Source organism: Phocoena phocoena, chromosome X (genome assembly GCF_963924675.1).
Source record: "Phocoena phocoena chromosome X, mPhoPho1.1, whole genome shotgun sequence".
NCBI lineage: Eukaryota > Metazoa > Chordata > Mammalia > Artiodactyla > Phocoenidae > Phocoena > Phocoena phocoena.
In genome coordinates, this window is record NC_089240.1 from 53,014,430 (window position 1) to 53,302,787 (window position 288,358).

At 38.4% G+C, this 288,358-nt stretch overlaps 3 protein-coding genes and 1 non-coding gene across 4 annotated transcripts; 2 read left to right on the forward strand and 2 right to left on the reverse strand.

Annotated features, from left to right (window-relative positions):
- Nucleotides 1-6,873: 6,873 nt before the first annotated feature.
- On the reverse strand, nt 6,874-8,421 carry ASB12 (ankyrin repeat and SOCS box containing 12). The gene is made up of 2 exons (XM_065900389.1): nt 7,575-8,421; nt 6,874-7,150 (listed from the first exon to the last, which is right to left on the reverse strand). Exons 1-2 carry the CDS (start codon nt 8,398-8,400, stop codon nt 7,017-7,019), a joined length of 960 nt encoding a protein of 319 aa, XP_065756461.1. The 5' UTR covers nt 8,401-8,421; the 3' UTR covers nt 6,874-7,016.
- A 43,405-nt stretch (nt 8,422-51,826) lies between these two features.
- Nucleotides 51,827-237,560, reverse strand: MTMR8 (myotubularin related protein 8). Its single transcript, XM_065900169.1, has 14 exons — nt 237,470-237,560; nt 224,399-224,526; nt 221,313-221,475; nt 219,872-220,029; nt 204,691-204,819; nt 203,372-203,506; nt 200,459-200,591; nt 198,790-198,899; nt 172,545-172,670; nt 171,633-171,682; nt 168,507-168,707; nt 165,962-166,090; nt 54,675-54,801; nt 51,827-52,297 (listed from the first exon to the last, which is right to left on the reverse strand). The coding sequence occupies exons 1-14, from the start codon at nt 237,558-237,560 to the stop codon at nt 51,827-51,829; spliced, it is 2,151 nt and encodes a 716-aa protein (XP_065756241.1).
- LOC136143131 (U6 spliceosomal RNA) lies at nt 163,951-164,054 on the forward strand. Its single transcript, XR_010657838.1, has one exon. It is a non-coding gene; the product is annotated as a U6 spliceosomal RNA (small nuclear RNA).
- An 8,437-nt stretch (nt 237,561-245,997) lies between the features above and the next one.
- LOC136142118 (profilin-1-like) lies at nt 245,998-246,459 on the forward strand. Its single transcript, XM_065900170.1, has one exon. It carries the CDS (start codon nt 245,998-246,000, stop codon nt 246,457-246,459), a length of 462 nt encoding a protein of 153 aa, XP_065756242.1.
- The last annotated feature ends 41,899 nt before the right edge of the window (nt 246,460-288,358 follow it).

The following is a 288,358-nucleotide window of genomic DNA, read 5'->3' on the forward strand; positions in this document are numbered from 1 at the left end:
AACAAAGATCTGAGGGAATTGAGGGAGCAAACTATGAGACTATCTGGAGGAGAAGCATCCCAGGCGGAAAGAACAACAAGTACAAAGAGCCAGAGGTGGGAACATGCTGGAATATTAGAGGAACAACAAGGCAGGCAGTATAGCTAGAGTAGAGTGATTGTGGAGAAAAGTGGTGGGAGAGGGGGTCAGAGAGAACATAGGAGGCAGATGGCATATGACTTTTTGCATTATTTTAAAGACTTTAAACTTTGCAGATTTTGAGCTGAGGAGTTGGCATGGTCTTAGTGAAATGTCTAGGGAGCTGTAGCAGCAAGGAAGGAGGAAGCAGTGAGATCAGGACAGAGGCCCCTACAGTGATCCAGGTGAGAGGAGGGTAGAGGCACTAGAGGCAGTGAGAAGTAGTTGAGTTCTAGATGTATTTGGAAAATAGAACTGGCCAGACTTGGTGATGAAGGATGTGAGAGAAAGAGAAGAGTAAGGAATAGGAGCTTTCAGAACTCTGAGAGGGAGGGATTGGCAAGGTGAGACCAGAACCAGGAGAGCTGACTCTCCCAGAAGCCATGGGAGACACAGGGGTTTTATAAAAGGTGATATTACCAAGAGTGTATGTGTCAGATGCTGCCCAGAGGCACAGCAAGATAAAAGTAGAAAGGTGCCATTGGATATGGATCTGAGTAGTCACTGGTGATGTGGGCAAGGCCAGTTTGGAGCAGACATGAGGGTGTATGCCAGACTGCAGTGGAGTGTCAAGAATTTGGTCTGCAAGGAAAGGGAGAATGTATGCAGCTTCCCTGCTCTAGAAGTTTGACTGCAAAGAGATAGTAGGTAGAGGGGGCTCTTGGGTTCAGGTTGTTTTTACAAGATGGAAAGATATGAGCTTGTTTATATGCTGAGGGGGAAAACCAATCAAGGTGAAGATATAGGAAACAGGATAATTGATGGGTGGGAGGCCCTGGATGTGGTTGGGGATGGGAACCAGAGCCCCTACAGATGAGTGGGCCTTGGCTGGGAGGAAAGACTAAGACAAGAGGGAAGGATGTGTGGATGCCATAGAATGTATTGTTATGGAAAGTTTATGATATCACATCTAATGACCTCTGCCTGCTCTGGGAAGTGGAAGGCAAAGTCCCCAAAGTGAGAGGAAAAGCAGTAACTGGGGAGGTTCAAGGAAACTTGCTATTATTGGACAAAGTTTGAAATAGTTACTGTAGAGAATGGGAAAGTTGATAAAGACCTTTTTGTTATTATTATTTCTTCTATAGTGTTCATCAGTCCAGGCTTAGGAGAGGACAATGGCTTTATTCAAAGTTTGTGTATTACTGGATGAGAGATTGAAGTGATTTAATGAACACAGGGTCAAAGATAGACAGGGAAGGAAGTGAAGACAGGGGAGGGAAACAAATGAAGAGAAGGTAGGAGATAACATAGTCCCTAAAACACAGAGCCTGGCACAGAGTAGATCTCAATAAATATTTGTTGTGTGAAAGAATGGGAGATTCTGTGGGGTCAAACCATAAGGTTCCAGGAATGTAACTTCTGGAAACAGGCAATTCTAGCTAGAAAGGAGGACCAGCATTTCCAGGTGAAGCCAAGGGAGCAGGTGGTAAAATGGAGGGTAGATGATGTTGTGAGAGTCAAGGAGGTGAAGGAACTGCAGGTGAAGGCATTGGATGAGTCACTTGAGCAGACCTTGCCATCAGCCCAGGCTCCACTTTTCTACTGGGAGGAGGACACCTCTAACTGGGAGGAGACTGGCAAAGTAGGAGCTAGCAAGTAGATTAGTTTCTGGAAGCCAATGTCGACTGTGACTGTGACTCAGAAGGTACCAGGATGAAACAGATGGTTGTTCGTCTTGCATCTTCATCAAGAAGATGGCTTGAACATGGAAGAGCAGGGTTCCCTGAGGCTAGGAGAGCAATGAAACCCCTTTAGAGTTTGGAAATAACCAAAAAATAGAGCAGGGAGAGGGAGAACTCTGCTCCTCCCATATGTCCAGACCCTCACTTTGGACTTGCCCCAAACCCTTTAGCCTATCCTCAGTGCCTGGGACTGCCACTGTTCCTTACTCCTGAGTGCCCATTCTATCATGGGGATAAGGGCTGGGGCCTCTGACAGCTAAGGGGCTGCCACCATTCTCAGTAAGAGAGAGCCCTGTATATACACTGCCCAGGCCTATGAAATGAAGTCAGGGCTTGCCCCCGTCTTCCCCAGTGCTCCCACTCACATATGAGGCAGAACATGGTATCCTGTGAAAGCCCTGTCTTAGACAAGAAGCCTCATGGGTTCTAGTTCTGGCTCTACCATTGCCTCACTGTGTGACCTTGGGCAACTTTCTTCCCTTCTCTGGGCCTTAGTTTCCACATCTGTACAAAAACTGTTCTGCCTACCTCAGAGTTATAATAGAAGTAAATGAAATAATGGATGTGTAAATGTTTTGTAAGCAGTCAAATGCTCTGGGCCCACAAGAGAGTGGTTAAATTAATGCTGCCGGAATAAACCTAAGCATATATGGTCAATTAATTTATGACAAACAGCCAAGATATACAATGAGGACAGGACAGTCTCTTCAATAAATGGTGTTGGGATAACCATTTATGGAAAGTTGATGATATCACATCTAATGACCTCTACCTGCTCTGGGAAGTGGAAGGCACATGCAAAAAAAGTCACATGCAAAAAAATATCACATGCAAAAAAATGAAACTGGAGAGTCACATGCAAAAAAATGAAACTGGACCTCTATTTTACACCATACACAAAAATTAACTCAAAATGGATTAAAGACTTGAACATAAGACCTGAAGCCATAAAACTCCTTAAAGAAAACATAGGTGGTAAGCTCCTTGACGTCAGTCTTGGCAGTGATCTTTTTGGGTTTGACAACAAAAGCAAAGGCAACAAAAGCAAAAATAAACAAGTGGGACTACATTAAACTAAAAAGCTTCTGCACAGCAAAGGAAACTATCAACAAAATGAAAAAGCAACCTACCAAATGGGAGGAGATACTTGCAAACAATATATCCTATAAGGCGTTAATATAAAATATCAAAAGAACTCATACAACTCAAAAAAACAAACAACCTGATTAAAAAATGGGCAGAGGACCTGAATAGACATTTTTTTCAAAGAAGATACAGATGCACAACAGGTACATGGAAAGGTGTTCAATATCACTAATCATCGGGGAAATGCAAATTAAAACCAAAATGAGATATGACCTCACCCCTGTTAAAATGGCTGTTATCAAAAAGATAAGAAATATCAAATGCTGGCAAGGATGTGGAACAAATGGAACCCTTGCGAACAGCTCATGGGAATGTAAATTGATGCAGTCACTATGTAAAAAAGTATGGAGGTGCCTCAAAATTAAAAATAGAACTCCCATATGATCAAGAAATCCTGCTTATGTGTATTTATCCAAAGAAAACAAAGACACTAGATATGTGCACCCCCATGTTCACTGCAGCATTATTTACAATAGCCAAGACATGGAAGCAACCCAAGTGTTCAAGAATGGATGAATGGGTAAAGAAACTGTGATGTGCGTGCACACACACACACACACACACGCTGGAATATTATTTTGCCATAGAAAATAATGAAATCTTGTCATTTGCAACAATATGGATTGAACTGGAGGGCATTTTGCTAAGTGAATAATTCAGAGAAAGACAAATACTATATGATTTCACTTATATGTAGAATCTAAAATTAAAAAAAAAAAAGCGAGCTTATACACACAGAGAACAGATTGGTGGTTGCCAGAGGCAGGGGTTGGGGGTGGACAAAATGGGTGAAGGGTGTCAAAAGGGACAAACTTTCAGTTATAAAATAAATAAGTCATGAGGATGTAATGTACAACATGGTGAATATAGTTAATAATACTGTATTGCCTATCTGAAAGTTGCTAAGAGAATAGATCTTAAAAATTCTCATCACAAGAAAAAAATTGTAACTGTGTGGTGATAGATGTTAACTAGATTTGTTGTGGTGATTATTTCACAATATACACAAATATTGAATTCTTACGTTGTATGCTTGGAACAAATATAATATTGCATGTCAGTTATATTTCAGTAAAAAATGTAATTATGCCAGATTTGCCCTGGGAAATCAGGGAACATGTTCTCTATGCATTCAGTAAGTCATTCCTATGACTATGCATGCCCCATTCTAAGGACTGAAATCTTCAAGTCCGAAAGACCAGGATATTCAGGGCCCTCTCCAGTCTAGTCCCCAGCCTAGCTCTTGTTGAAACACATTGAACTTGAACCAGACTAAATTGGTTACCCAAACTGCCCTGCTTTTTCCCACTTCTATGTCTTTGCTCGCTGAGTTCCCTCCAATAATACCTTTTCTTTCCTCTCTACTAATTAAAACACTTTACACCCTTCAAGGCCAAGATCAAACACTACCTCTTCCATTATCCTTTCCCTCAAGTTAGCAGCTGAAGGGGAACTCTTTGGTTTCTGCAGTACAGTGGACCATTTGCACTTTGGATCTTGTCTTTGTGGGCCACCTTTCCGAATAAAGCGAAAGAATTTTCCCATTGCAGGAAAGAATGCAGACTGGTCAGTGGCATGTGCAAAGCAGATCCAGCCCTAGGCTAATGGCAATTCCAGGAAGGGAGGGAGGAAAGGAGAGAGGGAGAGAAGAAAGAAGGAAAAAAGGGAAGTTAGGAGGAGACAGGGAGAGAGGGAGAGAAGGGTTAAGATTCAGCTTTCTTGGAAGCTGCATTCCCACTTGTTCAGTTTACAGTCAAGATCTAACTGGGAAAACAAATTACCTGGAAACTGGTGGTTGTAATGGAGGGTGGGGGGAGGCTAGGTTATTATCTGGGGGCAATGCCAACAAGAGACTAAAGGCCAAGGTTGACATTTCATTCCAGGAACCTCCTTCTCGCACCTCCTAGGGAAATTTGCCTCAGAAGATTCATCATCAGAATTTGAGATGATCCATTTTCACTCCAGGCTTGTTGTGTGGATGGGGAAGAAACCAAGGCAGCAGGCCTTAAAGTTGTTTCTGCCCACAGCAGCACAGGCAACTGGAAGAACAACAGCTCAGAGAGGTCTGGAGAGCTGAGCTGCCAATAACATGGGCACTTAACTTTGAAAGTTTCTCAGTCTGCTCATCTGGGAAATGGGGCAGAGTTTCAGCTCTTCCTCTGCCTAGAATTTGGTATACTCCTACATCCTCGTCAAATGCAATTCTTTTGATATGCCCAGAGTATCTACATACTTTCAAGTGTCAACCAGAGAATCGGTGTTCTAGATGGCACAAGGGAGGCCACCCTGGCCAGGCCCCATTTGAAGGGTGTACTTTCCTGGGGTCCTAAAGTGGATGGAGCTGCTGAGCTTGACTCCTAATCTCCTAAGCCCTGACTAAGGGGATGGGGAGCAAAGTGAGGAGTGCAATCCCAGATAACTCACCCTTCAGGAACCCAGATTGAAAGAAAGGTAGAAGAGACCTGCAGTTCACTGCCCTAAAGTCTGTGTTTACAGTCCAGTCCTTCAGTTCTCTTGCCCCTTGGAGATAAACAGTTGCACTGCTCTCCAAAATGCTTTATGCATTTGAAAGTCTGGAAGCTGAGTGGGGCAGGACCATGGGGATAGATGTCCAGTATTCTTGCCTTCCTTCCTAAAGTCTCTTAGGCACTAGGAGCTAGGGAGAGTGGGAGAGGTAAGAATGGGGAGAGGCAAGTCAGTTCAAGACCCCATTCCCTGCCTCCCTTCCTGCATGATGGGAGATATTTATGTAGGGGCATGGGGGGTGGGTCTGTCAAGGCAGCTCCCAGGAAAAGCTCCAAACATCTAAAGTACTCCCCATATACAGATTATCTGGGCTTGCATCCTCTACCCCTTCACCTTGTGTCTTTTTCACTGCTCATACACATCCTCACCCATAGTGGTTTAGGAGATATAAAAGAAGGTACTGTGGAAAGATGAAGATTTAGCAAAATTGAAGGTGCCTGGATCTGGATTTGGATGGTTATATGTGCTGATTGCCTGGACCAGTTAGGAGGACTAAGCACTGCAGGCTGTGTTTCCCAGGCTCTCATATTAGTTGACTTCTAGTTTTCCTCAGTGAAAGAGACATTGAAAGCAGATTGAAGGACAAGAATGAGGGAAAGGAGAGGGTATTTCTTCCTTTTCTCTTGTTTGGATACCCATGATAAGCCTGTGATTCTACTTTCTATCAGGTGACCCCTGTCCCTAAAGTCTGGCCATACCTCCTCCCTCACCCCTCCAACCTAAGGGTGATGTTGGCCTCCTGCTGTCACTAAACTCTGGGTTAACTTCCTGTCCTTCTTAGATTCTCTGCCTATCACCTATGTAACCAATTTATTCTCTGTGTTAAATTCATTGTGACAAATATTTGGTAGTTTGTTTTCCTAGTTATATCTTGACTATAAAATAGACTAGTGTAATTGCAGCCTATGATTCAAGGTGAGTGAATGGGAGACTCCTTGGTCACTTGACTCAAATAGGGTATTGGGCAACAGCCCCTGAAAAGGGTGAAGCCCCTTTACTTCGCCACAACCTGGTGTCAGTAGATTGGCTGTGGACCCAAGTTTGGTTTGGTAACAATAGCAGCCAGAGATTCAATGGAGATACAGGGCTGAGCAAGATGATGTTACCCTTATACCTACCTGAATTCTTCAGGACTTACTTCTAGGACATTACAGCTCCAAATTCTCTCAAGGATCTTAGTGGGGATGTATAGGCCATTGGGTTAGTTTTCTCTTTCAGTGGCTAGGCTCCTATGCCTGTTGAATGCCAGATCACTCTAATCCTTCCCCATGGCCAACCAGACCCATTCCCCCGGTGAACTTCCCCACCCCCCACACACACACCAACACAACAGCCCCCAGGATTTATTTTGTTGAGGATTTTATTGTGGAGGATAATACAGGAGAGAAGCTTCAGACGAGTGGGTAGAGCTGTGGTGCCCTTAAGCTACCTGGGTCCCCAGGTGGCTTTTTGGAGGCATTGTGTGTTTCTGGGCAGGCTGCAAGGTTACAGTTGGTGTTTAAGATAGCTAATCAACACAGGAGGAATATCCAGCTGGTCGATGGCTTGTGGCTGGCTGGCGTGGCGCAGGGCTCTGCGGATGACTAAACGAGCCTGTGATAATAGTGACCGTGGAGTGGCTACAGGAAGGAAAAACAGGTCATGAGAAGCAATTCTCAGTGTAGTTCTCCCACCCAAGCTTACATCCATCCTGCCCTGGCTACTGCAGCCCTAATTGCTCTCTCCCTTCTAAGAAATGTCCCCTCCCTTCCCTCAATGCATGGTACCAATGGGGACACACTGAGGCCTAGAGAGGGCATGTTCAAGGCCACAAAACAGTCATGGGTAATGCCAGAAGAAGAAACTGGGCTAGTGCTATCCCCTACCTCATCTTAGTGATCCCTTCCCTAAAAAGGAATCTGTAACCTCTTCTCCACTGGGGCCCCAGGGAAGAAGATGATGTTTTCTCCAACTCATCCCAGAAGAATTAGCTTGGGGGGTGATTTGGGGCCCTCGGCCCTCCAAGCCAGGAGGCCTATTAGAGCTGGGCTGCCTGACACTCACCTCGGGCCTGTAGCAGCAATGCAGTGCCTTTATCATATTGTGAGTTCAGGTCCAGGGAGAGAGATGGAAGGTAGATGTTAGCACCAAAATCAATTAACAGCCGGATGTACTCTGGCTCACAATTATGGTGCAGGCAGATTTCGAGGAGGGTGCGGGACCGTGGAACTCGAGTCAGTAGGTGTTGGTCAGTACAGTTGTAGTCAGGGTCTGCCCCATGGAGCAAAAGCAGGCGGAAACAATCAAGGTGACCGTAGACTGCAGCCAAATAGAGGGGTCCAGAACATGAAGCTATGTTCGATGCCCAGACTGGTAGTTTTGCCTTGACGTTGGCCTCTGCACCATGACCCAGGAGCTCCTGCAGGATGGCAACAGCACCATCACGGGCAGCTGTGAGCACAGGAGAGCAGTTGTTGTAGATGCTACCACCAGGACAAGCACCAGCTTCCAAAAGCACACGCACACAGTCCAGATGGCCATGACTGACGGCAGTAAAAAGTGGTGTCTGTGCCTTGACGTCCAAGCTGTCAACATCAGCACCATGTGCCAGGAGGACCTGCAAGCAGCTAAGGTGGCCATAAGAAGCAGCCAAGCGCAAGGGTGTCCCAGGGATGCCCCAGCCACTTCTACTGTTGATGAATCGTTTATAACGCTCCTGGCGCAAAAGCTGGTCCAAGGTATAAGAGTCATTGTTGTACACTGCTTGATTGAGAGCCTGCTTCTCCCCCGTGTCGGTGTCCTCCTCCTCCTTATCGGGCTGCAGGAGGGAGAAGATTTTGGTGATGTCCATGAGGTTCACCTTGGCTAATTGGAGCAGAACTATTCTCATTATGAGCAGGAGGATATGCCAGATCTGTGGATGACAAAAACAGGAGAGACTGAGGGCTCCCATCAAAAACCTGGATGCTTGGCCCCCATCTTTCACCATCAGGCTCTTCAATCATGGGTCCCTTGCTTCTAACTCCTACTCCACCTTATTTCAGACCCCAGAGATGGCTGCCAAAATAGATCAGGCCATTTCACAGCCTGATGCCTTTGCATATGCTCTTCTGCCTTCCCTTCAAACTCCTACTTCTGGGAAACCTTCCGTAACCTCCTCCTACTCTGCTCAGGGATTCCAAAGGATTACAACTAGGCTTTAGCTATGAACTTTCACATCACATTTCCACTTATCTGTGCTTCATCAGTGCGTAAACTCCAGGGTGAGGACTCCTGTCTCCATCTTATTTTTTTTTTTTTAAAGAAGATGTTGGGGGTAGGAGTTTATTAATTAATTAATTAATTTTTGCTGTGTTGCATCTTTGTTTCTGTGCGAGGGCTTTCTCTAGTTGTGGCAAGCGGGGGCCACTCTTCATCGTGGTGCACGGGCCTCACTATGGTGGCCTCTCTTGTTGCGGAGCACAGGCTCCAGACACACAGGCTCAGTAGTTGTGGGTCACGGGCCTAGTTGCTCCGTGGCATGTGGGATCCTCCCAGACCAAGGCTCGAACCCGTGTCCCCTGCATTAGCAGGCAGACTCTCAACCACTGTGCCACCAGGGAAGCCACTGTCTCCATCTTATTATTCCTCCACTCCCAGTAGAGCCTACATCATGGCTGGGGTGTTGGTAGATACATCTTCCTTGGTTCAGAATGTGTGGACTAATGAGGTGGTTCTGGTCTGGTAATTGCTAAGCCAACAGAATGGTGTTTTGTGGTGTCAAGCTATCATCCCTGAGCATTCTGACATCAGTCTCATGGGGCAGGCCCTCAACCCTACCTCTCAACCTTTTAGATGAGATTCAGCCTCTTCACAGCCCCTCATATGTGACCTCCCCTCAGACTCAGGCCCCATGCTTCAGGCAACAGGGTTGCTCAGGAAATGGATGTTGAATGGCATTCACTGATTAAATAAAGAGGTGACATTAAAAGTAAAAGTAAAAGGGACGTCAAGTAAAACATAGTCAAAGAGATAGTAGGAAATAGTTGAGGTTTCCAGGACAAGTCCTCCTCTCTGTTGACAACTAGTTTTTCCACCAGGACCATTTCAATCCAGGAGTCCCTTCGATTGCCAGCATATTTTTGGAAACTATGGCTTCCCAGTCTCTCTGAGTCAAGCCTTTTCCCATCCTCTCTGTTCCACCCAGCCTGGAGCCTTTCCTCAACCCTCAACTCTTCTCTCCTCATTATCCCCAGGCCCTACAAAATCACCCATGGCCCAATGACTGACTCAACCTAAACCCTTGGCATTTCTAGTCCTGTTCCTAATGCTCCAAAATCAAAGTCACTCATCTCAGTTGGTAATGTCATCAGGGTAAGCTGGTAGGGTTTTCAGAGGTTGAGTCTCCCTCTTCTCCCATACCCTGCAGCCCTGCGCTCAGGGCCTCATACCTCCTTTTATTCACTGTCCACCTCCACCCCTCTTTGTTAGCCTGGGACCTCAAATACACACCTCATAGAATAAACTTTGAGGTGGGTGGGTGGGGTCTCCCTCAACTTTAGCCCCCCTGCCACAAGTCAGCATCAACTCCATATATGGTCTTTTATTTACTCACTTTTGGGGTACAATTACAAGAAGATAATTTTAGAAATCAGGCAGGCCTAAGTTTGCAACTCAGCACCCCCATTTCCTATCTGAGTAAGCTTTGGGAAAGTCTATTCCCTTCTTTGGGATTCAGTTTCCTCATTTATAAGACAGAAATGATAGTCCCTGCCTCATGGGGCTGTTAAGAGAAAGAAAGCTACCATATACTAGATCTTCAAGGGTGAGCTTCCTATGTGCCTTCAACTTCTCCCCTGGCTCCTCCCCCTCAATCATCTTTGGAAACAAAACACTTCTATGGTCCTTTGTCCTACTCTAGCTACCTTTCTTTTCTTCTCTCTCTTTTTCACCAAACATCTCCAAAGCGTTGTCTACCATCCATTTCCTCACCTCCAATTCCACCCTCTGCAGTCTGTCTCCACCCATCCTCAATCACACAGAGATATTTCTTTAAAAGTCATCTTTGTGGTTAAATCTACTGGCTGTTTCTCAGCTCTTTCCTTTTCTGACTTTTCTGGGACATCTGTCTCCACTGACCACTTCCTCCTATGTAGTCTTCCCTTGGCTTCCTGGCCAGCACACTCTTCTGACATTTCTCCCCTGAAATAGTTTTGTTCCCCTTGTTCTCTCCTTTATCTAGAGCTGTAGCTCTCACCTTTATCAGGATGATTTCAAGCCTACCACTCCAAGGCCCCCAGCTCTCTCTTCAGCAAAAGGTATGTATTCACTGAGTTCTTTCAAGTACTTCAAAGTCAGCAGTATCACACCACCACTACTACTATCACCATCACCAAACTAGATTCACATCTCAGTTCTTCATCATCCAACTGGTCAACCAAACCAAATGCCCAAGACTAATGTCAGACCTCTTATCTCATTGTTCCACTCGCATCTAATTGGTCGTCAAATCTAGGATTTTACTTCCTAGAGGCCTCTATAGGCAACCCGATTGCTAGTGCTTTATCCAGACCCCCATCATCTTTTGCATCAACTGTTGTAGTAGTCTCCTAGCTAGTTTATCTTTTCAATAATTTCTCCACATTTTGGCTAAAGTGATTATTTAAAAGTACAAATTCTCTCTGTGCCAATCTTCTATTTTAAATCCTTTAATCACTCCCCTTTCTTTCAGAGTATAGCCCAGATGCCTTGCCAGGCTCACAGGTCCTTCATGAGAAAACCTTGGCCAATATCTCCAGCCTCATTTCCTACCACTCCTCTACTTATACCCCAAGATCCACTGATAAGGGAAGAGAAATGATGGCTATTGATATACATCATGCTTCCTTCTGTCACATGTAACTCCTTCTAATGGGTTAGTTCCTTGAGTCTTTGCTCTTAATAGTACTATGGCAGTCATCACACTATATCATAACTCCTTCTGTATAGGTCTGTTTTGCCCCCAGTGCAGATTGGGAAGCCATATATGGAAGTGGTAAAACGTGGTCTAGGATTCTGCTTCAATCTCAGCTCTACCAATTAGTAGTTGTGTGATCTAGGGCAGATCATTTAATCTCTCTGTGCCTATTCCTTCATCTGTAAAGATAGTATGATAGTAGTATCTGCCTCAGAGGGTTATTGTTAGGATTAAATGAGTTAATATCAATACATCTTAAATGTTTAGAATACCACCTGTATGTAGTACTCAGTAACTATTTTCACTATAATTTTTATTATTACTTAGGTATCTAATTTCTATGGCTGTTGCTCCCTCCTGAGGTTAAAGCTCTATAACTTCAGAGATGGAATGCACATAATAAATTATTTCCTTTAATTTCCTCAATTTAGAGATGGGAAAACCAAGGCTTAGAGAAGAGCAGAGACTTTTTACTAAGGTCACATGGCTGTTATTGACAGTTGTCTCATTAGCAAGAACTCAGCCACCTGAAAAGTAAACACATACCCCTCCCCCTTGCCTCAAACAGTCATATTGTAGCTCTCAGGATCCTCAAGTTTGAGGGTCATACTGGATTCCAGGATCTCAATCATAGGTTGCTTTACAAATCATTTCTTCTGACAGCCAGTAGGGATTCTCTCCTTACTATTTTATTTGGGGGAGTGGTGTTCAGAGAAATGAAGAGGAAAGGGAGTGTGAAGGGAAATGCTGAAGCTCTCACCAAGGTCATACAATGAGCCCACTTCAGGGCCCATATAATGAGCCTCCAGAGCGAGAACAAGGCATGACCCCAGCTACCTTGGGCACTTGAGTGAATTGTGCCTCATCTCATTAGATAGGATAAAAAACCTAACTCATCTTTTGTCTAATCTCACCGTACTGTGGTTTATTAATCAAAGAGTTTCTATGTGTGACCATTTTGTGCAAGGATCCTCGTCCTGCTCCCCAAAGTGCAGGGGTTTTAAACCCTTTTTCGGTGGCATTGGCCCCTGTGACAATCTGGCTAAGTCTCTGGTCCCCTCTCAGAATGAGATATATATATATAATTCTCTATATATAAAATATATAGAATTAAAGGAAACCAATTATATTGAAATACAACTATCAAAATATTTTTAAAACTGCATGATATGGTAATAGAAGTTCTTTACCAACACGTTAAATAACAAGATCTACTAATAATTTCTAAGTGATTATGAGTATAAATGACATTTCCAGATCTCTGCTGCAACTGTAATATGATAGGGAATATCTATGATTTCTTCTGGTGACCAAGTTATAGGAACTAGTAATACTACTGCCATTTGCTGCCTGCATTCATCCTTGAAGGAAATAGTAAATTTCAGTTAGAGATTAGGGGAATAGAAAGGTGATTCTTTGCCCCATTTGTATTTTTGGACCCTTTGAATTCTATCTAAGGCCCTCTTGGAGGGGGGTCTGTGAATCTAGGTTAAGAACTCCTACGGGAGAGTGGCTGGTTTCAGTGGGCCCTAGAATAGTATGCCAGGCATTAGTAGACTATTTTTAGTACTCATCTTCCCCCCCAACACACACACTGAGGAGCTCTGCCCTTCTGCCCTGAGCCCACCCTGCTGCATCCACACACACTCACAAGTACTACACAGGGACACAAAGACAAAACTTCACCCTCCCTGTATTGCATAACTGCAGCAATTTCCCTCAAGAAGTAGGCCCATTTGAACCCCAGAGCCTAGGCAGACACAGTTTCCTGGGACAGATGCAGCAGGAAACCATCCTTCCCTCTGCGGGAAGCTTTCCCCACTAACCTCCCAAGCACCCCCAGAAACCAGACCCAGTGGAAACAGACTACTAAGGGTGGTGATCACAGGTCCACTGGCTGGCAGCCCTTAGGGTTCACTCGTCCCTGACAGCATCATCACGTCCTAAGCTCCAGGTACTCACCGGGCTGCCCCTACCCCTCTGCGAAGCACTTGGCCCTGGTGGCCCCTCCAAGGGGAGCCCCCTACTGCCCCGGGGGCTGGTGCAGGCTGGGCCCTCAGTTTCCACTGTTAACAACACCGTCTAAAGAGCTGGCTGAACAGGTCCAGAGGGCTAATTTTAGGTTACCCTCCACCCTCCCTCCCAGGGCCGTATTATCTTACTAATGCCATACTGGGAGAGATCCCAGTGAGAGAAGGGCCATCCTCAGGGAAGTCCTGGAAGGACTGACAGGAAGGTGTCTGGCTGGGTCAGGACTCAGGCTCCTAGTGTGTCCTAGGGTACCCCTCCCCACCATTCATATGGGCTACAAGGCCAGACTCCTGTGCTGTGAGTGTTCTCATCCTTTCACCAACTGGCCTGAGAAGGCCTGGTCTCCCTTAGTGCACCTTCCTCTGGCCCAGGCCTCTTCTTTTTCTCTCCCTAACTTAGCCACTCTGGAGTTCCTTTTTCCTTTTTTGAAGGACCCAGCAGCACATTGCTCTCTCCTTCCCCCACCCCAATGCCCCCACTCCCAAGAGTGAGGAGGATGGTGGGAAGCAAAGACCTCCATACTGGTACATATATCAACAAGGTTTTCTAAAATTTAAAAGGCCTGATCATTTATAAATGCCTCCCCAGTCCACCAACCTACCAGCTCAGCTTGAAGAAAATACCCATAGCCTCTACACTCTTCTCACACCTAAGGGATCAAACCAGATTCATGTGTCCAGCACTGGGAACTTTGTCAAAGCTCAGGTCTTAAATGTATTGTTTTAGCTCCCTGGTTGCCATGAAATGAAGGAAGTGGTAGGGAGCTACCTTTAGAAATAGTCACATTATCTACTTTAGATGTCACCCAAAAGAAAGTGGAAGCCAGCTCTTTCTTCCCTCTGGGAGGAAATGCCAGCCTAGCATTTGGTATACAAACTACATTACAAACCATCTGATCATGTCTGAGAAACACTTTATGGAGAAACTATCAAGAAGCCACTATGTGTAAGGTTCCAAATGCAGGAATAACACAAAGAAATGTAAAATATAGTATCCCTGAAAGAGTTTAGAGTTTATTAGGAAAAACAGACATGAAAACAATTGTATTTCTCATAATGCAAAAATGCCAGAACTAAAAGCTGTCTATGGTTATCTTGTGTCCTTGTCAATCTCCCAGATTAGTCTGGGGGGGTTACTGCAGGGTTCTATGTCCCTACATCCACCAAACCCAATAGTAACTTGAATTTTCCTGCAAAGAGATTCCAGTCTATATAGAATATTGATCCCAAGGCCTCAGAGTCCCTTTCTTTCCCTTCTAGTCATCAAGGAAGAGAAGGTTCCAGTCAGGAAAAAAGAAAAGCCAGTGAGGGAATGAGATATGTGTTGGGATAAAGCACTGGCAGCCCTGTTTCACATGATTACTTTGGTGTTAGAATCTGCACATTGAAAGGAAATTTCCACATTTCTGAGAGATGTTCAATGACTTCTGCTTAAATGCTTCCAATAATAGGACACCCTCTACATCCAGAAGTAACACATCTCATTATTGAACAGCTCAGCTAGTCCTTCTTTTTGCTAAGCCTATATCTGCATCTATAAAGCATCCCTGAGGTCAACTGCTGATCCGTTCTTCATTTACCCTTAGGACCTCAAAGAACACAGTTACTTTCTTTGCCTCAAAACAGCCCTCTAGGGATATGAACCCAGGTATCTTATCCTTCATGTCACCTTATCTCAGTGAAAACAGCTCAGCTCCTTCAAGTATTTATTTCAAGCTGGTATCTATCCAGTCACTTCCCAAGTATTGTCTACCACACTCATGAAGTGGTCATGCAGCCTGCTTACACATTAACAGCACCAGGGAGTTCACAGGAGGTCAGATGACTTCTTAGGAAAGTGTCAAGTGTGTCTCAGTGTGATCAATGACTCTGACTATCAGAAACATCAAAAAGCATATCTGTTTCACCTCAGTTTGAACCAGTGGCCTGTAGCTGTTTATTATGAGGTTTCATGCAAACCTGATTAGCAGCCAATAAACAAGCTATTATGATGCAGTATTATTCTTGAAATAAAAGATTAGTAGGATTTTTAATAGAAAATTTTGGAGATAATTGTATATTAACATACAGTTGTAAAAATAATACAGAGATCCCCTGTAGACTTTACTATTTCCTCCAGTAGAATTTTGCAAGACAATGCAGTGCCACAAGTAGGATATTGACATTGATACAATCCACCTATCTTATTCAAATTTCCCAAAGTTTACCTGTAGTCGTGTGTGTGTGTGTGTGTGTGTGTTTACTTCTGTACAATTTTATCACATAGTAGGCTCTTGCATATACCACCACAGACAATATACAGAATAGTTCTATCACAATAAGGATACCTCAGATTTCCTTTTTATAGCCATATCCACTCCTTTCCCACTCTCCCTCCTTGGTCCCTAACCCCTGGCAACATCTAATCTCTTTTCCATTTCTATAATTTTGGCATTTCAAAATTATATAAATGAAACCATACTTTTCTTAAAAAAGTATTTTCCATGTCTCTATTTGACTTAAAAAAATTATTTATTTTTGGCTGCGTTGGGTCTTCGTTGCTGCATGAAGGCTTTCTCTAGTTGCAGTGAGCTGGGGCTACCCTTCATTGTAGTGCGCAGGCTTCTCATTGCAGTGGCATCTCTCATTGCGGAGCACAGGCTCTAGGCGCAAGCTTCAGTAGTTGTGGCACATGAGCTTGGTAGCTGTGGCTCACGGGCTCTAGAGAACAGGCTTAGTAATTGAGGTGCAAAGGCTTAGTTGCTCTGCAGCATGTGGGCTCTTCCAGGACCAGGGATCAAACCTGTATCTCCTGCTTGGCAGGTGGATTCTTAACCACTGCACCACTAGGGAAGTCCCGAAACCACACCTTTTGAAAGTAGCTTTTTTTCATCCAGCATGCCCTTGGGACTCATCCAAGTTGTTGCCTGTATCAAGTTTTTGTTTTTGTGGTATGTATGTACCATGATTTTTTTAACCATTGACCCAATGAAGGACATCTGAATTGTATGTAGTATTTGGCTATTAAGAATAAGGCTTCTATGAACATCTGTGCACAGGTCTTTATCACTCTAGTAATATCATAGGCCTTATTGAGTAAAGTGATTACCCTAACCCTAACCCTAAAGTGATTACTCCCACTTTACTCTTCTGTGTCAGAATTCCTTTAGCTATACTAGGGCCTGTGGCTTTTAATATACCTTTTAGAATAAGCTTGCCTATGTCTACTAAAAAAAAAACTTGATGAGATTTTGGTAGAAACTGTGTTAAGTCTATATAACAATTTTAGGAGAATTGACTGCTTTACTGTGTTGAACCCATGCACATGGTATGTTTTTTTTAATTGTTATTGGAGTATAGTTGATTTACAATGTTGTATTAGTTTCTGCTGTACAGCAAAGTGAATCAGTTATACATATACATATATCCACTCTTTTTAAGATTCTTTTCCCATATAGGCCATTACAGTGTCTTGAGTAGAGTTCCCTGTGCTATACAGTAGGTTATTATTAGTTATCTATTTTATATATAGTAGTGTGTATATGTCAATCCCAATCTCCCAATTTATCCCTCATCTCCCCCCACTTTCCTCCCTGGTAGCCAAAAGTTTGTTTTCTACATCTGTAACTCTATTTGTATTTTGTAGATAAGTTTACTTGTACCCTTTTTTTAGATTCCACATATAAGCAATATCATATGGATTTTGATAAATGCTTTTACTGCATCGATAGATGTGGTCATGTAAGTTTTCTTCTTTAACCTGTTCCTATGGTGGATTATGCTCATTGATTTTGAAATGTTGAATCAGCCTTTCATCCTTGGAATAAATTCCACTTGGTAATGGTGTATAATTTTTTAATGCATTGTGGGATTAGGTTTGCTAATGTTTTGGCAAGAAATTTTATGTTTAAGTTGATGAGAAATATTGGTGTGTAGATTTCTTATTTTATTTTTCTTCTCTCTTTGATTTTGGTATCAGGGTAATACTGACCTCCCAAAATGAGTTTAGAAGTCTACTCTTTTCTTCTGTTTATGGAAGAGATTGTGTAAATCCATAAGATTGGTGTTAATTCTTTAAATGTTTTGTAGAATTCTCCAGTGAAACCATCTGGGCCTTGAGATTTTGGGGGGAGAGGAGCTTTTACATAATGAATTGCTGTTCTTTAATGGGTATAGAACTATTCATATCAGATACTTCATCTTTATTAAAGTTTTAGTAGTTTGTGGGTTTTGAAGGTCAATTTTCTCTAAATTGTCATATTTATAAGTGTGAAGCTGTTCATAGCATTCCCTTTTACAATTAATCAATTATTTTATTGTGGATATATATTTACCATTTTACTCACATTAAAAACATTATTTTTTGGTTTTATGTTCTGTTTTATGTATTGTTTTATGTTCACAGCAAAATTGAGAGGAGGCAAATAGATTTCCCATATGCCCCACCCCTATGCACAAATAGCCTTCTCCTTTATCAACATCCCCCACCAGAGTGGGCTATTAACAATTCATGAACCTACATCAACACATTGTAATCACGCTAAGTCCATAGTTTGCATTAGGGTTCATGCTGCTCAGTGTTGTACATTCTATGGGTTTGGACAAGTGTATAATGATATGTATCCATCATTACAATATCATACAGAATATTTTCATTGCCTAATAATTACTCTGTGCTCCACCTATTCATCCCATCCCCATCCAAGCTCAGGCAACACTGACTTTTTATTGTCTCCAAAGTTTTGCCTTTTCAAGGGTGTCATATAGTTAGAGTCATACAATATGTAGCCTTTTCAGAATGGCTTCTTGCACTTAGTAATATGCATTTAAGTTTATGTTGACCTAAAACAAATAGAGTACCAAATATTTCTCCAGCAAAAATGGCTTTCTTCAACATCAGCAGAGAATTGTAATTTGGGGTCTGTAATCATGGTGAGACATGTGCAAGTCCCCCCACAGCAAGGGAAGAAGCACACTTTTTTTTTAAAACACCTTTATTGGAGTATAATTGCTTTACAATGTTGTATTTGTTTCTGCTATATAACAAAGTGAATCAGATATATGTATACATATATCCCCATATCCCCTCCCTCTTGCATCTACCTCCCACCCTCCCTATCCCACCCCTCTAGGTGGTCACAAAGCAACGAGCTGATCTCCCTGTGCTATGTAGCTGCTTCCCACTAGCTATCTATTTTACATTTGGTAGTGTATATATGTCAATGCTACTCTCTCACTTCGTTCCAGCTTATCAATCCCCGTCCCCGTGTCCTCAAGACAATTCTCTACATCTGCGAATTTATTCCTGTCCTGCTCCTAGGTTCATCAGAACAATTTTTTTTTTAGACTCCATATATATGTGTTAGCACATGGTATTTGTTTTTCTCTTTTTGACTTAATTCACTATGTATGACAGACTCTAGGTCCATCCACCTCACTACAAACAATTCAATTTTGTTTATTTTTATGGCTGAGTAATATTCCATTGTATATATGTGCCACATCTTCTTTATCCATTCATCTGTCGATGGACAACTAGGCTGCTTCCATGTCCTGGCTATTGTAAATAGTGCTGCAATGAACATTGTGGTACATGTCTCTTTTTGAATTATGGTTTTCTCAGGTTATATGCCCAGTAGTGAGATTGCTGGGTCATATGGTAGTTCTATTTTTAGTTTTCTAACGAACCTCCATACTATTCTCCATAGTGGCTGTATTGATTTATATTCCCACCAACAGTGCACAAGGGTTCCCTTTTCTCCACACCCTCTCCAGCATTTATTGTTTGTAGATTTTTGATGAAGGCCATTCTGACTCCTGTGAGGTGATATCTCATTTTAGTTTCAATTGGCATTTCTCTAATGATTAGTGATATTGAGCATTCTTTCATGTGTTTGTTGGCAATCTGTATATCTTCTTTGGAGAAATGTCTATTTAGGTCTTCTGCCCATTTTTGCATTGGGATGTTTCTTTTTTTGATATTGAGCTGCATGAGCTGCTTGTAAGTTTTGGAGATTAATCCTTTGTCAGTTGCTTCATTTGCAAATATTTTCTCCCATTCTGAGAGTTATCTTTTCGTCTTGTTTATGGTTTCCTTTGCTGTGCAAAAGCTTTTAATTTTCATTAAGTCCCATTTGTTTATTTTTGTTTTATTACAATTTCTCTAGGAGGTGGGTCACAAAGGATTTTGCTGTGATTTATGTCATAGAGTGTTCTGCCTATGATTTCCTCTAAAAAGAGTTTTATAGTGTGTGGCCTTAGATTTAGGTCTTTAATCCATATTGAGTTTATTTTTGTGTATGGTGTTAGGGAGTGTTCTAATATCATACTTTTACATGTAGCTGTCCAGTTTTCCCAGCACCACTTATTGGGGAGGCTGTCTATTCTCCATTGCATATTCTTGCCTCCTTTATCAAAAATAAGGTGACTATATATGTGCGGGTTTATCTCTGGGCTTTCTATCCTTTTCCATTGATCTATATTTCTGATTTTGTGCCAGTACCATACTGGCTTGATTGCTGTAGCTTTTTTGTATAGTCCGAAGTCAGGGAGCCTGATTCATCCAGTTACATTTTTCTTTCTCAAGATTGCTTTGGGGCTTCCCTGGTAGCACAGTGGTTGAGAGTCCGCCTGCTGATGCAGGGGACATGGGTTTGTGTCCCAGTCTGGGAAGATCCCACATGCCATGGAGCGGCTGGCCCATGATACATGGCCGCTGAGTCTGTGCATCGGAGCCTGTGCTCCACAACGGGAGAGGCCACAACAGTGAGAAGCCCACGTATTGCAAAAAAAAAAAAAAAAGATTGCTTTGGCTATTTGGGGTCTTCTGTGTTTCCATACAAATTGTGAAATTTTTGGTTTTAGTTCTGTGAAAAATGCCATTGTTACATTAATAGGAATTTCATTGAAACTGTAGATTACTTTGGGTAGTATAGTCTTTTCCACAATGTTGATTAATCCAATCCAAGAACATGGTATATCTCTCCATCTCCTTGTATCATCTCTAATTTCTTTCATCAGTGTCTTATAGTTTTCTATATACAGGTCTTTTTTCTCCTAGGGTAGGTTTATTCCTAGGTATTTTATTCTTTTTTTGCAAAGGTAAATGGGAGTGTTTCCTTAATTTCTCTTTCAGATTTTTCATTAGTTTATAGGAATGCAAGAGATTTCTGTGAATTAATTCTTATTTTTTGTGGTACGTGGGCCTCTCTCTGTTGTGGCCTCTCCCATTGTGGAGCACAGGCTCCAGACGTGCAGGCTCAGCAGCCATGGCTCATGGGCCCAGCTGCTCCATGGCATGTGGATCTTCCTGGACCAGGGCACGAATCCGTGTCCCCTGCATCAGCAGACGGACTCTCAACCCCTGGGATGCCAGGGAAGCTCCCTGTGCCTTAATTTTGTATCATGCTACTTTACCAAATTCATTGATTAGCTCTAGAAGTTTTCCGGTAGCATATTTAGGATTCTCTATGTATAGTATCATGATATCTGTAAAGAGTGACAGGTTTACTTCTTCTTTTCTGATTTGGATTCCTTTTATTTCTTTTTCTTCCCTGATTGCTGTGGCTAAAACTTCCAAAACTATGTTGACTAATAGTGGTGAGAATGGGCAACCTTGTCTTGTTCCTGATCTTCGTGGAAATGGTTTCAGTTTTTCACCATTGAGAACGATGTTGGCTGTGGGTTTGATATATATGGCCTTTATTATGTTGAGGTAAGTTCCCTCTGTGCCTACTTTCTGGAGGGTTTTTATCATAAATGGGTGTTGAATTTTGTTGAAAGCTTTTTCTGCATCTATTGAGATGATCATATGGTATTTATCCTTCAAGTTGTTAATATGCTGTATCACATGGATTGATTTGCGTATACTGAGGAGTCCTTGCATTCCTGGGATAAACTCCTCTTGATCATGGTGTTTGACCCTTCTAATGTGCTTTTGGATTCTGTTTGCTAGTATTTTGCTGAGGACATTTGCATCTATGTTCATCAGTGATATTGGCCTGTAGTTTTCATTCTTTGTGACATCTTTGTATGGTTTTGGTATCAGGGTGATGCTGACCACATAGAATGAATTTGGGAGTGTTCCTCCCTCTTCTATGTTACCGAAGTGTTTAAGAAGGATAGGTGTTAGCTCTTCTAAATATTTGATAGAATTCGCCTGTGAAGCCATATGGTCCTGAGCTTTTGTTTGCTGGAAGATTTTTAATCACAGCCTCAATTTCAGTGCTTGTGATTGGTCTGTTTATGTTTTCTATTTCTTCCTGGTTTAGTCTCAGAAGGTTGTGCATTTCTAAGAATTTGTCCATTTCTCCCAGGTTGTCAATTTTATTGGCATATAGTTGCTTTTAGTAATCTCTCATGATCCTTTGTATTGCTGCAGTCAGTTGTTACTTCTCCTTTTTCATTTCTAATTCTATTGATTTGAGCTCTCTCCCTTTTTTTCTTCATGATTCTGGCTAATGTTTTATCAATTTTGTTTGTCTCCTCAGAGAAACAGCTTTTACTTTTATTGATCATTGGTATTGTTTCCTTCATTTTTTTTTTCATTTATTTCTGATCTGATCTTTATGATTTCTTTCCTGCTGCTAACTTTGTGGTTTTTTGTTCTTCTTTCTCTAATTGGTTTAGGTGCAAGTTTAGGTTATGTATTTGAGATGTTTCTTGTTTCTTGATGTAGGATTTTATTGCTATAAACTTCCCTCTTAGAACTGCTTTTGCTGCATCCCATAGGTTTTGGATCATCGTGTTTTCATTGTTATTTGTTTCCAGGTATTTTTTGATTTCCTCTTGGATTTCTTCAGTGATCTCTTGGTTATTAAGTAGGGTAGTGTTTAGCCTCCATGTGTTTGTAGTTTTTACAGGTTTTTTCCAGTAATTGATATCTAGTCTCATAGCATTGTGGTCATAAAAGATACTTGATGAGATTTCAATTTTCTTAAATTTACCAAGGCTTGATTTCTGACCCATGGTATGATCTATCTTGGAGAAAGTTCCATGACCACTTGAGAAGAGAGTGTATTCTGTTGTTTTTGGATGGAATGTCCTATACATATCAATTAAGCCTATCATTTTTAATGTATCATTTAAAGCTCTGTTTCCTTATGTATTTTCATTTGGGATTATCTGTCCATTTGTGAAAGTGGGGTGTTAAAGTCCCCTGTTATGACTGTGTTACTGTTGATTTCCCCTTCTATGGCTGTTAGCATTTGCCTTATGTATTGAGGTGCTCTTATGTTGGGTGCATAAATTTTACTATTATTATATCTTCTTCTTGGATTGATCCCTTGATCATTATGTAGTGTCCTTCTTTGTCTCTTGTAATAGTCTTTATTTTAAAATCTATTTTGTCTGACAAGAGAATTGCTACTCCAGCTTTTATTTGATTTCCATGTGCATGGAATGTTTTTTCTATCCTCTTGCTTTCAGTTTCTATGTGTCCCTAGGTCTGAAGTGGTCTCATGTAGATAGCATATATACTGGTCTTGTTTTTGTATCCATTCAGTCAGTCAATGTCTTTGAGTTGGAGCATTTAATCCATTTACATTTAAGGTAATTATCAACATGTATATTCCTATTACCATTTTCTTAAATGTTTTGGGTTTATTATTGTAGGTCTTTTCCTCCCTTGTGTTTCCTGCCTAAAAAGTTCCTTCAGGCTTTGTTGTAAAGCTGGTTTGGTGTTAGTTTAGCTTTTGCTTGTCTGTAAAGGTTTTAATTTCTCCATCAAATCTGAGTGAGATCTTTGCTGGATAGAGTAATCTTGGTTGTAGTTTCCTCCCTTTCATCACTTTACATATGTCCTCCCACTCCCTTCTGGCCTGCAGAGTTTCTGCTGAAAGATCAGCTGTTTACCTTATGGAGATTCCCTTGTATGTTATTTGTTGTTTTTCCCTTGCCACCTTTAACATTTTTTCTTTGTATTTAATTTTTGATAGTTAGGTTAATATGTGTCTTGGTGTATTTCTCCTTGGGTTTATCCTGTATCAGACTCTCTGCATTTTTTGGACTTGATTAACTGTTTCCTTCCCATATTAGGGAAGGTTTCAACTATAATCTCTTCAAAAATTTTCTCAGTCCCTTTCTTTTTCTCTTCTTCCTCTGGGACCTCTATAATTCGAATGTTGGTGCATTTTATATTGTCCCAGAAGCCTCTGAGACTGTCCTCAATTATTTTCATTCTTTTTTCTTTATTCTGCTCTGTGGTAATTATTTCCACTATTTTATCTTCCATGTCACTTATCTGTTCTTCTGCCTCAGTTATTCTGTTATTGCTTCCTTCTAGAGAATTTTAAATTTCATTTATTGTGTTGTTCATCACTGTTTGTTTGCTCTTTAGTTCTTCTAGGTCCTTGTTAAATGTTTCTTGTATTTTCTCCATTCTATTTCTAAGATCTTGAATCATCTTTACTATCATTATTCTGAATTCTTTTTCAGTAGACTGCCTATTTCCTCTTCATCTGTTTTGTTTGGTGGGTTTTTACCTTGCTGTTTCATCTGCTGTTTGTTTACCTGTCTTCTCATTTTGTTTAACTTACTATTTTCGGGATCCACTTTTCACAGGCTGCAGGTTCCTAGTTCCTGTTGTTTTTGGTGTCTGTCCCCCATGGCAAATTTTGTTTCAGTGTGTTGTGTAGGCTTCCTTGTGGAGGGGACTAGTTCCTGTGTTCTGTTGGATGAGGCTGGTTATTTTCTTTCTGGTGGGCAGGACCATGTCCGGTGGTGTGTTTTGGGGTGTCTGTGACCTTATTATGATTTTAGGCAGCCTCTCTGCTAATGGTGGTGTTGTGTTCCTGTCTTGCTAGTTATTTGGCATAGGGTGTCCAGCACTGTTGCTTGCTGGTCATTGAGTGGATCTGGTTCTTAGCATTGAGATGGAGATCTCTGGGAGAACTTTCACCATTTGATACTACCTGGAGCCAGGAGGTCTCTTGTGGACCAATGTTCTGAACTTGGGTCTCCCACCTCCAAGGTACAGGATGACACCTGGCCAGAGCACCAAGACCCTGTCAGCCACATGGTTCAGAGGAAAAGGTAGAAAAAAAGAAAGAATGAAAAATAAATAAAATAAAGTTATTAAAATAATTATTAAAACAATTAAATAGTAATTTAAAGAAGAATAAAAGAATGAAAGAAAGAGAGCAACCAAACCAGAAAACAAATCCACCAATGATAATGAGCACTAAAAAGTATACTAAAAACACCCAAAACAAATAAAACGGACAGAGAGGCCCTAGGATAAATGGTAAAAGCAATGCTATACAGACAGAAACACACAACAAAGCATAAACATGCTCACTGACAAAAAGAGCAAAAGTAAAAAAATATATATATCGTTTCTCCCAAAGTCCACCACCTCAATTTTGGTATGATTCCTTGTCTATTCAGGTATTCCACAGATGCAGGGTACAGCAAGTTGACTGTGGAGATTTAATCCACTGCTCCGGAGGCTGTTGAGAGATTTCCCTTTCTCTTCTTTGTTTGCACAGCTCCTGGGGTTCAGCTTTGGATTTGGCTTTGCCTCCACATGTAGGTCACCTGTGGACATCTGTTCTTCACTAAGACAGGATGTGGTTAAAGGAGCAACTGATTAGGGGGCTCTGGCTCACTCAGGCCTGGCGGAGGGTTAGGTACAGAATGTGGGGTGAACTTGCAGCAGCAGAGGTTGGCGTGATGTTGCAACAGCCTGAGACATGCTGTGTGTTTTTCCGGGGAAGTTGTCCCTGGATCATGGGACCCTGGCAATGGAGGGCTGCACAGGATCCCTGGAGAGGAGATGTGGATAGTGACCTGTGCTTGCACACAGGCTTCTGGGTGGCTGCAGTAGCAGCCTTAGCGTTTCACGCCCATCTCTTTTGTCTGCGCTGATTGCCACAGCTTGCGCCCATCTCTGGAGCTCGTTTATGCAATTCTCCGAATCCCCTCTCCTTGACCACCCCAAAACAATGGTCTCTTGCCTGTTAGGCAGGTCCAAACTCTTTCCCGGACTCCTTGATGGCCAGCTGTGTCGCAGTAGCCCCCTTCTGGCTGTGTGCACACAGCCAACCCCAGTCTGCTCCCTGGGTTCTGAACTCTGAAGCCTGAGCCTCAGCTCCCAGCCCCCACCAGTCCTGGTTGGCGGGTGAGCAGACAAGCCACTCGGGCTGGTGAGTGTTGGCCAGCACTGACCCTCTGTGGTGGAATCTCTCAGCTTTGCCCTATGCACCCCTGAAGCTTCCCTTCCGCCACATGCCCCAATCTCCACCAGTGAAGGGGCTTCCTAATGTGTGGAAACTTCCTCCTTCACAGCTCCCTCCCAGAGGGGCAGGTCCCATCCTTCTTTTTTTGTGGTATGCGGGCCTCTCACTGTTGTGGACTCTCTCGCCATGCAGCGCAGGCTCATGGGCCCAGCTGCTCTTCAGCATGTGGGATCTTCCCAGACCAGGGCACGAACCCATGTCCCCTGCATCGGCAGGTGGACTCTCAACCACTGTGCCACTAGAGAACCTCCCCATCCTTATATTTTTGCATCTGTTGTTTTCTTTTTTCTTTTGCGCTACCCAGATATGTGGGGAGTTTCTTCTCTTTGGGGAAATCTGAGGTCTTCTGCCAGTGTTCAGTAGGTGTTCTGTAGGAGTTGTTCCATAGGGAGATGTATTTCTGATGTATTTGTGGGGAGGAAGGTGATCTCCACATCTTACTCTTCTGCCATCTTGAAGGTCTCCCCCAGTACCATGCTGACTTGATTACTGTAGCCTTGTAGTATAGTCTGAATTTGGGGAGCCTGATTCCTCCAGCTCCATTTTTCTTTCTCAAGATTGCTTTGGCTCTTCAGTCTTTTGTGTTTCCATACAAATTGTGAAATTTTTTATTCTAGTTTTGTGAAAAACGTCACTGGTAGTTTGATAGGGATTGCATTGAATTTGTACATTACTTTGGGTAGAATAGTCATTTTCACAATGTTGATTATTCCAATCCAAGAACATGGTATATCTCTCCATCTCTTTTTATCACCTTTAATTTCTTTCATCAGTGTCTTATAGTTTTCTATGTACAGGTCTTTTGTCTCCTAGGGTAGGTATTCTATTCTTTGTGTTGCAAAAGTAAATGTGAGGGTTTCCTTAATTTCTCTTTCAGATTTGTCATCATTAGTGTATAGGAATGCAAGAGCTTTCTGTACATTAAGTTTGTATCATGCTACTTTACCAAATTCATTGATTAGCTCTAGTAGCTTTCTGGTAGCGTCTTTAGGATTCTCTATGTATAGTATCGTGTCATCTGCAAACAGTGACAGCTTTACTTCTTTTCTGGTTTGGATTCCATTTATTTCTTTTTCTTCCCTGATCACTGTGACTAAAAGTTCCAAAACTATGTTGAATAATAGTGGTGAGCGTGGGCAACCATGTCTTGTTCCTCATCTTAGTGGAAATGGTTTCAGCTTTTCACCTTTGAGAATGATGTTGGCTGTGGGTTTGTTATATATGGCCCTTATTATGTTGAGGTAAATTCCCTCTGTGCCTACTTTCTGCACGTTTTTTATCATAAATGGGTGTTGAATTTTGTTGAAAGCTTTTTCTGCATGTATTGAGATGATCATATGGTTTTTATCCTTCAATTTGTTAATATGTTGTATCACATGGATTGATTTGCGTATATTGAAGAATCCTTGCATTCCTGGGATAAACCCCACTTGGTCATGCTGTATGATCCTTCTAATATGCTGTTGGATTCTGTTTGTTAGTATTTTGTTGAGGTGTTTCGCATCTATGTTCATCAGTGATATTGGCTTGTATTTTTCTTTCTTTGTGACATCTTTGTCTGGTTTTGGTATCAGGGTGATCGTGACCTTGTAGAATGAGTTTGGGAGTGTTCCTCCCTCTTCTATATTATGGAAGAATTTGAAAAGGATAGGTGTTAGCTCTTCTCTAAATGTTTGAAAGCCTTCGCCTTTGAACCCATCTGGTCCTGGGCTTTTGTTTTTTGAAAAGTGTTTTAATCACAGTTTCAGTTTCAGTTTCAATGCCTGAGATTGGTCTGTTTATATTTCTATTTCTTCCTGGTTCAGGCTCAGAAGGTTGTGCTTTTCTAAGAATTTGTCCATTTCTTCCAGTTTTTCCATTTTATAGGCATATAGTTGCTTGTAGTAATCCCTCATGTTTCTTTGTATTTATGCAGTGTCAGTTGTTACTTCTCCTTTTTCATTTTTAATTCTGTTGATTTGAGTCTTCTCCCTTTTTTTCTTGATGATCCTGTCTAGTGGTTTATCAATTTTGTTTACCTTCTCAAAAACCAGCTTTTAGTTGTATTGTTCTTTGCTATTGTTTCATTCATTTCTTTTTCATTTATTTCTGATCTGATCTTTATAATTTCTTTCCTTCTGCTAACTTTGGGTTTTGTTTGTTCTTCTTTCTCTGATTGCTTTACGTGTAAGGTTAGGTTGTTTATTTGAGATGTTTCTTGTTTCTTTAGGTGGGATTGTGTTGTTATAAACTTTCCTGTTCGAGGTGCTTTTACTGCATCCCATAGGTTTTGTGTTATCGTGTTTTCATTGCCATTTGTTTCTAGCTATTTTTTGATTTCTTCTTTGATAGCTTCGTGATCTCTTGGTTATTTTGTAGTGTATTGTTTAGCTTCCATGTGTTTGTATTTTTTACAGGTTTTTTTCCTGTCATTGAAATCTAGTCTCACAGCATTGTGTTCGGAAAATATACTTGATAGGATTTCAATTTTCTTAAATTTACCAAGGCTTGATTTGTGACCCAAGATATGATCTATCCTGGAGAATGTTCCATTAGCACTTGAGAAAAATGTGTATTCTGTTGTTTTTGGATGGAATGCCCTATAAACATCAATTAAGTACATCTTGTTTAATGTGTCACTTAAAGCTTGTGATTCCTTCTTTATTTTCATTTTGAGTGATCTGTCTAGTGGGAAAAGTGGGGCGTTAAAGTCCTGTACTATGATTGTGCTACTGTCAATTTCCCCTTTTATGGCTGTTAACATTTGCCTTACATATTGAGGTGCTCCTATGTTGGGTGCATAAATATTTACTATTGATATATCTTCTTGGATTGATCCCTTAATCATTATGTAGTGTCCTACTTTGTCTTTTGTAACAGTCTTTATTTTAAACTCTATTTTGTCTGCTTATTTGCTACTGCAGCTTTCTTTTGATTTCCATTTGTATGGAATATATTTTTCCATCTCCGTACTTTCAGTCTGTATGTCCTTAGGTCTGATGTGGGTCTCTTGTGGACAGCATATACATGCATCTTGTTTTTGTGTCCATTCAGCCAGTCTACATCTTTTAGTTGGAGCATTTAATCCATTTACATTTAAGGTAATTATTGATATGTATGTTCCTATTACCATTTTCTTATTTGGTTTTGTTTTGTTTTTTTAGACCTTTTCCTTTTCTTGTGTTTCCTGCCTGGATAAGTTCTTTTATCATTTGTTGTAAAGCTGGTTTGGTGGTGCTAAATTCTCTTAATTTTTGCTTGTCTGTAAAGGTTTTAATTTCTCTGTCGAATCTGAATGAGATCCTTGCTGAGTAGAGTAATCTTGTTTGTAGGTTTTCCCCTTTCATCACTTTAAATATGCCCTGACGCTCCCTTCTGGCTTACACAGTTTCTGCTGAAAGTTCAGCTGTTATCCTTATGGGGATCCCCCTGTATGTTATTTGTTGTTTTTCCCTTGCTGCTTCTTTATATTTTTTCTTTGTATTTAATTTTTGATAGTTTGATTAATATGTGCCTTGTCATGTTTCTCCTTGGATTTATCCTGTATGGGACTCTCTCTGCTTCCTGGACTTGATTAACTATTTCCTTTCCCATATTAAGGAAGCCTTCAACTATAATCTCTCCAAATATTTTCTGTCCTTTTTTTTTCTTCTTCTTCTGGGACCCCTATAATTCGAACGTTGGTGCATTTAATGTTGTCCTAAATGTCTCTGAGACCGTCCTCAATTTTTTTTAGTCTTTTTTCTTTATTCTGCTCTATGGTAATTATTTCCACTATTTTATTTTCCAGGTCACTTATCTGTTCTTTTGCCTCAGTTATTCTGCTATTGATTCTTTCCAGATTATTTTTAATTTCATTTATTTTGTTGTTCATCATTGTTTGTTTGCTCTTTAGTTCTTCTATGTCCTTGTTGAACGTTTCTTGTATTTTCTCCATTCTATTTCCAAGATTTTGGATCATCTTTACTATCATTACTCTGAATTCTTTTTCAGGTAGACTGCCTATTTCCTCTTCATTTGTTTTGTTTGGTGGGTTTCTACCTTGCTCCTTCATCTGCTGTGTATTTCTGTGTCTTCTCATTTTGCTTAACTTACTGTGTTTGGTGCCTCCTTTTTGCAGGCTACAGGTTCATAGTTCCCGTTCTTTTTGGTGTCTGACCGCAGTGGGTAAGGTTGGTTCCATGGGTTGTACAGGCTTTCTGGTGGAGGGGACTGGTGCCTGTGTTCTGGTGGGCGGTGCTGGATCTTGTCATTCTGGTGGGTAGGACTGTGTCTGGTGGTGTGTTTTAGGGTATCTGTGAACTTACTATGATTTTGTTCAGCCTCTCTGCTGATGTGTGGGGTTGTGTTCCTGTCTTACTATTTGTTTGGCATGGGGCATCCAGCACTGGAACTTGCTGGTCATTGGGTGGAGCTGGGTCTTAGTGTTGAGACAGATACCTCTGGGAGAGCTCTTGCTGATTGATATTACGTGGGGCCTGGAGGTCTCTGGTGGTCCAATGTCCTGAATTTGGCTCTTCCACCTCAAATATTCAGGCCTGACATAAGGGTGGAGTGCCAAGACCCTGTCAGCCACACCATAGATGAGTGGCTTATTATTGAGGATATTTAACCACACAACAAACTGCCAGATGAAGAGATTCATAGGCTGAGGTTGAGAACAAAGAAACTTCAGTCCTCTTGGAGTTTAGAGCCCAGCACAGTGGCACATGGAGGCATTCTGCTTCACCAACCTGGAAGCTCTCTGAAACCCCTCCTTTTGGATTTTAATGGTGGCTTCACTACACAGCCATGGTTGATTAAATCCTTAGTCATTGGTGATTAATTCAACCTCCAGAACCTTTCTCCTCCTTCTGGGTAATCAGGGTGTCAGCCTGAAAGTTCCAACTGTCTAATCAAGTTGGTTTCAGAACACTTTTATAGAGGGGAAAAGGAAGTTGGGAAGGCTATAGTAAACAGAATTCATCACTTTTCATTGGCAGAGTCCTTGCCAGGAAAAAAGTCCTCTTCTTCCTATTGGGTTCTGCTATCCTCACAGGGCATGAGAGCTCCCCCTTCTTTTCTCCCAACTATTTAATTGAGGGTTCTCTTGTTTTACTTTTACAGTTCTTCCATGTCTTTTTATCACTTAATATCTCATTTATTTTCAGTTGTGGATTACTTTCCATTGTTTGGATGTTCCACAATTTATTTGTGAATTCACCTACTGAAAGACATTTTGGTGGCTTTCAAGTTTTGGCAATTATAACGCTGCTAGAAACATTTGTATGTGAGTTTTTTGTGTGGATATAAGTTTTCAATTCCTTTGGGTAAATTCCAAGGAGTGCAGTTTCTGGAATGTATGGTAAAATTATGTTTAGCTTTGTAAGAAAATGCCAAACTGTCTTCCAAAGTGGCTGTACCATTTTACATTCCCACCAGCGATGAACAAGGGCTCCTATTATTCCAGATCCTTCACAGCATTTGGTCTTAGTGTTCAGGATTTTGGCACTTCTAATAAGTGTGTAGTAGTATCTCATTTTTTTAATTTTGCATTTCCCTGATGAATATGATGTAAGCATCTTTTCATATGAATATTTGCCCTCTGTATATCTTTTTTGGTGAGGTGTCTGTTATGACCTTTGTCCCATTTTTTAATTGGGTTGTTTGTTTCCTTATTGTTAAGTTTTAAGAGTTCTTTGTGTAATTTGTATAGAAGTCCTTCATCAGATGTGTCTTTTGTGAATATTTTCTCCCAGTCTTTGGCTTTTCATTCTCTTAAAAGTGTCTTTTGCTGAGCAGACTTAAAAAAATTTAACTAAGTCTTGCTTATCAATAATTTCTTTCATTGATCATGCCTTTGGTGTTGTACCTAAAAAGTCATTGCCATACACAAGGTCATCTAGGTTTTCTTCTAGGTTATCTTCTAGAGGTTTTGTAGTTTTCCATTTTACACATAGGTCTGTGATCCATATTTAGTTAATTTTTGTGAAAGTGTAAATTCTGTGTCTAGACTCATTTTTTTTGCATGTGGATGTCCAGTTGTTCCAGCACCATTTGTTGAAAAGACTATCTTTGCTCCATAGTATTGCCTTTGCTACTTTGTCAAAGATCAGTTGACTATATTTATGTGGGTCTATTTCTGAGCTTTCCATTGATCTATTTGTCTATTCTTTGCCAATAACACACTGTCTTGGTTACTGTAGATTTATAGTAAGCCTTGAAGTCGAGTAGTGTCTGCTCTCCATTATTCTTCTCCTTCAATATTGTGTTGCTTATTATGGGTCTTTTGCCCCTCTATATGAAATTTATAATAACTTTTAAATCAGTTTGTTGATATTCACAAAATAACTTCCTGAGATTTTGATCGAGATTGCATTGAATCTATAGATCAAGTTGGAAAGAACTGACATCTTGACAATATTGTGTCTTCTATCCATTAAAAAGAGCTATCTCTCCATTTATTTCATTCTTGATTGATTTCATTCATCAGAGTTTTGTAGTTTTCCTCATGTAGATCTTGTACATATTTTGTTAAGTCTATCCTTATATATTTCATTTTTGAGTGCTAATGTAAATGGTATTGTGTTTTGGATTTCAAAATTATTCTTATTCATTGCTGGTATATAGGCAAATGATTGGCTTTTGTATATTAATCTTGTGTCCTGCAAGCTTGCTATAATTGCTTATTAGTTCCAGGAGTTGTTCTGTCCATTCTTTTGGATTTTCTACATGCAGTAATGTCATCTAGTACAAAGACAGTTTTATATCTCCCTTCCAAATTTTATACCTTTTATCTTCTTTTCTTGTCTTATTACATTATCTAGGACTTCCAGTATGATGTAGAAAAGGAGTGGTGAGAAGAGATATACTTACCTTCTTGCCAATCTTCATTGGAATGCTTTGAAGTTCTTACCATTACATATGATCTTAGCTGCAGGTTTTTCACAGATATTGTTTATCAATTTGAGGACATTCCCCTCTACTCATGTTTTAATGAGTTTTTGCCATAAATGAGTGTTTGATATTGCAAAGGCTTTTTCTGCATCTATTGATATGATGATGTGATTTTTCTTTTTCAGTATGTTGCTATGATGTATTGCATTAATTGATTTTCAAATGTTGAACCAACCTTGTTATCATTCCACTTGTTCATGTTGTATTATTCTTTTTATACATTGATTTTATTTGCTAATATTTTGTTAAGGAGTTTTGCATCTATGTTCATGATAGATATTGGTCTGTACTTTTCTTATGAAGTCTTTGCCTGGCTTTGGTATTAGGATAGTGCTGGCCTCATAGAGTGAGTTAAGAAGTACTCCCTCTGCTTCAACTTCTGGAAGAAATTACAGGTAATTGGTATAATTGTTTTCACTTAAGTGTTTGGTAGAATCCACCAGTGAACCCATCTGAGACTGGTGATTTCTGATTTGGAAGGTTATTAATTTTTTTAGAAATTATAATTGACATACAATATCATATGAGTTTCAGGTATACAAGATAGTGATTCATCAACATGATAGGTCTAGTTACCATCTGTCACCAGACAGGGTTATTACAATATTATTAACTATATTCCATATACTGTACTTTACATCCCCATGACATTTCTTTTATAGCTGGAAGTTTGTACCCCTTAATCCCCTTCATCCATTCACCCATCACCCAACAACCCTCCCCTCTGGCAACCACCAATTTATTCTTCATACCTATGAGTCTGTTTCTGTTTTAGTTTGTTTGTTTGTTCATTTGTTTTGTTTTATAGATTCCAAAACATATAAGTGAAATCATCCAATATTCATCTTTCTCTGACTTATTTCACTCCACCCATATTGTCATAAATTGCAATATTTCATTTTTTTTATGGATGAGTAATATTCCATTATTTATATATCCCACCTCTTCTTTATCTATTTGTCTATTGATGGACACTTAAATGGCTTCCATATCTTAGCTATTGTAAATAGTACTGCAATTAATATAGGGGTACATATATCTATTTGAATTAGTGTATTTTTATTTCTTTGGATAAGTATTCAGAAGTAGAATTGTGGATTACATAGTAGTTCTATTTTTAGTTTTCTGAGGAATCTCCATACTGTTTTTCATAGTGGCTGTACCAATTTACATCCCCACCAACAGTGTATGAGGGTTCCCTTTTCTCCACATGCTCTCCAACACTTGTTTCTTGTCTTATTGATAATAGCCATTCTGACAGGTGTGAGGTGGTATTTCATTGTGGTTTCAATTTTCATTCCCCTGCTGATTAGTGATACTGAGTATATTTTCATGTGCCTGTTGGCCATCTGTATGTCTTGCTTGGGAAAAAACATCTATTCAGCACCACTGCTTATTTTTTAATAGAGTTGTTGGTGTTTCGATATGGAATTTTTTATATATCTTGGATATCAACCCCTTATGGGATATATTGTTTGCAAACATCTTCTCCAATTCAGTAGGTCGCCTTTTTGTTTTGTTGACAGTTTTCCTCACTGTGCAAAAGCGTTTTTGTTTGTACTGTCATTTGTTTACTTTTTCTTTTGTTGCCATTGCCTGAGAAGACATGTCCCAAAAAATATTGCTAAAACCAATGTCAGAGAGCATACTGCCTATGTTTTCTTGTAGGAGTTTTATGGTTTCAGGTTTTACATTTAAGTCTTTAATCCATTTTAAGTTTATTTCTGTATGTGGTGTAATGAAGTGGTCCTGTTTCATTCTTTTGCACGTAGCTGTCTAGTTTTCTCAACACCATTTATTGAAGAGACTGTCTTTTCCCCATTGCCTCCTTTGTTGTAGATTAATTGAGCATGTAAGTGTGGGTTTATTTCTGGGCTCTCTATTCTGTTTCATTATAATTTCTTTTTTTTCTTTTTCCGATACGCAGGCCTCGCACTGTCGTGGCCTCTCCCGTTGCGGAGCACAGGCTCCAGACGCGCAGGCTCAGTGGCCATGGCTCAGGGGCCCAGCTGCTCCACGGCATGTAGGGTCCTCCTGGACTGGGGCACGAACCCGCATCCCCTGCATCGGCAGGCGGACTCTCAACCACTGCGCCACCAGGGAAGCCCTCATTATTATTTCTTGATTAAATGTTTAAATAGATATATGCCTATTCAGATTGTCTATTTCTTCTTGTGTGAATTTTTGTTGATTTTGGCTTTCAAGGGATTGGTCTGTTTCATCTGGGTTATCAAATTTCTGGGCATACAATTATTCATAATATTCTCTTGCTATCCTTTTATTGTCCAATTAATAATTTGTGTCTTCTCTCTTCTTTGCATAATTAACTTGGCTAGAGGCTTAGCAATTTTAGTAATCTTTGCAGAGCACCAGCTTTTGGTTTTGTTGATTTTCTTTACTGAATTTCTGTCTTATTTGATTTTTTGATTTTCCTCAATGTCTGCTGTAATTTTAATTTTTTTTCTTCTCCTCTCTTTGGTTTAATTTGCTCATTTTCCCTAGTTTCCTAATGTGGAATCATTTGTTTTAGATCTTTCTTGTTTTCTATTCAATGCTATAAGTTTCTCTCAATGCATTACTTTCACTGCATCCCATGAATTTTGATAAGTTGTATTTTAATTTTCACTTAGTTAGAAACATTAAAAAATTCTCTTGAGGCTTCTTCCTTGACCCATGTGTTATTTAGAAGTGTGTCATTCAATCTCCTAGCATACTGGGCTTTTCCAGCTATATTTTGATTATCAGTTTCTACTGTAATTCTATTGTGGTCTGAGAATAAACTTTGTTTAATTTCTATTCTTTTATTTATTTTTCCAGCTTTATTGTGATATAATTGACATACAACGTTATGTAAGTTAAAGTATACAGTGTGATGATTTGATACACATATATATTGTAGAATATCTACCAAAATAAGGTTAGTTAAAACATCTTTCACCTCACATAATTATCATTTGTTGTTATGGTGAGAACATTAAAACTCTGTTCTCATAGAAACTTTCAAGTATAGAATATAGTATTGTTAACTGTATTTAACATGCTGTACCTTAAATCCCCTGAACTTATTCATCTTGTAATTGAAAGTTTGCACACTTTGACCAATGTCTCCCAATTTGCCCCATCCCTCAAACCCTGACAACCACCATTCTACTGTTTCTATGAGTTTGATGTTTTTAGATTTCACATTTAAATGAGATCATTCAGTATTTGTCTTTGTTTGTCTGAGTTATTTCATTTAGCATAATGCCCTCAACGTCCATCCATGTTGTCACAACTGGCAGGATTTCTTTCTTTGAAATGGCTGCATAATATTATATATCTGTATCTATATTTAAAATATTTTCTTTATCCATTTATCTTTCAGTGGACACTTAGGTTGTCTCCATGTCTTGGCTGTTGTGAATAATGCTGCTATGAACATGGCAGTGCAGATATATCTTTGAGACAATGATTAAATTTCCTTTGGATACACACTCAAAAGTGAAGTTACTGGATCATATGGTAGTTCTACTTTTAATCTTTTGAGTAACCATACCATTTTTCATAGTGGCTCTACTAATTTACATTCCTACTAGCTGTGCACCAGGATTCCCTTTCTCCACATCTTTGCCAGCATTTTGCCATCTTGTCTTTTTGGTAATAGTCCTTTTGAAACATGTGAAATGATATCTCATTGTGGTTTTCATTTGTATTTCCCTGATGATTAGTGACATTGAACACATTTTCATGTACTTATTGCCATTTGTATATCTTCCTTAGAGTCATGTCTCTTCAAGTCCTTCGCCCATTTTTTTTTTTTGCGGTACATGGTCCTCTCACTGTTGTGGCCTCTCCCATTGTGGAGCACAGGCTCCAGACGCACAGGCTCAGTGGCCATGGCTCATGGGCCTAGCCGCTCCACGGCATGTGGGATCTTCCTGGACCGGGGCATGAACCCATGTCCCCTGCATCGGCAGGCAGACTCTAAACCACTGTGCTACCAGGGAAGCCCTGCCCATTTTTAATCAGGTTCATTTTGGGGTTTTTTTGTTGAGTTGTAACATTTCTTTATATATTTTAAGTACTAATCCCTTATCAGATATATGCTTTACAAATATTTTCTCTTATTCTATGTTTTACCTTTCCATTCTGTAAGTAATGTGTTTTGATAGACAAAAGTTTTTAAATTTGGTGAAATCCAATTTATATATCTTTCCTTTTGTTGTCTCTGCTTTTGATGACATGTACAAGAAATAACTGCTAAATCAAATATCATGAAAATTTTCCCCTATATTTTCCAATTCTATTCTTTGGTAGTAGATATCATTTTACCAGTACCACCTGTTGAAAAGACCATCCTTTCTCTATTGAGTGATCTTAGCACTGTTATTGAGAATCACTTGATCATATGTATGAGAGTTTACTTCTTGACACTCTACTCCATTAGTGCATTTGCCTATCTTTATGCAAGTACTACATTGTTTTGGTAACTGTAGCTTTCTATAATTTATGAAATCAGGAAGTGTGAGGTCTCCAGCTTTGTTTTTCTTTTTCAAGATGTTTTTGTCTCTATGGGGATACTTAAAATTCCATATGAATTTTTGAATGGAATTTTCTCTTTCTGACAAAAAAATGTCTCTGGACTTTGATAGGGATTGTACTGAATCTGTAGATTACTTTGGGTAATATTGACATTTAACAAAATTAATTCTTCCGATCCATGAATATGAATGTCTTTCCATTTGTGTCTTATTTCTTTCAGCATCCTTTTGTAGTTTCAGTGTACATTTCTTTTACCTCCTTTGTTAAATTTACTCCTAGGTATTTTATTATTATACATGCTTTTGTAAATGGAGTTGATTTCTTAATTTCCTTTTCAAATCATTCATTGTTAGCATATAGAAATCCAACTGATTTTTTGCATGTTGATTTTGTATCCTGCAGTCTTGCTGGGTACATTTATAAGTTCTAACACTATATTGTATATTTCATTTATTTTATATCTTTATGTCTTCAAACATAGACAACAGATTATTTTGCCTCTTACTTTCCAGTTTGGATCCCATATATATATATATATATATATATATATTTTTTTTTTTTTTTTTCTTGCCAATAGCTCTTCCTAAAACTTCCAGTACAATGCTGAGTAGAAATGGTGTAAGCAGGAACTATTGTCTTGTTTCTGACTTTAGAGAAAAAGTTTTCACCATTGAGTATGATGTTCACTTTGGATTTTTCATATATGACCTTTATTATGTTGAGATAGTTTCCTTCTATTCCCAGTTTATTGAGGTTATTTTTTAATCATAAAATAGTGTTGAATTTTTTTCAAATGCTTTTACTTCATGAATTGAAATGATCATGTGATTTTTTTCCCCTTTCATTTTATTAATGTAATAGGGAAGAACATATCTGACTCCATATTAGATCCGTTCTTTTTACTTTAACCTTAATTTAAGCTTTGTACTCTGTTGCCTGTGCTTAGGCTGTCTCTGCACCTTTTGTAAGAGAATGTTGCCTATATCTTGAAATATACAAAATAGCCTGACCATGACCTGACCTGAACAGAGAATAGCATTTGTCTTGTTGGAGGTTTACAGGAACATTGTGACCTGACTGTGACTTGACCTACATGGACAGCTGCAAGAACAAAGGATTCGACACCAAGAAGTTTGCAACAACTAACTACACTCCTCCCTCACCTTGCCTTTAAAAGGGCTTTGCTGAAAGCCTTCGGGTGTTTGGGCTTTTTAAGGCATGAGCTATCCGACTCCTTGCATGGCCCTGCAATAAACCTTTCTCTGCTTCAAACTCTGATGTTTTGGTATTGTTTGGCCTCACTGTGCATTGGGCACACAGACTTGCATTTGGTAACATTAATGTGACATATTATACTTATTGATTTTAGTATGTTGAACGATTTTTGTATTCCAGGAATGTATCCCACTTGGCTATAGTGTATGTGCTTTCAATGTGCTGTTGAATTGTTTGCTAGTATTTTGTTGAGGACATTTACTTCAATATTCAAAAAGAATATTGGCCTGTACTTTTCTTATAGTGTCTTTGTCTGGCTTTTGTATCAGGGTAATGCTGGCCTCATAGAATAATGTAGTAGGTGTTCACTGCTCTTCAAGTTTTTCATAATAGTTTAAGAAGAATTGAATTAATTCCTCTTCAAGTGTTAGAATCCACCAGGATTGCCATTTTGTACTGGGTTTTCTTTGTTGGGAGGTTTTTGATTATTGATTCAATATCCTTAGTAGTTATGGGTCTATTCAAATTTTTCTTTCTTCATGATCCATTCTTGGTAGGTTGTGTGTTTCTAGAACCTTGTTTATTTCATCTAAGTTATCCAAGTTTTTGGTATCCTCTATTATAATCCATTTCTATAAAATTCTATAATTAGAATATAGAAATGTATGGAAAATTTATAAAATTAGTAGTAATTCTATTAAATTCTATATTTTAGATATATAGAAAATTCTATAAAATTGGTAGTAATTCTATAAAATTAGTAGTAATGTCCACTCTTTTGTTTCTAATTTCTGATATTTGAGTCTTCTCTCTCTCTCTTTTTCCTTAGTAAATCTAACTAAAGTTGCATGAATTTTGTTGATCTTTCCAAAGAGGCAACTCTTGTTTTTGATTTCCCTTATTGTTTTTGTATTTTCTATTTTACTTATTGAAGCTCCAGTCTTTATTATTTTCTTATTTCTGGCAGCTTTGGGCTGCTATATCTTTCTGGTGAATTGATACTTTTGTTATTATATAATGTCCTTCTTTGCTTTTTGTAATAGTTTTTACTTTAAGTCTATTTTGTCTAGTATTAGTATAGCCACCCCTCTTCTTTTTTGGTTACTATTTGCGTGGAATATCCTTTTCCAACCTTCTTCAATCTATTCATGCCCTTGGATCTAAGTTGGGTCCCTTGTTGATAGCATACAGTTAGATTCTATTTTTTTTAATCCATTTTGTCAACATATATCTTTTTATTGGGGAGTTTAATTCATTTACATTTAAAGTAATTACTGTTGGTGAAAAGCTTACTATTGTAATTTTGTTATTTGTTTACTGTGTTATACCTTTATTGAACCTCATTTTCTCCATTATTGCCTTCCATTGTGCTCAGCTGACTTTTTTTGTAGTGATACATTTTGATTCCCTTCTCATCGCCTTTTGTATATCTTCTTTAGATATTTTCTTTATGGTTACCATGGGGATTACATAAAACATCTTAAAGTTATAATAATCAATTTTAAATTTATACCAGCTTAACTTCAATTGCATCCAGAAACTACCCTTTACAGTTTTGCCTCCCTTTCTTTATGTTAGTGATGTCACAAGTTACATCTTTATACAACGTGCACCCATTGACACAGATTTCCAATTATTTTTTAGGCATTTGTCTTTTGCTTCAACTTGAAGGACTCAAGTTTTTTGAGTAGGGAAGGTCTTGTGATAACAAATGGCTGCTTATAAATGTAATAACTCCCCTAAGAGTTAACACCCCAGCTTCTCAAGGCTTTTGCTTTTATACTGTGTTCCTCTACCAGTATTTTCTTGCCTCCATTTTCTGTGGCTCTGTAGTCCTTCTGCGACTTTCATAAGCTGTGCTCACTTTCACGTGGTTTTTCCTAGCCCGAGATCTGAAGTCTATTTTAAACAACACAGAGGCTGATCCTTCCTGCAGCCCCCAGGAAGGTTACAGCATTGCAAATTAGTTCCACTCTGCTTTCTATGGTTTGACAAAGTAACTGGGGACGGGGCCACTGCTTCCCTCCATCCACACCATGCCAGGGAGGGAGTGGGTCAAGGATGAGTAAAAAAATCACAAAATTTTCTAGGTTTTTGAATGGGGCTTTTTCTTGATTGGGCATTTGCTTGGATACTATGATATTTGTCTGATATCCAGAAGTCTTATAAAGTCATTTTATTTAGTCTCTAGTCATTTTAAAAAATGTTTCTATGGGGGAATGAGGATTTGGATCTTCCTATTCTACCATCTTGCTTTAAGCTTTTATCTCCTTCACATTTGAAGAATAATTTTACTGACACAGAATTTTAGATTGGTGGTTTTCTTCTTTTAATGCTTTAAATATTTTATTCTACTCTCTCTGTGCTTGCATGGTTTTGAAGATTAGTTTGATATAACACTTATCCTTGATTTGTTATGGGTATAGCATTTTCCTCTCTGTGGCTCCTTTCAAGATTTTCTCTTTGTGTTTTATCTTCTGCATTTTAAATATGATTTACATATGTGCAGATTTTTTCGGTATTTATTCTTCTTGGTATTCTATGAACTTCCTGGATCTGTGGTTTGGTATCTATCCTTAATTTTCAGAAATCTTTAGTCATTATTGCTTCAAATAGTGCTTGTTTTCCTCCCTCCCTCCTTCTTTCTTTCTTTCTTTCTTTCTTTCTTCTTTCTTTCCTTTTCTTTCTTTCTTACTTTCTTTCTTCTTTCTTTTTCTTTCTTTCTTCTTTCTTTTTCTTTCTTTCTTTCTTTCTCTTTCTTTCTTTCTTTCTTTCTTTCTTTCTTTCTTTCTTTCTTCCTTTCTTTCTTTCTTTCTTTCCTTCCTTCCTTCCTTCCTTCCTTCTTTCTTCTTTCTTCTCCTTACACCCATGTTATGCCTTATGTAATTGTTTCACAGTTCTTGGTTATTCTGTTATGTAATTTCCATTTTAAAAATCTCTTCAGATTTTAGTTTTGGAGGACTCTATTGATGTTTCTTCAAGTCCCTGATTCTTTCCTTGGCTGTGTCCAATCTATTGATGAGGTGATCAAAGGCATTCTTCATTTCTATTACATTGTGCTTCATTTCTAGCATTTCTTTTTCATTCTTCCGTAGCGTTCCCATTACTCAGCTAAAATTACCCATCTGTTCTTGCATGTTGTTCATGTTTCCCTTCTGTTGAAGAACTTCATTTAACCAGTATTTAAGAGTAGGTCTGAAAGCAATAAATTCTTTTAGTTTGCCATCATCTGAGGATGTCTTTTTCCTATGCATTCCTGAAGGATAGTTTCAGTGAGCACAGAGTTTGCAGTTAATAGGTTTTTTTTCAGCAGTTGAAAAAATATCCAACTCTTCTCTGGCTTCCACAGTTTCATATGAAAAAATCACTCTCACTTGAATTGGTAGCTCCCTATAAAATCTTACTGATAATGTGTCATTTCACTCTGGCTGTTCTCAATAGATTTTTTTTCTCTCAATATGTTTTGCCTTTAGTTTTTAGAAGTTTAATTATGTTGTGTCCTGGCATGGATTTCTCTGGGTTTATTCTGTTTGGGGTTTGCTCAGCTGAAATCTGTAAGTTTGCACTTTTCACCAAATTTGGGAAGTTTTCAGCCATTATTGCTTCACATACTCTTTCAACCCCATTCTCTTTCTACTTTCCTACTCCAATTCCAAAGATACGAATGTCGGCTTAAAAAAATGTTACACAGAGGCTTCCCTGGTGGTTCAGTGGTTGGGAATCCACCTGCCAATGCAGGGGACATGGGTTCAAGCCCTGGTCCAGGAGGATTCCACATGCCATGGAGCAGCTGGGCCTGTGCACCACAACTACTGAGCCTGCACACCACAATCACTGAGCCCACACACCACAACTACTGAAGCCCACACGCTTGGAGCCCATGCTCCATGGCAGGAGAGGCCACCACAATGAGAAGCCCACACACCTCAATGAAGAGTAGGCCCCCCTCGCCACAGCTAGAGAAAGCCCACGTGCAGCAACAGAATCCCAACACAGCCAAAAATAAATAAAATAAACAAACAAAAAATGTTACACAGGTCCCTGACGCTCTATTTATTTATTTGTTTATTTTAAAAGTCAATTTTCGGGCTTCCCTGGTGGCGCTGTGGTTGGGAGTCCGCCTGCCGATGCAGGGGACGCGGGTTCGTGCCCCGGTCCGGGAAGATCCCACATGCCGCGGAGCGGCTGGGCCCGTGAGCCATGGCCGCTGAGCCTGCGCGTCCGGAGCCTGTGCTCCGCATTGGGAGAGGCCACAACAGTGAGAGGCCCGCGTACTGAAAAAAAAAAAAAAAAAAAAAAAAAGTCAATTTTCTATGTTTTTCAGATTGGGTAAATTCTATTAACCTGTCCTTAAGTTCACAGATTTTATCCTGTTATCTTTATTCTACTAGGATACCATCCAGTGAAGTGTTTTTCTTTCTATTTTTTAATATGAAGTGAGAGAGTAACATTGACATGTACACTACCAAATGTAAAATAGATAGTGGGAAGCAGCTGCATAGTACAGGGAGATCAGCTCTGTGCTTTGTGACCACCTAGAGGGGTGGGATAGAGAAGGTGGAGGGATGCTCAAGAGGGAGGGATATGGGGATTTATGTATACATATAACTGATTCACTTTGTTATACAGCAGAAAACTAACACAACATTGTAAAGCAATTATACTCCAATAAAGATGTTAAAAAAATTTATTGTATTTTTCTGTTGTATAATTTCTGTTTGGTTTTTTTTTTTTTAAATAACTTCTATTTCTTTGCTGTGACTTTCTATTTTTCATTTGTTTTAAAATAATTTACTTGCCTTTTTATTAGTATTTTATGATGAGTTGTAAAATCCTTTTCAGATAATATGATTCATCTCAGTGTTGATGTCAGCTGTTTGTCTTTTCTTATTCAAATTGTGATTTTCCTGGCTGGAAAATGACTTTCTATTGTATCCTGAACATTTTAGTTTAGTATGTTAGGAGACTCTGGGTCCTATTTAAATCTTTTTTAGTAGGCAGTCACCTTAATTTTAGCATGTGGATTCTGGCCTACTTCTCTCAGCTGTGGTTCCAATGGAAGTTTAGGTTTTAGAACCTTTGTGGTGCTATTTTTATGCCTGATTTATCTGGTGTCACCAGGGCTCCCACTGGTTTCTGCTTGTGCTACCTCAGAGGGTGGAAGGGCTTTCATCAGGCCTGTTGCCCAGTGTCTCTCACTGGGGGATGGAAATCTCAGGTCTGCAAGAACAAAGAGGCTTCCCTGGCTGGTCATTTACTTTTACAGGGTCCTCCCTGCCTGTGGAAATGGAGAGAGCTTCCTGGGATGAGCACTTGTTGTGGCAGGTCATCTCTTTTTGATGCCTCCTGGCTACTGCAGTGTCTCTGGGTGAGAAAGGGCAGAGATGAGAGTCCTTCATTTAGTTTATTATTATTAGTGGGGAATATGGTCTTGATCAATCCTCTTTGCTGATGCTGCCAGGCTCACCTCCTGTTAGAGGGAATCCTGTTCAATCTGGGGGAGAAATGATCCTCCCTGGGCTGCCTTCTGTTGTTAAGTTGGAGGTCAGGAAATACCCAAGAGAGGCCTAGAGAAATGAGGGAGACTTTCAAATGTGCTGTGACTCACATATACCCAAGTGGCATTTTCCACTTAAAGAATTGACATTGTCAGTTCTCAATTATTTGGTTCTTTGCTTCTGTGTGATAGCTTCTATGTTTGATGGGAAACCTGAAACTTCTAGGTTCAGTTTGACGGGATTTACCAATTTATATATGAAAAACACCTCCAAACTTATAAAGTGCTTTTGCAGCTACAACTTCCCTTGATTTCCACAATCACAGTGTGAGACCAGCAAGATTGAGATTATTCTTATTTTGCTAATAAGAAAACATAGTAAGTTGGGAGACTGAGACTCATCCAGAAGTGATTTCTCATTCAGAGCTTTCCATTGATACTTTTCCCCTTGTGAAACTAGACCTTTACTGGGTGACAGGAGGCTGTGGAAATAGTTGATTTAAGGGGACCCAGCTTGCCATGTCCTCGGCTGCAACTAACACAGTAGGTTACCATGGAACTATAGAGTGGATAAATTCCAAGTTCAAGCTTATATTCCATATAAAGTACCCTGAGAATTTGGAAATCAAATTACCCTTAGAGAATCTGTTGGCAAAAAATCTTCCCAGGTAGATGAAATTATCCACCTGAACAGGTCACCTCAGGGAAGAGGGTATCATATCAGAAAGGAGGTTGCTAAATTCCAATAGAGGGAAATAGGGTGTAATCCACAGAGGCAAGATTGAAATTTGATGTAGAAAGCTGTAGCCTGACCAAACAATAGGGAGTTGGTTGAATAGCTCATATAGTGAGATACAATGTGATCATTAAAAGTGAGATCAATTTATATAGATAGAAACGTGTTCAAAATATATAAGCAAGAAACATATAGGAGTGTATAGTATGATCTGATTTTTATTCTATATGCATGCATGTAGATTTACCTCTGCATAGAGGAATTATGAAGTCTTTTTTTGGTTCTCTATATTTTAAAAACATTCTATAATGAACAAATGTTTCTCAGTTAATTATAAAAGAGCCATAGCCTAATCCACTTGTTATGAACTGAATGTTTGTGCCCACCAAAATTCATATGTTGAAATTCTCCCTCCCCCAATATGATAATAGGAGATGGAGCCTTTGGAGGTGATTTGGATTAGATGAGATGATGAAAATTGAACCCTCATGAATGGGATCAGTGACATTTTAAGAGTCATGAGAGAGCATGCTTCTCTGCTCTCCACCATGTGAGGATACAGTGAAAGATAGATGTCTAGAAAGCAGGCTTTCATCAGACACCAAATCTGCCAGGTCTTGGGCTTCCCAGCCTCCAGACCATGAGAAATAAATGTTTGTTTTTTATAAGCCACCCAGTGTTTGGTATTTTGTTATAGTAGGCTAAATGGACTGACAGAAATTGTATTGTAACCTTATTGTATTGTAACTTGATTGTCTAAAGACAATGTGTCAAGAATAAGAAGGGTGTTGAAAGGATTGAAGAAAAAGGAAGCCTAAGAGTAAGAATTGGTTAGTTTAATTAGTAGCAACAGGGCTGAAATTAGAAGGAGCCTGACTAATGTATTTTGATTGATTTTTTAAAATTTGCCAGGCACTTAACCAGGTAGTACTTCACATGTTAGCTCAGTTAATCTGCATAACCACTCTGTGTGGAAGGTATGATTATTACCCCCATTTTCCAGATGAGGCCTCTGAGGCTCACAGAGGGGAAGTAACTTGCCCAAGGCCATACAGCTAATAAGTGGCAAAGCCAGGACTAGAACCCAGATCTCCTTGTGTTCTACCTGCTGGAGGCCCTGAGCATGTAGTTTCCAGAGAGGGAGGCTCTGCTTTGGGGCAAGGAGAGATCACTGGCCTCTTTTGTGGCCTGGAGGAAATAACCCCTGAGTTCATGAGGCTCCATGTGTGAATATTCTTGTTGGATGGGAGGTGGAGAAAAGAGAAGGGACCCTGGAGGGGGTGAAGAGCCAGATCCCTGGATAGATCTATCCCCCAATGTGAATTAACAAACTGGTGTTCAGTCAGTATGCTTTTGTGAGTTAAGTGGGTGTCAGTCTTTTCCTCCCATCTCATCAATGCTAGATAGACTCTGCACTCCACAGTGCTGTCAGAACCAGGCATCCTCTCTGATACCTGTTTTGTCTTATTTTAACATCAACATTTAACCTACCTGCAGATTCTGTCTTTATAAAGAGTTTCATCCATTAAGGCTAGGTTAGGGTACCTTTTTTTGAAGGTACGCCACCTTTCCTTTAATTTGTAGTTATTACACAGTAAACTCACACACATAAATGATTGAAGGTTTTAAATTCTAGACCAAAAAACTGTATCAACCAACATCTTCAAATCGGAACACAAGTGCAGAAGGGAGCCAGTGAGCCATTTAGCACTGGACTAAACAAATGACAGTGAACATTCTGATGGGGTCACACACCCATACTCCACTGGTGTGACAGGTTCAAGATAACACACGACAGGAAGTTTAAAGTCAATCATATACACTGTTGTACCTTGGAAAGTTCAGACTTGATCTGCTGTGACAATCATTCTGTAAACCTGGGGCTAATGAAAAGTCAGGTTCTCAAAGAACCTACACAGCCTGGGTTCTGATTTATACATCAGTTGCATGATGTTCATGCAGGTATATGGCTAACATTATCACACTACAGGTAACAATGGTCATATATTTGAATACTACTTTTAAAGCTGCCTGATCAATACACCCCAGCAAAAAGGACAATTACTTCGCCATCACTTTGGTTTATATCTCTGGCTTAACAAGTCCTAAAGTCCCCATGGCACTTAGCTGGACAATATCAAATTTAGAGGTCTAGCACTAAAACAGTTTTTTATTCTTGGATAAATTCTCTTCATCTGAATGCCCAAATGACCTGTCCAAACAGATGCTACTGAAGTTACAGTAAACACATACACATACACAAATACTCTTACTATGAGTTACATTCCAAAAAGACTGAATTTATTACCTGTTCCTAAGCCTGAGGCACTGTTAACTAGAATACAGGACATGGTATGTTTCAAAACTAGTATACATGCTCTGCATTTCTATTGGCATTCACAAAATACAGAAATAACCCTGTCTGCAAATGTGAGGTGGTGGCATGGAAATACTTTATATGAACTGGTGTGGCCAACTGCATGTGAGGTAGGATCAGAGACATGAGTCTTTTGACAGTGATCACCTAGTGACTTTGGTGTACATAGTCTCATGTGACTGGTGGAAGGGGGTCCAATGATGTTTCACCTACAAAGAGGCAAAGAAGGAACTCAGGACCCAACAGCCTTAGACACATATATTAATAGGAGAGAATACCACTTGCCATCCTTGACACTTTAAAAGAAAACCCAGGACCACATAACCTGGAAGAGAAAATTGTTGATGTAGAAAGTACACAACTCAGAGCATTCTAAAGGAAAGAATTTCTACCAGTGTAAAAGACAGCCTTAAAAGAAAATATGTCAGCCATAATACTACCTGGAAAAGAGGACCTTTTTTGGACCTTATTGGAGCACATTCAATCTTAATTAATTGGTATGCTGGTCATCCTGGACTAGCATATACTCCTTCAGCTTAATTGGCCAGGTGTATTTCTATATTACCTTCTCTTTCCTCCTCCATTCCCCCCACCTTCTCCACAACTGGGATCTATAAGGGCTAGTGTAGAGCTCTCTAAAGAGTCAGAGTACAAAGCCATGAAAGTGGTTGAAAAGCAACAAAGCTTTGGAAGAGAAAGAGGCTTTTAGGTCACCCCCAAAGCTTTAGAAAATGCCAGGGAAGAGGGCACCGGGCTTAACACAGAAGCTGTTGGTTTCACACAGGCCAACTTCTGAATATGTTTTTGTTTAGCCCCAGCAAGACACATGGGCCTAAATTAGCTTTCAAAGCGCACTTGCCTTTTGTGAAGACAAGTCACAAATCACAGAGCATGTAACACACTTTTACTTGCACTGACATCTAAAGGAGACATGGGCTGCTGTGACTGGTGATGAAACCAATACTTCCTATTTAAGGGGAAGGCACAGACTGTCAAGTCTCACAGCCAGGGAATCAGAGAAGACATGTTCTGTATGGCTTGAAAATCACTTTTTTTTTTTGCATTGGAAAAGCTTCTGTTACTGCCATCAAATGCTTTGAAAATGGAACTGCCTCTAAAAGGGAAACAAACTAAGAGTCCTTTACAACCCCAAATATTTTCCCTTGCCCTTTTTTTGTTTGGCGTCATCTAATAGCTAAGCCATTTCTTCACATTATGTTTAAAAAATAACCGAATAGGAAAAAAATTTAAGGCTTAATCCATGTTTACTTTTTGTTTATAAATGTCTATATAAAAACTCAGGTCTAGATTTGGCACTTAGAAGAAAGTAACCAGATTTGGTTACAATCACATCTGCCTGTATCATACATAGAATTCTGGGAAGGTGAGGCCTGAGGGTGGGGGAGAGATTTGGTACAACAGATATCATTAAATCATATACTTTGGAAACTGAGAGAGAAAGTGAGAATAATCTTCTTAGGAAGAAACCAATCTGAAGTATAGTATACCCCTTTTGAGACAAGTATTTTTTTCTTACAGGAAATTTACTTTTCCCTACACAACTGTTTTTATAAAATGCCACTTTATAAAATGCTCTCAGAAAGATTTCCCAGTGGTACATCAAAGCTTAATAGCATCAAGAAAAGGTGTTATGTGTTTAATAAAATTCACTATGTAACAAAGATCGGACATAGTTATTAAACTTCTCTGTCTGCTAAATTCAGGCCAAGCTTAAATATTTACAAATCTGGTTTGAAAGTAACTCATAAAAAGACTTGGATTCCTTCTGGTTGGAAGTGTTCAAGGAAAGATCTTGCATTCTGTGAAGTGTGAAGTGTTTCTTAGACAAAGTATGTCCATGCATGTTGACAGGCATGACAACTGACTTGGTAGTAATTTAACAGTTTCTAGGGTGACTTTCCAAAAGATACCTGTGCCTAATACATGTACCATAAGCTTTACGTTCTTGCCCAGTTAGTGCCAAATAAAGTTTCATGCTTTCTTTCATACAGCAAACCCCATCCTTGAATTTCTTCTTTAAAAAGCTGTTACTTAGGTTTGTTATTTAGGATTGTTTTAGTTATTACCATGAGGAATCTGTTATTCTATAAACTAATCTTAATGAATTTTTAAGAAAGGTGTTCATGTAGAATCTGAGCATGGCCACACTCCCAGGCACAGAGCCTGCCTCATGCTTGGAAAAGATAAGGAGTGACCCCAGGCCCATGTAAGCTGTGTAGGAAAGAGGCAGATGTCAGGCTCATGGATAAGACAGTGGCAGGTGGTTAAATGCCTTCCTATTTAAGTCAGGCAGTCACATGAGAATGGAATTTTCTGCTCAGGGAACTGGAAGCATAGGGCAGTGGCAGAGGGCGTCATATTTCTTTCACAGCATAGGTGCTATATGAGGGTATGAAATGAAAGCCATTAATAGATGATATTTTCTAGTACACTCAGTAACTTTCCTTCAGGAGCCTCCCCTCTATTGCTAGGCTCCTGACTACAGATAGCTACTGGGTTTTTACCAGTGCATAAATATTTGGATTCTACTGAACTTTTTTCCTCCTTCAGATTTACAAATCCAACTGTAAAACAGAGAGGTGTTATGTGTTGAGAGTAAATAGGGGACTTTTACAAGGTTTTCCTTAGTTCCATGTATGTCATATACAGGTAACATAGGACATGCTGGGGAATAAAAATAATAAAAGACCAAACAAATTGACTGGAATAGCAGTGTTACTCTTCACCACTTCTCAGTCTAGAACTATATTGAAAAGAACTTTTCACTAATGATTAATTTTGTTTTGGATCTAAGAAATAAGGTTTGGTACTATATGCCACCCTTGTACAGGTCTGTAGAAATAAATCTGAGACCCTTAAACTAACTTTTTATAGGATTTGCAAAGGTTATTTGCCTTTTTTATTTCTCTGAAAAGACCTTAACACACTATCAGAAATATCATACTAGTTAATGGACTATAAAATTCAGATTGAGATATGGGAGAAAGCCCTGGGTATAAAGCAAGATCCAGAATAAACTCATTTGTAGCAGATGATTGGTATTGTCATCCTCTTTGATAACTTCCTTCACAAAGCCAGGGTTTAGATGGAGCTTTCAGATCAAAATGACTTGTACAAATCCCAATTTTTTTCCAGAAGTAAGAAGTAAAGTGACAACTGGCAACATCTGATGATTTATGTTATACAAGCCAAAGACCAAACAGTGGAAAGAGGGGATGAGAAGATACAATAGGAAATCACATTGATGTTTTAAAATTATAGGAACAAGGCAGCTATCAAGGAGAGATAAGTAGAAAAATGGCCCCTATTTACATATAAAAAAGATAACCAAAATGACTTAGAGTTCTTCCTCTAAATAGGAATATTTTTTTATGTCCGTAGTTTAGCTAGGGGTAAGAAATCAAGGAACTATCCTTGGTCTTCTCTGCTACTTCTAACACTTCGATTAAAAGATCCCTCTTTCTTATAGAGAAAAGTAACAAATGAGGTGATCCTTCAGAGATGTCTGTATTTACAAATGGATATGGTAGTAACAGAGGTGGCTTTTTCACTAAGACATCTATTTTTTTAGCTTAAACCAGACATATGGTATACAGAATAGACATCCTATGTGAAGACATGGATGCTGTTGGCAATGGGAGTTCTGAAAATGCTGACAATATGTAGTGAACGACCCAAACTACCCAAGACTCACCTTACCCCAGCATGTGGAAGTGGATAAACTATGACTGGATATCCAATAGGAAAGTGTACAGCGTGCATCAACCCCAAATGGGGGAAAGTTTGGTGTTTAAACAACACATCCCCTTCTCCCTAGAGTATTTGGGCAAGCCAGGGTATAAAGCACTGAGATTTTCAGTTGTCTCCTGAACTGATGTTGAGAATGCTATTGATCAATATTATTAATTCAGACCTCACTATTTTGGAATTGATCATTTTAGAATGTAGTGGATTTAAGTTTATCAATGGGCTATCTATGAAAAAGGGATTTGGCTGAGACCTAACCAGGGTGTGAGTTGGGGAAAACAAGTGTTGTAACTTAAGAAAACTATTTTCTTATATGTTCTAAACCACCAAGCACACATGGATCTTTTTTTTGTTTGTTTTTTGCGGTACGCGGGCCTCTCACTGTTGTGGCCTCTCCCATTGTGGAGCACAGGCTCCAGACGCGCAGGCTCAGCGGCCATGGCTCACGGGCCCAGCCGCTCCGCGGCATGTGGGATCTTCCCGGACCGGGACACAAACCTGTGTCCCCTGCAACGGCAGGTGGACTCTCAACCACTGCACCACCAGGGAAGCCCCCCATGGATCATTTTGATTTAGTTCTCAGGCAAATGTTGGGGTCTCTATTGGCAATAATGTTAGCTTACATTGTATGGCTAAATATAATTGCAAGTAAAATTTTCTTTCAAGCTATTCTGCAATCCAGTTACCTGTTGCACATCATCTCTCCACCCCCTCAACAGGGTCTTAATTCTCCACTGTGACAATATTACAACTTGTTCTCATGCTATATGTTTTCATCTTCCTCATGTAAGGGAGGCTGATCTTTAAGGAAATTGGAATAATGGAACCAGCCTAATATCTCAGCTGAAAAGCAGTATTTTTAAAGCTAAATCCCATTCTAGAATAATAACATATTCTTTCTCTTGCCTATATTCTGGCCTGCTTGACATGCATATACTGGTTGCTTAACTAGTAAAGGCCCTAAATCCCCTTCCAGACTCTTAACTGGGAGGAGGGGTGCCCTGGCCCTGCCCATTTAATCCAATTAGAAAAGCAGCACAGCCTTTTTTGAGACAAGGATCATTGTGGGTGTTGCAGTTGCACCTAATATGGAAGCAGATGAATAGCTCACTGTTGCTTAGAGAAACCTGCCTCCTTGGTGATGGCCTTAAAGAGTCCTGTGTCTTCAGAGATGCCTGTGGTCCCAGAGAAGCTCATGGCCCCAGAGACGCTGATGTCTTCATAGAAGCCCATAGCCTCAGAGGTTCCCGTGTTGCCAGAGATGCCTGAGACCCCAGAGATGCCTGTGTCTCCAGAGAAGCCGACATCCCCAGAAATGTTTATGGCCCTAAGGCTGCCCATGGTCCCATAATAGTCAGGGTGGAGGTCTGCACACTGGATTTTTACTTGATCCATCTGAACTCGAAGGCCTCCTTCCCTAGAAAGAGTGCCACTCTCCATCAAGGTATTCAGGTCTCCATCAATACCCATAAAGCTGAGAGGATTGGTTAAAGGAGTTCCCAGGTGTTGAGATAATAAACGCCCTAATTGAGAGCAGGTACAGAATTCTTCTTGTGGCTCATCATGGGCTTTCATTTTCTGTCATGGGAACAAGGAATGATTGAAAAGAATTAGAAACCGGAGTAAAACTAGGCAAATATCACATTGACCTATACGGATCCTGCCTGCTGTCACTTATATGGTAGCAAATGACCTTTTGCCCCCTCCTCATCCTCAAACATCTTTTATTCATCACTTGACATAGTGCTTTAAAAGCCCTACTACTAAAGACCCTCAAGGGTCTTGTATATATAAAAGTTCCCTTTTCTGATAAATGCAATTTTATTACTGGGAGCAGGGAGGGCAAGGGAAAGGATCACTAACATTTATTGAATACCTCCATGTGCCAGGCACTTTACATATAGTGTTTCCTTTTATACTTAAGAGTCTTATTAGTTAGGAATTAGCTGTATTTTACAGATGAGGAAACTGAGGCTCAGAGAATTTAAGTCACCCCAAATTCACACATTTAGGAAGTGGTAGAGCTGGGATCTGATCCTGCCTCTCCTTAATGCCAAAGTCTATGATCTGTCTACTACTTCATGCTATGTCCAATGGATATTTTCACCTTCAGGGATAAAACAATGATTCACTGATACTTTACAACAGTGATTCTTAACTTTTTGTGGGTCATAGACACCTTTGAAAATCTGAAGAAAATGATGGACCTTCTCAGAAAACTGCATGAATTCACATATGAGTGGATGAGATGGAACACAGTTTTTAGGTATAATTTCAGGGGTTTCACAGATCCCCTGAAGGGCATCTGTGGACATCTATGGGTTCATGGACTCCAGTTAAGAGCTCCTGCCTTAGGGTATAAGCATACCACTCTTATTTTCCTGGAAATCACAAAATCACACACACACACACACACACACACACACACAGAGTGATAAACCTTGGAGAGAGAAACTGAATGGGTAGGTGGCTGGGAGAGTTTTTTCAACATTCCATTTTGTACATTTTTATATTCTGCATATTCTAACTTTATACTTGTACTGCCTTTTTTTTTTTTTTAAACGTCAACAGGGTTATCTGTTGGGCTGCTTTTGTTTATCTTCTCTGTATTAAAAAAGGAATGTTAATAGTTATTATTTTATTATTTTTTTGTGGTATGCAGGCCTCTCACTGTTGTAGCCTCTCCCATTGCGGAGCACAGGCTCCGGACGCACAGGCTCAGTGGCCATGGCTCACGGGCCCAGCTGCTCCACGGCATGTGGGATCTTCCCGGACCAGGGCACGAACCCGTGTCCCCTGCATTGGCAGGTGGACTCTCAACCACTGCGCCACCAGGGAAACCCAATAGTTATTATTTTAAAGGGAAGCCTTACTTACTTTTGAACTTTAGAATCAGAAAGTGATCTGATTCTATCTAGAATGAATCTGATTCTCTCAGGAATTAGGCAGGAATAAGTGAAAGGGCTGGGTTTACAATAGGACACCTGCTCGGGAGACCTTGTGGAGAAGGTTGCTAATAGGTAAAAAAAGGAGGCAGGAGACATCAGGAAAAAGGTTTCCTACTTCTCAGTTCTACCTAGGGCTTGACCTTCCTGGGGCTGCTTGTTTCCTTTGTTTCCTATGATTTTAAGTTATGCTTCAGTTTTTTCCTTCCCCTTCCCCTTCTTCTTCTTTTTTTTTTTTAATGGAACTAAGTAATTAACTGACTGTTACCTGCCAAGAGGACATTCAAAAGTTTAGGATCTGATGTAGTCACAATACATTTATTTTCACAATAAAAGGATATTTGTTTACTTACAGTGAGCAGAAAAGCTATGCCTTATCTGGTCAAAAGGAGTTTCACACCCAGCACCTAAACAGCACACCCTTTCTAAGAATTCTTTTCTAAAAAATATCCCTCCCCTCTACTTCAAACACACCCCTAGGAACCTCTGGATTCCAGAAGCAGCTCAGCATTTTCCATTTATTGAAAGGAAATCCCTGTTGACTTGTTTAACCTCTAATTAAAAACAAGTGTGTGACTTTGGTTTTGCTGATACAATGAGCAGAGTTTATAATCTACATGGGAAGGAAATCAGATTTTTTATAAGGTTTTCCTAATTGGAAATATAACAATTTCATTGTTCTCATTAGTACACCCAAGAAGTTATACTTATTGATGGATAACAAATACTTGTATTACTTCCCTGTCATTCCCTCTTGTTCCTCCTAATAATTCCATCCAGATCCAAAAAGGGAACCAATCCACTTGTTTAACTGAGTGTTATATTTACCACTTAATATGGAACATAAAAAAAGAGTTGTGCCTTAGAGCTTTATAGACACAGGATGCTTGGAATGCAGAGAGTATAACAAGCCAGCCAGGCAGCTTCTCACAAGTACCAATTCAACTCTCAGTGGATTGGGCCTACTCAGAAGGGACAAGAGGTTCTCATTTTGAGATTTAACTCTTCACCTTTTCTAGTTTGTGCACATCTGCCTCCAGCATTGATCTCTGCTTCTTAATTTCCAAGAGGCTCTCTAGCATACTCTGCTTGGGCTGCAGCCCTTTGTCAAAGTGGTTATACATCCCACACCAGAACCTTGAATAAACAAAAAGAAAAAAAGTGGGTTAGCTTAGCTGGAGAAATAGATTATTTATGTTTTCCTCATGTCAAGAAAATATTAGCCTGGCAGGTAGGCAGATCTCAAAAGTAAGGTAACTTTGATGACATTAAAAAGACTGGACATGCTCATAATTTAAGAGTAAAGTTCCTAGCAGAAAGATCTCTGCTGAAGACAGGCTTCCTAAAGTCATACTGAGCTCACAGCCACCTCTAAACCCACCCCTTGACATGGCCCTGCCCCCATAGGGACAAGACACAACTTCACCCACCAGTGGGCAGGCACAAGCCCCAGGACCAACCTTAACCACCAGGGGGCAGACACCAGAAGCAAAAGGAGCTACGATACTGCAGGCTGCAGAAAGGAGACCACAAACACAGAAAACAGACAAAATGAGATGGCAGAGAAATATGATCCAAAAGAAGGCACAAGATAAAAATCCAGAACAGCTAAGTGAAATGGAGACAGGCAATCTCCCTAAAAATATAATTCAGAGTAATGATAATAAAGATCTCAGAAAAAGAATGGAGGTACAGACAGAGGAGATATAAGAAATGTTTAACAAAGAGCTAGAAGATTCAAAGAACAACAAACAGATGAACAATACAATAATTGAAATGAAAAATACACTAGAAGGAAATCTATAGCAGAATAAATGAGGCAGAAGAATGAATAAGTTAGCTGGAAGACAGAGTGGTGGAAATCACTGCCACAGAACAAAGAATGAAAAGAAATGAGGACAGTCTCAGAGACCTTTGGGAAAACAGTAAATGCACCAATATTTGCATTATAGGGGTCCCAGAAGGAGAAGAGAGAGAGAAAGGGTCTGAGAAAATATTTGAAGATATAATAGCTGAAAACTTCCCTAACATGAGAAAGGAAATGCTCATTCAAGTCCAGGAAGTGCAGAGTCCCATACAAGATAAACCCAAGGAGGAACACAGCAAGATACATATTAATCAAACTGACAAAAATTAAAGACAAAGAGAAAACATTAAAAGTAACAAGGGAAAAGAAACAAATAACATACAAGGGAATCAAAATAAGGTTATCAGCTGATTTTTCAGCAGAAACTATGCAGGCCAGAATCCAGTGGCATGATATATTTAAAGTGATAAAAGGGAAGAACCTACAACCAAGAATACTCTGCCTAGCAATGCTCTTATTCAGACTTGACAGAGAAGTCAAAAACTTTACAGACAAACAAAAGTTAAGAGAATTCAGCACCACCAAAAAAGCTTTACAACATATGCTAAAGGAACTTCTGTAGGAGGAAATGAAAAGGCCACAACTAGAAACAACAAAATTACAAATGGGAAGGCTCACCAGTAAAGGCAAACAAGAATTTGGTAAAGCTGCAGGATACAAAATTAATACACAGAAATCTCTTGCATTCCTTTACACTAACAATGAAAGATCAGAAAGAGAAATTAAGGAAACAATCCCATTTACCATCACATCAAAAATAATAAAATACCTACAATAAACCTTCCTAAGGAGGGAAAAGGCCTATACTTTGAAAACTATAAGACACTGATGAAAGAAATTGAAGATGATGCAGACAGATGAACAGATATACCATGTTCTTGGACTGGAAGAATCAAAATTTTGAAAATGACTATACTACCCAAGGCAATCTATAGATTCAATGCAATCCCTACCAAATTACCAATGGCATTTTTCACAGAACTAGAATAAAGCATTTTAAATTTGTATGGAAACACAAAAGGCCCCAAGTTACAAAATCAATCTTGAGAAAGAAAAAGGGAGTTGGAGGAATCAGGCTCCCTGACTTCAGACTATACTTCAAAGCTACAGTCATCAAAACAGTATGGTACTGGCACAGAAACAGAAATATAGATCAATGGAACAGATAGAAAGCCCAGAAATAAACTCATGCTCCTATGGTCAATTAATCTATGACAAATGAGGCAAGAATATACAATGGAGAAAAGACAGTCTCTTCAATAAGTGGTGCTGGGAAAACTGGACAGCTATATGTAAAAAATGAAATTAGAACATTCTCTAACACCATACACAAAAATAAATTCAAAATGGATCAAAGACCTAAATGTAAGGCCAGACATTATAAAAGTCTTAGAGCAAAACAAGCAGAACATGCTCTGACATGAGATTAGCTCAAGTTGGTGGAGTATAAGGATGTAAGCTCACACTTTTTTATGAGAACACCAAAATCACAACTAACTGCTAAACAAACATTGACAAAAAAATGCTAGAACTGACCAAAATGACACGCTATATCCAAAGGCAAAGAAGAAGCCACAATGAGATGGTATGATGGGCACAACTGTGATAAAATCAAATCCCATTCCCACCAGGTGGGTGACTCACAAACTGGAAAACAATGAAACCACAGAAGTTCTCCCACAGGAGTGAAATTTCTGAGCCTCACATCAGGCTTCCCAGCCTGGTGGTCAAGCACTGGGAGGAGGAGCCCCCAGATGATCTGGCTTTGAAGGCCAGCGGGGTTTGATCTCAGGAATTCCACAGGACTGGGGGAAACATAAACTCCACTCTTGGAGGGTGCACACATGGTCTCGTGTGTACCAGGACAGAGGGGAAAAAAGCAATGACCCCATAAAGACTGGGCCAGACCTACCTGCTAGTATGGGAGCATCTCCTGCAGAGGCAGGGGGCAGCTGTGGTTCACTGTGGAGACAAAGACACTGGCAGCAGCAGTTCTGGGGAGTACTCACTGGCATGAGCCCTCCTGGAGGCTGACGTTAGTCCTACCCAACAGCCTGTAGGCTCCAGTGTTGAGACACCTCAGGCCAAACAACCAACAGGACGGGAACACATCCCCACCCATCAGCAGACAAGCCTCTTAAAGTTTTCCTGAGCATGGTCCTGCCACCAGAGGGACAAGACCCAGCTCCACCCACCACTGGGCAGGAACCAGTCCCTCCTATTAGGAAATCACAGCAATATCTTTTCTGATCCACCTCCTAGAGTAATGAAAAAGAAACAAAAATAACAAATGGGACCTAATTAAACTTAAAAACTTTTGCAAAGCAAAGGAAACCATAAACAAAACAAAAAGACAATGCACAGGTTGGTAGAAAATATTTGCAAACAACGTGACCGACAAGGGGTTAATCTCCAAAATATACAAACAGCTCATGCAGCTCTATGTCACAAAAACAAACAACACAATAAAAAAAATGGGCAGAATATCAAAATAGACATTGCTCCAAAGAAGTCATACAGATGGCCCAAAAGCACATGAAAAGATGCTCAACATCACTAATTATGAGAGAAATGCAAATCAAAATTACAATGAGGTATCACCTCACACTGGTCAGAATGGCCATCATCAAAAAATCTACAAACAAATGCTGGAAAGGGTGAGGAGAAAAGGGAACTGTCCTACACTGTTGGTGGAATGTAAATTAGTACAACCAATATGGAGAACAGTATGGAGGTTCCTTAAAAAACTAAATGTAGAAGTACCATATGATCCAGCAATCCCACTCCTGCGCATATATCCAGAGAAAGCCATAATTCAGAAAGATACATGCACCCCAATTGTAATTGCAGTGCTATTTACAATAGCCAAGTCATGGAAGCAACCTAAATGTCCATTGATAGAGGAATGGATAAAGAAGATGTGGTACATATATACAATGGAATATTACTCAACCTTAAAAAAGAACAAAATAATGCCATTTGCAACAACGTGGATGGACCTAGAGATGATCATATTAAGTGAAGTAAGTCACACAGAGAAAGACAAATAACATATGATATCACTCATATGTGGAATCTAATTTAAAAAATGATACAAATGAACTTATTTACAAAACAGTTTCACAGATTTCAAAAACAAACCGATGGTTACCAAAGGGGATACATGGGGAGGGGAGGGATAAATTAGGATCCTAGGCTTATCATACACACACAACTATATATAAAATAGATAACCAACAATGACCTACTGTACAGCATAGGGAACTCTACTTAATATTCTATAATAACCTATATGGGAAATGAATCTGCAAAAGAATGAATATATGTATATGTATAACTGAATCACTATGCTGTACACCTGAAACTAATACAACATTGTAAATCACCTATACTCCAATAAAACAAACAAAAAACAAAGGACCTGAATCATTTTTTCAAATAAGAGATATAAATGGACAATAAGCACATGAAACTATCATCACTACTCATTAGGGAAATGCAAACTAAAACCATAACATATCATCTCATACCCAACAGAATGGCTACTATTTGAAAAAACAAAAAGAAGTGTTGGCAAGAAGGTGGAGAAATTGGAACTCTTGTGCACCACTGTTGGACTGTAAAGTGCTACAGCTTCTATGGAAAACGCTATGGTCATTCGTCAAAACAATTAAAAATAGATTAACCATATGATCCATTAATTCCACTTCTCAGTATATATCCAAAAGAATTTGAAAATAGGGCCTCAAAAATACTTTTACACCAACATTCATGGCAGCATTATTTATAAGAACCAAAAGGTGGAAGTTATCCAAGTGTCTATAAATAGATGAATGGATAAACAAAATGTGATATGCAATCAATGAAATATTAGCCTTAAAAGAGAATGAAACTTCTGACAGAAGGTTCATATGGATGAACCTTGAGGACATGATACTAAGTGAAATAAGCCAGAGATGAAAGGACAGATAATATATGGTTCCACTCATATGAGGGATCTAGAGTATTCAAATACATAGAGACAGAAAGTAGAATGATAGTTGGCAGGGGATGGAGTGAGGCGGAAATTGAAAACTGTTTTAATGGATACAGAGATTTCAGTTTCGTAAATGGAAAATTTCTGGAGATTGACTGAACAATGCAGATATACTTAACATTACAGAACTGTACACTTAAAAATGGCTAAGATGGTAAATTTTGTGCTATGTGTATTTTACCACAATTAAAAAAAGTAATAGGGCTTCCCCGGTGGCGCAGTTGTTGAGAGTCCGCCTGCTGATGCAGGGAACGTGGGGTCGTGCCCCGGTCTGAGGGGATCCCGCATGCCGCGGAGCGGCTGGGCCCGTAAGCCATGGCCGCTGAGACTGCACGTCTGGAGCCTGTGCTCCGTGGTGGGAGAGGCCACGACGGTGAGAGGCCCGCGTACCACAAAAAAAATAAATAAATAAAGAGTGATCCCCAAAATGCTTTACCCAGGTTCTTCAAAGGATAACTAATATAATATCACAACTAGGATGATATTGATATAGTAAAGATAACAATTCCCTCACCATAAGGAGTACTTCTATTGTACTTTTATAGCCACACACACCTCCGTACCCTCTATCCTCCACCCTGTCCTTAACCCCTGGTAACCATTAATCTTAACCATTAATTTTGTCTTTTTAAGAAATTTATATAAATGGAAGCATAAAGTATGTAACATTTTGAGATTAGATTTTAAGATTCATCACAATTCTCTGCAAGGTCTTGCATGTATCAATAGTTCATTCCTCTTTATTGCTGAGTAATAATCTCTGGCAGTGATGTACCAGAGTTATTTTTACCTATAAACAATTTACTTGTTGAAGGAAATTTGGGTTGTTTTCAGTTTTTGGCTATTATGAATACAATTGCTATGAACATTAGTGTACAGGTTTCTGTGTGAACAAAGTTTTAATTTTTCTGGGATACATGTCCTGGAGTGCAATTAGTGTAATTGTTAGATCATATGGTAGTTGCATGTTTAGTTTTTTAGGAAAGTGAAAATCAGTTTTCCATAGTGATTATACTATTATACATTACTGTTATATAAATGAGCTAAAAATGGTCTCTGCATAATGGCTCTTTATTGCTTACTCCTTCATAGAAGGCTGGGACCTGTTAGCTGCAAAGCACATCAGTACCAAACTCAAAATTTTACCCATCCAATTGTTTTAAACATAGCCCAAATAAGCAGTTTTTAGCTATTTAAAGCCTACTTGTTTTGCATACCCTGAGAAACTGCACTCAGTATCTGCAAGCCATAGAAAAGATGAATTTCTGCACAATAACTGAACAGGTGCTCTGAACCACTAGACATGTGTTGAATTCTGCCAGAGGGTGCTTCTCACCAGGGCACTGCCTAAATATGAGGTAGAAACTTAAACTTCTGGGGGAGATGAAATGGAAGACAGGACCCTATGAAAGAGGACTAGTGCCCACTAGAGGGAAAGGCAGCACGATACCATCATGATAGTGATGAGGATATATTACCCTCTGCTTTCCTGGTAACTACTTGCAAAAGTTAGATATAGAAATGGCACAAGGGCAGGGCCAAAAAGGAGGGGCTGGTTCTCAGTTGGATAAAGAGATATATCCTCTCCTTTTTCCTGAGGCCCAGTCTCTCCTTAAAGACCTAACCCTGGAATCAAGTAAAAAAGGGGCTGCCTGGCTATATAGAATAGATCTGGTGAGGAACAAGCTTCACCTTATGGGGGCTGAAGTTAGGCAATTGGTTGCCAGAATTGGTGGCTCAAAATGGAAAAAAATGGTGTCCCTACTAATTAGTGTGAAAGGTGGGAATGACCAACAGAGGAGGCTTTGGACCCCAGTCTATATATACCTTTTGATACAGATTTTTATGGCTTGGAGGGCTAACCATCCTATGTTAGGCCTCATAAAGGCCTAGGAAGACTGGCAATGGAAAATGTTAACCGAGGCCAAATATCTCCTCCATCAGCTGGGACATTGGAGTGGACTTACTAGGTAATAGAGGATGCAGTATGGCGTGAAGTATGATGACTCTGCAAGTCCAGAGGTGACTTAATTAGGTCCTGAGTCTACCTAGTTGTTTGTCAGGAGGGCTTCTCTTAAGTATAAGTTCTTTTTATTAGCCATGACAGCTAATGCTAAAACAATTGAAGAGGTCAGAGCTGCCCTACATTTAAAAGAAACTCATGAAAGACAAACCCAGAGTTGTGTCACTTGTTAACTCTACAAACAATACCCTATTTGGCCTAAATTGAAATTGCTATCAACAGTGATGCCTCTTTCTCTAGGCTAAACAAACCAATTACAACCAGGTCCATGCTTAAGTGTGAACTATGAGATGAACAAGAGAGGTTATACTGGATCCAAAGAAACAAAGGGAATCCAAATTGGATTATCTCTGGTAAACTGGTGGAGTAATTACAATATTTACTAGGGTTAGATTACAATCCTCAAAATGCATCACCTTCAAAGACAGCTACCCCTGCAAAGACTACTCCTGATCTCCAGTGGCAGGCACCAGCCCCCATATAGGGATCTGGCAGGTTGTAGAAGCTGGCCCCTTCTAGTAGACAATCACACTTTCAACATATTAACTATAGTTTTTACTTTTTTGATATTGAGATGCATGAGTTGCTTGTAAACTTTGGAGATTAATCCCTTGTAGGTTGCATCATTTGCAAATATTTTCTCCCATTCTGTGGGTTGTCTTTTTGTTTTGTTTATGGTTTCCTTTGCTGTGAAAAAGCTTTTGAGTTTAAGTAGGTGCAATTTTTAAATTTTTGTTTTAATTTTCATTACTCTAGAAGACTGATCAAAAAAGATATTGCTGGGCTTCCCTGGTGATGCAGTGGTTGAGAGTCCACTTGCCGATGCAGGGGACACGTGTTTGTGCCCCAGCCCGGGAGGATCCCACATGTCACGGAGCGGCTGGGCCCGTGAGCCATGGCCACTGAGCCTGTGCATCTGGAGTCTATGCTCTGCAACGGGAGAGACCACAACAGTGAGAGGCTCGTGTACCGCAAAAAAAAAAAAAAAAAAAAAAAAAAAAAAAAAAAAAAAAAGATACTGCTGCGATTTATGTCAGACAGTGTTCTAAGTTTTCCTCTAAGAGTTTTGTTGTGTCTGGCCTTACATTTAGGTCTTTAATCCAATTTGAGCTTATTTTTGTATATAGTATTAGGGAGTGATCTAATCTCATACTTTTTTATGTACCTGTCCAGTATTCCTGGCACCACTTATTGAAGAGGCTGTCCTTTCTCCACTGTACATTCCTGCCACCTTTATCAAAGATAAGGTGACCATATGTGCGTGGGTTTATCTCTGGGCTTTCTATCATCTTCCATTGATCTATCTTTTTGTTTTTGTGCCAGTACCATACTGTCTTGATTACTGTAGCTTTGTAGTATAGTCTGAAGTCAGGGAGCCTGATTCCTCCAGCTCTGTTTTTCTTTCTCAAGATTGCTTTGGTTATTCAGGGTCTTTTGTGTCTCCATACAAATTTTAAAGTTTTTTATTCTAGTTCTGTGAGAAATGCCATTGGTAATTTGATAGGGATTGCAGTGAATCTGTAGATTGCCTTGGGTAGTATAGTTATTTTGACAATATTGATTCTTTGAATCCAAGAACATGGTATATCTTTCCATCTGTTTGTGTCATCTTTGATTTCTTTCATCAGCATCTTAGTTTTTGGAGTACAGGTCTTTTGCCTTCTTAGGTAGGTTTATCCCAGGTATTTTATTCTTTTTGATGCAATGGTTAATGGGATTGTTTCCTTAATTTCTCTTTCTGATCTTTGGTTTTTAGTGTATACAAATGCAACAGAATTCTGTGTATTAACTTTGTAACCTACAGCTTCACTGAATTCACTGATGAGCTCTAGTAGTTTTCTGGTAGCATCTTTAGGATTGTCTATGTATAGTATCATGTCATCTGCAAACAGTGACAGTTTTACTTCTCCGTTTCTAATTTGGATTCCTTTTATTTCTTTTTCTTCTCTGATTGCTGTGGCTAGGACTACCAAAACAATGTTGAGTAAAAGTGGGGAGCGTGTACATTCTTGTCTTTTTCCTGATCTTATAGGAAATGCTTTCAAATTTTCACCATTGAATATGATGTTAGCTGTGGATTGGTCCTATATGGCTTTTGTTATTTTGAAGTAGGTTCCCTCTATGCCCACTTTCCAGAGAGTTTTCATCATAAATTGGTGTTGTATTTTGTCCAAAATTTTGCTGCATTTGTTGAGAGGATCATATGTTTTTTAGTCTCCAATTTGTTAATGTGGTGTATCACACTGATTAATTTGTGCATACTGAAAAATCCTTGCATCTCTGGGATAAATCCCACTTGATCATGGTGTACAATCCTTTTAATGTATTGTTGCATTTGGTTTGCTAGTATTTTGTTGAGGATTTTTGCACCCATGTTCATCAGTGATATTGGCCTGTAATTCTCTTTTCTTTGGTATCCTTGTCTAGTTTTGGTATCAGGGTGATACCATAGAATGAGTTTGAAAAAACTAAACAACCCAATCAAAAAATGGGCAGAAGACCTAAATAGACATTTCTCCAAAGAAGACATACAGATGGCCAAGAGGTACATGAAAAGATACTCAACACCACTAATTATTAGAGAAATGCAAATGAAAACTACAATGAGGTATCACCTCACACCAGTCAGAATGGCCATCATTAAAAAGTCTACAAGCAATAAATGCTGGAGAGGGTGTAGAGAAAAGGGAACCCTCCTGCACTGTTGGTGGGAATGTAAATTAGTACAGCCAGTATGGAGAACAGTATGGAGATTTCTTTAAAAACTAAACATAGAGCTAGCATATGATCCAGCAATCCCACTCCTCAGCATATATCTGAAGAAAACCACAGTTCGAAAAGATACATGCATCCCGATGTTCACTGCAGCCCTGTTTACAATAGCCAAAACATGGAGGCAACCTAAATGTCCATCTACAAGTAAAGAAGATGTGGTACATGTAGACAATGGAATATTACTCAGCCATTAAAAAGCATGAAATAATGCCACTTACAGCAGCATGGATGGGCCTGGAAATTATCATACTAAGTGAAGTCAGACAGAGAAAGACAAATATCTTATGATATCACTTATATGTGGAATCTAAAACAAAAACCAAAAAGCAAATGAACTAATTTACAAAATAGAAACAGACTTACAGACATAGAGAACAAATTTTTGGTTACTAGGAATGAAGGGTCAGGGGCAGTGATAGATTGGGAGTTTTGGATTGACATATATACACTACTATATTTAAAATATATAACCAACAAGGATCTACTGTATAGCATAGGGAACTCTGCTCAATATTCTGTAATAACCTAAATGGGAAAATAATTTGAAAAAAGAAGAGATATGTGTATATGTATAATTGAATCACTTTGCTATACACCTGAAACTAATACAACATTGTAAATCAACTATAGTCAATATAAAATGAAAAAAAAAACTATAGTTTGGGTTTCAAGATCTACACAGCACTGGCTGGCTTTATTGGCCACGTTTTTCCAAATCTCCCTTATCCCAGAAATCACTCATGTTTTAAAGGGACCCCTCGACTCCCCACCTCACCCAAGAGGTGATCAGCTTGAGAGGAAGAATAATTAAAATAGTAATTACCCACTTTATTAAAATTGGCCCAGTTGTACAGAAAGAACTTTCTGCTCTGGTTGTAACTGTCACCCCCTATACAAAGACTATCCATTTTTCTATTATGGGAATGGAGCGCTTCAGTCAGCAAGTATTACATGGAACAAGTTTAAGTGGTGGGCATTGCATGGTAGAAAACAGTTAATCATCCATTACTGGTGCAGGTGGTAAATATGACACAGTGTCAGCTAAGACAAGGCACTGAAGGATTATGGCCTGACTTAAAGATCCCAGTAGGAAGCCTCACCTGTAAAAGGGTGCTATCAGGTGATCCATCCAGAACATCAAGGTATGCTGACTAGGAATACCCTTGTTGAAGTGAATCTGTGAGGTCTGGAAGAGGAGACTGTTTACTCAAATGTGCAGGTCAGGTAAACATGACACCACCAAAGGAAATTAATAAAGTTCCAATAACTGACCCTAAAGAAATAGAGATCTATGATATGTCTGGCAAAGTATTCAGAATAATGCTCTAAAAGTTTAGTGAACAACAAGAACACACAAACAACTAAATAAAACTAGGAAAACAATCCATGAACACAATCAGAAATGCAATAAAGAAATAGAAACAAAAAAGTATATTCTAGAACTGAAGAATACAATGACTGAACTGAAGAATTCAACAGAGCTTCAACAGCAGACTGAATTAAGAATAAGAAAGAATCAATGAACACAAAGAAAAATCATATGAACTTATCCAGGCAGAGGAGCAAAAAGAAATAAAAAGTATGAAGAAAGCCCACTGGATTTATGGGAAAAACCAAAAGAAACAAAAAATGCATTATGGGAATCCAGGAAGAAGAGAAAGATAAAGGAACAGAAAATATATTTAAAGCAATAAAGGCTGAAACTTACCAAATATATTGAGAGAAATGGGCTTCCAGATTCATGAGCCCCAAAAGGCCCCCAAAAGGTTGAACCCTTTTGACACCAAAAGCAAAGGCAACAAAAGCAAAAATAAGCAAGTGGGACTATATCAAACCAAACACGTTTCTGCACAGCCAAAAAAAAAACATCAACACAATGAAAAGGCAACCTACCAGTTGAAAGAAAATATTTTCAAATCAAATATTTGACATGGGGTTAATAGCCAAAATACATAAAGAACTCATGCAACTCAGCAGCGACAAAAAAAAAAAAAAAAAAAACACCCATTTTAAAAATGGGCAGAGGCTCTGAATAGGCATTTTTTGAAAGAAGATATACAGGTGGGCAAAAGGCACATGAAAAGATGCTCAACGTCACTAATAACCAGGCAAATGCAAATCATATCCACAATGAGATATCTCACATATGTTAGAATCACTGTTATCAACAAGACGAGAAATAACAATTGTTGGCAAGAATGTGGAGAAAAAGGAACACTTGTGCATTGTTGGTGGGTTAGTTGGACCACTATGGAAAACAGTATGGAGGTTGCTCAAAAAATTAAAAATAGAATTCCCAGATCCAACAACTCCACTTTTGGGTATATACCTGAAAGAAATAAACTCACTATTTCAAAGACATATCTGCACCCCTATGTTCACTGCAGAATTATTTACAATAGCCAAGACATGGAAATAACCCAGTGTCCATTGATGGATAAATAGATAAAGAAACTGTGATATATATATATATATATATATATATATATATATATATATATATATATATAATGGAATCTTATTCAGTCATAAAAAAGAGGAAATCCTGTCATTTGTGACAATATGGATGAACTTTGAGGGCATTATGCTAAGTGAAATAAGTCAGTGGAAGACAAATACTGTACGCTCTTACTTGTATGTGAAATCTTAGAAAATAAAACTTAAACCTAATACTAATACACTATTAAATGTCAATCAAATCTCAATTAAAAAAAGAAATGGGCAAACAATTTGAATAGACATTTCTCCAAAGAAGATACACAAATGGGTAATAATTACATGAAAAGAGGCTTAGTACTAACCATTAGGTAAATGCAAATCAAAACAATGAGATACAATTTCACACTCATTTGGATGGCTATCATAAAACAAACACACAAAGTAAAACAGAAAATAACAAGTGTTGGCAAGGATATTGAGAAATTGTGCCCATTATGCAATGCTGGTAGGAATGTAAAATGGTGCAGTTATTATAAAAAACAGTAAGGAAGTTCCACAAAAAATTAAAAATAGAATTACCATATGATCCAGCAATTTCATCTCTGGGTATATGCCCAACAGAATTAAAAGCAAAAACTCTAACTGATGTTGTGCAACCATGTGGATAGCAGCATTATTCACAATAGCCAAAAAGTGGAAGCAACACATCCATCAACAGATAAACTGACAAACAAAATTTCATGTAAACATACAATGTAATATTATTGAGCCTTCAAAAGGTAGGAAATTACTTTTCATTGAGGTTTAGATGACGTAAAATGTTATATAATTTTCAGGTATACAATATAGTGATTCACAATTTTTAAAGATTATATTCCATTTACAGTTACCATAAAATAGTGGCTATATTCCATGTGTTGTACAATATATCCTTTTAGCTTATTTATTTTATACATAGTAGTTTATACCTGTTAATCACGTACCCCTATCTTGCCCCTTCCTCTTTCCCTCTCCCCACTGGAAACCACTAATTTGTTCTCTGTATCTGTTAGTCTGTTTCTTTTTGATATATTCACAAGTTTGTTTTATTTTTTTAGATTCCACATAGAAGTGATAACATACACTATTTGTATTTCTCTGTCTGACTCCTTTCACTAAGCATAAAGCCAACCAGGCCCATCCATATTGTTGCAAAGGGCAAAATTTCATTCTTTCTTATGGGTGAGTAGTATTCCATTGTGTGTGTGTATATATATGTATATATACACATATAAACCACATATTCTATTTAAAAACTTTTTATTGGAGTATAGTTGATTTACAATGTTGTGTTAATTTCAGGTGTATAGCAAAGTGAATCAGTTATACATATATATGTATATATATATATATATTCTTTTTCAGATTCTTTTCCCATATAGGTTATTAAACAATAATGAGTAGAGATCCCTGTGCTATATAGTAGGTCCTTGTTGGTTATCTATTTTATATAGTGTGCACATGTAAATCACAGTCTCCTAATTTATCCCTTCACCCCATGTTTCTCCTTCAGTAACCATAAATTTGATTTTGAGATCCATGAGTCTGTTTCTCTTTTATAAATAAGTTCATTTGTATCATTTTTAAATTAGATTCCAGATAGAAGTGATATCATTTGACATTGGTCTTTCTATGTCTGACTTACTTCACTTAGTATAATAATCTATAGGTCCATTCATGTTGCTGTAAGTGGCATTATTTCATTCTTTTTTATGGCTGAGTAGTATTCCATTGCATATATGTACCAATCTAGGTTTCATAAAAAAATTTTATAAGAGTATAGTTGATTCATAATGTTGTGTTAGTTTCAGGTGTACAGTAAAGTGAATCAGTTATACACATACATATATCCACTTTTTTTAAGATTATTTTACCATATAGAGTATTGGGTAGAGTTCCCTGTGCTACACACTAGGTCTTATTAGTTATCTGTTTTATATATAGTAGTATGTATATGTCAATCTCAATCTCCCAATTTATCCCTCCCCACCTTCCCCCCTGGTAACCATAAGTTTGTTTTCTACATCTGTGACTCTATTTCTGTTTTGTAAATAAGTTCATTTGTATCATTTTTTTAGTTTCCACATATAAGTGATATCATATGGTATTTGTCTTTCTCTGTCTGACTTCCTTCATGCAGTATGACAATCTCTAGGTCTATCCATGCTGCTGTGAATGGCATTATTTCATTCTTTTTTATGGCTGAGTAATGTTATATTGTATATATGTACCACATCTTCTTTATCCACTCATCTGTCAATAGACATTTAGGTTGTTTCCATGTCTTGGCTATTGCAAATAGTGCAGCAATGAACATTGTTATGCGTGTATCTTTTCAAATTATCTGGTTTTCTCCAGATACATGCCCAGGAGTGGGATTGGTAGATCATATAGTAGTTCTATATTTAGTTTTTTAAGGAACCTCCATAATGTTCTACAAAATGGTTGAACCAATTTACATTCCCACCAACAGTGTAGGAGGGTTCCCTTTTCTCCACACCCTTTCCAGAATTTATAGTTTGTAAATTTTTTGATGATGGCAATTCTGACTGGTGTGAGCTGATATCTCACTGTAGTTCTGATTTGCATTTCTCTGAATTAGTGATGTTGAGCATTTTTTGATGTGCTTTTTGGCCATATGTCTGTCTTCTTTGAAGAAATGTGTATTTAGATCTTCCACCCATTTTTTAATTTTTTTTTCATATAGGTGCATGAGCTTTTTGTATATTTTGGAGATTAATCCCTTGTCAGTCACTTAATTTGCAAATATTTTCTTCCATTCTGTGGGTTGTCTTTTCATTTTGTTTATGGCTTTCTTTGCCATATAAAAGCTTTTACATTTAATAAGGTCACATTTGTTTATCTTTGTTTTGATTTTCATTACTCTAGGAGATGGATCAAAAAGACATTGCTGCAATTTATGTTAGAGAGTATTCTGCCTATGTTTTCATCTAAGAGTTTTATAGTATCCGGCCTTAAACTTAAGTCTTTAATCCATTTTGAGTTTATTTTTGTTTACAGTGTTAGAGAATGTTCTAATTTCATTCTTTTACATGTAGCTGTCCAGTTTTCCCAGCATCACTTACTGAAGAGACTGTCTTCACCATTGTATAATCTTGCCTCTTTTTATTGAAGATTAACTGACCATAGGTGCGTGGGTTTATCTCTGGACTTTCTATCCTGTTCCATTAATCTATATTCCTGTTTTTGTGCCAGTACCATACAGTCTTGATTACTGTAGGTTTTTGGTATAGTCTGAAGTCAGGGAGCCTGATTCCTCCAGCTCCATTTTTCTTTCTCAAGGTTGCTTTGGTTATTCAGGGTCTTTTGTGTCTCCATACAAATTTTAAAGTTTTTTTATTCTAGTTCTGTGAAAAATGCCACTAGTAATTTATAGGGATTGCAATGAATTTGTGGATTGCCTTGGGTAGTAGAATCATTTTGAAAATATTGATTCCTCCAATCGAAGAGCATGTTATATAGTTCCATCTGCTTGTGTCATCTTTGATTTCTTTTGTCAGCATCTTATGGTTGCCAGAGTACAGGTCTTTTGCCTCCATAGGTAGGTTTATCCCTAGGTATTTTATTCTTTTTTTTTTTTTTTTTTTTTTTGCGTTATGCGGGCCTCTCAATGCTGTGGCCTCTCCCGCCGCGGAGCACAGGCTCCGGACGCGCAGGCCCAGCGGCCATGGCTCACGGGCCCAGCCGCTCCGCGGCATGTGGGATCTTCCCGGACCGGGGCACGAACCCACGTCCCCTGCATTGGCAGGCGGACTCTCAACCACTGCGCCACCAGGGAAGCCCTATTTTATTCTTTTTGATGTGATGATAAATGGGATTGCTTCCTTAATTTCTCTCCCTGATATTTTGTTGTTAGTGTATAGGAATGCAACAGATTTCTGTGTATTAATTTTGTATCTTGAAAATTCACCTAATTCATTGATGAGCTCTAGTAGTTTTCTGGTAGCATCTTTAGGATTTTCTATGTATAGTATCATGTCATCTGCAGTGACTGTTTTAGATACTCTTTTTCAATTTGGATTCCTTTTATTTCTTTTGCTTCTCTGAATGTCGTGGCTAGGGCTTCCAAAAACTATGTTGAATAAAACTGGCAAGTGTGGAATCCTTGTCTTTTTCCTGATATTATAGGAAATGCTTTCAATTTTTCACCTTTGAGTCTGATGTTCGCTGTGGGTTTGTCATATATGGCCTTTATTATGTTGATGTAGGCTTGCTCTATGCCCAGTTTCTGGAGAGTTTTTATCATAAATGGGTGTTGAATTTTCTCAATAGATTTTTCTGCATCTGTTGAGATGATCTTGTGGTTTTATTCTTCAGTTTGTTAATATGGTGAATCACACTGATTGCCAATATTGAAGAATCATTGCATCACAGGGATGCATGGTATATGGTCCTTTTAATGCATTGTTGGATTCGATTTGCTAGTATTTTGTGGAGGATTTTTGCGTTTGTGTTCCTCAGTGATATTGGCCGGTAATTTTCTTTTTTTTTTTGTAGTATCTTTGTCTGGTTTTGGTATCAGGGTGATGGTGGCCTTGTAGAATGAGCTTGGGAGTGTTCCTTCCTCTTCAATTTTTGGAAGAGTTTAAGAAGGATAGTTGTTAACTCTTCTCTAAATGATTGATAGAATTTGCCTGTGAAGCCACCTGGTCCTGGACTTTTGTTTGTTGGAATTTTAAAATCACAGTTTCAATTTCAGTACTTGTGATTGGTCTCTCATGTTATCTATTTCTTCCTTGTTCAGTCTGGGAAGGTTGTACATTTCTAACAATTTGTCCATTTCTTCTAGGTTGTCCTTTTTATTGGCATACATTTGCATATAGTAGTCTCTTATGATCCTTTGTATTTGGGTGGTATCAGCTGTAACTTCTCCTTTTTCATTTCTAATTTTGTTGATTTGAGCCCTCTCCTTTTTGTTCCTGATGATTCTGACTAAAAGTTTATCGATTTTGCTTATCTTTACAAAGAATCAACTTTTACTTTCATCAATCTTTTCTATTGTTTTCTTTGTCCCTATTTCATTTATTTCTGCTCTGATCTTTATGATTTACTTCCTTCTAAGAACCTTGTGTTTTTTGTTCTTGTTTCACTAGTTGCTTTAGATGTAAGCTTAGGTTGTTTATTTAAGATTTGTCTTGTTTCCTGAGGTAAAATTTTACTGCTACGTACTTTTCTCTTAGAACTGCTTTCACTGAGTCCCGTAGGCTTTGGATCATCGTGTTTTTGTTCAAATCTGTGTCTAGGTATTTTTTGATTTCCTCTTTAATTTCTTCAGTGATCCATTGGTTGCTTAGTAGTATATTGTTTAGGCTCCATATGTTTTTGTTTTTTAGAGTTTTTTCCCGCTGTAATTGATTTCTAATCTCATAGTGTTGTGGTCGGAAAAGGTGCTTGATATAATTTCAGTTTTCTTAAATTTATTGGGGCTTGATTTATGCCTCAAGATCCTCAGAAATGTTCCATGTGCACTCATGTGTTCCTTGAGAAGAAAGTGTATTCTGCTTTCAGATGGAATGTTCTATAAATATCAATTAAGTCCATCTGGTCTAATGTGTCATTTAAGGCCCATGTTTCCTTAGTGATTTCCTGTCTGGATGATCTGTCCATTGGTGTAAGTGGGGTGTTAAAGTCCCCCACTATTATTTTGTTGTCAATTTCTCCTTTTATGGTTGTTAGCATTAGCCTCATATATTGAGTTGCCCCTATGTTTGGTACATATATATTTGCAACTGTTATATCTTCTTCTTGGAGTTATCCCTTGATCGTTATGTAGTGTCCTTCCTTGTCTCTTGTAACAGTCTTTATTTTAAAGTCTATTTTATCTGATATGAATATATTGCTTCTCCAGCTTTCTTTTGATTTCCATTTGCATGTACACCAGTTTCCATCCCCTCACTTTCAGCCCATATTTGTCCCTAGATCTGAAGTGGGTCTCTTGTAGACAGCAAATATATGGGTCTTATTTTTGTATCCATTCAGCCAGTCTATGTCTTTTGGTTGAAGCATTTAATCCATTTACTTTTAAGGCAATTATCAGTATGCATGTTCTTATTACCATTTTCTTAATTGTTTTGAAATTTATTTTTTAGGTCTTTTTTCTTCCCTTCATCTTTTGTTCTCTTCTCTTGTGATTTAAGGACTATATTTAGTGTTGTGTTTGGATTCCTTTTTATGTTTTGTGTGTGTATCTATTTTAGTTTTTTGGTTTGCAGTTCCTATGAGGTTTTGATACAGCATTGTATACATATACAAGTTAGTTTTAAGTTGCTGGTCTCTTAATTTCAGATGCATTTCCCATTTCCTGCATTTCTACTCTCCTCATTGTTGCTGGTTTTGATGTCATATTTGTGTATGGATGATTGCTTACTTCTACTGTATGTTTGCCTTTACCACTGAATTTTCCTATTTGTGATTTTCTTATTTTTTTACTAATTTTTAAATTTAAATATAGTTGATTTACAATGTGTCATTCTCTGCTGTACAGCAAAGTGACTCAGTTTTACACATATAAACATTCTTTTTTAAAATATTCCTTTCCATTATGGTTTATTCCAGTAGGTTGGATATAATTTCCTGTGTAATACAGTAGGACCTTTTTGTTTATCCATTCTAAATGTAATAGTTTGCACCTACCACCCCAAATTCCCAGTCCATCCCTCTCCCTCCTTCCTGCCCCTTGGCAACCACACAGTCTGATCTCTATGTCTGTGAATCTGTTTCTGATTTGTAGATAGGTTAATTTGTGTCATATTTTATATTGATATATATGTGATATCATATGGTATTTGTCTTTCTCTTTCTGACTTACTTCACTTAGTATGATAATCTCTAGTCACATCCATGTTGCTGCAAATGGCATTATTTTGTTCTTCTTTATGGCTGAATAGTATTCCATTGTATATATGTACCACATGTTCTTTATCCATTCATCTGTCAATGGACATTTAGATTGTTTTCACATTTTGTCTATTGTGGATAACACTGCTATGAACATAGTGGCACATGTGTCTTTTGGAATTATAATTTTGCCCAGGTACATGCCCAGGAGTGGGATTGCTGGATCATATGTTAATTCTATTTTGAGTTTTCTTAGGAACCTCCATACTGTTTTCCATAGTGGCTGCACCAACTTACATTCCCAACAACAATGTAGGAGGGTTCCCTATCTCCACACCCTCTCCAGCATTTGTTATTTGTAGACTTTTTGATGAAGATAGAATAATGGAAATTACCCAGTCAAAATAGCAGACAGAAAGTAAAATGAATAATAAAATGAAAGCAATATAAGAGACCTGTGGGATAATATAAAGCATCCCAATCTATGTATAATAGGGATTCCAGAAGGAGAAGGAAGAGAAAAGGGAATTGAAAATGTATTTGAAGAAATTATGGTAGAAAACTTCCCAAACGTAAAGAAGGAAACAGATATCCAGATACAAGAAGCATAGAGGTTTCCAAACAAGATGAACCCAACAGACATATGCCATGACATAGTATAATAAAAGTGGCAAAAAAATTAAAGATAAAGAGAGGATTATAAATGTGGCAAATGAAAAACAAAGAGTTAATTACAAGGGAACCCCCACTAAGGCTGTCAGCTGATTTCTCTACAGAAACACTGCAGGGTAGAACGAAGTGGCAAAATACATTCAAAGTCTTGAAAGGGAAAAATCTGAAACCTAGAATACTCTATCCAACAAGATTATCATTTAGAATAGGAGGAAAAATAAGGAATTTCTCAGACAAGCAAAAACTAAAAGAATACAACAATACTAAACCTATCCTAAAAGAAATATTGAAAGATCTTCTCTAAATAGATAAGGAGCAAAAAGATATAGAAAGAAGGAAATAATAATTTGAAAGTAAATCAAATTAGCCAGTACATAGATCAAATAGAGAAAAACAAACCTATTTGTGAAAGTGATCATAAACGCAAACAACATCAAAAGGATGAATATGAAGATGTAAAAAAGGAAATAAAAATCATAAAATGTGGGAAAGGAGAGTACAAAAATGCAGGCTTTTTTAGAATGTGTTTGAGCCTGTATGACTATCAGTGTAAAGCAAGAAGATATAGGAAGGGCTTAACATTCATGAAAAACAGGGCAACAAAATATAAAAAACATACAATATATTCATAAAAGCCAAAAAGGAGAGAATATGAGCATAAAATAAAGGGAAATCATCAAAACACAAAAATAAAGACAAAAAGAGAAAGAAAGGAACAAAGAAGAAACAAAGAATCAACAGGAAAACATGGTGTAAAATGGCAATAAATACACATATATCAATAATTACTTTAAATATCAATGGACTAAATGCTCTAATCAAAAGACACAGAGTAGTAGATTGGATGAAAAAAAAAGAAGAAAAACAAGAGCCAACAATATCCTGCCTACAGGAGACCCACCTTAGGGCAAAGGACACACACAGGTTGAAATTGAGGGGATGAAAAAAGATATTTCATGCAAACTGAAATGAAAAGAAAGCAGGAGTTGCCATACTCATATCAGATAAAATAGACTTTAAAGCAAATGCTATAAAGAAAGATAAAGAAGGACACTATATAATGATAAAAGGATCAATAAAAGAAGAGGATTTTACAATCATCAACATATATGTACCTAACACAGAAGCACCCAAATATGTAAATCAAATACTAACAGACATAAAGGGAGAAACTGATTGGAATACAATAATAGTCGGAGTTTTTAACACCTCACTCACATCACTGGACAGATCTTCTAGAGAGAAAAATCAATAAGGCAACAGAGATCCTAAATGATACAATAGAAAAGTCAGACTTAATTGATATTTTCAGGACATTACATCCAAAAAAAAAAACCACATTCTTTTCAAGTGCACATGGAACATTCTCTAGGATTGACCACATACTAGGGCACAGAAATAACCTCAACAAATTTAAGAGTATAGAAATTATTTCAGTCATTTTCTCTGACCACAACAGCATTTCTAATTTCTAACTGAAATTAGAAATCAACCACAGGAAAAGAAATGAGAAAAAAAATGGCTACATGGAGACTAAAAAACATGTTACTAAAAAAAAACAATTGTTCAACAAGGGAATCAAAAAAGAAATTAAAAATTACCTTGAGACAAATGACAATGAAACCACCACCATACAAAATCTATGGGATGCAGCAAAAGCAGTTCTTAGGGAGAAGCTGATAGCAATATAGGCCTTCCTCAAAAAACAAGAAAAATCTCAAATAAACACCTAATCTACCACCTAAAAGAATTAGAATAAGAAGAACAAACAAAACCTAAAGTCAGCATGAAGGAAATAATAAAGATTAGGGAGGAAATAATAAAATAGAGATAAAAACAATAGAAAAAAATCAATAAAATCAAGAGCTGATTCTTTGAAAGGGTAAACAAAACTTACAAACCTCTGGCTAGGCTCACCAAGAAGAGAGAGAACCCAAATAAACAAAATAAGAAATGGGAAAGGAGAAATATCAAATGATACCCTAGAAATACAAAAAAAAAAATGAGAATACTATGAACAATTACATGCCAACGAATTTGACAACTTAGAATGGAGAACTTTCTAGAAACATACAGCCCACCAAAATTGAATCAAGAAGAAATAGATAATTTGAACAGACAGATCACTAGATGTGAAATAGAATCTGTAACAATTTAAAAAAACAAATCCTGGGCTTCACTAGATGTGAAATAGAATCTGTAACAATTTAAAAAAACAAATCCTGGGCTTCCCTGGTGGCGCAGTGGTTGAGAGTCCACCTGCTGATGCAGGGGACATGCCCTGGTCTGGGAAGATCCCACATGCTGCGGAGTGGCTAGGCCCATGAGCCATGGCCACTGAGCCTGCGTGTCTGGAGCCTGTGCTCCGCAACGGGAGAGACCACAACAGTGAGAGGCCCGCATACCGCAAAAAAAAAAAAAAAAAAACAATTCCCTACAAACAAAAGTCCAGGACCAGATGGCTTCACATGCAAATTCTACCAAACATACAAAGAAGAACTTATACTGATTCTTCTCAAATTGTTCTAAAACACTGAAGAGGAGGGAACACTCACAAAGACATTCTCTGAAGCCACCATCACCCTGATACCAAATCCAGACAATGATACCACCAAGAAAAGAAAATTACAGCAAAAATTCTCAGCAAAATATTAGCAAACTGAATCGAACAACACATAAAGAAGATCATAACCCATGACCAAGTGAGATTCATCCCAAGCTCACAAGGATGGTTCAACATATGCAAATCAATTAATGTAATACACTACATTAACAAAAGTCAAAATCCCATTTCTGATTTTCTTGTTTCTAGTTGTGGCCTTTTTTTTTCTTTTTCTCCCTCCTAGAGAAGTTCCTTTAGCATTACTTGTAAAGCTGGTTTGGTGGTGCTGAATTCTCTTAGCTTTTGCTTATCTGTAAAGCTTTTGATTTCTCTATCAAATCTGAATGAGAGTCTTGCTGTGTACAGTATTGATTTGAGGTTTTCCCCTTTCATCACTGGAAATATATCATGCCACTCCCTTCTGGCCTGCAGTGTTTCTGCTGAAAAATCAGCTGATAACCTTATTTTGATTCCCTTGTATGTTATTTGTTGCTTTTAACATTTTTTCTTTCTATTTAATTTTTGTCACTTGGATTAATATGTGCCTTGGCATGATCCTCCTTGGGTTTATCTTACATGGGACTCTCTATGCTTGCTGGACTTGAGTGCTTCCTTTCTCATGTTAGGGAAATTTTTGGCTATAATCTCTTCAATTATTTTCTCAGGACCTTTCTCTTTCTCTTCTCCTTCTGGGACCCCTATGATGCAAATGTTGGGGCATTTAATGTTGTTCCAGAGGTCTCATTTCTTTTAACTTTTTTTCTTTATTCTGTTCTGTGGCAGTGATTTCCACCACCCTGTCTTCTAGCTCACTTATTCATCCATCTGCCTCAGTTAATCTGCAATTGATTCCTTCTAGTGTATTTTTCATTTCAATTATTGTATTGTTTATCTCTGTTCTTTAAATCTTCTAGCTCTTTGTTAAACATTTCTTGTATCTTCTCGGTCTGTGCCTCCATTCTTTTTCTGAGATTTTGCATCATCTTTATTATCATTACTCTGAATTCTTTTTCAGGTAGATTGCCTATCTCCTCTTCATTTAGTTGTTCTTGTCTGAAACCTATTTCTCTCTCATCTCATTTTGTCTAAATTTCTGTGTTTGTTGTCTCCTTTCCACAGCCTGTAGGGCTGTAGTTCCTCTTGCTTCTGTTGCCTGCCCCCTGGTTGGTGAGGTTGGTCCAGTGGCATGTGCAGCCTTCCTTGTGGGAGGGTCAGGTGCCTGCCCACTGGGGGTGGAGTTGGGGTTTGTCCCTCTGGTCGGCAGGGCCATGTTAAGGAGTGTGTTTAGAGGTGGCTGTGATCTCAATATGACTTTAGGCAGCCTCTTTGCTAATGGATGGGTCTGTGTTCCTATCCTTCTGGTTGTTTGGCCTGGGGCATTCCAATACTGGAGCTTGCAGGCTGTTGGATGGGGCCAAGTGTTGCTGCCAAAATGGGGACCTCCAGGTGAGCTCACACGGATCAGTATTCCCTGGGGTCTCTGCCACCAGTGTCCTTGTCTCTACAGTGAACTACAGCCAACCGCTACCTCCCCAGGAAACCCTCTAAGACTCATAGGTAGGTCTATCCCAGGTTCCTGTGGAGGTACTGCTCTGTGCTGGGTCACAGTGCACCGGAGAACTTGTGTGCACCCTCCAAGAGTGGAGTCTCTGTTTTCCCCAGCCCTGTGGAGCTCCTGCACTCATGCTCCACTGGCCTTCAAAGCCAAATGCTCAGCAGGTTCTTCCTGTTGATGTCAGACCCTCGGACTGTCTTAGAGGGCTATTTTTATGTGGGAACACCCCTTTGTAGCCTGCGTGGGATAAATAATTTTTGGTATGAGGGCTGTTTTAAGTATGGATGTCTACCACCTCTTTCAGTGTATGCTGGCCATTATCTTATTGATAGGTGGTATGACTGATGCTATGGTGACCAGAGCCTGCACTGTATATTGAGTGGGTCCTCTCTGTTGCCCTGTGTTTGTCACTGCCCTTTCAGAGGCAGGGTCTGTTTCTTAGTTGTTGGAGTAGAAGCCTCAGGCCTATTTTTGAGCTGTGTTTCTGATCTGTGGTACGAGGTAGGTGGGATTGGAGCACTCCCATTGGGAAAGAAGACACTATTACTCCTCTGGAGCTGTTCACCTGTTGAGTGTGCTCTGTTGTGACACCTTTCACTTGCTGTGTGGGCTCACAAAAGTACACTGTTGTTGGAACTGCTCTCAGCACCACCTTAACTGTGGGTATGCTGACAATTGGCCCTGGTGTCTCTCGGACATTGTTTTCATCAGCCCACCAGTGCAGATCTACTGAAGTCAGGTCTCAGGACTGCAGTAGTCATGCACCTGGACCCGTTGTGGGAACTATGGAGGCAGCTCAGACTCTGGCTTGGCTCACCTCCACATGTATGTGCCCACAAAGAGCATAGCTGCTAAAGCCAGACCCGTCTCAGCTGCAGGAGCACTTGTCTGTTCAAATGTTCTTCAGGCATTGAATTTACAAAGCCGGCAATGGAGGTGTAAATCTGTGGTTTGCACAGCTGCACAGAGAGATTTCAGCTCTTTCTCCTTAGCTGCACAGCCCTGGGGCTTAGCTGTGGTTTCAGCCCTACCTCTGTGTGTGGACCACACACTGGCATCTGCTCCCAAGGCAGCCCTGGGGTACACAAGCCTGCCCATGTGGGAGTGGGCCAGGGCCATATTCAAGGCTCACAAGCCCACTCAGGTGGTAGTGGGTCAGAGCAGTGATTGGTTTGTGCAAGCCTGCTCAGGCAGAGGCCAGAGCAGTGATCAGGGCAACCATACTTATTCAGGTGGGAGGGGGCTGGAGTGGCAACTGAGGTGCATGAGACCACTCAGGTGGGAGGGGGCCGGGGTAGCAGTCGGGGTGCATGTGCCTGACCAGGCAGGAGGGAGCCAAGGCAGCAACTTGGGCATGGGAGCTTGCTCAGGCAGGAGGGGGCCAGGGTGGTGATCTGGGTGTACAAGCCTGCTCAGGTGGGATGGGGCTGAGACAGAAGTTGGGGCATGTGGGCCGCCCAGGCAGGAGTACTTCCTAGTGCCTGTGGAGGCACGGGTTGGCGTGTGAGGAAAGAGGCTGCAATGGTGGCCCCACTCTGTGTACCACTCAACAGTGGTGCTTTGCTTCTATGGCAGCCTGGGCTTATTGCATGAACATTCCTGGTTGTGGATCTCCACACTCCTGTCTCTTCAAGCTGTCTCCATGCAGCCAACCGCAGTCCTCTCTGCAGATCTGCTCTCCCAACCCCATATTCCAGCACTCAGCCCCCCTCCACACCAGCAGACATGTCTCAGGCAGGGGCACACAGGGCTGTGGCACTGACCATCTGTGTAGGTCTCACTCTGTCCTGCCTGCCACAGACCAGTTGCCACACTCTCCTCCAAGCCCCTGAAGTTCTCCTTCTGTTCCTGATGATCACTCTGCTGGTGAGGGGGCTTCCCTGGGTGTGGAACCCTCTCCTCTCCTTCAGCTCCCCCAGAGGCACAGGTCCCATTCCGCTTCCTCTTTTCTTTTCTTTTTTTTTTCTTTCATCCTACTCAGTTACGCAAGGATCTTTCTTGTCCTTTTAGGTGTCTGAGGTCCTCTGTTAGTGTTCAGCAGCTGCTCTGTGAGAATTGTTCCATTTGTAGATGTATTTTTGATGTATTTGTGGGAAGAGGTGTGCTCCATGTCTTCCTACTCCACCATCTTGACTGATACCACATATTCTTTATCCATTCATATGTTGATGGATGCTTAGGTTGTTTCCATAACTTAGCAATTGTAAATAATGCTGCTATGAATATTAGGGTGCATGTATCTTTTCAAATTAGTATTTTTCGGGGGATATATACCCAGGAGTGGAATTGTTGGGTCATATGGTAGTTCTATTTATAGCTTTTTGAGAAACCTCCATACTTTTTTCCACAGTGGCTGCAAAAATTTACATTCCCACCAACAGTGAACTAGGGTTCCCTTTTCTCCACATCCTTGCCAACATTTGTTGCTTGTGGCCTTTTTTTTTTTTTTTTTTTTTTGCGGTACGCAGGCCTCTCACTGTTGTGGCCTCTCCCATTGTGGAGCACAGGCTCCAGACGCGCAGGCTCAGCAGCCATGGCTCACGGGCCCAGCCGCTCCGCAGCGTGTGGGATCTTCCCAGACCGGGGCACGAACCCTTGCCCCTGCATCAGCAAGCAGACTCTCAACCACTGCACCACCAGGGAAGCCCCACAATTTTTAAATCTATGCTCTATTTATAGTTATTATAAAACGTTGGCTATATTCCCTGTGTTATAAAATGGTCAACAGAGTTTTTACAAGGGTTCTAAGACCATTCAATGTGGAAATAACAGTCTTTTCAACAAATAGTGCTGGGAAAACTGGATATCCACATGCAAAAGAATAAAGTTGACCACACACAAAAATTAACTCGAAATGTATTAAAAACCTAAATATAAGAGCTAGATTATAAAATTCTTAGGAGATAAATAAAGAAAATCTTCACAACATTGGATTTGACAATGATTTCTTGGATATGACACCAAAAGCACAGACAACAAAAGAAACAAATAGGTGAAATGGACTTGATCACAATTAAGAAATTTTGTGTATGAAAGGGCACTATCAAGAGAGTGAAAAGACAAAATAGAGAATGGGAGAAAGTATTTGCAAATCATATATATGGTAAGGAATTAATATACAGAATACATAAGGAATTGCTAAAGCTCAACAACAAAAAAACAAACAAGCCTATTAAATAATGGACAAAGGACATAAGTGCCTATCCAAAGAAGGTATACAGATGGCTAGTGAGCACAATTAAAGATGCTTACCATCACTGATTGTGAGGGAAATGCAAATCAAAACAATAATGAGATACCACTTCACACACATTAAGATTGCTGCTATCAAAAAAAATTGGAAAAAAGAAGAGTCAACAAAGATATGGAGAAATTGGAATACTTGTGCATTGCTGGTGAGAACAGAAAACTGCAGTCACTGCTGAAAACAATTTAGCAACCCTTCCAAAAGTTAATCATAGAATTACCATGTAATCCAGTAATTCCACATCTAGGTATATACTCAAAATAACTGAAAGCAAGGACTCAAAAAGGATATTTTTAAACCAATGTTAATAGGAGCATTATTCACAAGAGCCAAATATGGAAACAACCATATGGCTATCAACAGGTGAATGATTAAACAAAATGTTGTACAGACATACAAAGGAATATTATTCACCCTTAAAAAGCAATAAAGTTCTGGGAGAGTGGACAAGATGGGGGAGTAGGAAGACCATAAGCTCACTTCCTCCCAAGGGCACAATAAGATTACAACTATTTACAGAGTAACTATCAATAAGAATGACCTGAAGACTAGAAGAAAAGATCTTTTAGAAATAAAGGTATAAAGAAGGAACCACAATGACACAGGCAGAGGGGTCTAGATACAGTATAGTCAAAACTCATACACCCAGGTGGGCAACACATAAATGGGAGGATAATCACAGCTGCAGAGGTTCTCCCCAATGAGCGAGGGGTCCAAGGTCCACATTGGGCTCCCCAGTCTGAGGGCCTTGCACTGGAAGACAAATCCTAGAATATCTGGCTTTGAAGGCCAATGGGGCTTACTTTCAGGAAAGACAGAGAGTTGTGGAAAAAAGACTTCACACATAAAGGCTGCACACAAAATCTCACACACACCAAAACCCAAGGCAGCAGCAGTAATTTGAAAGCAGTCTAGATTAGACCTACTTGCTGATCTTGGAGAGCCTTCTGGAGAGGCAGGAGGCAACTGGGACTCACCCTGGAGAGACAGATATTGGTGGCAGCCATTTTGGGGAGCTCCTTCTACCACAGGGACACTGATACTGTCAAGCAGTATTTTGGAATCCCCCTCTCTAGCAGATTAGAGACAGGACTCCACCACACTGACCAGCTGGCCCTCACCAGTCCTGGGATACCCCAGGCAAAGTGGCTACTGTACGATTCCCTGAGCACCAAGTCTCCCCTTGATCCTGCCCCACCCACAAGAAGGCCCAGGACCCGGCCTCAACTACTAGTGGGCTGGCACTAGCCCCAGGACCCCTGAGGCCTGCAACCAGGAAGAAACTCAGCCCCACACTTCAACAGGCAGACACCAGTTCCAGGACCCTTGGGCCCTGCAGCCAAAGATCCCAAGACATGGCTCTCTTCACCAGTGCTATCCTCAAGATCCTCTGGGCCCTGGCCTTGCCCATCAATGGGCAGAAACCAGCTCAGGGAAACCTGGGCCCTGAAGGCAGAGACTCTAGCACATGATGGCACCCACCAGTGGCCAGACATCAGCCCTAGGATCACCTGGAACCCAACCTGGCCAACCAACGAGCTGACACCAGCTCTGGGACATTTTGACATTGCAGCCAGAGACTCCAGGAACTGCTTCTGTATACCAATGGGCTGAATCAGCCCCAGGACATGACCTCATCCACCAGAGGACCAACACCAGCTCTGGGATAACTTGGAACCCACAGCCAGCCAAGTCAGAGAACAGCCCCACCCATCAGCAGGCTGACACTAGCTCCAGGACCCACAGCATCACATACAGCCATCCTGGGACAAATTCCACCTACCAACGGGCCAGGAGTAGCACTGGGACCCTCCAGGGCATTGCACCCAACTGCTTCATGACCTGACTTCACTCACCAGCAGACTAGCAACAGGACTGGGACTGCCCAGGACATGCAGCCAGCCATGCCAGGACCTGCCCACACCCACCACCAGCTAGAAGTCTTTGCACTAGGCAGGGCCTGGCAACCAAGTGGACTGGGGACCATCCAGTCAGGGCTACAAGCACATCCACAGTAGTAAACCTGCTACAACAGAAGGACCAATGCAGGCCATGTAGAAGGTAACCTTAGAACATATAGCACTAATGACCAGAGGAGAGTGTGCTGATGGAACCCATAGCATGTCTCCTACATAAGGCCACTTCTCCAAGAAATGTAACATGCCAAATATATAGAAATAAAAACAGCAAATTACACAAAATGAGACAACAGAGGAATGTGTTCCAAACAAAAGAACAAGATAAAATACCAGGAGAACTAAGTGAAGTGCAGATAAACAACTATCCCGATAAAGAGTTCAAGGTAATGATCATAAAGATGCTCAAAGAACTGGGGAGAAGAATAAATGAACACAGTGAGAAGTCATAAGTTTCTAAAAAACGGTAAGATAATATTTTTTTAAAAAGCAGAGCTGAAAAATACAATAACTGAAATAAAAAAAAAATAGACTGAGAGGAACCAACAGTAGATTCAATGATATAGTGGAAAGGATCAGTGAACTAGAAGAAAGAGTAGTGTAAATCACTCAAGCTAAACAACAACAAAAAATAATTTTAAAAAATGAGGACAGGGCTTCCCTGGTGGTCCAGTGGTTCAGACTCCATGCTTCGACTGCAGGGGGCATGGGTTTGATCCCTGGTTGGGGAAGTCCCACATGCCGTGTGGTGTGGCGAAAAAAAAAAAAGAGACCTCTGGGATAACATCAAGCATACAAACACATCCTCATTATAGGGGTCCCAAAAGGAGACGAGAGAGAGAGGAAGTTGCAGAGAGTATGTTTGAAGACATAACAGCTAAAAACTTCCCTAACCTGGGAAAGGAAACAGACATCCAAGTCCAGGAAGCGCAGAGAGTCCAAAACAAGACGAAACCAAAGAGAACCAAACAAAGACACATTGTAATTAAAGTGGCAAAAATTAAAGAGAATGTTAAAATCAGCAAGGGAAAAGCAACTAGGTATGTACAAGAGAAATCCCATAAGGCTATTACTTGACTTTTTGGCAGAAAGTCTGCAGGCCAGAAGGCAGTGGCATAATATATTTAAAGTAAATATAGGAAAAAAACCTGTAACCAAGAATACTCTACCTGGCAAGGCTATCATAAATATATGAAGGAGAGGTCAAGAGTTTTACAGAGAAACAAAAGCTAGAAGAGTTCAGCACCATAAAACTGGCTTCAGAAGAAATGTTAAAAGGACTTCTCTAAGTGGACAAAAATGTCACAATTGGAAATATGAGAGAAAAATATCTTTGGTAAAGTAAAATATGCAGTAAACATAAGTAGATCAACCATTTATAAAGCTAGTAGGAAGGTCTAAAGACAAAAGTAGTAAAATCATCTGTTCCACAATAAGTAATTAAGGGATACACTGAAGAAAAAGCTGTAAAACATGATTCCTAAGACATCGAATGTTGGGGGGGTAGTAAAAATGCAGGGTTATGAAATGTGTTTGATCTTAAGAGATCATCAACTTAAAATATCATACATGTGTGACCCAGCAATCTCACTCCTAGGCATATATCCAGAGAAAACCATAATTTGAAAGGATGCATGAAACCCAATAGACTATTTACAATAGCCAGGACATGGAAGCAACCTAAATGTCCATTGACAGAGGAATGGATAAAGAAGATGTGGTACATATATACAATGGAATATTACTCAGCCATAAAAAGAAATGAAATAGTGGATGGACCTAGAGATTGTCATACAGAATGATGTAAGTCAGAAAGAGAAAAACAAATATCGTATAATATCACTTATATGTGGAATCTAGAAAAATGGTACAGATGAACTTATTTGCAAGGCAAAAATGGAGTCACAGATGTAGAGAAAAAACTTATGGTTACCAAGGGGGAAAGGGGGGGGTGGGACAAATTGGGAGATTGGGATTGACATATATATACTACTATGTATAGAACAGATAACTAATGAGAACCTACTGTATAGCACAGGGAACTCTACTGAATGATCTGTGGTGACCTAAATGGGAATGAAATCTAAAAAAGAGTGGATATATGTATATGCATAATTGATTCATTTTGCTGTAGAGCAGAAACTAACACAACATTGTAAAGCAACTGTACTCCAATAAAAAATATCACATATGTGTATATGTAGATTTCTATATATAAACCTCATAGTAATGACAAACCAGAAACCTATAAGTGATACATATGCAGAAAAACAGAAAGGAATCCAAAAATAACACTAAAGATAGTTATTAAATCAAAAGGGAAAAGAGAAAAAGGAAAAGAAAGACAAAAAAAGTCCTAAAAAAATGTGAGTGGACTAAATGTTCTGATCAAAAAATACAGAGCAACTGAATGGATAGAAAAACATTACCCATCTATATGCTGCATACAGTAGAATCACTTCAGATCTAAAGAAACACATAGACTAAAAGTGAGGCAACGGAAAAAGTTATTCCATGCAAATGGAACTCAAAAGAAAGCTGGGGTAGCAATACTTTTATCAGAGAAAATAGACATTTAAATAAAGACTATAACAAGAGATAAAGAAGAACATTACATAATATTGAGATCAATCTAAGAAGAAACTATAACAATGGTAAATATATATGAACCAAAAATAGGAACACTTAAATATATAAAGCAAATATTAAGAGACATAAAGGGAGAAATTGATAGTAACACAATAATAGTAGGGGACTTTAAACCCCACTTACATCAATGCACAGATCATCCAGATGGAAAATTAAAAAGGAATCACTGACCTTAAGCAACACATTAGACGTATGAATATGTATATATATATATATATATATATATATATATATATATATATATATAACATTCCATCCAAAAGCAGCATAACAAACATTATTTTTAAGTGAACATGGAACATTCTCTAGGAAAGAGCACATGATAGAACACAAAACAAGAGTCAATAAATTTTAGAAGACTGAAAGCATATTAATCATCTTTTTCAAACATAATGCTGAGTCTAGAAATCAATAAGAAAAAAATGCAGAAAAGACAAACATGGAGTTTAAACGCTATGCTACTAAAGAACCAATGGGACACTGAATAAATCAAAGTGTAAATTAAAGAAATACCTAGAGACAAATGAAAATAAAAACACAGTAATTCAAAAATTATGGCACACAGCGAAAGCAATTCTAAGAGGAAAATTTATAGTGATACAAGCCTACCTCAGGAAACAAGATAAATCTCAAATAAACAGCCTAATCTTATACCTGAAGGAAACAGGAAAACAAGAACAAACAAAACCAAAGTTAGTAGAAGGAAAGAAATAATAAAAGTCAGAGTAGAAATAAATGAGAGACTGAAAAACAATAAAAAGATTAATGAAACTAAGTGCTGGTCATTTGAAAAGATTTTAAAAAATGATAAAACATTAGCCAGACTCATCAAGATAAAAAGACAGAGGGCCCAAATAAATAAGTCCAGAAATGAAAGAGGAAAGTTACAACAGATACCACAGAAATACAAACTATCATAAGAGATTACTACGAACAATTATTTGCCAATAAAATGGACACCTAGAAGAAATAAATTCCTAGAAATGTACAGTCTCCCAAGACTGAACCAGGAAGAAATAGAAAATATGAAAAGACCAATTACCAGTAATGAAGTTGAACCAGAAAAAAAAACAAGAAAAACAAAAAATCAATGAAACAAACAAACAAAAAGCAACTCCCAACAAATGAAAGTCCAGGGCCAGAAGTCTTCACAGGTGTATTCTGTCAAACATTTAAGAGTTAACATTTATCTTCTTCAACTATTCTGAAAAAATAACAGATGAAGGAGTGCATCCAAACTCACTTTATAAGGCCAACATCACCCTGGTACAAAAACCAGAAAAAGACACCATAAAGAAAGAAAATAACAGGCCAATATCACTGATGGACATAGATGTAAAAGTCCTCAAGAAAATACTAGCAAACAGAATCCTACAGCACATTAAGAGTATCATACACCATGATCAAGTGGGGTTTATCCCAGGAGTGCAAGGATACTTCAGTATATGCAAATCAAACAAAGTTATACACCATGCTAACAAATTGAAGGAGAAAAACCATATGATATTCTCAATAGATGCAGAAAAAGCTTTCAATAAAATTAAACACTGATTTATGATTAAAACCTTCCAGAAAGTAGGCATATAGGGAACGTTCCTCAATATAACAAAAGCCATATATGACAAACCCACAGGCAACATCATCCTCAATGGTGAAAAACTGAAACCATTTCCACTAAGATCAGGAACAAGACAAGGTTGCCAACTTTCACCACTATTATCCATAGTTTTGGAAGTTTTAGCCACAGCAATCAGAGAAGAAAAAGAAACAAAAGGAATGCAAATCGAAAAGGAAGTAGTAAAGCTGTCACTGTTTGCAGATGACATGATACAATACATAGAGAATTCTAAGGATGCCACCAGAAAACTACTAGAGCTAATCAATTAATTTGGTAAAGTAGCATGGTACAAAATTAATGCACAGAAGTCTCTAGCATTCCTATACACTAATGATAAAAAAATATGAAAGTGAAATTAAGGAAACACTCCCATTTACCATTGCAACAAAAAGAATAAAATACCTAGGAATAAACCTACCTAAGGAGACAAAAGACCTGTATGCAGAAAATTATAAGACACTGATGAAAGAAATTACAGATGATACAAATAGATGGAGAGATATACCACGTTCTTGGATTGGAAGAATCAACATTGTGAAAATGACTATACTATGCAAAGCAAACTACAGTTTCAATGCAATCCCTATCTAACTACCACTGGCATTTTTCACAGAAATAGAACAAAAAATTACACAATTTGTATGGGATCACAAAAGACCCCGAATAGACAAAGCAATCTTGAGAAAGAAAAATAGAGCTTGTGGAATCAGACTCCCTGACCTCAGACTATACTACAAAGCTACAGTAATCAAGGCAGTATGGTACTGGCACGAAAACAGAAATATAGATTAATGGAACAGGAAAGAAAACTCAGTGATAAAGCCAACCACATAAGGTCACCTTATCCTTGATAAAGGAGGCAAGAATATACAGTGGAGAAAACACAGCCTCTTCAATAAGTGGCGCTGGGATAACTGGACAGGTACATTTAAAAGTATGAAATTAGAACACTCCCTAACACCATACACAAAAATAAACTCAAAATGGGTTAAAGAACTAAATGTAAGGCCATACACTGTCAAACTCTTAGAGGAAAACTTAGGCAGAACGCTCTATTACATAAATCACAGCAAGACCCCCCTCCTATAGAAATGGAAATAAAAACAAAAATAAACAAATGGGACCTAACGAAACTTAAAAGCTTTTGCACAGCAAAGGAAACCATAAACAAGACCAAAAGACAACCTTCAGAATGGGAGAAAATATTTGCAAATGAAGCAACTGACAGACGTTTAATCTCCAAAATTTACAAGCAGCTCATGCAGCTCAATATCAATAAAACAAACAACCCAATCCAGAAAAGGGCAGAAGACTTAATACACATTTCTCGAAAGAAGATATACAGATTGCGAACAAACACATGAAAGAATGCTCCACATCATTAATCACTAGAGAAATGCAAATCAAAGCTACAATGAGATAACATCTCACACAAGTCAGAATGGCCATCATCAAGAAATCTAGAAAACTAGAAAAGGGAACACTCTTGCACTGTTAGTGGGAATGTAAATTGATACAGCCACTATGAAGAAGAGTATGGAGGTTCCATAAAAAACTAAAATTAGAAGTACCATACGACCCAGCAATCCCACTACTGGGCGTATACCCTGAGAAAACCATAATTAAAAAAGAGTCATGTACAAAAATATTCATTGCAGCTCTATTTACAATAGTCAGGCTGTGGAAGCAACCTATGTGTCCATCAACAGATGAATGGATAAAGAAGATGTGGCACCTATATACAATGGAATATTACTCAGCCATAAAAGGAAGCGAAATTGAGTTATTTGTAGTGAGGTGGATGGACGTAGAGTCTGTCATACAGAAAGAAGTAAGTCAGAAAAAGAAAAACAAATACCATATTCTAACATATATATGGAATCTAAAGAAAATGGTCATGAAGAAACTACGGGCAAGATGGGAATAAAGACACAGGGCTACTAGAGAATGGGCTTGTGGATATGGGAAGGGGGGGAATGTAAGCTGTGACAAAGTGAGAGAGTGGCATGGACATATATACACTACCAAACGTAAAATAGATAGCTGGTGGGAAGCAGCTGCATAGCCCAGGGAGATTAGCTCGGTGCTTTTTGACCACCTAGAGGGGTGAGATAGGGAGGGTCGGAGGGAGGGAGATGCAAGAGGGAAGAGTTATGGGAACATATGTACATGTGTAAATGATTCACTTTGTTATAAAACAGAAACTAACACACCATTGTAAAGCAATTATACTCCAATAAAGATGTTTAAAAAAGTGAGTCTCTTGAAGACAGCATGTAGTCAGATGCTTTTATCCCTTTTGCCAACTTTTGCATTGTAATTAGACAGTTTAGTCCATTTATATTTAAAATAATTAGTGGTAGGAAGACTTCTACTTTGCTGTTCTTTTCTTTGTATCTTACACCTTTTTTTGTTCCTTAGTTTCTTCATTACTATTTTGCTTTGTCTTAAATTGAATGTTGTGTGTATCATTTTGATTTTCCTCTCCTTTCCTTTTCTGTATGTTTTAGTTATTCTCTTATTGTTAACATTGGCTGTTACAATTCACATCTTAAATTCATAACAATCTAGTTTTAATTCATGCCAACTTTGCTTCAATAGTGTACAAAATATCTGCTTATATAGAGCTCCATTCTCCTCTTTATGTTATTGCCACAAATAACATTCTGTATATATTATACCCAATAACAAAGACATAGTTATTTAAGGGGGGAAAATCAGAATTATGAACCAAGAACACAATAATGTTGGCTTTTATATTTATCTAATTAGTTGCCTTTACTGGTATTGTTTATTTTTTGTTTGGATTAGAATTACTGTATAATGTCTTTTAATTTCAGCCTGAAGTTTACTTTACAGCTTTTCTTATAGTTTGAGACTGCTAATGATGATCTCCTTCAGCTCTACTTTATCAAGAAATATCTTAATTTCTCCTTCATTTTAGAAAGATCTGCCAGATACATAATTCTCGGTTGACAGGTATTTTTCTTTTAGCATTTTAAATACACCATACTACTGCCTTCTGTCCTCCATGGTTTATAATGAGAAATCAGCTGTTAATATTATTGAGGCTGGATCCCTTGTATGTGGTGAGTAGCTTCTGTTTTGTTGCTTGCCCGATACTCTCACAGTGTGGACCCCTTTGAATTCATCCTTCTTTTTGTTTATTGAGCTCTTTAGATGCACAGATTCATATCTTTCATCAAATTTAGGATTTTTTGGGGGGTGTTATGTTTTGAATATTTTTCCTTCCCGTTTCTTTAGTTTCTTTCTTTCTGGGACTGTCGTTGTGTGTTTGTTGGTATGCTCATGGTCTCCCACAGGCCCCTTGTGCTCCCCACTTTTCATTGTTTTTCTTTCTGCCCCTTAGAGTGGGTAATTTCAGTGAACCTATCTTTGAGTTAAGTAATGCTTCTGACTGCTCAAATCTGTTGTTGAGTACCTCCAGTGAATTTTTCATTTCACTTATTGTACTTTTCATCTCCAGAAACTATCTGGTTCTTTTATTAAAAATAATTTATCTCTCTTTATTAATACTCATTGTCTCCTGAGATTTCATTTACCTCTTTTCCTTTAGCTCTTTTAGCATATTTAAGACAATTAATTTAAAGTCTTATCCTAGTAAGACCAATGTCTGTGCTTCCTCATGGACAGCTTATATTTGCTTCTTTTTTCCTGTGAATGGGCCATACCTTCTTGCTTCCATGCATCATTTTTGGTTGAAAACTGGACAGTTGAATAATATAATGTGATAATTTCAGAAATCAGATTCTCTCCCCTCTTTAAAGTTTGTTGTTGCTAATTTTTGTGGGTTGTAGTTTTCTGATTACTGGCTTTTGAAAACTATTTTTGTCTAGATTGTATTCATTGTCATCAGTCATGACTGAATTCTCTTTCCATTAGCTTAGTTGTCAACTAGTGATTTGCAGAGATTTCTTTAAATGCCAAAAATAAAAATAGTCTCCTGTCTGTGCAGATTGACTCTGTATTGGTGTATACCTTCAGTGCTTAACCAGGTCATTTATAACTCTTCCTTAACCATCACTTCCTGCTTGAGCAGAACCTAGAAGTCACCAGCAGATGAAAGCTTAAGGTCTTCTCAGATATTTTCTGAACATGTGTCCAGCCCTGGTCATGTACCTGGCTGTCTACTTTCCCTTGTATATACAGGAGCTTTTCAGTGGCCTTATTTTCTCATGTATCTCCTTGCCAAGCCTCTTCCTAGGCTTTTCAGTCTGTCTGCTGTTTGCCCCATATATTAGCCCTTCCCTCAGGTGGCTGTGGATGGTATATTTGCCTTTAAATTTTTTGACAATGCCAGGAAGGCCACTCTAGCCCTGAAAAAGTTCTGAAGTGGACAAAAAAAGCCCCTGAACTCATCCAGGAGAAGCTACCAGGGAGGTCAAAATATACAACCACAATAATTTAATAATGAGGTCTGTGTTGTCCCCTCTGGTACCAGAAAGCCACACTGTAAGCGTGTACTGCCATTCCCAAAGTTTCTGGTAAGCTGGATAGTGAGACTGGAAGGCAGGTAATTCAAAATGTTATAATACTCTTTTACCAAAATTCAGCAGGTTTTTCTTTGATTAAGTCTTCCCCTGATTGTTGTAAGCTTTTGCTTAGACTTTGAAGTTTAAAATAAGTTGATTATTGCCTGCTTAATCATTGCTTTAGTGAGAGGACAGAGTTTTGGAGATCGCTACTTCAGCCTCATCTTGGTTGCTTCCAGGTTTTAGCATCTATGAATTAGGTTGCTATAAACATTTTTGTGCAGGTTTTTGTGTGGACATATATTTTCAACCCCTTTGGGAAAATATCAAGGACCACAGTTGCTGGAATATATGATAAGAATATGCTTAGTTTAGTAATAAACAATCAAACTATCTTTCAAAGTGTCTATACAATTTTGCATTCCCACCAGCAATGGAAAAGAGTTCCTGTTGTTCCAGAGCCTTCTCAGCATTAGGTTCTGATATTTTGGCCATTCTAATAGGTATGTAGTGGTATCTCATTGTTTCATTTTGCATTTCCATGATGGCATATAATGTAAGCATCTTTTCATATGCTTATTTGTCATCTGTAGACCTTCTTTGGTGAGGTATGTATTATGATCTTTGGCCCATTTTCTAATCAGGTTGTTTGTTTCCTTATTGTTGAGTTTTAAGATTTCTTTATATAATTTGTATAGCAGTCCTTAATCATATTTGTGTTTTGTAAATATTTTCTCCCAGGTTTTGGCTTCTCATTTTCTTAAGTGTCTTTAGTAGAGCACACATTTTTCTTCTTAACTTTAATGAAGTCCAGCTTATCAATGATTTCTTTCTTGGATTGTGCCTCTAGTGTTTTACCTAAAAAGTCACTGCCAGACCTTCAAGATGGTGGGAGAGTAAGACATGGAGATCACCTTACTCCCCACAAATATATCAGAAAAACGTCTACATGTGGAACAACTTCTACAGAACACCTACTGAAAACTGGCAGAAGACCTCAGACTTCCCAAAAGGAAAGAAACTTCCCACGTTCCTGGGTAGGGCAAAAGAAAAAAAACAGATACAGAAAAATAGGGACAGGACCTGCAACACTGGGAAGAAGCTGTGAAGGAGGAAAAGTTTCCACACACTAGGAAGCCCCTTCACTGGCGGAGACAGGGAGTGGCGTGGGGGAAGCTTCAGAGACACAGAGGAGAATGCAGCGATAGGGAGGGGTGCAGAGGGCAAAGTGGACAAATTCCCACACAGAGGATTGGTGCCAACCAGCACTCACCAGCCCAAGAGTCTTGCCTGCTCAACCGCCAGCCAGGACAGATGGGGTCTGGGAGCTGAGGCTTGGCCTTTGGAGGTCACATCCCAGGTAGAGGGCTGGGGCTGGCTGCATGAACATAGCCTGAAGGGGGCTAATGCACTACAGATAGCCAGGAGGGTGTTCGGGAAAAGGTGTGGACCTGCCAAAGAGGCAAGAGACAATTGTTTCAGGGTGTGCCAGGAGAGGGGATACAGAGCACCACCTAAACGGGTCTCAGAGATGGGCAAAAGCTGAGGTTATCAGTGCAGACACCAGAGACTGGCATGAAATGCTAAGGCTGTTGCTGAATCCACCAAGAAGCCTGTGCGCAAGCACAGGTCACTATTCACAGCTCCACTCCTGGAAGCCTGTGCAGCCCACCAATGCCAGGGTCCCGTGATCCAGGGGCAACTTCCCCGGGAGAACACATGGCACACCTCAGGCTGTTACAATATCATGCTGGCTTCTGTGACCACAGGTTCAACTCGCATTCCGTACAGCTCCCTCCCCACAGCCTGAGTGAGCCAAAGCCCATTAATCAGCTGCTACTTTTTTATTTTTTTTTTAAACATCTTTATTGGGGTATAATTGCTTTACAATGGTGTGTTAGTTCCTGCTTTATAACAAAGTGAATCAGTTATACATATACATATGTTCCCATATCTCTTCCCTCTTGCATCTCCCTCCCTCCCACCCTCCCTATCCCACCCCTCCAGGCAGTCACAAAGCACCAAGCCGATATCCCTGTGCCATGCGGCTACTTCCCACTAGTTATCTACCTTACGTTTGTTAGTGTGTATATGTCCATGACTCGCTCTCGCCCTGTCACATCTCACCCTTCCCCCTCCCCATATCTTCAAGTCCGTTCTCCAGTAGGCGTGTGTCTTTATTCCTGTCTTACCCGTAGGTTCTTCATATTTCTTTTCTTAAATTCCATATATATGTGTTAGCATACGGTATTTGTCCTTTTCTTTCTGACTTACTTCACTCTGTATGACAGACTCTAGATCTATCCACCTCATTACAAATAGCTCAATTTCATTTCCTTTTATGGCTGAGTAATATTCCATTGTATATATGTGCCACATCTTCTTTATCCATTCATCCGATGATGGGCGCTTAGGTTGCTTCCATCTCCGGGCTATTGTAAATAGAGATGCAATGAACATTTTGGTACATGACACTTTTTGAATTTTGGTTTTCTCAGGGTATATGCCCAGTAGTGGGATTGCTGGGTCATATGGTAGTTCTATTTGTAGTTTTTTAAGGAACCTCCATACTGTTCTCCATAGTGGCTGAACCAAATCACATTCCCACCAGCAGTGCAAGAGTGTTCCCTTTTCTCCACACCCTCTCCAGCATTTATTGTTTCTAGATTTTTTGATGATGGCCATTCTGACTGGGGTAGGATGATATCTCATTGTAGTTTTGATTTGCATTTCTCTAATGATTAATGATGTTGAGCATTCTTTCATGTGTTTGTTGGCAGTCTGTATATCTTCTTTGGAGAAATGTCTATTAAGGTCTTCTTCCCATTTTTGGATTGGGTTGTTTGTTTTTTTGTTATTGAGCTACTTGTAAGTTGTGGAGATTTATCCTTTGTCAGTTGCTTCATTTGTAAATATTTTCTCCCATTCTGAGGGTTGTCTTTTGGTCTTGTTTATGTTTTACTTTGCTGTGCAAAAGCTTTGAAGTTTCATTAGGTCCCATTTGTTTATTTTTGTTTTTATTTCCATTACTCTAGGAGGTGGGTCAGAAAGGATCTTGCTGTGATTTATGTCATAGAGTGTTCTACCTATGTTTTCCTCTAAGAGTTTGATAGTTCCTGACCTTACATTTAGGTCTTTAATCCATTTTGAGCTTACTTTTATGTATGGTGTTAGGGAGTGATCTAATCTCATACCTTTACATGTACCTGTCCAGTTTTCCCAGCACCACTTATTGAAGAGGCTGTCATTCGTGCACTGTACAGTCCTGCCACCTTTATCAAAGATAAGTAGTCCATACGTGCGTGGGTTTATCTCTGGGCTTTCTATCCTGTTCCATTGATCTTTCTTTTTTTGTGCGAGTACCATACTGTCTTGATTACTGTAGCTTTGTAGTATAGTCTGAAGTCAGGGAGCCTGATTCCCCCAGTTCCTTTTCTCGTTCTCAAGATTCCTTTGGCTATTCGGGGTCTTTTGTGTTTCCATAGAAATTGTGATATTTTTTGTTCTAGTTCTGTGAAAAATGCCAGTGATAGTTTGATAGGGATTTCATTGAATCTATAGATTGCTTTGGGTAATAGAGTCATTTTCACAATGTTGATTCTTCCAATCCAAGAACATGGTATATTTCTCCATCTATTTGTATCATCTTTAATATCTTTCATCAGTGTCTTATAATTTTCTGCATACATGTCTTTTGTCTCCCTACGTAGGTTTATTCCTAGATATTTTATTCTTTTTGTTGTAATGGTACATGGGAGTGTTTTCTTGATTTCACTTTCAGATTTTTCATCATTAGTATATAGGAATGCCAGAGATTTCTGTGCATTAATTTTGTATCCTGCTACTTTACCAAATTCATTGATTAGCTCTAGTAGTGTTCTGGTAGCATCTTTAGGATTCTCTATATATAGTATCATGTCACCTGCAAACAGTGACAGCTTTACTTCTTCTTTTCTGATATGGATTCCTTTTATTTCCTTTCCTTCTCTGATTGCTGTGGCTAAAACTTGCAAAACTATGTTGAATAAGAGTGGTGAGAGTGGGCAACCTTTTCTTGTTCCTGATCTTAGTGAAAATGCTTTCAGTTTTTCACCATTGACGATGATGTTGGCTGTGGACTTGTCATATATGGCCTTTATTATGTTGAGGAAAGTTCTCTCTATGCACACTTTCTGCAGGGTTTATATCATAAATGAGTGTTCAGTTTTGTCAAAAGCTTTCTCTGCATCTATTGAGATGATCATATGGTTTTTCTCCTTCAATTTGTTAATATGGTTTATCACATTGATAGATTTGCGTATATTGAAGAATCCTTGCATTCCTGGAATAAGCCCCACTTGATCATGGTGCATGATCCTTTTAATGTGCTGTTGGATTCTGTTTCCTAGTATTTTGTTGAGGATTTTTGCATCTATGTTCATCAGTGATATTGGCCTGTAGTTTTCTTTCTTTGTGACATCCTTGTCTGGTTTTGGTATCAAGGTGATGGTGGCCTTGTAGAAGGAATTTGGGAGTGCTCCTACCTCTGCTATATTTTGGAAGAGTTTGAGAAGGATAGCTGTTACCTCTTCTCTAAATGATTGCTAGAATTCGCCTGTGAAGCCATCTGGTCCTGGGCTTTAGTTTGTTGGAAGATTTTTAATCACAGTTTCAATTTCAGTGCTTGTGACTGGTCTACTCATATTTTCTATTTCTTCCTGATTCAGTCTTGGCAGGTTGTGCATTTCTAAGAATTTGTCAATTTCTTCCAGATTGTCCATTTTATTGGCATAGAGTTGCTTGCAGTAATCTCTCATTATCTTTTTTATTTCTGCAGTGTCAGTTGTTACTTCTCCTTTTTCATTTCTAATTCTATTGATTTGAGTCTTCTCCCTTTTTTTCTTGATGAGTCTGGCTAGTGGTTTATCTACTTTGTCTATCTTCTCAAAGAACCAGTTTTTAGTTTTATTGATCTTTGCTATTGTGTCCTTCATTTCTTTTTCATTTATTTCTTATCTGACTTTTATGATTTCTTTCCTTCTGCTAGCTTTGGGGTTTTTTTGTTCCTCTTTCTCTAATTGCTTGAGGTGCAAGGTTAGGTTGTTTATTCGAGATGTTTCCTGCTTCTTAAGGTGGGCTTGTATTTCTATAAACTTTCCCCTTAGAACTGCTTTTGCTGCACCCCATAGGTTTTGGGTCATTGTGCTCCATTGTCATTTGTTTCTAGGTTTTCTAAAATTTCTTCTTTGATATCTTCAGTGATCACTTCATTATTAAGTAGTGCATTGTTTAGCCTCCATGTGTTTGTATTTTTTACAGATCTTTTCTTGTAATTGATATCTAGTCTCATGGCGTTGTTGTCCGAAAAGATGCTTGATACAATTTCAATTTTCTTCAATTTACCAAGGCTTGATTTGTGACCCAAGATATGATCTATCCTGGAGATTGTTCCATGAGCACTTGAGAAAAATGTGTATTCTGTTGTTTTTGGATGGAGTGTCTTATAAATATCAATTAAGCCCATCTTGTTTAATGTATCATTTAAAGCTTGTGTTTCCTTATTTATTTTCATTTTGGATGGTCTGTCCATGGGTGAAAGTGGGGTGTTAAAGTCCCCTACTATGAATGTGTTACTGTCGATCTCCCCTTTTATGGCTGTTAGTATTTGCCTTATGTATTGAGGTGCTCCTATGTTGGGTGCATAAATATTTAAAATTGTTATATCTTCTTCTTGGATCGATCCCTTGATCATTATGTAGTGTCCTTCTTTGTCTCTTCTAATAGTCCTTATTTTAAAGTCTACTTTATCTGATATGGGAATTGACACTCGAGCTTTCTTTTGGTTTCCATTTACATGGTATATCTTTTTCCATCCCCTTACTTTCAGTCTGTATGTGTCTCTAGGTCTGAAGTGGGTCTCTTGTAGACAGCATCTATAAGGGTCTTGTTTTTGTAACCATTCAGCTAATCTGTGTCTTTTGGTGGGAGCATTTAGTCCGTTTACATTTAAGGTAATTATCGATATGTATGTTTCTATTCCCATTTTCTAAATTATTTTGGGTTCGTTATTATAGGTCTTTTCCTTCTCTTGTGTTTCTTGTCTAGAGAAGTTCCTTTAGCATTTGTTGTAAAGCTGGTTTGGTGGTGCTGAACTCTCTCTGCTTTTGCTTTTGTGTAAAGGTGTTAATTTCTGCATCAAATCTGAATGAGAACCTTGCTGGGTAGAGTAGTCTTGGTTGCAGGCTTTTCTCCTTCATCACTTTCAGTATGTCCTGCCACTCCCTTCTGGCTTGTAGGGTTTCTGCTGAGAGATCAGCTGTTTACCTTATGGGGATTTTCTTGTGTGTTATTTGTTGTTTTTCCCTTGCTGCTTTTAATATGATTTCTTTGTATTTAATTTTTGACAGTTTGATTAATATGTGTCTTGGCGTATTTCTCCTTGGATTAATCCTGTATGGTACTCTCTGTGCTTCCTGGACTTGATTACCTCTTTCCTTTCCCATATTAGGGAAGTTTTCAACTATAATCTCTTCAAATATTTTCTCAATCTCTTTTTTTTTTCTCTTCTTCTTCTGGAACCCCTATAATTCGAATGTTGGTGCATTTAATGTTGTCCCAGAGGTCTCTGAGACTGTCCTCAGTTCTTTTCATTCTTTTTTCTTTATTCTGCTCTGCAGTAGTTATTTTCACTATTTTATCTTCCAGGTCACTTATACATTCTTCTGCCTCAGTTATTCTGCTATTGATCCCATCTAGAGTACTTTTAATTTCATTTATTGTGTTGTCCATCGTTGCTTGTTTCATCTTTATTTCTTCTAGGTCCTTGGTAACTGTTTCTTGCATTTTGTCCATTCTATTTCCAAGATTTTGGATCATCCTTACTATCATTATTCTGAATTCTTTTGCAGGTAGACTACCTATTTCCTCTTTATTTGTTAGGTCTGGTGCATTTTTATCTTGCTCCTTCATCTGCTGTGTGTTTTTCTGTCTTCTCATTTTGCTTATCTTACTGTTTTAGGGTCTCCTTTTTGCAGGCTATAGGTTCGAAGTTCCTGCTGTTTTTGATGTCTGTCTCCAGTGGCTAAGGTTGTTTCAGTGGGTTGTGTAGGCTTCCTGGTGGAGGGGACTAGTGCCTGTGTTGTGGTGGATGAGGCTGGATCTTTTCTCTCTAGTGGGCAGATTCACGTCTGGCAGTGGGTTTTGGGGTGTCTGTGGCCTTATTATGATTTTAGGCAGTCTCTCTGCTAATGGGTGGGGTTTTGTTCCTGTTTTGCTAGTTGTTTGGCATAGGTTGTCCATCACTGTAGCTTGCTGGTTGTTGAGTGAAGCTTGGTGTTGGTGTTAAGATGGAGGTCTCTGGGAGTTTTTCGCTGTTTGATATTATGTGGAGCTGGGAGGTCTCTTGTTGACCAGTGTCCTGAAGTTGTCTCTCCCGCCTCAGAGGCAGAGCCCTGACTCCTGGCTGGAGCACCAAGAGCGTTTCATCCACACAGCTCAGAATAAAAGGGAGAAAAAGTAGAGAGAATTAGTAGAAGTATGAAGAAAGAAAGAAAGAAAGTAAGAAAGGAGGGAAGGAAGGAAGGAAGAAAGAAAGAAAGAAGCAAAGAAGGAAAGAAAGGAGGGAAGGAAGGAGAAAAGACAGAAAGAAAGAAGATACAGTAAAATAAAATAAAGTATAATAAAGTTATTGAATTAAAAAATAATTATATAAAAAAAAATAAGGGCAGATAGAGTCTTAGGACAAATGGTGGGAGCAAAGCTATACAGACAAAATCTTACACAGAAGCACACACATACACCCTCACAGAGAGAGGTAAAGGGGAAAAATCATAAATCATGCTCTCAGAGACCACTTCCTCAATTTGGGATGATTCGCTGTCTAAAGGAGGGAAGGAAGGAAGGAAGGAAAGAAAGAAAGAAAGAAAGAAAGAAAGAAAGAAAGAAAGAAGGAAAGAAAGAAAGAAAGAAAGAAAGAAAGAAAGAAAGAAAGAAAGAAAGGAGAAAGAAAGAAGGTGAAGTGTAATAAAGTTATTAAAATTAAAATTAATTATTAAGAAAAATATTTTAAAAAAACCATGGACGGATAGAACCGTAGGACAAATGGTGGAAGCAAAACTATACAGACAAGATTTCACACAGAAGCATACACATACACTTTCACAAAAAGAGAAAAAGGGGAAAAAATCATAGATCTTGCTCTCGCAGCCCACCTCCTCAATTTGGGATGATTCGTTGTTTATTCATGTATTCCACAGATGCAGGGTACATCAAGTTGATTGTGGAGCTTTAATCCGCTGTTTTTGAGGCTGCAGGGAGAGATTTCCCTTTCTCTTGTTTGTTCTCACAGCTCACATGGGCTCAGCTTTGGATTTGGCCCTGCCTCTGCGTGTAGGTCGCTGGAGGGCATCTGTTTTTTGCTCAGGACGGGGTTAAAGGAGCCGCTGATTCGGGGGCTCTGGCACACTCAGGCTCGGGGGAGAGAGGGGCAATGCGTGCGGGGCGGGCCTGCGGCGGCAGAGGCCAGCATGACGTTGTACCAGCCTTAGGCCTGCTGTGCGTTCTCCCAGGGAAGTTGTCCCTGGATCCCGGGAACCTGGCAGTGGTGGGCTGCACAGGCTCCATGGAAGAGGGGTGTGGCTAGTGACCTGTGCTCGCACACAGACCCCTTGGTGGCGGCAGCAGCAGTCTTAGTGTCTCCTGCCTGTCCCTGTGGCCTGTGCTTTTAGCTGCGGCTCGCGCCCGTCTCTGGGGTCCGCGTTTTTAGCCGCGGCTCACGCCCATCTCTGGGGTTCACGCTTTTAGCCGCGGCTTGCAGCCGTCTCTGGAGTTCCTTTAAGTAGCACTCTTAAACCCCTCTCCTCACGCACCAGGAAACAAAGAGGGAAGAAAATGTCTCTTGCCTCTTCAGCAGGTGCAGACTTTTCCCCGGACTCCCTCCCGGCTAGCCGTGGTGCACTAACCCCTTCAGGCTATGTTCAAGCTGCCAACCCCAGTCCTCTCCCTGTGCTCAGACTGAAACCCGAGACTCAGCTCGCAGCCCCGCCCACTCCGGCGGGTGAGCAGACAAGTCTCTTGGGCTGGTGAGTGCCGGTCGGCACCGATCCTCTGTGCAGGAATCTCCCCACTTTGCCCTCCACACCCCTGTTGCTGTGCACTCCGTGGCTCTAAAGCTCCCCCCTCCACCTCCTGCAGTCTCCGCCCACAGAGGGGCTTTCTAGTGTGTGGAAACTTTTCCTCCTTCACAGCTCCCTCCCACTGGTGCAGGTGCCATCCCTTTTCTTTTGCCTCTGTTTCTTCTTTTTTTCTTTAGCCCTACCCAGGTACGTGGGGAGTTTCTTGCCTTTTGGGAGGTCTGAGGTCTTCTGCCAGCCTTCAGTAGGTGTTCTGTAGGAGTTGTTCCACGTGTAGATGTATTTCTGGTGTATCTGTGGGGAGGAAGGTGATCTCTGCGTCTTACCTTTCCACCATTTTCTAGGTCCCCCCAATCAGCTGCTACTTTAAGCCCATCCTCTCTGAGCAAAGAACAGATGCCCTCAGGTGACCTACATGCAGAGGCAGGGCCAAATCCAGAGCTGAAACCCAGGAGCTGTGTGAACAAAAAAGAGAAAGGGAAATTTCTCCCAGCAGCCTCAAGGGCAGCAGATTAAAACACCACAATCAACTAGATGTACCCTGAATCTGTGGGAAACCTGAATAGACAACGAACCATTCCTAAATAGAGGCAGTGGACTTCGGGAGGAAATATATACATACATTTTTTTTCCTTTTTCTCTTTTTTGAGTGTGTTTCTATATGTTTCTTTGTGTGATTTTGACTGTATAGCTTTGCTTTTACCATATGTCCTAAGGTTCTATCTGTCTGTTTGTTTTTTTTTTTTGTATAGTTTTTAGTGCTTGTTACTATTGGTAGATTTGTTATTTGGTTTGATTGCACTCTTCCTTCTTTCTTTCTTTGTTTTTTTTCTTTTTTAAATTACTTTTTAATTTTTTATTTTTAATATTACTTTTAAAATCTTATTTTAATAACATTATTTTATTCTTTTCTTTCATTCATTCTTTTTTTTTTTTCTCCCTTTTCTTCTGAGCCGTGTGGCTGACAAGGTCTTGGTGCTCTGGCCGGGTGTCAGGGCTGTTCCTCTGAGGTGGGAGAGCCGAGTTCAGGACATTGGTCCACCACAGACGTCCCGGCTCCATGTAATATCAAACCGTGAAAGCTCTCCCAGAGATCTCCATCTCAACACTAAGACCCAGCTCCACTCAACAAAGAGCAAGCTACAGTGCTAGAGAGTCTATACCAAAAAACTAGCAACAGAGCACAACAACCCCACCCATTAGCAGAGAGGCTGCTAAAAATCAACATGTCACAGACACCCCAAAACCCACCACCAGACGCCATCCTGCACAACAGAAAGACAAGATCCAGCCTCATCCACGAGAACACAGGCACTATTTCCTTCCACCAGGAAGCCTACACAACACACTGAACCAACCTTAGCCACTGGAGGAAGACACCAAAAACAATGGGAACTATGAAACTACAGCCTGCAAAAAGGAGAAACCAAACACAGTAAGTGAAGCAAAATGAGAAGACAGAGAAACACACAACAGATGAAGGAGCAAGGTTGAAACCCACCAGAGCAAAAAAATGAAGAGGAAATAGACAGTCTACTTGATAAAGAATTCAGAGTAATGATAGTAAAGATGATGCAAATCTTGGAAATAGAATGGAGAAAATAAGAGAAACATTTAAAAATGACCTAGAAGAACTAAAAAGCAAACAATGATGAACAAGATAAATGATATAAAAAATTCTCCAGAAAGAAATTATACCAGATTAACTGAGGCAGAAGAAAGGAAAAGTGACCTGGAAGATAAAATAGTGGAAATAACTACTGCAGAGCAGAATAAAGAAAAAAAAATGAAAAGAATGGAGGACAGTCTCAGAGACCTCTGGGACAAGAGTAGATGTACAAACATTCGAATTATAGGGGTCCCAGAAGAAGAAGAGAAAAAGAAAGGGATTGAGAAAATATTTGAAGTGATTATAGTTGAAAACTTGCCTAATATGGGAAAGGAAATAATTAATCACGTTCAGGAAGTGCAGAGAGTCCCATACAGGATAAATCCAAGGAGAAACACGACAGGACACATATTAATCAAACTATCAAAAATGAAATACAAAGAAAAAATATCAAAAGCAGCAAGGGAAAAGGAACAAATAACATACAAGGGAATCCCCATAAGGTTAACAGCTGATCTTTCAGCAGAAACTCTGCAAGCCAGAAGGGAGTGGCAGGACATATTTAAAGGGATGAAAGGGAAGAACCTACCACCAAGATTATTCTACCCAGCAAGGATCTCATTCAGATTCTATGGGAAACTAAACGTTTACAGACAAGCAAAAGCTAAGAGAATTGAACACTAACAGCTTTACAACAAATGCTAAAGGAACTTCCCTAGGCAGGAAACAGAAGAGAAGGAAAAGACCTAGAATAACAAATCAAAACCAATTAAGAAAATGGTAATAGGAACATACATATCGATAATTACCTAAAATGTATATGGATTAAATGCACCAACCAAAAGATGTAGAGTAGCTGAATGGATACAGAAACAAGACAGGTATGTATGCTGCCTACAAGAGACGCACTTCAGACCTAGGTACACATACAGACTGAAAGTGACGGGATGGAAAAGGATATTCCATGCAAATGGAAATCAAAAGAAAACTGGAGTAGCAATTCTCATATCAGACAAAATAGACTTAAGTAAAGACTATTAGAAGAGACAAAGAAGGACACTACATAATGATCAAGGAATCCATCCAAGAAGAAGATATAAAAAGTGTCAACTTTTATGCACCCAACACAGGAGTACCTCAATACATAAGGCAAATGCTAAGAGCCATAAAAGGGGAAACTGACAGAAACATAATGATAGTAAGGGAGTTTAACACCCCACTTTCACCAATGGACAGCTCATACAAAATGAAAATAAATAAGGAAACACAAGCTTTAAACGATACTTTACACAAGATGGACTTAATTGATATTTATAGGACACTGCATCCAAAAACAACAGAATACACTTCCTTCTCAAGTGCTCATGGAACATTTTCCAGGATAAATCATATCTTTGGTCACAAATCAAGCCTTGGTAAGTTTAAGAAAACTGAAATCATATCAAGTATCTTTTCTGATCACAATGCTATGAGACTAGGAATCAATTACAGATAAAAATATGTAAAATATAGACACATGGAGACTAAACAATACACTACTTAATAACCAGGATATCACTGAAGAAATCAAAGAGGAAATCAAAACATACCGAGAAAGAAATGACAATGAAAACACGACGACCCAAACCCTATGGGATGCAGCAAAAGCAATTCTAAGAGGGAAGTTTATAGCAATACAATCCTACCTCAAGAAACAAGAAATATCTCAAATAAACAACAACCTAACCTAACAACTAAAGCAATCAGAGAAAGAAAAACAAAAGAACCCTCAAAGTTAGCAGAAGGAAAGAAATCATAAAGATCAGATGAGAAATAAATGAAAAAGAAAGGAAGCAAACAATAGCAAAGATCAATAAAACTAAAACCTGGTTCTTTGTGAAGATAAAAAAAAAAATGATAAGCATTAGCCAGACTCATCAAGAAGAAAGGGAGAAGACTCAAATAAATAGAATTAGAAATGAAAAAGAAGTAACAACTGACACTGCAGAAATATAAAAGATCATGAGAGATTGCTACAAGCATCCTTATGCAAATGAAAGAGACAACCTGGAAGAATTGGACAAATTTTGAGGAAAGTACAACCTTCTGAGACTGAACCAGGAAAAAATAGAGCATATAAACAGACCAATCACAAGCACTAAAGTTGAGACTGTGATTAAAAATCTTCTAACAAACAAAAGCCCAGGATCAGATGGATTCACAGGCGAATTCTTTCAAACATTTAGAGAAGAGCTAACACCTGCCATTCTCAAACTCTTCCAAAATGCAGCAGAGGGAGGAGCACTTCAAAACTCATTCTACGAGGCCACCGTCACCCTGATACCAAAACCAGACAAAGATGTCACAAAGAAAGAAAACTACAGGCCAATATCACTGATGAACATAGATGCAAAGATCATCAACAAAATACTAGCAAACAGCTTCCAACAGCACATTAGAAGGATCATACACCATGATCAAGTGGGGTTTATCCCAGGAATGCAAGGATTCTTCAATATATGCAAATCAATCAATGTGATACACCACATTAACAAACTGAAGGTTTAAAAACCTATGATCATCTCAATAGATGCAGAAAAGGCTTTTGACAAAATTCAACACCCATTTATGATTAAAAACCCTCCAGAAAGTAGGCAAAGAGGAAACTTACCTCAACATAATAAAGGACATATATGACAAGCCCAGAGCCAATTTCCTTCTCAATGGTGAAAAACTGAAATAATTTTAACTAAAGTCAGGAACAAGACAAGTTTGTCCACTCTCACCACTGTGATTCAACATAGTTTTTGAAGTCTTAGCTTGAGGACTCAGAGAATAAAAAGAAATAAAAGGAATCCAAATAGGAAAAGACGAAGTAAAGCTGTCACTGTTTGCAGATGATACTGTACATAGAGAATCCAAAAGATGCTACCAGAAAACTACTAGAACTAATCAATGAATTTGGTAAGTAGCAGGATACAAAATTAATGCACAGAAATCTCTTGCATTCCTATACACTAATGATGAAAAATCTGAAAGAGATATTAAGGAAACACTCCCATGTACCACTGCAACGAAAAGAATAGACTACCTAGGTATAAACCTACCCAAGGAGATAAAAGATCTGTATGCAGAAAACTATAAGACAGTGATGAAAGAAATTAAACTTGATACAAACAGATGGAGAGATATACCATGTTCTTGGATTGGAAGAATCAACATTGTGAAAATGACTCTACTACCCAAAGCAATCTATAGATTCAATGCAATCCCTATCAAACTACCAATGACAATTTTTGCAGAATGAGAACAAAAAACTTCACAGTTTGCATGGAAACACAAAAGACCTGGCATAGCCAAAGCAATCTTGAGAACAAAAAACGGAGCTGGAGGAATCAGGCTCCCAAACTTCAGACTATACTACAAAGCTACAGTAATCAAGACAGTATGGTACTGATACCAAAACAGAAATATAGATCCATGAAACAGGATAGAGAGCCCAGATATAAACCCATACTTATGGTCACCTTATTTTTGATAAAGGAGGCAAGATTATACAATGGAGAAAAGGTAGCCTCTTCAATAGGTGGTGCTGGGAAAACTGGACAGCTACATGGAAAAGAATGAAATTAGAACACTCCCTAACACCATACACAAAAATAAACTCAAAATGGGTTAAAGACCTAAATGTAAGGCCATACACTGTCAAAATCTTAGAGGAAAACATAGGCAGAACACCCTATGACATAAATCACAGCAAGATCCTTTGTGACCAACCTCCTAGGGAAATGGAAGTAAAAACAAAAATAAACAAATAAGACCTAATGAAACTTAAAAGCTTTTGCACATCAAAGGATACCATAAACAAGATGAAAAGACACCCCTCAGAATGAGAGAAAATATTTACAAATGAAGCAAGTGACAGTGGATTTATCTCCAAATTTTACAAGCAGCTCATGCAGCTCAATATCAAAAAAACAAACAGCCCAGTCCAAAAAATGGGCAGAAGTCCTAAATAGACATTTTTCCAAAGAAGATATACCGATTGCCAGGAAGCACTTGAAAGGATTCTCAATGTTGCTAATCATTAGAGAAATGCAAATCAAAACTATAATGAGATATCATCTCACACTGGTCAGAATGGCCATCATCAAAAATTCTACAAAAAATAAATGCTGAAGAGCGTGTGGAGAAAAGGGAACACTCTTGCACTGTTGGTGGGAATGTAAAGTGATACAGCTACTATGGAGAACAGTATGGACGTTTCTTACAAAACTAAAAATAGAACTACCATACAACCCAGCAATCCCAATACTGGGCGTATACCCTGAGAAAACCATAATTCAAAAGGAGTCATGTACCACAGTGTTCATTTCAGCTCTATTTACAACAGCCAGGTTATGGAAACAACCTAAGTGTCCAACGACAGATAAATGGATAAAGAAGATGTCGCACATATATACAATGGAATATTAGCCATAAAAAGAAATGAAATTGAGTTATTTGTAAAGGTGGATGGACCTAGAGTCTGTCATAAAGAGTGAATTAATTCCGGAAGAGTAAAACAAATACCATATGCTAACACATTTATACATGGAATGTAAAAAAAAGAAAAGAAAGGAAAAAGGTCTGTAGAACCTAGGGGCAGGACAGGAATAAAGATACAGACGTAGATAATGGACTTGAGGACACGACGGGGGAAGTACCAGCTGGGATGAAGTGAGAGAGTGGCATGGACTTATATATACTTACAAATGTGAAATAGACAGCTATTGGGAAGCAGCTGCATAGTACAGGGAGATCAGCTCGGTGCTCTGTGACCACCTAGAGAGGTGGGATAGGGAGGGCGGGAGGGAGATGCAAGATGGAGGAGATATGGGTATATATGTATATGTATAGCTGAGTCACTTTTTTATAAAGCAGAAAGTAACACACCATTGTAAAGCAATTATACTCCAATAAAAATGTTTAAAAATTAAAAAATAAAAATAAATGTACCAAAAAAATTTCATTGCCATACCCAAGGTCAACTAGGTTTTCTTTTGTGCTATCCTCTAGGAGTTTTATAGGTTTTCATTTTACATGTAGATATCTGTGATCAAGTTTTAGGTAATTTTTGTGAAGGTGATAAAGTGCGTGTCTAGATTCCTTTTTTTTTAAGTTTGTATGTGGATGTCCAGTTGTTCCAGCAGTTGTTCAAAAGTTTATCTTTGCTCCACTGTATTGTATTTGCTACTTTGTCAAATATCAGTTGATTAAATTTATCTGGGTCTGTTTCTGGGCTCTCTATTCTGTTCCATTAATCTATTTGTATATTATTTTGCCAATAGCACACTGTCTTGGTTACTGTAGGTTTATAGTAAAAAAAAAGTTTATAGGTTTATAGTTGAAGTTCAGTAGTGTCAGCCCTCCATTGTTCTTATCATTCAATATTGTGTTGGTTAGTATGGGTCTTTTGCCTCTCTCTATAAACTTCATAATCATTTTCTTGATATTTATAAAATAACTTGCTGGGATTTTGACTGGATTTGCACTGAATCTATAGATCAAGTTGGGAAGAACTAAATATTTAGTCTTCCAATCCATGAAGAAGGGCTATCTCTCTATTTATTTAATCTTTGAGTTCCTTCATCAGAATTTTGTAGATTTCCTCATGTATAGCTTGTACATGTTTTATTAAATTTATACCTATATATGTGATTTTTTCAAGTGCTAATATAAATTGGTATTATTTTAAAATTTATTTTTTATATTTGAATTATAATTAAACTATAATTTAATTTATAATTAAATTAAATTTAATTGGGTATTAATTTCAAATTCTACTTGTTCATTATTGGTATATAGTGAATTGATTGACTTCTGTATATTAACCTTGTATCCTGCAACCTTGATATAATTGCTTATTACTCCCAGGAGATTTTCTGTCCAGTCTTCCATGTTTTCTACATATAATCATGTCATCTGTAAACAAAGACAGTTTTATGTCTTCCTTCCCAATCTGTATACCTTTTATTTCCTTTCCTTGTCTATTACATTAGCTAGGACTTCCAGTATGATGTTGAGAAGGAGTGGTGACAGGGGACATCCCTGCTTTGTTCTTAATCTTAGGCTTTGAGTTGCTCACCATTAGTTATGACGTTATCTGTAGGATATTTGAAGATATTCTTTATCAAGTTGAGGAAGTTCCCTTCTATTCCTAGTTTACTGAATGTTGGATATTGTCAAATGCTCTTTCTGCAACTGTTGACATTATGACTTTTCTTTTTATCATGTTTCTGTGATGGATTACATTAACTGATTTTCAAATGTTGTACCACCCTTGCATACCTGGAATAAATCCCCTGTTGTTATGGTGTATAATTCTTTTCTTTTCACTTTTATTTATTCAGTTTATTGTTTGAGCACCCACCTGCCCACAGGGACAGGAGTTCCCCTTATTTCCCAAAACCTCCTCCAACCACCCTACTTGGGCAGGAACACTAGGAACTTAGTTCAAAGAAGACTGGTCCTGATGCAAGAAGCCAGGAAGAGAGCGAAAACCAGGAAGCACACCAGTCCACTAACACCGTGGCTTGGGTCCCTGCCACATGAGGTTACGGGTGGTCCTGCACATTCTGATGGCAGGAAATTTGTTCATGGTTGCTATGATACTCCTATTAACTCAGCTCTTTTCTTTGAATCACCCCTGAAGCATCCCAGAGCTCTGAGGACGCTTCTCTTTTAGATCACAGTCTCATACTCAACCCTTTCTGCCTAATGCTTAGCACAGTGCCAGGTGGGCCACATTGGAGAAGAACACAGCCCCAGCCTCCTGAGGTGCTGGAATAAATCTTCCCCATGGAGCCTGGTTCACTCCCCATGCATGGGACCACCTCAGCACATCCCAACAAGGGATCTCCTCATTGCACATAAAGGGAAAAGGCAAATGTTGATAAGCAACACACATTTTACATACCTACACCTATGCCTACGCACAAACTTTCACTGGCAAGGATTGCCTGTTTGCCTTAAATTTTCATCACTTAGGGAGTCTTTTAAATCCTTCTCTACAATGAAGCAGTATCCTCCAAGGGACTGTTCTTGGCTTTACAGTAGAAATGGCACCTCATTCCAATACTAATTTTTCATAAAGAAAAGTCTGCTCCAAGACTATGGCTATTGAGTGAGTCCAGGTAATCATTATTCAGGACTTGAATGCTCATGGGGGAGAGTTAATCAGCCATTTTCATCTTCCCCAGCATCTGGTAGTTTTACCCAGCATTAACATTTTTTTAATTTGTAACACATGTAACTGCAAAGGATTAATATCCAAAATATATAAAGGGTGCCAATGGTCAAGAAAGAGTGTAGTAGAAAAATGGTCATTTCACACAAAGGACTAATATCCAAAATATATAAAGGATGCCAATAATTCTTTTTATAAATTTTTGGATTTGATTTTGTTGAGGACTTTCACATCTACCTTCATGAAACGTATTGGTTTATGCTTCTTTTTCAAACTGTTTTAATGATTCTGGTTCCTTTACCTTTCTATATACATTTCAAAATATTGACAATATCTCCAAAAATCTTTCTGGAATTTTGATAGGAAATGCATTATATCTATATAACAATTTGAGGAGAATGGACATCTTTACTATATTAAGTTTTCCAATCCATGACTATCTTATGTCTTCCCATTTATTTAGTCTTTTATTTCTTTCAGCAGTGTTTTGTAGTTTTCAGCACACAAGACCTATATATATATTGTTAGATTGTCACTTAAGTATTTCTTTTTTTAAAATTAGATTGGTTAGATGAAATGTTTCCTGGTCACATTTTTTTTTATTGTGGTAAAAGACATAACATTAAAATTACCATCTCAACCATTTTTAAGTGTAAAGTTCAGTAGTGTATCATTACATTATTGTGCAACAGATCTCTAGAACTCTATTTTGCAACACTGAAACTGTACACTTACTAAACATAAATTCCCTCCTCACCTGCACTCAGACCTTGGTAACCACCCCTCTACTTCCTGTTTTTCTGATTTTGACTACTTTAGATACTTCATAGGAGTGGAATAATACAACAGTTGGCCTTTCATGACTGACTGATTTCACTTAGTATAATATCCTCAAGGTTCTTCCATGTTGTAGCACATGACAGAAAGCCCTTATTTTTTAAGGCTGCATAATATTCCATTTTGTTGTATATACCATATATCCTTTATCCATTTCTGTGTCAATGGACATTTGGGTCACTTCTAACTTAATTCTTGGCTATTGTGAATAATGCTGTGATTAATGTGGGTATGCAAAAGTTCTTAGAGATACTGAATTATTTTAGATATAAATCTAGAAGTAGGATTGCTGTACCATATGGTAATTCTATATTTAATGTTTTAAGGACTGCCAAATTATTCTCAACAGTGAGTACATCATTTTACATTCCAACCAGCAATGTACAAGGGTTCCAACTTCTCTAAATCCCTACTGATTTATCTTTTTTACCATTTTTTTGATAGTAACAATTCTAATGGGTGTGAAGTAGTATCTCACTGTTGTCTGATTTGCATTTCCCTTATGATCAGTGATGTTGAAGGCTTATTGTCCTTCTTGTGCTTATTGGCCATCTGTATGCCTTCTTTGGAGAAGCGTTTATTTAAATCCTTTGCCCATTTTTGAGTAGGATTATTTGTTTTTTTGTTGTCAAGCTTTTAGAAGTTCATTATATACTCTGGATATTAATCTCATACCATATATGTGACTTGAAAATATTTTCCCATTTTCTAGTATGACTTTTCACTCTCTTGATAGTACCATTTTTTTGAGGGGGGGGGCACACTATGTGGGATTTTAGTTCCCTGACCAGGGATCGAACCCGTGTCCCCTGCAGTGGAAGCAAGGAGTCTTAACCACTGGACTGCCAGGGAAGTCCTGATAGTACCCTTTCATGCATGAAAGTTTTTAATTGTGATCAAGTCCATTTTGCCTAGTTTTTCCTTTTGGTCCACTCTTGGTGTCATATCCAAGAAACCACTGCCAAATCTAATGCTATGAAGATTTTCTCTATGTTTACAAATTTTATAGTCTAGATCCTACATTTAGGTTTTTAATCAATTTTTAGTTAATTTTTGTATTTGGTGTAAGGTAAGGGTCCAACTTCATTCTTTTACTGTGGATATCCAGTTTTTCCAGTACCATTTGTTGAAAAAACTGTCCTTTCTCCATTGAATGGTCTTCCAACTCTTATTGAATATCTATTGACTATATATGTGTGGGATTATTTTTAGGCTCGCTATACTATTCCATTGGTCTATTGTCTGTCCATATGCTAGTACACTATTTTGCTTACTGTTGAGTTGTAGTAAGATTTGAAATCAGAAAGTGTGAGTCCTTCAACTTTGTTCTTGTAATTTAAGATTGTTTTCTGGCTAGTCAAGATCTCAAGCATTATATTTATGGAAATGTTTATAAACAGTATACACATTTTTGTTTCTGTGTCCCTTTTTTCATTACTAATGCATGCAAACACAATTGATTTTTGTACATTCACCTTGTATCCTGTAATCATGAACTCACCTATTAGTTCTAAAAGGATTTTTACAAAATTTTTATTAGATTCCTTGGGCTTTTGAGCTTATCCATTCAGTATTTTTTTTAATTCCTATTATTTTATTTTTCAGTTGTATAATTTCCAATTGGTTCTATATGTTTTCAATTTCTTTTCTGAGTTCCTTCATTTGTAAATGTTTGTTGAAGAATTTTAATGATGGCTATCTAAAATCTTTGTCAGACAATTCTAACATCACTGTTATCTTTCTATTGATGTCTACTGAATGCTTTTTTAATTTAAGTTGATACTTATGTTTGGTATGATGAGTAATTTTCAACTGAAACTTAAGAAATTTTGGTAATATTGTTAAAAGACTCTGGTGCTTACTTAAACCTTCTATTTTAGCAAGCTGACTATGACACTGTACTGGCAGAGGAAATATGGGTGCTTCTTATTAGTGCCAGGAGGAAACAGAGTTTAAGGTTCCCCACATGGCTTCCACTGACACTCAAGTTGGGGAGGGCCCCCACAGTATTGCTGCATGGGTGTGGGGATTCAAGCACCTCACTAGTGTTATGCTGAAAGTACCCCAGCTGGAGTGGGCAGACGTATTTCATTACTTCTCCCCATGTAAATTCTAATGATGCCATAGGGTTTGGCCTCATTAATGCTGGGTGGTAGTTAAATTCATGACTCTCCACTAGGCCTCCTTCAATACCATCAAACTGGGGAGAGGGAAAGGTAACTTATCATCAATGAGTAGAGGTGGAAATCCAGGTTCCCCACATGATCTCTACTGACACTAGCAAGAGGAGAGTATCTGGTGGTGATAAAAATCCCAGCTCCTCACTTGACCTTCTTTGACACCACTCTGGGGAGAGGATATAAGGGCACTTGGGTGCTTTGTTACAGCTTTATGAGGGTAGAAATCTAGGCTCTTTACTTGGCCTTTGCTAGATAGGTAGGGCCACAGTCTGCTTTCATAGTGTTTGACTGGAGGAGAACAGTTATTACCTAAAAGTTTTGTTTTGGTAGGCTGCTCCATTTTTGGTCCTTTGGCTAAAGAGAGCAGGCTTCACATATGTCTATTTCTTCTGTCTCCTTGTTGTTTCTTGGTTGCCAACTTCTTCAGCTTCAAGTCTAGAATATATAAAGCAAACAAACAAAACAAAACAAAAAAACCAAAAACCATGGAACTCACCATTGTGTTTTCCTTTAGTTCTGTGGACCACAGTCGGTCTGCCATCTTCTTTCCACCTTTGGTAGTAGCTTAATGTTTGCTTTATAATACCCAGGGGTTTTAGTTTTACTTAGTGGGAGAAGCAGGGAAAAACATTTCTCCTACATCATTCCCTTAATAGGTATTTTGTTGCTTTTTAGTAACAAAAAAATATCTATCATTGGTGATATTACTGAAAAGGATGAAGTAGGGATCTCCAAAACTCTGTCCCCTCACTAAAGCAATGATTAAGCAGGCAACAATCAACTTAATTTAAACTTCAAAATCTAAGCAAAAGCTTACACAATCAGGGGAAGGCTTAATCAAAGAAAAACCTGCTAAATTTTGGTAAAAGAGTATTATAACATTTTGATTTACCTGCCTTCCAGTCTCACTCTCCAGCTTACCAGAAACTTTAGGAATGGCAATTCACATTAACAGTGTGGCTTTCTGGTACCAGAGGGGACAACACAGACCTCGTTATTAAATTATTGTGGTTGTATATTTTGACCTCCCTGGTAGCGCCTCCTGGATGAGTTCAGGGGCTTTTTTTGTCCACTTCAGAACTTTTTCAGGGCTAGAGTGGCCTTCCTGGCATTGTCAAAAAATTTAAAGGCAAATATACCATCCACAGCCACCTGAGGGAAGGGCTAATACATGGGGCAAACAGCAGACAGACTGAAAAGCCTAGGAAGAGGCTTGGCAAGGAGATACATGAGAAAATAAGGCCACTGAAAAGCTCCTGTATATACAAGGGAAAGTAGACAGCCAGGTACATGACCAGGGCTGGACACATGTTCAGAAAATATCTGACAAGACCTTAAGCTTTCATCTGCTGGTGACTTCTAGGTTCTGCTCAAGCAGGAAGTGATGGTTAAGGAAGAGTTATAAATGATCTGGTTAAGTACTGAAGGCATACACCAATACAGAGTCAATCTGCACAGACAGGAGACTATTTTTATTTTTGGCATTTAAAGAAACCTCTGCAAATCACTAGTTGACAACTAAGCTAATGGAAAGAGAATTCAGTCATGACTGATGACAATGAATACAGTCTAGACAAAAATAGTTTTCAAAAGCCAATAATCAGAAATCTACAACCCACAACTAGTAGCAACAACAAACTCTAAAGAGGAGGGAGAATCTGTTTTCCGGAATTATCACATTATATTATTCAACTGTCCAGTTTTCAACAAAAAAAGAGGCAGGGAAGAAAGCAATAAAGTATGGCTCATTCACAGGAAAAAAGAAGCAAATATAAACTGTCCATGAGGAAGCACAGACATTGGTCTTACTAGGATAAGACTTTAAATTAATTGTCTTAAATATGCTAAAAGAACTAAAGGAAAAGAGGTAAATGAAATCTCAGGAGACAATGAGTATTAATAAAGAGAGAGAAATTATTTTAAAAAAAGAACCAGTAGAGTTTCTGGAGATGAAAAGTACAATAAGTGAAATGAAAAATTCACTGGAGGTACTCAACAACAGATGTGAGCAGTCAGAAGCATTACTTAACTCAAAGATAGGTTCACTGAAATTACCCACTCTAAGGGGCAGAAAGAAAAACAATAATGAAAAGTGGGGAGCATAAGGGACCTGTGGGAGACCATAAGCATACCAACAAACACACAACGACAGTCCCAGAAGGAAAAAAGATAAAGAAAGGGGTAGGAAAAATATTCAAAGACATAATGCCCCCCAAAAAATCCTAAATTTGATGAAAGATATGAATCTGTGCATCTATAAAGCTCAGTAAACAATAAGAAGGATGAATTCAAAGGGATTCACACTGAGAGAGTATCAGGTAAGCAACAAAACAGAAGCTACTCACCACATACAAGGGATCCAGCCTCAATAATATTAACAGCTGATTTCTCATTATACACCATGGAGGACAGAAGGCAGTAAGAGAGTGTGTTTAAAGTACTAAAAGAAAAATACCTGTCAACCGAGAAGTATGTATCTGGCAGATTTTTCTAAAATGAAGGAGAAATTAAGATATTTCTTGATAAAGTAGAGCTGAAGGAGATCATCATTAGTAGTCTTGAACTATAGAAAAGCTGTAAAGTAAACTTCAGGCTGAAATTAAAAGACACTATACAGTAATTCTAATCTAAACAAAAAATAAAGAATACCAGTAAAGGCAACTAATTAGATAAAAATAAAAGACAACATTATGGTGGCCTTGGTTCATAATTCTCCTTTTTTCCCCCTTAAATAACTACGTCTTTGTTAATGGGTATACAATGTAGAGAATGTAATTTGTGACAATAACATAAAGAGGAGAATGGAGCTCTATATAAGCAGAGATTTTGTTCACTATTGAAGCAAAGTTGGCATGAATTAAAACTAGATTGTTATGAATTTAAGATATGAATTGTAACTTCCAAGGATAACAATAAGAGAATAACTAAAATATATACAGAAAAGAAAGGAGAGGAAAATCAAAATGATACACATAAAACTCAATTTAAAACATAACAAAATAGTAATGGAGAAATGAAGGAACAAATAAAGGTGTAAGATACAAAGAAAAGAACAGCTAAGTAGCAGAAGTCCTCCTACCAGTAATTATTTTATATATAAATGGAGTAAACTGTCTAATTACAATGCAAAAGTTGGCAAAATGTATAAAAACATCTGACTACATACTCTCTTCAAGAGACTCACTTTTTTTTTAGCATCTTTATTGGAGTATAATTTCTTTACAATGGTGTGTAAGCTTCTGTTTTATAACAAAGTGAATCAGTTACACATATACATATGTTCCCATATCTCTGTCCTCTTGCATTTCCCTCCCTCCCACGCTTCCTAGCCCACTGCTCTAGGTGGTCAAAAAGCACTGAGCTGATCTCCCTGGTCTATGCAGTTGCTACCCACTAGCTATCTATCTTACGTTTGGTAGTGTATATATGTCCATGCCACTCTCTCACTTTGTCACAGCTTACAATTCCCCCTCCCCATATCCTCAAGCCAATTCTCTAGTAGGCCTGTGCCTTTATTCCTGTTTTGCCCGTAGGTAATCCATGACCATTTTGTTTTTTAGATTCCATATATATGTGTTAGAATATGGTATTTGTTTCTCTCTTTCTGACTTACTTCACTCTGTATGACAGACTCTAGGTCTATCCACCTCACCAGAAATAACTCAATTTCATTTCCTTTTGTAGCTGAGTAATATTTCATTGTACATATGTGCCACAGCTTCTTTAGCCATTCATCTGTTGATGGACATTTATGTTGTGTCCATGGCCTGGCTATTGTAAATAGAGCTGCAATGAACATTTTGGTACATGACTCTTTTTGAATTATGGTTTTCTCAGGGTATATGCCCAGTAGTGGGATTTCTGGGTCGTATGCTACTTCTATATTGAGCTTTTTTAAGGAACCTCCATACTGTTTTCCATAGTGGCTGTAACAATTTACTTTCCCACCAATATTGCAAGAGGGTACCCTTTTCTCTACACCCTCTCGAGCATTCATTGTTTGTAGATATTTTGATGATGGCCATTCTGACTGGTGTGAGATGACATCTCGTAGTTTTGATTTGCATTTCTCTAATGATGAATGCTGTTGAGCATTCTTTCATGTGTTTGTTGGCAATCTGTATATCTTCTTTGGAGAAATGTCTATTTAGGTCTTCTGCGCATTTATGGATTGGGTTGTTTGATATTTTGATATTGAGCTGCATGAGCTGCTTGTAAATTTTGGAGATTAATCCTTTGTTATTTGCTTCATTTGCAAATATTTTCTCCCATTATGGTTTATGGTTTCCTTTGCTGTGCAAAAGGTTTGAAATTTCATTAGGTCCCATTTGTTTATTTTTGTTTTTATTTCCATTTCTCTAGGAGGTGGGTTTTGCTGTGATTTATGTCATAGAGTGTCCTGCCTATGTTTTCCTCTAAGAGTTTGACAGTGTCTGGCCTTACATTTAGGTCTTTAATGCATTTTGAGATTATTTTTGTGTATGGCGTTAGAGAGTGTTCTAATTTCACACTTTTACATGTACCTGTCCAGTTATCCCAGAGCCACTTATTGAAGAGGATGTCTTTTCTCCACTGTATATTGCCTCCTTTATCAAAGATAAGGTGATCATAAGTTGGTGGTTTTAACACTGGGCTTTCTATCCTGTTCCATTGATCTATATTTCTGTTTTTCTGCCAGTACCATGCTGCCTTGATTACTGTAGCTTGTCAGGGAGCCTGATTCCTCCAGCTCCATTTTACTCTCTCAAGACTAATTTGGCTATTCGGGCTCTTTTGTGTTTCCATATAAATTGTGAAATTTTCTCTTCTAGTTTTGTGAAAAAATGCCAGTGGTACTTTGATAGCGATTGCATTGAATCTGTAGATTGCTTTGGGTAGTAGAGTCATTTTCACAATATTGATTCTTCCAATCCAAGAACATGGTATATCTCTCCATCTCTTTGTATCATCTTTTATTTCTTTTATCTGTGTCATAATTTTCTGCATACAGGTCTTTTGTCTCCTTAGGTAGGTTTATTCCTAGGTATTTTATTCTTTTTGTTGCAATGGTAAAGGAGAGTATTTCTTTAATTTCACTTACAGATTTTTCATCATTAGTTTATAGGAATGCTAGAGATTTCTGTGCATTAATTCTGTACCATGCTACTTTACCAAATTAATTGATTAGCTCTTGTAGTTTTCTGGTAGCATCCTTAGGATTCTCTATGTGTACTATAATGTCATCTGCAAACAATGACAACTTTACTACTTCCTTTTCGATTTGGATTCCTTTTATTTCCTTTTCTTCTCTGATTGTTTGGCTAAAACTTCAAAAACTATGTTTATTAATAGTGGTGAGAGTGGACAACCTTGTCTTGTTCCTGATTTTAGTTAAAATTGTTTCCGTTTTTCACCATTGAGGATGATGTTGGCTGTGGGTTTGTCATATATAGCCTTTATTATGTTGAGGAAAGTTCCCTCTATGCCTACTTTCTGGAGGGTTTTAATCATAAATCAGTGTTGAATTTTGTTGAAAGCTTTCTCTGCATCTATTGACAAGATCATATGGTTTTTGTTTTTCAATTTGTTAATATGGTGTATCACATTGATTGGTTTGTGTATATTGAAGAATCCTTGCATTCCTGAGGTAAACCCCACTTGATCATGGTGTATGATCCTTTTATTGTGCTGTTGGATTCTGTTTGCTAGTATTTTGTTAAGGACTTTTTACATCTATGTTCATCAGTGATATTGGCCTGTAGTTTTCTTTCTTTGTGACATCTTTGTCTGGTTTTTTTATCAGGGTGATGATGGCCTCGTAGAATGAGTTTGGGAGTGTTCCTCCCTCTGCTATATTTTGGAAGAGTTTGAGAAGGATAGATGTTAGCTCTTCCCTAAATGTTTGCTAGAAGTCGCCTGTGAAGTCACCTGGTACTGGGCTTTTGTTTGTTGGAAGATTTTTAATTTCAATTTCAGTGGTTGTGAATGGTCTGTTTATATTTTCTATTTCTTCCTGGTTCAGTTTTAGCAGATTGTGCATTTCTAAGCATTTGTTCATTTCTTCCAGGTTGTCCATTTTATTGGCATAGAGTTGCTTGTAGTAATCTCTCATGATCCTTTGTACTTCTTCAGTGTCAGTTGTTACTTCTCCTTTTTCATTTCTAATTCTATTGACTTGAGCCTTCTCCCTTTTTTCTTGATGAGTCTGGCTAACGGTTTATCAATTTTGTTTACCTTCTCAAAGAACCAGCTTTTAGTTTTATTGTTCTTTGCTATCATTTCCTTCATTTCTTTTTCATTTATTTCTGATCTGATCTTTATGATATCTTTCCTTCTGCTAACTTTGGGTATTTTATGTTCTTATTTCTCTAATTGCTTTAGGTGTAAGGTTAGGTTGTTTATTTGAGATGTTTCTTGTTTCTTAAGTTAGGACTGTGTTGCTATATACTTCCCTCTAAGAAATGATTTTGCTGCATCCCGTATGTTTTGGGTCATCATGTTTACATTGTCGTTTATTTCCAGGTACTTTTTGATTTCCTCTTTCATTTCTTCAGTGATCTCTTGGTTATTAAGTAGTATATTGTTTAGCCTCCATGTTTTTGTATTCTTTACAGATATTTTTCCTGTAATTGATATCTAGTCTCATAGCATTGTGGTCGGAAAGATACTTGATAAGATTTCAATTTTCTTAAATTTACCAAGGCTTGATTTATGACCCAAGACATGATATATCCTGGAGAATGTCCCATGAGCACTTGAGAAGAATGTGTATTCTGTTATTTTTGGATGGAATGTCCGATAAATATCAGTTATCTCTATCTTGTTTAATGTATCATTTAAAGCTTGTGTTTCCTTATTTATTTTCATTTTGGATGATCTGTCCATTGGTGAAAGTGCGGTGTTAATGTCCCCTACTATGATCATGTTACTGTCGATTTCCCATTTTATGGCTGTTAGCATTTGCCTTATGTATTGAGGTGCTCCTATGGTGGGTGCATAAATATTTACAATTGTTATATCTTCTACTTGGATCGATCCATTGATCATTATGTAGTGTCCTTCTTTGTCTCTTGTAACAGTCTTTATTTTTAAGTCTGTTTTCTCTGATATGAGAAGTGCTACTCCAGCTTTCTTTTGATTTCCATTTGCATGGAATATCTTTTTCCATCTCCTCACTTTCAGTCTGTATGTGTCCCTAGGTCTGAAGTGGGTCTGCTCTAGACAGAGTATATACAGGTCGTTTTTTTTGTATCCATTCAGCCAGTCTATGTCTTTTGTTAGGACCATTTAATCTTTTTACATTTATGGTAATTATCAATATGTATGTTCCTATTACCATTTTCTTAATTGTTTTGGGTTTGTTATCGTAGGTCTTTTCCTTCTCTTGTGTTTCCTGCCTAGAGAAATTCCTTTACCATTTGTTTTAAAGCTGGTTTGATGGTGCTGAATTCTCTTAGCTTTTGCTTGTCTGTAAAGCTTTTAAATTCTCCATCAAATCTGAATGAGATCCTTGCTGGGTAGAGTAATATTGGTTGTAGGTTTTTCTCCTTCATCACTTTAAATATGTCCTGCCACTCCCTTCTGGCCTGCAGAGTTTCTGCTGAAAGTTCAGCTGTTACACTTATGGGGATTCCCTTGTGTGTTAATTGTTGCTTTTCCCTTGCTGCTTTTAATATTTTTTCTTTGTGTTTAATCTTTTATAGTTTGAATAATATGTGTCTTGCAATGTTCCTCCTTGGATTTATCCTTTATGGGACTCTCTGTGCTTCCTGGACTTGATTAATTATTTCCTTTCCCATATTAGGCAAGTTTTCAACTATAATATCTTCAAATATTTTCTCAGTCCCTTTCTTTTTCTCTTCTTCTTCTGGGACCCATATAATTCGAGTGTTGGTTCATTAATCTTTTCCCAGAATTCTCTGAGACTGTCCTCCATTCTTTTCATTTTTTTTTCTTTATTCTGCTCTGCAGTAGTTATTTCCACTATTTTATCTTTTAGGTCACATATTCAGTCTTCTGCCTCAGTTATTTTGCTATTGATCTCTTCTAGAGAATTTTAAATTTCATTTATTGTGTTGTTTATCACTGTTTGTTTGCTCTTTAGTTCTTCTAGGTCCTTGTTGAACATTTCTTGTATTTTCTCTATTCTATTTCCAAGATTTTGGAGCATCTTTACTATCATTATTCTGAATTCTTTTTCAGGTAGACTGTGTATTTCCTCTTCATTTGTTAGGTCTGGTGGGTTTTTCCCTTGCTCCTTCATCTGCTGTGTGTTTTTCTGTCTTCTCATTTTGCTTTACTGTGTTTGTCCTTTCCTTTTCACAGGCTGCAGGTTCGTATCTCCCGTTCTTTTTGGTGTCTGTCCCCAGTGGCAAAGTTGGTTCAGTCGGTTATGTAGGCTTCCTGGAGGAGCAGAGTAGTGCCTGTATTCTGGTGGATGTGGCTGGATGTTGCCTTTCTGGTGGACAGGTCCACGTCTCGTGGTGTGTTTTGGGGTGTCTGTGGCCTTATTATGATTTTAGGCAGTCTCTCTGTTAATTGATGGGTTTGTGTTCTTGTCTTGCTAGTTGTTTGGCATAGGTTGTCCAGCACTGTAACTTGCTGGTCGTTGAATGAAGCTGGGTTTTGGCATTGAGATGGAGATCTCTGGGATATTTTCACCATTTTATATTACTTTGCGCTGGGAGGTCTGTTCTGGACCAGTGTCCTGAACTTGGGTCTCCCACCTTAGGGGCACAGCTCTGACACCTGGCTGGAGCACCAAGAGCCTTTTGTCCACATGGCTCAGAATAAAAGGGAGGGAAAAAAAAGAAATAAAGAAGATAATATAAAATAAAGTAAAATAAAATAATTAAAATTTAAAAATATTAAGATTTTTAAAAATTGAAAACAAAACAAACAAAAACGGACAGGCAGAAACCTAGGACAAGTGGTAAATGCAATGCTATAAAGACAAAATCACACACAGAAGCATACACATACATACTCACAAAAAGAGAAGAAGGGAAAAAATATATGTATCTTTGCTCCCAAAGTCTACTTCCTCAATTAAGGATGATTCATTCTCTATTCAGGTATTCCACAGATGCAGGGTACATCAAGTTGATTGTGGAAAGTTAATCCTGTGGGCCTGCAGTTGCTGGGAGCAATTTCCATTTCTCTTCTTTGTTCTCACAGCTCCCAGGGTTCAGCTTTGGATTTGGACCCACCTCTGTGTGTAGGTCACCTGAGGGCATCTGTTCTTTGCTCAGACAGAATGGGGGTAAAGGAGTAGCTGATTCGGGGGCTCTGACTCACTCAGGCCGGGAGGAGGGAGGGGTACAGAGTGTGGGGCTAGCCTGTGGTGGCAGAGGCTGGTGTGACATTGCAACAGCCTGAGGCACACTGTGTTTTCTCCAGTGGAAGTTGTCCCAGGATCACGGGACCGTGGCAGTGGTGGCCTGCCACAGGTGTTCTGTAGGAGTTGTTCCACATGTAGATGTGTTTCTGATGTATTTGTGGATACGAAGGTGATCTCTGCATCTTACTCTTCTGCCATCTTGGAGCTCCTCCCCCAAGAGACTCACTTTTGATTCAAAGTGAAAAACTTGACTGAACAGAAAAAGATATTCCATGCAAAGAGTAAACAAAAGAGAGCTGGTGCAGCTGTATTAATAAAGACAAAATAGGCATTAAGTCAAAAATTGTTACAAGAGACAATGAAGGACATTATGTATTCCTAAGAGAATAAATTCATCTAGAAAATATAAATTATAATCACATAAGCACCTAACAATGAAGCCCAAAGTATATGTAGCAAAAATTGATGGAATTGAAGGGAGAAATAGACAATTTCACAGTTAGAGTCAAGACTTCACTATCCCACTTTCTATAATGGAGAGAACAATGAGATGGAAGATAAATAAGAAAACAGAAGATCTGAAAAACATCATATACCAGGTAACACTAACAGACGCATAGAACATTATGTCTAAAACAGTAGAATCAACATTCTTCTCAAATGATTCATATCATTCACAAAATAGATATTCTCCAGGACAGAACACATGTTAGCCATAAAACAAGTCATTAAAATTTAAAAAGATTGAAATAATACAAAGTATGTTCTCTGATAAGAACTGAATAAAGTTAGAAATCAACTACAGTTAAAGAAGGACAACCAGAGAATTCACAAATAAGTGGGGATTAAACAACACACTCTTAAAGTATCAGTGGATTAAAGAAGGAATATAAAACGTATTTTGGGATTGCTGATGTCAGCATCGTGGTAATGTGAGACAATCTCTTTGTCTATCCCCTTCAATCTATAACCAGTAAAACATCCACAACTCAACAAAGGTTCCTTTGCTCAACACACCAGGACACTGAACAGTTCCATATATCTGTTCATCTAAAGGTGTGTGGACTGGAACAAATACAGGAGGTGAAACCAGAGGAACAGTGGAGGAGGTGCCTGTGATCACAGTGCCCCATCTGCAGTGGCTAAGCGTGCAGCCTCAGAGAACCTGGTAGCAGCAGGGGAGGTGATGCACATGACACTTGTTTCCCAGCTTCAGTGTTGTCTGTGGCCACAGCAAACCAGGTATCAGCAGCAGTGGGGCCTGCAATCCCACCACTCCAGCCATGGAGGCACCTGTGGTACTATACCCCCACTCTCAGTGGCAGAACCCAAGAACTCAACAACCCTTAGACGTAGCAGAGGTGCCTGTAACCCCAGGTCCATGACCCCAACATGTTCTCCTGAGGAAGTGGTGCTTGTGACTGAGAGGAACCCAGATGTTTTGGAGGCACCTCTCATCTTGACAACCCAGGCAGCAATGCTGAAGACAGCAGTGACACTGGCAGCAATAATGTACCAGTAAACCCAGAGGCACAAGGGCCTGGAAAGAAAGCACTGGGTGAAATCTCTGGCAGAGATGGTGGATGGTTGAAAGTGCCCATTCTGAAATATAGCAAGAGGCAGCTTGGAATCAAGTTATAAAAACTTTACTAGACATCATGGGTATGCTCTATCCTTGGGCCAAATTGAATTTGTTGACCATTCTAAATGTTGTTTCCCTGAGGCCTATAACAGATTCCAAACAAGATGGCAGAGTAGAAGGACTTGAGCTCACCTCCTATCATGAAAACACCAAAATCACAACTAGCTGCTGAACAACTATTGACAAAACAGGATGGAACCTACTGCAAAAGATATTTTACATACAAAGACAAAGAAGAAGTCACAATGAGATGGTACAAGGGGCACTTTTGTGATAGAATCAAATCCATAACTGCCAAGGGGGCGACCCACGAACAGAAAATAATTATATTGCAGAGGTTCTCCCACAGGAGTGAGAGTTCTGAGACCCACAACAGGATCTCCAGCCTGAGGGTCCAGCATTGGGAAGAGGAACACCCAGAGCATTTGGCTTTGATGGCCAGTGGGCTTGAGTGCAGGAGCTCCACAGGACTGGGAGAAACAGAGACTCCACTCTTGGAGGGCACACACAAGGTTTCATGTGCACTGGGGCTCAGGACAAAGCAGTGACTCCATAGAAGACTGGGCTAGACTTACCAGAAGGTCTTGGAGGGTTTCCTGGGGAGATGGGGGTTGGCTGTAGCTCACTGTGAGGGCAAGGACACTGGTGGCAGAAGGCCCAGGGAATACTGATTGGAGTGAGCTCTACCAGAGGTCACCATTTAGGCACCAAGATCTGGCCTGACCTAAGAACCGGCAGGCTCCAGTTCTGGAATGCCTCACACCAAACAACCAGCAGGGTGAGAACACAGCCCCACCCATCAGTAGACAGGCTACCTAAAGTAATACTAAGATCACAGCCACCTCTAAACACACCCTTTGACACGGCCCTGCCCAACAGAAGGACAAGACCCAGCTCTATCCAACATGGGCAGACACAAGTCCCTCTCACCAGGAAGCCTGCACAAGCCCCTGGACCAAATTCACCCACCAGGGGGCAGGCAACAGAAGCAAGAAGAACTATGAACCTGCAGATTGCAGAAAGGAGACCACAAACACAGAAATTTAGACAAAATGATATGGCAGAGAAATATGGTCCAGCAGAAGGAAGAAGATAAAAACCCAGAACAACTAAGTGAAGTGGAGACAGGCAACCTACCTGAAAAATAATTCAGACTAATAATAGTAAAGATGATTCAAGATCTAGGAAAAAGAAAGGAGGCATAGATTGAGAAGATACAAGAAATGTTTAACAAACCGCTAGAAGATTTAAAGAACAAACAAACAGATGAAAAATACAATAACTGAAATGAAAAATAAACTAGAAGGAATCAGCAGCAGAATAACTGAAGCAGAACAAAAAAATGAGCTGGAAGACAGAGTGATGGAAATCAATGCCACGAAACAGAATAAAGAAAAAAGAATGAAAAGAAATGAGGACAGTCTCAGAGACATCTGGGACAATATTAAACACACCAACATTCACATTATAGGGGTCCCAGAAGGAGAAGAGAGAGAGAAAGGGCCTGAGAAAATATTTAAACAGAGTATAGCTTAAAACTTTCCTAACAGGGGAAAGGAAACACTCACTCAAGTCCAGGAAGCACAGAGAGCCCCATACAGAATAAACCCAAGGAAGAGCACATATTAATTAATTATTAATTAATTAATTATTAATACACATATTAATCAAACGGACAAAGACTAAAGACAAAGAGAAAATATTAAAAGCAACAAGGGGAAAGCAACAAGTAACATATAAGGGAATCCCCATAAGGTTATCAGCAGATTTTTCAGCAGAAATTCTGCAAGCCAGAAGAGAGTATAATGAAGTATTTAAAGTGATGAAAGGGAAAAACCTACAACCAAGAATACTCTATCCAGCAAGGTTCTCATTCAGATTTGATGGAGAAATCAGAAGCTTCACAGACAAGCAAAAGCTAAGAGACTTCACCACCACCAAACCAGCTTCACAACTAATGCTAAAGGAACTTCTCTAGGTGTAAAAGAAAAGGTCACAACAAGACACAAGAAAATTACGAATAAGAAAGCTCAACAGTAAAGGCAAACATACAATAAAGGTAGGACATCATCCATACTCAAATATGATATCTAAATCAGGAATCATGAGAAGAGAAGAGTATAAATGCAGGATATTGAAAATGCATCTGAAATTTAGAGACCAGCAAAATAAAACAATCTTGTAGATATATGATATGCTCTATCAAAACTTTATGTGGAATGCAAATAAAAATCTACAATGGATACACACACACACAAAGAAAAAGAAATCCAAACACAACACTAAAAAATAATAATCAAAACACAAGAGAAAAGAACGAAAGAGGATGAAAAGAAAAAGACCTACTAAAAATCCAAAATAATTAACAAAATGACAATAAGTACATACAGATTGATAATTACCTTAAATGTAAATGGATTAAAGGCTCCAACTGAAAATCATAGACTGGCTAAATGGATACAAAAACAAGATCCGTATATATGCTATCTACAAGAGACCAACTTCAGATCTAGGGAAACAAACAGACTGAAAGTGAGGGGATAGGAAAAGGTATTTCATGCAAATGGAAATCAAAAGAAAGCTGGAGTAGCAAATTTCATATCAGACAAAATAGACTTTAAAATAAAGACTGTTACAGGAGACAAAGAAGTACACTACATAATGATCAAGGGATCAATCCAAGAAGAAGATATAACAATTGTAGATATATATGCTCTAACATAGTAACACTTCAATATATAAGGGGAATGCTAAGAGCCATAAAAGGAGAAATTGACAGTAACACAATAATAGTGGGGGAATTTAACACCTCACTTACATCAGTGGGTAAATCATCCAGACGGGAAATCAATAAGGGAAAACAAGCCTTAAATGACACATTAGACCAGATGGCCTTAATTGATATTTATAGAGCACTGCATTCAAAAGCAACAGAATACACATTTTTCTCAAGTGCCCATCAAACATTCTTCAGGATAGATCACATGCTGGACCACAAAGCACACCTTGGTACATTTAAGAAAATTGAAATAATATCAAGCATCTTTTCTGACTACAATGCTATGGGCTTACAAGTCAATTAGAAGAAAATAAAGTGTAAAAAACACAAACACGTGGTGGCTAAATAATATGTTACTAAACAACCAATGCATAAGTGAAGAAATCAAAGAGGAAATCAAAAAATACCTAGAGACGAATGACAATGAAAACACGACAATTCAAAAACCTATGGAACACAGCAAAATCAGCTCCAAGGGGGAAGTTTATAGCAATATAATGTTACCTCAGGAAACAAGAAAAATCTCAAATAAACAACCTAACCTTACACCTCGAGCAACTAGAGAAGGAAGAACAAAGAAAACCCAAGGTAGAAGGAAAGAAATCATAAAAATCAGAGTATAAATAAATGAATTGCAGATGAAGAAAACAGTAGAAAAGAACATTGAAACTAAAAGCCAATTAGTTGAAAAATAAACAAAATAAATAAATCTTTAGTCAGACTCATCAAGAACAAAAAGTAGGGGCCTCAAATCAATAAAATTAGAAATGAAAAAGAAGTTACAATTGACATCACAGAAATAAAAAGGATCATAAGAGAGTACTACAAGCAACTATATGCCAAAAAAAGGACAACTTGCAAGAAATGGACAAATTCTTAGAAAGGTACAATCTTCCAAGGCTGAGCCAGGAAGAAATAGAAAACATGAAAGGACCAATCACAAATACTGTAACTGAAAGTACTATTAAAATAATTTCAACAGACGAAAGTCCAGGACCAGATGGCTTCACAGGTGAACTCTATCAAACATTTAGAGAAGAGTTAACACCCATCCTTCTGAAATTCTTTTAAAAAATTGCAGACAGGGCTTCCCTGGTGGCACAGTGGTTGAGAGTCCGCCTGCCAATGCAGGGGACACGGGTTCGTGACCTGGTCTGGGAACATCCCTCATGCCACGGAGTGGCTAAGCCCGTGAGCCATGGCTGCCGAGCCTGTGTGTCCAGAGCTGTGCTCCACAACGGGAGAGGCCACAACAGTGAGAGGCCCACGTACCACAAAAAAAAAAATTGCAGACAAAGGAACACTTCCAATCTCATTCTATGAGTCCATCATCATCCTGACACTAAAACCAGAAAAAGATACCACAAGAAAAGAAAATTACAGGCAAATATTACTGATGAACACCAACACAAAAATCCTCAACAAAATGGTTGGAAACCGAATCCAACAATACATTAAAAGGATCATACACCATGATCAAGGGAGATTTATTCCAGGTATGCAAGGATTCTTCAGTATCCACAGGTCAATCAGTGTGATGTACCACATCCAAAAATTGAAGAATAAAAAACATATGATCATATCAATACATATAGAAAAACCTTTTGACAAAATTTAACACCCATTTATGATAAAAATTCTCGAGAAAGAGGGCATAGAGGGAACATTCCTCAATTTAATAAAGGACATATATGACAAACCCATAGCGAACCTTATTCTCAATGGTAAAAAACTGAAAGCATTTCCACTAAGATCAGGAACAAAGCAAGGATGTGCACTCTCACCACTTTTATTCAAAATTAATTTTGGAAGTCCTAGCCATGGTAATCAGAGAAGAAAAAGAAATAAAAGGAATTCAAATTGGAAAGAAGAAGTATAACTGTCACTGCTTGTAGATGACATGATACTATACATAGAAAATCCTAAAGCTGCTACCAGAAAACAAGTAGAGCTCATCAATGAATTCGGTAAAGTTGCAGGATACAAAATTAATACACAGAAATCACTTGCATTCCTATACACTAACAATGAAAGAGAAATTAAGGAAACAATACCATTTACCATCCGATCCAAAATAATAAAATACCTAGGAACAAACTGACCTAAGGAGGTAAAAGACCTGTACTCAGAAAACTATAAGCCACTGATGAAATAAATTGAAGATGACTCACATGAAAAAATATACCATGTTCTTGGATTGAAAGAATCAATACTGCCAAGATGACTATACTACCCAAAGCAGTCTACACATTAATTAATCTTAAAAGCTTTTGTACAGCAAAGGAAACCATAAACAAAATGAAAAGTCAACCCACAGAATGGGAGAAAATATTTGCAAATGAAGCAACCAACAAGGGATTAATCTCCAAAATATACAAACAGCTCATGCAGCTCAGTATCAAAAAAATAACAACCCTATAAAAAATGGGCAGAAGTTGTAAATAGACAATTGTACAAAGAAGACATACCAATAGCCAAAAAGCACATGAAAAGTTACTCAACACTGCTAATTATTACAGAAATGCAAATCAATACTACAATGAGGTATCACCTCACACCGGTCAGAATGGCCATCATCAAAAAGACTACAAAAAATAAATGCTGGAGAGGGTGTGGAGAAAAGGGGAACCCTCCTACACTGTTGGTGGGAATGTATATTGGTGTGGCCACTGTGGAGAACAGTATGGAGTTCTTAAAAAACTAAAAATAGAGCTTCAATATGATCCAGCATCCCTCTCCTCGGCATATATTCAGAGAAAACCATAATTCGAAAAGATACATGCATGACAATGTTCACTGCAGCACTATGTACAATAGACAAGATGTGAAAGCAACCTAAGTGTCCATTGACAGATGAGTGAATAAAGAAGATGTTGTACATATATTCAATGGAATATTACTTAGCCATAAAAAGAATGAAATAATGCTATTTGCATCAACAAGGATGGACGTAGAGATTATCATACTAAGTGAAGTAAGTCAGAGAAAGACAAATATCATATAATATCACTTATATGTGTAATCTAAAAAATGATACAAATGAACTTATTTATAAAACACAAACAGACTTAGTAAACAAACTTATGGTTACCAAAGGGAAAAGGTGTGGGGGAGGGATAAATTAGGAGGCTGGAATTAACATATACACACTACTATATATAAAAGATAATGAAGAAGGTCCTACTGTATAGCACAGGGAACTATACTCAACACTCTGTAATAATGTATATGGAAAATAATCTGAAAAGAATAGATATATGAATATGTATAACTAAATCACATTGCTGTATATCTGAAATTAACACAATATTTTAAATCAACTATATTCCAATATAAAATAAAAAATTAAAAAAAAATAAAAGCTTTACCTGAAGAAGAAAGGCTTTTCTGACTTCACATGCACCGGTAGATAAACGACTCATCAAGCACCATGAAAAAACACAGTAATATTGTTACACAAAAAGAAAATGACAATTCACCAGAAATCAAACTTAAAGTCATGGAATAGGTTAAGACTGGCAGAGAAAGCAGAATAGAAAGACCCTGAGTTGATCTCCTCTTAGAGGCACACCAAAATCACAACTATTTGCAAAAATAATTGATGAAAAAACCTAGAGCCTACCAGAAAAGATTTTCTACAACTAAAGAAATAAAGATGGAATCACAACAATATGGGCAAGAATGACTGTTCTCAATATAGTCAAGTCTCAATATAGACAAATACCCCTGGGCTGGCGACCCACAAACAGGAGAATCATTACAATTGTAGAGGTTCTCCTAAATTAGTGTGAGGTCTGAGCACAATGTTGGGCTCTCAAGCCCTTGGGTCCTGCACTAATAAGACAAGGGCCCAAGAGCATTTGACTTTGAAGGCCAGTGGGACTTACTGTCAGAGGGCTGTGAAACAGAGACTTCACTTTTAAAGGGTGCACACAAAAATCTCACACACTCTGGGACACAGGAAGAAGCAGTAGTCTGATAGGAGCCTGGGCTAGACCTATTTTCTGATCTTGCAGAGTCTGCCAGACAGGCGTGAGAAAACTGCAGCTAACCCTGGGGAAATAGGCACTGGAAGCAGCCATTATAGGGATTTTGTTATACCACGTGGACACTGGTGCTGGCAAGTGTCAATGTCGAATTCTCCCTGTATCCAATTAGCCCCAGGGTCCAACCCCACCCCAGGCCAATGGACTATAGATAGCAGTACTGGGATGCCTCAAGTCAAGCAACTAACCAGGTAGGGACACAGCCCCACCCACCAGCAGACAAGCAACCTTAAGACCCCTTGAGCCCACAACTGCCTTTGGACCTGGTCATTCCCACCAGATGGCCCAGGACCCAGCTCCACTCACCAGTTGGCCAGAACTAGCCCCAGAATCCCAAAATCTTCCAGAATTCCATGGAGGGCCTTGTCTTCCAGGGGCCCTACCATAGCATCTGGACCAGCTGCACCCATCAGGGGGCAGATACTACAAACAAGAAAACCACAGTCCTGCAATTTGTGCACCTGATCTGCTCACCAGAAGGCCAGCCCCATTCTGAGACGAGCTGGGCCCTGACAATGCCACACTAGCAAACCTGCTCTAGCCTTGGGCTCAGCCTAACCCACCAGAGGGCAGACAGAAGCCATAAGAAAACAGCAGCCACGTATCCACTGGACCCAGCCTACCCACTAGCAGGCCAGATTCTGCACTGGAACCAGCTGGGCCCTGGCCCCAACTACAAGCAGGTCAACAGAAGATTTAGGAGACCCCAGACTGTACAATGAACTGTGCATGGAACATGCCCCAAGCACCAGCAATCCAATACCAGCCCTTGGACTCTGGGCCTTGTAGCCAGACTCTAGGACATGGCACTGCCTGCAAGTAGGCCAGCACTAGACCCAGGACATGGCTTCACCCACCAGCAAACAGGCAAAATACCTGGAGTCTCCTAACCTTGACTCTTCCCACCAGTGACCCAGCACTTGCACCAGAGCCCCCCAGGGTTCCACAAAGACACCCTGTGTCCCAGTCCCACCAACCAGCAGCCAGCAGCCTCCATGTAAGGCAAGACATGGCAACCAACCAGACTGGCGGCCAACAAATTTTACCAGACTGCCCACATAGTCAGCATAACACAAAAGAAAGACTCACAAATCCTACGTAGCAGGAGCCCCTAGAGCATATATCTAGGGTTATGAGAGAGGAATTTGCTGCTGGAATGCATTAGGACGTCTTCTACAAAAGGCCACTTCTCTATGGCTGGGAATATAATCAACCTACAAGATACATAAAAATAAATACAGCAACTTAGGAAAAATGAGGTGACACAGAAACATGTTCCAAACGAAGGAACAAAATAAAACACCAGAAGAAGAACTAAGTGAAGTGAAAACAGGCAATCTACCTGACAGAGTTCAAGATAGTGATCAAAAATATGATCAAAGTACTCGGGAAAAGAATGGAGGCATAGGGTGAGAAGTTAAAAGTTTCAACAAAGAGAATGAAAATATAAAGAACAACCAGGAATGAAAAATACAATAACTGAAAGGAAAATAGAGAAGAAGGAATCAATAGTGGACTAAGTGATACAGAGGAACACGTCAGTGAGCTGGACAACTGAGTAGTGGAAATTAATGATGCTGAACAGAAAAAGAAAGAAAAGAATGAAATGAAATAAGGACAGTTTTAGAGACCTCTGGGACTATCAAACAGGCAATATTTGCATTCTAGGGCTCCCAGATGGAGAAGAGAGAGAGAAAGTGTCTGAGGACATATTTGAAGACATAATAGCTGAAAGATTCCCTAACCTGAAAATGGAAAGAGACATCCAAGTCAAGGAAGCACAGAGCCCCATATAAGATTAACCCAAAGATGAACATACCAAGATACATTGTAATTAAAATGGCAAAAATTAAAGATAAAGAGAGAATATTAGAAGGAGCAAGGAAAAAGTAACAAATGGCATATAAGGGAACACCCAAAAGGCTCTCAGTTGACTTTTCAGCAGAAACTCTGCAGGCCTGAAGGGAATAGCACCATATATTTAAAGTGATGAAGGGTAAAAACCTATGACCAAGAATTCTGTACCTGGGAAGGTTCTCATTCAGATTTGATGGAGAGATCAAAAGCTTTACAGACAAGAAAAAGCTAAAGGAGTTGAGCTTTACATTAAATGGTAAAGAATCTTCTCTAAGAGAAAAAGAAAATGTTACAACTAGAAACATGAAAATTATGAAAGAAAAGCTCATGGGAAAGACAAACATACAATAAAGGTAGAAAATCATCCACACACAAAACTAGTAGGAAGGTTAAAAGTTAAAAGTAGTAAAATCATCTACATCCACAATAAGCAGTTAAGGAATATATGAAAAAATTAGATATAAAATATGATATCAAAAACCGTAATCATGAGGAGAGGAGAATACAAATGCAGGGTTGTAAAAATGCATTTGAAATGAAGATATCAGCAACTTAAAACAATCGTGTATATAGATCAATTGCTATAAGGTAACCACAAACTATAAAAAATACACACACACAAAAGAAAAAGGAATCCAAACATAACGCTGAAAACAGCTATCAAGTCACAAGAGAAGAGAATAAAAGAAGAAAGGAAGACAAAAAAACCTACAAAGACAATGCCAAAACAATTAACAGAATGGCAAAAGAAACATGCATATCAATAATTACTTTAAATGTAAATAGATTTAAAGCTCAAATTAAAAGACATAGACTGGCTGAATGGATACAAAAACAAGACCTGTATATACAGGAGACTCAATTCAGATCTAAAAACAAAACATAGACTGAAAGTGATGGAATGGAAAAAGATATTCCATGCAAATGGAAATCAAAAGAACACTGGGGTAGTAATACATATATCAGACAAACAGACTTAAAAATAAAGGCTGTTATAAAGACAAAGACGGACATTACATAATGATCAAGAGATTGATCAAAGAAGATATAACAATTGTAAATATATACGTACCCAACACAGGAGCACCTAGATACATAAAGCAAATATTAACAGACATACAGGGAGAAATTAACAGTAACACAATAATAGTAGGGGACTTTAATACCCCACTAACATCAGCGGACAGATCATTCAGACAGAAAATCAATTAGGAAACACTGGCCTTAAATGACATATTAGACCAAATGGACTTGATATATATATTATATAAAACAGTCCACACAAAAGCAGCACAATACACAATTTTTTAAGGTCACATGGAACATTCTCAGGGGTAATCACATACTAGGTTGCAAAAGAAGCATCAGTAAATTGACGAAATTTAAAACTTACCAAGCATCTTTTCCAACCACAAAGCTGTGAGACTAGAAATCAACTACCAAAAAACCCTGCAAAACAACAAACACATGAGGCTAAACATATGGTACTAAACAACCAATGGGTCACTGAAGAAATAAAAGAGGAAATCAAAAAATACCAGGAGACAAACACAAAACACAATGATCCATAATCAATGAGACACAGCAAAAGCAGTTCTAAGATGGACATTTGTAGCATGACAAGCCTACCTCAGGAAACAAGAAAAACCTTGAATAAATAATCTAACCTCACACCTAAAGGAGCTACAAAAAGAAAAACAAACAAAACCCAAAGTTGATAGAAAGAAATAAATCTAAATATCAGGGCAGAAATAAGAGAAATAGAGACTAAAAAATAAAGATCAATGAAAATAAGAGCTGGTTCTTGGAAAAGATAAACAAAACTCATAAACCATTAGCCAGACCCATCAACAATAAAAAACGAAGGCCCAAATAAGTAAAATCAGAAATGAGAAAGAATTTACAACTGACACCAGAGAAATACAAAGGATCATAAGAGATTACCATGAACAATTACATGCTAAAAAAATGGACAACTTAGAAGAAAAGGACAAATTCCTAGAAATGTGCAATCTCCTAAGACTGAACCTGAAAGAAATAAAAAATATGAATGGACCAATTACCAGTAATGAAATTGAATCAGTAATAAAAATACTCTCAACAAAAAAACCCTCAAGAACCATACGGCCTAACAGGTGAATTCTACCAAACATTTAGAGAAGAGTTAACATATCTTCATAAATTATTCCCAAAAATTGCCGAGGAAGGAATGCTTCTGACCTCAATCTATAAGGCCATCATCACCCTGATACAAAAACCAGACAAAGACAACACTAAAAAGAAAATTACAGGCCAGTATCACTGATGAACACAGATGTAAGAATCCTCAAAAAGATATTAGTAAACCACATGCAAAAACATATTAAAAGGATCACACACCATTATCAAGTGGAATTCATCTCAAGGATGTAAAGATTTTTCAATATCTGCATATCAATCAGTGTGATATATCACATTAACAAATTGAAAAATAAAAACCATATGATTAGTTCAATAAATGCAGAAAAAGCTTTTGACAAGATTCAACTTCTATTCATGATAAAAAGAACTCTCATCAAAGTTGGTATAGAGGGAACATAACTCAACATATGGATTGGAAGAATTAATTTATTGAAATGAGCATACAACCCAAAGCAATATACATAATCAATGCAATTCTTGTCAAAGAAAGGAACTTTTAAGAGAACTAGAACAAGTAATTTTAAAACTTCTATGGAAAAAATGAAAGACCTCAAACAGACAAAACATTCTTGAGAAAGAAAACCAGAGCTGGAGGAATCATGTTCCCTGACTCCAGATTATACTACAATGCAAATCAAAGCAGTATGGTATTGGCACAAACACAGAAACGTAGATCAATAGAACAGAATAGAGAGTCCAGTAATAAACCCACACAACTATGGTCAATTAATCTATGACAAAGGAGGCAGAAAATTACAATGGAGAAAAGATAGTATCTTCAATAAGTGGTGCTAGGAAAACTGGACAGCTACATGTAAAAGAATGAAATTAGAACACTCTCTAACATCATATACAAAAATAAATTCTAAATGGATTAAAGACCTAAATGTAAATCTACAAACCATAAAACTCCTAGAAGAAAACATAGGCAGAACACTCTTTGAAATAAAGCATAGCAGTATTTTTTTGGAACTGTCTCCTGAAACAAAGAAAATAAAAGTAAAATAAACAAATTGGACCTAATAAAACTGAAAAGCTTTTTGCACAGCAAAGGAATCCATTGACAAAACAAAAAGACAACCTACTGAATGGGAGAAAATATTTGCAAATTATATGACTGATAATGAGTTAATACAAAAAATACATAAAGAGTTCATACAACTCAACATTAAAAAAAAACAACAACCCGATTGAAAAATGGGCAAGAGAACTGAATAGACATTATTCCAAAGAAGAAATGCAGGTGACCAACAGGGACATGAAAAGATGCTAAACTTCACTAATAATCAGAGAAATGCAAACCAAAACCCCAATGAGATATCACCTCACACCTGTCAGAATGGTCAAAAGATGTCAGAATCCAAAAAGAACACAAATAAGGATGTGGAGATAAAGGAACTCTTGTACACTGTTGGTGGGAATGTAAATTGTTATAGTCACTGTGGAAAACAGTATGGAGGTTTCTCAAAAATCTAAAAATAGGGCAGGAGACGAGGGGAAGATGGCAGAAGAGTAAGACGTGGAGATCACCTTGCTCCCAACAGATACAACAGAAATACGTCTACACGTGGAACAACTCCTATAGAACTCCTACTGAACGCTGGCAGAAGACCTCAGACCTCCCAAAAGGCAAGAAACTCCACACACACCTGGGTAGGGTAAAAGAAAAAAGAATAAACAGAGACAAAAGGATAGGGACGGGACCTGCACCAGTGGGAGGGAGCTGTGAAGGAGGAAAGGTTTCCACACACTAGGAAGCGCCTTCGTGGGCAGAGACTGTGGGTGGTGGAGGGGGAAAGCTTTGGAGCCATGGAGGAGAGCAGAGCAACAGGGATGCGGAGGGCAAAGCTGAGAGATTCCCACACAGAGGGTCAGTGCCGACCAGCACTAACCAGCCCAAGAGGCTTGTCTGCTCACCCGCCGGGGCGGGCAGGGCTGGGAGCTGAGCTGAGGCTCGGGCTTCAGTCAGAGCGCAGGGAGAGGACTGGGGTTGGTGGTGTGAATACAGCCTGCAGGGGGTTAGTGCACCACGGTTAGCTGGGAGGGAGTTCAGGGAAAAGTCGGGATCTGCCACAGAAGCAAAAGACTTTTTCTTCCCTCTTTGTTTCCTGGTGAGTGAGGAGAGGGGATTAAGAGTGCTGCTTAAAGGAGCTCCAGAGACGGGCGCGAGCAGCGGCTAAAAGCACGGACCACAGAGACGGGCATGAGACGCTAAGGCTGCTGCTGCCGCCACAAAGAAGCCTGTGTGCGAGCACAGGTCACTATCCACAACCACCTTCCGGGCAGCCTGTTCAGCTCACCACTGCCAGGGTCCCGGGATCCAGGGACAACTTCCCCGGGAGAACGCAGGCCACGCCTCAGGATGGTGCAACGACATGGAGGCCTCTGCTGCCACAAGCCCGCCCTGCACTCCAAGACCCTCCCTCCAGGCCCCCCCCCCCCCCCCCCGGCTTGAGTGAGCCAGAGTCCCTGAAGCAGCTGCTCCTTTAACCCCATCCTGTCTGAGCAACAGAAGCCCTCAGGCGACATACATGCACAGGTAGGGCCAAATCCAAAGCTGAGCCCCTCAGAAGCAGCAGATTAAAGCTCCACAATCAACTTGACGTACCCTGCATCTGTGGAATACATGAATAGACAATGAATCATCCCAAATTGAGCAGGTGGACTTTGAGAACAATATTTATGATTTTTTCCCCTTTTCCTCTTTTTGTGAGTGTGTATGTGTATGCTTCTGTGCGAGATTTTGTCTGTATAGATTTGCTTTTACCATTTGCCCTAGGGTTCTATCCATCTGTTGTTTTTTCTTAATAATTATTTTTTATATTAATAACTTTATTTTATTTTACTTAATCTCCTTTCTTTCTTTCTCTTTCTTTCTTTTTCTTTCTTTTCTTTCTTCCTTTCTTTCTTTCTAGCTTTCTTTCTGTCTTTCTTTCCTCCCTTTCTTTCCTATAGACAACAAATCATCCCATATTGAGGAGGTGGACTTCGAGAGCAAGATTTATGATTTTTCCCCCTTTTTCTCTTTCTGTAAGTGTGTATGTGTATGCTTCTGTGTGAGATTTTGTCTTTATAGCTTTACTTCCACCATTTGTCATAGAGTTCTATCTGTCCGTTTTTTAAAAAAAATTTTTCTTAATAATTATTTTTTATTTTATTTTATTATATTTTATCTTACTATATTTTATTATAATTTACCTTTTTTCTTTCTTTCTTTTGCTCCTTCCTTCTCACCTTCCTTCCTCCTTCCTTGCTCCCTCTATCCATCCCTCCCAACTTTCTTTCTTTCTTTCATTCTTTCTTCCTTCCTTCCTTCCTTTTTTTCTTCCTCTACTAATTCTTTCTTTCTACTTTTTCTCCCTTTCAATCTGAGCTGTGTGGATGAAAGGCTCTTGGTGCTACATCCAGGAGTCAGTGTTGTACCTCTGAGGTGGGAGAGCCAACATCAGGACACTGGTCCACAAGGGACCTCCCAGCTCCACATAATATAAAATGGCAAAAATCTCCCAGAGATCTCCATCTCAACACCAGCACCCAGCTTCACTCACGAACCAGCAAGCTACAGTGTTGGATACCCTATGCCAAACAATTAGCAAGACAGGAACACAACCACACCATTAGCAGAGAGGCTGCTGAAAATCATAATAAGTCCACAGACACCCCAAAACACACCACCAGATGTGTACCTGTCCAACAGAAAGACAAGATCCAGGCTCATCCACCAGAACAAAGGCACTAGTCCCCTCCACCAAGAAGACTACACAACCCACTTAACCAACCTTAGCCACTGAGGACAGACATCAAAAACAACGGGCACTATGAACCTGCAGCCTGCAAATAGGAGACCCCAAACAGAGTAAGATAAGCAAAATGAGAAGACAGAAAAACACACAGCAGATGAAGGAGAAAGACAAAAACCCACCAGACCTAACAAATGAAGAGGAAATAGGAAGTCTACCTGAAAAAGAATTCAGAATAATGATAGTAAAGATGATCCAAGATCGTGGAAATAGAATAGAGACAAAATGCAAGAAACATTTAACAAGGATGTAGAAGAACTAAAGATGACACAAGCAATGATGAACAATACAATAAATGAAATTACAAATACTCTAGATGGGATCAATAGCAGAATAACTGAGGCAGAAGAATGGATAAGTGACCTAGAAGAAAAAATAGTGGAAATAACTACTGCAGAGTAGAAAAAAGAATGAAAAGAACAGAGGACAGTCTCAGGGACCTCTGGGACAACATTAAATGCACCAACATTCGAATCATAGGGGTTCCAGAAGAAGAAGAAAAAAAGAAAGGGACTGAGAAAATATTTGAAGAGATTATTGCCGGGGACCAGCCCCAGCAGAACAGGTTTCTCCCGAAGGGGAGACGGAGTCGGCGTGGACAGAACGCAAGACACCTCAGAGGATGCAAGGATCTGCCAATTTATTGTTACAATTCCGAAGCTTTTTATACTGTGAGGCAATCTCACTTTCAATCTTAACATTCTAGTTCTCATACCAAAGCCACAAAATAAAGGTACACAACAGTAAAACCAAAAGTCATTTACATCAAAAGATTATATCAGCAGGTTAGGCAGGTTTTATGATCAGGTAATCCTCTTATCTCCTGTGGTCTCTTTCATCCCCTGTGGTTAGGTATATCTTGGTCACATCTAGGTCTGGAATTCTGTTTGTGGTTTCTTCACCTTTCTTAAAAGCAGATGTTCTTGTATTTGCACATTCTATTCAATCAGGCCATTAATCAAGGTACAAACTTAAGTACATTCTTCTCTTAACAATTATAAACCCAAAACTTAAGCACATTCTTCTCTTAACAATTACAAACCCAAAACTTAAGTACATTCTTCTCTTAACAATTATAAACCCAAAACTTAAGTACATTCTTCTCTTAACAATTATAAACCCAAAACTTAAGCACATTCTTCTCTTAACAATTACAAACCCAAAACTTAAGTACATTCTTCTCTTAACAATTATAAACCCAAAACTTAAGTACATTCTTCTCTTAACAATTACAAACCCATACAGTAATAAAAATTCTCTCCCACAGGCTTTACACGTTCACCGTTATCCTTCAGACATCGCACATTTTTCCTTATAATTATTTGGGAGGCTTTGGGGGTGGACATTCTACCTTAAACCTATTAGCAAATTCCTTTGCAAAATACTTACAATATATAATTTGTCCTTTATAAGCATTTCTGCACAAAGAGCAATGTAACTTGTATAAGCTTGCCATGTAGCCTACTTCATCCAGCTTTGAATACACCCAACGTAGCATAAGTCCTCCTCGCCACCTTATCCAAATATTTCCCAGCATATCTATTACTCCCCAGGGGGGCCATAGTTCATCTAGCTTTTTTTCTAACGTAAGCTCTTGCCACACAAATGCTCCTGTTGTGTTTCCCTGCACCCAATGTCCTGGCCTGGGAGTGGGGATTTCGGGTGTAGTCATTGGGGGAGCCGGAGTCTTTTTTGGTTTTACCCTAAGTTGGGGTTTTTCCTTAAACCCTCCGTCGGCACTGGGGATATTTCCTAACATTAATAGTAATCCTATAAAAATCACTTTAAGCAAAACCAGGGGAAAACAAGGGGAACCACACAGAGGAGAGCTTTGCTTCTCCATATTTGTACCTGATAGTACCAGCTTTGCTAGGCACTATGGGTCTCGTCCGTGCTGAGACTCAAAGGCACTTCTTATGCGGCTCCCGACATCTCCCCCTTTTTTATTTTTTAAAAAGGCAGTATGCAATTCCACTTTGGTTCTATGTACACTCTGAAGAGCAGCTTGTATTAATCGGATGATGACTAGAAAAGAAATAAGAAGTAAAATTATAACTACTCCGGCAGCCCCATAATTTATTAAAATATGTATAAATGAATTACCATTAAAATAACTTTGTAAATTTTGTAAAAATTCTGCAGCAGCCTTAGAGGGATTCATATCATATTGTGAGGCTGCAATATCATGAATCTGTTTATGCAAGTGTTCCGAATCAATTCCCAAATCACTAGAATTCCATACATTTAAAATATGCATTTGAATTTTTCCCAGGAATACTCAGAATGATTTACTTTTAAGGGAGTGACACATATCCAGGAGTATTTTTTATGGCAAGTTAAGGATAAGCGAATTTTTAAAGCAGTAAGTTCTTGACCAATATGTAAAACTGCTTCCTCAAGGGCATCAACCTTAGTTTCTAATTTTTTATCTATAGCTTCTTGAGTAGCTAAAGCCAAGGATATATTTTTTGATAAATCATTAGCATATTGTGCTGTTTGTACCTCTTTCACTAAGGCATACGTTGCAACAGTAAAAGAGCTCAATATTCCTATCAATGCGGAAATCCCCAAAATTAAAGTAGCCACAAATCTTTTTGGCCTCATGAGTTCTCCAACCTGTTTTATAATTTCTGCTCCTGTATCTGTATACCATGGTTCTGATAAAGATACTGGCAACATAATATAAGCTGGTCTTTTTAATAACATAATTGTTTTTATATTCATATTGGAGTTCACACAGGTTGTTAATGCACATTCATCACAAGTTATAAAAAACCTTCCATTGTTTTTTATAATTTGTAATTTTTCAGTTTTATTAGTCAATAATATGGAATATGGAGAAGTCACACAAGCCTGGATAAAATACTTACTCTCTTGAACATTAGGCCTTCTTAATATAATTGAACTTGTAGTTAAGGGCAATCTCCATAATTGTGGTTGAAAGGAAGTCTCATTGTTATTAGTAAATATAGGTGCTACCCATCCATGACTGTTCCATCTATTTACTTTTATTTGTGAGGGAATCATAGATTCATTCCAAGCATAATTTGTAGCATATTTTAGATATTGCCGGTAATTATTTTCAGGGGTATTAATACTCCAATCTGATACATAATACTTAGTTCCAGGAATATTAATACGAATTTCTTTATTATTCATACAGTATATCCAATAAGGATATCCACCATCATCATCAATCCATTTCCATTCCTCTGTTGCCTTACTTAAAGCATTATCACAATCTGGGTATCTTTGAGGATGTTTTGTGCTAACAAATTGTACTTTATTATCTACCTTATTTTGTCCCATAAATCTTCCCAATAACACCCATAAGTTTCTTTTAACATTATTATCCTCTTTAGGAGAATCAGTTAAAAAGGCTGAATTTACTATCGGTAAACATCCATTTTTTACACGATCTGATTTTCTTAACCTCTCAGAATTTAAAAAGAAACAAATCGGAGGAAAATCCGATTGTCCCTTAAAAGAAAAATTATTATTTATAACAAATTGTTCGTAGCCTTGTACATCACGAACACCATCAGTTAGTTCAGGAAATGAGGAAGTTACCGGAATAATAGCATCTTTCCATGTACAAGCATGTAGTATAGGAAAATCAGGAAAATAAGCCCAGTACGTATCGTTAGCATTTACCTGTACTGATAAAAGACTTAACATGGCCACAAAAAAGTTAGCGGCAGTCAAAGGTATTTTTTGAGTGTTTACAGCATTTTCAGCATCCTGGCAAAGCCTTTTTATAGCTCCCCACGTTACCCGTTGCGCATCTAAAGTAGAAGCAGCATATCTCCTCTTTTTTCCCCGGCGTTGGGTCCCAAGAAGCTTAGGCTCTAAATGCTCAGGAGAAGTTTGAGTCTCTCTATGACATGTGGACTTAAGTGATAATTGTTGCAGCGGGGGAACCAGCGTTTCTGTCATTGAGTCCTTCGGTTTCTCTTTCTCTGACATTTAGGGTGTCAGACTCATTTCCTGACAGACGCTTCGGTAAATTCCCTACCACCGGATGTCTAATTAGACGATCTGGTATCCAGATGGGTGAGTCAAAGGTCTGTGGAAAAACACAAGCATATCCTCTACCATTGGTTAGTAGTATGTCTGGTCCATTCCATTTTCCAGTTAACACATCTTTCCAAAGAACCTTTGGTTTTATATTCTCCTCATTTATTTCCCAATGTCTCATCATAGGAGTTTTCTCTTTATCATTCATATTTAAATAATTTAATACAAACATCGAATGATTTAATACATGATGAGGAGAAAAATATTTTAAATCTCCATTTTGTAATTTATAAATCATATTTTTTAATACCTGATTAGTTCTTTCAATTATAGCTTGTCCTTGTGGGTTATAAGGAATTCCAGTATTATGAATAATGCCAAACCTCTGGCACAATTGTTAAAAGGATTTTATAATTTCTTTTTGTATTTTATTAAAAGGTGGGGGCGGTGGAGGAGGCCCCTTTATGTTAGTCACTCCTTTTCCTAACTTTTTAGATTGAGAAGAAGAATTTTGAGAGGCTAATGGGGGAAGCCCCAACGCCCTAAAACTTCTTGACTGTGGTTTAGTTAAATTTTCTTCTCGTACAGGGAAAGCCCCAAGATCATACTTTCTTCTCTCATAATCATAAGCTGCTGCATCTAAATCATCTTGATCAGCAGGTGTTAATTCTTCATCATGGGTTGAATCTTTTAACAAAATAGGCTTAGATTTACCTTTTGACTTATTTACCTCCTCCTCTGAGTCAGAATCATAAATATTACAATCCTTCATAGCTGCCCCTACAACCTCAGCTTCCTCCGCAAATGACTTTGGAGAAAGTAAGGGTGTAGTTTCACTGACGTCCGGAGGATATTTATATGGATTTTTTTGACCTTCTGGTAACGGGGCCAAACTTTCTCTTATTAAATTCCACAAAGTAAAAGTATCTACAGGGACCTTTTCTGGCCCAAAATGATTATAATAAACCTGCAAAGTTTGTCCTACCTTTTGCCAGGTTTCTATATTAACCGTTCCTTGTTCTGGAAACCAAGGACATTGTTCCTGTACAAACTGAAAAAACTGAGTTAATTGCTTATTAGTTACCTTAATTCCTCTTCCATTTATCATATGTTTAACTATATCTATAAACAAGAGCCTCTCCTTGGACTCAGCGTGTCCCATTTTGACACCGATTACTCACCTCTCTTGCCAGTCCTTCTCTAACTGGGGGTCTGCAGCACCCTATGGTGAGACTCCTATCCGTCTGAAAAATATATATATACACTTACCCCTTCAGGTCCCTGTTCGGGCGCCACTTGCCGGGGACCAGCCCCAGCAGAACAGGTTTCTCCCGAAGGGGAGACGGAGTCGGCGTGGACAGAACGCAAGACACCTCAGAGGATGCAAGGATCTGCCAATTTATTGTTACAATTCCGAAGCTTTTTATACTGTGAGGCAATCTCACTTTCAATCTTAACATTCTAGTTCTCATACCAAAGCCACAAAATAAAGGTACACAACAGTAAAACCAAAAGTCATTTACATCAAAAGATTATATCAGCAGGTTAGGCAGGTTTTATGATCAGGTAATCCTCTTATCTCCTGTGGTCTCTTTCATCCCCTGTGGTTAGGTATATCTTGGTCACATCTAGGTCTGGAATTCTGTTTGTGGTTTCTTCACCTTTCTTAAAAGCAGATGTTCTTGTATTTGCACATTCTATTCAATCAGGCCATTAATCAAGGTACAAACTTAAGCACATTCTTCTCTTAACAATTACAAACCCAAAACTTAAGTACATTCTTCTCTTAACAATTATAAACCCAAAACTTAAGTACATTCTTCTCTTAACAATTATAAACCCAAAACTTAAGCACATTCTTCTCTTAACAATTACAAACCCAAAACTTAAGTACATTCTTCTCTTAACAATTATAAACCCAAAACTTAAGTACATTCTTCTCTTAACAATTACAAACCCAAAACTTAAGTACATTCTTCTCTTAACAATTATAAACCCAAAACTTAAGTACATTCTTCTCTTAACAATTATAAACCCAAAACTTAAGTACATTCTTCTCTTAACAATTATAAACCCAAAACTTAAGCACATTCTTCTCTTAACAATTACAAACCCAAAACTTAAGTACATTCTTCTCTTAACAATTATAAACCCAAAACTTAAGTACATTCTTCTCTTAACAATTACAAACCCATACAGTAATAAAAATTCTCTCCCACAGGCTTTACACGTTCACCGTTATCCTTCAGACATCGCACATTTTTCCTTATAATTATTTGGGAGGCTTTGGGGGTGGACATTCTACCTTAAACCTATTAGCAAATTCCTTTGCAAAATACTTACAATATATAATTTGTCCTTTATAAGCATTTCTGCACAAAGAGCAATGTAACTTGTATAAGCTTGCCATGTAGCCTACTTCATCCAGCTTTGAATACACCCAACGTAGCATAAGTCCTCCTCGCCACCTTATCCAAATATTTCCCAGCATATCTATTACTCCCCAGGGGGGCCATAGTTCATCTAGCTTTTTTTCTAACGTAAGCTCTTGCCACACAAATGCTCCTGTTGTGTTTCCCTGCACCCAATGTCCTGGCCTGGGAGTGGGGATTTCGGGTGTAGTCATTGGGGGAGCCGGAGTCTTTTTTGGTTTTACCCTAAGTTGGGGTTTTTCCTTAAACCCTCCGTCGGCACTGGGGATATTTCCTAACATTAATAGTAATCCTATAAAAATCACTTTAAGCAAAACCAGGGGAAAACAAGGGGAACCACACAGAGGAGAGCTTTGCTTCTCCATATTTGTACCTGATAGTACCAGCTTTGCTAGGCACTATGGGTCTCGTCCGTGCTGAGACTCAAAGGCACTTCTTATGCGGCTCCCGACAGATTATAGTTGAAAACTTCCCTAATATGGGAAAGGAAATAGTTAATCAAGTCCAGGAAGCACAGACACTCCCATACAGGATAAATCCAAGGAGAAACACGCCAAGACACATATTAATAAAACTGCCAAAAATTAGATACAAAGAAAACATATTAAAAGCAGCAAGGGAAAAACAACAAATAACACACAAGGGAATCATCATAAAGTTAACAGCTGATCTTTCAGCAGAAACACTGCAAGCCAGAAGGGACAGGCAGGACATATTTAAAGTGATGAAGGAGAAAAATCTGCAACCAAGATTACTCTACCCAGCAAGGATCTCATTCAGATTTGATGGATATATTAAAATATTTACAGACAAGCAAAAGCTGAGAGAGTTCAGCACCACCAAACCAGCTTTACAACAAATGCTAAAGGAACTTCTCTAGGCAGGAAACACAAGAGAAGGAAAACACCTACAATAACGAACCGAAAACAATTAAGAAAATGAGAATAGGAACATACGTATTGATAATTACCTTAATTGTAAATGGACTAAATGCTCCCACCAAAAGACACTGATTGGCTGAATGGATACAAAAGCAAGACCCATATATTTGCTGTCTACAAGAGACTCATTTCAGATCTACAGACACACACAGATTGAAGGTAAGGGGATAGAAAACTATATTCCATGCAAATGGAAAGCAACAGAAAGCTGGAGTAGCAATTCTCATATCAGACAAAAGAGACTTTAAAATAAAGACTATTAAAAGAGACAAGGAAGGACACTACATAATGATCAAGGAATTGACCCAAGAAGAAGATATAACAATTGTAAATATTTATGCATCAAACATAGGAGCACCTCAATATATAAGGCAAATACGAACAGACATAAAAGGGGAAATTGACAGTAACACATTCATAGTAGGGGACTTTAACATCCCAATTTCACCAATGGACAGATCACCCAAAATGAAAATAAATAAGGAAACACAAGCTTTAAATGATACATTAAACAAGATGGACTTAATTGATAGTTATAGGACATTCCATCCAAAAACAACAGAATACACATTTTTCTCAAGTGCCCATGGAACATTCTACAGGATAGATCATATCTTGGGCCACAAATCAAGTCTTGGTAAATTTAAGAAAATCGAAATTATATCAAGTATCTTTTCTGAGCACACCGCTATTAGACTATATATCAATTACAGGAAAAGATCTCTAAAAAATACAAACACATGGAGGCTAAACAATACACTACTTAATAACGAAGTGATCACTGAAGAAATGGAGGAGGAAATAAAAAAATACCTAGAAACAAATGACAATGGAGACACTATGAACCAAAACCTATGAGATGCAGCAAAAGCAGTTCTAAAAGGGGAGTTTATAGCAATACAATACTACCTTAAGAAATAGGAAACATCTCGAATAAACAACCTAACCTTGCAACTAAAGCAATTAGAGGAAGAAGAAGAAAAAAAAACCCAAAGTCAGAAGAAGGAAAGAAATCATAAAAATCAGATCAGAAATAAATGAAAAAGAAATGAAAGCAATGATAGCAAAGATCAATAAAACTAAAAGCTGGTTCTTTGAGAAGATAAACAAAATGGATAAACCATTAGCCAGACTCATCAAGAAAAAAAGGGAGAAGACTGAAATCAATAGAATAAGAGATGAACAAGGAGAAGTAACAACTGACATTGCAGAAATACAAAAGATCATGAGATATTACTACAAGCAACTCTATGCCAATAAAAGGGACAAACTGGAAGAAATGGACAACTTCTTAGAAATGAACAAGTTGCCAAGACTGAATCAGGAAGAAATAGAAAACATGAACTGACCAATCACAAGCACTGAAATTGAAACTGTGATTTAAAATCTTCCAACCAAAAAAGCCCACAACCTGATGGCTTACCAGACGAATTCTATCAAACAGTTAGAGAAGAGCTAACACCTATCCTTCTCAAATTCTTCCAAAATATAGCAGAGGGAGGAACATTCCCAAACTCATTCTAACGAGGCTACCATCACCTTGATACCAAAACCAGACAAGGATGTCACAAAGAAAGAAAACTACAGGCCAATATCACTGATGAACATAGATGCAAAAATCCTCAACCAAATCCTAACAAACAGAATCCAACAGCACATTAAAAGGATCATACAACATGATCAAGTGAGGTTTATTGCAAGAATGCAAGGATTCTTCAATATAAGCAAATCAATAAATGTGATAAACCATATTAACAAATTGAAGGAGAAAAAATATGTGATCATCTCAATAGATAGAGATAAAGCTTTGGACAAAATTCAACACATATTTATGATAAAAGCCCTGCAGAAAGTAGGCATAGAGAGAAATTTCCTCAACATAATAAAGGCCATATATGACACAGCCAACATCATCCTCAATGGTGAAAAACTGAAAGCATTTCCACGAAGATCAGAAACAAGACAAGGTTGCTCACTCTCACCACTCTTATTAAACATAGTTTTGGAAGTTTTAGCCACAGCAATGAGAGAAGAAAATGAAGTAAAAGGAATCCAAATCGGAAAAGAAGAAGTAAAGCTGTCACTGTTTGCAGATGACATGATACTATACATACAGAATCCTAAAGATGCTACCAGAAAACTACTAGAGCTAATCAATGAATTTGGTTAAGTAGCAGGATACAAAATTAATGCACAGAAATCTCTGGCATTCCTATACACTACTGATGAAAAATCTGATAGTAAAATCAAGAAAACACTTCTATTTAGCATTGCAACATATAGAATAAAATATCTAGGAATAAACCTACCTAATGAGAAAAAAGATCTGTATGCAGAAAATTATAAGACACTGGTGAAAGAAATTAAGGATGATACAAATATATGGAGAGATATACCATGTCCTTGGATTGGAAGAATCAACATTGTGAAAATGACTTTATTACCCAAAGCAATCTACAGATTCAATGCAATCCCTATCAAACTACCACTGGCATTTTTCAGAGAACTAGAACAAAAAATTTAACACTTTGTATGGAAACACAAAAGACCCCAAATAGCCAAAGAAATCTTGATAACAAAAAACGGAGCTGGAGGAATCAGGCTCCCTGACTACAGACTATAATACAAAACTACAGTAATCAAGACAATATGGTACTGGCAGAAAAACAGAAATATAGATCAATGGAACAGGCTAGAAAGCCCAGAAATAAACCCATGCACATATGGTCACCTTATCTTTGATAAAAGAGGCAAGAATATACAGTGGAGAAAAGACAGCCTCTTCAATAAGTGGTGCTGGTACAACTGGGCAGATACATGGAAAAGTATGATATTAAAGCACTCCCTAATATCATACACAAAAATAAGCTCAAAATGGATTAAAGACCTAAATGTAAGGCCAGAAACTATCAAATTCTTGAGTAAAACATAGGCCGAACACTCTATGACATAAATCACAGCAAGATTCTTTTTGACCCACCTCCTAGAGAAATGAAAACAGAAACAAAAATAAACAAATGGAACATAATGAAACTTCAAAGCTCTTGCACAGCAAAGGAAACCATAAACAATAGCAAACGACAACACTCAGAATGGGAGAAAAGATTTGCAAATGAAGCAACTGACAAAGGATTAACCTCCAAAATTTATAAGCATCCCATGCAGCTCAATAACAAAAAAACCAAAAAACCCAATCCAACAATGGGCAGAAGACCTAAATGGACATTTCTCCAAAGAAGATATACAGACTGCCAACAAACATATGAAAGAATGCTCAACATCATTAATCATTAGAGAAATGCAAATCAAAAGTACAATGAGATATCATCTCACACCGGTGTGAGTATCCATCATCAAAAAATCTAGAAAAATAAATGCTGGAGAGGGTGTGAAGAAAAGGGAACACTTGCACTGCTGGTGGGAATGTGAATTGGTACAGCCACTATTGAGAACAGTATGGAAGTTCCTTAAAAAACTGCAAATAGATCTACCATATGACCCAGCAATCCCACTACTGGGCATATACCCTGAGGAAACCATAATTCAAAAAGTGTCATGTACCAAAATGTTCATTGCAGCTCTATTTACAATAGCCTGGAGATGGAATCAACCTAAGTGTCCATCATCAGATGAATGGATAAAGAAGATGTGGCACATATATACAATGGAATATTACTCAGCCATAAGAAGAAAGGAAATTGAGCTATTGTAATGAGGTGGATACACTTAGAGTCTGTCATACAGAGTGAAGTAAGTGAGAAAGACAAATACCGTATGCTAACATATATATATATGGAATTTAAGAAAAAAAATGTCATGAAGAACCTAGGGGTAAGACAGGAATAAAGACACAGACCTACTAGAGAATGGACTTGAGGATATTGGGAGGGGGAAGGGTAAGCTGTGACAAAGCAAGAGAGAGGCATGGACATATATACACTACCAAACCTAAGATAGATAGCTAGTGGGAAGGAGCCACATAGCACAGGGATATCAGCTCGGTGCTTTGTGACAGCTTGGAGGGGTGGGATAGGGAGGGTGGGAAGGAGGGAAATGCAAGAGGGAAGAGATATGGGAACATATGTATATGTATAACTGATTCTCTTTGTTATAAAGTAGAAACTAACACATCATTGTAAAGCAATTATACTCCAGTAAAGCAAAATAAATAAATAAATCTAAAAATAGAACTATTATACCACATAACCCAGCATTTCCCCTGCTGGGTGTATATCTGAAGAAAATGAAAACACTAATTCGAAATGCTGATTGTGCTCCAATGTTCACAGCAGCATTACTTACAATTGCCAAGATATGGAAGCAACCTAAGTGTCCATCAACACACTAACGAACAACCAACAGGGAGGGAACCCAGCCCTACACATCAACAGTCAAGCAGATTAAAGTTTAACTCAGCTCTGCCCACCAGAGCAACAGTCAGCTCTACCCAATACCAGGCCCTCCCATCAAGAAACATACCCAAGCCTCTTAGATAGCCTCATCCACCAGAGGGAAGACAGCAGAAGGAAGAAGAACTACAATCCACAGTCTGTGGAACAAAAAAACATTCACAGAAAGATAGACAAGAAAAGGTAGAGAGCTATGTACCAGATGAAGGAACAATATAAAATCCCAGAAAAACAATGAAATGATGTGGAGATAGGCGACCTTACAGAAAAACAATTCAGAATAATGATAGTGAAGATGATCGAGGACCTCAGAAAAAGGATGGAGGCAAAGATCAAGAAGATGCAAGAAATGCTTAACAAAGAACTAGAAGAATTAAAGAACAAACAAACAGAAATGAACAATACAATAACTGAAATGAAAACTACACTAGAAGGAATCAATAGCAGAATAACTGAGGGAGAAGAATGGATAAGTGACCTGGAAGACAGAATGGTGGAATTCACTGCTGTGGAACAGAATAAAGAAAAAAGAATGAAAAGAAATGAAGACAATCTAAGAGACCTCTGGGACAACATTAAGTGCAACAACATTCACATTATACGGGTGCCAGAAGAGAGAGAGAAAGGACCCAAGAAAATATTTGGAAGAGATTATAGTCAAAAAGTTCCCTAACTTGGGAAAGGAAATAGCCACCCAAGTCTAGGAAGCACAGTGAGTCCCATACAGGAAAAACCCAAGAAGAAACATGCCAAGACACATAGTAATCAAATTGGCAAAAATTAAAGACAAAGAAAAATTATTGAAAGCAGCAGGGGAAAAATTAGAAATAACATACAAGGGAACTCCCATAAGGTTAACAGCTGACTTCTCAGCAGAAGCTATACAAGCCAGAAGGGAGTGGCATGATATACTTAAATGTGATGAAAGGGAAGAACCTACAACCAAGGTTACTCTACCTGGCAAGGATCTCATTCAGATTTGGCAAGGATCTCATTCAGATTTGATGGAGAAATCAAAAGCTTTACAGACAAGCAAAAGCTAAGAGAATTCAGCACCACCAAACCAACTCTACAACAAATGCTAAAGGAACTTCTCTAAGTGGGAAACACAAGAGAAGGAAAGGATCTACAAAAACAAACCTAAAAGGCTTCCCTGGTGGCGCAGTGGTTGAGAATCAGCCTGCCAATGCAGGGGACACGGGTTCGAGCCCTGGTATGGGAAGATCCCACATGCCGCAGAGCAACTAGGCCCGTGAGCCACAACTACTGAGCCAGCGCATCTGGAGCTTGTGCTCCACAACAAGAGAGGCCACGATAATGAGGAGCCCGTGCACCGCTATGAAGAGTGTCCCCCACCTGCCACAATTAGGGAAAGCCCACACACAGAAATGAAGACACAACACAGCAAAATAAATAAATTAATTAATAAACTCCTACCCCATCTTCTTTAAAAAAAAAAAACCTAAAACAATTAAGAAAATTGTCATAGGAACATACATATTGATAATTACCTTAAACGTGAATGGATTAAACACTCCAACCAAAAGATACAGGCTTGCTGAATGGATACAAAAACAAGACCCCTATATGTGCTATCTGAAAGAGACCCACTTCAGACTTAGGGACACAAACAGACTGAAAGTGAGGGGATGGAAAAAGATATTCCATGCAAATGGAAATCAAAAGAAAGCTGGAGTAGCTATACTCATATCATATAAAATAGACTTTAAAATAAAGAATGTTACAAGAGACAAGGAAAGACAGTACATAATGATCAAGGGATCAATCCAAGAAGATATAACAATTATAAATATATATCCACCCAACATAGAAGCACCTCAATACATAAGGCAACTGCTAACAGCTATAAAAGAGGAAATCAACAGTAACACAATAATAGTGGGGGACTTTAGCACCTCACTTACACCAATGTACAAATCATCCAAAATGAAAATAAATAAGGAAACAGAAGCTTTAAATGACACAATAGACCAGATAGATTTAATTGATATTTATAGGACATTCCATTCAAAGATAGCAGATTACACTTTCTTCTCAAGTGCGCTTGGAACATTCTCCAGGATAGATCACATCTTGGGTCACAAATCAAGCCTCAGCAAATTTAAGAAAATTGAAGTCATATCAAGCAATTTTTCTGACCACAACGTTATGAGATTAGAAATGAATTACAGGAGAAAAACGTAAAAAACACAAACGCATGGAGGCTAAACAATAGGTTACTAAATAATCAATAGATCAATGAAGAAATCAAAGAGGTAATCAAAAAATGCCTAGAGAGAAATGACAATGAAAACACGATGAAGCAAAACCTACAGGATGCAGCAAAAGTAGTTCTAAGAGGGAAGTTTATAGCTATACAAGCCTACCTCAGGAAACAAGAAAAATCTCAAGTAAACAATGTAACCTTACAAGTAAAGGAACTAGAGAAAGAAGAACAAACAAAACCCAAAGTTAGCAGAAGGAAAGACGTCATAAAGATCAGAGCAGAAATAAATGAAATAGAAACAAAGAAAACAATAGCAAGATCAATAAAACTAAAAGCTGGTTCTTTGAGAAGATAAAAAAATGATAAAACATTAGCCAGACTTATCAAGAAAAAAAGGGAGAAGGCTCAAATCAATAGAATTAGAAAGGAAAAAGGAGAATAACAACTGACACTGCAGAAATACAAAGGATCATGAGAGCTTACTACAAACAACCATATACCAATAAAATGGACAACCTGGAAGAAATGGACAAATTCTTAGAAATACACAAGCTTCCAAGACTAAACCAGGAAGAAAGAGAAAATATGAACAGACCAATCACAAGCACTGAAATCGAAACTCTGATTAAATATCTTCCAACGAACAATAGCCCAGGACCACATGGCTTCACAGGCGAATTCTATCAAACATTTAGGGAAGAGCTAACACCCCTTCTCAAACTCTTCCAAAAAACTGCAGAGAAAGGAACACTCCCAGACTCATTCTATGAGGCCACCTTCACCCTGATGCCAAAACCAGACAAAGATACTACAAAAAAAGAAAATTACAGACCAATATCTCTGATGAATATAGATGCAAAAATCCTCAGCAACATACTACCAAACAGAATCCAACAACACATTGAAAGGATAATACACCTTGATTAAGTGGGATTTATCCCAGGGATGCAAGGATTCCTCAATATAAACAATTTAACCAATGTGATATACCATATTAACAAATTGAAGAATAAAAACCATATGATCTTCTCAATAGATTCATAAAAGGCTTTTGACAAAATTCAACACCGATTTATGATAAAAAGTCTGCAGAATGTGGGCATAGAGGGAACCTACCTCAACATAATAAAGGCCATATATGACAAACCCACAGCAAATATCATTCTCAATGGTGAAAAACAAAGCATTTCTTCTAAGATCAGGAACAAGACAAGTATATCCACTCTCACCACTATTATTCAACATAGTTTTGGAAGTCCTATCCACAGCAATCAAATAAGGAAAAGAAATAAAAGGAATACAAATTGGAAAAAAAAGAAGTAAAACTGTCAATCTTTGCAGATAACATGATACTATACATAGAGAATCCTAAAGATGCCACCAGAAAACTAGTAGAGCTAAGCAATGAATTTGATAAAGTTGCAGGATACAAAACTAATGCAGAGAAATCTCTTGCATTCCTATACACTAATGATGAAAAATCTGAAAGAGAAATTATGGAAACACTCCCATTTATCATTGCAACAAAAGGAATAAAATACCTAGGAATAAACCTACCTAGGGAGACAAAAGATCTGTATGCAGAAAGCTATAATACACTGAGGAAAGAAATTAAAGATGATACCAACAGATGGAGAGATATACCATGTTCTTGGATTGAAAGAATCAATATTGTGAAAATGACTCTATTACGCAAAGCAATCTACAGACTCAATGCAATCCCTATCAAATTATAAATGGCATTTTTATGGAACTAGAACAAATCATCTTAAAATTTGTATGGAGACACAAAAGACCCCGACTAGCAAAATCAGTCTTGAGGAAAAAAAACAGAGCTGGAGGAATCAGACTCCCTGACTTCAGACTATACTATAAAGCTACAGTAATCAAGACAATATGGTACTGGCACAAAAACAGAAACATAGATCATAACCCAGAGATAAACCCACACACCTATGGTCAACTAATCTATGACAAAGGAGGCAAAGATATAGAATGGAGAAAATACAGTCTCTTCAATAAGTGTTGCTGGGAAAACTGGACAGCTACATGAAAAAGAATGAAATTAGCACACTCCTTAATGCCATACACAAAACTAAACTCAAAATGGATTCGAGATCTAAATGTAAGACCGGACACTATAAAACACTTAGAGGAAAACATAGGAAGAACAATCTTTGACATAAATCACAGCAAGATCTTTTTTGATCCACCTCCTAGAGTAATGGAAATAAAAACAAAAATAAACAAATGGGACCTAATGAAACTTCAAAGCTTTCACACAGCAAAGGAAACCATAAACAAGATGAAAAGACAACCCTCAGAATGGGAGAAAATATTTGCAAACAAAGCAACGGACAAAGGATTAATCTCCAAAATATATAAACAGCTCATGCAGCTCAATATTAAGGAAACAAACAACCCAATCCAAAAATGGGCAGAAGACCTAAATAAACATTTCTCCAAAGAAGACATACAGATGAGCAAGAAGCACATGAAAAGCTGCTCAACATCACTAATTATTACAGAAATGCAAATCAAAACATTGAGATATCACCTCACACCAGTTAGAATGGGCATCATAAGAAATCTACAAAGAAGAAATGCTGGAGAGGGTGTGGAGAAATGGAACCCTCTTGCACTGTTGGTGGGAATGTAAATTGATACAGCCACTATGGAGAACAGTATGGAGGTTCCTTAAAAAACTAAAAATGGAACTACCATATGATCCAGCAATCCCACTACTGGGCATATACCCACAGAAAAGCATAATTCATAAAGACACATGCACCCCAATGTTCCTTGCAGCACTATTTACAATAGTCAGGTCATGGAAACAACCTAAATGACCATCGACAGACAAATGGATAAAGAAGTTCTGGTACATATATACAGTGGAATATTACTCAGCCATAAAAAGGAATGAAATTGAGTCATTTGTTGTGACGTGGATGGACCTAGAGACTGTCATACAGAGTGAAGTAAGTCAGAAAGAAAAAAACAAATACCATATTAACGCATGTATGTGGAACCTAGAAAAATGGTACAGATGAACCGGTTTGCAGGGCAGAAGTTGAGACACAGATGTAGAGAACAAATGTATGGACACCAAGGGGGGAAAACCACGGTGGGGTGGGGATGGTGGTGTGGTGAATTGAACGATTGAGATTGACATGTATACACTGATGTGTATAAAATTGATGACTAATAAGAAGCTGAAGTATAAAAGAACAAACAAACAAACAAAAAAAACTAATACTAAACTTTCTTTGGGTTATTTGTATGGAAATACGTTAATATAAATATTTCAGATATTACATGAAATTTCTAAACATCTTATATGTTCTTGTATAATGTTATAAGTCATACTTCTAGTTATTACTTTAAAATGTATATGTCAGAAATAACTAAATTTCCTTGTCAATTGCATCATCATGAACTTTCATCAAATCTTTAACCATGGTCACTTTTAAGTCTTTTGTCATTTACAGACAGTTCTGGGTGTACTCTGATGCTTTTGCAAAAATGTTCCTATAACAGGGTTTCATTTTCAATGAATTCATGGAAAAGACTCTGACAATTACAGGTTTCTGGTAACTGACTATACTGCTGAACTGAATGAATAAGCATTTTCAGAATTCTAATGGAAAATGGATAAATTTATAAAAGTGCTAACAAAAGATCAAGATTAAAAAAAATTAATTACATGTGACTGAGTGAAATGATGAGGATGCTTATAATTTTTGTGATTTTCTGTTTGAATTAAAAAAATCCCACAAGGACTCAGAGGCAAAAAATATACAAATCAGTTTTCACTGCAAAGTAAAGGAGCTGTTACAGTGGAAGATTACTGGATTGAGGGTCAATATTATGACATAGTATGAGTGTGTTATGTGTTTGGTAATTGCAATCACTGTTGCTTTTGTTGTGGTCATCCATTTACAATGCTTGGTGTCAGTTTATTTATCTCTTGTAAAAATAAAATACAGTGTGTGTGTGTGAAAAAATAAGAATGAAATATTGCCATCTGCAATTTCATGGATGGACTTGGAGGATATTAGGCTATGTGAAATAAGTTATACAGAGAAAGACAAATGCTTTATGCTATCACTTACATGAGGAATCTAAAAAATAAAACAGACTAGTGAACATAACCAAAAGAAAATGACTCACAGTTATAGAGAAGAAACTAGTGGTTACAGGTGTTGAGAGGGAAGATGGGTGTGGCAAATTAGGGGTAGGGAATAAAGAGATATCAACTACTATGTATAAAATGTGTAAGCTACAAGAATATATCATACAGCATATGGCCATTATTTTAAAATCACTATAAATGGAATATAACCTTAAACAATTGTATCACAATGTTGTATACCTGAAACTTATATAATATTGTGCATTAACTATACCTCAGTGAAAAAAATGTCATGGATTACGGTGATCTGATTGAAAATTCAAAATATCTCTCATGAAGAAACTCAATACGCTATAAGAAAACTAAGAAAGACAGTTCAATGAGCTCAGGAATAAAATTAAGTAACAGAAGGAATAATTTACCAAATAGATTAAAACTCCAAAAAAGAACCAAACAGTAATTCTAGAACTAAAGACCATAATAAACGAGATGAAGAATGCAACAGAAACCATTGGAAAACAGAGTTGACCATACAGAAGAGAAAATTATTGAGCTTGAAGATAGGAATCTAGAAATGACACAAGTAGAAGAGGAAAGACAAATGAGATATTAAACAATGAAGAAATTGCATGAGAGCTGTCCATCTCTTTTAGGCAGGTCATCATTAGGGTAATGTGTATCCCAGAAGGATAAGAGAAGGAAAGGGAGTATAGAGTTCATTTGAAGAAGTAATAGCTGAGGACTTTCCCAACCTGGGTAAGGAACTAGATATATATGTCCATGAAGCCAAGAGAACACCTAATTATCTTGGTGAAAAAAGACCTTCTCCAAGAAATATTATATTAAAACTGTCAAAAGTTAATGACAAAGAAAAAAATTCTAAGGCACCCAAGGAAAAATAGAAAGTAACCTACAAAGGAACCTACATTAGGCTATCAGCATATTTCTAAGCAGAAACTCTACAGGCCAGGAGGGAATGGGATGCCATTCTAAAAATACTGAAAGATTAAAAACTGTAACCCAAGAATACTCTCTCCAGTAAAGTTATCATTCACTTATGAAAGAGAAATGAAGGTTTTCCCAGAGAACAAAAGCTGTGGAAGTTCATCAGCACAAGACTTGCCTTACAAGAAATGTTAAAAGGAGGTCTTCTACCAGAAAGAAAAAGGCAAAAGTACAGAAAATGTTGAATAAGGTGGTAAATAGAATCAGAAAATTACAACTGTATATTAGAATAGATTGTTTAAAACTTAATTATAACATAAAAGTTAAATTGAAAAAGAAGCAAAACTGACTATAGCTACTTCAACTTAGTAACAAACTCACAACTTAAAAAGGGATAATTTGAGACAACTGAAATATAAAAAGGGAAGAGGAAAAGCATGGAATCTGTATAGAAAAATGAAGATAAGATGTTATCAGAAGAAAAAAACTACTTTATTTAAGAGACACTTTGTGTAAACCTTATAGTAACCACAAAACACAAATCTAGAGCAGAGCACAAAACATGAAAGAGGTAACTGAGAAAAACATCATAGTAAACCACCAAACTAAAATAGCAGACAGAAGCACAAAGAAAAAGAAACAATAGAAATATATATCAACCATAAACAAAAGTGTATATGGCATTACTAAGTCCTTGATAGCAATAATCACCCTAAATGAAAATCGGTTGAATTTAGCAATCAAAAGACACAGAGTGGCTGGACAAATTAAAAAACAAGACCCTACTACATGCTGCTTCCAGGAGATTCACCTCAGCTCTAAAGACAAACATAGGCTCAAAATGAATGAAATGACAGCCAAAAAATAAAGCAGGTATAGCTATACCATATCAGACAAACATACTATGCCAAAAAAAAATGTAACAAGAGACAAAGATGGACATTATAAAATGAAAAAGGTACAATTCATCATGAAGATATAAAAATTATTAATATATATGCATCATATTAAGGAGCACCAAAATATATAAAGGAATTATTAACATAATTAAAGGGGTACATTGAAAGCAACATAATAATTATAGCAGACATTAACACCACACTTACATCAATGGACAGATCATCCAGGCAGAAAGTCTTCAAGGAAACAGCAGCCTTGAAGGAAACATTAGACCAGGTAGATCTGATAGATTTGTATTGAACATTCCTGAAAAATACAGCATAATACACATTCTTCTCAAGTGCACATGGAACATTCTCAATGATAGATCATATACTAGGACACAAAAAAAGTCTCAATTTAATTTCAGAAGCCTGAAATCATATCAATCCTCTTTTCTGATCACAGTGGCATATATAATTAGAAATCAACTGCAAAAAATAAGCTGGAAAAAAATCACAAATACGTGGAGACTGAAAAACATGCTACTAAACAACTCTTCGGTCAATGAAGAAATTAAAGGAAAAGTCAGAATATACCTGAAGACAATGAAAATGAAAATATGACATACCAGCAGAAGGAAAGAAATAATAAAGATCAGAGTGGAAGCAAGATAAATAGAGATTAAACAGACAATAGAAAAGGTAAATGAAACTAGGAGATGGTTCTTTGAAAAGATAAACAAAATTGACCAACATTTACCTTAACTTATAAAGAAGAAGAGAAGGCTCAGCTAACTAAAATCAGAAATAAAAGAAAAGAAATTACAATGGATACCACAGAAATACAAATGATTATAAGAGAATACTATGAACAGCTATATGGCAATAAATTAGACAACCTAAAATATGGACCTTCCAAGACTGAATCATGAAGAAATGGAAAATCTGAATAGACCGATCACTAGTAAAGAGACTGAAGCAGTAACCAAAAACTCCCCCCAAGAAAAAAAATCGAGAACCAGATGCCTTCACAGGTAAATTCTACCAAACATTTAAAATTGATTTAATGCCTACCCTTCTCAAACTCTTCCAAAATATTGAAGAGGAGGGAATGCTTGCTAACTCATTTTATGAGCTCAATACTACCTGATACCAAAACCAGACAAGGGCAATGCAAAAAAAGAATTGTATACGTCAGTATTTCTAATGAACATAGATGCAAAAATTGTCAACAAAATATTAACAATGCATATACAACAATACATTAAAAGGATACAACATGATCAAGTGGGATTTATTCCAGGCATGCAAGGATGGTTCAACATTCACAAATCAGTCAATGTGATATACCACATCAACAAAATGAAGGGTAAAAATCATATGATCATCTCAATAGATGCAGAAAAATAATTTGACAAGAATCAACACTTGTTTATGATAAAAACTCAATAAAATGGGTATAAAATAAATGTACCTCAACATAATAAAAGCCATACATAACAAGCCCATAGCTAACAACATACACAACAATGAAAAACTGAAAGCTATACCTCTAAGATCAGGAAAAAGACAAGGATACCCACTCTTGGCAGTCTTATTCAAAATAAGAAGTCCTAGCCAGAGCAATTACAAAAGTAAAATAAATAAAAGACATCAAAATTGGAAAAGAAGAAGTAAAACTGTAACTATTTGTGGATGACATAATTTTATATATAGAAAAACCCTAACAACTCCACCAAAAATCTATTAGAAATAGTAAATGAATAAAGTTGCAGGGTACAAAATCCATATGCAAAATCTGTTGAGTTTCTACACACTAACAACAAGCTAGCAGAAAGAGAAATTAAAAAGAAAATAATCCCACTTACAGTCACAACAAAAAGAATACCTAGGAATAAATTTAACCAAGGAGGTGAATGACCAGTACACTAAAATCTGTAAGATACTGTTGAAATAAACTGAACAAGACACAAAGAAATGGAAAGATATTCCGTGGTTGTGGCTTAGAAGAATTAACACTGTTAAAATGTCCATATTACCTAAAGCAATCTACTGATTCAATACAATCCCTATCAAAACCCTGATGACATTTTTCACAGAAATAGAACAAATCATCTGAAAATTTATGTGGATCCTTAAAAAACCCTGAATAGCAAAATAAATCCTGAGGAAAAAGAACAAAGTGGAGGTATCATCCTCCCTGATTTCAAAGTATACCACTAAGCTGCAGTATCAAAACAGCATAGCATTGGCAGAAAAAAGACACATAGACCAATGAAACAGAAATGATAGCAAAGAAATAAACTCATGCATATATGGACAATTAATTTATGACAAAAGAACAAAGAATGTACAATGGAGAAAGATATCTTTTCAATAAATGGTGTTAGGAAAACTGGACAATCCACATACAAAGAAAAATGAAACTAGACCACTATCTCATACCAGACACAAAAATCAAATCAAAATGGATTAAATCCTTGAATACAGACCTAAAACCATAAACCCCCTAGAAGAAAACATAAGCAGTACACTCTTTGACACTGGTCTTAGCAATATCTTTATGGATATTTTCCTCAGGCAAGAAAGACAAAAGCAAAAAACAAACAAATGAGACTACATCAAACTAAAAAGCTTCTGTACAGTAAAGGAAACCATCAGCAAAATGAAAGGACAACCTACCAAATGGGAAAAGTTATTTGCAAATCATATATCTGATATGGGGTTAATATCCAAAATATATAAAGAACTCATACAACTCAACAACAAAATAAACAATATGATTAAAAAATGGGCAGAGGATCTGAAGAGACATTTTTCCAAAGAAGACATACAGATGGCCAACAGGCACATGAAAAGATGTTCAACATCACTAATTATTAGGGAAATGCAAATCAAAACCACAACATATCACCTCATGCCCATCAGAATGGCTAGTATCAAAAAGGCAAGAAACAACAGGTGTTGGAAAGGATGTGGAGAAAAGGGAGTCCTTGTGAACTGCTAATTGGAATGTAACTTGATGCAGCCACTATGGAAAGAAGTATGGAGATGGCTCAAAAAGTTAAGAACAGAAATATCATACTATCCAGCTAATCCACTTCTGGGTATTCATCTGAAGAATGCAAAAATAATAATTTGAAAAGACACATACAACCCCTATATTTGTTGCAGCTTTATTTACAATAGCACACAACCACTATATTTGTTGCAGCTTTATTTACAATAGCCTAGGTATGTATGGAAACAACCCAAGTGCTCACTGATGGATGAATTGATAAAGAAGATGTCACATATGTGTACACACACACACACAACACACAAAATACACAATGGAATACTACTCAGCCATAAAAAAGCCAAAATCTTGCCATTAGTGACAATATGGATGGATATTAAGGGTTTTATGTTAAGTGAAACAAGTCAGATGGAGAAAGACAAATACTGTATGATTTCACTTATATGTGGAATAAAAAGAAAAATGAACAAACAAAACAAAACAAGACAAACACATAGATACAGAGAATAGGGTAGTGGGAGAGGGGAAGCACGGATACAGGCCCATTGCAATAGGCTCCAATATAGCTCATCACAGCACTGGTCAGAACCCTAAATTGTTGATGAAATGGGTCAGGGGAAAAGGGCAGGGCTGTCTCCTGAAAGAAGTAGGTAGAGGGGCTGGTCTGGGAAGTCAAGCTCTGCCTGCTGAGAGAGAGAGGAGCAGATGACCCCAACAAGAGGGTCAGGCTCAAGAAGAAACAACTAAGGCTAATCTGGCATCACCTACTAACAAATTAAACACACACATTCCCTTCAACCCACATATTCCCTTCCTTCGAATGTATTCCATAGACCTTTAAGGAATAAAGTGATTTAACTGACTGCTTCCTGGAACCTGCATGGGAAAAGGGATGTCCAGGGGGTCTCACCTGGGTGAAGATGACACCAAGGGAGATGAGAGAAGTTGTGCCTTGAACGCCCCAATTCACCATTTCTTACTCTTTTTTTTTTAACATCTTTATTGGAGTATAATTGATTTACAATGGTGTGTTAGCTTCTGCTTTATAACAGTGAATCAGTTATACATATACACATGTTCCCATATCTCTTCCCTCCTGGGTCTCCCTCTCTCCCACCCTCCCTATTCCACCCCTCTAGGCGGTCACAAACTACCTAGCTGATCTCCCTGTGCTATGTGGCTGCTTCCCACTAGCTATCCACTTTACACTTGGTAGTGTATATATGTCCATGCCACTCTGTCACCTCGTCACAGCCTACCCCTCCTCCTCCCCATATCCTCAAGTCCATGCTCTAGTAGATCTGTGTCTTTATTCCCGTCTTACCCCTCGGTTCTTCATGACCTTTTTTCTTTTTTCTCCTCAGATTCCATATATATGTGTTAGCATACGGTATTTGTTTTTCTCTTTCTGGCTTACTTCGCTCTGTATGACAGACTCTAGGTCCATCCACCTCACCTTAATTTTTAACTGTAACTTTCAATTCCATTTCTTTATACATTTTAGAACTGTCTTTAAATGCATTAAAGGGACATGTCATCCAAGCTTTTTAAGCAAATTATTTTTTGTTTATCTGAAATTCAAATTTTAAAATACTTTGGGATGGGTATAAACAAAAACACAATATACCAAAATTTATGGGATACAGAGAAAGAACTGCTAAGAAGGAAATTTATGGCTGTAAATGCATTCACTAAAAAAGAAGAAAGATCTCAAGTAAATCACTTTATACCTTATGAAACGAAAAAAGAAGAGCAAATTAAAACCAAAGTCAGCATAAGGAAAGAAATAATAAGGTTTAGAACAGAGAAAAAAGAAATAAAGATTATAAAAAAATAGAGAAAATCAACAAAACTAAAATTGGTTCTTTGAAACGATCAATAAATTCAACAAAACTTTAAGCTAAACTGATTAAAAACAATGAGAGTGCTCACTTTAGCAGCACATATAATATAGTTGGAATGATACAGGGATTAGCATGGCACGTGTGAAAGAATAACATGCAAATTTGTGAATTGTTCCATATTTTTGCTATGAGTGCAGAGCTTTAATATTCTCACCATAACAACAGCAACAGCAAAATGGCAATTGTATGAGGTAGAGGATGTGCTAACTGATCTTATTGTGGTAAGCATTTCACAATATTTACATGTATCGATCACCACATTGTACACCTTAAACTTACACCATGTTATATGTCAATTATATCTCAATAAAGCAGGAAAAATGCCCCCCAAACCCCTAAATGTCATAGAAATGTATAATTTAATATGTATTATCCAGTTTACATACAGGATGCTTTGGATATTAAAGTATTTCGGCCTCAAAAAATAAAAGAAAAAAGAGAAAAGTCTCAAATTACTAAAATCATAAATTAAATTAAGGATGTTACTACTGAACTTACAGAAATAAAGAAAAATATGAGAGAATATCCTGAACAATTGCATGCCAACACATTAGACAGATGAAATGAATGAATTTCTAGAAACATAGAAACTACCAAAAATGACTCAAGAAGGAATAAAACATTTGAACAGGCCTATAACAAGTAAAGCCACTGATTCAGTCATCAAAAACTTCCCAACAAAGAAAATTCCAGGACCAGATGGCTTCACTGGTGAATTCTACTAAACATTTAAAGAATTAACAACAATCCTTCTCAAACTATTCCAAATATTGAAGAGAATGGAACACTCCCAGCTCATTCTATGTGGTCACCATTACCCTGATACCAAAGCCAGACCAGGACATCACACACAAAAAATGTAGATTAATATGCTTTATGAATATAGATGCAAAAATCCTCAACAATATAGTAGCCAACTGAATGCAGCAGCATATTAAGAGGATTATACACCATGGCCAAGTGGGATTTACCCTAGGAAAGCACGGGTGGTTCAACATCTGAAAATCAATCAAATTTATACACCATATTAATAAAATTAAGGAGAGGGAGCTCCCTGGTGGCCTAGTGGTTAAGATTCTGGGCTTTCACTACTGTGGCCTGGATTCAATCCCTGGTCAGGGAACTGAGATCCTGCAAGCTGTGCGGCATGGCCAAACAAAAAAGAAACAAAAAAGTAAATAAAATTAAGGAGAAAATAACACATAGTCATCTCATCTGCATCTCAACATGATTCAGGAAAACATCTGATATAATCTAACACCCTTTCATCACAAAAGCACTCAACAAACTAGGAACAGAAGGAATGTCCTAAAGGTGATAAAGGTCATTTGTAAAACAAAACAAAACAAAAATATAACATACTCAATGGTGAAAGACCAAAAGTTTTCCCCTAAGATCAGGAACAGTCCAAGGATGTCTGCTTTCACTACTTCTATTCAACACTGTAAGTTCTAAACAGGGCATTAGGCAAGAAAATAAAAGGCATCCAAATTGGAAAGGAATAAGTAAAACAATCTCTATTCAGAAATGACATGATCTTACATATATAAAATCCTAATGAATATACAAAATAAACCGCTAGACTTAATAAATGCATTCAGTTCTGTCTTGTACTCATTGAGTTGTAGTCAGTGAACATGGCACCCTATACTTTACACTTTTGGGGGAAAGTAGAGCAAACAATACCAGCACATTCTCTTTCTCTGTTTTTCCTTCTCTTTGTTAGGGAAAAGGATGGGAAAGAAGAGGAATATACAAGGAAAGACACAAAGGAATGAAACAACCTACATCTTGACTGGTTGTATTACTACAAATCAACTATTGTTTCTTGTTTATTTCCCTCAGCAAGTAACAACAACCAAAGGGAGTGTGGTCTTGTTTTCAGAGGCAGCAAGGAATGGGTGATCTGGGGAGAGAGTGTCCTACTCCATAGCCAGGCTTATGGAGATGATGTCAGCTATAAAAGGAGAGGCAAAGCAGCTGAGGCCCTGGGCTTGCTGTAAGAAAGGATGGGACAGCTTAGGAACTTACTGAATGTTGTAGGGCACAGTACTAGGATTGAGTACCCCATACACAGTGAAGCCTATATAGAGAGGGTTCCTGAAGTCTGGTTTCCTCTGAACCAAGAAAGGCCACACGGAATGGGTTTTCTCATAGATTCTGTCAGAAAGAAAAAGCAAGCCAAAGAATTAAAAGCAGCAAGCAAGTAAAATCAACAGTCCTGTTGAACTTGATAATCACCCAAATTGTATTAACAATTAACCTAATTCAAGACAGAGGGATAGGATATGATAGAAGGAAAGTGAAAATAAGTGGTAATGAACACTGATAGAGTAACAAATTATCTGGGCTTCAACTTACCCACTTTTAAATGAATTAGAGGTTAGAAAGTGTTCCACATTGAAGAGCAACAGATGCTGAGTATAGTCTCTGCCATGGAGTAGCTATGTAATCTGAGGAATGTCTCTAGCTCTTTCTGGGACTATTTCCTCATTTGTAAAATATGACCTTTAAGGTCTCTTCCAAATCTCAGATTCTATGAACTAATGACCTTCCCAGTTTTAAAAAATCTAGAATTGCTTTAAAAAATATGGTAAGTTAACAGAAAGACCAGAGGGTGAATTTCTGGCTTTTCAATATTTTATTTTATTTCAAGCTAGCTTCTCCTCCTCTCAGAAGGTGTAAGACAGTGAAAGACAATTAGCAATTTATATTAGCAAATATTTGTGAGTTATCTAGGTGAGCAGCACAGACTGTGATATTTATATTGCAAGACTGATTCTTCTTATACCTTAGTTGAGTCCTTCAGGAGCCACTTAGTTAACACTGCACAAAACATGGCATCCATTGTCCCAATGAGAGCTGCTGCATAACCATGCATGGATAGTTCATTTACTCACACAGTGTCAAAGAAAGTTCAAGGAGGACAACAAAGAGAAGCGGTATGGGTTGTAGGACCTAAACATTGTAGTCTTGTAACTTTTAGAATCCTCAGACCATTTCAATGAGGTCAAAGGACTTGTATATCCATCATTCTCATTTGTTTTGGGTTGAAAAAAAATCTTGCAGAGGTAAGGTAACTAGTATTTGTTGAGTATGTACTATGTGTGAAACACTGTTCCAGACTCTACCTAAAATACTTCATTAAATTTTCATAATAAAACCCTGTGAAATATTTTATCCCCAAAATAATAATGAGAAAATGAGACAAAAAATAATTTGAAAAAAGTTACATAGCTAGTAGGTGAACCCCAGTCTCTCTGATTCTAGAGTCCATACCTTTTCTTTTATGGATGAATGATATTTCTGTTTATTTTATGCAATCACTATTTTAACATGTTAAAAATTTTCAACTTTTGTACTTTTACATGGAGATTCAGATTTGTGTGGGGAATGGGTCTAGGATATATTAGCCTCACTTTAAGAGGGCGGAGAAAAGAATATGGAAAAGAGCTTAGATTTTAATGCTAGAAAAGCAGGTCAGAGACAGAATGAATGTGTCTGAAAGCGTCTGCGAAGAGGGTAAGAAAGGTCTAGTTGCAAAATGAAATAGAAATGTGCGTAGAAGCTGCCAAGTAAGCACAAATGTTAAAGCAGCAAGATCCATCTCTGTGTTGACAAGAAAACAGAATTAGAGATGTCATCCAATTCATCCAGGATACATCATAGAGGGGTCTGAGAACTTGAGCTAACTGCCACTCAACCAACAGCTATGAAACAAGAGTGGGCTGTGCGACAGCTACTTCCCTCTCTATTTCATTTTCTCTGACTCTAAAACAAGGAGAATACTATTCACAGAAACTCTATCTTGTCAACTTCAAAAATTATTTACGTTTTATATATTGTGAGGATGTTAGAGTTTTAAGTCTGGTGCAAATCTAACTGCCTATAGGAGCTGAGAAGATAACATTAGAAGTGCGCTGAGAATAAACTATAGAGAATGGTGAGAACTGTGGCAAACCAGAGTGTGTGCTTCATTCAAGTGGAGCAGCTGTTATTCAGCTTTAGCTGATAACTGCCATTAGAAAATGCAGGTCCAGTACTGCCAGAGCTCCTGATTTTGCAGAATATCTTGGCACAACAGCTTTTTGATTTAGGAAAAAATCCTAAAATAACTGGATTTTTATGTGAAATATTGTGATATTTAAATGTTGACAACTTATTCACAGTTTAAAGAATACTCCACAGACTAAACAAAATATACCTGTTAAGCTAGATTTGGCCTATGAACTGCCATTTGGTGATCTCTGACACAAATGATAAAGGACTGTAGCTATTGACTACTCACACCTGCACAGTAGTTCATTCCTTACAAAGTCCTTGCACATCCATTGTTTTACTGGTTCCTCAGGATTGCTCTGAAAAGTAGGTATTATCCCTATTTCACAGATAAAGAATCTGAGGTTTTGAGGAATCTCCATGCAAACACTGAGTGATTTATGCTTCAAAAGTTATTTTTATAGTTGTCATCTCCACCCCTTTTGTGAACTGTTGTCCCAAATTCAAGGTGATGGGTAAATTTCTTTTACACTGATACCCTCTCCTTATTCAGTGTTTTTTCACAAACTGAATTCACCTCAGATCTTCTCGATCCTTCTGGCAGTTTCCAAGGAAGTTCCGAAACTGGCAGGAGAAAACATGGTCATGAATTTCCAGCAAGAAATTTTCATTAAACTCAAAGGCACAAGGAAATTGTTCCATTAACTGCCAGATACAGTCTAGGAACTGTGTGAAGATAGGGGATACTTCTTTAGCGTCCCCATCCAGGTGGCCACACCTGAGAGATGCAAATAAAGGTAAAGAAAGACAATGATTAACATCAGGGATTACACTGTTTGGAATAGGCTATAACAAGTTCACCTTTTGTCTCTGTTGGCATTGGTAAGGAAATGCCTAATGCCAAAATGCCACCCAGAAATCAAAGTTCATTAATCCCAATGGACCTCTTAGCCACTAGCATCCTTCACTATTATCAAGATTGTAAGCCCTTGGTAATCTATTCTATTTCCTTTTACATCCTCTACAATAGAACTTTCTGCAATGATCAAAATGTTCCATATTTGTGCTGTCCAATATGGTAGTCACTAACTATTAAGCCCTTGAAATGCAGCTAGTGTGACTAAGGAACTGAATTTTCAATTGTATTTAATTTTAATTAATTTAAACAGCTACCTTTAGCTTCATGTGAGCAAGGACCATATCTATCTTGTTTACTGGACAGTGCCTGGTATGAAAAGGGTATTTAATAAGTTTATTAAATGAATGAAAAAACCTCATCCCAGAATTGTTTAATGTTTCCTCTCTCATGATGTCCTCTTTCCCAACTCTACCATCCATTCCACTAGAAATAAACATGGCATCCTTAGCTTTTACATTGAATGTTCTACCTTTTGATTTAATTGAAATCCATCTCACCAAGGACACTACTTCTTCTTGGGGCCCAAATCAAATGGAGAATGCTCATCATTCCATTCTCCATGTATAATAATCCTAAAGCAGAGCAGAAGTGGGATCAGCTTTCTCCTTTCTACTACTCCTTTCACTCTCTTAAAAACACTTCCACTATGGGTCATGCTGTTGTTCACTTTCCTCAATGTTGTGTTCCACAATCTTTGGGTCACTTCTCCACATTTTCTGAAGAATCTGACTCCAGTCATAAGTACTTATCTTTGGAGTCGATGCAGATGACCTACACTTGGCTTAGCAGGTTCCTTAACTACCTCGAATCTAATTATCTTCACCGATCTTTACCTCTACTTCACATCAGCCTCTCGTATCCATGGCTGTTTCTTGATGTTAGCTAAAGGTCCTTCCTCCACTTTGATACCTTAATCTCAATATCCTACTCTGATCACTGTATATTATATTTCCAAAGGCTGCTCATCTTATCTACTCCAGCCCAATCTCTGGACCTATCACCTTTCCAGATTCCTACTAGCTTCCCTTTCTTCCTTACCCAGACTATATTCTGCCCCATCAACTATTCTGTCCCCATTTTCTTCAATTTTCTGGTCATTTTTTTGTCATTATTCTCCTTCAATATCCAACCATTGATGAGCCTAAGAAGCTATGTTCTCTACTCCCAAATCTTGACTGATAAATGCTGCTTGAGAAAATTATAAAACCATGCAAATTGATACCATAAGTCTCCATACTCAGCTAGAACTTAATTGCTCCCAAATAACCTTTATGTATATCCTTAACACAGTTTTCCCATTAAACCTTACAGCTCTTGCAAATTTTAACCTATCTTCTTAAACCCTAACCCATTTCACATTGATGTATATACAGTGTTAATGAAAAAGATCAAGGCTATCAAGTAAAAATATCTAACTTCTGCCTTGGACACTCAAAAACTTAGTTCCTTCTCCTCCTGTCCTTCCATGGAGTCTCCATGTAGAGAAAAGGGAACCATCCTACACTGCTGGTGGGTATGTAAATTGGTGCAGTCACTGTGGAAAACATTATGGAGATTTCTCAAAAACTAAAAATAGAATCAACCTCATCTTCTTAATGTTCTAAAATGCCATCAGTTCTAGAAAGCTTTCTTTGCCCAGAATAGGTAAGGTTCCCTTGTATATGTTTACCTTTGACTTAGCACTTATCATACTATACTATCATCATTGATTTTATTTTCTATAAAAGAAGGGACAGAGACCATATCTGATCTAATACAGTCTCCTTAAAACCTGGCATATTGCCTGGCCCAATGTTTGTTGACAAAGGAAGAATGAATGGATGGACCCAAATAGCTAGAGAGCGATAATCAAATGAAATTAAATGGATATACACCAATGCAGGAGAATAAGACCTGAATAGTAACCTCCTTGAGGGTAAAACTCACATTGCATGTGCCTTTGGCACCAGCTCAGTGTCTGATATAGTATACAGCGTATTGTTAGGTGTTCAGTAAACATTTGTTATTGTTCTCATAACACACATAAAGTCTCAGTGAGGCTGTTTGGCTTATAGCAGCATTAGGTCACTAAATAAATGTAAGTCCTTGCCTCCACCTCTTACCAAAGAACAGAAATGAGCACATGCCTTTTCTTCTTATACAAGGTTAAAAGGTACATTGTGGGCTTCCCTGGTGGTGCAGTGGTTGAGAATCCGCCTGCTGATGCAGGGCACATGGGTTCATGCCCTGGTCTGGGAAGATCCCACATGCCGCAGAGTGGCTAGGCCTGTGAGCCATGGCCACTGAGCCTGCACATCTGGAGCCTGTGCTCCGCAACGGGAGAGGCCACAACAGTGAGAGGCCCGCGTACTACAAAAAAAAAAAAAGGTACATTGTCTTAGATATTATTCCCCCTGCCTGAATGCCCACTGTTCTCTCTAGCAAACACCTATTCATTCCCTAAAATTCACTTTTAAATACTGCCTATTCCTGGAAGGCTATCCTGTCTTCTTCAGAAACAGTTACGCACTTTTTCCTCTGTGGCCCATGATGTCTGTTCTTCCCTGAAATATTTAACAACTTGATATAATCATTTGCTCACTTTGAAGGCAGATATGATATTCTAGTCACCCTTGTAGCCCTAGTCCCTTAGCATAGTGTCTGGAATATGTGTTTCTTGATGAAAAGAGATTTATGCCATGTTCAACCTACTCTTCCTTCTTTCACAAGAATAAATTGGGGTTTTTGATAAATCTCACTCTAATAAATTCTCCTTAGCCTCTACCTTTAAAGTAATATTTTTACCTTTGGGAGAACTTGTGGCCCATGGATATCCATTCCTTCTCTATCAGGATCTTCATTTTTATACAAAAAGAAAATTTTGCATTAGAAAAATCATAAAATTAATTAACCATACCTATAAAATATCAAAACACTTTGCTGAAGTAGACTTTGTACAAATTTGCATTGAACTGATCATAAAGTTAATTTCCCAAATGATTAATAAGTTACTTGGATTTCATTTAAAAGCCTATACAGGCTGCCTTCAAATTTCAAAGCTCTCAGGAGAAATTATTCTGGATTTGTATCCATTGTCACATTTCTTTTGGCTTTTACATAATGTGTGACAAGCCATTTGAGCCATAACTAAGTGAAATCTTGATAAACATATTACATTCAACCTATGAAAAAACAGGGATCCAAAGGCAGTACTTGAGTTTATACCAAGAACAAATCTTGATATAAACACATTTTCAAGCATTAAAAAAAATAAAGCCTTTCCAAAAGAAAAATGAGGATAAACCCCTACTGTGAGTTCTGTTTCATAGAAAGACAAACTAAGAAACCTTGGATTCAGCACCAGAAAAAAATCATGAGTCTGACATCCAGACAGCTGATGCTGAAGATGATGAGCCCATCAGTCTGCTTATTTAACAGTCATCCATTAAATTTTGCAAACTTTTGGAGTCTTTCCTACCCCTTACATCAGCCTATTACATCCAACTTATCTTCTGATGGATAAGAAACTATGTTGAGTGTGAAATGTAAAGTATATAGACTGTAAATGCCTGGTTTAGTAGAAAGAAGTAAAATTGAAAAACAGAGCTGTTTTCGTAGACCTCTTTCTTGTAGAAAACAAGTTGGCTTAGAGTTATTTTTGATATATTCACAGTCTCCCACTTGTCCAAAGTAAAATCAAATCACTTGTTCTCTTACCATGAGTCCCTTGAATGTCCTATAAAATGGATCTAGGAAGATGCTGGCCACAGAGCAGACCTGTGCTGTGTGGTCCCACCCATCAAAACAATGGACTAAGACATTGGTCTTTTCTACCTTCACTGCCTGTGAAGACAAGAGGCAAAAAGTAGCACAGACAATTTTTCATAGCATGCCGGGTTAATAAATAGGGTTACCACCCCTACAGCAGAGAACTTGGTCTTACTGGGCTACATGAATTTCTTCTCAAAATATTAACACCCTGTATGGGAATGACAAAGAAAATAAAGGGGAGCTGCGAAGGAGAGCGCAGCCACAAGGGTGCGGAGGGCAAAGCGGTGAGATTCCCGCACAGAGGATCAGGGCCAACAGGCACTCACCAGCCCGAGAGGCTAGTCTGCTCACCCACCGGGGTGGGCGGGGCTTGGAGTTGAGCTCCGGTTTCAGTCAGAGCTCCTGGAGAGGACTGGGGTTGGTGGCCTTGAACACAGCCTGCAGGGGGTTAGTGCACCACAGCAAGCCGGGAGGGAGTCCGGGGAAAAGTCTGGACCTGCCAAAGAGGCAAGAGACTTTTTCTTCACTCTTTGTTTCCTGGTGCACGAGTAGAGGGGATTAAGACGATTGCTTAAAGGACCTCCAGAGATGGGCGCGAGCCGCGGCTAAAAGCGAGGACAACAGAGATGGGCATGAGACGCTAAGGTGGCTGCTGCTGCCACCAAGAAGCCTGTGTGCAAGCACAGGTCACTATCCACATCATCCTTCCGGGGAGCCTGTGCAGCCCACCACTGTCAGGGTCTCCGCATCCAGGGACAACTACACCGGGAGAACGCACGGCGTGCCACAGGCTGGTGAAACGTCATGCCAGCCTCTGCCACCGCAGGCTCGCCCCGCACTCTGTGCCCCTCCCTTCTCCCAGCCTGAGTAGGCCAGAGCCCCCGAATCAGCGGCTCCTTTAACCTCGTCCTGTCTGAGCGAAGAACAGACGCCTTCCGGTGACCTACACGCGGGGCCAAATGCAAAGCTGAGCCCCTGGGAGCTGTGAGAACAAAGAAGAGAAAGGGAAATCTCTCCCAGCAGCCTCAGAAGCAGCGGATTAAAGCTCCACAGTCAACTTGATATACCCTGCATCAGTGGAACATATGAATAGACAACGAAACATCCCAAATTAAGGAGGTACACTTTGAGAGCAAGATTTATGATTTTTTCCCCTTATCCTCTTTTTGTGAGTGTGTATGTGTATGCTTATGTGTGAGATGTTGTCTGTATAGCTTTGCTTCCACCATTTGTCCTAGGGTTCTATCCATCCGTTTTTTTTTTTTTTTTTACTTTCATTTCCTTTTCTTTTTATTTCTTTTAATAATTATATTTTTTATTTTAATAACTATTATATTTTAATAACTTTATTATATTTTATCTTTATTTATTTTACTTTATCTTCTTTCTTTCATTTTTCCTTCCTTCCTTCCTTCCTCCCTCCCTCCCTTCTTTCTTTCTACTTCTACTAATTCTTTCTTTCTACATTTTCTCCCTTTTATTCTGAGCTGTGTGGATGAAAGGCACTTGGTGCTGCAGCCAGGAGTCAGTGCTGTGCCTCTGAGGTGGGAGAGCCAACTTCAGGACACTGGTCCACAAGAGACATCCCAGCTGCACATAATATCAAACGGCAAAAACACCAGCACCCAGCTTCACTCAACAACCAGCAAGCTACAGTGCTGGACATCCTATGTCAAACAACTAGGAAGACAGGAACACAAACCCACCCATTAGCAGAGAGGCTGCAGAAAATCATAATAAGTCCACAGACACCCCAAAACACACCACCAGACGTCGACTGGCCCACCAGAAAGACAAGATCCAAACTCATCCACCAGAACATAGGCACTAGTCCCCTCCACCAGGAAGCCTACACAACCCACTGAACCAAACTTAGCCACTGGAGACAGACACCACCAACAACGGACATGCAGCCTGCAAAAAGGAGACAACAAACACAGTAAGATAAGCAAAATGAGAAGACAGAAAAACACACAGCAGATGAAGGAGCAAGATAAAAACCCACCAGACCTAACAAAAGAAGAGGAAATAAGCAGTCTAACTGAAAAAGAATTCAGAATAATGATAGTAAAGATGATCCAAAATCTCGGAAATAGAATAGAAAAAATGCAAGAAAAATATAACAAGGACATAGAAGAACTGAACATGAAACAAACAATGATAAACAACAGAATAAATGAAATTAAAAATACTCTAGATGGGATCAATAGCAGAATAACTGAGGCAGAAGAACGGATAAGTGACCTAGAAGATAAAATAGTGGAAATAACTACTGCAGAACAGAATATAGTAAAAAGAATGAAAAGAACTGAGGACAGTCTCAGAGACCTCTGAGACAACATTAAATGCACCAACATTCGAATTATAGGGGTCCCAGAAGAAGAAGAGGAAAAGAAAGGGACTGAGAAAATATTTGAAGAGATTATAGTTGAAAACTTCCCTAATATGGGAAAGGAAATAGTTAATCAACTCCAGGAAGCACAGAGAGTCCTATACAGGGTAAATCAAAGGAGAAATATGCCAAGACACATACTAATAAAACTGTCAAAAATTAAATACAAAGAAAATATGTTAAAAGCAGCAAGGGAAAAACAACAAATAATACACAAGGGAATCCCCATAAGGTTAATAGCTGATCCTTCAGCAGAAACTCTGCAAGCCAGAAGGGACTGGCAGAACATATTTAAAGTGAGGAAGGAGAAAAAACTGCAACCAAGATTACCCAGCAAGGATCTCATTCAGATTTCATGGAGAAATTAAAACCTTTACAGACAAGCAAAAGCTGAGAGAGTTCAGCACCACCAAACCAGCTTTATAACAACTGGTAAAGGAACTTTTCTAGGCAAGAAACACAAGAGACGGAAAAGACCTAAAATAATGAACCCAAAACAATTTAAAAAATGGGAATAGGAACATACATATCGATAATTACCTTAAACGTAAATGGACTAAATGTTCCCACCAAAAGACACAGATTGTCTGAATGGATACAAAAAGAAGGCCCATATATTTGCTGTCTACAAGAGACCCACTTCAGACCTAGAAACACATACAGACTGAAAGTAAGGGGATGGAAAAAGATATTTCATGTAAATAGAAACCAAAAGAAAGCTGGAGTAGCAATTCTCATATCAGACAAAATAGACTTTAAAATAAAGACTATAAGAGACAAAGAAGGACACTACATAATGCTCAAGGGATCGATCAAAGGAAAAGATATAACAATTGTAAATATTTATGCACCCAACATAGGAGCACCTTAATACATAAGGCAAATACTAACAGCCATAAGCACGGAATTCGACAGTAACACACTCAGAGTGGAGGACTTTAAAACCCCACTTTCACCCATGGACAGATCATCCAAAATGAAAATAAATAAGGAAACACAAGCTTTAAGTGATACACTAAACAAGATGGACTTAATTCATATTTGTAGGACACTCCATCCAAAAACAACAGAAAACACATTTTTCTTAAGTGCTCTTGGAACATTCTCCAGGATAGATCATATCTTTGGTGACAAATCAAGCCTTGGTAAATTTAAGAAAACTGAAATTGTATCAAGTATCTTTTCCGACCACAATGCTATGAGAGTAGATATCAATTACAGGAAAAGATCTGTAAAAAATACAAACACATGGAGGCCAAACAATACACTACTTAATAATGAAGTGATCACTGAAGAAATCAAAGAGGAAATTTAAAAAAACTTAGAAACATATGACAAGGGAGACACGACGACGCAAAACCTATGGGATGCAGGAAAAGCAGTTCTAAGAGGGAAGTTTATGGTAATACAATCCTACCTTAAGAAAGGGGAAACATCTCGAATAAACAATCTAATCTTGCAGCTAAAGCAATTAGAGAAAGAGGAACAAAAAACCCATAAGATAGCAGAAGGAAAGAAATCATAAAAATAAGATCAGAAATAAATGAAAAAGAAATGAAGGAAACGATAGCAAAGATCAATAAAACTAAAAGCTGGTTCTTTGAGAAGATAAACAAAATTGATATATCATTAGCCAGACTCATCAAGAAAAAAAGGGAGAAGACTCAAATCACTAGAATTAGAAATGAAAAATGAGACGTAACAACTGACATTGCAGAAATACAAAAGATCATGAGAGATTACTACAAGCAACTCTATGCCAATAAAATGGACAACCTGGAAGAAATGGACAATTTCTTAGAAATGCACAACCTGCCAAGACTGAATCAGGAAGAAATAGAAAATATGAACAGACCAATCACAAGCACTGAAATTGAAATTGTGATTAAAAATCTTCCAACAAACAAAAGCCCACAACCTGACGGCTTCACAGGAAAATTCTATCAAATATTTATAGAAGAGCTAACACCTAATCCTTCTCAAACTCTTCCAAAATATAGCAGAGGGAGGAGCACTCCGAAACTCATTCTACGAGGCCACCATCACCCAGATACCAAAACCAGACAAGGATGTCACAAAGAAAGAAACCTACAAGCCAGTAACACTGATGAACATACATGCAAAAATCCTCAACAAAATACTAGCAAACAGAATCCAACATCACATTAAAAGGATCATGCACCATGATCAAGTGGGGTTGATTCCAGGAATACAAGGATTCTTCAATATACACAAATCTATCAATGTGATAAACCATATTAACAAATTGAAGGAGAAAAATCATATGATCATCTCAATAGATGCAGAGAAAGCTTTTGACAAAATTCAACATCCATTTATGATAAAATCCCTGCAGAAAGTAGGCATAGAGGGAACTTTCCTCAACATAATAAAGGCCATATATGACAAGCCCACAGCCAACATCATCCTCAATGGTGAAAAACTGAAAGCATTTCCACTAAGATCAGGAACAAGACAAGGTTGCCCATTCTCACCACTCTTATTCAACATAGTTTAGCAAAATTTAGCCACAGCAATCAGAGAAGAAAAGGAAATAAAATGAATCCAAATTGGAAAAGAAGAAGTAAAGCTGTCACTGTTTGCAGACGACATGATACTATACGTAGAGAATCCTAAAGATGCTACCAGAAAAATACTAGAGCTAATCAATGAATCTGGTAATTCTGCAGGATACAAAATTAATGCACAGAAATCTCTGGCATTCCTATACACTCATGATGAAAAATCTGAAATTGAAATCAAGAAAACACTCCCATTTACCATTGCAACAAAAAGAATAAAATATCTATGAATACCTACCTAAGGAGACAAAAGACCTGTATGCAGAAAATTATAAGACACTGATGAAAGAAATTAAAGATGATACAAATAGATGGAGAGACATACCATGTTCTTGGATTGGAAGAATCAACATTGTGAAAATGACTCTACTACCCAAAACAACCTACAGATTCAATGCCATCCCTATCAAATTACCACTGGCATTTTTCACAGCACTAGAACAAAGAATTTCACAATTTGTATGGAAACACAAAAGATCCTGAATAGCCAAAGCAATCTTGAGAACGAAAAATGGAGCTGGAGGAATCAGGCTCTGTAACTTCAGACTATACTACCAAGCTACAGTAATCAAGACAGTATGGTACTGGCACAAAAACAGAAAGATAGATAAATGGAACAGGATAGAAAGCCCAGAGATAAAGCCACACACATATGGTCAACTTATCTTTGATAAAGGAGGCAGGAATGTACAGTGGAGAAAGGAAAGCCTCTTCAGTAAGTGGTGCTGGGAAAACTGGACAGGTATATGTAAAAGTATGGGATGAGATCACTCCCTAACACCATACACAAAAATAAGCTCAAAATGGATTAAAGACCTAAATGTAAGACCAGAAACTATCAAACTCTTAGAGGAAAACACAGGCAGAACACTCTATGACATAAGTCACAGCAAGATCCTTTTTGACCCACCTCCTAGAGAAACGGAAATAAAAACAAAAATAAACAAATGGGACCTAATGAAACTTAAAAGATTTTGCACAGCAAAGGAAACCATAAACAAGACGAAAAAACAACCCTCAGAATGGGAGAAAATATTTGCCAATGAAGTAACTGACAAAGGATTAATCTCCAAAATTTACAAGCAGCTCATGCAGCTCAATAACAATAAAACAAACAACCCCATCCAAAAATGGGCAGAAGACCTAAATAGACATTTCTCCAAAGAAGATATACAGACTGCCAACAAACACATGAAAGAATGCTCAACATCGTTTATCATTAGAGAAATGCAAATCAAAACTACAATGAGATACCATCTCACACCAGTCAGAATGGCCATCATCAAAAAATCTAGAAACAATAAATGCTGGAGAGGGTGTGGAGAAAAGGGAACACTCTTGCACTGCTGGTGGGAATGTGAATTGGTTCAGCCACTATGGAGAACAGTATGGAGGTTCCTTAAAAAACTACAAATAGAACTACCATATGATCCAACAAACCCACTACTGGGCATATACCCTGAGAAAACCAAAATTCAAAAAGAGCCATGTACCAAAATGTTCATTGCAGCTCTATTTACAATAGCCCAGACATGGAAACAACCTAAGAGCCCATCATCGGATGAATGGATAAAGAAGATGTGGCACATATATACAATGGGATATTACTCAGCCATAGAAAGAAACGAAATTGAGCTATTTGTAATGAGGTGGATAGACCTGGAGTCTGTCATACAGAGTGAAGTAAGTCAGAAAGAGAAAGACAAATACCGTATGCTAACACATATATATGGAATTTAAGAAAAAAAATGTCATGAAGAACCTAGGGGTAAGACAGGAGTAAAGACACAGACCTACTGGAGAATGGACTTGAGGATATGGGGAGGGGGAAGGGTGAGCTGTGACAAAACGAGAGAGAGTCATGGACATATGCACACTAACAAACGTAGTGAGGTAGATAGCTAGTGGGAAGCAGCCGCATAGCACAGGGATATCAGCTCCGTGCTTTGTGACCACCTGGAGGGGTGGGATACGGAGGGTGGGAGGGAGGGAGACGTGTAGTGGAATAACTGAGGACATGGAAAGGAGACGTGGCCCATGAGCCCCCCCCCCCCCAGCAAACTGGGGGCTGGCGAATAAGCCAGAACTGGAAACAGTACTGATTGCTTTGAGCCCCCTCCCCACCCCCCACCCCCGGCAAAACGGGGGCATGCGAATAAGCCAGAACTGCAAACAGTCCTGGATGCTTTGAGTCACCCCTCCTCACTCCACCCCACCCCCGGCAAACCGGGGACTTGCGAATAAGCATTGAGTGCTTTGGGTACTGATCCATGTGATGTCCTCAGTATAATCAGAATGGTGGGAACACAAGAAAATGTCCTTGTGCTACTTCAGTATAATCAGAATAATGGAAACACAAGGCAATGTCCTTGTGCTGCTTTTGCGCTCAAGGACGAAGCAGGGCATGTCTTCAAGAAAGCCAATTGTTGCTTGTATAATCAATAAAAGCATATGTTACTGCTTTGGCATTTCTGGAATGTTAAGAAAACAAGTCTTAAAATGTAAACATAGATAATGCTTAAATAAAAGCTACCACAGCAGGACAGACGGCGCTGTTTTGCCTGAGCGAGCGGCAGCCCTCTACTGCTGTGTTTTGGCACAGTTCATCTCGTGTGATGAGCTTGCTTTCGGAAACCCTGTCATAAGAAAAATTGCAATATTTTACGCCCAAACAGGGACCTGAAAGTAAGTAATCGCGTGATCGCGGGACCGAAGGGGAATTTGGTACGCTCAAGAGTAAGTGAAACCTTCGGGAGCAGTAGAGTAACTGTAATGGGGAATTCCCATTCAGTAGAATTTCAATACATTAGACTCCTGAAACAGTTATTACGGAGTTCAGGAGTGAAAGTGAAACCAGAATCTTTTGATGAATTGTTTGCACTGGTTCGTAAACATTGTTACTGGTTTCAACCTACTGGTCATAACCAGTTGAATTTAAAAGTTTGGAAACAGGTTATGCAAGCCTTAAGAAGAGCTCATCAGCATGGAGACCCTATATCTGTCCGTGTTTGGTCTCTTTGTAAATTAATTTCCCTTGCCCTGGAAACATTACAATCTGAAACTGAAAGTGAAAATGGGGTGCGCCCTCAGCGTCCGAATTCTGCTCCCGATCATTCTACTGCTTTTTGTACTCTGTTTCGTGAGTCTCCTATAGAGGACCTTCCTCCGCCTCCTCCTCCCCTGTGTCTGAGACAGGAGAGGATTTTTCAGGTTCCAGTGATGAAGGGGCTTTTTCTGATGATGATAAAGATCGGGAGCAGGCTAGCAAACAAAATGAGATGCCACTTTCTCAACAGAATGAGATTTCTGATATACTTTCAAAGTTAAAAAATTTGATGGTTAAATTGGAAGAAAATAAAAACAATGCTACCACTCCTTCATATTAGGAGCCATGTCCTACTATTCCTTCCGCTCCTCCTTTAGAATTAGCAGCTTATCCTGTTGGAGGCTCTCATCAGTTTTGCTTTCCTCTAAAACCTGAATCTAATAGACTATTGTTGGAAGAAGAGATGAATAAGGAAGAAAAGCAATATTCTGAATAATTTTTTGCTTTCCCTATTGTTAGACCAGCTATGCCTGCTAATGATCAATTTCCGAATGGATATGTAAATGTTGAGTATAACCATCATGATATAAACATTTTAAAAATGCTAAAAGAAGCCATTAATGCATATGGGATGCATTCTAATTATGTTCAAGGTCTTTTGTCTAGGTATGCTTCCGAAAACATATTAATTCCTCAGGATTGGGAGGCGCTTGCCAAGACTGTTCTTGAACCTGGACAATATATGCAGTTTAAGACTTGGTGGAAAGAAGAAGGTGCCTCCATTGACCTGGTGGCAAGTGAAAAAGTTTACAGACACTACCAAAAATCTTATCATTTCACAGGGTGAACCCCTCAATAGCACCAATCTTTTTGAGGCCATGATGGCAGTGTTGTCTGCACAGGTAATAAGCATATCAGCCAATGAGATAAATTGTACTAACCATACTTATTGGACTTATATTCCTAACCCTCCTCTTAATATGGGGGTTACCTGGTGGGATGCCCCAATTCTTGTATATGTAAATGAGTCTGGATGGTTGCCTGGTCCTTTTGATGATAGAGGCCCTTTGAAGCCGGAAGAAGAAGGAAGGATAATAGAGAATTACACGGTGGGTGTTAGTGGACCTCCTATTTGTATGGGAAAGGGAGATCATTGCCTTAAAATGAATTATCAGGCATGGTTAAGTGTTGTCAAAAATGAAAGCAGATATCATGGGTTATATCTTTTGAGTCCTTATAGTTTTAAAAGTTCTAATTCTACTCTTAATGAGAATGTTTCTGCACCTTACTTGCCTCCATGCCAGGTGCCTCTTGTGGATCAATTATCGGATTGGGTCCATTGGACTCGATGCCAAGGGGAAATGGCTCGGGTTCTTGTTAATACTTCTTGGGGAAGTGTCACTGATTGGAGCCCTTTTGGCTCCACCTGAGGAAAAAGGGGTCTGAAGAATTTACACTGGCATAGAGAGGATAACACTATTTATAGCAATACTATAAATGATACCATAGTATGACATGCAGGAGGGTTTTCTCCTCCTAGTCCTCATTTAAATGGATATCCCGTCAAAAAGGACTTGTGGAAGCTTATGGCAGCTTTGGAAAAGATTCATGCTTGGGTAGGACATATGGTTAACAAATCTGGAAATCATAGTTTGACTTTTCATAAAAATGTTACTCGGTATACTCGTAGTTGTGTAAAATTACCTTATATATTGTTAAAGGGACCAGCTGAATGGAATAAGACTCTAGGTATTATAATATGTAAAAATTGCTCTCTGTATACCTGCATTAACTCTAGTATATCTTTTAACATATCTACTAAAAGTTTGTATATCTTACGAGTTCGGACAGGTTTTTGGCTTCCTGTCAATCTTGGAAGGGAATGGCAAGAATCTCTTCCTATGGCTGTTTTGCAATATTTAACTGATGCATTAAAAACAAGTAAAAGATTTGTAGGAATGTTGATTGCAGCTGTCATGGGTATTATAGCCATAACAGCTACTGCTGCAGTAGCTGGAGTTGCTTTAGAACAATCTATTCAGACAGTTGATTATATAACTGATTGGCATAAAAATTCTGAAATGCTTTGGTCCTCTCAACAACAAATTGATTTGGAAATACATTCGGAAATAGCAGACTTACAACAAGCTGTGGTTATGTTGGGGGTCCAACTTGTAAATTTACAAAGACAAATGAAGCTACGTTGTGACTGGAATCAAAGTGCCTTTTGTGTCACTTCGGTTCTATATAATCAGTCTGCATTCCCCTGGGCAAAAATAAAAAAGCATTTATTACATCACAAAAATTTGACAGAAGAAATTGTGAATTTACAAGGGAAAATTCAACAAACTTTCCAGAAGAAATTACAACGACTTAATTCGCAAGAAATATGGTCTGGAATTATTCAAGGATTTAATAATTTAAATCCCATGTCTAAATTACATGCTTTATTTGGATCTACTGCAGGATTGCTAATGCTCATTATAATAATAATCATATGTTTAATTGTAGTCTGACGACGAGTGAAAGCTACCCACCATGCAACACTGCAACAAGCTGCCGTGTTCTCGTTGATGCTGCACAAGCTGCAAAACAAAAAGGGAGAAATGTAGTGGAATAACTGAGGACATGAAAAGGAGACGTGACCCATGAGCCCCACCCACCCAGCAAACTGGGGGCTGGCGAATAAGCCAGAACTGGAAACAGTCCTGATTGCTTTGAGCCCCCTCAGCAAACTGGGGGCATGCAAATAAGCCAGAACTGCAAACAGTCCTGGATGCTTTGAGCCTCCACCCCTGGCAAACCGGGGGCCTGCGAATAAGCATTGAGTGTTTTGGGCACTGATCCATGAGATGTCCTCAGTATAATCAGAATGGTGGGAACACAAGGAAATGTCCTTGTGCTACTTCAGTATAATCAGAATAATGGAAACACAAGGCAATGTCCTTGTGCTGCTTTTGCACTCAAGGACGAAGCACGGCATGTTTTCAAGAAAGCCCATTGTTGCTTGTATAATCAACAAAAGCATATATTGCTGCCTTGGCATTTCTGGAATGTTAAGAAAACAAGTCTTAAAATGTAAACATAGATAATGCTTAAATAAAAGCTACCACAGCAGGACAGACAGCGCTGTATTGCCTGAGCGAGTTGCAGTCATCTACTGCTGTGTTTCAGCATAATTCATCTCGTGTAATGACCTTGCTTTTGGAAACCCTGTCATAAGAAAAACTGCAACAGAGATGCAAGAGGGAATTGATATGGGAACATATGTATATGTATAACTGATTCACTTTGTTATAAAGCAGAAACTAACACACCACTGTAAAGCAATTATACCCCAATAAAGATGTTAAAAAAAATCCTTAACAAAATACTATCAAACAGAATCCAACAGCACATCAACTGGATCATACACCATGATCAAGTGGGGTTTATTTCAGGAATTCAAGGATTCTTAAATAGAAGCAAATCACTCAACGTGATACACCATATTAACAAATTGAAGGAGAAAAAATTATGATCATCTTAATAGATGCAGAGAAAGCCTTCAACAAAATTCAACACCCATTTGTGATAAAAAAAAAAAAACCCTGCAGAGTGAGACACGGCTAAAAGCACGGACCCCAGGGATGGGCGGGATACGCTAAGGCTGCTGCTGCCACCACCAAGGGGCCTGTGTGCGAGCACAGGTCACTATCCACACCCCTCTTCCAAGGAGCCTGTGCAGCCTGCCACTGCCAGGTTCCCGGGATCCAGGGACCGCTTCCCCGGGAAAACACACAGCGGGCCTCAGGCTGGTGCAACATCACGCTGGCCTCTGCTGCTGCAGGCCCACCCCGCACGCAGTGCCCCTCCCTCCCCCCACGGCCTGAGTGCGCCAGAGTCCCCGAATCAGCGGCTCCTTTAACCCAGTCCTGTCTGAGCAAAAAACAGACACGCTCCAGCGACCTACATGCAGAGGCAGGGCCAAATCCAAAGCTGAGCCCCTGTGAGCTGTGAGAACAAAGAAGAGAAAGGGAAATCTCTCCCAGCAGCCTCAGAAACAGCGGATTAAAGCTCCACAATCAACTTGATGTACCCTACATCTGTGGAATACATGAATAGACAACGAGTCATCCCAAATTGAGGAGCCGTGTGGATGAAAGGCTCGTGGTGCTGCAGCCAGGAGTCAGGGCTCTGCCTCTGAGGTAGGACAGCCAACTTCAGGACACTGGCCAACAAGAGATCTCGCAGCTACACATAATATCAAATGGCGAAAATCTCCCAGAGACCTCCATCTTAACACCAGCACCCAGCTTCACTCAACGACCAGCAAGCTACAGAGCTGGACAACCTATGGCAAACAACGTAGCAAAACAGGAACACAACCTCACCCATTAGCAGAGAGGCTGCCTAAAATCATAATAAGGCCACAGACACCCCAAAACACACCGCCAGACGTGAACCTGCCCACTAGAGAGACAAGATCCAGCCTCATCCACCACAACACAGGCACTAGTCCCCTCCACCAGGAAGTTTACACAACCCACTGAACCAACCTTAGCCACTGGAGACAGACATCAAAAACAGTGGGAACTACGAACCTATAGCCTGCAAAAAGGAGACCTTAAACAGTAAGATAAGCAAAATGAGAAGACAGAAAAACACACAGCAGATAAAGGAGCAAGATAAAAATGCACCAGACCTAACAAATGAAGAGGAAATAGGCAGTCTACCTGAAAAAGAATTCAGAATAATGATAGTAAGGATGATCCGAAATCTAGGAAATAGAATGGGCAAAATGCAAGAAAAAGTTAACAAGGACCTAGAAGAAATAAAGATGAAACAAGCAATGATGAACAACACAATAAATGAAATTAAAAGTACTCTAGATGGGATCAATAGCAGAATAACTGAGGCAGAAGAACGGATAAGTGACCTGGAAGATAAAATAGTGGAAATAACTACTGCAGAGCAGAATAAAGAAAAAAGAATGAAAAGAACTGAGGACAGTCTCAGAGACCTCTGGGACAACATGAAACACACCAACATATCAATTATAGGGGTTCCAGTAGAAGAAGAGAAAAAGAAAGGGACTGAGAAAATATTTGAAGAGATTATAGTTGAAATTTTCCCGAATATGGGAAAGGAAATAGTTAATCAAGTCCAGGAAGCACAGACACTCCCATACAGGATAAATCCAAGGAGAAATACGCCAAGACACATATTAATCAAACTGAAAAATTAAATACAAGGAAAGCATATTAAAAGCAGCAAGGGAAAAACAACAAACAACACACAAGGGAATCCCCATAAGGTTAACAGCTGATCTCTCAGCAGAAACCCTACAAGCCAGAAGGGAGTGGCAGGACATACTGAAAGTGATGAAGGAGAAAAACCTGCAAATAAGGCTACTCTACCCAGCAAGGATCTCATTCAGATTTGATGCAGAAATTAAAACCTTTACACAAAAGCAAAAGCTGAGAGAGCTCAGCACCACCAAACCAGCTTAACAACAAATGCTAAAGGAACTTCTCTAGAAAAGAAACACAAGAGAAGGAAAAGACCTATAATAACGGACCCAAAACAATTTAGAAAATGGGAATAGGAATATACATATCGATAATTACCTTAAATGTAAATGGACTAATTGCTCCCACCAAAAGACACAGATTGGCTGAATGGATACAAAAACAAGACCCTTATATATGCTGTCTACAAGAGACCCACTTCAGACCTAGGGACACATACAGACTGAAATTAAGGCGATGGAAAAAGATATTACATGCAAATGGAAACCAAAAGAAAGCTGGAGTAGCAAGTCTCATATCAGACAAAATAGACTTTCAAATAAGGACTATTAGAAGAGACACAGAAGGACACTACATAATGATCAAGGGATCGATCCAAGAAGAAGATATAACAATTGTAAATACTTGTGCACACAACATAGGAGCACCTCAATACATAAGGCAAATACTAACAGCCATAAAACAGGAAATCGACAGTAACACATTCATAGTAGGGGACTTTAACACCCCACTTTCACCAATGGACAGATCATCCAAAATGAAAATAAATAAGGAAACACAAGCTTTAAATGATACAGTAAACAAGATGGACTTAATTAATATTTATAGGACACTCCATCCAAAAACAACAGAATACACATTTTTCTAAAGTGCTCATGGAACTTTCTCCAGGATAGATCATATCTTGGGTCACAAATCAAGCCTTGGTAAATTGAAGAAAATTGAAATTGTATCAAGTATCTTTTTGGACCACAACGCCATGAGACTAGATATCAATTACAGGAAAAGATCTGTAAAAAATATATACACATGGAGGCTAATCAATACACTACTTAATAATGAAGTGATCACTGAAGAAATCAAAGAGGAAATTAAAAAATACCTAGAAACAAATGACAATGGAGACACAACGACACAAAACCTATGGGATGCAGAAAAAGCAGTTCTAAGGGGAAAGTTTACAGCAATACAAGCCCACCTTAAGAAGCAGGAAACATCTCGAATAAACAACCTAACCTTGCACCTCAAGCAATTAGAGAAAGAAGAACAAAAAAACCCCAAAGCTAGCAGAAGGAAAGAAATCATGAAAGTCAGATAAGAAATAAATGAAAAAGAAATGAAGGAAACAATAGCAAAGGTCAATAAAACTAAAACCTTGTTCTTTGAGAAGATAAACAAAATAGATAAACCACTAGCCAGACTCATCAAGAAAAAAAGGGAGAAGACTCAAATCTATCGAATTAGAAATGAAAAAGGAGAAGTAACAGCTGACACTGCAGAAATAAAAAAGATCATGAGAGGTTACTACAAGCAATTCTATGCCAATAAAATGGACAATCTGGAAGAAATGGACAAATTCTTAGAAATGCACAACCCGCCAAGACTGAATCAGGAAGAAATAGAAAATATGAACAGACCAATCACAAGCACTGAAATTGAAACTGTGATTAAAAATCTTCCAACAAACAAAAGCCCAGGACCAGATGGCTTCACAGGCGAATTCTATCAAACATTTAGAGAAGAGCTAACACCTATCCTTCTCAAACTCTTCCAAAATATAGCAGAGGGAGGAACACTTCCAAATTCCTTCTAAGAGGCCACCATCACCTTGATACAAAAACCAGACAAGGATGTCACAAAGAAAGAAAACTACAGGCCAATACCACTGATGAACATAGACGCAAAAATCCTTAACAAAATACAAGCAAGCAGAATCCAACAGGACATTAAAAGGATCATACACCATGATCAAGTGGGGTTTATTCCAGTAATGCAAGGACTCTTCAATATACGCAAATCTATCAATGTGATAAACCATATTAACAAATTGAAGGAGAAAAACCATATGATCATCACAATAGATGCACAGAAAGCTTTTGATAAAATTCAACACCGATTTATGATAAAAACCCTCCAGAAAGTAGGCATAGAGGGAACTTTCCTCAACATAATATAGGCCATATATGACAAGCCCACAGCAAACATCATCCTCAATGGTGAAAAACTGAAAGCATTTCCACTAAGATCAGGAACAAGACAAGGTTGCCCACCCTCACCACTGTTATTCAACATAGTTTTGGAAGTTTTAGCCACAGCAATCAGAGAAGAAAAGTAAATAAAATAATCCAAATCGGAAAAGAAGAAGTATAGCTGTCACTGTTTGCAGATGACATGATACTATACATAGAGAATCCTAAAGATGCTACCAGAAAAGTACTAGAGCTAATCAATGAATTTGGTAAAGTAGCAGGATACAAAATTAATGCACAGAAATCTCTGGCATTCCTATACACTAATGATGAAAAATCTGAAATTGAAATCAATAAAACACTCCCATTTACCATTGCAACATAAAGAATAAAATATCTAAGAATAAACCTACCTAAGGAGACAAAAGACCTGTATGCAGAAAATTAAAAGATACTGTTGAAAGAAATTAAAGATGATACAAATAGATGGAGAGATATACCATGTTCTTGGATTGGAAGAATCAACATTGTGAAAATGACTCTACTACCCAAAGCAATCTATAGATTCAATGCAATCGCTATCAAACTACTACTGGGATTTTTCACAGAAGTAGACCAAAAAATTTCGCAATTTCTATGGAAACACAAAAGACCCCGAATATCAAAAGCAATCTTGAGAACGAAAAACGGAGCTGGAGGAAACAGGCTCCCTGACTTCAGTCTATACTACAAAGCTACAGTAATCAAGATAGTATGGTACTGGCACAAAAACAGAAGATAGATCAATGGAACAGGATAGAAAGTCCAGAGATAAACCCATGCACATATGTACACCTTATCTTTGATAAAGGTGGCAGGAATGTACAGTGGAGAAAGGACAGCCTCTTCTATAAGTGGTGCTGGGAAAAATGGACATATACATGTAAAAGGATGAAATTAGATCACTCCCTAACACCATACACAAAAATAAGCTCAAAATGGATTAAAGACCTAAATGTAAGACCAGAAACTATCAAACTCTTAGAGGAAAATATAGGCAGAACACTCTATGACATAAATCACAGCAAGATCCTTTCTGACCCACCTCCTAGAGTAATGGAAATAAAAGCAAAAACAAACAAATGAGACCTAATGAAACTTCAAGGATTTTGCACAACAAAGGAAACCATAAACAAGACCAAAAGACAACCCTCAGAATGGGAGATATTTGCAAATGAAGCAATTGACAAAGGATTAATTTCCAAAATTTACAAGCAGCTCATGCAGCTCAATAACAAAAAAACAAACAACCGAATCCAAAAATGGGCAGAAGACCTAAATAGACATTTCTCCAAAGAAGATATACAGACTGCCAACAAACACATGAAAGAATGCTCAACATCATTAATCATTAGATAAATGCAAATCAAAACTACAATGAGATATCATATCATACCAGTCAGAATGGCCATCATCAAAAAATCTAGAAACAATAAATGCTTCAGAGGGTGTGGAGAAAAGGGAACACTCTTGCACTGCTGGTTGGAGTGTGAATTGGTTCAGCCACTATGGAGAACAGTATGGAGGTTCCTTAAGAAATTAGAAATAGAAATACCATATGACCCAGCAATCCCACTACTGGGCATATACCCTGAGAAAACCAAAATTCAAGAAAGAGTCATGTACCAAAATGTTCATTGCATCTCTATTTACAGTAGCCCGGAGATGGAAACAAGCTAAGTGCCCATCCTCGGATGAATGGATAAAGAAGATGTGGCACATATATACAATGGAATATTACTCAGCCATAGAAAGAAACAAAATTGAGCTATTTGTAACAAGGTGGATAGACCTAGCGTCTGTCATACAGAGTGAAGTACGTCAGAAAGAAAAAGACAAATACCGTATGCTAACACATATATATGGAATTTAAGAAGTAAAAAAATGTCATGAAGAACCTAGGGGTAAGACAGTAATAAAGACACAGACCTACTGGAGAAGAGACATGAGGATATGGGGAGGGGGAAGAATGAGCTGTGACAGGGGGAGAGAGAGTCATGGACATGTACACACTAACAAACATAAGGTAGATAGCTAGTGGGAAGCAGCTGCATGGCACAGGGATATCGCCTTGTGCTTTGTGACCGCCTGGAGGGGTGGGATAGGGAGGGTGGGAGGGAGGGAGATGCAAGAGGGAAGGCATATGGGAACATATGTACATGTATAACTGATTCACTTTGTTATAAATCAGAAACTAACATACCATTGTAAAGCAATGATACCCCAATAAAGATGTTAAAAAAAAACCTGCAGAAAGTAGGCATAGAAGGAAATTTTAACAACATAATATAGGCCATATATGACAAACCCACAGCCAACCTCTTCCTCAGTGTTGAAAAACTTAAAGCATTTCCACTAAGATCAGGTACAAGACAAGGTTACCCACTCTCACCACTCTTATTCAACATAGTTTTGGAAGTTTTGGAAATTTTAGCCACAGCAATCAGAGAAGCAAATGAAATAAAAGGAATCCAAATGGGAAAAGAAGAAGTAAAGCTGTCACTGTTTGCAGATGAAATGATACTGTACATAGAGAATCCTAATGATGCTACCAGAAAACTACTAGAGCTAATCAATGAATCTGGTAATGTAGCAGGATACAAAATTAATGCGCAGAAATCTCTGGCATTCCTATACACTAATGATGACAAATCTGAATGTGAAATCAAGAAAACACTCCCATTTACCATTGTAACATAAAGAATAAAATATCTAGGAATAAACCTACCTAAGGAGACAAAAGACCTGTATGCAGAAAATTATAAGACACTGATGAAAGTAATTAAAGATGATACAAATAGGGAGAGATATACCATGTTCTTGGATTGGAAGAATCAACATTGTGAAAATGACTCTACTACCCAAAGCAATCTACAGATTCAATGCAATCCCTATCAAACTACCACTGGAATTTTTCACAGAACTAGAACAAAAAATTTCACCATTTGTATGGAAACACAAAAAACCCTGAATAGCCAAAGCAACCTTGAGAACGACAAATTGAGCTGGAGGAATCAGGCTTTGTGACTTCAGACTATACTACCAAGCTACAGTAATCAAGACAGTATGGTACTGGCACAAAAACAGAACGACAGATCAATGGAACAGGATAGAAAGCCCAGAGATAAAGCCACACACATATGGTCACCTTAACTTTTATAAAGGAGGCATTAATGTACAGTGGAGAAAGGACAGCCACTTCAATAAGTGTTGCTGGGAAAACTGGACAGGTACATGTAAAAGTATGAGATTAGATGACTCCCTAATACCATACACAAAAATAAGCTCAAAATAGATTAAAGACCTAAATGTAAGGCCAGAAACTATCAAACTCTTAGAGGAAATCATAGGCAGAACACTGTATGACATAAGTCACAGCAAGATCCTTTTTGACCCACCTCCTAGAGAAATGGAAATAAAAACAAAAATAAACAAATGGGACCTAATAAAACTTCAAATGTCTTGCACAGCAAAGGAAACCATAAACAAGACCAAAAGACAACCCTCAGAATGGGAGAAATTATTTGCAAATGAAGCAACTGACAAAGGATTAATCTCCAAAATTTATAAGCAGCTCGTGTAGCTCAATAACAAAAAGACCAACAGCCCCATCCAAAAATGGGCAGAAGACATAAATAGGCATTTCTCCAAAGAAGATATACAGACTGCCAACAAACACATGAAAGAATGCTCAACATCATTAATCATTAGAGAAATGCAAATCAAAACTACAATGAGATATCATCTCACACCAGTCAGAATGGCCATCATCAAAAAATCTAGAAACAATAAATGCTGGAGAGGATGTGGAGAAAAGGGAACACTCTTGCACTGTTGGTGGAAATGTAAATTGATATATCCACTATGGAGAACAGTATGGAGTTTCCTTAAAAAACTACAAATAGAACTACCTTATGACCCAGCAATCCCACTACTGGGCATATACCCTGAGAAAACCAAACTTCAAAAAGAGTCATATACCAAAATGTTCATTGCAGCTCTGTTTACAATAGCCCGGAGATGGAAACAACCTAAGTGCCCATTATCGGATGAATGGATAAAGAAGATGTGGCACATATATACGATGGAATATTACTCAGCCATAAAAAGAAACAAAATTGAGCTATTTGTAATGAGGTGGATAGACCTAGAGTCTGTCATACAGAGTGAAGTAAGTCAGAAAGAGAAAGACAAATACCGTATGCTAACCCGTATATATAGATTTTAAGAAAAAAAAACATCATGAAGAACCTAGGGGTAAGACAGGAATAAAGGCACAGACCTCCTAGAGAATAAACTTGAGGATATGGGGAGGTGGAAGGGTAATCTGTGACAAAGCGAGAGAGAGGCATGGACACATATACACTACCAAATGTAGGGTAGATAGCTAGTGGGAAGCACCCACATAGCAGAGGGAGATCAGCTCGGTGCCTTGTGACAGTTTGCAGGGGTGGGATAGGGAGGGTGGGAGGGAGGGAGAGAGACGCTAGAGTTAAGAGATATGGGAACATATACATATGTATAACTGATTCACTTTGTTATAAAGCAGAAACTAACACCATTGTAAAGCAATTATACTCCAATAAAGATGTAAAAATAAATAAGAAGAATCTGCCTTCCAATGCAGGGGACGTGGGTTTGATCCATCGTCGGGGAATGAAGATACCACATGGCATGCGGCACCTAAGTCTGTGTACCACAACTACTGATCCCGCCCGCTCTGGAGCCCGTGCACCACAACTAGAGAGTAGCCCACACGCTGCAACTACAGAAGCCTGTGTGCCTCAACAAGAGACCACATGCAGCAATGAAAGATCCTGCATGCAGCACCAAAGATCCTGCGTGCCAAAACTAAGACCCGACATGGCCAAATAAATAAAATATTTTAAAAAAAGAAAATAAAGGAGTGTAACAGAAGGTGAGCTTACCTAATAAGGAAAAGAAAATCAAAGTCAACACATGATACAGGTTAAAAAGAAAAACTGAAGGTCTACATTCATAAAACTTCTGAAAAAGACATGGATCAATTCTCAATTCTCAGAGAGAGAAGTGGGCAAGAGGAAGAATTCATGCTCAAAAACAGACAGGACTGTTCTGCATTCCGGTCCCAGACCTGATAATAATTTCCTCTGGAAGCTTTATCCATTTAGCCTTACTAATATAAGTCCTTCCAACTTAAGATGGAGAGGTTTACCTGTCTTAGGTCAGTTTCTGTACAATCAGAACTATGTAAAAATATGGGCATTTACTCAACCTGTGCAATTTTGGCAATGGTAGATATTGAGCATTCACTTATTCATTCTAACACTTAATTATGTATACCTCTGTGCCAGGTATGTGCTGAGTATTAGAGATACAAAGATGAGACTCAGTTTCTGACTTCAAAGAGCAAACTAGTCAGGGTGACCAAAGGTAAATAAATAAATACAATGCAGTGCAAAAACTGCTGCTATAGGGTAATGTGTAGTAACTATATCCTTTTGCAGGAGCCAGGGAAGCTTGAGCCTTGAAGAAAATGTAGGATTTTCTCAGGTGAGGAAGGAGAAGGAAATTTATTCACTCATTCATTCATCTACTCACCTAGCCAATAATTACTGAGTGACTATACAAGATGCACTATTGTGTACACTAGGTACACAAAAAAAGACAAACATTTAAATGAATGACTACAAACCAATGATAACCCAAACAATAAAAGTTTATACCAGGTACAACAAAGGCACACAATACCAAAGAAGAGGAGACAACTAAAGTGGGTCTTGTCAGATGAGTAGGCATTTGTCAGATGGACCAGGAGGAAAGGACATTTCAGGCAAGGGGCATAATATAACAACATGTACAAAGGCAAGGATGTGAGGCATAAGTGAGGAATTCTTAACTAGCTTGGTGGTTGAGGCTAGGCTGGGAGTGAAGGAGTGAGGAGAGACAGGTCTGGCCAGGAGGGCAAGGGTCGACTGACAAGTGTGCATTTTATCTGGTGGCAACAGAGAGTCACTGGAGTGTTAAAAGCAGAGGAGTGCCATGATCAGATGTACTCACTGTGGTGACAGTAGGAGAATAGAGGACATAAATTTGGATTTAGGAAGACCAGTCAAAGAGTTACTAAAATTGTGAAATGCAACAAGGACCTGAATTAATGCAGTAGCAGTGGGGCTGAAAAGGATGTTAAGAATGAAGATTCAACAGGACATAGTAAGAGAATGGATGTGGAATGAAGAAGAAAGAAAAGTCAAAGATGACTCTTAAATGTGTCACTTAGTAACTAGGTGGATTACAGTACCATTATCCTAAACAGTGAACACAGAAGAAGAAACAAGTTTTAGTTGGTGTTGGGAGTAGATAAGATTTCATTTGGGGCCATGGAGATTCTGAGGTAGTTGAGGGACATCTAATGGAGCATCCAGTGGACAGCTGCATATGTGGGTCTGGAGTTCAGGAGAAGGAAGAATCTGAGCCAGAGTATAGATTTGACCACTATATGAATACAGATGATAGTGGAAACTGTGCATGGCTGGTGCTGTCCAGGCAGAGACCAAAGTGAGAAAAGGAAAGACCTTAGAAAGTAGTAACGTTTAAAGGGAAAGTAGAGGAAGGGGGGGTGCTATTACAGGAGTCAGCTTGTGAAAAAGAAGGCTGAAAGGTAGAAAGAGAACCAGGAAGTAGCAGTGGGATTAAGGCCAGAACTACAAAAATTGTTCAAAGAGAAAGGGAATAACAATGTCAAATGCAGCAGAGTGGTCAAAATAGAATAAAGATTAAAGAGTGACCCTGAGATTGACAAGTTAGGGGTCATTAGTGACCTCAGCAAGAACAGTAGTAATGGTATGTAAACTGGATCACAGTGAACTGAAGAGTGAAGGGAGGTGAGGAAGTGCATATAGGGAAGGCCAATTACTTTCAAGAAAGCTCTAAGCAAGAGGAAAGAGAACAGTAACTAGAAGAGAATAAGAAAAGTTCTTTTTCTTAGGAATAAGAAAGTATTGAGCGTATTTCTGAGGGATGAAGCCAGTGAAAGGAAAAGTTTGAAAATGTAGGGGAAAGAGGTTCCTTGAAGGAGGGGATGGGATTAAGAATACAGGTAAAGGGATTAGTCTTACACAGAAGATGAGGCACCATTTCCTCTGAGATAGCAAGAAAGGAGCAAAAAAATTTGGTAAGAATAGTAGTGGGAAGATGAGAGATTACCTTTATTTTTCTATGAAGAAGGAGACATGTCTGAATATATGTTTACTGAGAGGGGAGTAACAGTGGTGTAGCCAGCTTGAAAGTAAAATACAAATTAGGAATATCTGCTTGGTGGAACAGGGCTGGGAACCAACCAGGGACACATAAAATGACTGTTAAGTGGTCCTAAGACTATAGGACTACAGTCAATATTATAGACCATAAACCTGTAATTATACCAAGTAACATGGCTATGGGATTTATTTCTTTGTGGCAATGTTTAGTTGTCAGGGCATAAGAGCAGAGAAAGTAGAGAGTGATTGGGATTAACAGGGCGGGTAGAGTGGAAGGATAAAGAGGCAAGGTGGAATAGATGAGGTGCTACACCACTAGGTTTTGGCTTGATACAAAAGAAGGTAGGAAAAGGTGGGAAAAGTGGAGTTAAAAGTGTAGAGGTCTCCATGGGATAGAAGAACCAGGTCAGCTGGAGTAAGAGTGTAAGAACTGGAGTACAAAAGCTCAAAGAACTATCAGTGCAGAGTGTTTTATAGGTTGTACATGGACATTCAAATCTCCTGGGATTGAGAGGAAGAATCAGGATGGAGAGGAAACCACCTACCTAAAGTGGTTTCCAAAGTCCTTAATGGAGAAAGAAGAGTCATTAGGAGAGGTACAGAGTGGTATAGCTAAATGCAATAGACCTAAAAGGAGGAAGGAGTTTTGTAAGGAGCAAGGGGAGTATTGAACCTGTCATGGACCGTGCAGTTCATGGGGTTTGGGAAAATGAGTAACTTTTGTAGTAGAAGGTAAAAGAGAAATGATATTCCTAGAAGGATATTTAGGTTGCGAGTAAGACAAGAGTCAGAGAGATCTGGAAAAAAGTTTCTCAACCTTTAAATCCCTCAGGTAACCAGATACCTCAGATAGTATCAGAGGCCTAATAGTAGCGATTATACTCTTTCCTTAGGACTCCAAATGGAGTGAAAAGTCACTGGTGGACAGGAAAAGATGCTAAATTTCACTAATGATTAAAGAAATGCAAATTAAAACATGACATAAAATGCATAACCTATCAAATTGGCAAAGATTAAAAAGATTGATGATAACCATTGCTGGCTATGTGGAGAAAGAGGCATTGTTGGTGGGAATGGAAACTGGTGCATCCTATTTGAAGGGCAATTTGGCCACATCTAGTAAAGTCTGAAATATTCATACTCTTCAACTGAAAATCCACTTTTAGGAATGCCCACACATATAAAGATATATGGTCAAGGATATTTGATGCAACAATGTCTGCATTTGTGAAAAATGTGAATAACTGAATTGCCCATGAACAGGGACCATGATAAATTCACTTAATGGAATATTATACAGTCACTGAAAAGAATGAGGTCACACTGACTGAACTAACCTGGAAAATGTTCACCATACATTAAGTATAAAAAGTTAGTTGCAGAAAAATATGCATAACACAATCTCATTTTTACAAATTAGTAATAATATATGTAGTTATATATGTTGAAAAATTCTAGACCTGTACTGTCCAATATGGTAGTCACTAGCCACAAGTGGCTATTTAAATTTAAATTGATCAAAACTAAATAAAATTAAAAATTCAGTTCCTCACTCTCACTGGCCACATTTCAAATGCACAACTGCCACATGTGGCTAGTGGCTACTGTATTAGTACAGATACAGAACATTTCCATCATCACAGAAAGTTCAAATAGAGCTGATCTAGCAGCATACATTAAACTATTAATAGTGTGTGTTGTGGGGCAAACTACAGGGAATATTTACATTTTACATTATATATTTCTGAAATGTATATGTCTTAGATAACGTACATGTATAACTTTTATAATGAGAAAAATTAAATAAAGATAATGAGAGACAAAACGAGAGAGGGAGGGATACTATAGTGTTTTTGGGAGAAACAAGAATCTCACTAATTACCAGGGTCTTATGGGCAATGAGGAACCATTGGAGTATTTTGAGTTTAAAGTGACATTATCATATGTGCTCAAGAAAGATGGCTTTAAAAGCAATCTGGTGGCCATACTGGGGGGAGCAACTACTAAAGACAAGTAAACCAGTCAGGAAGTTATTATAGTGCTTAAGGCAGAGGTGGGGAAGAACGGATATTTGAGAAACACTTTTGAGGAGAACTGACAGGATGAGGCAATTGCCAGGTGGAGGGGAAGAGAGAGAATTCAAGGCTTACTTGAGTTTTCAAGCTTGGGATATTGGGTAGGTACTGATGGAGATGGGAAGCACAGGATAATCGTGCAATCACAAGTCTATCTTTTTCATCCACTCATTTTAATTCAACCAATATTTATGAGGTTGTATGGTCTATCAAATCTATCCCTCTTCTCCATCCTCACTCTCTTTGGTCTAATAAAGTCAGTTTCAGAAAGGAAATAGAAATTTATGGGTATAGGGCATGCGAAAAAGGAACAGTATAAAGAATGGCTAGAACAGTGGGCTTGAAATGACCAAGGGGGTCACATAGTAAGCACTAATAATAAATTACAGTGAAAAATGTAGGCAACAGGACTAGGAAATTGTAAAACAATAGGGCTGGATAGTTAAGACAGTTAATTACACACACTCTCTAAAAACCTTTTAAGCCAGAAGCTATAAATCTCATTATCTTCAACTGAAAAAATGACAGCAGAGAGGTGAAGAGTGATTCTCTCCTTTTCTTTACTTCTACCAAATAATAGGGGTGTGGTGAAAAGAGCAAGTTCTCATGTAAGAATGTATAAACAAAACTTCAAAATGAGAAAATGTACACTCCAAATTTCTTCTTTTTTTAAAAAAAATATCACCTAACAATGATACAGAAGCCAGGGTTCTGAAGGTCAGAAAATAAGTGAGTCAGCATAAATGAGTGATGAAGCCTACTTAGACTGCATTCAGAGGCATACCTAGACAAAGAAGTCAGAAAAGCCTGCTTTATACTCAGAGCTCTGAAAACCCATAGAAACACAAGCTCTGCATTTATTTTACAACCAGTCTTACTTCCACTTGATACCTAAGAATCAACACAAAAATACATCAGAGTATTTGAGCTGGAAAGATTATGAGAATATTTGAGCTGAAAGGACCATGAGAGATTATCTAAGAGTTTTTAACTTGAGATCTGGGGTCTGTGTACCCCCTGAAATTAAGGTCTATTTTCTGTATGTATAGCCATATGTACATTTTTCTAGGGGCAGAAGGTCAATCATATTCTCAAAGAGTTCAGTGGGCCCCTCAAAACTTATACCATTAGATTCTAGTAGAACCACCTTGTTTTACAGACAGAGAAACTGAGGCCCACAGAAGGGAAGAGATTTTCCAAGGGCATGCAGTAAATTAGTGGCTGACCTGAATCTAGAAACCAGGTTGTTTTTCAATATTCTTTCCACCATGAATACACTGCTACCTCAAGAGATCCCATAATTAAGTCAGTGCAAGTTCTTAAAAGTCCTGATTATTACCTTTGCAATGAAAATTCCAGCATCCATAATAGCTTTAATGTGTCTCAACCACCCTGAGCTCTCCAGGCTGCTAAGAAATTCACTCATTGTTGGAGTTTTCAATTCACAAACTAAGGTAGAAAAGGAAGCAGAGATTGAAATTCACAATTACCTCAGTTTATTCACCAAGAAAGGGGACAAAATGGATCCCCATTTTGTAAATGAGGAAGCTGAGGCACAGAAAGGTTAAATGATTAGTTGGAAACCGCACAGTGAATCAGGGACAGGACCAGGGCTAGAGCCTACCATATCTCCTAGCTCGGGTCTCTGCTTTCTTGACTTGTAGAACCCACCCCAAGCCCACAGAGATCTCTGAGGAACAGAGCCAGAAGACTGAGTCAGCATCCACAGGAAAATACTCACATCTCCTCTGATTAGAAAACACATTTCAGAGCTTCCCTGGTGGCGCAGTGATTGAGAGTTTGCCTGCCGATGTAGGGGACACAGGTTTGTGCCCCGGTCCGGGAAGATCCCACATGTCACGGAGGGGCTGGGCCTGTGAGCCATGGCCGCTGAGCCTGCGCGTCCAGAGCCTGTGCTCTGCAACGGCAGAGGCCACAATAGTGAGGCCTGCGTACAGCAAAAAAAAAAAAAAAAAAAAAAAAAGAAAACACATTTCATTCCCATCTTAACTCCTCCTACTGAGCCGAACTTTGTAGACCCTTAACATCTGTCTCTGCTTCCACATCCCCACCTACTCCCTTGCAGCCCTGTGCTGTCTCAACAGGTTGAAAAAACCATCAGTTAATTTTCATGCATTTTGCACTGGTTATCCAGCAGACGGCAATCTTTTGCCTCAAAAAATCTGCAAAATGTCCTCTTACACTCCTACTATAGAATATTCTGGGACAAAAAAGAAAGGAGGAAGAGACCCAAGGAAGAGGAACATTAATATCCAAAAAGGGCTGCAGACTGAGAAGACAGGATCTGATAAGGGTTGTGTAAGGGAGAGGTCTTGGCAGACAGCATAAGTGAACAATTGAAGAAAAGAGAGGAAGAACGGGGAGTTCACTTAATGAGGGCAGATTTTCCCTATGTGTGTCTGAGATGACATACCACATCATGGAATCCTGGGTAGTGGCTTTGGGAGAAATGTTCTAGACTCAAGAGTCCTGTAAAGCCCTGATCTCACCTTGCCCGCATTCTGATCCCAATTACATTGTGGTGATGACAGATGACCCAAATTGTCTGATAGCAGCTTTATTCCTTTGAAGTCTAAATTCGCCCCCTTCATCAGCACAGTGATGAAATTGGACTGACCCCTTACAGCAGATTAAATGAGGAAGATGAAATAAATCCCAGTTCATTTATATTTATGTTGACCTACCCACCCCTATACAGCAGTCTCTGTAATTCTATAGAGAGAAATTATTTCCATAGCCACTAAACCCAGATGAACTCCACAGAGTTATGAAAACTAAACATTGTAGTTCCTCTGTCAGACCAACACTGCTATAATTCAGTATTACCTATGCAAACTGGATTTATACTATAGTCAAAAATCTTATCACCTGTTAATTCTGCTCACCTGGTTGCTTTTATGTTTCACCACAAAATCAGGCATACTTTTTGCTTACATAATTATGCAAGCTATATAGCCTCTGGCCTAGCCCAGGTGAAATCCCTGTACCTTCCAAGAGTTTCTGCAGGCTGCTCCACATCACATGGATGTTCTCAATGCCTATGAACCTGAAGCGAATGTTGGCATAGTTGTCTTCATTTTCATAACCCTTCCCAGCTGCTCGGTTGGCCATGGCATTTAACTGCAATATAGAGGACATAACAGAACAGATGGGGCAGATGATAAAAGAACATGGTTCATCAATCTCAATGCTTCATTCTAAACAGTTTTAAATCTTACCCACTTAAAAAGAAGTTAGATCACATAGGGCACATTCTGGGATGAAGAGAATCTCACTGGCATTTAGATCAGGTATCTTAAGTAACAGTAGTATAGGGAAAGAGAAGGAGATTTAGTGTTTTTATTTTATTATTAAAACTCTGCTTAAGAGATTGTTTGAAGGATATGGCAGCTATGAGGATATCTGATCCGAAGAACTAAAATTATAATTTTGAGCTTCCTATCACAAACAAATGGGCTTTATACTGAGAAACATGTGAAAATTCAAAAATCCTTATTACTGAGAAGCTCTAGAAAGAAGTCTAAGAACTTCAGGGTCAATTAATTATAAACAGCTACTCTAGAAAAATGTCTAGAACATGACTGCATAAGATAAATGACTTTCATTCACTGATAAAATTGAAATGGAGATACCAAGAGCTGTTTTAACACTATATTCAGCTTGTGGTAATCAGAATACTTCGAGGTCATATGAAGAATGTTGGATGGGGTAGTGAGTAAATGAGACTTGCAGAGAGGAGACATTAATTCAAAAACTAGAAAGGGGCTTCCCTGGTGGCACAGTGGGTTGAGAATCCACCTGCCAATACAGGGGACACGGGTTCAATCCCTGGTCTGGGAGGATCCCACATGCCACGGAGCAACTAAGCCCGTGAGCCACAACTACTGAGCTGGCATGCTGCAACTACTGAAGCCTGCGTGCCTAGTGCCCGTGTTCCACAACAAGAGAAGCCACCGCAATGAGAAGCCCGCGCACCGCAATGAAGAGTAGCTCCCACTCGCTGCAACTAGAGAAAGCCTGTGCACAGCGATGAAGACCCAACACAGCAAAAAATAAATAAAATAAATAAATTTATATATAAAAAAACTAGAAAGCAGCCAAGATATCTTATATGATTATAACCATCTTAATAATTAAATGATTTTCTGTTGTCTGGGCCTATTTTCTAATCTCCCATTATTGTGCATTTCAGAAGGTAGGAGGAGAATGTATATGGATAGGGTGTCATTTTTGTATTAATAAAAAAAGAATGCCATTAAAAACGTCAAAAGCACAAACTATTCACATTAACACATGCAGGGAAGAAAAATCTACATGTCAACATATTCTATTTAGCATGCAGGATATTTGTTAAAGGGAGAAACATGATGTTAATTTTGATCGCTTATCACACAAAGAATGTCACTGAGCTTTCATTAAATTAATGACAAATCAGTGGGACACCTGAGGAGGTGTAAGCAACAGCAACCTAGTAACAAAAAAGTCTGTTATGACTGATGGATGCTTCAGTAAATGAAACAATAATTACGGCAGTCCCTACCCAGGTCTGGGCAGCAGTAGAAAGGCCAGCTACTACAGATAGCTAGCTACATCATACCAGTATACACTCTTTGGGAATAGGACTGGCATATCTGAGAAACTGCTACATATTAGTAGCCTAATGTTCAAGTAGGAAAGAACATATAATATTTACTGAGCCCCTAGTATGTATGTGCCAGACACTGTGCTAGATCCTTCACTTATATTATCTCATTTCATCCTCATGACAGCTCCTAAAGATAGGTACTATTATTATTCCCATAAGGAAACAAGTTCAGAGAGGTAAACCAATTTCAACCAGGATCATATGGATAAAAGCTGAAGGCAGGATCTGACCCCAGATTTGACTGACTCCTAAGAATGTAACTTTGTCACTACAATACAGTTTCTACTAAAAGTATATATCTAGCCATCCAGAAGAAGAGTGTTGCTAGATATTTCTAGGCTCTCTGAGAGAGGAAAAAGGGACCTATTAAAATGGACTTTTTGGTCTTTCATTTGGCCAAAGGGCATCAAACCTTTAGTTTTTCAAAAGCTTGGTACTTCTCTTTATCATTTTAAGACTAATATGATGGAAGACACAGATTTGATTAAACTCTTTCTAATCCCAGAATGTCAAACGCAGTTATAGTTGAAGCAAGACAGAAAAGTTCTGAGAAACTGAAGGATGGTACCTGAGCAGAAAGGGAAATTTTTTTTTCTATTGAGCCCAGTCAATTATAGGTAGCCCTGCAGAACAGTCAGTGAGAGATCCCCAAAATGGGCAGACATCTGTCTAAGACCACTATCTGGTTTCAAGCACAACCAATTGCTTAACTCTGAAGTCACAACCACCTGGCTTAGGCTTAGAATATAAATCACTTACTTAGCAATCCCTAGTTAGCAATGAAACCTCCTAATCATCCACAGTCAACATATCAAAGTATAAGCAAAATTATTTCTTTCTGGGGCTGTTTGTGAAAAGAACAGCCTTTAAAAAAAGGAAATCTGTCCTTTACTTGCCTTGTGGGGCACAATTAATTCATCTACGATCCCTTATTAAAGCTAGACAAAATGTTGAGGGTCAAGGAATTAATGCAGGAGTTTAGGTTGATCTGAGGACCCTCCTCTCTGTGACATTCACAGGCAGTGGCAAGACTAAGTTGTTCAAAGTACCTTCTCATAGTCTTGCTTGACAGTGACAGCTATGATAAAAGGAGTTCCAAATGGCTTACTCAAATGATTTTACACAGTTATGACATAATAAGCCCATATACACAAACCTAACTTTCCCATTAACACTGCAAAACTCAACATGTGGGGAAGGGGATTATAACATGAGTAAAGTAGGGGTATTAGAGAGGTCATTGATACATAGATACTTTTGGTCTTGTGTCTACAACATGCATAAACTGGCTCTCTGGGTTCGTCTGGCTAATAGCCTCTAGCAGGAGCTCATCATCTATGCAATGAGTATAAAATCCAGACAGAGGCTGGCTACAGTGGTAAAGGGCAGGCTGTAAGGAAAAAATATATCATTTGAGTGGTCCAATGTACAGGTGGTCAAAAATCCTCCTTGATCCCATATTCAGTGAGTAGAAGAAGAGGATGAGACAACTCAGGATAGTGAAATAAAAAGAAATGTAGCTCTGAAGCCCAGGCATTCCACTGACATTAGGCTCAGCCTCCTGCCTCCATCCCCACTCCAGGATGTGGGCTGTATTACCACAAACCGTTGTTCAGATAGTCTTTTTTTCTTCTACATGACTATGATTCCCAACCCAGTCTCGGCAAAACCAGACTTCAAGAAAATCACACCCTGAGTGTTTCCTTAATAAAATTCTATGTATTTTCAATATGTATTAGGCTAGTATTTACTGGAAACTTTCTTGCTTTTTATCGTCCCAGTAATATCATCCATATAAACCAGAGGCTCACAGTGACAGCAGAATTCAAAGACCTAGAGTCTCTTAAGAGAACAGGGTTCACTCGTTTCAGGAGTTAATGCCAAATCAGAGGGCTGGTTTGTTTCAAGCCATTTCAATAGGAAAACAACATAGCTATTTAACAGATACATCTGGTAATAATTAGTTAGTGAACTGCATTACACTTTGGTGTGTTTTTTATAGAGTCTGCTTACTTTGATAGTTTGACACAAAGACACCCACTTGTATTACTGTACTTTTTAGCACTTGATAGTTGCCTACCTGAGAACTTGACTGTCTAATTCCAGATCTCAGAGAGACCACAAGAGGCAAGAACTATTATCCCTTCCTATGGAAGGGGACTCAAATAGAGAAGTCAAGCGAAATATTCCCCTACTAGCTTAAATTGTATGAAAATAGTGAGAAAGAATCAAGGACATATGTGTTCTAATGGGAAGCCACAGTGCCCAAATATCCTTTCATACAGCTGTTCCCTTTTATTCAACAACTTGCTATCAAGCAGGAGCCCATAGAGAAGAAAAGAAATAAATGAACGCACTACAAATGCCACTTAACATCTGCACAACACTTTAAAATTTACAAAGTACACATATATTTTTCTCTCATATTACACACTTAAAAACTCTCAGAACTACCAAAGTTCAGAGAAGTAACTTGCTTGAGGTCACATAGCTAGTTAGTGGCAATGGTATGACTTAAACTCAGGTCTTCTAGCACCAAGTTAAGTTCTCACGAGAGAAGTTTGCTCAACTCACATTGTTCTCTTTGTAGAGATAGGAAAGCATAGGCACACGTTCTTTACTTCTGAACTTCGAACTTCCAACCACCATTCCCAATGTAACAGATTTAGGAACCACTATTTCAGGAGGGTAGGTACTGCATATCTAAAACAAAATAAACTCAATTTTTTTAAACTCAATTTTTTAAAATATATTTTTACCTGCTAGCAACAGGTTAGAATAACAATCACTCAAGAATTAGCTGTCTGTTATTTATCATCTAGAATCATCCATTCCTCAGAAATAAGAACAAACACCCTTGATGGGAGGACATTCAAGACGGCAGAGGAGTAAGACATGGAGATCACCATCCTCCCTAAAAATACATGAAAAATACATCTACATGTGGAACAACTCCTACAGAACATCTACTGAATGCTAGCAGAAGACCTCAGACTTCGCAAAAGGCAAGAAACTCCCCACTTACCAGGGTAGGGCAAAAGAAAAAAGAAGAAAAACAGAGACAAAAGAAAAGGGATGGGACCTGCACCTCTGGGAGGGAGCTGTGAAGGAGGAAAGTTTCCACACACTGGGAAGCCCCTTCACTGACAGAGACGAGGGTGGTCAGGGGGAAGCTTTGGAGCCACAGAGGAGAATGCAGCAATAGGGGTGTAGAGAGCAAAGCAGAGAGATTCTCACACAGAGGATCAGTGCCTACCAGCACTCACCAGCCTGAGAGGCTTGTCTGCTCATGTATTGGAGCAGGTGGGGACTGGGAGCTGAGGCTTGGGCTTCGGAGTTAAGATCCCAGGGAAAGGACAGGGGTTGGCTGCGTGAACACAGCCTGAAGGGGGCTAGTGCAGCACAGCTAGCTGGCAGGGAGTCTGGGAGAAAGTATGGACCTGCCTAACAGGCAAGATACCATCGACTCAGTGTGCACAAGGAGAGGGGATTTGGAGCATCGCATAAATGAGCTCCAGAGATGGGCACGACTACGGCTATCAGCATGGACAACAGAGACGGGCATGAAACACTAAGGCTGCTGCTGCAGCCAACAAGAATCCTGTTTGCAAGCACAGGTCACTATCCACACCTCAACTCCCAGAAGCCTGGGCAGCATGCCACTGCTAGGGTCCCATGATCCAGAGACAACTTCCCCGGGAGAACACATGGCATGCCTCAGGCTGTTGCAATGTCACCTTGGCTTCTGCCGCTGCAGGCTCACCCCACATTCCATACCCCTCCCTCCCCACAGACTGAGTGATCCAAGGCAACCTAATCAACCACTCCTTGAACACCCTCCTGTCTGGGCAAGGACCAGACGCCAGACGGGGACCTACATGCAGAGATGGGACCAAATCCAAAGCTGAACCCCAGGAGATTTGCGAACAAAGAAGAGAAAGGGAAATTTCTCTGGGAAGCTTCAGGAGCAGTGGATTAAATAGCAACAATCAACTTGATGTACCCTGCATATCTGGAATACCTGAATAGACAATGAATCATCCCAAAATTGAGGTACTGGACTTTGGGAGAAACTGTAGACTTGGGGTTTTTGCTGTATGTAACTGACTAGTTTCTGATTTTAGGTTTATCTTCGTACAGCTTTCAGCACTTGTTATAAGTGGTGGCTTTGTTTATTGGTTTCATTGCACTCTTCTTTTCTTATTTAATTACATTAAAATTTTTTTTAATTTTAATATTTTTTATTTTAATAACTTTTTATTTTATTTTATTTATCTTTTATTTCTTTTTTTTCCTCCCTTTTCTTCTGAGACGTGTGGTTGACTGGGTCTTGGTGCTCCAGCCGGGTGTCAGGCCTGAGTCTCTGAAGTGGGAGAGCCGAGTTCAGGACGTTGGACCACCAGAGACCTCCCGGCCCAATGGAGCATCAATAGGTGAGAGCTCTCCCAGAGACTTCTAACTCAATGCTAAGACCCAGCTCCATTCAACAACCAGCAAGGTCCAGTGATGGACACCCCATGACAAACAACAGCAAGACAGGAACACAACACGATCCATTAGCAGAGAGGCTGCATAAAATCATAATAAGGTCACAGATACCCCAAAACACACCACCAGATGTGGTCCTACCCACAAGAAAGACAAGATACAGCCTCATCCATCAGAACACAGACACCAGTACACTCCACCAGGAAGCCTACACAATGCACTGAAACAACCTTACTGACTGGGGGAAGACACCAAAAGCAACAGGAACTACGAACCTGCAGCCTGCGAAAAGGAGAACCCAAACACAGTAAGTTAAACAAAATGAGAAGACAGAGAAATATGCAGCAGATGAACGAGCAAGGTAAAAACCTACTAGACTAAACAAATGAAGAGGAAATAGGCAGTCTAACTGAAAAAGTATTCAGAGTAATGATAGTAAAAATGATCCAAAATCTTTGAAATAGAATGGAGAAAATAAAAGAAACATTTAACCTAGAAGAACTAAAGAGCAAACAATGGGGAACCACACAATAAATGAAATAAAAAATTCTATACAAGGAATCAACAGCAAATTAACTGAAGCAGAAGAATGGATAACTGACCTGGAAGAGGAAATAGTGGAAATAACTACCGCAGAGAAGAATAAAGAAAAAAGAATGAAAAGAATTCATGACAGTCTCAGAGACTTCTGGGACAACATTAAACACACCAACATTTGAATTACAGGGGTTCCAGAAGAAGAAGAGAAAAAGAAACAAACTGACAAAATATTTGAAGTGATTATTGTTGAAAATTTCCCTAATATGGGAATGGAAATAGTCAATCAAGTCCAGGAAGCACAGAGTCCCATACAGGATAAATCCAAGAAGAAACACGCCAGGACATATATTAATCAAACTATCAAAAATTAAATACAAAGAAAAAATATTAAAAGCAGCAAGGGAAAAGCAACAAATAACATAAAAGGGAATCCCCATAAGGTTAACCGCTGATATTTAGCAGAAACTCTGTAAGCAAGATGGGAGTGGCAGGACACATTTAAAGTGATAAAACGAAAAACCTACAACCAAGATTACTCTTAATCAGCAACGATCTCATTCAGATTCAACAGAGAAATTAAAATCTTTACACACAAGCAAATGCAAAGAGAATTCAGCACCACCCAACCAGCTTCACAACAAATGCTAAAGGAACTTCTCTGCACAGGACAAAAAAGGAAAGGAAAAGACCTACAAAAACAAATACAAAGCAATTAAGAAAATGGTAATAGGAGCATACACATTGATCATTACTTTAAATGTAAATGGATTCAATACTCCAACCAAATACACAGATTGGCTGAATGGATACAAAAACAGGACCTGGATATATACTGTCCAGAAGAGACCCACCTCAGACCTAGGGATACATACAGATTGAAAGTGAACAGATGGAAAAAGATATTCCATGCAAATGGAAATAAAAGAAAGCTAGAGTAGTAATTCTCATATCAAACAAAATAGACTTTAAAATAAACACTATTACAACAGACAAGAAGGACACCACATAATGATCAAGGAATCAATCCAAGAAGAAGATATAACAATTGTAAATATTTATGCAGCCAATGTAGGAGTACATCAATACATAGGGTAAATGCTAACAGGCATAAAAGGGGAAATCAATAGTTACACAATAATAACAGGGCACTTTAACACCCCAGTTTCACCAATGGACAGATCGTCCAAAATGAAAATAAATAAGAAAACACAAGCTTGAAATGACACATTGAAAAAAGATGAACTTAATTGAAATTTATCAGACATTCCATACAAAACCAAGAGAATACACTTTCTTCTCAAGTGCTCATGGAACATTGTCCAGGATAGATGATATCATGGGTCACAAATCAAGCCTTGGTAAATTTAAGAAAATTGAAATTGTATCAAGTATCTTTCCTGACCACAACGCTATAAAACTAGATATCAATTACAGGAAAAAGAAAACATAAAAACACAAACACATGGAGGATAAACAGTATGCTACTAACTAACAAAGAGATCACTAAAGAAATCACAGAGGTAATCAAAAAATACCTAGAAACAAATAACAATGAAAACACAATGAACAAAAACCTATGGGATGCAGCAAAAGCAGTTCCAAGAGGGAAGATTATATCAATAGAATCTTACCCCAAGAAACAAGAAACATCTCAAATGAACAGCCTAAACGTACACCTAAAGCAATTAGAAAAAGAAGAACCAAAAAAACCCAAGGTTACCAGAAGGAAAGAAAACATAAAAATCAGATCAGAAATAAATGAAAAAGAAATGAAGGGAACAATAGCAAAGATCAATAAAACTAAAAGCTGGTTCTTTGAGAAGATAAACAAAATTGATAGCCATTAGCCAACCTCAACAAGAAAAAAAAAGAGAAGACTCAAATCAACAGAATTACAAATGAAGAAGGAGAAGTAACAACTGACACTGCAGAAATACAAAGGATCAGGAGAGATTACTACAAGAAACTCTATGTCAATAAAATGGACAGCCTGGAAGAAACGGACAGATTCTTAGAAAAGCACAACCTTCTGAGACTGAACCAGGAAGAAATAGAATATATAAATAAGCCAGACACAAGCACTGAAATTGAAACTGTGACTAAGAATCTTCCAAGAAACAAAAGCCAAGGACCAGATGGCTTCACAGGCGAATTCTAGCAAACATTCAGAGAAGAGCTAACATGTATCTTTCTCAAACTCTTCCAAAATATAGTAGAGGGAGGAATACTCCCAAACTCATTCCACGAGGCCACCATCACCCTGATAAAAAAAAACCAGACAAAGATGGCACAAAAACAGAAAACTACAGGTCAATATCACTGATGAATATAGATGCAAAAATCCTCAACAAAATACTAGCAAATAGAATCCAACAGCACATTAAAGGGATCATACACCGTGATCAAGTGGAGTTTATCCAAGGGATGCAAGGATTCTTCAATATACGCAAATCAATCAATGTGATACACCATATTAACAAACTGAAGGATAAGAACCATATGATAATCTCAATAGATGCAGAAAAAGCTTTTGACAAAATTCAACACCCATTCATGATAAAAACTGTCCAGAAAGTAGGCATACATGGAACGTATCTCAATATAATAGAAGCCATATATGAAAAACCCACAGCCAACATTGTTCTCAATGGTGAAAAAATGAAACCATTTCCTCTAAGATGAGGAGGAAGACAAGGTTGCCCACATGCAACACTATTATTCTACATAGTTTCAGAAGTTTTAGTGACAGAAACGAGAGAAGAAAAGAAATAAAAGGAATCCAAATCAGAAAGGAAGTAAAACTTTCACTGTTAGCAGATGACATGACACTATATATAGAGAATCCTAAATATGCTACAAAAAACTACTAGAGCTAATCAATGAATTTGGTGAAGTAGCAGGATACAAAATTAATGCACAGAAATCTCTTGCATTCCTATACACTAGTGATGAAAAATCTGAAAGAGAAATTAAGGAAACACTCCCATTTATCATTGCAACAAAAAGAATAAAATATCTAGGAATAAACCTACTCAAGGAGACAAAAGACTTATATGCAGAAAACTATAAGACAGTGATAAAAGAAACTAAAGATGATACAACTAGATGGAGAGATACACCATGTTCTTGGATTGGAAGAATCAACATTGTGAAAATGACTCTACTACCCAAAGCAATCTACAGATTCAATGCAATTGCTATCAAACTACCAGTGACATTTTTCACTGCACAATTTGCATGGAAACACAAAAGACCCCAAAGAGCCAAAGCAATCTTGAGAAAGGAACACAGAGCTGGAGGATTCAGGCTCCCTGACTTCAGACTATACTACAAAGCTAGAGTAATCAAGACACTATGGGACTGTCACAAAAAACAGAAATATAGGTCAAAGGACCAGGATAGAAAGCACAGAGATAAACCCACCTACATATGGTCACCTTATCTTTAAAAAGGCGGCAAGAATATAAAATGGAAAAAAGACAGCCTCTTCAATAAGTGGTGCTGGGAAAACTAGACAGCTACATGTAAAAGAATGAAATTAGAACACTTCCTAACATCATACACAAAAATAAAGTCGAAATGGATTAAAGCCCTAAATGTAAGACCAGACACTATAAAACTCTTAGAGGAAAACATAGGCAGAACACTCTATGACATAAATCACAGCAAGATCCTTTTTGACTCACCTCCTAGAGAAATGGAAATAAAAATAAACAAATGGGACCTAATGAAACATAAAATCTTTTGCACAGCAAAGGAAACCATAAACGAGACCAAAAGACAACCCTCAGAATGGGAGAAAATATTTGCAAAGGAAGAAAATGACAAAGGATTAATCTCCAAAGTTTACAAGCAGCTCATGCAACTGAATATCAATAAAACAAAGAACTCAATCCAAAAATGGGCAGAAGACCTAAACAGACATTTATCCAAGGAAGATGTACAGATTGCCAACAAACACATGAAAGAATGCTCAACATCACTAATCATTAGAGAAATGCAAATCAAAACTACAATGAGGTATCACCTCACACCAATCAGAATGGCCAGCATCAAAAAATCTACAAACAATAAATGCTGGAGAGGGTGTGGAGTAAAGGCAACCCTCTTGCACTGTTGGTGAGAATGTAAATTGACAGAGCCACTATGGAGAACAATATGGAGGTTCCTTAAAAGTCTAAAAATAGAACTACCATACGACCAAGCAATCCCACTACTGGGCATATACCCTGAGAAAACCGTAATTCAGAAGGAGCCATGTATACCAATGTTCATTGCAGCTCTATTTACAATAGCCAGGACATGGAAGCAACCTAAATGTCCATCAACATATGAATGGATAAAGAAGATGTGGCACATATATACAATAGAATAATGTTCAGCCATAAAAAGAAACGCAATTGAGTTATTTGTAATGAGGTGGATGGACCTAGAGTCTGTCATACAGAGTGAAGTAAGTCAGAAAGAGAAAAATAAATATGCTAACAGATATTTATGGAATTTTAAAGGAAAAAAAAGGTCTGAAGAACCTAAGGGTAGCACAGGAATAAACACACAGACATAGAGAATTGACGTGAGGACATGGGGAGGGGTAAGGGTAAGCTGGGACGAAGTGAGAGTGGCATGGACATATATACTCTACAAAATATAACCAGTGGGAAGCACACGCATAGCAGAGGGAGATCAGCTTGGTGCTTTGTGACCACCTAGAAGGGTGGGATAGCGAGGGTGGGAGGGAGACACAAGAGAGAGGGGATATAGGGATATATGTATACATATAGCTGATTTACTCTGTTACTCAGCAGAAAGTAACACAACGTTGTAAAGCATTTATACTCCAATAAAGATGTTAAAAAAATATCCTTGATGTAAAAAGCTTTTCCAAGTATGCTATTATTTTCTAGAAAGGAAGATGTTGAGATATATAAGAACAAAATGTACCTTTACTATAACTTTATAGGTAGAAATGAATGTATAATCTACCCTGAAATTCCTACACTTGCCTAACCAAGAAAACAATGTATATTATAAGCAAGTAAATTAAGATAAATAGACTCAAATGCAAGCCAGACAGGTAAAGAAGGGGGAAACATGATTTATCCTTTCTTAAAATGCCTACTAGGTTCGTAATATGCACATCTTGAGGACCTTTAAAATCCTAGTCAGGGTAGAAGTGTCAACATTTTAGGTAGGACTTACTCTATAAGACTGATAAACTATCTCTAATTTATCATCCTTTAGTGGTATCCAAAATATATCGTTCCTAAGAGACAGTTACAAAATATTATAATGGCACAGACCTGATATTAGCATATTAATTCTAATCACTCCTCTAAGAATGGATCAAACAAATTAAAAAATGAATATGCAAAAGAAGTCTAAGTCAGTATTTAGTGGATATTCAAAGTGTAATTACTGGAGAAGGACCTTCAAGATGACAAGGAATATGACATGGAGATCACCTTCCTCCCCACAAGTACATCAAAAATACATCTACATGTGGAAAAACTCCTACAGTACACCTACTGAAGGCTGGTAAAAGACCTCAGACTTCCCAAAAGGCAAGAAACTCCCCATGCACCTAGTTATGTGGTTGACAGGATCTTGGTGCTCCGGCCAGGTGCCAGGATTGAGTGTCTGAGGTGGGAGAGCCGAGTTCAGGACACTGGACCACCAGAGTCATCCTGGCCCCACAAAATATCAATCAGCGAGAGCTCTCCCAGAGACCTCCATCTCAATGCTAAGACTCAAACCCACTCAACGACCAGCAAGCTCCAATGCTGGACACCCCATGCCAAACAACTAGCAAGATAGGAACACAGCCCCACCTATTAGCAGAGAGGCTGCCTAAAATCATAATAAGGTCACAGACATGCCAAAGCACACAACTGGATGCTGTCCTTCCCACCAGAAAGACAAGGTCCAGCCTCATGCATCAGAACACAGGCACCAGCCCCTCTACCAGGCAGCCTACAAAAACCACTGAACCAACATTACCCAATGGGGGAAGACACCAAAAACAACACGAACTACAAACCAGCAGCCTGCAAAAAGAGGATGCCAAAAACAGTTAGTTCAGCAAAATGAGAAGAGAAAGAAATATGCAGTAGATGAAGGAACAAGGCAAAGACCCACCAGACCAAACAAATGAAGAGGAAATAGGCAGTCTACCTGAAAAACTATTCAGAGTAATGATAGTAAAGATGATCCAAAACCTTGGAAACAGAATGGAGAAAATAAAAGAAACGTTTAACATAGAATAACTCAAGAGCAAACAATGATGACCAACATGATAAATGAAATAAAAAAATCTCTAGAGGGAATCAATAGGAGAACAACTGAGGCAGAAGAGTGGATAAGTGACCTGGAAGATAAAAATGTGGAAATAACTACTACAGAGCAGAATACAGAAAAAGGAATGAAGAGAATTGATGGCAGTCTCAGAGACTTCTGGGAAAACATTAAGCACACCAACATTCAAATTATAGGGGTTTCAGAAGAAAAAGAGAAAAAGAAAGAGACTGAGAAAATATTTGAAGAGATGTTAGTTGAAAACTTCCCTAATACGGGAAAGGAAATAGTCAATCAAGTGTAGGAAATGCAGAGTCCCATACAGGATAAATCCAAGGAGAAACATGCCAAGACACGTATTAATCAAACTATCAAGAATGAAATACAAACAAAAAGTGTTAAAAGCAGTAAGGGAAAAGCAGCAAATTATATACAAGGGAATTCCCATAAGGTTAACAGCTGATCTTTCAGCAGAAACTCTGCAAGCCAGAAGGAAGTGGCAGGACATATTTAAAAGGATGAAAGGGAAAAACCTACAAACAAGATTACTCTACCCAGCAAGGATCTCATTCACGTTCGATGGAGAAATTAAAATCTTTACACACAAGCAAAAGCTAAGAGAATTCAGCACCACCAAACCAACTTCACAGCAAATGCTAAAGGAACTTCTCTACGCAGAAAAGACAAGAGAAGGAAAACACCTACGATAACAAATCCAAAGCAATTAAGAAATGGTAAGAGGAACATAAATATCGATCAATACTTTAAACAAAAATGGATTAAATGCTCCAACCAAAAGACACAGATTGGCTGAATGGATACAAAAACAGGACGCGTATATATCCTGTCAACAAGAGACCCACTTCAGACCTAGGGACACATACAGACTGAAAGTGAGAGGATGGAAAAAAATATTCCATGCAAATGGAAATCGAAAGCTGGAATAGAAATTCTCATATCATACAAAATAGATTTTAAAATAAACACTATTACAACAAAGAAAGATACTACATAATGATCAAATAATCAATCCTACAAAAAGATATAACAATTGCAAATATTCATTAGGCCAACATAGGAGCATGTCAATGTATAAGGCAAATGCTTACAGCCTTAAAAGGGGAAATTGATAGTTACACAATAATAATAGAGGACTTTAACACCTCACTCTCATCAATGGAGATATTATTCAAAATGAAAATAAATAAGGAAACACAAGATTTTAATGGTACATTAAGCAAGATGCACTTAATTCATATTTATAGGACATTCCATCCAAAAACAAGAGAATACACTTTCTTCTCAAGTGCTCAACGAACATTCTCCAGGATGAATCCTATCTTGAGTCACAATTCAAGCCTTGGTAAATTTAAGAAAACTGAAATCGTATCAACTATCTTTTTTGACCACAACTATGATATCTCTAGCTATGAGACTGGATATCAATTACAGGAAAAAAAAACTGTAAAAAACACAAACACATGGAGGATAAACAATGTGCTACTAAATAACCAAGAGATCATTGAAGATATCAAAGAGGAGATCGAAAAATATCTAGATACTAATGACAATGAAAACACGATGATCCAAAACCTATGGGATGCAGCAAAAGCTGTTATAAGAGGGAAGTTTATAGCTATACAACCCTACTTCAAGAAACAAGAAAATTCTCAAAAACACAACCTAACATTCCACCTAAAGCAATTAGAGAAAGAAAAACAAAAGAAACCCAAAGTTAGCAGAAAGAAAGAAACCATAAAATAAGGTCAGAATAACTGAAAAAGAAAAGAAGAATATGATAGCAAAGATCAATGAAACTAAAAGCTGGTTCTTTGAGAAGATAAACAAAATTGATAAACCATTAGCCACACTCACCAAGAAAAGGAGTGAGAAGGCTCAAATCAACAGAATTACAAATGAAAAAAAGTAACAACTGACACTGCAGAATTACAAAGGATCATGAGAAATTACTACAAGCAACTATATGCCAATAAAATACACAACCTGGAAGAAATGGACAAATTCTTAGAAAACACAAACTTCTGATACTGAACCAGGAAGAAACAGAAAATATAAACAGATGAATCAGAAGCACTGAAATTGAAACTGTGATTAAAAATCTTTCAGCAAAAAAGCCCACAACCGGAGGGCTTCACAGGCGAATTATATCAAACATTTAGAGAAGAGGTGACACCTATCCTTCTCAAACTCTTCCAAAATATAGCAGAGGGAGGAACACTCCCAAACTCATTCTACGAGGCCACCATCACCCTGATACCAAAACAAGACAAAGATGTCACAAAGAAAGAAAACTACAGGCAAATATAACTGATGAACACAGATGCAAAAATCCTCAACAAAATACTAGCAAACAGAATCCAACAGGACATTAAAAGGACCATACACCATGATCAAGTGGGGTTTATACAAGGAATGCAAGGATTCTTCAGTATATGCAAATAAATCAATGTGATATACCATATTAACAAGCTGAAGGCTAAAAACCATATGACCATTTCAAAAGATGCAGAAAAAGCTTTTGACAAAATTCAACACCGATTTATGATAAAAGGCCTCCAGAAAGTAGACATAAAGGGAAGTTACCTCAACATAATAAAGGCCATATATGACAAACCCACAGACAACACTGTTCTCAATGGTGAAACTGAAACAATTTCCACAAAGATCAGAAACAAGACAACTTTGCCCACTCTCACCACTATTATTCAGTATAGTTTTGGAAGGTTTAGCCACAGCAATTTAGAGAAGGAAAAGAAGTAAAAGGAATTCAAATTGGAAAAGAATTAAAACTGTCACTGTTTGCAGATGACATGATACTATTCATAGAGAATCCTAAAGATGCCACCAGAAAACTACTAGAGCTAATCAATGGATTTGGTAAAGTAGCAGGATACAAAATTAATGCACAGAAATCTCTTGCACCCCTATACACTAATGATGAACAATCTGAAGAGAAACTAAGGAAACACTCCCCTTTACCATTGCAACAAAAAGAATAAAATACCTAGGAATAAACCTACCTAAGGAGACAAAAGACCTGTATGCAGAAAACTATAAGATACTGATAAAAGAACTAAAATATGATACAGATGGAGAGATATACCATGTTCTTGGATTGGAAGAATCAACACTGTGAAAATGACTATACTACCCAAAGCCATCTACAGATTCAATGCAATCCCCATCAAACTACCAATGGCATTTTTCACAGAAGTAGAACAAAAAATTTCACAATTTGTATGGAAACACAAAAGACCCTGAACAGCCAAAGCAATCTGGGGAAGGAAAAATGGAGCTGAAGGAATCAGGCTCCCTGGCTTCAGGCTATACTGCAAAGCTACAGTAATCAAGACAGTATGGTACTGGCAGAGGAACAGAAATAGAGATCAATGGAACAGGATAGAAATCCCAGAGATAAACCCACACACATTTGGTCACCTTATCGTTGATAAAGGAGGTATGACTATACAAAGGAGAACATACAGGATCTTCAATATGTTGTGCTCGGAAAACTGGACAGCTACACATAAAAGAATGAAATTAGATCACTCCATGACACCATACACAAAAATAAACTCAAAATGCATTAAATACCTAAATGTATGTCCAGACACTATAAAACTCTTACAGTAAAACAGACAGAATACTCTATGACATAAATCACAGCAACATCCTTTTTGATCCACCTCCTAATGAAATGGAATTAAAAACAAAAATAAACAAATGGGACCTAATGAAATGCAAAAGCTTTTACACAGCAAAGTAAACCATAAACAAGATGAAAAGAACCCTCAGAATGGAAGAAAATATTTGCAAACGGAGCAACTGACAAAGGATTAATCTCCAAAATATATAAGCAGCTCATGCAGCTCAATATCAAACAAACAAACAACCCAATCCAAAAATAGGCAGAAGACCTAAATAGACATTTTCTAAAGAATATATACAGATTGCCAACTAACACTTGAAAGGATGCTCAACATCACTAATTGTTAGAGTAATGCAACTCAAAACTGTAATGAGGTATCCCCTCACACCAGTCAGAATGGCCATCATCAAAAAATTTACAAACAATAAATGCTGGAGAGGGTGTGGAGAAAAGGGAACCCTCTTGCACTGTTGGTGGGAATCCAAATTGATACAGCCACTATGGTGAACAGTATGGAGGTCCCTTAAAAATCTAAAAATAGAACTACCATACGATGCAGCACTACTGAGCATGTACCCTGAGAAACCCTTAATTCAAAAAGAGTCATATACCACAATGTTCATTGCAGCTCTATTTACAATAGCCCAGACACAGAAGCAACCTAAGTGTCCATCGACAGAGGAATGGATACAGAAGATGTGGCACATATATACAATGGAATATTACTCAGCCATAAAAATTAATGAAATTCAGTTTTTTATAGTGAGGTGGATGGACCTAGAGTCTGTCATACAGAGTGAAGTAAGCCAGAAAGAGAGAAACAAATACCGTATGCTAACACATATTTATGGAATCAAAAAAAAAAAAAAAAAAAAGGTTCTGAAGAACCTAGGGGCAGGAGAGGAATAAAGACACAGACATAGAGAATGGACTTGAGGCCACCAGGAGGGTGAATGTTAAGCTGGGTTGAAATGAGAGAGTGGCATGGACTTACATATACTCCCAAATGTAAAACTGATTACATTTGATTACATTGATTACACATAGCATACATGTGCTATGTGGGAAGCAGCCGCATAGCACAGGGAGATCAGCTTGTGCTTTGTGACCACCTAGAGGGGTGGTATAGGGAGAATGGAAGGGAGATGCAAGAGGGAGGAGATATGGGGATATATGTATAAGTATAGCTGATTCACTTTGTTATAAAGCAGAAACTAACACACCATTGTAAAGCAATTATACTCCAATAAAGATATTAAAAGAAAACAAAACTGAAATACCAGAAAGTCATTAAATTTACTGTCTTTTTATGATAGTAAAAAGCTGGAAATGAAGATTCAACAATTCAGAAATACCACTTAAACTCCCTATGCAGAAAAGTTATCATAGCAGGCCTGACTGCTGTCCTTGGAAAGGCCAACTTGCAAGGTTGCCCCTTGGCTGATGCCTGTGAGCTTGAATTTTGGAAAGGTTCCCTCCATTGCATAACTGATAAAAGTGACTCACTGTGCCTAAACTGTACAAACAATTTGGCTTATGCTAAATACTTGCTTTCCTTGTGAGCATCTAGAACTTTGGTATACACCAAGCAGAGTCCTTATGTGACCAGCCTCCAATAAAAATCTTGGCACTGATTCTCCAATGAGCTTCTCTAATAAACAACACTTTTCACATGTTGTCACAAGTTGTTGCTAGAGGAGTTAAAGCATGTCCTATGTGACTCCACTGGGAGAGGACTCTGAAGCTTGTGCCTGGTTTTCTCCAGACATCACCCCTTTTCCCTTCGCTGATTTTGCTTTCTATCCTTTCACTGTAATAAATCACACTCACAAGTATGACTATATGCCAGGTCCTGAGAGTCCTCCTACTGAATCAATGCGCTTGAGGGATGGTCTTGGGGACCTCCAATACATTCCCAAACTTCTATATTTGGCTCAGAGCTCTTTCTTGAGACCTAGACTCAAATGCTTGATATCAAATACCTGATATGTCTTTAATCACCTTGTATTCAATCTAAAACTGAAGACACTGTCTGTCCTAATTCTTGTGCTGCTTGCTAACATATCCATAACCACTTGGGTCACCTAAGCCAGAAACCAGGAAACCTGGGATGCATACTAAACTTCTCCCTCTTTCTCCCAACCACATTAATGTGTCACCAGGTTCTTTTAATTCTACCACCTAAATATCTCTTAAAACCATCTCCTCCTCTCCATCCACAGTCATTGCCTTAGTTCAGGTTCTCATCACTTCTCATATCATTCTCCTGCATTCTTAGCTCCAGCAAACCAATTCTCCATACCAAAACCAATGTCATCTTTCTAAAATAAAAATATACTTACAGCCCTTTCCAGCTTAAATTAAATACTCTTGTGGTTGCTCTCTTCAGGATAATGTTCAAATTCTTCAGTCTAGCCACGAAGCCTTTCATGATCTGAGTTCACTTACTGACCTCTTTCCTTCTCTCCCTGCGTAAGTTAGGATAGAATTCCTTCTCCAGGCTATTACCCAATGAATAAGGCTGTTTCTGGCTTCCCAGTCTGATTTCCATATTCTTCATCTATGCTCCCTATGCTTTAGACTATGAGAACTCTGACTCGGTGTTTTGAGTGCACTAGTTATTTAATAAAAGCTTGTTGAATTGCTGAATGTTGAATGAAAAGGAGAGATCATGAGTTTTTTTTTCCCTTTTTTAAAAAAATTGTTTGCTGGTATTATTCTGTTTTAATTAAATGAACCAAAAGAAAGTAACAATGAAAAAATTACCTCATAGTTTCTGTTGGCGTCTGTTATGGTCCAGTACCTGTTGGGAAGTCCCATACGTCCAAAGTCTGATATTGGGTCAATCAGCTTCAATCCATTTTCCCTCATCTCTTTTGAGGATTTTGGATTGTAAGAAAAAGCATACAGATATTCATGTAATTCTAGAGAAGAAAGATAGGCATGAAAACAAAGTAATAATGAGTGAAACTTAATACCAAATAGTGCAAAAAAGCCTAGATTTTCTTCTCTCTAAGGGAATGTTTGTCAACAGCCCCTGAAAAGGACAATAGTTTGTGTACAAGGTTGCTTTTATTTGTATACAAGGCATAAGAACTGAAATATTGCTTCAGAGTCTTCTTTTAAAAATTTTTAAATTTATATGATACCAATACAAAGCAGGAACATTCTGCCTGGTTTCCTGTGAATTGTTGGATAATGGACTGAACTCAAGCTTCCAGGTTTCACATGCTAAGAAAGTGGTCCTTACCATAAGTTTTTAACAGAATTTCAATGTCCCAATTGCACTGTTTGTTGTAACATACTGCAAAACATTAACAGTGTTCTTGCATTCTACTCTTCAGGTCAATACCTGATTCTGGCTGATAAATGGCCATTTCTTCTCTTCTTCCGGTCAACCCCACTTCCTTCCTTCACAAAGTTCAACACGTAATCAATAACTCATTTGACCAACTTATGTGGCAGTAACTTTTCCAGAGATGGATGGAGTCTTCCAGAGCCTTTTACAAAGTGTTGGGCCAGCTAACAGATAGCCTCTGTCAATAGAGCACCAGCGAATTCTGAGAAATTGTTCTAGGAAAAGGGTAGAAGAAAATGGGGAGGGAAATGTAATTTTAATCCACAGACTAGGACATTAGTCCACAGACTAAAATCAGAGGAAGCTGATGGGTTAGCAACCTGGAGTTGGGGCTGGAAGATGAGAGGGTGAGGCTGGAGGAAGCAGGGATAACTGCATTAAGGACTCTGATAAACTTCCCTAGTTTGCTAGTTGGAACTAAAAGTAGGGGTAGGAACAATAGGCCAAACATAAAGCTTGCAGGACAACAGCAAACAAATTTCACTCCAAAGCAGTCTTACTTCCTGAAGTGTTGAAAAATTTACAAGTTGATACTTAAGAGGAAAGAGGGAAAGTGAAGGAAATAACAGCTGTTAAACATCTACTATATACCAAGTACAGAGTAAAAATGCACACATGCATTTAAACCTCAAAACAACCACCACAGGGACCTTATACTATCATTATTTTTACAGGTAAGGAAGCTGAGTTCAAAGGTTATGTATCTTGTCCAAATATCATGGAACTGTAAGAGGCAAAACCCAGATTCAAACTCTGCTCTATTTAACTCCATAACCAATGATCTTTCCATTATGCCATTCTGGGAGAAAAATTACAATGGTTTTAGATAAAAAATACTATCATAACGACCTGGCTGAGAAAGCTTTAACAGTGAAATGTAAACCTCATGGCACACAACGTCAGATTCTAAAACAAAGTGGGCCACCTGGAAGTTTTTACAGCGGAGGATCAGGCGACAACCCAGGCTAGTGATGGACAACTTCTCCACAGTGACAATATGATGCAGTGCAATCTACAAAACAGAAAAGAACCAAAATAATTCACAGACATGCACTAGATCTATCACTCTCAGTGTGCCTGACTCTCAGTAACGGTAACAGCATGGCCAGAGATGTGATCACATCTACAGCCTACAACCATCCTTTGTATGGTACAACTGGGTTTCTTTTAAACAGAAGTAAATAGTGGTAAAGCAATGAAAAGCAAATTACGATATTATAAAACTTACTTCTCCTTAGGGATATAAGGTTAAGAGATTTACGGGGCAATTGTGGTGAACTGGCTCAGAACAAATGGCTTCTAGCATGCTGTGGTGGAGTTTAAAAATCATAGTAGAATGATTGTCAGAGAGGAAAATAGAACTTCATTTTGTTCTAACAAATTACTAATTAAAATGATTAATAATTGGTATTGTGCTTTACTGCTCATGAGGTAGTCCATAATCATTAACTATTTAATCCCTGTAACAACACTTTTGACGTATAATCATCCCATTTCAGGAATGAAGAAACGAAAGCTCTGAGAAGTGAACTCTTCATCAGAGGCCACACAGCCAAAAAGTGGCACAAACAGGATTTGAACCATGGCAGTCTAACTTTGTTCAGGATTATTTCTCTAGAAATTCTAAACTCTAGTCCTGGAATTAGGATTTAACTAGAAATATTACAGGGAAAATTTCTCTTCCACATTTTAGACTCTAGTGACAGTAAAGCAAAGAATGAAATGGGGGAAATTTTTACCTAAGTGACTAAGGGAATGAGTGGAGACTGTAAGACTAAGGACTAAAGGAACTATACATAAGCACCGTACTGCAGTTAATAAAGTTGTTTCCCATGGGAGTACAGGTTAATAATTCAGATTTTTTTTTAAAAATGAAGGATTATTAAATTTTTAGTCTCATCATTCCTGCTCATGCTGATGCCAGCAAAAAAGAAATGCATGGAAAGGGAACCGGTACAAGAAACTGTATACAAATAATACAAGTCTCTCTTTATAATTTCAAAAAGCCATGGGATCATGGTTTTACATTTTAGTCTTTGATGTTCTCCTCCTATCTGTGTCTCTGATGTTTCCTACAACTAGAGCCTGAATGTACTCTTTTCATTCTCTGGACTCCCTGTCTTGTGCCTGGAATGGCCTTCCGATCATCATTATCTTTTCTTTTCTTCCATCTCACACAGTCTATGCCCCAGCTCCCATTTATTTGGAAAAGAAATCTCTTCCTGAAAATCTTTCAATCATATCCATCATCTAAGAATGGGGTAGATGTAGGGACTATTCACATATTCTGAGAAGGAATTTTCCATCTTAATTTCTGTCTTAACTATTCTGCCAAACTCAATTCCTGTTATGGCAGTTTTGAAGGGTCATAAAAACTACTGATAATGTAACAGGACTTAATGTATCAAATTTCAAGAAAATCAAAGCCCTGTTGATCAATATGGGAGACCTGTGTTTGGGTAGTAAAACAGTGATCATCGAGATCAGGTGCCAGGTAAAAACTGGTGAATTGGAAAGAGGCAGAAAGTGAAGCAGACTAAGGATGGAAAGAGCTTCATTAATAGTACTAATTGGGTAAATATGCCTCCCTTGACATATAGAAATAATTAACATAAGTTCTCCCTTCCTGATCTAGTCCATTAGGTTTGAAATAATATCCAGTAGAAACAAATCTGGAGACATGTGCTGTCTGTAAATGCAGGTAGAAAGGGGAAGGTCTCATGGTACAGTACTAAAGAACTGGTTCCCAAACTGTTAGAAATGGAAGAGTCCTTACTAATTATATAATCTAACAACTTCGTTTTACATATGAGGAAACTGAAGCCCAGAGAGCAAGAGTAACTTACCCAAGGTCATATAGCCAGTTAGTGCACGACTGAGTCTAGCTAGAATGAACTCTCCTGATTCCTCTTTTCTCATTCCTTTCATCATGCCAAAGTGAACAAGATACAATGTCATATGGGGAAAGCTCATAGTGTTTTTAAAAAGGAAGTATTAAAATGCTTCTTTCAAATGTATATTCTGTTTAATTCATTTTATACTTATATAATCGTATCTATCATGTGCCAAACACTGTTTTAAGCATTTACAACATTAACTTTTTTATTCCATAGCCAGGTATTATTTCCTCTGTTTTATAGATGAGGGAAGTGAGCCTCAGATAAGTTAAATAACTTGCCCAAAGTTACAAAGGTAGTAAATGTTGAAGTTGGGGTTTCACCTTAAGCAGACTGGCTCTAGAGTCTGTGATCTTAACCACTATGCTATGCCATATACCAGAAACATGTTTTACTTGTTACAGAGGACTAAGAATAAGTCTGGTTAATGATTAAGATTAAATGGTCCTACTTTAGGATGAGGTAGGCATAAAGTAACATTAGCGGTGCTAAACTAATTAGACAACATTGTTTAAAGGTATAACAAAACATACACACACACACACACACACAAACACACACACACCACCCTGTCTTAGGTCAGAGTGTTGGTCTAAATTATTGATACCCAAAATGTAGTCCATGAGCCACCAGCATCACCTGAGAGCACTTTAGAAATTTAAAATCTGAGGCCTGAGATTCTGCATTTTTAACAAGCTCCCAGGTGATACACATGTTCTTGGTTTTTGGACCACATTTTATGGGTAGCAAGGCTTTAAATTACTTTGGGATGCTTACCAAGTAAGCTCAGAAAATGAGCAGAGACTACTTTACCTAAAAATATTGAGGAAAAGTCCCATGTAGCTTAAGATGACTAAGTCAACAACTTGAGGGACGAGAAATCATATGATTCAATCTCTGAAAAGACCCCCCCCCAGAATAGATTCTTTGAAGAAAAGGTTTTACAGCAATTTAACTGTTAACTGAAATTTAACCATTTTAGAAAGCATGTATACACAACTCTTCCAGACCCTTTGATATTTCTTCTCATGAACATACCCATGTCAGTTTTCGGGCTGCACCAGAAGCCTCCACATAGATCAGGTGGGTTGCAGTAAGATATAGACTCCCATTAGCTGGTTTCTTACCTGCATAATGATCCAGTAATTTCACATTTTCTACCCGTTATATGAGGGGGGAGAAAAACACTGATTAAGTTATCAACTCACCACCTGTGATTAAAGTGGTGTAATTCAAAGCAAGATAAATGCTGTTAATTTGCTATAAAACTTCTTTGAGGCTTTCTAGGTCCTGTGAAAGTGGCAAACTGGTATGATCTGTTTCCTTTTCCTAAATCAGCCCTGAAGAAACTATAAAAGTGAGAGGGAAACGTGGATTCTAAGAAGGATTAAAATTCTAGATGATGTTACTATGATGGGGTAGAAGTGTGTGGAAGATAAATAGGACATAAGAGCCTGCTGAGGTACTAATCTTGTTAGAGGGAAGTGGCAGTTACTGTATGTGGAAAAATCAATAGGTGTAAATAACGTGAGATTAGATCTTAAGTTAAAGGGCAAGAAAGTAGAGTATATAATTTTCTAAAAAGCAGGAGAAAACTTGATCTATCCAGTGGAAAGTAGGAATGAAAAAAAAAAGAAGCAAACAAACAAACAAACAAAAAACCAAAAAGAGTACCATAAATGGAAAGCATAAAATTAAATGCCAGAAATAAGTCCCAATATAAGAGAAATAAAAAAATGTACACAAATTAAACTTACCAGTTAAAAGACAGACTTACAGACTGAATTAAAACAAATACTCAACAATATTCAGTCTAGAAGATTATACCTAAAATAAAGAGATGTAAATAAGTTGAAAATAAAAAGATAGAAAAGATATACTAGACAAATGTGAACAAAGCTTGAGTAGATTTAATATCTGACAAAATAGAATCAAGAGACAAAGAACAACAGGATAAGAAAATATATTTATCATAAATATATATGCATCTTATAAGAAGTTTCAAAATACATCTGGCTTGATGTACTTGCTTGTAGCAGAGCTGCAGAGAGAAAAGAAACACTTGGATACTTTAACACTTTAGTTAGGAATTGATAGATCAAGCATACAAAAATAAAAAACAAAAATGAATAGAGATACAGTATACTTGCACAGTACAACTACAAAGTTCAAGCTATTAGATACACAGAGAACACTATATCCAACAAATGAAGAACATAAAGTCATTCAAGACAACTAATAGAACATTTCTAAAAAGACATCATGATAATGGCTGTAAAGGAAGCCTCAATAAATTCTAAAGGTTCAATATCATACAGTCTACATTCTCCAACCATGACACAACGACATTAGAAATTAATAACAAAAAAATAGGCAAAGTTAGCATATGTTTGGAAACAAAATAGCATATTATTAAATTAACCTTGGGTTAAAAGGAAATCATAAATAAAATTAATAAATATTTAGAAGTGAATAATAATAAAAACACAACAAATGAAAATTTGTGGGGCACAGCTAAAGCAGAACTAAGAAGAAATTTATACCTTTAAGTACACTTATCATCAAAGAAGAAACGTTGATAAACTAGTTAAGCATTCAATGCAATGAAGAAAGCAAAAGAACAGAGAAACAAGGAATACAACGGACAGAAATTAAAAAGCAGAGAATTGCCCCCCCACATACACACACACACCAAAAAAAATAGAAAAGACGAACAAAACTAGAATTTACTTATTTAAAAAGGTTAATAGATCTTCTTAAATTAATTTTTATTGGAATATGGTTGCTTTACAATGTTGTGTTAGCCTCCACTGCACAACAAAATGAATCAGCCATATACATACAGATATTCCCTCCCTTTTGGACTTCCCTCCCATTTAGGTAGAGTTCCCTGTGCTATAGATTATGTTCCAAAGAGTTGTCTATTTTATACATAGTATCAATAATGTATATGTGTCAATCCCAGTCTCCCAATTCCTCCCACTGCACACCTTTCCCCATTGGGATCCATACATTTGTTCTCTACGTCTGTGTCTCTATTTCTGCTTTGCAAATAAGATCATCTATACCATTTTTCTAGATTCCACATATATGCATTATTATATGATATTTGCTTTTCTCTTTCTGACTTAACTCACTCTGTACTACACTCTCTAGGTCCATCCACGTCTCTACAAATGACCCAATTTCATTCCTAAATGTTAATACATCTTTGACAAGACTGATCAGGGAAAAAAGGGAAAACAGGCAAATACACAAGCTATAGAATGAAAAAGGGAAGACAATGTAACAAATTTCTTTAAATGAGAGTATTATGAACAATATGCTAATAAATTGAAAAACCTACGTGAAGTGAAAAAATTCCAAGGAAAATACCTCAGTATGACTTATTAGTGAATTCTACCAAATTTCCAAGAAACAAACTACCTTATCCAATTGATTCCAGTTATTAGAAAAAGAATGATAGTCTATTTTATGTATGAGGCTAGCATAATCTTGATCCTAAAACCAAACAGACAGCTATAACAAATGAAAATTTATACCCATTTCACTTAAGAAATGTAGATGCAAAAAAATCCAAATAAAAATTATTTAGTGAATCAACAGTATATTTTTAAAAATACATTTGATCAAGTAAATTTAACTCAAGAAAGCAAAGATAGTTCAACATTGGAAAACTTCAATGGAAAACATCACATTAACAGATTAAAAGAGAAAAATCAAATGCTTTATCTCAATTAATAGAGAAAAATACTTTTGAGTTCACTTCTATTTATGATAGCTCTTAGTGAATTAGGAACTGAAGTAAACATCCTTAACTTGGTAAAGATTATATATCAAGAGCCTACAAAGAATGTCATGTGTAATGGAGAAACTAAATGCATTAATTTAAAATCACAAAAATGACAAACTGGACCCATCTATCACTGCTACTCTTTTAGATATCCTAACCAATACAATAAGAAAAAAGAGGGGAGAAATTAAGACATGAAAGGATTGGAACTGAAGTGCTATATCTGGCACAATTTACTGGGAAGATAATTTTCCCAATAAAAAGATAACAGAAGATCTTCTACCAAGAAAAAAACAAAAGAATCAACAAACTATTAGAACTTAAATCAGAGGAATTAAGCAAGGTTGCAAGATAAAATATCAACCTACAAAAATCAAGTGTTTCTCTAAACCAGCAATAACCATTAAGAAAATACCATTCACAGTGGCAACAAACACCATGATGAATCCAGGATTTAGCTTAACCAAGCATATATGAGACTTTTACAGAGAAAACTGTAAAACTCTAATAAGAAAACTAAAGACAACTTAAAGAAATGAAGAGACATTCATGCTCTTGGATGGGACAACTTAATTTTGTGAAGTTGGCAAATATCCCACAAATTAATCTATAAATTTAATGCAACTACAATTAAATTTCAAAGTGGATTTTCCACAAATGAATTCTAAATTTAAGTAGAAGACTATATCCATAAGTAGCTAAATAAATCTTAAAAGAGAACAGTGAAGAAGGGAAGACTTGCTCTGCTAGATATTAAGATATACCCAAAGCCACGGGGTAAAAAAAAAAAAAAAAAAAAAGCTTGAAGTCCTAGTGCAACAACAGACAAATAGACCACTGATAAAGGACCATAGCTCAAAGGCAGACTCGTGTATGAATGGGTGCTTCATATAGGATAAATGTGGTACTACAAATTATGAAAAAAAGGTAAGAGTACTTATTAAATGTGTTGGGGAAACTGTATGAATACATGGAGGAAAATAAAACTACATCCCTGAAACACCATGTACAAAAGTGGAATCTAGATATATCTATATGTAAGAAGTAAAACTATAAAATTACTAGAAAAAATGCAAAACACCCTAGGTCTAGAGACAGGAAAATACTTCAAAACTTAAAAACAGGGCTTCCCTGGTGGTGCAGTGGTTGAGAGTCCGCCTGCCAATGCAGGGGACATGGGTTCGTGCCCCAGTCCAGGAAGATCCCACATGCCATGGAGCGGCTAGGCCTGTGAGCCATGGCTGCTGAGCCTGCACGTCCAGAGCCTGTGCTCCACAATGGGAGAGGCCACAACAGTGAGAGGCCCGCATACTGCAAAAAAAAAAAAAAAAAAACACTTAATAATGGAATAGAAGAAAATATATAAAATGCCTGAAATTAACAAGAGATTATTAGGGAAGAACCAAGACGGTGGAGTAGTAGGACGTGCTCGTACTCCCTCTTGTGAGAACACCAGAATCACAACTAGCTGCTGGACAATCATCGACAAGAAGACACTGGAACTCACTAAAAAAGATAGCCCACATCCAAAGACAAAGGAGAAGCCACAATGAGACGGTAGGAGGAGCACAATCACAGTAAAATCAAATCCCATAACTGGTGGGTGGGTGACTCACAGACTGGAGAATACTTATACCACAGAATTCCACCCACTGGAGTGAAGGTTCTGAGCCCCACGTCAGGCTTCCCAACCTGGAGGTCCGGCAACAGAGGAGGAATTCCTAGAGAATCAGACTTTGAAGTCCAGTGGGATTTGAGTTCAGGACTTGGACAGGACTGGGGGAAACAGAGACTCCACACTTGGAGGACACACAAAAAGTAGTGTGTACATTGGGACCCAGGGGAAGGAGCAGTGACCCCAGGGGAGACTGAAACAGACCTACGTGCTAGTGTTGGAGGGTCTCCTGCAGAGGCAGGGCATGGCTGTGTATCACCATGGGGACAAGGACACTGGCAGCAGAAGTTCTGGGAAGTACTCCTTGGTGTGAGCCTTCCCAGAGTCCGCCATTAGCCCCACCAAAGAGCCAGGGTAGGTTCCAGTGTTGGATTGCCACAGGCCAAAGGACCAAGAGGGAATGAACCCAGTCTCACGCATTAGCAGTCAACTGGATTAAAGTTTTACTGAGCTCTGCTCACCAGAGCAACAGTCAGCTCTACACACCACCAGTAACTCCCATCTGGAAACTTGCACAAGCTTCTTAGATAGCCTCATCCACCAGAGGGAAGACAGCAGGTGAAAGAAGAACTACAATCCTGCAGCCTGTGGAACAAAAACCACACTCACAGAAAGATAGAAAACATGCAAATACAGATAGCTATGTACCAGATGAAGGAACAAGATAAAACCCCAGAAAAACAACTAAATGAAGTGAAGATAGGAAACCTTCCAGAAAAAGAATTCAAAATAATGATGGTGAAGATGATCAGATGCAAGAAATGTTTAACAAAGACCTAGAAGAATTAAAGAACAAACAAACAGAGATGAACAATAAAATAACTAAAATGAAAGCTACACTAGAAGGAATCAATAGCAGAAAAACTGAGGCAGAAAAACGGATAAGTGACCTGGAAGACAGAATGGTGGAATTCACTTCTGTGGAACAGAATAAAGAAAAAAGAATGTAAAGAAATGAAGACAGCCTAAGAGACCTCTGGGACAACATTAAATGCAACAACATTCACATTATAGGGGTGCCAGAAGGAGAAGAGAGAAAGGACCGGAGAAAATATTTGGAAGAGATTATAGCCAAAAAGTTCCCTAACTTGGGAATGGAAATAGCCACCCAAGTCCAGGAAGTGCAGAGAGTCCCATACAGGACAAACCCAAGGAGAAACACAAGGAGACACATACTAATCAAATTGGCAAAAATTAAAGACAAAGAATAATTATTGAAAGCAGCAAAGGAAAAACAACAAATAACATATAAGGGAACTCCCATAAGGTTAACAGCTGATGTCTCAGCAGAAACTCTACAAGTCAGAAGGGAGTGGCATGATGTACTTAAAGTGATGAAAGGGAAGAAGCTACAACCAAGATTACTCAACCCAGCAAGGATCTCATTCAGATTTGATGGAGAAATCAAAAGCTTTATTACAGACAGAAAAAAGTTAAGAGAATTCAGCACCAGCAAACCAGCTCTGCAACAAATGCTTACAGGAACGTCTCTAAGTGGGAAACACAAGAGAAGGAAAGGACCTACAAAAACAAACACAAAACAATTAAGAAAATGGTCATAGGAACATACATATTGATAATTACCTTAAATATGAATAGATTAAATGCTCCAACCAAAAGACACAGGCTTGTTGAATGGATACAAAAACAAGACCCATCAATATGCTGTCTAAAATAGACCCACTTCATATCTAGGGACACATACAGACTGAAAGTGAGGGAGTGGAAAAAGATTCCATGAAAACTGAAACCAAAAGAAAGCTGGAGTAGCAATACTCATATCAGATAAAATAGACTTTAAAATAAAGAATGTTACAAGAGACAAGGAAGGACACTACATAATGATCAAGGGATCAATCCAAGAAGAAGATATAACAAATATAAATATATATGTACACAACATAGGGGCACATCAATACATAAGGCAACTCCTAAAAGCTATAAAACAGGAAATCGACAATAACACATAAATAGTGGGGGACTATAAAACCTCACTTACACCACTAGACAGATCATCGAAAATGAAAATAAATAAGGGAAAAGAAGCTTTAAATGACACAATAGACCAGATACGTTTAATTGAGATTTATAGGACATTACATGCAAAAACAGCAGATTACATTTTCTTCTCAAATGCACAAAGAACTTTCTCCAGGATATCATGGGAAATAAAACAAGCCACAGTAAATTTCAGAGTATTGAACTCATATCAAGTATCTTTTCTTTTTTTTTTTTCAGTTTAAGGAGAACACTATTTTTTTAACATTTTTATTGGGGTATAATTGCTTTACAATGGTGTGTTAGTTTCTGCTTTATAACAAAGTGAATCAGTTATACATATACATATGTTCCCATATCTCTTCCCTCTTGCGTCCCTACCTCCCACCCTCCCTATCCCACTAATCCAGGCGGTCACAAAGCACCAAGCTGATCTCTCCGAGCTATGCAGCTGATTCCCACTAGCTATCTACCTTACGTTTGGTAGTGTATGTATGTCCATGCCTCTCTCGTGCATTGTCACAGCTCACCCTTCCCCCTCCCCATATCCTCAAGTCAGTTCTCTAGTAGGTCTGTGTCTTTATTCCTGTCTTACCCCTAGGTTCTTCATGACATTTGTTTATCTTAAACTCCATATATATGTGTTATCATACGGTATTTGTCTTTCTCTTTCTGACTTACATCACTCTGTATGACAGATTCTAGGTCTATCCGCCTCATTACAAATAGTTCAATTTCGTTTCTTTTTATAGCTGAGCATTATTCTATTATATATGTGCCACATCTTCTTTATCCATTCATATGTTGATGAACATTTAGGTTGCTTCCATGTCCTGCCTATTGTAAATAGAGCTGCAATGAACATTGTGGTACATGACTCTTTCTGAATTACGGTTTTCTCAGGGTATATGCCCAGTATTGGGATTGCTGGGTCATATGGTAGTTCTATTTGTAGTTTTTTAAGGAATCTCCATACTGTTCTCCATAGCGGCTGTACCAATTCACATTCCCACCAGCAGTGCAAGAGTGTTCCCTTTTCTCCACACCCTATCCAGCATTTATTGTTTCTAGATTTTTTGATGATGGTCATTCTGACTGGTGTGAGATGATATCTCATTGTAGTTTTGATTTGCATTTCTCTAATGATTAATGATGTTGAGCATTCTTTCTTGTGTTTGTTGGCAATCTGTATATCTTCTTTGGAGAAATGTCTATTTAGGTCTTCTGCCCATATTTGGATTGGGTTGTTTGTTTTTTTGATATTGAGCTGCATGAGCTGCTTGTAAATTTTGGAGATTAATCCTTTGTCAGTTGCTTCATTTGCAAATATTTTCTCCCATTCTGAGGGTTGTCTTTTGCTCGTTTATGGTTTCCTTTCCTGTGCAAAAGCTTTTAAGATTCATTAGGTCCCATCTGTTTATTCTTGTTTTAATTTCCATTTCGCTAGGAGGTGGGTCAAAAAGCATCTTGCTGTGATTTATGTCATAGAGTGTTCTGCCTATGTTTTCCTCTAAGAGGTTGATAGTTCCTGGCCTTACATTTAGGTCTTTAATCCATTTTGAGCTTATTTTTTTATGGTGTTAGGGAGTGATCTAATCTCATACTTTTACATGTGGCTGTCCAGTTTTCCCAGCACCACTTATTGAAGAGGCTGTGCTTTCTCCACTGTACATTCCTGCCACCTTTATCAAAGATAAGGTGTCCATATGTGCGTATGTTTATCTCTGGGCTTTCTATCCTGTTCCATTTATCTATCTTTCTGTTTTTGTGCCAGTACCATACTGTCTTGATTACTGTAGCTTTGTAGTATAGTCTGAAGTCAGGGAGCCTGATTCCTCCAGCTCCGTTTTTCGTTCTCAAGATTGCTTTGGCTATTCGGGGTCTTTTGTGTTTCCATAGAAATTGTGATATTTTTTCTTCTAGTTCTGTGGAAAATGCCAGTGGTAGTTTGATAGGGATTGCATTGAATCTGTAGATTGCTTTGGGAAGTAGAATCATTTTCACAATGTTGATTCTTCCAATCCAAGAACGTGGTATATCTCTCCAACTATTTGTATCATCTTTAATTTCTTTCATCAGTGTTATAATGTTCTGCATATAGCTCTTTTGTGTCCTTAGGTACGTTTATACATAGATATTTTATTCGTTTTGTTGCAGTGGTAAATGGCAGTGTTCTCTTGATTTCACTTTCAGATTTTTCATCATTAGTGTATAGGAAAGCCAGAATTTCTGTGCATTAATTTTGTATCCTGGAACATTACCAGATTCATTGATTAACTCTAGTACTTTTCTGGTAGCATCTTTAGGATTCTCTATGTATAGCATCATGTCCTCTGCAAACAGTGACAGCTTTATTTCTTATTTTCCGATTTGGATCCCTTTTGTTTCCTTTTCTTCTCTGATTGCTGTGGCTAAAACTTCCAAAACTATAATGAATAAGAGTGGAGAGAGTGGGCAACCGTGTCTTGTTCCTGATCTTAGTGGAAATGCTTTCAGTTTTTCACCATTGAGGATGATGTTGGCTGTGGGTTTGTCATATATGGGCTTTATTATGTTGAGGAAAGTTCCCTCTATGCCTACATTCTGCAGGGTTTTTATCATAAATAGGTGTTGAATTTTGTCAAAAGCTTTCTCTGCATCTATTGAGATGATCATATGGTTTTTCTCATTCAATTTGTTAATATGGTTTATCACATTGACTGATTTGTGTATATTGAAGAAACCTTTTATTCCTGGAATAAACCCCACTTGATCATGGTGTATGATCATTTTAATGTGCTGTTGGTTTCCGTTTGCTAGGATTTTGTTGAGGATTTTTGCATCTATGCTCATCAGTGATATTGGCCTGTAGTTTTTTTTCTTTGTGACATACTTGTCTGGTGTATGTATCAAGGTGATAGAGGCCTCGTAGAATTAATTTGAGAGTGTTCCTCCCTCTGCTATATTTTGGAAGAGCTTGAAAGGATAGGTGTTAGCTCTCCTCTAAATATTTGACAGAATTCTCCTGTGAAGCCATCTGGTCCTGGGCTTTTTTGTGTTGGAGGATTTTTAATCACAGTTTCAATTTCAGTGCTTGTGATTGCTCTCTTCATATTTCTATTTCTTCCTGATTCAGTATTAGCAGGTTGTGCATTTGTAAGAAGTTGTCCATTTCTTCCAGGTTGTCCATTTTATTGGCATAGAGTTGCTTGTAGTAATCTCTCACGATCTTCTGTATTTCTGCATTGTCAATTGTTACTTCTCCTTTTTCATTTCTAATTCTATTGATTTGAGACTTCTCCCTTTTTTTCTTGATGAGTCTAGCTAATGGTTTATCTATTTTGCTTATCTTCTCAAGGAACCAGCTTTTAGTTCTATTGATCTTTGCTATCATTTCCTTCATTTCTTTTTCATTTTTTATTGATACGATTTTTATGATTTTTTTCCATCTGCTAACTTTGGGGTATTTTTGTTCTTCTCTCTCTAACTGCTTAGTTGCAAGGTTAGGTTGTTTATTCAAGATGTTTCCTGTTTCTTCAGGTGGCCTTGTATTGCTATAAACTACCCTCTTAGAACTGTATTTGCTGCATCCCATAGGTTTTGGGTCATCGTGTCTCCATTGTCATTTGTTTCTAGTTATTTTTTGATTTCCTCTTTGATTTGTTCTGTGATCACTTCGTTATTAAGTAGTGTATTGTTTAGGCTCCATGTGTTTGTATTTTGTACAGATCTTTTCCTGTAATTGATATCTAGTCTCATAGCGCTGTGGTCAGAAAAGATACTTGATACAATTTCAATTTTCTTAAATTTACCAAGGATTGATTTGTGACCCAAGATATGATCTATCCTGGAGAAAGTTCCATGAGCACTTCAGAAAAATGTGTATTCTGTTGTTTTTGGATGGAGTGTCCTATAAATATCAATTAAGTCCATCTTGTTTAATGTATCATTTAAAGTTTTTTTTCCTTATTTATTTTCATTTTGGATGATCTGTCCATTGGTGAAAGTGAGGTGTTAAAGTCCCCTACTATGAACGTGTTACTGTCGATTTCCCCTTTTATGGCTGTTAGTATTTTCCTTATGTATTGAGGTGCTCCTATGTTGGGTGCATAAGTATTTACAATTGCTATATCTTCTTCTTGGATCGATCCCTTGATCATTATGTAGTGTCCTCTTTGTCTCTTCTAATAGGCTTTATTTTAAAATCTATTTTGTCTGATATGAGTATTGAGGTGCTCCTATGTTGGGTGCATAAATATTTACAATTGTTATATCTTCTTCTTGGATCAATCCCTTGATCATTATGTAGTGTCCTTCTTTGTCTCTTCTAACAGGCTTTATTTTAAAATCTATTTTGTCTGATATAAGTATTGCTACTCCAGCTTTCATTTGGTTTCCATTTGCATGGAATATCTTTTTCCATCCCCTTACTTTCAGTCTGTATGTGTCTCTAGGTCTGAAGTGGGTCTCATGTAGACAGCATATACATGGGTCTTGTTTTTGTATCCATTCCGCCAATCTGTGCCTTTTGCAGGGAGCATTTAATCCCTTTACATTTAAGGTAATTATCGATATGTATGTCCCTATTCCCATTTTGTACATTGTTTTGGGTTCATTATTGTAGGTCTTTTCCTTCTCTTGTGTTTCTTGCCTAGAGAAGTTCCTTTAGCATTTGTTGTAAAGCTGGTTTGGTGATCCTGAACTCTCTCTGCTTTTGCTTGTCTGTAAAGGTTTTTTATTTCTCCATCAAATCTGAATGAGATCCTTGCTGGTAGAGTAATCTTGGTTGCAGGTTTTTCTCCTTCATCACTTTAAATATGTCCTGCCACTCCCTTCCGGCTTGCAGAGTTTCTACTGAAAGATCAGCTGTTAACCTTATGGAGATTCCCTTGTGTGTTATTTTTCCCTTGCTGCTTTTAATATGCTTTCTTTGTATTTAACTTTTGACAGTTTGATTTATATGTGCCTTGGCATATTTCTCCTTGGATTTATCTTGTATGGGATTCTCTGTGCTTCCTGGACTTCATTTACTATTTCCTCTCCTATATTAGGGAAGTTTTCAACTATAATATCTTCAAATATTTTCTCAGTCACTTTCTTTTTCTCTTCTTATTCTGGAACCTCTATAATTTGAATGTTGGTGCATTTAATGTTGCCCCAGACGTCTCTGAGACCGTCTTCAGTTCTCTTCATTCTTTTTTCTTTATTCTGCTCTGCAGTAGTTATTTCCACTATTTTATCTTCCAGGACACTTATCCGTTCTTTTCGCTCAGTTATTCTGCTATTGATCTCATCTAGAGTATTTTTCATTTCATTTATTGTGTTGTTCATCGTTGTTTGTTTCATCTTTAGTTCTTCTAGGTCCTTGTTAAATGTTTCTTGCATTTTCTCTATTCTATTTCCAAGATTTTGGATCACCTTTACTATCCTTATTCTGAATTTTTTTTCAGGTAGACTGACTATTACCTCTTCATTTGTTAGGTCTGGTGGGTTTTTATCTTGCTCCTTCATCTGCTGTGTGTTTTTCTGTCTTCTCAGTTTGCTTATCTTACTGTGTTTGGTGTCTCCTTTTTGCAGGCTGCAGGTTCTTAGTTCTCGTTGATTTTGGTGTCTGTCCCAGTGGCTAAGGTTGGTTCAGTGGATTGTGTCAGCTTCCTGGTGGTGGGGACTAGTGCCTGTGTTATGCTGGATGAGGCTGGATCTTGTCTCTCTGGTGGGCAGGTACAGGTCTTGTGGTGTGTTTTCGGGTGTCTGTGGACTTACTATTATTGTAGGCAACCTCTCTGCTAATGGATGGGGTTGTGTTCCTGTTTTGCTAGTTGTTTGGCATAGGGTGTCCAGCACTGTACCTTGCTGGTCGTTGATTGAAGATGGATGCTGGTGTTGAGATTGAGATCTCTGGGATATTTTCACCATTTGATATTATGTGGAGCTGGGAGGTCTCTTGTTGACCAGAGTCCTAAAGTTGGCTCTCCCACCTTAGAGGCACAGCACTGACTCTTGGCTGCAGCACCAAGAACCTTTCATCCCCACAGCTCAGACTAAAAGTGAGAAAAAGTAGAGAGAAAGAATTACTAGAAGTAGGAAGAAAGAACAAAAGAAAGAAAGGAGGAAAGGAAGGAAGGAAGGAAGGAAGGAAGGAAGGAAGGAAGGAAGGAAGAAGAAGGAAAGAAGGCAGGGATGTAGGGAGGGAAGCTGGGAGGAAGGAAGGAAGGAAGGAGGGAGGGAAGGAAAAAAGAAAGAAAGAAAGAAAGAAGTTAAAGGAAAATATAATAAAGTTATTAAATTAAAAATAATTATTAAGAAAATAATTTTTTTAAAAAACGGACAAATAGAACCTTAGGACAAACGGTGGAAGTAAAGCTATACAGAGAAAATCTGATACAGAAGCATACACTCTCACAAAAAGAGGAAAAGGGGAAAGAATCATAAATCTTGCTCATGTATTCCACAGATGCAAGGTATATCAAGTTGATTGTGGAGCTTTATTCTGCTTCTGAGGCTGCTGGGAGAGATTTCCCTTTCTCTTCTTTGTTCTCACAGTTTCCAGGTGTTCAGCTTTGGATTTGGCCCCACCCCTTCGTGTAGGTCGCCGGAGGGCGTCTGTTTTTCGCTCAGACAGGACGGGGTTAAAGGAGCCGCTGATTCTGGGACTCTGGCTCACTCAGACCTGGGGGAGGGACGGGCATGGAGTGCAGTGAAGGCCTGCGGTGGCAGAGGCCAGTGTGACATTGCACCAGCCTGAGGTTCGCCATGCGTTCTCCCAGGGAAGTTGTCCCTGGATACCCGGATCCTGGCAGTGGTGGACTGCACAGGCTCCCCAGAAGAGGGGTGTGGATAGTGACCTGTGCTCACACACAGGCTTCTTGGTGGCGGCAGCAGCAGCCTTAGCGTCTCCCGCCCATCTCTGGGGTCCGTGCTTTTAGCCGTGGCAAGCGCCCGTCTCTGGAGCTCCTTTAAGTAGCACTCTTAATCCCCTCTCCTCATGCACCAGGAAACAAATAGGGAAGAAAAAGTGTCTTGCGTCTTCAACAGCTCCAGACCTTTTCCCGGACTCCCTCCTGGCTAGCCATGGTGCACTAACCCCTTCAGGCTGTGTTCACGCCGCTAACACCAGTCCTCTCCCTGCGCTCCGACTGAACCCCAAGTCTCAGCTCATAGCCTGCCTGCCCTGGCGGGTGAGCAGACAAGCCTCTGAGGCTGGTGAGTGCCAGTCGGCACCGATCCTCTGTGCCAGAATCTCCCTGCTTTGCCCTCCGTACCCCTGTTGTTGCACTCTGCTCCGTGGCTCCGAAGCTCCCCCGCTGCACCAACCGCAGTCTCCACATGCAAAGGGGCTTCCTAGTGTGTGGAAACATTTCCTCCTTCACAGCTCCCTCCCACTGGTGCAGGTCCCATCCCTATTCTTTTGTCTCTGTTTTTTCATTTTTTCTTTTGCCCTACCCAGTTATGTGGGGAGTTTCTTGCCTTTGGAGAGGTCTGAGGTCTTCTGCCAGCATTCAGTAGGTGTTCTGTAAGTGTTGTTCCACGTGTAGAGGTATTTCTGGTGTATCCGGCCCATCGTCCGCATGACTGTCGTGGCTTCGGGCGCTGGGGACCCTGCAGAGCCGGCAGCCTCAGTGAGGCTGCCCTCCCCTCGGCCTCCGGGGCAGTTCTGTGATGGCAGAGGGAAGAGACCCCGAGCTGTGATAGTTCCAGCTCTCTCAAGCATCTTTTCTGACCACAACGCTATGAGATTAGAAATGAATAACAGAGAAAAAATCGTAAAAAATACAAACACATGGAGGCTAAACAATAAGTTACTAAATAACAAAGAGATCACTGAAGAAATCAAAGACAAAATCAAAAAATGCCTAGAGAAAATGACAATGAAAACACGATGATCCAAAACCTATGGGATGCAGCAAAATCAGTTCTATGATGGAGGCTTATACCTATACAAGTCTACCTCAAGAAAAAAGAAAAATCTACCCTTACACCTAAAGGAACCAGAAAAAGAAGAACAAAACCCAAAGTTAGCTGAAGGAAAGAAATCATAAAGATGAGAGCAGAAATAAATGAAATGGAAACAAAGAAAACAATAGCAATGATCAATAAAACTAAAAGCTGGTTCTTTGAGAAGATAAAGAAAATTGATAAACCATTAGGCAGACTCATCAAGAAAAAGAGGGAGAGAACTCAAATCAATAAAATTAGAAATGAAAAAGGAGAAGTTACAACAGGCACCTCAGAAATACAAAGCATCCTAAGTGACTACTACAAGAAACTATGCCAATACAATAGAACACCTGGAAGAAATTGACAAACTCGTAGAAAGATATAACCTTCCAAGACTGAACTAGGAAGAAATAGAAAATATGAACAGAACAATCAAAAAGAATGAAATTGAAACTGTGATTAAAAACCTTCCAACAAACAAAAGTCCAGCAACAGATGGCTATACAGGTGAATTATATCAAACATTTGGAGAAGAGCTAACACCTATCCTTCTCAAACTCTTCCAAAAATTTGCAGAGGCAGGAACACTCCCAAACTCATTCTACGAGGCCACCATCATTCTGATACCAATACCAGACAAAGATACTACATAAAAAGAAAATTACATAACAATATCATTGATGAATATAGACGCAAATATCCTCAACAAAATACTACCAAACAGAATCCCACAATACATTAAAAGGATTATATACCATGATCACATAGGATTTATCCCAGGGATACAAGGATTCTTCAATATACGTAAATCAATCAATGTGATAAACCATATTAACAAATTGAAGAATAAAAACCATATGATCATCTCAATACAAGCAAAAAGCTTTTGACAAAATTCAACACCCATTTATGATAAAAACGCTCCAGAAAGTGTGCATAGAGGGAACCTACCTCAATATAATAAAGGCCATATACAACAAACCCACAGCAAACATCATTCTCAATGGTGAAAAACTGAAAGCATTTCCTCTAAGATCAGGAAGAAGACAAGGATGTCCACTCTCAGCACTAATATTGAATATGATTTTGGAAGTCCTAGCCAAGCAATCAGAGAAGAAAAAGAAATAAAAGGAATACAAATTGGAAAAGAAGTAGTAAAACTGTCACTGTTTGCAGATGACATGATATTATACAGAGAGAATCCTAAAGTTGCCACCAGAAAACTACTATTGTTAATCAATGAATTTGGTAAAGTTGCAGGATACAAAATTAATGCACAGAAATCTCTTGCATTCCTATACACTAATGGTGACAAATCTGAAAAAGAAATTAAGGAACCACTCTCATTTACCACTGCAACAAAGAGAATAAAATACCTAGGAATAAACCTACCTAGGGAGACAAAGACCAGTATGCAGAAAACTATGACACTTATGAAAGAAATTAAAGATGAAACCAACAGATGGAGAGATATATCATGTTCTTGGATTGGAAGAATCAATACTATGAAAATGACTATACTACCCAAAGCAATCTACAGAATTAATTCAATCCCTATCAAATTACCAGTGGCATATTTTATGGAACTAGAACAAAAAAATCTTAAAATTTGGATGGAGACAAAAAAGACCCCAAATAGCCAAAGCTGTCTTGAGGGAAAAAACGGAGCTGGAGGAATCAGACTCAGTGACTTCAGACTATACTACAAAGCTACAGTAATCAAGAAAATATGGTACTGGCACAAAACCAGAAACATAGATCAATGGAACAAGACAGAAACCCAGATATAAACCCATGCACCTATGGTCAACTAATCTATGACAAAGGAGGCAAAGATATACAATGGTGAAAAGACAGTCTCTTCAATAAGTGTTGCTGGGAAAACTGGACAGCTACATGTAAAAGAATGAAATTAGAACACTCCCTAACACCATACACAAAAATAAACTCAAAATGCATTTGAGACCTAAATGTAAGACCGGACAATATAAAACTCTTACAGGAAAACATAGTCAGAACACTCTGTGGCAAAAATCACTGCAGTATCTTTTTTGATCCACCTCCTAGAGTAATGGAAATAAAAACAAAAATAAACAAACGGGACCTAATGAAACTTCAAAGCTTTTGCACAGCAAAGGAAACCATAAACAAGATTAAAATACAACCCTCAGAATGGGAGAAAATATTTGCAAATGAATCAACAGACAAAGGATTAGTCTCCAAAATATATAAAGAGCTCATGCAACTCGATATTTAGAAAGCAAACAACCCAGTCCAAAAATGGGCAGAAGACCTAAATAGACATTTCTCCAAAGAAGACATACAGGTGGCCAAGAAGCACATGGAAAGCTGCTCAAAATCACTAATTATTATAGAAATGCAAATCGAAACTACAATGAGGTATCACCTCACAACAGTTAGAATGGGCATTATTGATCTTATCTAGAGTGGTTTTAATTTCATTTATTGCATTGTTCATCGTTGCTTGTTTCATCTTTAGTTCTTGTAGGTCCTTGTTAACTGTTTCTTGCATTTTGTCCATTCTACTTCCAAGATTTCCGATCATCCTTACTATCATTATTCTGAATTCTTTTTCAGGTAGATTGCCTATTTCCTCTTCATTTGTTAGGTCTGGTGGGTTTTTATCTTGCTCCTTCATCTGCTGTGTGTTTTTCTGTCTTCTCATTTTGCTTATCTTACTGTGTTTGGGGTCTCCTTTTTGCAGGCTGCACGTTCGTAGTTCCCGTTGTTTTTGATGTCTGTCTCCAGAGGCTAAGGTTGTTTCAGTGGGTTGTGGAGGCTTCCTGGTGGAGGGGACTAGTGCCTGTGTTGTGCTGGATGAGGCTGGATCTTGTCTCTCTAGTGGGCAGGTTCACGTCTGGTGGTGTTTTTTGGGGTGTCTGTGGCCTTATTATGATTTTAGGCAGCCTCTCTGCTAATGGGTGGGGTTGTGTTCCTGTTTTGCTAGTTGTTTGGCATAGGTTGTCCAGCACTGTGGCTTGCTGGTCGTTGAGTGAAGCTGGGTGCTGGTGTTAAGATATAGGTCTCTGGGATATTTCCACCGTTTAATATTATGTGGAGCTGGGAGGTCTCTTGTTGACCAGTGTCCTGAAGTTGGCTCTCCTACCTCAGAGGCAGAGCCCTGACTCCTGGGCTAGAGCACCAAAAGCCTTTCATCCACACGGCTCAGAATAAAAGGGAGAAAAAGTAGAGAGAATTAGTAGAAATATGAGGAAAGAAAGAGGGAAAGGAGGAAAGGAAGGAAGGAAGAAAGAAGCAAAGAAGGAAAGAAAGGAGGGAGGGAGGAAGGCAGGAAGGAGGGAAAGAAGGAAAAAAGACAGAAAGAAAGAAGATACAGTAAAAATAAAATAAAGTATAATATAGTTATTGAATTAAACACTATTTAGGAAAAAAAAAAAAAGGGACGGATAGAACCTTAGGACAAATGTTGGAAGCAAAGCTATACAGAGAAAATCTTACACAGAAGCATACACATACACCTTCACAAAAAGAGGTAAAGGGGGAAAAATCATAAATCTTGCTCTCAGAGACCACCTCCTCAATTTGGGGTGATTCGTTGTCTAAAGGAGGGAAGGAAGGAAGGAAAGAAAGAAAGAAAGAACGAAGGTAAAGTATAATAAATTTATTACAATTGAAATTAATTATTAAGAAAAAAAATTTTTTTTAAAAACCATGGACGGATAGAGCCCTAGGACAAATGGTGGAAGCAAGAGTATACAGACAAGGTCTCACACAGAAGCATACACGTACACATTCACAAAAAGAGAAAAAGGGAAAAAAATCATAGATCTTGCTCCTAAATTCCCCCTCTTCAATTTGGGATCATTCCTTGTCTATTCAGGTATTCCACATATGCAGGGTATATCAAGTTGATTGTGGAGCTTTAATCCGCTGCTTCTGTGGCTGCTGGGAGAGATTTCCCTTTCTCTTCTTTGTTCTCACAGCTCACAGGAGCTCAGCTTTGGATTTGGCCCTGCCTCTGCGTGTAGGTCGCTGGAGGGCGTCTGTGTTTTCGCTCAGACAGGGCGGGGTTAAAGGAGCCGCTGATTCGGGGACTCCGGCTCACTCAGACCGGGGGTTGGGGGATGGGGGAAGGAGGGGCACTGCGTGCGGGGCGGGCCTGCGGCGGCAGAGGCGGCGTGACGTTGCGGCAGAGGCCGGCGTGACGTTGCACCAGCCTGAGGCCCGCCGTGCGTTGTCCCAGGGAAGTTGTCCCTGGATCCCGGGAACCTGGCAGTGGCGGGCTGCACAGGCTCCACGGAAGAGGGGTGTGGAGAGTGACCTGTGCTCGCACACAGGCCCCTTGGTGACGGCAGCAGCAGCCTTAGCGTCTCCCGCCCGTCTCTGGGGTCTGTGGTTTTAGCCGCGGCTCGCGCCAGTCTCTGGCGTTTGTGCTTTTAGCCGCGGCTCGCGCCCATCTCTGGGGTCCGCGCTTTTAGCCGCGGCTCGCGCCCGTCTCTAGGGTTCGCGCTTTTAGCCGCGGCTCACGCCCGTCTCTGGAGATCCTTTAAGCAGCGCTCTTAAACCCCTCTCCTTGCGCACCAGGAAACAAAGAGGGAAGAAAAAGTCTCTTGCCTCTTCGGCAGGTGCAGGCTTTTCCCCGAACTCCCTCCCGGCTAGTCGTGGTGCACTAACTCCTTCAGGCTATGTTCAAGCCGCCAACCCCAGTCCTCTCCCTGAGCTCCGTCCAAAACCAAAACCCGAGCCTCAGCTCGCAGCCCCGCCCGCCCCGGCGGGTGAGCAGACAAGCCTCTCGGGTTGGTGAGTGCTGGTCGGCACCGATCGTCTGTGCAGGAATCTCCCCGCTTTGCCCTCCGCACCCGTCGCTGTGCACTACTCCACGGTCCCGAAAGTCCCCCCTTCGCCTCCCGCAGTCTCCGTCCGCGGAGGGGCTTCCTAGTGTGTGGAAACTTTTCCTCCTTCACTGCTCCCTCCCACTGGTGCAGGTGCCGTCCTTATTCTTTTGTCTCTGTTTTTTCTTTTGCCCTACCCAGGTACGTGGGGAGTTTCTTGCCTTTTGGGAGGTCTGAGGTCTTCTGCCAGCCTTCAGTAGGAGTTCTGTAGGAGTTGTTCCACGTGTGGATGTATTTCTGGTGTATCCGTGGGGAGGAAGGCGATCTCCGCGTATTACTCTTCCGCCATCTTCCGCCCGCCCCCCCCCCCCATCCTGTTAACTCTTAAACTTATATAGTATCCAACAGCATACTGACATGTCTACTTGGATGTCTTAGAGGCACCTCAAACTTACCATATCCAAAGCAGAATTTTTGATTTCTACCTATCTTCTCAAATCTGCTCTTTTATAGTATATCTCATATCAGAAATGGGCAACTCCAGTTGTTTAGGACAAAAGCCTTGGAGACATTCTCTTTCTTTCATACCCCATACTCAATTCATCATCAAATCCTATTAGCTCTTCTTTCAAAATATTCCAAATTTAACCACTTCTCATCCCTGTATTATGGCCCCAACCTCTATTTATCTAGCCTGGATTATTGTCATAGTCTAGTCTCCATGTTTTGGCCCTGGTTCCCCTAGCATCTATTCTTTACATAGCATCTTCTAGACTCTAGAATCTATAGAGACATCTCTCCTTTGCTTAAAACCTACCAGTGGCTCCCCATCTCAGAGTAAAAGCCAAATCCTTATATGGCCTATGAAGCCCTACATATGATCTAAGCCTAGTGCCTCTCTGACTATACCTTCTATCACCCTTTGCTTTCTCTGTTTATGTCATATTGATCTTCTTGTTCTTTCTCAAATATACCAAACATGCTCCTGACTCACGAGCACTTGCTGTTCCCTCTGCTTAGAATGCTCTTCCCCCAGAAATCCACATGTTCACTCCCTCATCTCTGTCAGATCTCTGATTAAATGTCACAATATCAGAGAATCCTTACTCGAGCACCTCATATTAAATAAAACCACCACTACTTCTTCCCCAGCATTCTCTATCTTCTTAACATTTTTTCTTTATAGTTAACAACACCACCTGATACGCTATAAATGTCTTTCTCAGTTATTTGTCTCCCCCTCTAGGATGTCAGCTTCATGAGGGCAGGGACTTTCTGTCCACTGCTAGATCTCCAAAGTCTAGAACAGGCCTGGAACACAGTAGGTACTCAATAAATATTTGTTGAATAAATGAATTTTCTAAGCTATCCCAGATTTTCTCCACCATTAAATTTAATCATTCCTCCTAACATTCCCTCCTTAAGGTAAGTTAGTGTCATTTCAGAGGAAATTAAGATACAGATGGTGAATTGTCAAAGGTTGCAGAAGAGTCACATGTCAGATTGGACCCCCACAGGAGTAGAGAAAGCCTGGGACTAAGAGGAAAATTATGGAAGAAGAAAGTATTAGACTTGTAAAATATTTTCTGTGAAAGGGATACTATCATCTATTATTTATTTGTTTTCTGCCATTATGATATCAACCCCATGAGGTTTTTCTCTGTGCACTACTGTACCCCAGTGCTTAGAAAAATACTTGGCACATAGCTAATGCTTGATAAATACTTGCTGAATGACTAAATGAAAATGAATTACTCTAGACTCACAGCTGGTGTGGGCCAGAAGGTAAACAACTAAAGGGAAAGAGTCTGGAGGCAAGGAAATCATTAGGAGGCTATTATGTTCATCCCCAAAAGGTTGTAAGCCAGTGAGCCTGTGGGCTTTTTGACTTTGTACCTAGAGCTCAGATCTTAGATTAGCCAACGTCTGAGATACTAGTTGCCACACTAAACCTCACCTGTCCTGCTTTATATGCAAACCTCCAACTCAGTTATTACCCACTTATTTTCTACTTTGAGGGATTTTCTGCTTTTAGGGGTTGGTGTCCTTCCCATCGTATCCTAGGGAAGTAAGTAGGTGTGCTTTGCCCCGATATCTCACTAGCTGGAGATATAACCTAAGAAAACTACTGCCAAAAGTCACCCATGAAGTGGTGCATTATGACTATTTAAGAAGCCACAGAGCCTTTGTGACCTCACTCCTGCTCCAGAGGTAGCTTGATAAGTCACAGCAGAGGGCAGTTGGGGCATAACTTCACACAAGTCATCAAGACCTCCTCCACCTTGCTTCTGAGGAGAAGCCATCAGAAACGAACTGTACTTTTAGCTTATTTCAGTTTCAGTTTATCAGTCATCTTGGGCCAACTACCAACCAACTTCTTTTGAAGACCAACTTGCCAGAAAGAACTTTTTTCATCTTTCAGATACAGCTTACTTGAATCATGCAGTGCATAGGGGATATCAGTGAAGAAGTCTGGCAAGACTACATCACCCTCTTCCTACAGACTGTAATGTGCTGTGATGCAGTGATAATCACCAATTCCCCACCCTGGTTGTTAGCTTCTTATCCTGAAGTCAACTTGTTCCAATTGACCCAGGAAGAAATGCAGATCTTGCTGGTGAGAGAGGAGAGAGAGAAGTTGTTTCTTCAGGGAATCACCCTTACAGGGACCAAATGCTTGTTGATCCGGGACAACCTGTACACTGAGGGCAACAACACCATGGACCTCCACACCAAAGGCCAGAGTCGGGGCAACCAGGTAGTGACAGTAGTTCAGATCGAGTCTGTATACCTTGTGGTGATAGGACACAAAGGAACAGGAGGAGGGTCTCTCAACTTCAAGGTTTTCAGGATGGTGGGTTACATCAGAGAGGCCATTCATCAACACCTGGCCCATTTCTAACTAAATAAAAAGGCACTGGTGTTTGACCTGGAATTTGAATTCAGTGTTATCTGATTCACCGTCTAGATTAACATAGTCTTGAGGAAAATAAAAGGAGATCCCAGATCAGGTTTGGAGGTGTGTGTGTGTGTGTGTGTGTGTGTGTGTGTGTGTGTGTGTGTGTGTGTGTTAGGAAAGGGGCAGATTGGGGAGTGAGTATTCAAGCATTTGTTTCTTTGCACATTTTTTACACCTAGAACACAATCCCTCCCTTCTCAACACTTGGAGGGAAGAGTAGTGGACTGGGTAGTAGAAAATCTTGGTTGTACTCCCAACTTTTTCCTGACTTACTATATTTTTCTCTGGGCCTCAGTTTCCTTATCTGTACAATGAGGAGTGCACTATGTCTCTAAGGGCCCTTCAAGCTCTGGAAATCTACGCTTTTGTAATAATCACATACATCCTTCAAAATCCAGCACAAGTACTACCTCCTTGAGGAAGCTTTCTCTGCCTGCCTCTACCTTAGGGCTGACCATAATTTGAATTACTAAAGCACTAACTCTCTGGGTAATTGGTTTGGACTTAATCATACTTTGCCTAACATTTCTTGTATGATTGTCCTGTGATCTTGTTTAACTTTTCACATACACATTAGTTTTGTTTCCCAACTTTATTATAATCTCCTAAAGGGCAGGTTGTTTGTCTTCTACTTCTCTATTTCCCTCCTGGGATAACCCAGCATGGGGCTTTGCTAGGGGAGTTGGCTACACACATAAAATCACTTATCAGGAATAGAGAGATTTTCCAAAGTGGGGATTCTGCTGGGTGTTGATGATCCAGGGCACTTGTGGCTAGATTTTATTCTTCAAATTTGTAGCTCACCTTTGGACCATTTATCTGTTCATTGTTGTCACCATCAGGGGAAACATGGGTGGGCAGAAGCTAAGAAAGAAAGTAAAAAGTTCTAAACATTCCATCTGGCTTGTTGCTAGCTACTGTGGACATGCTGGAGAGAAAGAATACAGGAATGAGAAAGATGAGGTTGAGTAATAAAGCATAGTGCTTATTTGACCCTGCTGCCACCAGCCCCCAGGAGCAGTGATTATGGAGAACCCTCTTCTCTGTCAGTTACAGGGAACCACTTCAAATCCCGCCCCCCATACACACTCTCAAAAGCCTGTAAAGGTCAAGGTTTAAACATGGAGGTTGTAAAATATCTGTGTGCTATTCAATACAAGTATAATGCCTGTCATATATGTAACTTAAATATTTTAATAGCCACATTAAAAATGATACAGGTGAATTTAATCTTAAGAATGTATTTTATTTAACCCATTACATCCAAAATATTATTATTTAAACACATAATCAATAAAAATATTATTGATGAGATATTTTACATGTTTGCATACAAAGTCTTCAAAATCTGGTGTGCATTTTACATTTGCAACACATCTCAATTCAGACAAGTCTCATTTCAAATGCTCAATAGTCACATGTATCTAGTGGCTACCGTATTTGGCAATGTGGGTCTAGGCCAATGCCATCCAATGTTTGAAACCCCTCTACAACATCCTTGCTAGCACATCCATCCATCCAACACTTTTCATGCCAGGCATTGGCTAGGTAATTAATAAAAATGTCAAAATAATTGAGAAAAGAATTTTCTTAGATAAAATTCTAGTGGGGACAAGACAAATGAAAAATACGTTGCAATACAATGAGGCAGATGGCATGAAAAAGTTTGTTTATGCAAATATGTATTGAGCTCTCACTGTGTCGGGCACTGTTCTAGACACAGCAGTAAAGAAAACACACAGAAACCTATGTTCATAGAGCTTACACTCTAATGGAAGAGACAGAATATGTGTCAGGAGTTAACAAGTGTCATGAAGACAAACAAAGCAGTATAAAGGGAGATAGAGAGAGATGGGAGGGACTATTTTAAATAGGAGGTCAGGGGCAGCGTCTTTGGAGAGACAATATCTGTACAGATGCCTAATGAAGTGAGGAAGTGGGTCATGAAGAGAGGTAGGGAAAGTGTTTCAGGTAGAGACAAGAGCCATTCAAAGGCCCTGAGACAGGAGTGTGCCTGATCTTTTGAGGAACTATCAGGAGACCAATGTGGTTGCAGCCTCCCAGGACAATGCCCCTTTCCCTTCCCACCTGCAGCATCCTCAGGCATGTTGGTGAGGCAGCAGATACTGTCTTCTGGGGTGGAAGAGCAAAGCAGAGCAAATGGTCTCATTGCTCTCCTTCTGGGTCCTCTTTTTCTAATGAAATTGCTTTAACTTTTATTTTGGCAGTCATATTATACTGCTGACTGACATTGAGCTCTTAGTTAACTAAACCCCCTAAGGCTTTTTCACACTGGCTGCTGTTAAGAAAAGAGCTTGAAATAGTGGTAGGGCAATAAGCCAGGGAAAAAATTAAATGTGGAAGTGGCTTCCGTAGAGCCTTCATCTTGGATAGAGCCTCCATGTGGCATGAAGCATATCCCTGAAGGGAAAGAGAGCGAAGTGAGATGGAGGGAAAAGAAGGAAAATTCTTCAGTTAATTGAGGCTTCTACATTATTCTTTGCAGCCTGGATCTCCCAGGCAAAACGACATGTTCAGGAATTAGGGCCACTGAGGAAAATGGCCTTGCCAGTTAGAAAGGCCCAGGCAAATCTTTCATTAGAGGACAAGCTAAAGTATGCAGATTCCCCATTGAACAAGAGATTTAATTGAATGTATGGCTGACTGAGGCTCAAGGTGGTAAGCTGGAAAGGGGAAGGGAGCCTAGGTGGGCCACATAGCAGAGATCCTGCCCTTTCCATCCAGAGAGAAGCACTTCACTGTGGTAACAGTCCATGCCTAGCTTGTTGCCATGGTGAATCTTTCCCTGGAAGCTGAACGTGTCTTGCATAAGTAAGGTACAACTGAAAGTAGAGAAAAATTTGGGCCCTTCTATTCCCAGAAGGGGTCAGGATAGACTCTGTGAGGGCTCAGTGTCAGTACAGAGAAGCTTGAAACTTGCTGTGAGGATTTATCTCCTCTCTCCATCCACCCTGTGTGACTTTGTTGCTTTAGGTATTCACAGTGGAATTCTGAAGCTAGCCTTAACCTTCATCTGCCACCTTGGTGCCCACTTTTCCTTTCTTGTACTCTGCAGTCCAGCCACACTGAACAGGTCATTGTTGTCAGGACATGCTTCACAATTTCTTCCATGGTGTTCTCAGAATTCACTGCTACTTGCCCTCCTCTCTTCTTCTCTAACAATCTCAAGCACATATCCTACTTACTTGCCTAGGCCCAGGCACTAGGTCCATTCCTATAATGATATTCCTTACTCCCCAGGTTTGGAGGTGTTTCCTCATGACTTGGAATCCCCCATCTTGTGCTTTGCACCTCTCTCATAACACTTAACTCCTCAACTTTCAGTTCTTACTATACAGGTACATATCTTCTCTCCCTTATTAGCCTACAAGTTCCCCTAGAGATGACTATTTTGTTGTAATTCCGATTATCAGGCTTTTGTGCTGGAAGTTCACAACGCTGGATGATTAAATAAATGACAGACATAATGAACAGATAAAGGCTGATTTTCCAACCAAGCCACTTCCTTGGTTTCATGCATTTTAAATTAATGGAGACTAGAGGTGTGGAAGGGAAGATGGCGGAAGAGTAAGACGGGGAGATCACCTTCCTCCCCACAGATATACCAGAAATACATCTACACGTGGAGCAACTCTTACAGAACACCTACTGAATGCTGGCAGAAGACCTCAGACCCCCCAAAAGCCTAAGAAGCAGAGGATTAAATCTCCACAATCAACTTGATGTACCCTGCATCTGTGGAATACATGAACAGACAACCAATCATCCCAAATTGAGGAGGTGGATTTCGAGAGCAAGATTTATGATTTTTTCCCCTTTTCCTCTTTTTCCAAGAGTCAGTGCTGTGCCTCTGAGGTGGGAGAGCCAACTTCAGGACACTGCTCAACAAGAGACCTCCCAGCTCCACATAATAACAAATGGTGAAAATCTACCAGAGACCTCCATCTCAACACCAGCACCCAGGTTCATTCAACGACAAGCAAGCCACAGTGCTGGACAACCTATGCCTAACAACTAGCAAAACAGGAACACAACCCCACCTATTAGCAGAGAGGGTGCCTAAAATCATAATAAGTCCACAGACACCACAAAACACACCACCAGACGTGGACCTGCCCACTAGAGACACAAGACCCAGCCTCATCCACAAGAACACAGGCACTAGTCTCCTCTACCAGGAAGCCTACACAACCCACTGAACCAACCTTAGCCACTGGGGACAGACATCAATAACAACAGGAACCACGAACCTGCAGCCTGCAAAAAGGAGACCCCAAACACAGTAAGATAAGCAAACTGAGAAGACAGAAAATCACACAGCAGATGAAGGAGCAAGATAAAAATGCACCAGACCTAACAAATGAAGAGGAAATAGGCAGTCTAACTGAAAAAGAATTCATAATAATGATAGTAAAGATGATCCAAAATCTCGGAAATAGAATAGAAAAAATACAAGAAATGTTGAACAAGGACCTAGAAGAACTAAAGATGAAAGAAACAATGATGAACAACACAAGAAATGAAATGAAAAAGACTCTAGATGGGATCAATAGCAGAATAACTGAGGCAGAAGAACGGATAAGTGACCTGGAAAATAAAATAGTGGAAAAAACTACTGCGGAGCAGAATAAAGGAAAAAGAATGAAAAGAACTGAGGACAGTCTCAGAGACCTCTGGGACAACATTAAACGCACCAACATTCAGACTATAGGGGTTCCAGAAGAAGAAGAGAAAAAGAAAGGGACTGAGAAAATATTTGAAGAGATAATAGTTGAAAACTTCCCTAATATGGGAAAGGAAAGAGTTAATCAAGTCCAGGAAGCACAGAGAGTCCCATAAAGAATAAATCCAAGGAGAAATACGCCAAGACACATATTAATGAAACTGTCAAAAATTAAATACAAAGAAAGCATATTAAAAGCAGCAAGGGAAAAACAACAAATAACACACAAGGGAATCCGCATAAGGTTTACAGCTGATCTCTCAGCAGAAACTCTGCAAGCCAGAAGGGAGTGCCAGGACATACTGAAAGTGATGAAGGAGGAAAACCTGCAACCAAGATTACTCTACACAGCAAGGATCTCATTCAGATTTGATGGAGAAATTAAAACCTTTACAGACAAGCAAAAGCTGAGAGAGTTCAGCACCACCAAACCAGCTTAACAACAAATGTGAAAGGAACTTCTCTAGGCAAGAAACACAAGAGAAGGAAAAGACCTGTAAAAACGAACCCAAAACAATTTAGAAAATGGGAATAGGAACATACATATTGATAATTACATTAAATGTAAATGGACTAAATGTTCCCACCAAAAGACACTGATTGGCCAAATGGATACAAAAACAAGACCCATATATATGCTGTCTACAAGAGACCCACTTCAGACCTAGAGACACATACAGACTGAAAGTAAGGGGATGGAAAAAGGAATTCCATGCAAATGGAAACCAAAAGAAAGCTGGAGTAGCAATTCTCATATCAGACAAAATAGACTTTAAAATAAAGACTATTAGAAGAGACAAAGAAGGACACTACATAATGATCAAGGGATTGATACAAGAAGATATAACAATTGTAAATATTTATGCACCCAACATAGGAGCACCTCAATACATAAGGCAAATACTAACAGCCATAAAATGGGAATTCGACAGTAACACATTCATAGTAGGGGACTTTAACACCCCACTTTCACCAATGGACAGATCATCCAAAATGAAAATAAATAAGGAAACACAAGCTTTAAATGATACATTAAACAAGATGGACTTAATTGATATTTATAGGACACTCCATCCAAAAACAACAGAATACACATTTTTCTCAAGTGCTCACGGAACATTCTCCAGGATGGATCATATCTTGGGTCACAAATCAAGCCTTGGTAAATTTAAGAAAACTGAAATTGTATCAAGTATCTTTTCTGACCACAACGCCATGAGACTAGATATCAATTACAGGAAAAGATCTGTAAAAAATACAAACACATGGAGGCTAAACAATACACTACTTAATAATGAAGTGATCACTGAAGAAATCAAAGAGGAAATAAAAAAATACCTAGAAACAAATGACAATGGAGACATGATGACCCAATACCTATGGGATGCAGCAAAAGCAGGTCTAAGAGGGAAGTTTATAGCAATACAAGCCCACCCTAAGAAGCAAGAAACATCTCGAATAAACAACCTAACCTTGCACCTCAAGCAATTAGAGAAAGAAGAACAAAATACCCATAAGTTAGCAGAAGGAAAGAAATCATAAAAATAAGATCAGAAATAAATGAAAAAGAAATGAAGCAGACAATAGCAAAGATCAATAAAACTAAAAGCTTGTTCTTTGAGAAGATAAAGAAAATAGATAAACCATTAGCCAGACTCATCAAGAAAAAAAGGGAGAAGACTCAAATCAATAGAATTAGAAATGAAAAAGGAGAAGTAACAACTGACACTGCAGAAATAAAAGAGGTCATGAGAGATTACTACAAGCAACTCTATACCAATAAAATGGACAACCTGGAAGAAATGGACAAATTCTTAGAAATGCACAATATACATAGACTGAATCAGGAAGAACTAGAAAATATGAACAGACCAATCACAAGCACTGAAATTGAAACTGTGATTAAAAATCTTCAAACAAACAATAGCCCAGGACCAGATGGCTTCACAGCCGAATTCTATCCAACATTTAGAGAAGAGCTAACACCTATCCTTCTCAAACTCTTCCAAAATATAGCAGAGGGAGGAACATTTCCAAATTACTTCTATGAGGCCACCATCACCTTGATACCAAAACCAGATAAGGATGTCACAAAGAAAGAAAACTACAGGCCAATATCACTGATGAATATAGATGCAAAAATCCTCAACAAAATACTAACAAACAGAATCCAACAGCACATTAAAAGGATCATACAACATGATCAACTGGGGTTTATTCCAGGAATGCAAGGATTCTTCAGTATACGCAAATCTATCAACGCGATATACCATATTAACAAACTGAAGGAGAAAAACCATATGATCATCTCAGTAGATGCAGGGAAAGCTCTTGACAAAATTCAACACCCATTTATTATAAAAACCCTGCAGAAAGTAGGCATAGAGGGAACTTTCCTCAACATAATAAAGGCCATATATGACAAGCCCACAGCCAACATCATCCTCAATGGTGAAAAACTGAATCCATTTCCACTAAGGTCAGGAACAAGACAAGGTTGCACACTGTCACTACTATCATTCAACATAGTTTTGGAAGTTTTAGCCACAGCAATCAGAGAAGAAAAGGAAATAAAAGGAATCCAAATCGGAAAAGAAGAAGTAAAGCTGTCACTGTTTGCAGATGACATGATAATATACATAGAGAATCCTAAAGATGCTACCAGAAAACTACTAGAGCTAATCAATGAATTTGGTAAAGTAGCAGGATACAAAATTAATGCAGAGAAATCTCTGGCATTCCTGTATACTAATGATGAAAAATCTGAAAGTGAAATCAAGAAAACACTCCCATTTACCACTGCAACAAAAAGAATAAAATATCTAGGAAGAATGCTACCTAAGGAGACAAAAGACCTGTATGCAGAAAATTATAAGACACTGATGAAAGAAATTAAAGATGAAACAAATAGATGGAGAGATATACCATGTTCTTGGATTGGAAGAATCAACATTGTGAAAATGACTCTACTACCCAAAGCAATCTGTAGATTCAATGCAATCCCTATGAAACTACCACTGGCATTTTTCACAGAACTAGAGCAAAAAATTTTAGAATTTGTATGGAAACACAAAAGACCCCAAATAGCCAAAGCAATCTTGAGAACGAAAAACGGAGCTGGAGGAATCAGGCTCCCTGACTTCACATTATAGTACAAAGCTACAGTGATTAAGACAGTATGGTACTGGCACATAAACAGAAAGATAGAAGAATGGATCAGGATAGAAAGCCCAGAGATAAACCAACGCACATATGGTCACCTTACCTTTGATAAAGGAGGCAGGAATGTACAGTGGAGAAAGGACAGCCTCTTCGATAAGTGGTGCTGGGAAAACTGGACAGGTACGTGTACAAGTATGAGATTAGATCACTCCCTAACACCATACACAAAAATAAGCTCAAAATGGATTAAAGACCTAAATGTAAGGCCAGAAACTATCAAACTCTTAAAGGAAAACATAGGCAGAACACTCTATGACATAAATCACAGCAAGATCCTTTTTGACCCACCTCCTAGAGAAATGGAAATAAAAACAAAAATAAACAAATGGGACCTAATGAAACTTCATAGCTTTTGCACAGCAAATGAAACCATAAAAAACACCAAAAGACAGCCCTCAGAATGGGAGAAAATATTTGCAAATTAAGCAACTGACAAAGGATTAATCTCCAAAATTTACAAGCAGCTCATGAAGCTCAATAACAAGAAAAGAAACAACCCAATCCAAAAATGGGCAGAAGACCTAAATAGACATTTCTCCAAAGAAGATATACAGACTGTCAACAAACACGTGAAAGACTGCTCAACATCATTAATCATTAGAGAAATGCAACTCAAAACTACAATGAGATATCATCTCACACCAGTCAGAATGGCCATCATCAAAAAATCTAGAAACAATAAATGCTGGAGAGGGTGTGGAGAAAAGGGAACACTCTTGCACTGCTGGTCGGAGTGTGAATTGGTTCAGCCACTATGGAGAACAGTATGGAGGTTCCTTAAGAAATTAGAAATAGAAATACCATATGACCCAGCAATCCCACTACTGGGCATATACCCTGAGAAAACCAAAATTCAAGAAAGAGTCATGTACCAAAATGTTCATTGCATCTCTATTTACAGTAGCCCGGAGATGGAAACAAGCTAAGTGCCCATCCTCGGATGAATGGATAAAGAAGATGTGGCACATATATACAATGGAATATTACTCAGCCATAAAAAGAAACGAAATTGAGCTATTTGTAATGAGGTGGATAGACCTAGAGTCTGTCATACAGAGTGAAGTATGTCAGAAAGAGAAAGACAAATACCGTATGCTTACACATATGTATGGAATTTAAGAGAAAAATATCATGAAGAACCTAGGAGTAAGACAGGAATAAAGACACAGACCTACTGGAGAATGGATTTGAGGATATGGGGAGGGGGAAGGGTGAGTTGTGACAAAGCGAGAGAGAGGCATGTACATATATACACTAACAAACGTAAGGTAGATAGCTAGTGGGAAGCAGCCACATAGCACATGGAGATCAGGTCGGTGCTTTGTGACCGCCTGGAGGGGTGGAATAGGGAGGGTGGGAGGGAGGGAGATGCAAGAGGGAAGACATATGGGAACATATGTATATGTATAAGTGATTCACTTTGTTATAAAGCCGAAACTAACACACCATTGTAGAGCAATTATACCCCAATAAAGACGTTAAGAAAATAAATAAATAAAATAAAATACCACTTACTACTGTCTAACATAGTATATATTTATTTGCTTATTTATTATCTATATTGCATAATAGAATATAAGTACCATGAGAACATAGATGTTTGACTGTCATGATTATTGTTATATCCCCTGTAAAACTAGCACAGTGCCTGGCGCATAGGAGGTTCTCAATAAATACTTATTGAAAGAGTATATGAACAAACATTTTCAAGGGCCTAATATGCTGCAGATCTTGTGTTAGGCTATACTGAGAGGAGAGAGGTAGTTGGAGATAGACTTTCTATCCTGTGGTGGGAGGAGGAGGCTTACAAATTAATCAGGGAGTCAAATACACCCACTAGTAACTCTCCTGAGGTAGAATGTGGTAGCTACTATGAGTGTGTATAATCTTCAATGCAATGTCAGGGGTGAGATAACTTATTTCAGAATAGGGTAGTTTCTGAAATCTTTGGAAGAAGGTGGGATATGACCTGTGGTTATGGAGATGTACAGAACTGTCAAAGGTGAAAAGAAGCAAAGAGAAGGGAATTTCACATAGAGGGGACACCTTGAGTAAAGGCACAAAGAAGAAGTGGCAGAAATGTTTGGACAGACAACAGAAGGTTGTCTAGGGTGGCTGGCTGGAAAGTAAGCTGCATCAGAGTGAGTGGAAGAGGCAGACTAGGTTCAGGGCAGGAGGCTTCTGGCTCTCTAGGCCAACTATGAAAACTGAGAAGCACCTTACAGAAGTGAATAGTGTGTATTTATGAAAGCAAGCAGCAAGAATACTGGATTAAGTTTATCTCAAAAAGAAACACCAACCTTCACTGTGGAATTAATGCTTGGCACCATCAGAAAAATCCCTACAGGGGTACTAGTGGATAGTGAAAAATATAGAGGATATTTATCAGGTTTTTATATTTTTCTGAACCTGCCTGCAAGCTTGATTTTAGATGTCCCAAAAGGTTTCTCACTCAGTTCTCACAGCTGGGACAAATTGTTGCCATCAAAGACATCTGTTCTTTGTTAAATGGCCCAACACCCAGGCAATCTGGAAGAATTGCATGCTATGTATAAAAAATCATTTTCACATTGCTTTAAAAAAAATCTTCCAAGCCCACATTGCTGCTTCTCAGTACTCTTACAATGTCAGCTATCTAGTGCACTCTGCCCCATCCTCATCCTCATCATTGTCCTTGCCATCATTATCATTATTACTATCACCATCATCATATTATTGCTTTCGGGTGAGGAGGGGGGACAGAAATATTTCAGTCGTTACTTTAAGAGGCCATTCATTTTCATGGATCTCTCCTTTCACTCATAGTATGGGCATCTTTATTTTTGAGTGTTCTTCATTTTTATCTTACCAGCATCCCTTTTCTTCCTTTTGATAGCTGTCTCCCCAATTTCCCTTTCCTCAGTGGTTCAGGTAGGTTGGCACACCTCCTCTTCCTGACTCATTGTTCCCCTGACCACAGTGTGTGGTTCAGGACCAGAAAGTGACCAATGCTGAGCCAATCCTGGAACTTTTGCTGAAACAACTGGTAATATTATATTTTATTTCCATTGGAATTACTAGATACAAGGATGAGGATAATAACAGAAATCCCTTGTTGAGTATTTACAATTATTCTAAATCTTTTACATGGATTAACTCATTTCATCATCACAGTAACTCAATGAGGTAGGTAGTATTATAAACCACGTTTTACAGAGGGTACATAACATCAAGTAACTGTCAAAGTCACACAGTAAGTGGCAGAACAGGCAGTCTCCTGGCAGTGGAACTTCACAGCTTGTGCTCTTGACAATTAGGCTATATTGTAGATGAATATATTATATGTCTAAAGTAGTTGGGGGTGAAGCTGGAGTGACTGAGAATGAAACTGAACTATTAAGAGAGAGAAGTCACGTCCTAAAGATGTCATTGAGCTCCTGAATCCAGATACCCTTGATCTTCTGAGGTCTCTGAATCAATAAATTCCCTTCTTTGCTTACGCCAGTTTGAATTGTGTTTCTGACACTTGCAAAACGAATCTTCCTTCAATTTTGTCTTACTCAGAGCCTTAGATTTCCGTGAATTGGAAGTGGAGGAAGAAGAGTCTTGGACCACTTCAGGCCCTGACTGGCTCCATTATCTCCTCCTCTTGGAGTCACATGACCTCTGCCTATAGTTCCAAGACGACCTTAGTCTTTGGAACTATCACTGACCTATGAAAAGGGAATCTAAATCATGGCTGAAGAGATTCCCCATCAAGTACCATTGACTGGAAGCCTTGCTTGGACATTGAATCACAGTACTACTCACTAAGCTTTTGCCTTGCTATCAAAACCTTGTCCACACCTTAAAGTCTGGTTTTGGTAGTTCAGTTGCTTCCTGCATTCCTCTTTTTTTCACTGCCTCAGCAATCTGCTTGATGTTATCATCCTTCAGGAAAAAGGGTCCAGGCTTTTTCTTGCCTTTTCATTTCCCAGCCACCAGAATCCATCTTGAAACCTCAAGTTGATGGCTGAGGTTCTGCTACTTGCTAAGTAAGAGGCTTCTCAAATGCCAAATGCCCACCTGCTTTTCTTGTATCATATGTATCTGACTTACACATGGTACTTGCTGCCAGTCTGCTTTGGTCTGGTTTTGGCATATAGGACATGCTCAAGAAAAGGTTGAGCATGCCCTATAAGGTTGTAGTAGGCATTTATTGTTTACCTTCATAACATCCACTCCCCAGCATCCCTCTTCCCCTAAATCCCTGGTTTCTTTTTATGGATCCATATGATGAGGTTTCAGAGAGGCTGATTCTACCCTTAACTCCAGGAGTTGATCGATCAACACATTCTACCCTTTATCTGCAAAGATTAGTTCAAGGGTGATTATGTGATCAAAGCTGGTCAAATCAAAATGAATGTCACACATATAATGGGAAAACTGGAACAAAGATGCTTTCTTTTTTCTTTTAGATGTGAAAATTGAAGAATGTATCCCTTGAAGGTGTTGGCAACCATCTTGGGGAGCTAGCCTTAGTCTGAAGCCAAAATCATGGAAGGCAGGGTGAAGAGAGGGAAAGAAATCAGACCCTCTTGACATTGTTGAGCTACCAGAAAAAGCCTCACCTGAAGCTAGCCCTATCTCTGGACTTCTCGCTTGTGTGAAATAATTTTATTTTTCAATTTGAGCAGGATTTCCTTTCAAATTTAACCATAAGAATCTCAAATGATATACCTACTGTTTTTGTGGTCCCAATTATTTCTGGTTGGATGCTCACTGGGCCATATACAGTAGCATGGAGAGATACAAAACTAACATATGCTTTAGGAAAGGCAGAGATGAGATGGAACAGTATATGGTAAACGGTGTGAGGGCAAGTACTTTGGGAAAGAGGATGGCTGATTTTTAAGGTCTAGAGTTGCACTATCCAATACTATAGCCACTAGCCATATGTAGCTATTCAAATTTAAATTAATTAAAATTTGTTGAAATTAAAAACTCAACTCCTCCCTCAAGCTAGCCACATTTCTAGTGATCCATAGACATATGAGTGGCTACTCTATTGAATAGTGCAGATTAAAGAACACTTTCATCATCAACAAAGTTTAATTTGGAAAGTGTTGCTCTAGTGCAAGAAGCAAGAGCAATCATTTTCAACGATGGCTGCACATTGGAAACACTGGGGAGCTTAAAATACATATACTGATGCTCATGCCCAAGTCTAACTCCAGTGAATTAGGGCATCAAATGGTGGGGCTTGCATATCAGTTTTTTAAGAATCTCCCCAGGTATTCCTAATGTATATCCAGATCTGGGAAACATTGCTGAGTCTTGCTATTAAAATGAGGTCAGAGAGGAGTGACATCAGAATTTTGGCAGCATAAGATGTCCCTCATTTTTGTCTCTTCTTTAACAAATAAAATTTGGCATCCATCTATAAACAAAAGTGCCTTTGTAGGAGTTGTGGTGTCCTGAACCATATGTCAAGGGATCCAGGAGGAGTCTTGCCTAGCTCTGCATCTGATAATAGGTAGACAGAACTTGATATGGGCTGAGGAATTAGCAGGAGCCTGTGAACTTGTTTCAGTCCCTCTCAGCCATGATCTGGGAGCACCTGGAAAACATAGACGTGGGTAGACACCCGTGGATGGGAAAGCTTTGGTAGAAACCCAGGTTTCCAGAGGAGAAGTTTTCAGCACTCTGCTGGAACAAACAAAACAAAACACCAAAACCAAAAAAAAGAAAAAAAAAAGTTTAGATGCATTGTAATGCGTAAGAGGAACTTTTCCAGCATCATCCCTCCCCTCAAGCCTACACAGCTTAGTGCTAGAAAAGGTTGGTGCTCTCTTGCACAGGGTAAAAGGAAAGTAGATAGTGAGTTCTCTAGCTGTGTGGGACAATGTTAAAGAAACCCATTTCTCTCCTACAGAACCTAGAGTATTAAAGCAGGCCCTCCATGACAGGGAGGAGGGAGGAGATTAGGAAATCAGGAGTTAAGAATATCAGAGGGCATTAAATGGACACAATTCCTGTTGACTGCTTTATAGACTCCAAAAGAAATCCTGTCCATCCATGAGCCACTGGAAAAACTTCATCTGAAGATCCTCTAAACTGGCCCATGGGTACTTCCAATGCCCCAGTGCCAAATCCATACCTCCACTCTGTGGCTGGCTCAGTGTGTGCACTCCTGAGGGTGGCAGTGAGAGCAAGCTTGGGTAGACAGGAAGGAGGCACAGAAAGCAGGCTAGAGGCAGTCAGCAAGGGAGAAAGCACAATCTTGAGCTACAGTGACGCTTTCAGGAAAACAAAAGAAAGGTTTCCAGCAGCCAGTCTAGTGCATTGTAAGATCAAGAAGAGATATACTAACTTAAGAATTCTTCCACAAGAGGGAGCAAGAAGCATAGAGCAGTGCATTCATACAAGGCCAAAGAAATCCTCAGAATATAAAACAGGAACGATGGAAAGTATCCCACATCTAAAGGCAGCTAGTAAACATAGGAGGTGACTGCTACTTCAAATGCAAAAAATGCAATGAAAAACTCCAAGGAACCTGAAGAATTAAGGAAACATGACATCATCAAAATGTCACAATAATCCTCTAGTAACTAAATCCAATGACATGGAGATCTGTGATTTACCTTATAAAGAATTCAAAATAGCTGTTTAAATAAAATTCAATTGCGTACAAGAAAACACAGAAAAACAATTTAACAAAATAAGGAAAACAATACAGAAACAAAATTTAAAAATTAACAAACAGATAGAAATCATAAAAAGAACCAAATAGAAATTCTAGAGCTGAATAATTCAATTAATAAATTCAATGCAATAGAGAGCATCAACAGCAAAATAGATCAGGCAGAATAAAGAATAAGTTATTTAGAGAATAGGAACTTTGAAATAACCCAATTAGAGGAGATCAAAGAAAAAAGAATGAAAGAGAGCAAAGAAAACTTATGTGATATATAGGATTCCATCAGAAGAAGAAATATTAGAAAAATCAGAATTCCAGAAGGAGAAGAAAGGGATAAGTAAGCAGAAAATTTATTTACAGAAATACTCATTGGGGAATGATAGTCTGTTAAATAAATGATGGTGGGAAAACTGGGTAACCACAAGCAGAAGAATGAAAATGGACCCCTATCTTTCACCACTCACAAAAATTAAAATGAAATGTATTACATTCTTAAATGTAAGACCTGAAATGGTAAAACCCCTAGAAAAAACATAGGGGGAAATCTCCCTGACAATAGTCTTAGAAATGATATTTTTGGATATGACAACAAAAGCACAAGCAATATATACAAGCACAATAGCAAAAAAATAAGTGGCATTATATCAAACTAAAAAGCTTCTGCACAGCAAAAGAAAGGTTCCCTTTTCTCCACACCTGCTCCAGCATTTATTGTTTGTAGATTTGATCATGGCCATTGTAACAGGTGTTAGGTGATACCACATTGTAGATTTGATTTACGTTTTTCTAATAATTAGTGATGTTGAGCATCCTTTCATGTGCTTTTTAACCATCTGTATGTCTTCTTTGAAGAATTGTACATTTATATCTTCCACACATTTTTTGATATTGAGCTTCAAGAGCTGTTTGTATATTTCAGAGATTAATCCCTTGTCAGTTGCTTTGTGTGCAAATATTTTCTCCTATTCTGTGGGTTGTCTTTTTGTTTTGTTGATGGTTTCCTTGACTGTGCAAGAGCTTTTGAGTTTAATTAGGTTCCAATTGTTTATTTTTGGTTTTATTTCCATTAATCTAGGAGACAGGTCAAAAAAATATTGATGGGATTTATGTAAGACAGTGTTCTGCCTATGATTTCCTCTAAAAGTTTTATAGTATCCGGACTTATATTTAGGTCTTTAATCCACTTTGAGATTTTTTGTGTGTGTATGGTGTTAGGGTATTTTCTATTTTCATTCTTTTACATGGAGCTGTCCAGTTTTCACAGCACCACTTATTGATGAGACTGTCTTTTCTCCATTGTATATTCTTACTTTCTATGTCATGGATTAGGTGACCATAAATGTGTGGGCTTATCTATGGACTTTCTACGCTATTCCCCTGATCAATGTTTCTGTTTTTATGACAGCACCATATTAATCTGATGACTATAGCTTGGTAGTATGGTCTGAAGTCAGGGAGCCTGATTCCTCCAGCTCCATTGTTCTTTCTCAGGATTGCTTCAGCTATTCATGGTCTCTTGTGTTTCCAAACAAATTGTAAAATTATTTGTTCTAATTCTGTGAAAAATGCCATTGATAATTTGATAGGGATTGTCTTGAATCTGTACACTGCTTTGGGTAGTGTAGTCATTTTCCCAATATTCATTGCTCCAATCAAAGGACATGATATACTTCCCCAACTCTTTAGGTCATCTTTTATTTTTTCCATCAATATCATTTTTTTTTAATTATACATTTTTCCTTTTTTTTTTTTTTTTTTTTTGCATTACACGGGCCTCTCACTGTTGTGGCCTCTCCCGCTGCGGAGCACACGCTCTGGACGCGCAGGCTCAGCGGCCATGGCTCACGGGCCCAGCAGCTCCGCGGCATGTGGGATCTTCCCAGACCGGGGCACAAACCCTGGTCCCCTGCACCGGCAGGCGGACTCTCAACCACTGCGCCACCAGGGAAGCCCCATCAGTATCATTTTTTAATGTCTTTATTGGAGTAAAATTGCTTTACAATGTTGTATTAGTTTCTGCTGTATAACAAAGTGAATCAGCTATATGTATACATATATACCCATCTGCCCTCCCTCTTGTGTCTCCTTCCCACACTCCCTATCCCAACTCTCTAGGTGGTCACAAAGCACCGAGCTGATCTCCGTGTGTGATGCAGCTACTTCCCACCAGCTATCTATTTTACATGTGTTAGTGTAAATAGGTCAATGCTACTCTCTCACTTCGTCCCAGCTTAAAATCCCCCCCACATGTCCTTAGGTCCACTCTCTATGTCTGTGTCTTTATTTTAATTTTTTTTGGTTCCATATATGTGTGTTAGCATATGGTATTTGTTTTTCCCTTTCTGACTTACTACACTCTGTAGTAAGTCTCTGTAGACAGTCTCTAGGTCCATCCACCTCACTACAAATAACTCAATATTGTTTCTTTTTATGGCTGAGTAATATTCCATCGTATATATGTGCCACATTTTCTTTAACCATTCATCTGTTGATGGACACTTATGCTGCTTCCATGTCCTGGCTATTGTAAACAGTGCTGCAATCAGCATTTTGGTACACGAGTTTTTGAATTACCGTTTTCTCAGGCTATATGCCCAGTAGTGGGATTTCTCAGTCATATGGTAGGTCTATTTTTAGTTTTTTGTGGAACCGCCATACTTTTCTCCATAGTGGCTGTATCAATTTACATTTCTACCAACAGTGCAACAGGGTTCCCATTTCTCCACAACCTCTCCAGCATTTGTTGTTTGTAGATTTTTTGATGGTGGCCATTCTGACCGGTGTGAGGTGATACCTCACTGTACTTTTCTTTTTTTAAAACATCTTTATTGGGGTGTAATTGATTTAAAATGTTGATTTCTGCTATAAAACAAAGTGAATATATACATATATATATATATATATATATATATATATATATATATATTCCCCCAACTCCCTCCCTGTTGCGCCTGCCTCCCACCCTCCCTATCCCAACCAACTAGGTGATCAAAAAGCACTGAGCTGATCTCCCTGTGCTATGTGGCTGCTTCCCACTAGCTATCTATTTTACATTTGGTAGTGTATATATGTCCATGCCATTCTTTCACTTCGTCCCAGCTTAACCTTCCCCCCCTGTGTACTCAAGTCCATTCTCTACATCTGTGTCTTTATTCCTGTCCTGTCCCTAGGTTCTTCAGAACACTTTTTTTAAATTCCATATGTATGTGTTAGCATACGGTATTTCTTTTTCTCTTTCTGACTTATAACATTCTGTAAGACAGACTATAGGTCCATCCACCTCACTACAAAAATCTCAATTTCATTTCTTTTTAGGGCTGAGAAATATTTCATTGTATATATGTGCCACATCATCGTTATCCATTCATCCGATTATGGACACTTAGGTTGTTTCCATGTCCCGGCTATTGTGAATAGTGCTGCAATAAATATTGGAGTACATCACTCTTTCTGAATTATGGTTTTCTCAGGGCTTATGCCCAGTAGTGGGATTGCTGGGTCATATGGTAGTTCTATTTTTAGTTATTTTAGGAACCTCCATACTGTTCTCCGTAATGGCTGTATCAATTTGCATTTCCACCAACAGTGCAAGCAGGTTCCATTTTCTCCACACCCTCTCTAGAATTTACTGTTTGTAGACATTTTGATGATGGCCATTCTAAAAGGTGTGAGGTGATACCTCATTGAAGTTTTGATTTGCACTTCTCTAATTGTTAGTGATGTTGAGCATCTCTTCATGTGTTTGTTGACAATCTGTATATCTTCTTCGGAGAAATGTCTATTTAGGTTTTCTGCCCATTTTTGGATTGGGTTGTTTGTTTTTTTGATATGGAGCTGCATGTGCTGCTTGTATATTTTGGAGATAAATCATTTGTCAGTTGCTCTGTTTGCAAATATTTTATCCCATTCTGAGGGTTGTCTTTTCATCTTGTTTATGGTTTCCTTTTTAGTGCAAAAGTTTTTAAGTTTCACTAGGTCCCATTTGTTTAGTTTTGTTTTTATTTCTATTTCTCTAGGAGGTGGGTCAGAAAGGATCTTGCTGTGATATATGCCATGGAATGTTCTGCCTATGTTTTCCTCTAAGAGTTTTATAGTGTCTGACCTTATATTTAGGTCTTTAACCCATATGTGTTTATTTTTGTATATGGTGTTAAGGAGTGTTCTAACTTCATTCTTTTAAATGGACCTGTCCAGTTTTACCAGGACCAATTATTGAAGAGGCTGTCTTTTCTCAATTGTATGTTTTTCCTCCATTATCAAACATAAGGTGACCGTATGTGCGTGGGTTTTTCTCTGGGTTTTCTATCCTGTTCCATTGATCTATATTTCTGTTTTGGTTCTAGTACCATACTGCCTTGATTACTGTAGCTTTGTAGTATTATCTGAAGTATGGGAACGTGGTTCCTCCAGCTCTGTTCTTCTGCCTCAAGATTTCTTTTGCTATACTGGGTCTGTTGTGTTTCCATAGAAATTGTGAAATTTTTGTTCTAGTTCTGTGAAAAATGCCATTGGTAGTTTGACAGGGATTGCATTGAATCTGTAGATTGCTTTGGGTCGTATAGTCATTTTCACAATGTTGATTCTTCCAATCCAAGAACATGGCATATCTCTTCATCTTTATCATCTTTAATTTCTTTCATCAGTGTCTTATAGTCTTCTTCATATGGGTCTTTTGTCACCTTAGGTAGGTTTATTGCCAGGTATTTTTTGTTGTTGTTGCAATGATAAATGGGAGTGTTTCCTTAATTTCCCTTTCAGATTTTTCATCATTAGTGTTAGGAATGCAAGAGATTTCTATGCATTAAAATTTTGTATCCTGCTACTTTACCAAATACATTAGTAGTTTTCTGGTAGCATCTTTAGGACTCTCTAGGTTAGTATCATGTCATCTGCAAACAGTGACAGTTTTGCTTCTTCTTTTCCAATTTGGATTCCTTTTATTTCTTTTCCTTCTCTGATTTCTCAGGCTAAAACTTCAAAAACTGTGTTGAATAAGAGTGATTAGAGTGGGCAACATTGTCTTGTTCCTGATCTTAGTGGAAATGGTTTATTTTTTTCACCATTGATAACAATGTTAGCTGTGGGTTTGTCATATATGGCCTTTATTATGTTGAGGTAAGTTCCCTCTATGCCTACTTTCTGGAGGATTTTTTTTATCATAAGTGGGTTTTGAATTTTGTCACCAGGTTTTTCTTCCCCTATTGTGATGATCATATGGTTTTTATTCTTCAATTTGTTGATGTTGTGTTTCACACTTATTGATTTGTGGATATTGAAGATTCCTTGCATCCCTGCGATAAATCCCACTGGACTATGGTGTATGATCCTTTAAATGTGCTGTTGGTGGGATTGGGAGGGTGGGAGGGAGGGAGACGCAAGAGGGAAGACATATGGGAACATATGTATATGTATAGCTGATTCACTTTGTTATAAAGCAGAAACTAACACACCATTGTAAAGCAATTATACCCCAATAAAGATGTTTAAAAAAATGTGCTGTTGGATTTTATTTGCTAATATTTTGTTTAGGATATTTGCATCTATGTTCATCAGTGATAGTGGCCTGTAGTTTTCTTTTTTTGTGACATCTTTGTCTGGGTTTGGTATCAGTGTGATGGTGGCCTCGTAGAATGAGTTTGGGAGTGTTCCTCCCTCTGCTATATTTTGGAAGCATTTGAGAAGGAAAGGTGCTTGTTAGCTCTTCTCTAAATGTTTGATAGAAGTCACTTGTGAAGGCATCTGGCCCTGGGCTTTTTTTTTTTTGGAAGATTTGATTGCAGTTTCAATTTCAGTGGTTATGATTGGTCTGTTTATATTTTTTATTTCTTCCTGGTTCAGTCTTGGAAGGTTGTGCCTTTTTAAGAATTTGTCCAGTTCTTCTAGGTTGTCCACTGTATTGACATATAGTTGCTTGTAGTAATCTCTCATGATCCTTTGTATTTCTGCAGTGTCAGTTTTCACTTCTCCTTTCTTATCTGTAATTCTGTTGATTTGAGTCTTCTCCTGTTTTTCTTTGATGAGTCTAACTAATGGTTTATCCATTTTTTTTATCTTCTCAAAGAACCCACTGATAGTTTTATTGATCTTTGTTATCATTTTCTTCATTTCTTTTTCATTTATTTCTTATCTGATATTTATGATTTCTTTCCTTCTGCTAACTTTGGGGATTTTATGTTCTTCTTTCTGTAATTACTTTAGGTGTAAGGTTAGGTTGTTTTTTTGAGCTGTTTCTTGTTTCTTGAGGTAGAATTGTATTGCTATAAACTTCCCTCTTAGAACTGCTTTTGCTGCATCCCATAGGTTTTGGGTCATCGTGATTTCATTGTCATTTGTTTCTAGGTATTTTTTGATTTCCTCTTTGATTTCTTCAATGATCTCTTGGCTATTTAGTAGTGTCTTGTTTAGCCTCCATGTGTTTGTATGTTTTACAGATTTTTTCCTGTAATTGATAGGTAGTCTCATAGTGTTGTGGTTGGAAAAGTTTCTTGATATGACTTCAATTTTCTTAAATTTATCAAGGCTTGTTTTATGACCCTAGATGTGATCTATGCTGTAGAATGTTCCATGAGCACTTGAGAAGAAAGTATATTCTGTTGATTTTGGATGGAATGTCCTTTAAATATCAATTAAGTCCATCTTGTTTAATGTATCACTTAAAGCTTGTGTTTCCTTATTTACTTTCATTTTGGATGATTTGTCCATTGGTGAAACTGGGGTGTTAAAGTTCCCTACTATTATTTTGCTACTGTCGATTTCCCCTTTTATGGCTATTAGCATCTGCCTTTCGTATTTATGTACTCCTATGTTTGGTGCTATATATTTACCCTTTTTATATCTTCTTCTTGTATTGATCCCTTGATCATTATGTAGTGTCCTTCTTTGCCTCCTGTAATAATCTTTATGTTTAAAGTCTATTTTGTCTGATATGAGAATTGCTATCCAGCTTTCTTTTGATTTCCATTTGCTTGGAATATCTTTTTCCATCCCCTCACTCTCAGTCTGTATGTTTCCCTATGTCTGAATTTGGTCTCTTGTAGACAGCATATGTATGGGTCTTGTTTTTGTATCTATTCAGCCGGTCTGTGTCCTTTGTTGGAGCATTTAATAAATTTACATTTATGATAGTTATCCATATGTATGTTCTGATTACCATTTTATTAATTGTTTTGGGTTTGTTATTATAGGTCTTTTCCTTCCATTGTGTTTCCTGCTTAAAGAAATCCCTTTAACATTTGTTGTAAAGCTGGTTTGGTGGTGCTGAATTCTTCTAGCTTTTGCTTGACTGTAAATTTATTAATTTCTCCATCGAATCTGAATGAGATCCTTGCTGTGTAGAATAATCTTCGTTGTAGGCTTTTCCCTTTCATCATTTTAAATATGTCCTGTCACTGTCTTTTGGTTTGCAGAGTTTCTGCTGAAACAGCTGTTAACCTTATGACAATTCCCTTGTATATTATTTGTTGCTTTTGCCTTGCTAGTTTTAATATTTTTTCTTTATATTTAATTTTTATAGTTTGATTATTATGTGTCTTGGTGTGTTTCTCCTTGGATTTATCCTGTATGAGGCTCTCTGCACTTCCTGGACTTGGCTGACTGTTTCCTTTCCCATATTAGGGAAGTTTTCAACTATTATCTTTTCAAATAGTTTCTCAGTCCCTTTCTATTTTACTTCTTTTTCTGGGACCCCTATAGTTCTTATGTTGGTGTTTTTAATGTTTTCCCAGAGGTCTCTGAGACAGTCCTCAATTATTTTCATTCTTTTTTCTTTTTTGTGCTCTGTGGTAGTTATTTCTACTCTTTTATCTTCCACGTCACTTATCCATTCTTCTGCCTCAGTTATTCTGGTGTTGATTCATTCTAGCGAATGTTTAATTTCATTTACCATGTTTTTCATCATTGTTTGCTCTAGTTCTTCTAGGTCCTTGTTAAACGTTTCTTGTATTTTCTCCATTCTATTTTGAAGATTTTTTATCATCTTTACTATCATTACTTTGAATTCTTTTTCAGGTAGACTTATTTCCTCTTGTTTTATTTGGTCTGATTGGTTTTACATTGCTCCTTCTTCTGCTGAATATTTATGTCTTCTCATTTTGCTTAACTTACCGTGTTTGTGGTCTCCTTTTTGCAGGCTGCAGATTCATAGTTCCCAGTGTTTTTGGTGTCTGCTCCCAGTGGGTGAGGTTGGTTCAGTGGGCTGTGTAGGCTTCCTGGTGGAGGGAACTGGATCCTATATTCTTGTGGATGAGACTGGATCTTGTCTTTCTGGTGGGCAGGACGGCATACAGTGGTGTGTTTTGGGGGTGTTTGTGAACCACATCTCTGCTAATGGGTGGGGTTGTGTTCCTTTGTTGCTAGTTGTTTGGCATAGGTTGTTCAGCACTGTAGTTTGCTGGTGCTTGACTGTAGCTGGGTCTTAACGTAGAGATGTAGATCTCCAGGTGAGCTTTCACCGTTTGATATTACATTCAGCCAGGAGATCTCTGGTGCACCATTGTCCTAAACTCAGCTCTCCCACCTCAGAGCCCCAGGCCTTACACCTGGCTGGAGCACCAAGCCCCTGTCAGCCACACAGGTCAGAAGAAAATGGAGGAAAGAAAGAAAGAAAGAAAGAAAGAAAGAAAGAAAGAAAGAAAGAAAAGTTATTAAAATAAAAAATTTAAAATATTTATTTATAATAAAAAATAAAAAAGTAATAAAAAAAGAAGGAAGAGAGCAACCAAACCAAGAAACAAATCCACCAATGATAACAAGCACTAAAAAGTATATTAAAAAAAGAAAAACAAAATGCAGACAGACAGAACCCTAGGAAAAATGGTAAAAGAAAAGCTATACAGACAAAATCACACAAAGAAGCCTACACATAAACAGTCAGAAAAAGAGAAAGAGGAAAATATATATATATTAAAATAAAAGGAAGAGAGCAACCAAATCAATAAACAAATCTACCAATGATAATAAGATCTAAATACTAAACTAAGATAAACATAAAACCAGAAACAAATTAGATGCAGAAAGCAAACCCCATGTCTACAGTTGCTTCCAACGTCCACCACCTCAATTTTGCAACAATTCATTGTCTATTCAAGTATTCCAGAGATGAAGGATACATCAAGTTGATTATGGAGATTTAATCTGCTGCTTCTGAGGCTGCTGGGATAAATTTTCCTTTCTCTTCTCTGTTTGCACAGCTCCTGGGTTTCAGCTTTGGATTTGGCCCCACATCTGCATGTTGGTCACCTTAGGGCATCTGTTCCCCGCCCAGACAGGACTGGGTTAAAATAGCAGCTGATTAGGGAGTTCTGACTCACCCAGGCTGTGGGGAGGGAGGGCTATGGAATGTTGGGCCAGCCTGCTGTGACAGAGCCCAGCGTGACTTCACAACAGCCTGATGCCCGCTGTGTGTTCTGGGGAAATTGTCCCTGGACCATGGGACCCTGGCTGTGGTGGGGTGCACAGTCTCCTTGGAGGGGAGATGTGGTTAGTGGCCTATTCTTGCCCACAGGATTCTTGGTGGCTGCAAAAGCAGCATTAGCGTTTCATGCTCGTTTCTCGTGTCTGCACTGATAGCCACTGCTTGCATCAGTCTCTGGAGCTCGTTTAGGCAGTGCTCTGAATCTCCTCACATGCCCTGAAATGATGGTCTCTTGCCTCTTAGGCAGTTCCAGACTTCTTCCCAACTCCCTTCTGGCTAGCTCTGGTGCACTCACCCCCTTCAGGCTGTGTTCATAAGGCCAACCCCAGTCCTCTCCCTAGGATCTGACCTCTGAAGCTGCAGCCTCAGCCCCCAACCCCCACCCACCCAGGAGGGTGAGCAGACAAGCCTCTCAGGCTGGTGAGTGCTGGTCAGCACTGATCCTCTGTGCAAGAATCTCTCTGCTTTGCCCTCTTCACCCTTGTTGCTGCACTCTCCTCTGTGGCTCCAAAGCTTCCACACTGCCACCCCCTGTCTCCACCAATGAATGGGCTTTGTAGTGTTTAGAAACTTGTTCTCCTTCAAAGCTCCCTCCCAGAGGTGCAGGTCTCATTCCTGTTCTTTTTTCTCTGTTTTTCCATTTTTTCTTTTGCCCTACCCAGGTACGTGGGGAGGTTTTTGCATTTTGGGAAGTCTGAGATCTTCTGCCAGCATTCAGTAGGTGTTCTGTAGGAGTTGTTCCACATGTAGACGTACTCTTGATGTATTTGTGGGGATGAAGGTGATCTCCACCTCTTACTCCTCTGACATCTTGAAAGTCCCACCCGCAGTTGATTCCTATAGAATGCTTTTTGTTGATGTTTTCCTAATACTTGTAACCAACCTATAGTTGCAATTGTCAAATGTAGTGCAGTTCCAAAAAAATGTTGGTGATAGTTTTGTTTATTTTATCAAATAAGATGAAAGTGAAACAAATGAAAATGTGGTAGAACTTCACCTGTTTTTCAGTAATATGAGTGACTTTTTTCTTGAACTGGATACTTTTTAATATTGGAAGAATATTTCCTCAATTATTTTGTGGGCTATTCACAATGTAATAGATACAGACACAGCAGAGTTTCAAGTTTAATGTGCAGTGCTAACATTTTCTCTATCACTTCCTTAGGTCTAGACCAGGAGTTATCAAACTATGATCCATGGACCAAATCTAGCCTGCTGCCTATTTTCATAAATAAAATTTCATTGTAATAGAGTCACATGCATTCTTTTATTTATTGTGTATGGCTGCTTTGGCAGTAGACTGTAACAATAGAGTAACACAGTAACAACAGAGACTGCATGGTCCACAGAGCCTAAAATATTAACTATCTGAATCTTTACATATAAAAATGGTGACAACAAGATATACACAGTAAAAATAACAATAAATTCATAGTGACCTACGATTTCTGTGGTTAAAATACTCTTATCAAGGATAATTTCAGACTACAATATGAGATCACTGAATGTGGAGTTGGGAAGAGATGTGCAATATCTATCATACATTTATAATATATTTAGATAACCTCAACAGCACAGATAACAGTTAATGTAGTAAAAGATGTAGGATGTGATCAGCTTTGAGTATTTATAAACATTGTTTTAAATATATTTTTTTAAATTTTGAGTTTGTATAGTTTTTTTTCATTTTTTATTGAAGTATAGTTGACATACAACATTACATGAGTTACAGGTGTACAACATAGTGATTAACAATTTTTGAAGGTTATTTCCATCCATAGTTACCAGAAAATACTGGCTATTCCCTGTGTTGTACAATACAGTTTTTTAGCTTATTTATTTTATACATAATAGTTTGAACCTTTTAATCCCTTATGCCTATATTTTCCCACACCCTCCCTTAACCTTACCCAACTGGTAACCACTAATTTGTTCTCTAGATCTGTGATTCTGATTCTTCTCTGTTATATTCACTACTTCATTGTATTTTTTTAGATTCCATATATAAGTGATATACAATATTTGTCTTTCTCTGTCTGACTTATGTCACTTAGCAAGAGACTTTCCAAGTCCATGCAGGTTGTTGCAAATGGCAGAATTGCATTGTATATATGTACACCACATATTCTTTGTCCATTTATCTGTTGATGGACACTTGTGTTGCTTCCATATCTTGGAAATTGTAAATAATGCTGCTATGAATATTGGGCTGCACATATCTTTGCAAATTAGAGTTTTGGGTTTTTTTTCAGATATATACACAGGAGTAGATTTGTTGGGTTATATGGTAGTTCTATTTTAGTTTATTGAGTAACCTCCATACTGCTTTCCACAGTGGCTTTGTCAATTTACATTCCCACCCACAGGGTATGAGGGTTCCCTTTCCTCCTCATCATCACTAACATTTGTTACTTGTGTTCTTTTTGATGATAGACATTCTGACAGGTGTGAGGTGATATCTCATTGTGGTTTTGGATTTCATTTCTCTGACAATTAGCAACGTTGAGCATCTTTTCATGTGCCTGTTAATCTATAGGTCCTCTTTGGAAAAATGTCTTTTCAGGTCCTGTCCATTTTTAATTTGGGTTTTTTTTTTATGTTGAGTGTATGAGCTGTTTAAATATTTTGGATATTAACCCCTTATCAGTCATATCATTTGCAAGTATGTTCTCCCATTCAGTAGGCCGTCTTTTTGTTTTGTCAATTGTTTCCTTGTTGTGCAAAAGCTTTTAAGTTTAATTCAGTCACATTTGTTTATTTTGCTTTTCTTTCCTTTGCTTTAGGAGGCAGATCCAGAAAAACAGGGCTATTATATATGTCAAAGAATGTTCTGACTATGTTTTCCTCTAATAGTTTTCTGGTTTGCAGTCTTACATTTAGGGTTTTAATCCAATTGGAGTTTATATTTGTATATGGGGTTAGAGAATATTCTAAACTCATTGTTTTACATGTAGCTTTTCAGTTTTCCCAACAACACTTATGGAAGAGACTGTCTTTTCCCCAATGTATATTTTTGCCTCCTTTGTCATGGAATAACTTACCATAATTATGTGTGTTTATTTCTGGGCTCTCTGTTCTGTTCCATTGATCTATGTGTCTGTTTTTGTGCTGGTACCATATAGTTTTGATTACTGTAGCTTTGTAGTATAGTCTGAAGTCAGGGAGCTTTATTCCTCTAGCTTTGTTCTTCTTTCCCAATATTGTTTTAGCTATTCAGGGTCTTTTGATTCTCCATACAAATTTTAAAATTTTTTGTTCTCATTCTGTGAAAAATGTCATTGGTATTTTGACAAGGATTACATTGAATCTGTAGTTTGTCTTGGGTAGTATAGTCATTTTGACAATATTGATTCTTCCAATCCATGAAGACAATACATCTTTCCCTCTGTTTGTGTTGTATTCATTTTATTTCATCAGAGTCTTAGAGTTTTCCAACTACAGGTCTTTTACTGCTTTAGGTAGGTTTATTCCCAGGGGTTTTATTCTTTTTGATGTAATGGCAAATGGAATTGTTTCCTTACTTTCTCTTTCTGATAGTTTGTTGTTAGTGTATAGAAATGCAACAGATTTCTGTATATTAATTTTGTATAGTGAAATTTTTAGTGAATTCATCGATGAGCTCTAGTAGTTTTCTAGTGGTGTCTTTAGGATTTTCTATGTATAATATCATACCATCTACAAACAGAGACAGTTTTTCTTCTTTCTTTCCAATTTGGTTTATTTTACTTCTTTTTCTGGTCTAATTGCTGTGACTAGGACTTCCAATACTATTTTGAATAAAAATAGTGAGACCTGGCACCCTTGTCTTTTCCCTGATCTTAGAGGAAATGCATTCATATTTTAACTGTTGAGTATGATGCTAACTCTGGGTTTGTCATATATGGCCTTTATTATGTTGAAGCATGTTTTCTCTATGTCTACTTTCCACATAGTTTTTATCATAAATGGATGCTGAATTTTGTCAAAAGCTTTTTCTGCATGGATTGAGATGATCGCATGGATTTATTTTTCAATTTTTTAATATGGTGTGTCACATTGATTGATTTGTGGTTATAGAAAATTCCTTGCATGCCTGAGATAAATTCCACGTGGTCATGGTGTATGATCTTTTTAATATATTGTTGGATTTGGTTTGAAAATACTTTGTTGAGGATTTTTGCATCTATGTTCATCAGTGATATTGGCCTGTAGTTTCTTTTTTTGTGTGATATCTGTGTCTGGGGTTTGTATCAGGGTGATGCTGGTCTCATAGAATGAGTTTACAAGAGTCGTCCTCTGCAATTTTTCAAGTAGTTTGAGAAGAATAGGTGTTAACTCTTCTCTAAATGTTTGGTAGAAGTCACCTGTGAAGCCACATGATCCTGGAATTTTGTTTGTTTGGAGTTTTTTATTTACTAATTAATTTTATTTACTAGTATTTAGCCTGTTCATATTTGCTATTTATGACTATTTCAGTCTTGGGAGATTGTACATTTCTAAAAATTTCTCCATTTCTTATATGTTGTTCATGTTATTGGCATATAGTTGTTCATAGTAGTCTCTAAGGATCCTTGGTATTTCTGTGGTGTCAGTAGCAACTCCTTTTTCATTTCTGAAATTATTGATTTGGCCCCTCTCTCTTTTTTTCTTGATGAGTCTGGCTAAATGTTTGTTAATTTTGTTAATCTCTTCAAAGAACCAGACTTAATTTCATTGATCTTTTCTATCTTTTTTATTGTTCTTTTACTGTCTATTTCATTCATTTCTGCTTTGATGTTTATGATTTCTTTCTTTCTACAAACTTTAGGTATTGTTTGCTCTTTTTTCTCTAGTTTCTTTACATGTAAACTTAAAGTTATGTTGTTTACTTGAGATTTTTCTTGCTTCCTGAGGTGAGCCTGTATCATGATAAACTTCCCTTTTAGAATTTATTTGCTGTGTTCCATAGTTTCTGGATCATAATGTTTCATTTTCATTTGTCTCTATGTATCTTTTGACTTCTCCAGTAATCCATTTGTTGTTTAGTAGCGTATTTTTTAACCTCCACGTGTTTGTGTTTTTTGCAGTATTCCCTTGTAATTGATTTCTAGTCTCATAGCATCGTGATCAGAAAAGATGCTTCATATGATTTTAATTTCTTAAATTTACCAAGGCTTGTTTTATGGCCTAGCATGTGATATACCCTGGAGAGTGTTCCATGTATACTTGAAAAAAAGGTATATTCTGCTGCTTTCTGATGAAAGAGTATATATATATATATATATATATATATATATATATATATATATATAATTAAGTCCAACTAGTCTTATGTATCATTAAAGCCAGTGTTTTCTTATTGATTTGTTGTCTGGATGGTCTGTCCACTGATGTAAGTGGGGTGTTAAAGTTCCCTACAATGATTGTTTTATTGCTGATTTCTCCATTTATGTCTGTTAATATTTGCCTTATGTATTCAGGTCTTCTTATGTTGGGTGCATATAAATTTACAATTGTTATAAGATTATCTTGGGTTGATCCTTTGATCATTATGTAGTGTCCTTCTTTGTCTCTTGTAGCAGTCTTTATTTTAAAGTCTATTTTGTCTGATAGAAGTATTGCTATTATTCTGGATTTCTTCTGATTTCCATTTACATGGAATAACTTGTCCTATCCCCACACCTTCAGTATGTGAGTGTCTTTAGATCTGAAATAATTCTCTTGCAGGGAGCATAAGTATGGGACATGTTTTCCTATCCATACAACTACTCTGTGTCTTTTGATTGGAACATTTAATCCACTTGTATTTAAGGTAATTATTTATATGTATGTTCTTATCGTCATTTTGTTATTTGTTTGAGGTTTGTTTTTGAAGGTCTTTTCTCCTTCCTTCTTTCGTTATCTTCTCTTGTAATTTGAGGACTATCTTTAGTGTTATGTTTGGATTCCTTTTTCTATTTTTGTGTATATATATCTATTATAGATTTTTTACTTGTGTTTACGATAAAGTTTTTAGTAAGCAATCTATATGAATCCATGATTGTTTTAATTTCATAGGCATTTTTTTCTTATTTTTTTTAACATCTATATTGGGGTATAATTGCTTTACAATGCTGTGTTAGTTTCTGCTTTATAACAAAGTGAATCAGTTATACATATACATATGTTCCCATATCTCTTCCCTCTTGCGTCTCCCTCCCTCCCACCCTCACTATCCCAACCCTCCAGGTAGTCGCAAAGCACCGAGCCAATATCACTGTGCCATGCGGCTGCTTCCCACTAGCTATATACCTTACGTTTGTTAGTGTATATAAGTCCATGCCTCTCTCTCGCCCTGTCACAGAGCACCATTCCCCTGCCCCATATCCTCAAGTCTGTTCTCCAATAGGTCTGTGTCTTTATTCCTGTCTTACCCCTAGGTTCTTCATGACATCTTTTTTTCTTAAATTCCATATATATGTGTTAGCTACGGTATTTGTCTTTCTCTATCTGACTTACTTCACTCTGTATGACAGACTCTAGGTCTATCCACCTCATTACAAATAGCTCAATTTCGTTTCTTTTTATGGCTGAGCAACATTCCATTCTATATATGTGCCACATCTTCTTTATCCATTCATCCGATGATGGGCATTTAGGTTGTTTCCATCTCCGGGCTATTGTAAATAGAGATGCAATGAACATTTTGGTACATGACTCTTTTTGAATTTTGGTTTTCTCAGGGTATATGCCCAGTAGTGGGATTGCTGAGTCATATGGTAGTTCTAATTGTAGTATTTTAAGGAACCTCCATACTGTTCCCCATAGTGGCTGAACCAATTCACATTTCCACCAGCAGTGCAAGAGTGTTCCCTTTTCTCAACACCCTCTCCAGCATTTATTGTTTGTAGATTTTTTGATGATGGCCATTCGGAATGGTGTGAGGTGTTATCTCATTGTAATTTTGATTTGCATTTCTCTAATGATTAATGATGTTGAGCATTCTTTCATGTGTTTTATGGCAGTCTGTATAACTTCTTTGGAGAAATGTCTATTTAGGTCTTCTGCCCATTTTGGGAATGGGTTGTCTGTTTATTTGTTATTGAGCTGCATGAGCTGCTTGTAAATTTTGGAAATTAATCCTTTGTCAGTTGCTTCATTTGCGAATATTATCTCCCATTCTGAGGGTTGTCTTTTGGTCTTGTTTATGGTATCCTTTGCTCTGCAAAAGCTTTGAAGTTTCATTAGTTCCCATTTGTTTATTTTTGTTTTTATTTCCATTTCTCTAGGAGGTGGGTCAAAAAGGATCTTGCTGTGATTTATGTCATAGAGTGTTCTGCCTATGTTTTCCTCTACGAGTTGGATAGTTTCTGGCTTTACATTTAGGTCTTTAATCCATTTTGAGCTTATTTTTGTGTATGGTGTTAGGGAGTGATCTAATCCCATACTTTTACATGTACCTGTCCAGTTTTCCCGGCACCACTTATTGAAGAGGCTGTCCTTTCTACACTGTACATTCCTGCCACCTTTATCAAAGATAAGGTGCCCCTATGTGCGTGGGTTTATATCTGGGCTTTCTATCGTGTTCCATTGATCTATCTTTCTGGTTTTGTGCCAGTACCATACTCTCTTGATTACTGTAGCTTTGTAGTATAGTCTGAAGTCAGGGAGCCTGATTCCTCCAGCTCCGTTTTTCGTTCTCAAGATTGCTTTAGCTATTTGGGATCTTTTGTGTTTCCATACAAATTGTGAAAGTTTTTGTTCTAGTTCTGTGAAAAATGGCAGTGGTTGTTTGATAGGGATTGCATTCAATGTATAGCTTGCTTTGGGTAGTAGAGTCATTTTCACAATGTTGATTCTTCCAATCCAAGAACATGGTATATCTCTCCATGAATTTGGATCATCTTTAATTTCTTTCATCAGTGTCTTATAATTATCTGCATACAGGTCTTTTGTCTCCTTAGGTAGCTTTCTTCCTAGATATTTTATTCTTTTTGTTGCAATGGTAAATGGGAGTGTTTTCTTGATTTCACTTTCAGATTTCTCATCATTTGTATACAGGAATGCCAGAGATTTCTGTGCATTAATTTTGTATACTGCTACTTTACCAAGTTCATTGATTAGCTCTAGTAGTTTTCTGGTAGCATCTTTAGGATTCTCTGTGTATAGTATCATGTCATCTGTAAACAGTGACAGCTTTACTTCTTCTTTTCTGATTTGGATTCCTTTTATTTCCTTTTCTTCTCTGATTGCTGTGGCTAAAAATTCCAAAATTATGTTGAATAAGAGTGGTGAGAGTGGGCAACCTTGTCTTGTTCCTGATCTTAGTGGAAATGGTTTCAGTTTTTCACCATTGAGGATGATTTTGGCTTTGGGCTTGTCATATATTGCCTTTATTATGCTGAGGAAAGTTCCCTCTATGCCTACTTTCTGCAGGGTTTTTATCATAAATGGGTGTTGAATTTTGTCAAGAGCTTTCTCTGCATCTATTGAGATGATCATATGGTTTTTCTCTTTCAATTTGTTTATATGGTTTTTCACACTGATTGATTTATGTATATTGAAGAATCCTTGCATTCCTGAAATAAATGCCACTTGATCATGGTGTATGATCCTTTTAATGTGCTGTTGGATTCTGTTTGTTAATATTCTGTTGAGGATTTTTGCATCTATGTTCATCCCTGATATTGGCCTGTAGTTTTCTTTCGTTGTGACATCTTTATCTGGTTTTGGTATCAGGGAGATCCTGAGCTCGTAGAATGAGTTTGCGAGTGTTCCTCCCTCTGCTGTATTTTGGAAGAGTTTGAGAAGGATAGGTGTTAGCTCTTCTCTATATGATTGATAGAATTCACCTGTGAAGCCATCTGGTCCTGGACATTTGTTTGTTGGAAGATTTTTAATCACAGTTTCAATTTCATTGATTGTGATTTGTCTGTTTATATTTTCTATTTCTTCCTGATTCAGTCTTGGCAGGTTGTGCATTACTAAGAATTTGTCCATTTCTTCCAGGTTGTTCATTTTATTGGCATAGAGTTGTAGTACTCTCTCATGATCTTTCGTATTTCTGCAGTATCAATTATTACTTCTCCTTTTTCATTTCTAATTCTATTGATTTGAGTATTATTCCTTTTTTTCTTAGTGAGTCTGGCTAATGGTTTATCTATTTTGTTTATCTTCTCAAAGAACCAGCTTTTGGTTTTATGCATCTTTGCTATTGTTTCCTTCATTTCTTTTTCATTTATTTCTGATCTTATTTTTATGATTTCTTTCCTTCTGCTAACTTTGGGGTTTTTGTTCTTCTTTCTCTAATTGCTTGAGGTGCCACGTTAGGTTGTTTATTTGAGATGTTTCCTGTTTCTTAAGGTGAGCTTGTATTGCTATAAATTTCCTTCTTAGTACTGCTTTTGCTGCATCCCATAGGTTTTGGGTCGTCATGTTTCCATTGTCATTTGTTTCTAGGTATTATTTTTATTTCCTCTTTGATTTCTCCAGTGATCACTTCGTTATTATCTAATGTATTGTTTAGCCTCCATGTGTTTGTATTTTTTACAGATCTTTTCCTGTAATTGATATCTGGTCTCATAGTATTGTGGTCGGAAAAGATACTTGATATAATTTCAATTTTCCTAAATTTACCAAGGCTTGATTTGTAACCCAAGATATGATCTATCCTGGAGAATGTTACATGAGCACTTGAGAAAAATATGTATTCTGTTGTTTTTGGATGGAGTGTCCTATAAATATCAATTAAGTCCATCTTCTTTAATGTATCATTTAAAGCTTGTGTTTCCTTATTTATTTTCATTTTGGATGATCTGTCCATGGGTGAAAGCGGGGTGTTAAAGTCCCCTACTATGATTGTGTTACTGTCGATTTCCGCTTTTATGTCTGTTAGTATTTGCCTTATGTATTGAGGTGCCCCTATGTTGGGTGTATAAATATTTACAATTCTTATATCTTCTTCTTGGATCAATCCCTTGATCATCATGTAGTGTCCGTCTGTGTCTCTTGTAATAGTCTTTATTTTTAAGTCTATTTTGTCTGATATGAGAATTGCTACTCCAGCTTTCTTTTGGTTTCCATTTGCATGGAATATCTTTCTCCATCCCCTTACTTTCAGTCTGTATGTGTCTCTAAGTCTGAAGTGGATCTCCTGTAGACAGAATATATAAGGGTCTTGTTTTTGTATCCAATCAGCCAATCTGTGTCTTTTGGTGGGAGCATTTAATCCTTTTACATTTAGGGTAATTATCAATATGTATGCTCCTATTCCCATTTTCTAAATTGTTTTGGGTTCGTTATTGTAGGTCTTTTCCTTCTTTTGTGTTTCTTGCCTAGAGAAGTTCCTTTAGCATTTCCTTAAAAGCTTGTTTGGTGGTGTTGAACTCTCTCAGCTTTTGCTTGTCTGGAAATGTTTTAATTTCTCCATCAAATCTGAATGGCATCCTTGCTGATTGGAGTAATTTTGGTTGCAGGTTTTTCTCCATCATCACTTTAAATATGTCCTGCCCCTCCCTTCTGACTTGCAGAGTTTCTGATGAAAGGTCAACTGTTGACCTTAGGGGGATTCCCTTGTGTGTTATTTGTTGTTTATCTCTTGCTGCTTTTAATATGCTTTCTTTATATTTCATTTTTGACAGTTTGATTAATATATGTCTTGGCATATTTCTCCTTGTATTTATCCTGTATGGGACTCTCTGTTCTTCCTGGACTTGATTATTTCCTTTCCCATATTAGGGAAGTTTTCAACTATAATCTCTTCAAATATTTTCTCAGTCCCTTTCTTTTTCTCTTCTTCTTCTGGAACCCCTACTATTTGAATGTTGGTGCATTTAATGTTGTCCCAGAGGTCTCTGAGACTGTCCTCAGTTCTTTTCATTCTTTTTTCTTTATTCTGCTCTGCAGTAGTTATTTCCACTATTTTATCTTCCAGGTCACTTATCCGTTCTTCTGCCTCAGTTATTCTGCTATTGATCCCTTCTAGAGTATTTTTAATTTCATTTATTGTGTTGTTCATCGTTGTTTGTTTCATATTTAGTTCTTTTAGGTCCTTTTTAAATGTTTCTTGCATTTTGTGTATTCTATGTCCAAGATTTTATATCATCTTTACTATCATTATTCTGAATTCCTCTTCAGGTAGACTGCCTATTTCCTCTTCATTTGTTAGGTCTGGTGGGTTTTTATCTTGCTCCTTCATCTGTGGTGGGTTTTTTGTCTTCTTATTTTGCTTATCTTACTGTGTTTGGGGTCTCCTTTTTGCAGGCTGCACGTTCGTGGTTCCCGTTGTTTTTGGTGGCTGTCCCCAGTGGCTAAGGTTGATTCAGTGGGTTTTGTAGGCGTCCTAGTGGAGGGGACTAGTGCCTGTGTTCTGGTGGGTGAGGCTGGATCTTGTCTCTCTGATGGGCAGGTCCACGTCTGGTGGTGCGTTTTGGGGTGTCTGTGGACTTACTATGATTTTAGGCAGCCTCTCTGCTAATGGGTGGGTTTGTGTTCTTGTTTTGCTAGTTGTTTGGCATAGGGTGTCCAGCACTGTAGCTTGCTGGTCGTTGAGTGAAGCTGGGTTTTGGTGTTGAGATGGAGATCTCTGGGTGATTTTTGCCATTTGTTATTATGTGGAGCTGGGAGGTCTCTTGTTGAGCAGTGTCCTGAAGTTGGCTCTCCCACCTCAGAGGCACAGCACTGACTCCTGGCTGTAGCACCAATATCCTTTCATCCACATGGCTCAGAATAAAAGGGAGAAAAATTAGAGAGAAAGAATTTGTAGAAGTAGGAAGATAGAAAGGAAGGAAGGAAGAAAGAAAGAAAGAAAGAAAGAAGGAGAGAAAGAAAGAAAGAAAGAAGAAAAGAAGGAAAGAAGGAAAGAAAGGAAGAAAGGAGGGAGGGAGGGGGGGATTGTGGGAGGAAAGAGGGAAGGAAGGAAGGAGGGAAGGAAAATAAAGAAGAAGATAAAGTAAAATAAAGTAAAATATAATAAAGTTATTAAATTAAAAAATAATTATTAAGAAAAAAAATTTTTTAAAGACTGATAGAACTTTAGGACAAATCATGGAAGCAAAGCTATACAGACAAAATCTCATACAGAAACATACACATACACACTCACAAAAAGAAGAAAAGGGGGAAAAAATCCTAAATCTTGCACTCAAAGTCCACCTCCTCAATTTGGGATGATTCGTTGTCTAAAGGAGGGAAGGAAGGAAGGAAAGAAGTAAGAAAGAAAGAAAGAGAGAGAGAAAGAAAGAAAGGAAGGAAGAAATAAGATAAAGTAAAATAAAGTTATTAAAATCAAAAGTAATTATTAAGAGAAAAAAATTAAAAAAAAAAACGGATGGATAGAACCCTAGGACAGATGGTGGAAGCAAAGCTCTACAGACAAAATCTCACACAGAATCCTCATGTATTGCCTTTTTATGAAGTAAAGCAATAATGTAATTTGCAAAATTATTTTCTTTGACAAAAATGATTTAGAGCTGTTCATTTATTAATGGATATTGCTAATTGGAAATAAGCATACTGTTTTCAGTAAAAGAAGCAGGAAGAATCTCTACTAGAAGGCACTTTATTTCAAGTTATTTCTAGATGCTACATTCTTGAAGGTAAAAAAATTTCCCTTTATTCCATAATTTTACTTGCTTGCTTATTTAGACCGATCTTCCTCCAACTAGTACAAATCAGGAAGGTTGGTTCTTGCGATGTGCCTTCCATCATAACATTTCTCTAACAGTACCTCATTACACTGACAATCCTTACATATTGAGGATGATACACCATGATCAAGTGGGGTTTATTCCAGGAATGCAAGGATTCTTCAATATATGCAAATCAATCAATGTGATATTCCATATTAACAAATTGAAGGAGAAAAATCATATGGTCATCTCAACAGATGCAGATAAAGCTTTTGACAAAATTCAACACCTATTTACAATAAAAGCACTACAGAAAGTAGGCATAGAGGGAACTTTCCTCAACATATAAGGCCATATATGACAAATCCACAGTCAACATTTTCCTCAATGGTGAAAAACTGAAAGCATTTCCACTAAGATCAGGAACAAGACAACGTTCCCCACTCTCACCACTCTTATTCAACATAGTTTTGGAAGTTTTAGCCACAACAATCAGAGAAGAAAAGGAAATAAAAGGAATCCAAATCGGAAAAGAAGAAGTAAAGCTGTCACTGTTTGCAGATGACATGATACTATACATAGAGAATCCTAAAGATGCTACCAGAAAACTACTAGAGCTAATCAATGAATTTGGTAAAGTAGCAGGATACAAAATTAATGCCCAGAAATCTCTGGCACTCCTATATACTAATGATGAGAAATCTGAAAGTGAAATCAAGAAAACACTCCCATTTACCACTGCAACAAAAAGAATAAAATATCTAGGAATAAACCTACCTAAGGAGACAAAAGACCTGTATGCAGAAAATTATAAGACACTGATGAAAGAAATTAAAGATGATACAAATAGATGGAGAGATATACCATGTTCTTGGATTGGAAGAATCAACATTATGAAAATGACTCTACTACCCAAAGCAATCTACACATTCAATGCAATCCCTATCAAACTATCACTGGCATTTTTCACAGAACTAGAACAAAAACTTTCACAATTTGTATGGAAACACAAAAGACCCCGAATAACCAAAGCAATCTTGAGAACGAAAAACGGGGCTGGAGGAATCAGGCTTCCTGACTTGAGACTATACTACAAAGCTACAGTAATCAAGACAGTATGGTACTGGCACCAAAACAGAAAGATAGATCAATGGAACAGGATAGAAAGTCCAGAGATAAACCCACGCCCATATGGACACCTTATCTTTGATAAAGGTGGCAGGAATGTACAGTGGAGAAAGGACAGCCTCTTCAATAAGTGGTGCTGGGAAAACTGGACAGGTACATGTAAAAGTATGAAATTAGATCACTCCCTAACACTATACACAAAAATAAGCTCAAAATGGATTAAAGACCTAAATGTAAGACCAGAAACTATCCAACTCGTAGAGGAAAACATAGGCAGAACACTCTATGACATAAATCACAGCAAGATCCTTTCTGACCCACCTCTTAGAGTAATGGAAATAAAAACAAAAACAAACAAATGAGACCTAATGAAACTTCAAAGATTTTGCACAGCAAAGGAAACCATAAACAAGACCAAAAAACAACCCTCAGAATGGGAGATAATATTTGCAAATGAAGCAACTGACAAAGAATTAATCTCCAAAATTTACAAGCAGCTCATGCAACTCAATAACAAAAAAACAAACAACCCAGTCCAAAAATGGGCAGACCACATAAATAGACATTTCTCCAAAGAAGATATACAGATTGCCAACAAACACATGAAGGAATCTTCAACATCATTAATCATTAGAGAAATGCAAATCAAAATTACAATGAGATATCATCTCACACTATTCAGAATGGCCATCATCAAAAAATCTGGAAACAATAAATGCTGGAGAGGGTGTTGAGAAAAGGGAACACTCTTTCACTGCTGGTGAGAATGTGAATTGGTTTAGCCACTATGGAGAACAGTATGGAGGTTCCTTAAAAAACTACAAATAGAACTACCATATGACCCAGCAATCCCACTACTGGGCATATATCCTGAGAAAACCAAAATTCAAAAAGAGTCATGTACCAAAATGTTCATTGCAGCTCTATTTACAATAGCCCAGAGATGGAAACAACCTAATTGCCCATTATCAGATGAATGGATAAAGAAGATGTGGCACATATATACAATGGTATATTACTCAGCCATAAAAAGAAACGAAATTGAGCTATTTGTAATGAGGTGGATAGACCTAGAGTCTGTCATACAGAGTGAAGTAAGTCAGAAAGAAAAAGACAAATACCATATGCTAACACATATATATGGAATTTAAGAAAAAAAGATGTCATGAAGAACCTAGGGGTAAGACAGGAATAAAGATGCAGACATACTGGAGAATGGACTTGAGGATATGGGGAGGGGGAAGAGTGAGCTGTGACAGGGCGAGAGAGAGTCATGGACATATACACACTAACAAACGTAGTAAGGTAGATAGCTAGTGGGAAGCAGCCGCATGGCACAGGGATATTAGTTCGGTGCTTTGTGACAGCCTGGACGGGTGGGATAGGGAGAGTGGGAGGGAGGGAGACGCAAGAGGGAAGACATATGGGAACATATGTATATGTATAACTGATTCACTTTGTTATAAAGCAGAAACTAACACACCATTGTAAAGCAATTTTACCCCAATAAAGATGTTAAAAGAAAAAAAAAAAAACTAAATTTAGACTGGGAATGCAAGTAGACGTGTCCAAAACTTTGGAGAAGATGGACTGATAATAGCTACTACTGCTAACATTTGTATATCACTTTTTGGTTTATTAAATTAATAAATGAGCAAACTGAAGCTTAAAGGGAATAAATGGCTCTTTATTAAAGGAAGAATAGAATATCTAAACGTTTCTAACTATGCTAACCTTCACAAATTTATAGAGGAAAGTGGAGAGATGACCTAGTTTGTGTTAGGAAGCAGCCCCTGGAATTTATCTGGCTCCACTCAGTTCTTATATGTAGTATATGGCTAACTATTGCTCCTGCTGCTGCTGCTGCTGCTGCTAGTCTAGTATTCAAGAAGTCACTGAGGCATGGTAGAAGCTTCTTGGACTTTAGAGCCAGCAGTCTTGGCACTGCTGTTTACCAGGAGTGTGGTATAGGGATAAAGCATACCGACTCTTAGCCAAACCTCAAAAATATTTTATTTTGAACTGGACAAGAAGAATCTAAAATTCATGTGGAAGAGTAAAGGTTTAAGAATATCAAATGCAATTCTGAAAAATAACAAAGAGGAGGAATTTTGTCGTACCTAACATAGCAAAACATTAGAAAAATATAGAAAGGTGTGGTATTAGTATAGAGATATCCAAATAGATCAATGGAACAGAAAAATAGTGTCCATAAACAGACACACATATATGAGAACATGGAATACAAAAGAGATCTATTATAAATAAATGCATAAGAAATGGTTTATGACAATTGACTATCCTCACAGACAAAAAAATTAGATCATACCATGCAAAAAATGAATTCCAGAAAGATTAATGATTTAAATTTATCCATTAATTCATTTAGCAAATATATATTGAGTACCTCCTATGTGCCATAAAGTGTTCTAGCCACTGGGGAATCAGTGGACAAGACAAAATCTCTGACTTAAAAAGTTTGAAGGGAGAAGATGGTGGAAGAGTAAGACGTGGAGGTCACCTTCCTCTCCACAGATACATCAGAAATACATCTACACGTGGAACTGCTCCTTTAGAACACTTATTGAACGCTGGCAGAAGACCTCAGACGTCCCAAAAGGCAAGAAACTCCCCACGTACCTGGGTAAGACAAAAGAAAAAACAGAGACAAAAGAACATGGATGGGACGTGCATCAGTGGGAGGGAGCTGTGAAGGAGGAAAGGTGTCCACACACTAGGAAGCCCCTTAACGGGGAGAGACTGCGGGTGGTGGAGGGGGGAAGATTCGGAGCCATGGAGGCGAGCACAGCCACAGGGGTGCGGAGGGCAAAGCGGAGAGATCCCCGCATGGAGGATCGGTGCTGACCTGCACTCACCAGTCCGAGAGGCTTGTCTGCTCACCCTGTCTGCTCACCCGAGGGGATGGGTGGGGGCTGGGATCTGAGGCTCCGGCTTCGGTAGGATCACAGGGAGAAGACTGGTGTTGGTGGCGTGAACACAGCCTGAAGGGGGCTAGTGCACCACGGCTAGGAGGGTGCCCTGGGAAAAAGTCTCGAGCTGCCGAAGAGGCAAGAGATTTTCTTCCCTCTTTGTTGCCTGGTGTGCGAGGAGAGGGGATTAAGAGCACTGCTTAAAGGAGCTCCAGAGACAGGCACGAGCCGCGGCTAAGAGCGCGACCCCAGAAATGGGCATTGGACACTAAGGCCACTGCTGCTGCCACCAAGAAGCCTGTGTGCGAGCACAGGTCACTCTCCACACCTCTCCTGCAAGGAGCGTGTGCAGCCCGCCACCCCCAGGTTCCCACGATCCAGGGACAACTTCCCTGGGAGAACGCACGGCACACCTCAGGCTGCTGCAACAATGGCACAGAGACCTCTGCTGCTGCAAGCTCGCAACGCATCTGCACCACTCCCTCCCCCCAGCCTGAGTGAGCCAGAGCCCCCTAAGCAGCTGCTCCTTTAACCCCACCCTGTCTGAGTGGGAACAGACACCCTCGGGTGACCTAAATGCAGAGGCATATGCCAATCCAAAGCTGAATCCCAGGAGCTGTGTGAACAAAGAAGAAAATAGGAAATTTCTCCCAGCAGCCTCAGGAGCAGTGGAATAAATCTCCCGAATCAACTTGATGTACCCTGCATCTGTGGAATACCTGAATAGACAAAGAATCATCCCAAATTGAGGAGGTAGACTTTGGGAGCAAGATATGTTATTTTTTCCACTTTTACTCTTTTTCTGAGTGTGTATGTGTATGCTTCTGTGTGTGACTTTGTCCATATAGCTTTGCTTTCAACATTTTTCCTAGGGATCTGTCTGTCCGTTTTGTTTCTTTTTTTTAACTTAAAAATTTTTTTCTTAATAATTATTTTATTTTATCCTTTCTTTCTTTCTTTCTTTCTATTTTTTCTTTCTATTTTTTCTCCCTTTTATTCTGAGCCATGTGGAAGAAAGCTCTTGGTGCCCCAGCCAGGACTCAGTCCTGTGCCTCTGAGGTGGGAGAGCCAACTTCAGGACACTGGTCCACAAGAGACCTCCCAGCTCCATGTAACATCAAATGATGAAAATCTCCCAGAGATCTCCATCTCAACACCAAAACCCAGCTTTACTCAATGACC

Excerpts from the sequence above, each read along its gene's own strand:
- ASB12 (XM_065900389.1), bottom strand. The coding sequence starts at position 8,400 with ATGAGAATAGTTCTGCTCCAATTAGCCAAGGTGAACCTCATGGACATC. Across the intron at positions 7,151-7,574 it reads ATTGCTGCTACAGGCCCGAG|CCACTCCACGGTCACTATTA; the intron begins GTGAGTGTCAGG and ends TCCTTCCTGTAG.
- MTMR8 (XM_065900169.1), bottom strand. The coding sequence starts at position 237,560 with ATGGCGAACCTCAGGCTGGTGCAATGTCACACTGGCCTCTGCCACCGC. Across the intron at positions 171,683-172,544 it reads GGACATTCAAGGGACTCATG|ATCCTGATAGAGAAGGAATG; the intron begins GTAAGAGAACAA and ends ATAAAAATGAAG. Across the intron at positions 52,298-54,674 it reads ATGTGCACAAACTAGAAAAG|AAAATGAAAGCCCATGATGA; the intron begins GTGAAGAGTTAA and ends TTCCCATGACAG.
- LOC136142118 (XM_065900170.1), top strand. The coding sequence starts at position 245,998 with ATGCAGTGCATAGGGGATATCAGTGAAGAAGTCTGGCAAGACTACATC.